Source organism: Vipera ursinii (genome assembly GCF_947247035.1).
Source record: "Vipera ursinii genome assembly, chromosome: 1".
NCBI classification, from domain to species: Eukaryota; Metazoa; Chordata; class Lepidosauria; order Squamata; family Viperidae; genus Vipera; species Vipera ursinii.
In genome coordinates this window covers 168,797,863-169,056,446 of record NC_139512.1, presented here as the reverse complement: position 1 = coordinate 169,056,446, position 258,584 = coordinate 168,797,863, and the positions used below count along the sequence as shown (strand labels likewise).

The 258,584-nt window shown below is 39.6% G+C and overlaps 6 protein-coding genes across 17 annotated transcripts; 3 read left to right on the top strand and 3 right to left on the bottom strand.

The window, feature by feature from the left end:
• Positions 1 to 37,633: 37,633 nt before the first annotated feature.
• PMS1 (PMS1 homolog 1, mismatch repair system component) lies at positions 37,634 to 152,628 on the bottom strand. 8 transcript variants are annotated; one of them, XM_083350501.1, is made up of 20 exons: positions 152,527 to 152,628; positions 147,818 to 147,974; positions 142,144 to 142,326; positions 139,434 to 139,536; positions 135,691 to 135,854; positions 121,350 to 121,464; positions 119,372 to 119,496; positions 118,507 to 118,647; positions 117,420 to 118,294; positions 115,852 to 116,310; positions 111,422 to 111,552; positions 109,467 to 109,627; positions 107,361 to 108,934; positions 103,734 to 103,799; positions 91,606 to 91,888; positions 85,205 to 85,297; positions 68,817 to 68,930; positions 68,459 to 68,692; positions 67,348 to 67,374; positions 37,823 to 37,860 (listed from the first exon to the last, which is right to left on the bottom strand). In XM_083350501.1, the coding sequence occupies exons 2-13, from the start codon at positions 147,947 to 147,949 to the stop codon at positions 108,770 to 108,772; spliced, it is 2,754 nt and encodes a 917-aa protein (XP_083206627.1). In that variant the 5' UTR covers positions 147,950 to 147,974; positions 152,527 to 152,628; the 3' UTR covers positions 37,823 to 37,860; positions 67,348 to 67,374; positions 68,459 to 68,692; positions 68,817 to 68,930; positions 85,205 to 85,297; positions 91,606 to 91,888; positions 103,734 to 103,799; positions 107,361 to 108,769. The 8 variants fall into 8 exon arrangements, with proteins under 8 accessions (XP_083206628.1, XP_083206627.1, XP_083206626.1 ...); XM_083350502.1 differs by lacking the exon at positions 68,459 to 68,692 and having other exon boundaries at positions 37,634 to 37,860; XM_083350500.1 differs by having other exon boundaries at positions 68,459 to 68,930.
• Positions 43,253 to 55,302, top strand: MSTN (myostatin). Its single transcript, XM_083359552.1, has 3 exons — positions 43,253 to 43,681; positions 48,906 to 49,279; positions 54,699 to 55,302. Exons 1-3 carry the CDS (start codon positions 43,330 to 43,332, stop codon positions 55,077 to 55,079), a joined length of 1,107 nt encoding a protein of 368 aa, XP_083215678.1. The 5' UTR covers positions 43,253 to 43,329; the 3' UTR covers positions 55,080 to 55,302.
• On the top strand, positions 152,522 to 163,259 carry ORMDL1 (ORMDL sphingolipid biosynthesis regulator 1). 3 transcript variants are annotated; one of them, XM_083350530.1, is made up of 4 exons: positions 152,522 to 152,764; positions 155,290 to 155,478; positions 158,799 to 158,950; positions 161,414 to 163,259. In XM_083350530.1, exons 2-4 carry the CDS (start codon positions 155,305 to 155,307, stop codon positions 161,547 to 161,549), a joined length of 462 nt encoding a protein of 153 aa, XP_083206656.1. In that variant the 5' UTR covers positions 152,522 to 152,764; positions 155,290 to 155,304; the 3' UTR covers positions 161,550 to 163,259. The 3 variants fall into 3 exon arrangements, with proteins under 3 accessions (XP_083206656.1, XP_083206658.1, XP_083206657.1); XM_083350532.1 differs by having other exon boundaries at positions 152,579 to 152,720; XM_083350531.1 differs by lacking the exon at positions 152,522 to 152,764 and adding an exon at positions 154,683 to 154,995.
• Positions 163,260 to 166,011: 2,752 nt separating this feature from the next.
• OSGEPL1 (O-sialoglycoprotein endopeptidase like 1) lies at positions 166,012 to 191,155 on the top strand. Of its 2 annotated transcripts, XM_083350519.1 has the most exons (10): positions 166,052 to 166,170; positions 176,045 to 176,107; positions 178,281 to 178,528; positions 181,016 to 181,403; positions 183,029 to 183,233; positions 183,336 to 183,484; positions 185,686 to 185,816; positions 187,350 to 187,421; positions 189,542 to 189,614; positions 190,375 to 191,155. In XM_083350519.1, exons 2-10 carry the CDS (start codon positions 176,093 to 176,095, stop codon positions 190,489 to 190,491), a joined length of 1,398 nt encoding a protein of 465 aa, XP_083206645.1. In that variant the 5' UTR covers positions 166,052 to 166,170; positions 176,045 to 176,092; the 3' UTR covers positions 190,492 to 191,155. The 2 variants fall into 2 exon arrangements, with proteins under 2 accessions (XP_083206646.1, XP_083206645.1); XM_083350520.1 differs by lacking the exon at positions 176,045 to 176,107 and having other exon boundaries at positions 166,012 to 166,240.
• A 59-nt stretch (positions 191,156 to 191,214) lies between these two features.
• ANKAR (ankyrin and armadillo repeat containing) lies at positions 191,215 to 238,914 on the bottom strand (the record flags this gene model as incomplete). The annotated part of the gene is made up of 23 exons (XM_083368606.1): positions 191,215 to 191,534; positions 192,394 to 192,440; positions 193,097 to 193,293; positions 193,744 to 193,853; positions 195,951 to 196,068; positions 197,517 to 197,675; positions 200,840 to 200,962; positions 202,583 to 202,689; positions 204,606 to 204,767; positions 204,877 to 205,030; positions 205,897 to 206,138; positions 207,799 to 207,967; positions 208,603 to 208,847; positions 211,272 to 211,376; positions 213,462 to 213,670; positions 216,000 to 216,207; positions 224,149 to 224,181; positions 225,122 to 225,341; positions 227,527 to 227,704; positions 229,184 to 229,299; positions 233,235 to 233,398; positions 235,718 to 236,155; positions 238,317 to 238,914. The coding sequence occupies 23 exons, from the start codon at positions 238,912 to 238,914 to the stop codon at positions 191,290 to 191,292; spliced, it is 4,347 nt and encodes a 1,448-aa protein (XP_083224732.1). The 3' UTR covers positions 191,215 to 191,289.
• A 5,412-nt stretch (positions 238,915 to 244,326) lies between these two features.
• ASNSD1 (asparagine synthetase domain containing 1) lies at positions 244,327 to 255,716 on the bottom strand. 2 transcript variants are annotated; one of them, XM_083350517.1, is made up of 5 exons: positions 255,669 to 255,716; positions 254,276 to 254,522; positions 248,231 to 249,781; positions 247,265 to 247,446; positions 244,327 to 244,879 (listed from the first exon to the last, which is right to left on the bottom strand). In XM_083350517.1, the coding sequence occupies exons 3-5, from the start codon at positions 249,686 to 249,688 to the stop codon at positions 244,624 to 244,626; spliced, it is 1,896 nt and encodes a 631-aa protein (XP_083206643.1). In that variant the 5' UTR covers positions 249,689 to 249,781; positions 254,276 to 254,522; positions 255,669 to 255,716; the 3' UTR covers positions 244,327 to 244,623. The 2 variants fall into 2 exon arrangements, with proteins under 2 accessions (XP_083206643.1, XP_083206642.1); XM_083350516.1 differs by lacking the exon at positions 255,669 to 255,716 and having other exon boundaries at positions 254,276 to 254,351; positions 254,469 to 255,039.
• Positions 255,717 to 258,584: the final 2,868 nt, after the last annotated feature.

Here is a 258,584-nt window from a genome sequence, read left to right as displayed (position 1 = left end):
ATTTAAAAAGCTTACATTGACCCACATGATCTTTTATGAGATGGAGCAGAAGATGTGAATTTCCTTGAATACTGGCAGACTTGCAGCAGCAATTCATTGCACTAGGGAAGTAGTCCTTGAATCCTAAACAATAGTTTATCCAATATTACACAAGATACCGAAAGCAGAATGGTTTATGTTAAATTGCTCATGAAGACACAATGTTGTTTAAAACACTATGATACTGTGTGGAGCATATGGAAACCGCTTCTGCATATTTCAAAGTGTTAACATACAAACAAATATTATAAACCCATACTCGGCTGGGGCCTAAGCAGTAGTTAATTCTGATACTCACTGCAATATTGCTCAGATTCATTAAGGTTACTTTATACTATATATAGAAATGTGGTATTATTCTAGCTCATAAAACCCTTATGACCATGTAGCACTTAGACCAATCAGAGATGAAGGGGTGAAAAGCCCCTCCCCCATCAGTCAGCTGCCACTGATAATACAGATTTTAAACTGAGAAGTAAAGTTTTCTGGGCAGGGCTGCATACCTTTCCTTGTTATTTTCAAAATTAAAATTTCAAAATCGGCTTACCCTTGTTTATTGAATACCGTATATGCTTCTAAACAATATTAACAATTTGAGCTTTCAACAACTAATTTTCTCGATTAAATAGCTGCAACAAATCGAATTAGGACCTTGTGCAACCTATAGACCATCCCCAAATGGTATCTTTAAATCTATATAAAGCTATAAGTATTATATTTCAGTTTAAAGAGAGCAGAATGGAACAATTTAGCATCTAAAGTACCTTCAGAAACTTAATGAAACTTGAATTATGCAATATATGTTATTAATAGTTCCTATTTCATTCATTATTATTTCATTCAATTTACTGTATATACCCAGCCACAACATGGAATTGACTTTGCATGGTATGCAAGGTTTAAAACCAACAAAAATCAGCAAACCGAATAACAAGTGTTTGATATCAGTGAAATCATTCCAATTACAGGGGAAAAAAACATTACAAATCAATCAACAGAGCTTGCTCAACTTCCTGGCACAAATGCCTGGAAGAATAGCCAGGTCTTTTATTATTAATAATGGCTTTGAACTAGGCTTAATATATTTTTTAAAAAAATATGTTTAACAGTGTAGTCTTGTCCGCCACAAGCCCTCTATCTTTTAACATATTAGTTAATACTCCTAAAAAAGATAAAAAAAAACTTGTTAATCCCTTCTTCAGAAGATCCATTACAACCTTCTCCAGCCTAGTGCCTCTCAAATTCATTCTGAGTCCAAATTTAAGAATTTGCACTAGGAAAGGCTAGTGGCGAGTCTAGCTAACACTAAACCTATATGTAAGCTTTAGTTATTGCATATATCACTAAGCATTATCACTGGATGCTCACTTAGTGTTCTGGGCAGACAGGAAGTTGAAAGCAACAGGTAAACTATTAGTAAATAAACATATTTTATTCTAGCTTTGGATGAAATTACTTTTACTATTCTCAACTATATCCTTCTAAATCAGACATGTCAAACTTGCGACATCACATGACGTCGCACAACATATTGGGACGGCTTTGCCATTGCCGGCAATAGGGTGGGTGCGGCTTCTGTGTGACGTGTCCGGCCCATCTTCTGTGTGACATGTCTGGCCCATGGGCCGGGAGTTTGACACCCCTCTTCTAAATCATTGGCAGGACTGAGTTTGGGAGGGACTGTACTGCAATGATTTTCATCTCTGTTGTCGGACCTGGTCCAGAAGATGGAGAGAAGGATTACTTTTCAAAACCTATATACTGCCTTCTGGTGTTCCTCAGAGTTATTTCCACTACAACTTATTAACTACTTTCAAGGAATGATGTCCAAGTTTGATAATGAGATCGATGAGGGACCAAACTGAAATTAAATCCAAAGAAGATCAAGGTGCTGTTCACAGATATGCACTACTCTTGGGAATAGAGGTTCAGACTCTTTTAGATAGGGCTTCTCTTGTACTGAAAGTGTAGAGCTAAAATCTAGAACAAGAATATCAAACTCGCAACATCACGTGACATGTCACGACGTATCATGACTTTTTTCTCATTGCCGGCAATAGGTTGGGCGCGGTTTCGCTATGATGCATCCAGTTTGACACCCCTGGTCCAGAAGTACTTCTTAATACTTTAGTTGCAAGTAGTGGCTTTGGCAAAAAGCTCAGTTGAATGTGCACAATTATGACTATGATGCTCCTAAACCATCAGATTTGGTGATAGTTATATAATAGATTATTACATCCCATCTTGACTTTTGTAATGAGCTTTATCTAGAAATTATACTCGGTGTAAAATGCAACAGCTAGTATTAACCAAATTTAGGTACAAGACTCATACAGTGCCTATATTGTAAATATTGCTAGTTGCCAACTGTTTACCAGGTATAATTTAAGATGAAGGAAATAACTGCTAGAACTCTAAATAACTTTGGACACCCTCTATTGAGACTCATTTAACTTAGACGGCGGGGACTGTCCTCCTTTGATAACTGAGTTTGATTTCCATTCTTTCTACTTAGAAAATCTGTAAGGATGTACCGTATCTCTTTCTCCCAGTCTTTCAAACATTAAACTGAACGAATGAATGAATGCTTGAATTGGGCAATATTTGTCTTCCTGCATGTTTATGCTAAACGTGTGTGTGTGTGTGTGTGTGTGTGTGTGTGTGTGTATGAGAGAGAGAGGGGGGGGGGTTGTGGTGTTGTACTATTATAGAACTAAGAAAACACTTTTTCCTGTGCATGTACAAGTACAGGGTTCTTCTCTGTGTTGCTTGGCACATACCTTTTATCTGTAATTACAAGAGTTGATATTTGAAAATTCAGAGTGCTTGAATCAGAAAAGCTCGACAATAATAGATATGTATGTTGCAACAATAATTAAGCAAAGGGGACAAACCAACAAAAAGCCATTCAAATACTGCATAGCCTTCCAACACTTCATCTAATTCAGTTAATTATAAACCACATAGATTCAGAAATAATTCAGGGGTTATTTCTCTAAATAGCCTTTGAGGGTTTTCTTCAAGAAAACTGCATATTGAAATTGAAAACACTACTTATAACTTTTCATTTATTGACCATGCAAAATTACAACAGCCCTGAAAAAAGTGACTTATGACCATTTTTCACACTTAATGACCGTTGCAGCAGCCTCATGATCATATGATCAAAATTCAGACACTTGGCAACTGACTCATATTTATGACAGCTGTCCTGACCTTGGGGTCATGTGATCACTTTTTGACCTTCTGACAAGCAAAATCAATGGGGAAGCCAGATTCATTTTACATTCGTATTACTAACTTGAAAATTGCAGATACACTTAACAACTGTGGCAAGAAAGGTTGTAAAATGGGGCAAAACTAACTTAACAACTATCTTACTTAGCATCAAACATTTTGGGTTCAATTGGTTGTAAGTTAAGGACTACATATATTGGTATAACCTGTTTAAAGTAAGGATTGGTCAGCAGGATCAGAAGCTGAATATAATACAGATGCCAATAAATGTCATAAAAAGCTTACACTTTTACACAATATAATACAGCAAGATAAGATGCCAATGAATGCTACAAAAATTTAATTTATATTTTGGATATATTTCATACCTGAAAGTGTAAGCTTTTGGTGTCATTTATTAATTATGTTCTGTTTCTGCTGTATTTATCTGTTATATTCCAATAGTGTGAGCATTTGCTACTTTAAGTACTCTATCCATTAACGTTGTTATAATAAAACAGGTACAAATTGACCATGTCAAAGGATTGTTTAGTTTGAAGAGTTTTAAGACTATCTTTTGGTCCTGAGAAATGATTTGGCTAAGCAAATTTGATTTCTTTATATATCATTATCTCGGCTGGTTTCACTCAGACACATGGAAGTCTCTATGTAAGCCAAGAAACATAAATGAATTTAATCAACCAACCCTTATTTTAGAAGTGATCGTTCTGAAGTTAATATGAAATGACCAAGGAAATAATGGGTTGTATAAAAAACACATGGCATAATTTTTATAGTGGGGCTCACAGGTACATCCTTTATCAATTATGGAGGATTTCATAAAATCTCAAATTGTTGTTGCAGTTCACTGAAGAGGAATGCTTTAAGAACATGAGATTAATTAGTGGTGAAATACATAATATGTGTATTAATACAAGCATTCTCTGCTGTCAACTATATAATACTTGGATATATTCCAATGTATCTCTTTGACAATTAAAAAGAAAACTATATCTGTAAGATGATTGTACAGGATGAAAATCTGAAAGTATAAAAATATTATATTCCTAAGCGATCTGAAAAATTACTTCTTCTATCTTCCCATGGAGAAACTACAGAACACTTGCATTTCTGTGACCAATCAGGGTAGACTATTGATTCTCATGATAATTCCCATGGAGGATCCAACGAGGGAAAAGAAATACATTATGTAAATAAATTAAGCTGAAATATCTGTGCCTTCCAGATGTTATAGGATTTCCAACTTCCATTTAGCATTAGTCAGCATAATTAACAATGAAGCTCCCAAGAAGATTGGAAATACAACTTTAAAACCTTTAAAGATGTTGTGTTTTTTCCTAGTTCTGTATCAAAGACAAGGAAAAAGCAGGTTTCATTTAGGGAGAAGGGCAATATAAGCTACAAATGCAACTACACTTCAACTATTTTTTTCTTCAAGATTGCTATACAGTTTTATAGGCAGCCTACCCACTTCATACTTAGTATACTCTATTCTGAGAGCTTTACTATTTGGAGTCTCTGTCTAAAATTTTACTCAGTAAAACACATATTCAGAATTCTCTAATTAACACTAATTTTTGTCATGCAGTCATGGTCTCTCTCCAGAGAAATATGTACCGTATGTGTATATGTATATATGTTTTATATATATACAATTGTTTGTTGATACAGTATATGTAACCTGTGGAAGATGGGTTAGAAATACCGTATCAACTAACAATTGTAATGTGTTAAATTGGATATGCCAATTAAAATTAGAAATACATTTTTGGAAGTATTGAGAAAATATAGGATACTATTTTATTTGGCCTGTTGAGATAATTAAACATTCAGTATTCATAAAATAATGTCAGTAATAAGGCCTATATAATTTTCCCAGCTCTATTGCAATTTGCAAATGCATAACCAACTCCTTTCCCCCCTCCCTACCATCCCTACATCAATCTTATTTTATGTATCTGATGAAGTGAGTTGCAGTTCATGAAAGCATATTTATTTATTTTATTTATTTATTAATGGGACTTGTATCCCGCCCTATCTCCCGAAGGACTCAGGGCGGCTAACAACAATAACATACAATAAATACAGAAATTAAGATAAAATTAAAATTAAAGGCTTCTGTACAATAAATTAAAATTAAAAATTTAAATAAATTAAAAATTAGAGTTAAAAATTGCAAACATAATTAAAATCCCTGTCAGTCCAGGTCAGCCAGGTGGAAGAAGAGTGTTTTGAGGCCACGGCGAAAGGACTGGAGATCTTGGGCCATCCGAAGCTCAGGGGGGAGCTGGTTCCACAGGGCTGGCGCTCCCACAGAGAAGGCCCTTCCCCTGGGGGTCGCCAGCCAACATTGTCTAGCCGACAGTACCCTGAGGAGGCCTTCTCTGTGTGAGCGTACTGGGCGATGGGAATTCATTCCCAGTAGCAGATGGTCCTGCAAGTATCCCGGGCCTAAGCCATGTAGGGCTTTAAAGGTAAGTACCAGCATTTTAAATCTCACCCAGAGGGCAACTGGTAACCAATGCAGCTCACGCAGGAGGGGTGTAATATGGGAGTATCGGGGTGCTCCCATCACTACCCGTGCAGCCGCACTCTGTACCAGCTGAAGCCTCCGGGTGGTCTTCAAGGGCAGCCCCATGTAGAGAGCATTGCAGTAGTCTATACGGGAGGTAATGAGTGCGTGGGTGACTGTACGTAGGGCATCTCGGTCCAGAAAGGGGCGCAACTGGTGTACCAGGCGAATCTGGGCAAATGCCCCCCTAGCCACGACTCCAATATGATCTTCAAAACTGAGTCATGAATCCAGGAGGACGCCTAGATTGCGTGCTCTATCAACGGGAGGTAACATCTCTCCTCCTATAATCAAAGATGGAACCTCTTGGACTAAATGAGATGTCGGTACGTAAAGCCACTCAGTCTTGGCCGGGTTGAGCCGGAGCCTTTTCTTTCCCATCTAAATCTGTACCGCTTCCACGCAACGGGACATCACATCGAGGGCATCACTGGGTTGGTTCGGTGTGGAGATGAAAAGCTGGGTATCATCAGCATATTGATGATACTTCACCCCGAAGCCACGGATGATCTCTCCCAGCGGCTTCATATAGATGTTGAACAGGAGGGGCGAGAGCACCGACCCCTGAGGCACCCCACAACTAAGGGGCCTAGGGGTTGACCTCTGCCCCCCTGCCAACACCGTCTGCGAACGGCCCGAGAGGTAGGAGAACCACCGCAGAATGGTGCCTCCCACTCCCAACTCCTCAAGACGACGCAGCAAGATACCGTGGTCGATGGTATCAAAAGCCGCTGAGAGATCTAATAGGACCAGGACAGAGGAATAACCCCTATCTCAGGCCCGCCAGAGATCATTCACCAGCGCGACCAATGCCGTCTCCATGCTATACCCAGGCCTGAAACCCGATTGGTACGGATCCAGATACTCAGTTTCCTCCAGGACCAAAGGGAGCTGCCAAGCCACCACGCTCTCAACGACCTTCGCAAGAAAGCGAAGGTTGGAGACAGGACGAAAGTTGTTTAAAATAGCTGGATCCAATGCAGGTTTCTTAAGGAGGGGCCTTACCACCGCCTCTTTCAAGGCGGCAGGGAAGTACCTTTCACTCAGTGAGGCATTGATAACTGCTAGGAGCCAGCCTCGTGTAACCTCCCGAGATGCATAGACCAGCCAGGAGGGACACGGGTCCAACAAACACGTGGCGGCACTTAATTTCCCCATGATCCTGTCCACTTCATCTGGAGTCACAGGATCAAACTCTTCCCAAATGTTCTCGGCCAAACTCATCGTTTTCCTCTCGTCAGATACTGCCCAGTCAGAGTCCAGACCAGCCCAAATCTGAGCAATTTTGTCCACCAGATATTTGCTAAATTCCTCGGCCCGTCCTCGTAAAGGGTCCTCTCCCGTCCCTTGATTTAAAAGGGAGCGGACCACTCTAAACAGGGCGGCCGGGCGGTTATCTGCGGACGCAATTAGGGTGAAGTAAGCGCGCTTTGCCACCTCCATTACCACAAGATAAGATCTAGAAAAGGATCTTAACTGTGTTCGGTCAGACTCGGACCGATTGGTTCTCCAAATGCTCTCTAGGCCCCTTCTTCGGCGTTTAATCTCCCGCAGGTCCTTGGAGAACCAAGGAGCAAGTCGGGACCTGCGCCGGGTCAGAGGACGCAAAGGCACAACGCGGTCGAGAGCCTCCGAAGCAGCCTGTTGCCAGGCATTAACTAAGGACTCGACCGGGCTGTGGGAGAGGAAGGTAGGAATCAATCCAAGCGCCATCTGGAACTTATCTGGGTCCATCAGGCGCCTGGGGCAGAACCATCTGGTCAGTTCTGCCTCCTGACAGCGGGGGGTGACGTGACGGAGGCCCAACCGCAGGAGATAATGGTCTGTCCATGAAAGGGTTTGAGATGTTGGAGTAACCCCACCCAGCCCATTAAGCCACTGCCCAGAGATAAAAATAAGATCAGGCGTGTTTCCCCCCTTGTGAGTCAGGTCCTGAATAATTTGGGTCAGGTCCATGGCCGTCATGGAAGCCATGAACTCTCGGGCCACCTCCGATGCACTGCCCAGGGAAGGCAAATTAAAGTCTCCCAGAACCATAAGTTTTATTTTTTAAATAAAAATTGGTTAGTCAGAAAATGTGTTACCCGACTCCTGATATATTTTTTTATCACAGCAAACAAGGCTCGCCCCCTCCAATACCTCAAAGGATGAACTATTGCTTATATCCCAGCTGTAAAAGAATTCTCTCTTTGCAATAAATAAATTTAAAAAACCTTCCAAAACTAGAAGCCCATTTCAATATTCATTTGTACCCATGTTTGTACATATTCTGTACTGTAAAATCAAAAGCAATTCCTCTTCTTTTACAGGTGTATTATTATATAAACCTATTTAAAAACATATTGATATTCTTAATACCGTATTTACATTTCTAGTTAATTTTAGACCATAGTTAACTTGGATAACTAGATTGTATAAACTATGGTTGGTTTAAAATCTACAATAACTAATGAGATTTTAATTTTGTATCCTGGAAAAAAATGGAAGGTTACAGAACAACCCATGAGCTGAATCTTTAAACTTTCTTTTCTCACATGCAAAGTGAACAGAGTAGTATGTAAAATAAAGTCTCCTTCAAATAAAGTTCACTTTTGATGATATCATGGATACATCCACACAACTATATTGACAACAGGACAGAAGCCATTTGCTACTTGCTATTGCCATTTTTCAGTATGTTTTTCTAACATTCTCTAAGCCACGGGTGTCAAACTGCCGGCCCACAGGCCAAATGCGTCATGCAGAAAATGCAGCCACCCCAGCTCTGGCAATGGGGAAAAAGTCACGATACGTTGCAACACGTCACGTGACGTTGCTCTAAGCCTCACCTAGTGTTCTGGAATTTCATGGTGGTACCTCCAAAAAATAACCAGATCTAATCCTATTTAGCTTTTCAAGTCAGTTAAGAACAACTATGAGTTACCTACCACCTAGTTGGATCATGATTACATTAAGGGCTTCTAAGACTCTTGAGAATACCTGGGGGTAGAAACTTCATGTTAGTCCTCTTTCTTCTTGCAACAACCAGTACAAATTTTTTACTCCACTATTTTACCACTCCATTTAAATCCAATGGATAATAATTAGATTATGTAGGAAATCCATAATAACTTCAGATTATATTCTAAACACATAATACTGTATTTAAATCTTTACGATCTTAAACAAAATCTATGAAGCCCATGAACATTTACAATATTCAACCACACTTTGGACTTTCATTGTGTGACCTCAGAACAACTGCCCTGAATCCCAGCCCCACGTTCTGTCCATTACAATCCGTGAATTAAGCAAGTGTGTAAAACACAAAACGTAATTGTCTCTTATTTAGAAACCAGAAAAAAAGAAGACAACTGATATTAAATAGAAGCCATACTCAAAATGTCTAAATCTCCACTTACAATAGTGGAATATAGGCTTACATTTGGCTGAATTTCCTCCACATTCTGAGCGAAGCTGCACCATATACTATACATTCTATACAAGAACCACGTGATTAGAATTCAGTATGCCAATAAAACATGCACAAAAGTTGAATACCTAAACATTCTGCTCAAGCTATGTTGTGCATTTTTCCAGTACATTTTACCTATTCCTTATGGCTTACTCAAGCATGCTCAAGCCTAATTGGTTAGCTAGGCCTGTAACTTTCCTTCCATCATGATTTATAACTACCAACAGAACCTTGCATATACAAGCATATTCTATATCTTAACGAAAAAAGTTAGATGTGCCAGATTCTCCTCTGAAAATGTAACCACAATTACGGTATCTCTGTAAGAGTTTATGAAGGCCACTTACCAATTAGTATCTTGTTTTGAATATATTTTTCCTACTGATCCACAGAATATGAGGCGCAATAGGTTTAGATTCCTGTGTAGCAAGAGAGAATGTGTTCTTGTTAAATGATGATAGCTTCCAATGGGTTACAATTCCTCTCACCTCTTTGCCCCCAAACTGGATTCCTACAATCCAATCCAAGTTTGTACAGAAATAAATCCCATCAAGTTCAGTGGAATTTACATTTTGGTAAGCATGTTTGAGACTACTGGCCTCAATTTAGCAAGAACTCTCAAAGGAAAAATATGTGTGCAATGAGGTTGAAGCAAAGGTCACACCATTAGAGTGCTCTGCTTATTTGTAAATACAGTTAGAATCTGAGTACTCCTGAATGTTTTAACAATTCCAAAGAGCACATAAATGGGAAATTCTACACGCACACCTTAGAGCGTGTAATAGTAAGATGAATGTGCTTGAGGAAGCATGCATGGCTTTTCTTTTACTACCATGTGACAAACTACTTTAGATTCTGCTTGTCTGAACAGCTACAGTGACACAACTAGATAACTGCTTTTTAAAATATGTCCAGTTGAAGACACACCCCTTTAAAGATTTATATTCAAATACTGCACAGTCTTCCAAAGGCATTCCTTTTGCCATGTAACCTTAGGTCAACAGATACTTCTGTATTTTTATTGTAAATGTAAAGAACAAATATCTTCAGAATAACTGACAGTATTTATTGATGTTTTAGGCACATGAAGAATTAAAGACAATTCCAGTATAACAAAAAAAACCCTAATGTTTTCTATAGTCAAACTTACCCAGCACACCGAAAATTATATTTCAAGCATTATGCAATAATTGTTCTAAAATTTAAGTAGAAATTGCTTATAGAATAGAATAGAATGACAGAATTAGAAGGGATCTTGGAGATCTTCTAGTCCAGACCCCCGCTCAGGCAGGAAACCCTATTCCCAGTGGTGGGATTCAGCCAGTTCATACCAGTTCGGCAGAGGCCCAGGCCCAGAACGCATTTCTTGAAGCGGCATCCACACAGAAAACCAGTTGTTCACATATTTGAATCCCACCACTGCCTATACCATTAAGTTAAAGTTCAGTTTATTGATTAGCCCATAGGACATATCAAAATACAGAGTTCCAAACATATTAATAAAATCTTATAAAAACAATTTAAAATGAAATTGGAGTAAAATACAACAACAACAACAACAGCAACAATAATAAAAAGTTGGAAGGGATCTTGGAGGTCATCTAGTCCAACCCCGTGCTCAGGCAGGAAACCTTATACCATTTCAGGCAAATGGCTGTCCAGTCTCTTCTTAAAAACCTCCAGTGTTGGAGCATTCACCACCTCTGGAGGCAGGTTGTTCCACTGGTTAACTGTTCTAATTGCCAGGAGGTTTCTCCTTAGTTCTAGGTTGCTTCTCTCCTTGACTAGTTTCCATCCGTTGCTTCTTGTCCTGCCTTTGGGTGCTTTGGAGAATAGCTTGACTCCCTCTTCTTTGTGGCAGCCCGAGATATTGGAACACTGCTATCATGTCCCCCCTAGTCCTTCTATACCTGTCATCTCTGCCCCACCACATTTCCTATTTTTGACACCAACTTCTTCCAGGCTTCCAACAAGTTTCTCAGCATGTATTATTTTCAATCATTGTTCTCTGTCATAACCATGAATAGAAATAGTTGTCCAGCAGCAGATCAGTTTTAATTCACTGCTCCAATTCTGCAGAGCCTGACTAGCTTCCAAATCATGGGATGATGATGATGGTCTGCCACTTTTCATGCTGGAGATATTCCTGTCCTAGCATTTTCTCCCAAATGTTTCTCTTTCCCCCCCCCTTTTTTTTTAATTTGGAAGATGCCCAAATACTATAGTACTGTACGTGGAAGAGAAAGTAAGCTATCCTTGAAAGGCCCACACTGATTTCAGAAGTCAGGCCTACTGCTTCCTGCTATAATGCCTGTTACATGGAGGTTTTCCCCTGGTTTGTGACGTAGTGATAGGAAACATCAGCAAAACGAGGAGAAATTGGCCACTTTGCCTGTCATGAGCAGCACACATGACACACACAAGAAAAACATTCAAGACTGATTTCACACAGATGAAAAATAGCAGTTGGGAAAGTGTATTTCATGCTGGTTATCAGATTTTTTATACTCATACTTGTTCAGGTAGCACTTTTAACTCAGTAGTGGGGTAAAAGGTAAAGGTAAAGGTTCCCCCGCACATGCGTGCTAGTCGTTTCCGACTCTAGGGGCCGGTGCTCATCTCCGTTTCAAAGCCGAAGAGCCAGCGCTTGTCCAAAGACGTCTCCGTGGTCATGTGGCCGGCATGACTAGACGCCAAAGGCGCACAGAACGCTGTTACCTTCCCACCATAGTGGTCCCTATTTTTCTACTTGCATTTTTACGTGCTTTCAAACTGCTAGGTTGGCAGAAGCTGGGACGAGTAACAGGCGCTCACTCTGCTATGCGGCACTCGGGATTCGACCCGCCAAACTGCCGACCTTCCGATCGACAAGCTCAGCGTCCTAACCCACTGAGCCACCGCGTCCCTTCAGTAGTGGGGAAAGAACCTTAAAGTCATTACTTAAATGCAGTAGAGAAGAAATGCAATTCCACGGAAAAAGCCAAAGCACATTTGAATATTATTAAAAGTATACTTCTGATAGTTATTGTCTCACAGAGTGTAATAGCATTCCTACATTTCCACTGACAGGGCAAAGTTTAATACCAGTGCCTTGGGCTGTGTCGCATAAATCTTCCCTTATTGGTGGAACAGGATTTTATTGCTTCTTTCCTCTGGCGAGATGTTTTTACAATATCCCACTGGTTGCTCAAATTCTAGTATAATTCATCCAATTACCAGAGCTTATACCGGTACTTACTTTTGTTGAATACAAACTCAGTGCTAGGCTCGCATTTCAGTTCTTTTCAAAGTTAGTACAAATATGGAGGGTAAAAATATATTTTAGACTTGACTACTCAGGCAAGTAGCATACGATTACAAAGGGAGACTGTGTTATTTCTGCTTCCTTCATATATGTCCAGGTAATAAAACAGCCTCTATCTTAGTGGGCTGCCAAAAAGGCTAATACAGTCCTAGGCTGCATTAACAGTGGGATAGCATCAAGATCAAGGTAAGTGATAGTTATGCTTTATAATGCACTAGTGAAGCCACACTTGGAATAACTGTGCAAGTCTGGTCACCAAAATACAAAAAAGATGCTGGGACCCTAGAAGGAACGCAGAGAAAAACAATAAAGATAAGAGTGTTCTGTACCAGCCTGCTACCGGCCCTGCAGAAAAGGCAGGGACAACCCCTTTTACAAGAAGGCAAGAGGCTGGAATTAAGCCTGCCAAATTTATTGATACAAAAACAAACGGAACAAGACACGAACCAAGAAACAGGAGCTTTTCAAGCGGTTGCCTTCAGCAAACCAGCCCTCCCACGCATTCCCCCTTAAATACAGTTCAGGGTGTGGCTTCTCTCTGCCTCCTTCCGAGGAGCCCCATTGCCTTCCTCTGTTTACTCCTGATTGACTGCCTCCTGCGTCGGGCGTCCTTGAACAGGGCCAGCTGTGGGTCATCTTCATCCACGCTGTCAGGCTCACACAGCTGGGTCTGCGTCGTAACCAGATGGGAAGGGCCTGGCTGAGGGCCCTCATCAAGCTGTCCAATCCCCTCAGCAAGCTCTCCAACGCCCCCCTCCTCCTCCTCTGAGTCGTCCGACCCAACTGCCGAACCCACAGGCTGACCCTGAATCACAACAAAGAGGTCTAGAGGCTAAATCGTACAATGAACAGTTAAGGGCCGTAGATATGTCTAGGCTAGCAAAGAGAAGGTTTAGGGATGACAGGATAGCTGTCTTCCAGTACTTGGGCTGTCACAAAAGAGAGAGGGTTGACTTATTTTCCAAAGCGTCTGACCATAGTACAAAGAAGCAGTGAGTGGAAGGTCATCAAAGAAAGATCCAACCTGGGATTAAGGAGAAATTTCTTGACAGTGACAATTAATCTAATGCAGACATGTCAAACACAAGGCCCGGGGGCCAGATCCGGCCCGCGAAGTGGTTTCATGTGGCCCGCGAAGCCATCCTGGAAACAGTGAGGGAACGGCCCCCGCTGCCTTGGCCCTGGCCCAGAGACCCTCCTTCTGCCAGAGACCCTCAGATCTGTCCCACTCCTGCCCAGGCCCCCATAGGCACCCTTGATGCGAACGATATAGAGCTGGCCACGCCCACCCAGCAGGCCATATGCACTCTAGCCACGCCCACCCAGTAGGCCACACCCACCCAGGCCACACCCACCCGGCCCCCTGAGGGCAACCGCAATGCTGACGCGGCCCTCAATGAAATTGAGTTTGACACCCCTGATAATGGAACAGCTTGTCTTCTGGAATTGTGGGTCCCCCATCTCTGGAGAGTTCAAGAAATGATTGGGAAACCATTTGTTGGGGATAGTATAAGGCAGGGGTGTCAAACTCAATTTCATGGAGGGCCACATCAGCATTGCAGTTGCCCTCAGGGGGCCAGGTGGGTATGGCCAGGGTGGGCGTGGCCTACTGGGTGGGCGTGGCTAGAGTGCGTATGGCCTACTGGGTGGGCGTGGCCAGCTCTACATCATTCGCATCAAGGGTGCCTATGGGGGCCTGGGCAGGAGTGGGACAGATCTGAGGGTCTCTGGCAGAAGGAGGGTCTCTGGGCCAGGGCCAAGGCAGCGGGGGCCGTTCCCTCCCTGTTTCCAGGATGGCTTCGCGGGCCACATGAAACCACTTCGTGGGCCGGATCTGGCCCCCGGGCCTTGTGTTTGACATGTCTGGTATAAGGTCTCCTGCTTTAAGTAGCGAGTTGGCACTCTCTTCTCTCTCCTCTCCTTCCCTTCCCTTCCCTTCCCTTCCCTTCCCTTCCCTTCCCTACGCTATCCTGCCCTCCACCCTATTCACTAAAGGCTCTATCTACTTACAGGGAAAACCAGTAAAAGTTTTGCGAAAATGAGCCAAATGGGATCTCAAGACATCACATATAGTTTATCTTTGGTCCCCTTTCTCCTAAAAGCATATTTGGGATGGAAATCGGATGATTGGCTTTGTAGAATCTCAACGTTTCCCCAACAAGCACAGGGATCTTCCTTCAACCATGTATGATGCAAGACTGGGAGCAGACATGGTTTCTCCTGACTGTTCCATTGCAGTCAGTTGCCCAAGTTAGCATTTTCGAGTAATCCTAGTATCAAGAACTTTGTGTACAATTTTATTAAAAAAATATGTCTTTAACTTTACTTCATTTTCCATTTTGTCAATCGATTGAATATATGCCTATCCTTTTATATTCTATGAAGTCTGATGAATACAGTAAACAATAACAGTTGCTTGCATTTTGAGTAGAAACCTGGCATCAGTTTATGAACTGAAATTTGGACCAACTTTTCTTTCTGAAGACAATCTTGTCTCTAATCTATACAACCCATCTGTACTGATCTCTATTATTATATACCGTAATAATTTTAGTAAATTATTCTACTAAATCCTAGAGTGCTTGGATTGAAGCAACAGATAATGCAAATAAATACATAATGACTAACAGCCACTAATAGGCCAATTTATCAAATCCACTTTTACTGCAGAGCCACTTATGAAACAATTATACTGATGTATCCACGAAGTCAGCAGGAGATAAAGGAAACTTTACCTTTCAAACTATGGTCATACAACTTCTATAACATATTGTAATATATAACAAAGCACCCTTTTATGTCCTAAATTTTCTGCCATCATTCCTGGGTAAGTCAGTATTCTTTTGACTCTACAGATGTTCTTCACAAAGAAAACGCTCAATTTGAGAGCCTTTTTTGAAGGCTGAATTTGGCAACACATTTTTCGTCAGCCAGTTTCACCAGAAATGATTTCAAATATGTCAATACCACAGATCATTGGTGGGCAATTAATTTTCCGTAAGAGCCATTGTGGAACTGGGATTGTAGTGGAGGGTTGCCACCACTGACCACCCCCAACACCACCACAAGGCCCAACAGGGTCAGCTGAAGGGCCAAATGAGTACTGCAGACCATAAAATGCCTAGGTCTGGCATAGAGGCATTACAGTACTGCTTCATTTTTCATCACTCTCACAATTCCTAAAATATAATCAGCTCTTTTCCTAGCAACCACACAATGACCATTTTCAGAACCTCAAAATTCTACTGGTGACTGATATAAGCAAAAAATCAAGATAGCCACTAACAAGGATATATAAAAAGATCCAGCTCCTTGGTGTTATCAAGTGATCACTTCTTTTTGCAGCTCCGAACAGTTATCACTATTGAGTCAAGATTTTTCACTATGCAAATATTTAAAATATTGTTTTAGATATTTAAATAGGTAAAGTTTTTCTCAAACTGCAACATATTCCTTGCAGTTCCATGAATGTAAATTAGATTAAGAAATAAACTGATTAACAAACATGATCATAGCACATTAGATAGGCATACCATTTGGTTTTCAGTACATGGTGCAAGTCAAGCGTTCATTGGCTATGAAATAGACAATTTCTTAGTTTTATTAGCAAAGTTTTCAGAACTGTTTTGCCACTGCCTTCTTCCTAGGGCTGAGAGAATGACTTGCCTAAGGTCACCAGGTTTTTTTATGCCCAAGGCAGGACTAGAACTCAACTCTCTCAGTCTCTTTAATCACAATTCCATGCTGGCTCTCTTCACTATAACTAATTTATTATAACTTCATAATAATAGAACATATTCTTACCATTTATTTATGAAAAGCAAGGGAAGGGAAGCTATAATTTGTTACCTTTGAACTATTTCTAGGGCTCATGAGAGAAAGTTACTTGTAAAACCAACGCCTACACCTAGATGGCACAAACTGTGCAATGGAGCAAAATTATATTCTAAAAAATGTTACCATCCACAAGCCTGCTTCACCTTGCAATTTCACCCTTATCTTGTAAATTACTGATAGGAAAATGGGGGTAATCCTCTGAGGCAGATAAAAGCCAGGTTAAATCAATTTAAATCAAGCAAGGTTTTTCCCCCCCCCTCTACAATACTGTGTAGTTGCCTCCAAGATGGATGTAAAGCAAGTGCTAACCTTTGCACCACACCACATTTCCTGGTGCGTCCACTTGTACGGATTTTTATTTTGCAAATTCTATCCACTAATAAACTAACATCACAGTCGGGGGGAGGGGGGCAAGGAACTGTTCAGCGATACATCTGTGAGCCAGTTTAAGCCCAGCTGTCAAGATCACCTCACTGCCCCAGAGCAGAGGTCTGCGAGTTGCACGCCTAGATCCCGTCAAGATCTAAGGGGCGCGCAAGTACAGCCTTTTACGAATGAGGCTTTTACACCTGGGTAGTAGAAGGGGAAGGAACTCGCCAGCCGGCCTGAGCGGCGGCTCCTCTTGTAGCAACTACCCAGCCACACCACTCATCCAGCCCTGCTCCTCCACCCTGCTGACGACTCCCAAGCCCACCTTTTTTTTTTTTTTTTTGCAAGGGACGGTTGCTTTAACCCCACTTACCCGCCCCGCCTTAGTTTTGTTGGCTTCAGAGAAGCTAAGCGGAGTAGGTGGCTGTGCCTTTCCAACTATTTAATGGGGGAAGGGAGGGGAGGGGAAGGGAAGGGGGGGAAAGAATAGATATTAAGAGCTGACTATGGGTGGAGCTGGGGCCACGCCGGCAAAGCAAACACTTTTCCAGCTACTTTGAACGTGATGGGGACAGCTGTGCAGAAAAACAAGCGCGCCCCGTCCCCGTCCAAGCCACGGATTGCTCTTCGCCCCCTGGCGGCCCGGGGACGTCATAACGCTTGGTTTACGGGGCAGCGCCCTCCCGCCCAACTTCCTTTTCTCCGGTTGCACTCAGGTTGCACGTTGACATAGAGAGCAATTGCCTCCCCGGGCGGGCACGACGCAGCCCTCGGCCTTGCCAAGACGCCAAAGGGCAGCCCCCGGCAGCAGCCCCTCCCGTAGTGACTGTTTAACGAAAAAGAGAAGGGCAAATCGTCCTTCTACTACTCACTCTTCTCGAGGCTGTTGCTGCGGCTCCAACCCCCGCTCGCCCGGAGATGCAAAAGGGACGCATCTTTCTCACCGGACACAGTGGGCCCCAACTCGGGATCCCTTTCAACGTCTGAATCCACCGACCCAGGCCACCCGGGGGATTGAGGCGGCCGGTTGTTTGGGAAATGCCAAGCAATTCATCCGCTCTTCCTCGCACTTCAACCTGCAACAATTCACCGTTCCATCCATCTGCAAATCCAAGCCGCGCGCATTAATTCCGCAGCGACACCCGGAGGAGAGTGAGCCTTCCTCGCCTGAGGACGTTTTTTAAGATTTTGCCCATTTGACCCCCGGCAACAGAGAAACGCAAATAAAATTTGCAGACGGATTATCGGTCACTTCTTCGAAACGGGCGTTTGGGAAATCGCCTGGGTCTGTGGAATAAAGAGACGGCAGCTTTTCGTTTGGGGTTTGCTACGAAATTTCACTCGTTGGGTTTAATTTTGAACACATCGGCTAGCTTGGAAACCTGATTTTAGTTGCATTAAAAGAGTTAGGTAGAGCTCCAAATTAAGCAGATTTTTTTTCAGAAAATATGGCATGTTTCTGTGTTTTAAGGGGGAAAGCACCCCAAAGCTTTCTGCCTGAAAGATTAACTTTTCATCTTCCCAACCTTTTCTAAGAGGATTTATCTAAATATAAATAATGACACCCCTTCGTGGATTACTGCCTTGTCGTGGCGAAGGGGCTTGCGTAATTCAATGAAGCTATGAGCTATGCCGTGCAGGGCCACCCAAGACGGAAAGGTCATAGCAGAGAGTTCTGACAAAATGTGATCCACTGGAGAAGGAAATGGCAACCCACTCCAGTATCTTTGCCATGAAAACCCTATAAGGTAAAGGTAAAGGTTCCCCCGCACATGCGTGCTAGTCGTTTCCGACTCTAGGGGCTGGTGCTCATCTCCGTTTCAAAGCCGAAGAGCCAGCGCTTGTCCGAGGACGTCTCCGTAGTCATGTGGCTGGCATGACTACATGCCAAAGGCGCACGGAACGCTGTTACCTTCCCACCACAGTGGTCCCTATTTTTCTACTTGCATTTTTACGTGCTTTCGAACTGCTAGGTTGGCAGAAGCTGGGACGAGTAACAGGCGCTCACTCTGCTACGCGGCACTTGGGATTCGACCCACCAAACTGCCGACCTTCTGATCGACAAGCTCAGTGTCCTAACCCACTGAGCCACCGCGTCCCTTGAAAACCCTATGGACAGTACCAAAAGGCAAAACGATATGATGCTGGAAGATGAGCCCCTCAGGTCGGAAGGCGTCCAATATGCTACTGAGGAAGAGCAGAGGGCTAGTACTAGTAGCGCCGGAAAGAATGAAGCGACTGGGCCAAAGCCGAAAGGACGCTCAGCTGTGGATGTGTCTGGTGGTGAAAGGAAAGTCCGATGCTGTAAAGATTCTTTCTCCATAGGAACCTGGAATGTAAGATCCATGAATCAAGGAAAGCTGGACGTGGTCAAACAAGAGATGACAAGACTGAACATCGACATCTTAGGAATCAGCGAACTACAATGGACAGGAACGGGTGAATTTAATTCAGATGACCATCAGGTATACTACTGCGGGCAAGAATCCCTCAGAAGAAATGGAGTAGCCTTCATAGCCAATAAAAAAGTAGGAAAAGCAATACTGGGATACAACCCTCAAAATGACAGAATGATCTCAGTTCGAATCCAAGGCAAACCATTCAATATCACAGTAGTCCAAGTCTATGCCAGTGCTGAAGAGGATGAAATTGACCGGTTCTATGAAGCCCTACAGCACCTTATAGAACTAACACCCAAAAATGATGTCCTTATCATCATGGGAGATTGGAATGCTAAAGTAGGAAGCCAAAAGATAACTGGAATAACAGGCAAGTTTGGCCTTGGAGTACAAAATGAAGCAGGGCACAGGCTGATAGAATTTTGTCAAGAGAATACAATGGTCATAGCAAACACTCTTTTCCAACAACCCAAGAGACGGCTTTACACATGGAAATCACCAGACGGTCAACACAGAAATCAGATTGACTATATGCTCTGCAGCCAAAGATGGAGAAGCTCTATACAGTCAGTAAAACCAAGACCAGGAGCTGACTGTGACTCAGACCATGAGCTTCTCCTTGCAAAGTTTAGGCTTAAATTAAAGAAAGTAGGGAAAAGCGCTAGGCCAGTCAGGTATGAATTAAATCATATCCCTGTTGAATATACAGTAGAGGTGACAAATAGATTTAAGGAATTAGATCTGATAGACAAAGTGCCTGAAGAACTATGGACAGAGGTTCACAACATTGTACAAGAGGTAGCAACCAAAACCATCCCAAAGAAAAAGAAATGCAAGAAAGCAAAATGGCTGTCTGAGGAAGCTTTGCAAATAGCTGAGGAAAGGAGGGAAGCGAAAGGCAAGGGAGAAAAAGAAAGATATGCCCAATTAAATGCAGAATTCCAAAGAATAGCTAGAAGAGATAAGAATGCCTTCTTAAATGAACAATGCAAAGAAATAGAAGAAAACAATAGAATAGGGAGGACCAGAGATCTTTTCAAGAAAATTGGAGAGATGAAGGGAATGTTTCATGCAAAAATGGGCATGATAAAGGACCAAAATGGCAGGGATCTAACAGAGGCAGAAGAGATTAAGAAGAGGTGGCAAAATTACACAGAAGAACTATACAAGAATGAGCTTAACGTCCCTGATAACCACGTTTGGGTGGTCACTGACTCTGAGCCAGACATCCTAGAATGTGAAGTGAAGTGGGCCTTAGAAAAGCTGAGCAACAACAAAGCTAGTGGAGGTGACAGTATTCCAGCTGAGCTATTCAAAATCTTAAAAGACGATGCAGTAAAAGTGCTACACTCAATTTGCCAGCAAATTTGGAAAACTCAACAGTGGCCACAGGATTGGAAAAGATCAGTTTACATTCCAATTCCAAAGAAAGGCAGTGCCAAAGAATGTTCAAACTATCGCACCATTGCACTCATTTCTCATGCTAGTAAAGTTATGCTTAAAATCCTACAAGCTAGACTCCAGCAGTATGTGGATCGAGAACTACCAGAAGTACAGGCAGGATTTTGAAGAGGCAAAGGAACTACAGATCAAATTGCTAACATATGCTGGATAATGGAGAAAGCTAGAGTTCCAGAAAAACATCTACTTCTGCTTCATTGACTATGCTAAAGCCTTTGATTGTGTGGATCATAACAAACTGTGGCAAGTCCTTAAAGAGATGGGCATACCAGACCATCTTATTTGTCTCTTGAGAAACCTATATGCGGGCCAAGAAGCAACAGTGAGAACTGGACATGGAACCACTGATTGGTTCAAAATTGGGAAAGGAGTCCGGCAAGGCTGTATACTGTCGCCTTGCCTATTTAACTTATATGCAGAGCACATCATGAGAAAGGCAGGGCTAGATGAATCAAAAGTTGGAATTAAGATTGCCGGAAGAAACACCAACAACCTAAGATATGCAGATGATACCACTCTAATGGCAGAAAGTGAAGAGGAACTGAAGAGCCTCTTGTTGCGAGTGAAGAAGGAGAGTGCAAACGTTGGGTTGAAACTAAACATTAAGAAAACCAAGATCATGGCATCCGGCCCTCTCAATTCCTGGCAAATAGATGGGGAAGAAATGGAGGTAGTGACAGATTTTATTTTCCTGGGCTCCAAGATCACTGCAGACGGGGACTGTAGCCAAGAAATTAAAAGACGCTTGCTCCTCGGGAGGAAAGCCATGGCAAATCTAGACAGCACACTAAAAAGCAGAGACATCACCCTGTCAACAAAAATGCGTATAGTCAAGGCTATGGTCTTCCCAGTTGCATTGTATGGCAGTGAAAGTTGGACCATAAGAAAGGCTGAGCGCCAAAGAATTGAGGCCTTTGAACTATGGTGCTGGAGAAGACTCCTGCGAGTTCCTTGGACTGCAAGGCGATCAAACCGGTCAGTCCTAGAGATCAACCCTGACTTCTCTTTAGAAGGCCAGATCCTGAAGCTAAAACTCAAATACTTTGGCCACCTAATGAGAAGGAAGGACTCACTGGAGAAGAGCCTAATGCTGGGAAAGATTGAGGGCAATAGAAGAAGTGGACGACAGAGAATGAGGTGGCTGGATGGAGTCTCTGAAGCAGTAGGCGTGAGCTTAAATGGACTCCAGAAGATGGTAGAGGACAGGAAGGCCTGGAGGAACATTGTCCATGGGGTCGCGATGGGTCGGACATGACTTCACAACTAACAACAACAACAACAAAGAATGACAAGCATTGATTTAATCAATTAAGCGCTGCAAAATGCAAGGTACTATCAGAGATGCAAAATGTTTTGTAAGCCTCAAAGCAAACAAATGTTAGAAATGTGTAGCAAGACAAAAGAATACCATTTGAAGATCGTAAATGTTGTTGTTGGTAACAGCCAGTGCACGTGTAGGTCACTTAGAGGCGGCAAGACCAACTCAATGGTAACAGACAACACATGTGTTTCACTTAGTGACTTGTTTCACTTAGTGGCGGACAGGGCAAGACAATGGTAACAGCCAGTGCACGTGTAGGACACTTAGAGGCGGCAAGACCAACTCAATGATAACAGACAACACATGTGTTTCACTTAGTGACGTGTTTCACTTAGTGGCGGAGAGGGCAAGTCAATGGTAACAGCCAGTGCACGTGTAGGTCACTTAGAGGCGGCAAGACCAACTCAATGGTAACAGACAACACATGTGTTTCACTTAGTGATGTGTTTCACTTAGTGGCGGACAGGGCAAGACAATGGTAACAGCCAGTGCACTTGCAGGTCACTTAGAGGCGGCTGTCGGGCCTGGCACGCCCGACATTCAGACGGGCCGCGGGGTGACTCGCCAGACCGCCGACTCCCGCGGAGCACCCCGCCAGGCCCCGAAGCCCACCGCCGACGCCCACGGAGCAACCTGCCAGGCCCCGAAGCCTCCCGCCGGCGCCCGTGGTCACCCGGAGGGCCGGCACGGCATACGGCCCCCCCAGCACTCCGGCAACCGCCCTCCCGCTACAAAGTGTCCTACCGGGCTCCAGGGACGTTCGCCGGCTTCCTCGCCTCTCCGCTGAGCTGCCGGGCTCCGGAAACGGCCGGCCACGCCCACGCCATCCCGACGGATCGGGGATAGGAGCAGCTGGGAGAACGGCGCAGCAGCGGCCCACCTGTCAGCTGGGGAGGCCGCGGACCAGCCAGCTGGCCCCCGGAAGCTGCCAACAAGCCGGGAAGGTTTGCGGCCGCCGAGCGCGGCCACGGGGCTCTCTCCTGGCCTCCAGGGACCAGAAAAAGGGACGGGGATGTCGACACAGCCCAGCAGCCTCTGGAACTAACCAGGAGGCCGGGGAGGGGCCGTACGATGGAGCGGCCGGTGGCTGTCCAGCGCCCGAGCAGCAGAACAGGAACGGGTGCCTGGGTGGTCCAGGGGGTGGCGGAGACTACCGATGGGCCGGGGAGGGGTTCAGGGCACAACTCGCGGCGGTCTGGGGAGGTGAGGGGAAAGAAGAGCCTAGGCGGAGCTCTGGGGGAAAGGAGGGAGGTTTGGGCTGGGGGGTAACTTACCGGCTGCAATGGTGGTGGGACGGGAGCCAAAAGGAGGGAACCTTGGGAGGCGGTGATTAAGTAGGGTGGGGGCGTGGTGGTGCAATTAAGGGTGTGGTGGTGGGTGTCGGCTTTGCCGGTTACTTAACAGCGTTGACTGTGCTGTGAAGTCAACGCTGACTTCGTTTGTCTTCGAGCAACTGTTTATGCGGCTAATAAACGTGGCTTAGGAGAACCAGCTCCCGTTCCGGTTTCATTCTTTTGGTGACTCGTCGGACGGGGCCTGAAAGTAAGTCAGCGTTCCTTTACCCCTTGTGGAGAGCTCTTTTTTCGGAAGTTTGCTATGGCAGAAGGTACGGAGGATTCTGCACCACTGGCTGAGGAGCAGGAGGAAGCTGGAGCTGCGGCTGGGCTCTTGGAGTCGGTGGAGGTGGGAGAGGAGGCATTGCCCTCGGTGCGGCGGAAGGAAAGGCCTCCCCCACTCAACGGCCCTGTTCCGGGGCCTCAGGAGGCTGGAGTGCGGGGTCGCAGCAGCGATCGGTGGACGCACTCCGATGGGGATCATCGAGGGCTCGGCCAAGGCCTGATGACCCGGCCTAAAGGTGCGTCTACTGAGTGGAGGGAGCGGTGTTTCATGGAGGACAGCGGTGAAGAATGGAGCTACTCCACCGCTCCGGGCAACCGTACTATGGAGATTCTCAGAGAGCGGTTCGGGGAAGTGAGGGGTCGGGAGCCTGGGTTTTGGTCTGTTCCAGATGAGTCTGACCAGGGGCAGTGGTCCCTCCCAGGTGGCCCTGCTCGGCGGTCTAGCCCGCCCCGCTTCCGTATGGACAGCCCGAGGTACCAGGGATCAGTCCGCCAGCCTGAAGTTCATAGAGGTCCCGGGGTTCCGGCTTCCGCAACGGCAGTACCAAGCGGCATGGCCCCCTGGGAAAGTGTGGCCGGAAGACCAAGACAACAGCCGTCACGACCAGATGGGGGGGTTCCAGCCCAGGGGATGCCACTGGGTCCTTGGGGTCAAGGGCTGGCGTGGGGGCCTCCTCCCCTGACTGCGGTCTATGATGGTCATCCAGACCGCCTGGCAATGTTTCTGGGGCAGGTGATTAATCATATGGACCAGTACGGCCCGGCCTATACGTCCCAGTGGGCGATGGTAGTGGCCGTAACGGCATGTCTACAAGGAGAGGCCGCGGCCTGGGCGGCCGACCTGTACAGCAATCATGCCCGTGAGCTCGGGGACCTTGGTCTTTTCCTGGAGGCTCTACGGGCCCGTTTTGAAGATATCTCACGGGTGCTCCGTGCCGAGGCCGAAGTGTTGGATCTGCGCCAGCAAGGAAGACCGGCGGTGCGTTATGTTGGGGAGTTTCGGAAGGTGGCCGGGAGGCTACGGTCATGGCCTGAACGCCTTCTTGTGCATCACTTCAAGGCTGGACTAGACAGTGCCTTGCGGCGAGCTTGTGTGGTAAGAGGGGTGCCGGCCCGTCTGCAGGACTGGTTCTGGGTGGCTGTTGAGTTGGACATTGGCTTGCAGGATACTCGAGGAAGGTCTGAGGGGGTGACCGGAGCTCGGCGGCCGGCCGAAAGAGTGAAGGTGGAGGAGCGGCCTGGCTTGCTGGTGGCCAAAGCCAACCCTGTACAGCCACCACATCTTGGTATTAGGTGTTTCCGGTGTGACCAGCCGGGTCATCGGGCAGCTGAATGCCCGCTCCCGCCAGCCCGAATGGTTCCCCCAGCAACCTCGACACGGGCTTTGCCTGCTAGGAAGACCTCGGAGCGGTCCCGAACTGCTTATCAGGCAGCTGACGACAACCGTCGGGTGACGACTCCTCCCTTGGCAACCGGGCAATGGAGGCACGCAGGCAATTGCAACATGAAAGCTAGAGAAGATACGGCAGGTAAGCTGGCGGAAAGGAAAAGCAATGATGGTACCAAAATCAAAGAAGGGAACAAAAGCATCCTGTGGATTATACACTAAAAAGACAAAGAGTGCCAAGTTCAGAGAGTCGATGCCCACTGGTGGCAGTGCTGGGACTGAGGAATGTAGGCAATTTGAACATGAGAGCTGGAAAAGATAGGGCAGGTACGCTGGTGGCAAGGGAAAGCAACGGCGGCACCAAAGTCAAGGAAGGGAACGAAAGGCAGACTACACTTAAGAAACAAAGAGTGGCAAGATCAGAGAATGGTGACAGTGTGACTGCTTTTTCTTGCCACCAGCTTACCCGCCATATCTTCCCTTGTTCTGATATTCCCAGGGCCTGCGTACCTCGATTATGGCACTGCCACCATGGGACATTCACTCTCTGATCCTGCCAATCTTTGTCCCTCAAGTGTAGCCTGCATTTTGTTTGCTTTGCATGGAGGAGTGCATCCGCTTCCCGCAGGCCTGGCCCATTCCAAGGGGGGCTGGACTCACGCATACACTCAGCTTCTTATAAAAACCATAGCTCTCCTCAGCTGATCAGGAGAAAAATGTGTCTGGTCTATTGTAGTGTATGCTGCTAGCATACACAGGAAATGCCAGCGCAGCAGGGGGCTGGTCAGCTCCAGGTGATAACCGCTGAGGCGGGAAAAGCCGGACGGAGCAAGTTTGACAGCCCCCGGCATGGTCAGCCCTGGCGGGAAGCCAGGGTTTAAACCTATTGGCCACATGCACTGGCAGGAAGCCCAGGTTCAATTCTATTGGCCATCATTCACCTGGGCAGGTATAAGAAACACCAGGTAAACCCCTTTGTCCCAGATTCATTCCTGATCCGAATAAAAGAAATACTACCCAGCTCAAGTGTCCGTCTCTCTGTGCGACCACGCGACTTTGCATCTGTATTTTAAGGCAGAAAAGCAAAGTGTCAACTCTAAATAAACTGGCTACAGCCATCTTACTAGGTCTTGGTTGCCACAAGAAGGGGAGGGGGAAGGGGAAAAAAATTCTTTAACCCTAAACAATTCTTTCTCCTGTAAGAACCAAGGTCACCTGCCGATTAGACTGGGGAGGGAGGGGGTTGAGCATTCTGTTAGAAAGCTCCTCAGTCTATTCTGTTGGGAAGGGTAGCTGATTGCACAGCACTGGGCTGCAAAGTTTAACTTTGTAATAGTGTAACTCTTTGGAGGGAATTTCAGACTTGATTTCACTTTTGACTGTGCTGATACTTTGTTAACCAATAAACGTGTTTTTTTTTTTTGCAGAAACCTCTAGCCTCCCAGTTCTCGTCTGACACACAAAGGGGAGGGGGCTATTTCAAAGACCCTGGAGAAAAAGAGCAAAGCTCTTGTGTTTGCCAACCGAAGCGAGTGCCGAGGTCAACCCTGCAGGAAGCAGACCCGCTTCTCTATGCAAAATCTCAAGGGGGAAAGAGAGCCTGGCCTTCCTTGCCCAGCTCCAGCTGGCGCAGTTTTCCCAGAGCTTAGCATCCTTCCCTACAAAGGAAGGACACAACACTGGGAGGAGAAGCAGCAGAAAACGGGGCTGCCATCTCCAGAAAAGAGAAGGGAGATATGGGGGGTGAAGCAGGATGGTGAGAAAGTGGGGACCAGCATTCACTGCCTAGTGTCAGGAAGGAAGGAGCAGAGTTACCAACAACTCTACAAGAAGGAAGAATCCATGGTCGCTGAAACCAAGCGGTAGCAACACTCGTTGCCAATGCAACAGGATAGCTCCAAAACACCAGTGAAAGGTGTAGCTTAAAACAGGGAGTGATGCTTCACCCTTGAATTGCAGGAGATGTGGGTGGCGGCAACTCCTCCCCTCCCCTCCCCTGTGCCTCTGCCTCCATCTGCTGCTTGGAGGGCAGAGCTTGGCAGCCCCCATGAACTCGCTGCCTCCTTGTCAGGAATTGTGCAGAGATCTCCTTGAGCTAACAAGAGGTTGCACAGACAAAAAAGGTACTGAGAGCAGCAAAGGTCACACAGTAACCACACAGATACACTGAGGTGTGAAAAACAGAATACTTTACTTTGTGGTGTAATACAAAGCACAGTCAAAAATAAACAGTCCAGGTCATACATGTGTAAAGAACAGATAAACAATAGCAACAGTCCAAGGAGTATTCCAAATACAAAGTCTTCTTACTGGTCCAAAAGTCAAAACACAGTTGTTCAGGTTTAACACAGTAGCAAACCAACAATAGCAGTAACAGAGTAACTAACAGTGAACAAAACAGCGAGAGCAGAGAGAGAGAAACTACATCCCTAGCTCCCTCCTATGGCCGTTGGGAGGCAAACACACCCTTGGCCAATCATCACATTTAAAGTGATATCATACATCATGGCTTATATATTTCCAACCCAACCAGGTAGGCTTAATCATATGCCTAACACTCCTGTACATGAAAAAGCTGGAACTAATGGAATGCATTTATTTATTGTTGTTAGTTGCGAAGTCGTGTCCGACCCATCGCAACCCTATGGACAACATGCCTCCAGGCTTTTCTGTCCTCTATCATCTTCTGGAGTCCATTTAAGCTCACGCCTACTGCTTCAGTGACTCCATCCATCCACCTCATTCTCTGTCGTCCCCTTCTCTTGCCCTCAACCTTTCCCAGCATTAGGCTCCAGTGAGTCCTTCCTTCTTATTAGGTGGCCAAAGTATTTGAGTTTCAGCTTCAGGATCTGGTCTTCTAAAGAGCAGTCAGGGTTGATCTCTAGGACTGACCGGCTTAATCACCTTGCAGTCCAAGGGATTCGCAGGAGTCTTCTCCAGCACCAGAGTTCAAAGGCCTCAATTCTTTGGCACTTAGCCTTTTTTATGGTCCAACTTTCACTGCCATACATTGCAACTGGGAGGACCATAGCCTTGACTATATGCACTTTTGTTGACAGGGTGATGTCTCTGCTTTTTAGTGTGCTGTCTAGATTTGCCATGGCTTTCCTCCCGAGGAGCAAGCGTCTTTTAATTTCTTGGCTACAGTCCCCATCTGCAGTGATCTTGGAGCCCAGGAAAATAAAATCTGTCATTACCTCCATTTCTTCCCCATCTATTTGCCAGGAATTGAGAGGGCCGGATGCCACGAACTTGGTTTTCTTAATGTTTAGTTTCAACCCAACTTTTGCACTCTCCTTCTTCACTCGCAACAAGAGGCTCTTCAGTTCCTCTTCACTTTCTGCCATTAGAGTGGTATCATCTGCATATCTTAGGTTGTTGATATTTCTTCCGGCAATCTTAATTCCAACTTTTGATTCATCTAGCCCTGCCTTTCTCATGATGTGCTCTGCATATAAGTTAAATAGGCAAGGTGACAGTATATAGCCTTGCCGGACTCCTTTCCCAATTTTGAACCAATCAGTGGTTCCGTGTCCAGTTCTCACTGTTGCTTCTTGGCCCGCATATAGGTTTCTCAAGAGACAAATAAGATGGTCTGGTACACCCATCTCTTTAAGAACTTGCCACAGTTTGTTATGATCCACACAATCAAAGGCTTTAGCATAGTCAATGAAGCAGAAGTAGATGTTTTTCTGGAACTCTCTAGCTTTCTCCATGATCCAGCGTATGTTGGCAATTTGATCTGTAGTTCCTTTGCCTCTTCGAAATCCTGCCTGTACTTCTGGTAGTTCTCGATCCACATACTGCTGGAGTCTAGCTTATAGGATTTTAAGCATAACTTTACTAGCATGAGAAATGAGTGCAATGGTGCGATAGTTTGAACATTCTTTGGCACTGCCTTTCTTTGGAATTGGAATGTAAACTGATCTTTTCCAATCCTGTGGCCACTGTTGAGCTTTCCAAATTTGCTGGCAAATTGAGTGTAGCACTTTTACTGCATCGTCTTTTAAGATTTTGAATAGCTCAGCTGGAATACTGTCACCACTAGCTTTGTTGTTGCTCAGCTTTTCTAAGGCCCACTTCACTTCACATTCTAGGATGTCTGGCTCAAGGTCAGTGACCACCTCATTGTGATTATCAGGGATGTTAAGCTCATTCTTGTATAGTATCGTAAATAGGACAACTGATATGCAACAAAAGGATTATCAATAGAAAACAAAACTTGTACAAGCTGTTCTTCTACTGGAATTACTTAAGTGAAGATTGTTAAAATGGAAAATATGTATTAAGAAAATTGTTGGATATGAAAAAATCAAGATGGAATGTCTTACTGTATCTAGTGTCAATGTAATAAAGTTCAGTTATTCTGGAGGGTGATCTCTTGTAAGATGAAACAAGTCCCTAATATTGACATTCTTTTTTACCAATTATTTTTCTGTTATGTATTATTAAATCTTATCTACCTACAGAATACTGAATTAGCTTTGCATTTGATAGTGCTACCAGGTTATTTTATACTTTTATTGAAAATACATTTAATTATTTCCTTTAAAGAATGGTAGCTTAAGCTCTGGGAGTATTCCATAATATTCAAAATAACATTGGATTTATTTTTCATAAATAAGATTATTTTTAACCTGTAAATAGTTTATGGAGTAAAATTCTGTGCATGGCTTGTTACCGCATCTGAAGTTTGGTCCTCTTAAAATAAAAACTAAAATTTTACTATTTTTATTATATTTAGCTAATCTAAAATTCAGTTTTGATTATATGCTATTATGTCAATGTAAAACATTATTGGCCCCAGGGCTCTGTTCTGGGCCCAGTGCTCTTCAACATCTTCATCAATGATTTGGATGAGGGGATAGATGAGGAACTCATCAAATTTGCAGATGACACCAAGATGGCAGGAATAGCCAACACTCCAGAAGATAGGCTTAAGATACAGAAGGATCTTGACAGACTTGAACATTGGGTGCTATCTAACAAAATGAAATTCCATTGTGAAAAAAGTAAGGTTCTACATTTAGGCAGGAAAAATCAAATGCACAGGTATAGTATAGGTGGTACCTTGCTCAATAGTAGCAAGTGTGAGAGAGATCTCGGAGTCCTAGTGGACAGTCACTTAAATATGAGCCAGCAGTGTGCTGCAGCTGCCAAAAAAGCCAACACAGTGCTAGGCTGCATTAACAGAGGGATAGAATCAAGATCATGTGAAGTGTTAATACCACTTTACAATTCCTTGGTAAGGCCACACTTGGACTACTGCATCCAGTTTTGGTCACCACGATGTAAAAAAGATGTCGAGACTCTAGAAAGGGTACAGAGAAGAGCAACCAAGATGATTAGGGGGCTGGAGGCTAAAACATATAGGGAACGGTTGCTGGAATTGGGTATGTGTAGTTTAATGAAGAGAAGGGTGAGGGGTGACATGATAGCAGTGTTCCAATATCTCAGGGGCTACCACAAAGAAGATGGAGTCAAGCTATTCTCCAAAGCACCTGAAAGCAGGACAAGAAGCAACGGATGGAAACTAGTCAAGGAGAGAAGCAACCTAGAACTAAGGAGAAACTTCCTGACAGAACAACTAACCAGTGGAACAACCTGCCTCCAGAAGTGGTGAATGCTCCAACACTGGAAGTTTTTAAGAAGAGACTGGACAGCCATTTGTCTGAAATGGTATAGGGTTTCCTGCCTAAGCAGGGGGTTGGAGTAGATGACCTCCAAGGTCCCTTCCAACTTTATTATTATTAACAGAACATCAGGATGAAATGTTGACTTGAATAAATTAAATAAAACAGTACTAAAGTGCAGATAATTCTTCAGCTTCTCTTCATTTGTTCCACAATTGTATAAAATTGCAACAGTACTTAACAAATGGTGTCACTAATGCTCAAGAGTTTGCAGCAAGCCATGGTCCTGTGATCAAAATTTCCAAAGCTCCCTTCTACCTTTCCACAAGCAAAGACAATGGGGAAACTAGCAGGAAGTGGGAAATTAGTGTTCATTTGAGGTCCTGATTTAATGATCTACCCATCCCTCACTTAGTGACAGCAACTCTGGTCCAACTGTCATCATTAACTGAGTAACTACTTCATGAAACTACCTTTATACAGATAGTCCTTGATTTACAATCACAACTGAGTCCAAAATTTATGTTGCTAAGTGAGAAATTTGCTAAGTGAGTTTTGCCCCATTTTATGACTTTCCATGCCATATTTGTTAAGTGAATCACTGCAGTTGTTAAGTTAGTAACATGGTTGTTAAGTGAATCTGGCTCTCTCATTGACTTTGCTTGTCAGAAAGTTGCACAAGGGGATTATACAACCCTGGGACACTGCAACCATCATAAATATGAACCAGTTGTCAAGCATCCAAATGCAAACCACATCACTGTGGGAATGCTGCAATGGTCATAAGTGTGAAAAATGGTCGTAACTCGCTCTTTTCAGTGCTGTTGTAACTTTGAACAGTCACTAAATGAATTGTAAGTCGAGGACTATCTGTATTTGCCTGTACGTTGATGGAAAGGAAAAAAAGTGAGATACTTTTTCCAGTGCAATGGTTTGTATTTTACTTTCATATTCTGCAACTTTTTTATATAATACCTATTTTATATTTTCTATGAATCTTCCCTCTTGTATTAAAAAATAAATTTTAAATAATGAAATAAAAATAATCATGCAAATAGGCACTAAAATAATGCAGTCCTTCAAGTATTTAAAGGTTAACTGTTTTCTCCCTAGCTGGTTGACAGAAAATTAAGAAAATAAATATATTTTTTTGAAAAATCTGAAGATGCCATTGACAAAAAATTTCTTTGACGTATATTCTGCCCTTCCTGCTTAACTGGAAAGTATGACTTTGTATTTGTAAATAATTCAGTGATTGTTATGTTAACCTACTGCTAAATGGAAAGATAACAGGACCCTTCTCACAGGCTTAATAAACATTTATCTTTAGTCCTTTAATTGTAGTTCTGTGACTGAGATGGGATCTGGAGCATCATGTCCTGAAAAAGCCTGAATCAGTTTAATTCTTGGTGATAATATACAAAATACTATTGGATAAAAAGGCAAAGAAAATAGATACATATTTTAAATAACTAACTAGTGAAAACACAGATGAATAATGTTGGTCATTAAGCTGGTCATACTTGATTTTCATTCTTAAAGTTGATTTGAGAGAATCTATACGGCAGTTGATAAAGATTTCCTTAATATTAAGCTTGATTCCTGATGATTTCAGATTTCCTTCTGTGTAGTTTTCTTGCCAATAATATGGAAGTGATGTGCCATTTACAACTTCTGCTCTAGCCCAAGGCCCTAAACCTTCTTAGCTTTTTTTAATTATTATTGATCAAATTTAAATTAGTATCATTACCAAACTAGATACAGATATTGCTATTAAAGTTGTTAATTGAACTTGTACTTGCTATTAATAATAAGCTGAAGCATACTTGTACCAGTTTCATTGAGAATCTCTACTAAAGTAGGTATAAGGAAGTTTGGTCATATGAGTTCAGGAAATATTTCTCTTGTTTGATTATTTATATACACACAGATTAACAATCCAAGCTCTTGAAATTACAAGAGGAAGTGAAAAAAATTAATTTTTCCAACAAGGCTACCCCCCTCCCCGCCCCCATTTCTTTTAGATTGGAGCTAGTATTTAACCTGTACTAAGGAGAATGATTTGAACACAGCCAGTAAAATAGTTTGACAAATGTGAATAGATAGTACAGTGTATCACTTCAACTTTATCTAAGCTACATCTCTAAACATAGCATAAAATAATAAGTGCAATATTTCCTTTCCACCAGTATTATTAATTAGACATCCAATTTAATATGTTTCAAACAAAATGTAAATTGCATTCAGATAAATAAAGTTCAAAAAATTCCTATTATCTTTTATGGTTTCATATCAAATAACTCACAAAAGAAATTCCATCGAGATTTAATAGTGATTCAAGTCTCTAATGCCAACTCGCCTTGTGGCAAAATGGATGGCAAATTTAATAATGTATTGGTGGCAAATAAATTTAATAAACAAAAATCTACTTGAATGTTCTTAAATAAATTGGCTAGCCATTCAAGGAAATTATTCCATGGGTAGAGTTAAAATGAAGTGTTTCATTTCATGTTTTAAGAACAAAGTTTGATTATTGTGCGGTTTTGAGGAATGGGCCCAAGTAGGCCACTGTTTGCAATAGATAGAACAGAAGCAGAGGGATTTTATATTGCAGGCTTTTAAAGGTCAATCCTGAGTCTTGCGGGACCAAATGACTTGGCCTGGGACTTAGACTGGGGAAGTACTCTGCTGCAGAAAAAAAAATCTCAGAAAGAGATCATTTGTTTATGTCAGGGGTAGGCAACCTTGGCTCTTTCATGACTCATGGACTTCAACTCCCAGAATTACTGAGTCTGACTCAGAAATTCTGGGAGTTGAAGTCCATGAGACATAAAAGAGCCAAGGTTGCCTACCTCTGGTTTATGTAATCTCTTCTTTGTAAGAGGGAAAGGAATGGGGGGGAAAAACAGGTCAGATATAGGACAAGCCGTACTAGCTGATTGCAGTAGTGAACACCTGACTGAGAGACACACTGCAAAAGTCATAAATGTGACATTGGTCACAAAGTTACTTTTCATCACCACTGTAACTTCAAACAGTTGCTGCCCGAGGCAATCATTAAATGAGGTCTACCTATATAAAATGAAAAGTTTATGTGCCAATAATTTTACATTTAGAGGAAATAAGGACACTAATACCAGATTTCAAAGAAGCATGATTTAAAATAATATTAAAATTCTTTCTTATAAATTATCCTGAATCTCGGTTTATCTAATTCTATCTTTTGATCACAATACTAGGGAGTTCCTAGAATAAATTTGGCACTGAGGATTCAAGTGAGAAAAGAATAATGCTTACTCTCATTATATTCCTATTGGATATTTAAAGCCAGTTCCCTTGTATTAGTTAATGACTGCAATAAAGTTATTTCATTTGTAAGAACATTGTCTTTTCTGTTTTAGATATTAAAGTGGGTTTGTAACTCACCTAAAGGCTGTTAAATCAACAACATAAGGAACAAAATATGTTTAATATGCAATTTAGTAAGAAATTATTTCTATCACTATTAACTTAGTTAAGAGATGTCTCATTAGTGCCTAGTTGTATACTTCATGGTGGGACAAAAGAAAAAAGGCAGGCAATTTGTTCATGTATTCCTACTTAATCAGTGTATTTGTTCAAATAAGAACATTTCAGAAAGATAAAACTTGAACAGGGAGACAGAAAAAAATCTAATTTAAACAAATACAAGTTATTTTAATTACTAATATCACACATATTTACAAAATCATAAAAATTTAAGTATTATAAAATAAGAGTAATGCAATTCAAAAATGGTAACTCATTTAATTCAAAAAGGATTTTGTCAAGCATTGATTTAATCTATTTTTTAAAAAAAATAGGTAGAATATTTTTTCTCCTAAAATATTAAGGACTTAAATATTCCAGCAGGGGTCAGTATATGTACAGCTCTCTATGTAATTTGTTTATTTTTGCTAATGATTTTTATACTGACAGTCTTCAAAATTAGAAAAGAAATTAGTGTCTGATTATAGTATAAAGTCCTTAACTGAAGAAAACATTTGGACCTTTTATTCTGTGCATGAGGAGGAAATAAAAACTAAATTGAACTTTAGAATACTGCAGTTGCCTGCCACATATCAAATAAAGAGCAATGTTTATTTTTTTCAAACACCTGGGAGAATATTTGTATTTGTACTGTTTGTTAATCCAAGATAAAAGTTGAGTTCTGCGTGCATATTTAAGGTATGATCAGGTAAAGGTTAACCAAAGTTTTAAGAATCATTTTATTAGGCAGTTGATTGGGCGTATATAGGTGAAGTATAAAAGAGGACTGACTACTAGGATACTATTGTGGATATCACCGCTTGAAGCACTGCAAAGGAAAGAGATATTGAGTCCAAATGGATGACATATTAGGACCTTTTGATACTGGAAGAAAAGTAACAAGATAAAAATGTAGGAAAAACTAGTAAGTGTTATTTTAATTGTGTTTTAATTACTGTAGAATATTTGAAAGGTTTAAACTTGATAAAAAGAAGTTTTGTTTTTGCAGCTCACAAATGTGAATTGGAATGGAATTTATGCTCTGGAGATGACCACTTATAAAGTTTATAAAATGCTACTTGGAATGAATTTGGAAGCTGAATTGCATGGTAAAATGCGTGAAAAACCTAGGTTATATAATATAATGCTGGATCAATGGGAAAATACATGGATTAGCGGTTTAAAGTTTACTTTGAATTAGTTTGAAAGATTACTTTTACAAGGTGATATATTGATTGTATTTGATTTCTGATAGATTGGCAAGAATGTATAATGGAACTTCCAATAAATGCAGGAAATGCAATCAAACTCCAGGTTGATTTTATCACAGGTGGTTGTTTTTCTTTATTTGTATTTTATTTTGGGGGGAAAAAAGTTGTTCTATGCTCAAGGCTTTAAGTACAGCTTAAATAGTGGTCTGAGTCATAGCCAAGATATTTAAAGCAATATTAATGTAAGTTTTTCTCCAATTTATTCAATTATTCTTTCCTTTGCACTGATAGTAAAAGGCAACTACCTGCTATTTTATTGAAAAAGGAGCAAGGTTAACCATATTTCGAGCATCAAAAAGATTTTTAAAAAATCTGGGACCATCAAGAACATCCTGTGTACCCCAGTAATTATTTTTTCTGTGCTTTGTCCTGATAACTAGAAGACTTCTTGTTGTTGTTAGTTGCAAAGTCGTGTCCGACCCATCGCGACCCCATGGACCACGTTCCTCCAGGCCTTCCTGTCCTCTACCATTTTCTGGAGTCCATTGAAGCTCACGCCTACTGCTTCAGTGACTCCATCCAGCCACCTCATTCTCTGTCGTCCCTTTCCTCTCTTGCCCTCAACCCTCAACTAGAAGACTACACAGGGTTATTGCTACAAGTAACCACAGCTTTACATGTTTTATTTTATCAAATTCACAAAAACCAAAGTAAACATTACATTATGTCATAATTATAATATTCTCAAGTCTTTCTTTTTCTGATACATTCTTTAGTAGGACAATTACAGAAATAGTTACATTAAAATATGATTTTTGTGAGGTTAACCTAACAAGTATTGTTTTAAAAATGGACAAAAGGGAGAGTAAACAGAACAGTGTTTTCATAGGGAATCTTTATTTTTTATTTTACTTATTTTTATCCTGCCTTTATTAAATGTTTATGAATTATTCAGGAAACATATCCAACACACCTTCCTTCTCCGGTTTTCCTCTACAACAACTACAACAACCCTGTGGAAGGTTGTTGGTCTGAAGAGAGAGTGACTGGCCTAAAGTCATCTAGCTGGCTTTCATGGCTAAGGCAGGATTTGAACTCACAGTCTCCAACTTTCTAGTCTGGTGTCTTAACCACTAGACCAAATAGTTTCTTTTTCAACACTGTGTGATACTTACCACAATTTCTTTTAATATAATATCACAAAGTTTGTAAGAGAAATAAATTCTGTTTTCTAGTTTATATCAGTTCATAAAACTTCATAAAAAATTGGATAGGAAAAAACTAGCATTTTATTCCCCCAACTCCAGAATTACAAAACTGAATGAGAGGACAATTCTATAGCTTTTCCCTGTACCTTCTAGGGAAGAAGGCTGCCACCAAAGATGAGAAACTCTGCCCAGGCAATTGTGGCCTCCAAGCAGTCTCTATATTTTCAGGAATTACACCTGATCCTCCAAATATCCACTTTGCTGGAAATGTAAGCTATTGCAGAAGGAAAAGGGAGAGATAATTTTTGTCCTGTCTGTTTATTTTAGGATTTAGACCACTAAACGTATTTAGATTTAAATTGGGAAAAGAAGGAAGAGGAAACAGGACCCCAGGAAGGGTAGTTTGTCATAACAATATTTTATATGAACAAGTTCTATGTATTAAAGTCTGCACTGGCAACTTGGAATTTATTTCTTGTTGCATTTAATCTCACTGCAGAGCATCAACCTGGGACTTATAATATCTCCTCCCTCAATTAGATAGTAAATATGCTGGAGAAGCAACAAAGGCTCAATTAGGTTCCAACTTGCCTTCTATACCATGTTTTTCAGGATAAAAGTTTGATGCAGTCCTCTCCATAATGTTGGTCTTTATAAGTTTTCATATGCAAATATTTCAGACAATAAATTAGAACAAAAGAAAAAAATCACAACCATATTAAAAGAATATTGGCAATAACTAGTGAAGCTTGGAATCTATTTGCCCAGTTTAAATATCTTGCCCTAGCCTAGTCTGTTTGGTATAAATACATCAGCAAATTAGGAATCCCTTTTCAAGTGGTTTCCCTGTATTATCATGATATTCCCCTTTCCAGCAATAGGAACATAAAGCAGAGATCCCTGTATATGCCTTTATAACTTGTCCATTACCTCTGCCCATCACTAAAGGAAAGCTGTTATGTTTAAGACAAAAGTTTTACCAGCCATACAGTGTAAGTTTTCCATCAAAGGGCTTGCCAACCTAATACTTTTTAGATCTTTTGGACTATGCTTCCCACAATCCCTTTGTTGTGATTCAGCATTAGCCTGTGGTTCCGGCAGCTGAGTCGGATGATTCTGAAGAGGAGGAGGAGGGGTTTGCAGAGCCTTTGGTGTCAGAGGAAGGTTCTGATGCACTGCAGGACTCTCAGCCTGGCCCCTTCCGTCTTGTTCTTCATCAGACTCAGCCGTGTGAGCACGAGGGATTGGAAGAAGACGATCCACAGCTGGCTTTGTTCAGGGACGCTAGGAGCAGGAGGCAATCTAGCAGAGCAGAACAGAGGAAGGCAATGAGGCAACTTGGGAGAAGCAATGAGAAGCCACACCTTGGGACTGCTGATAAAAGGGGAAGGTGTGGGAGGTGCTGGTTGCTGAAGGCAACCATTTGAAGATCTTCTGCTAGAGTCCTGGTCTGTTATTCTTGTTTAACTCTTGTTTGAACTTTTGGTTTAACTCTTGAACTTTTCGTTTAACTTTTGTTTGAACTTTTTGTAAATAAATTTGGTTGGTTTTTTTCCAGCCTGTTGACTATAAAAAGGGGTTGTCCCTGACATTCAAACAGGGCCGGTTGTAGGCTGGAACCGAACACCCTTCTTATCTGTCATACTATACTATGGCTAGGATTCATGATAACTGAAGCTGCAAACATGGAGGGACTACATTGCCTACTCAACTTGCTTTTCATAGGTAGGTGTATTTTACCTTTTTTATGTTGTTTCCCAGAGGAGGGATTTAATCTCTGAACATTTTGCTTCACCTAAAATCTGCTTAATAAAGAAATTAGATGTTATGCCATTTTTCTAAATAATAATAATAAATCATACATTTATTTCAGAAAATGTTATTTTTTTCTTTCATGCTACTGAACTTGTTATTGGCCAAAGACCAATTTGGAACATACAGTGAGCAGATGACATATCTCTTTAATATCTAAGCATCATCTTTGAATTCAAAGGAAATGGAGAATATTGCCTATTTAGTGACTGTTAAATATCTGTCTGCACCTTAATATATTATAAAGTCTACATTCTTAAAAGATAGATTAGAAAAACAGTAGATTAATAGTGGTATCTCAGGAGTTTAATGTATAAAAGGGATTCCCTAATATCACTAAAGAGAAACAATGTTGAATTGAATTGGAAAATATCTTGCCAAGTTCTGTTACCAAATACAAACAGATACGTACAGCAGCTTCCCTCTCCACATAGCAATATATTGATGATTAAGTCAGTAGATGCATCTTAAGATAGTTAAATAGCAAAACTTACTACAGGTGTCTGTGTGTAACGAGACGTAACTAGTGTTTTTAAAGCTACCCATTTCTCTAAACAGTTTAAAGTATGCTTACATGAAATTTAGCATCAACAATATACTGTAATATAGGGCAAATATACGTGTCCCAGGATAACGTTGCAGGATCCAATCTCGGCCAGTCACTGGGACCAGAGGTTTACTCTTGTGAGTTTTTGGACTATTGCTGGAGCCCATCCTCAGGGAATTTCTCTCTAGCAGAGTGTGTGAGAGAAGATCTGCTAGAGAGAAGATTGCCTGAGGATGGGCTCCAGCACGAGTCCAAAAACTCACAAGAGTAAACCTCTGGTCCCAATGACTGACCCAGATTACATCTTGCAATATGGTATCAATCCACTATAGTCAAGATTTGCCTCAGTGAAAAGTGGGTGTTAATGATTATGATGTTATCCATTCAGTCATATCCAACCTGGCAATTCTATGGGCCAGGTCTCTCCACATTTTCCAATTTTGCACTGCTTCTTAAGTGAGAGGCAGTTTTGTGACTTTGCTTTCCAGTGACATATCTAGTATTATGTGCTCCAGAACCTGCTTGTTAATCACTTCTGCTGTGCAAGGAATACATAGGAGCCTTCACCAGCACCACAGCTCAAACAAGTCAATTTTCTTCCTGTCTTGTTTTTTTAAGGTCTAAAATTCACAACCATAGGTAGCTATGGGGAACACAATAGAGAGGACTATCGTACATTTGATTACCAGGCTGATGTCCTTGCTTTTCCATATTCAGCTCATTTTCATCATTGTGCAACCCAGTGCAGTCTGACATTTTATTTCTGGGCTGCGTTCACCACTTTGAGTGATTTGTGATCCTAGGAAAGTGATTTTTTCCACACATTCTATCTCTTCACTGTCGATTTTTACTTCATGTTTCTATTCCTTGCGGTGGTCATGAGCTTAGTCTATTTGATGTTCAGAAAGAACCCAAAATCCTCACTTTCTTTGGCTTTCTTCATTGTTGTTGTTGTTGATTTGATTTTGATTTTATTTTATTAAATTTATATGCTGCCCTTCTCCTTGAGGACTCAGGGCGGCTCACAACAGTAAAAATTAAAAAACATAGAGTAAAAAATTTAAAAGAGAATTAAACAATAAATGCAAAATTACGAGACAATTTAACCCAGTAAAAAGCCTAATTAAAAAACGTAGTCAGTCCAGGCCCGCTTGTTGGAACAACCAGGTCTTCAGGTCACGGAGGAAGGACCGAAGGTCAAGGGCCATCCGCAGCTCCGGAGGCAACTCATTCCAGAGGGTCAGCGCGCCCACAGATAAGGCTCTCCCCCTGGGGGTCGCCAGCCGGCATTACCTGGCCGACGGCACCCTGAGGAGGCTGACTCTGTGGGAGCGAACCAGGCGATGGGAGGTTGACAATGGCAGCAGGTGGTCTCGCAAGTACCCCGGGCCTAAGCCATGTAGGGCTTTAAAGGTTACTACCAGCACCTTGAATCGCACTTGGAGGGTAACCGGAAGCCGATGCAGCTCGCGCAGGAGTGGTGTAAAATGGGAGTACCGAGATACTCCCATAAGCACTCACGCGGCTGCATTGGTTCTTCCTCCAAACTTTAGCCTAATTTTTGATTCTTCAAGATCTAGCTTCCTTATGATCATTTTGGCATATCCGTAGGTTGATTAAGAAAGGGGAAGGAATGCAACCTTATCTCACTTTTTTCTCTATCTTAAACCAATCAGTGTCTCCATATGGTGTTCATGGCTTCCTGATTTCTGAACAGTGATTGCACTAACCTTACCAGATGTGCAGTACCCACAGCTCTTTTTAGGGCTCTCTATAGTGTCTCATGATCAACACAATGGAAGACTTTCTTGTAATTGATGAAGCACAGGTAAATGATCTTTTGATATTCATGATATTTTTCCATGATCAAGTGCAGATTTGCAACATGGTTGCAGGTGCCACAACCCCTTTGGAAGCTGGTTTAGACATTTGTAATTCCGTTGCAATAGTGCTAGACGTTGTTATATAATTTCAATCTTGCTGATGTGAGGGATGAGAGCAATTGTTCGAATAACTGAAGCAAACTTTAGAGTTACCCTTTTTCAGAGTGGAATGAACACTGAGCATTTCCAATCCTGTGGCCACGTGTTGGTTTTCTAAATTTTCTGGCACAGGTGTCCCTTTTGTGTATTAAATTTAGTTTTTGGATCAGGGTTAGGGTCAAGGGCTGGCATTAAAAGATTACATATTCAGGTTGACATGGACATAAGGGAGAATGTTCTTCCAAAGGGCAGGGGCTAATACTGAAAAGGCCAATCAAAATGATAACGCTTTATAATATGGGACTAAAAAGTTTCATTTAGCATTTGAATAAGTATTGATGTGATATTTATATTGCTTGTAGTTATTTTATAAGAGCTAAAGTGCGATAGACCTAATAGTTTATTGTTGTTAGCATATGGTAGTTTATGATTGTTTTATATTTTTATACCTTGTATTTAGCTCTGGGAAGTCGGGGAGGGGGGAAGGGGAGGGGGGAGGGTTTGGTTGGGTTGGGAAGGGGGGATGGGGGTGGGGGGGTTGTTTTGTTAAAGAAAAAATGTTTTGAAAAACTTTTCAATAAAAAAAAATGATAACGCTTTAAAAATGGAGCCTGGAACATTCTGACCTTGCCAAATCTGACAAGATGGGCAGAGAAAGGGAATCTCATGGGTATCTTGGTCCTGAGCCTGGGTCATACTGGTTGATACTAGCACCATTAATTGCATCTAGATGCCAATTGTTAGTCAGTGCAGATTATGCAACTGACGTGTTGCCTGAATAAAATGGGGTATGCTCATAGCTATTCACTCTCCTGAATCTTCTATCAGCTTTAATTGAAGGGTTCCTTGATTCAGATGACAAAATTGGTACATCAAATGAACCTGTACAAAGGCTCTCCTAGCTAGAAGTGCAACTTGCTCAATGATTAAGAGCTAGGAGTTTGTGGAGAGTCTAGGACAGGGGTGTCAAACTGCCGGCCCGCAAGCCAGATGCGTCATTGGAAAACCATGGCCACCCCATTGCTGACAATGGCGAAAAAGCTCCGATACGTTGCATGACATTGCGAGTTTGACATGTCTGGTCTAGGAGGGCCCCCAAATTACACACTAGTCCCAACTATGGAGTGCAACGCCATTGAGAAAGAACTTTTGGAGAATTCCCGGAAACAGGAAGTCCCTAAATGCGTATATTTGATCTTGCTATGGTTGATTCTGAGCCTGATCCTTCCATTCCAGACTGTAATATTTTCAAGTTAGTTGTGTTTGCTCACCTCTTGCTTTAAGCCAAAAGGTATCGGTAAAAAAAATGGTAACAAGAAGGAGCAGTTATAACATTAGATACAGCTTGTTCACTGGTTCTCTACATAATAAGTGATCTGATGGCTAAAAACTTTAAAAAAAACAGGAGCACAGTGAATAACACTGGGTTCCCTCTGACAGTGTCTTGACTAAGCTCCCAATAACATTCACAAAGAATGAAATTCCATCTGCTTCCATCTGCATGGAATAACATATGACCACAGCACATGGCAGCACCAAGCCAATTTTGGTAGATCTCAAATAAGTTCAGATTGATCAGGCTTATTTACTATTTAGGTAGGAGACAACTAGGAAATCCTAGGACTGTATGACAAACTAGGAACTTGAGAAAACATCCTCGAAAGAAAAAAAAATGCAAACTACTTTGTACTTTTTTTAAGAAAACAACATGAAGGTGTTGATTCAGGTACCAAGAACCAAAGTCAAATGGAGGGACGCTTCATTTTGAATATTTGTATGGTCTTCTTAAATATAATTACATGAATAAAAATATTCTGAATATTTGCTGTGATGTGTCAAGCTCTAAATCACTTGGAATCAAATGAATTTCATTTTTTCCAACTAATACTGTAATTTAATATTTGGGGTAAATGTTTCTGATAAAAATCTTTAAAATGTAAGATTATTTTTATTCATAAGTTGACTTTTTCAGATACAGGAACAGAGTCATTATAAAATAAACAGCTGATTCAAATTTAAGAATGGTAATATTATCTTTTGATACTGCTCGCTTTGCTCTTTGGAAATATTTTTTCAGCATGTGAGCAGATACTCTCTATGGAATAATAAGCAAACTAGTTCATCATTGGCAGAAACAAAATACAGCCAACCAATTTATGACAGACACAGCTTTAACATCTGACAGCTAGATTCATTATTGGTTTAACAGCCAATCATTAGTTTTGACGACACATGTCTAATGAAGGTTGGAATATAAAAAGCCCTCTTGGAACATACAAGATTCAGTGTTGAAGTGTCTCAGATTGCATTTGCCTTCAGTGGTTCACAGAGTACTGAAAGATTTTAAAAAATAACCAAAGGAAGGAAAAGGAGAAAGAGAAAAGAAGGAAAAAGAACTGTTTTGAAAGTGTGGTTATACACAAACTAAAAATGTATCTGTGTATTTATCTTTTCATGTTAATCATACCTGTGGAACTTAATGAAAGTAATCAGGCAAATGAGAATACAGAAAAAGGTGGACTATGCAACGCATGTACATGGAGGCAAAATACAAAATCTTCAAGAATAGAAGCTATAAAAATTCAGATCCTCAGTAAACTGCGTCTAGAACAAGCACCTAACATTAGCCGGGAAATTATAAGGCAACTTTTACCTAGAGCTCCACCACTGCAAGACCTGATTGATCAGTATGATATCCAGAGAGATGACAGTAGTGATGACTCTTTAGAAGATGATGATTATCATGCTACAACTGAAACTATTATTACAATGCCTACAGACTGTAAGTAATTTCTGTTAATATTTCCTTTACTAACAAACACTTTTGTCTTTGTGCTGAGAAGCCACATTTCAGATTTCTCAAACAAACTGCTTTCTAAAGCACATACTGCAGAGAACTATTTTTAAAATAGAAAGATATTTTCTTATAAAAACTATTCTACAATAAACATGTTTGCTGTAACGTGTTTATAAAGCTGACAAGAACGAGAAATACGCAGGAAAGACATATACTGAAACATTCTGAAGAGCCAGGTTTTAAAAACATTTTTCTGAAAAGTGGAAAATAAAATACATTCATAGAAATGACATGGTAAAACAGGTATCATAGCTCATATATCAGATGTTAATGTTTTTATTATATGGATATATAAGTTAAAGTTTGAAACCTATTTATGTAAAAATCATTTTTTTTTCAATTCTATAGGTTTTTATTTTTATTTTTTGGTGCTTTCGATTTAGTTTTTGACTTCTGGTAACTGCCTGGACTAGTCCCTGGACTAGTTTTTGGGCAATATTTTTTTGGAAGTGATTTGCCCTTGCCTGCTTCTTAGGGCTGGGAAAGAGTGACTGGCCCAAAGTCACCTAACTGGCTTTTTACATCAGGTCAGACTAGAACTCATGGGCTCCCAGTTGCTAGTGTGGTGTTTTAGCCATTACACCAAACTGGCTTTTCATACAGTTTGTTTACACTAGTAAAAGTTATATTTACCTTTACAGATTTGTTCTTTTACTATATGTTTTTTAATTATTCTAATTTCTTTTGCATTTGCATAATATCAGCCAGTCAGGAATAACATAGCAAATACTATGACATCATACATCCAGACAACCAATTAAATTTCACTTCCGAGTGATTACAATTCATTACCAAGATAAAAATCCACAAGGTTTTCACCTTGAATCCTTGCCCCAGTTGTAATTATATCCAAAACACTGGAATGCACATTCAGATAAATTGTCCTAATGAAGCCTTTTCCCTCGAATCAGTGAAATGATTGGAAAATCAATTAAACGGTATACAAAAAGTTCACAACAATCTGTTATATATTTCTTTTTTCTAACTCATGGGCCTGTCAACAGATATCAATGAACACAAATATATAGTTTTAACAGCCACATATGAAACTCACTCCTTAACTGGCAACAATGCTATATTTAATGTTTATGAATAAACATTAGTTGTGTTAAGAAGAAATGAAGTTATTTATTGAATGAGCATTTCTTTGTTATCGCCTAAGTGCTGAGCATCTGCCACAGGTCCTATCAAGTATCTTTGCTGAATTTATATTATAGTATCTTATGTTCTTCATTAGCTAAAGTTGGACATGGCAGCTGTCTTCAGAATAACACTTAAGGCAATGATGAAATATTGTAAAATGAAAACTTAGGCCCAGATGACACAGATTTGCTACCAGCAGACTGAAGTGATATACTATACTGAGATTTCATTTGATATAATACCAAGAATAGCATCTATTTTATCTAACTGCGATAATCTAAATATAATTAAGAGTGTAACTATTAAGAAGGAAATAAATTGCTTTTGTTACAAAATCTCTGCAAATTATTTCAAAAATTATTTATCTCTGTTGCCTGGAGAACCTTCTGGAAAAAACTTTTTTCTATTTATTTGAATTTTCATTTATGATGAAAATGAATTTCATTCATTTAATTGAATTTTCATTATGTTAATTGTGTAAATGTGGTGGAGTTTATCTTCAAGAATATAATTCAATGGATCTAACTTCCAGGATTACAAAATTGATTTAAACACTGTTGTTAAACCACAACAAGACATTCAGGTGTGCTCTTCAATGATCTCCAGACCAGTCCCAAATCTCACCTCTATTATTATTATTATTATTATTATTATTATTATTATTATTATTATTATTATTATTATTATTAATTTAATTTGTATACCGCCCTTCTCCCGAAGGACTCAGGGCGGTGAACAGGGCAATACATAATAAAAAACAGGATACAAAAATTTAAAAGTAATTAAACAACAATGCCCATAAATAAATTAGTACACATTAAAAAGTTAAAACCGATTTATAAAACCCAACCCCATCCCATCAGGCCAGGCCAGCTTGTTCAAAAAGGAAGGTTTTGAGATCGCGCCAGAAGGAGCGAAGGTCGGGGGCCGTCCGGAGCTCAACCGGCAAGCGCTTCCATAGGTCTGGCGCGCCCACAGAGAATGCTCTCCCCCTGGGGGCCACCAATCGACATTCTTTGATCGGAGGCACCCTGAGGAGGCCCTCTCTGTGGGAGCGCACTGGACGGAGGGAAGTTGACGCCGGCCACAGGTGTTGCCGTAGGTAATCCGGACCCATGCCATGTAGGGCTTTGTAAGTCATCACTAATACCTTGAACCTCACCCGGAGGGCAACCGGCAGCCAATGCAGCTCACGGAGCAAAGGTGTAACATGGGAGTATCGGGAAACCCCCAGCACAACTCGCGTGGCTGCATTCTGCACCAGTTGAAGTCTCCGAGTGGACTTCAAGGGCAGCCCCATGTAGAGAGCATTACAGTAGTCTAGACGAGAAGTCACGAGCAATTGGGAGCCATGCATAAAAAAGAGACAAAGAATAAGTACAATTTTAGTATTCTTACTTCTGTTGAGAATAGCAACTTGGTTACAAGCACATATACATGCCTTCTAGTATGGTTTTGTGTACACTGATGTGATGTGATTGTATTAATATAATCCATATCACACCAAGGAACATATAAAAAAGACATCTTGCAGGCATGTATATGTATTCTTAGGTAAGTTGTTTTTCTCAGTTCATTATATGCTAACATTAGTTTCCTGATCTCTGTAATGTAATTTCAGAATTGATAAGTCAGATTAAACAAATAATTTTAAATAAAATAAGTTATTTTATCTGAAATAATAACGTAAGTGTTATTACCAGTGCTTTTTTTGTAAAAGAAAAAGGTGCCGAAACTCACACATGTCATACAACCCACCTTGCCTACCCTACAAGGTTCCATCCAAAAAAGGTGCCTGAACTCCGTTCTGAGCGTTCTATGAGAAAAAAAAGCCCTGGTTATTACTGCACAAGCAAAATCAATCTGAATTCTCTTCTAGCTTCTTTGCAATCTTGTATTAAATATTAAGGTTAAAAAAATATTCAGTTAAGATCGCAGGTGCTCAGCCTTTATCAGTCTGAGAATATAATGCAATGCATTCAACATCTCTTGCTATTTTGTTTGAAGGTTTCTCAAAGAGTGACTTGTACAGCTGGTCAGTTACTTTAAGTAATAAACTCACAAAGAATCCCAGGGAATATTTAGAATCCATTTTCTTCTTAAGTAACTTTTCACAAGAACACTGCACATTCCAAACATGAAATGCCAGGCTGAAAGATAAATTTTAAAAAAAATCTATGCAGATGCTGTTGCCATGAACATTTTAATTTACTTTGCAGCTTTTGAATTAAAAATTTCCATTAGTTTTCTTAAGATTAAATGAATTTGTCCCAGTTTTTTTATTTCTTAAGACTTAATAAAGTTAGAATATTTTAATTTTATATTTCAAAGTTCTGCATTTTTCTACTACAGGTAGTCCTCAGGTTATGACCACAATTGAGCCCCACATATATGTTGCTAAGTGAAATATTTGTAAAATGAGTTTTTCCCCTTTTTGCGAACTTTCTTACAACAGTTGTTAAGTGAATCATTCCAGCTGTTAAGTTAATAACACGGTCATTAAGTGAATCTGGCTTCCCCATTGGCTTTGCTTGTACAGAAGGTTGCAAAAGCTGATCCAATGACCCCAGGATACTGCAACCATCCTAAATATGAACCAGTTGCCAAGCATCTGAATTTTGATTGTGTGACCATGGGGATGCTGAAATGGTCATGTGAAAAATGGTCATAAGTCAGTTTTTTCAGTGCCATTGTAACTTTGAACAGTCACTAAATGAACTATATGTGTTTCCATAGCGTCATTTCTAAAATAATTATTGTATGTTATGAGTACTGTGAGCTAATTTAGAAACTTTGGTTAATTTAATTTTTATTCTTACTAGATAAACAGATTATAGAATGCATGCTGAAGTCCAGTGCAATTCCTGTGGCAAGGATGGAGTACACAGAGATATTGAGAATCCATAGTTCTTAGAAGTCCAGTCCAACATGGTCCATGATGAGAGATGTAGAAGTTGCAAATGCAGGGAGTTGAATTTGTGCACTTGAAGGCACAGGTTCCCTCTTTCTGCAGTGGTAAACACGATGCATTTTTTTCACTGTTAATTTTTATTCAGTGTGATCATTTTTGTAGAAAAAAAATCACTTTTTTTTGCCACCACCATGGCAACAGGCTTGTGCCTATGTAATAAACAGTTTGATGCAATGGTTCCACATAGAAATTACACATGGAGATTGACCATAAAAATTAACCTCATATCAAGAGCATGTGGGAAGGAGGTAGCAAAATCATACCATGTTTTCCCCAAAATAAGATCCGGTCTTATTTTTTGTTTGCCTCCAAAAGAGGCACCAAGTCTTATTTTCTGGTGTGTATGTGTCTTTTCCACTCTACTTGCAGTGGCGGTAGCAACAGCCCCACCCAGTTGGCCCACTTCTGAGGCCGAAGAAGCAGCTTCATTCTGTAGCTGAGATTGAATCCATAGCTCGGTTCTCGGCTGCACAAGCCTTCAGGAAAGGCCTCCTGACTGCAAAATGCAGGCCTGAGTTCTATTCTCAGCAGCAGAATGAAGCTGCTCCTTCGGCCGCAGAAGAAGTGGGCCAGCGAGGCAAGTGTCGATCCATGGGAGGCCTGGCTGCAATGGTAAGCTCCAAGCCACCCACCCCTGCCCTAGGTTGATTTTTAGGCGTGCACGTCACCCCAAAACTAGGGCTTATTTTTTGGGTAGAGCTTATATTAAGCCCACCCCCAAAAATCAAGCTAGGGCATATTTTCGGGGAAGGTCTTACTTTCAGGGAAACATGGTCATATAGGAAGAAATGGTTTGGTCTAATATGTACCAAGGTATAATATGGGGCATGGGGATGATCTTTGAAATGGCATACTTTATGGATCATCCCCACAGTTCAGAGTGATTCTCCTTGCTATTGTACTGCTAATCTACAATCATAAAAATCATTCTGAAAATATTTTATGAAGATTATATATATTATAGATATATAATGATTATATTTTTAAAAAAATCATGTGCAAGCAAGTTTTTTTTTCTTATTCATTTACTTATAGCTGATCTTCCTATACCTGTGGAAGGAAAACCCAAATGTTGCTTCTTTAAATTTAGTTCTAAAATACAGTATAACAGAGTAGTTAAAGCCCAGTTGTGGATATACTTAAGACAAGTCCAGAAGCCTACAACAGTATTTGTGCAGATCCTGAGACTCATCAGACCTATGAAAGATGGTACAACTTCGACTGCAATTCGATCCTTGAAACTTGACATGAACCCAGGGACTGGTATTTGGCAGAGTATTGACGTGAAGACTGTTTTGCAAAATTGGCTTAAACAACCTGAATCCAACTTGGGCATTGAAATCAAAGCTTTGAATGAAAAGGGAAGAGATATTGCAGTAACATATCCAGGACCAGGAGAAGAAGGCTTGGTAAGTTCTTCTTTAAAGTCCTCAGCATGTTTGTCATTAGTGTCAGTTAATGAGCAAAAAAGCTCAGAGCTTTTTAAAGATAGTGATTATAACCATATATACTTGGCATTACACTTCCTGGGATTTATCTCTACATCATTTTGTTTAGGACTGTAATAGGAAAACACTGGCAAATTAATGGAGTAAAATTAAATATGATCCTTATTAATTTTCTGTCAATGAAGCTAATAATATTTATTACCGCTAGGTCAGCTTGTATAGGTCAGCATATTCAATTTGTTAATATTCAAAATTAGTTTATCTAGAGCAAAATGTATAGCCTTAAAATCATGGTTCCAAGAGTGAACAATAAGATACTTAGGAAAAACCCTAGAAAACTTTCAGCAACAAATAGCCTTCTTATGCTGTTTTTCTTTGAAGCATGTCAAAGTGTTCGAAGATCTGACATCTCATTTGATATAACATTGGTGAGGAAAGAATATAATTTAGTTAACAAATGGAGAAATTCAGTGGAGTGCTCATTTGCTCATCGGTTTCTTATGTAACTATTCTATTCATTTTGCAATAGTTACAACATCAGTGACTAAAGACAGTAACTACCAAAATTGTAAATCCATAACATTATATTTCAATAAGTATAATTCCATTTTCCATTTCTAATAGATACTGTTTAATTTTTCTGTTTCAACCAGCTACTACACTTTTTATTAAATTGAATACAGTAAACATGATTAAATAGAGCTATTTTAAAATAAGTATAGCCTGCTAACCCCCTTCATGGATTACTGCCTTGTCGTGGCGAAGGGGCTTGCGTAATTCAATGAAGCTATGAGCTATGCCGTGCAGGGCCACCCAAGACGGACAGGTCATAGCAGAGAGTTCTGACAAAACGTGATCCACTGGAGAAGGAAATGGCAACCCACTCCAGTATCTTTGCCATGAAAACCCTATGGACAGTACCAAAAGGCAAAACGATATGACGCTGGAAGATGAGCCCCTCAGGTCGGAAGGCGTCCAATATGCTACTGGGGAAGAGCAGAGGGCTAGTACTAGTAGCGCCAGAAAGAATGAAGCGACTGGGCCAAAGCTGAAAGGACGCTCAGCTGTGGATGTGTCTGGTGGTGAAAGGAAAGTCCGATGCTGTAAAGATTTTTTCTCCATAGGAACCTGGAATGTAAGATCCATGAATCAAGGAAAACTGGACGTGGTCAAACAAGAGATGACAAGACTGAACATTGACATCTTAGGTATCAGCGAACTAAAATGGACAGGAATGGGTGAATTTAATTCAGATGACCATCAGGTATACTACTGTGGGCAAGAATCCTTCAGAAGAAATGGAGTAGCCTTCATAGTCAATAAAAGAGTAGGAAAAGCAATACTGGGATACAATCCTCAAAATGACAGAATGATCTCAGTTCGAATCCAAGGGAAACCATTCAATATCACAGTAGTCCAAGTCTATGCCCCAACCACCAGTGCTGAAGAGGATGAAATTGACCAGTTCTATGAAGCACTACAGCACCTTATAGAACTAACACCAAAAAATGATGTTCTTATCATCATGGGGGATTGGAATGCTAAAGTAGGAAGCCAAAAGATAACTGGAATAACAGGCAAGTTTGGCCTTGGAGTGCAAAATAAAGCAGGGCACAGGCTGATAGAATTCTGTCAAGAGAATACGATGGTCATAGCAAACACTCTTTTCCAACAACCCAAGAGACGGCTCTACACATGGACATCACCAGATGGTCAACACAGAAATCAGATTGACTATATGCTCTGCAGCCAAAGATGGAGAAGCTCTATACAGTCAGTAAAAACAAGACCAGGAGCTGACTGTGGCTCAGACCATGAGCTTCTCCTTGCAAAGTTTAGGCTTAAACTGAAGAAAGTAGGGAAAAGCACTAGGCCAGTCAGGTATGAATTAAATCATATCCCTGTTGAATATACAGTAGAGGTGACAAATAGATTTAAGGAATTAGATCTGATAGACAGAGTGCCTGAAGAACTATGGACAGAGGTTCGTGACATTGTACAACAGGTAGCAACCAAAACCATCCCAAAGAAAAAGAAATGCAAGAAAGCAAAATGGCTGTCTGAGGAAGCTTTGCAAATAGCTGAGGAAAGGAGGGAAGCGAAAGGCAAGGGAGAAAAAGAAAGATACACCCAATTGAATGCAGAATTCCAGAGAATAGCTAGAAGAGATAAGAATGCCTTCTTAAATGAACAGTGCAAAGAAATAGAAGAAAACAATAGAATAGGGAGGACCAGAGATCTTTTCAAGAAAATTGGAGAAATGAAGGGAACGTTTAATGCAAAAATGGGCATGATAAAGGACCAAAATGGCAGGGACCTAACAGAGGCAGAAGAGATTAAGAAGAGGTGGCAAAATTACACAGAAGAACTATACAAGAATGAGCTTAACGTCCCTGATAATCACAATGAGGTGGTCACTGACCTCGAGCCAGACATCCTAGAATGTGAAGTGAAGTGGGCCTTAGAAAAGCTGAGCAACAACAAAGCTAGTGGAGGTGACAGTATTCCAGCTGAGCTATTCAAAATCTTAAAAGACAATGCAGTAAAAGTGCTACACTCAATTTGCCAGCAAATTTGGAAAACTCAACAGTGGCCACAGGATTGGAAAAGATCAGTTTACATTCCAATTCCTAAGAAAGGCAGTGCCAAAGAATGTTCAAACTATCGCACCATTGCACTCATTTCTCATGCTAGTAAAGTCATGCTTAAAATCCTACAAGCTAGACTTCAGCAGTATGTGGATCGAGAACTACCAGAAGTGCAGGCAGGATTTCGAAGAGGCAGAGGAACTAGAGATCAAATTGCCAACATACGCTGGATCATGGAGAAAGCTAGGGAGTTCCAGAAAAACATCTACTTCTGCTTCATTGACTATGCTAAAGCCTTTGATTGTGTGGATCATAACAAACTGTGGCAAGTTCTTAAAGAGATGGGAGTACCAGACCATCTTATTGGTCTCTTGAGAAACCTATATGCGGGTCAAGAAGCAACAGTGAGAACTGGACACGGAACCACTGATTGGTTCAAAATTGGGAAAGGAGTCCGGCAAGGCTGTATACTGTCGCCCTGCCTATTTAACTTATATGCAGAGCACATCATGAGAAAGGCAGGGCTAGATGAATCAAAAGTTGGAATTAAGATTGCCGGAAGAAATATCAACAACCTAAGATACGCAGATGATACCACTCTAATGGCAGAAAGTGAAGAAGAACTAAAGAGCCTCTTGTTGCAGGTGAAGAAGGAGAGTGCAAAACTTGGGTTGAAACTTAACATTAAGAAAACCAAGATCATGGCATCTGGCCCTCTCAATTCCTGGCAAATAGATGGGGAAGAAATGGAGGTAGTGACAGATTTTATTTTCCTGGGCTCCAAGATCACTGCAGATGGGGACTGTAGCCAAGAAATTAAAAGACGCTTGCTCCTGGGGAGGAAAGCCATGGCAAATCTAGACAGCACACTAAAAAGCAGAGACATCACCCTGTCAACAAAAGTGCGTATAGTCAAGGCTATGGTCTTTCCAGTTGCAATGTATGGTAGTGAAAGTTGGACCATAAGAAAGGCTGAGCGCCAAAGAATTGAGGCCTTTGAACTGTGGTGCTGGAGAAGACTCCTGCGAGTCCCTTGGACTGCAAGGCGATCAAACCGGTCAGTCCTAGAGGAGATCAATCCTGACTGCTCTTTAGAAGGCCAGATCCTGAAGCTAAAACTCAAGTACTTTGGCCACCTAATGAGAAGGAAGGACTCCCTGGAGAAGAGCCTAATGCTGGGGAAGATCGAGGGCAATAGAAGAAGGGGACGACAGAGAATGAGGTGGCTGGATGATGTCACTGAAGCAGTAGGCGTGAGCTTAAATGGACTCCAGAAGATGGTAGAGGACAGGAAGGCCTGGAGGAATGTTGTCCATAGGGTCGCGATGGGTCGGACACGACTTCGCAGCTAACAACAACAACAACAGCCTGCTAACAATAAATTGCTGGAAAAATTGCTACAGTCTTAATGGGTTCAGGATTTTTATAAATATTTAAATGTGGGAAAATTAAGCTTCTAAGTAGTTTTAGAGAACATGAAATAACTTTAATAGTAAATATAACAGTGTACATGGACATAGAATCATGCATGACACCAAACTGACAGGAGTAGCCAACACCCCAGAAGACAAACTCAGGATCCAAAAAGATCTAGACAACTTGAACAATGGGCCCTATCCAACAAAATGAGTTTAACTGTGGAGAAAAGCAAAGTTTTACATTTAGGCTGGATAAATGAACAGTTCAAGAACAGATTGGGTGAGACCTGGCTTAAAAGCAGCAACTGTGAGAGGGACCTTGGAGTCTTAGTGGACGATCACTTGACTATGAGCCAGCAGTGTGCAACAGCTGCCAAAAAAAACTAATACAATCCTGAGTTGTATAAACAGAGGCATAGAAAAAAGATCTCTCAAAGAATTAGTACTGCTTTATAAAACGCTAGTAAGACCACACATGGAATACTGCAGCCAATTTTGGTCACAATATCACAAAAAAGATGTTGATATATAAAGTGTGTATGTGTGTGTGTGTAAATCTAATTCAGAACTGCTATTTGTTATTTGAAGAATAAATCATAATATAAAGTATATAAACATACTGTACATTGTCTCTCTGTGATAAATTTGGGAAACTTTATGGATATTCAGAACACAGAAAAATACAGATTTTAAAATCAAGTAATCAAAAGTCTTAATCTATTTTCCCCCCCTTTGCTACTCATTTTATTCTCTCATATATGATTGACAACAGGAAAATAGTTGTAACTAAATGCTCCCCTGCCAAAAACCCTGACAATTGCTAAGAGAATATTTAAATTATGCTCATACATCAATAGACTGTTCTTTGTGGGATGAGTTATCTTTCAGTATAGTTCCTCATTCACCCCTTATTCTGTTTCAGAGAAATAAGGAGTCTTTTGGAACAGATTGGAACGCATGGGAAATTGTGAAAACAAAGAAAAATCTTGTTTTTCTATTAAAACAATGGTTATTCTTTTTATTCTTTGAACAACGTGAAAATACATTTGGTTTTCTAAAATCGATTACCATGTACTAGAGGGTGCTGCTGCTCAAGAAACTCAAGGCTAGAAGCATTGTGCAGTTCCTGGATAACATTCAGTGGATTAGAGATGTTTGTTACAGTTCAAAATTTAAAATTATATACAAAAATAAAGTTTATAGAAATATTACTAGAATCACTTGCAAGGGATTATTATTTTGCAGTCAAAATTGTACATTCAAAAAGGTAACAGTATTTAAATGCCAAATAATAGGTAGAAAAAATGTATCCTGTATGAAATGTTGAGTAATATATCTTTTCCCAATATACTATTCATTTTCTTTTATTTATAGAATCCTTTTTTAGAGGTCAAGATTACAGACACGCCAAAAAGATCACGCAGAGATTTTGGGCTTGATTGTGACGAACACTCAACAGAATCTCGATGTTGTCGTTACCCATTGACAGTGGATTTTGAAGCTTTTGGATGGGACTGGATTATTGCACCCAAAAGATATAAGGCAAACTACTGCTCTGGAGAATGTGAATTTGTATTTTTACAAAAATATCCACATACTCATCTGGTACATCAAGCAAATCCAAGAGGTTCAGCAGGCCCTTGCTGCACACCTACTAAGATGTCCCCAATAAATATGTTATATTTCAATGGAAAAGAACAAATAATATATGGGAAAATACCAGCTATGGTAGTAGATCGTTGTGGCTGCTCATGAATTTTGCATTAAGTTTGCTGCTTCATAAAATATGGAATTTACCAATATATGTATATATTTCCTTTCAGCAATTTTGGAAACTGTGAATTTTTAAACAATAGGCCTACCTCTCATAGGTTATATTTTAGGCTATTGTAAGGATTTCCTAACAGGCAAAGTACAATATATGAACTGAAAGACATTTTTTTTATGCAAGTGGTGTTTTTTTAATCAGTGAATATGATAAGCTACAATCAACCCCTCAAGACTTTGTGATTTACTTGCTATGAAAAGAGCTATCTTTTCATTTATGCATATACCATAATCATATATTAACTTCAACAAATAGAAATAGATAAAATAACTCCTCCTTGTATTCCAGAGAATTAAAAGGAGTTTACTAATATAGTACATAGTCTTAACAATTTATTTTACTGTTGTATTTACACCAGAGGATATTCTGGCAAAACACAGAACGATGAGTGCCACTGAATTATAATCAAACACTTGAACTGATTTTATAGTATAAAAACAGATAAGATGAAATTCCAGAGAGCAGACAAATCCACAAATTATGATAACTTCATTGTCTTTTCATTCCTTTTATAATTACTATTTTAATTATTTTCTGGCAATGGTGCTATCACAGTAGATTCAATATGCACTCCTAACTATTTGCTGCAAGAACCCAAAATAAGATTACCACAATGTAGCTAAACTGAATACTGTAGTAGAACTGTACACACCAACAGGATTTCAGGCATTAATGTTCATGAAACATAAAGCATAATAAATAGAATTCTCAATTATAGTTTATTAATTATTCACAAAGCATGGAAATTTTAATTAAAGTTTGTGTGTGCTTATGTGTGGTCCTTATTGTAGCAAATATCTACTGACGATTACAAAAGCAAAAGCAAAATTGGTTCTTTATTATAAAATTATTATAAATATACTGCAACATTGTTTGCCTAGTGACATGCAATTGATAAAATTAATAAGCACAATACTGTAAAATGAAATGTTGATATTATAAGTTTTGTTGTTATATACACACACAAAGTACTATATTGTAAATAAATTTTTATTTTTTATTTACTCTGAGTATATGATGTGCCACATGGGTTTGTCTTTTTCTACCACATAAAGTTGTACTTAGATTACTGGTATGTTAAATTCTTTTATTCTTTTGCAATAAGAAAGCACAGATATGCATGTTAAATCTTCCATGCTACTTATGACTTCACTCAAATATTCTTATTTTTTTAATATATACCCTACTTCATTCAAGGTTAACAAGAAAGTTGATTAGAAAAATTAATGGAACACAGTAATTGTTGATATGGAACATCAGCAAAGTAATGCATAAAACAAGTATACATATATATATTGGTGATTTACATTAGTGTGACATACAATAAAGACATAAGAGACTTTACATGGTCTGTTTAAGGATGCCCTTGCAGATATAGGAATAATGTTTTATATTTTACACTAAAACATTATGAGAAAAATGAAACTAAATCCCAGTAGGGACTTCCATAAAATTTGATCTGCATGAAGGGTTTTTTTTTCAAAGTAAAGGACTATTGTGATGGGTGAAGCTAAACTCTTGCATAAAATCTTGAAAAAGCATTTTCAGAACACTTACTATTCCTCTTCACTTGATATGTTTTAAATCTAATTGTACAAATAATGACCTCTATATTGATCAAATTAAAGCAAAATCAACTTTTTCGTAGTCTGTAATATTGCTCACAATGTAAAACTGATGGCATTTTTTCAAGTGCTAAAATCGTATATAATATGTTATTAGATTTATTTTATACAGTATGTAATAAACATATGTAATACACATTATTGTATATTTTGCTCAACAGAATTTACATACTGTATTTCTTGTCAGGAATATTATTTTAAATATCAACTATTATTGGAATGCAATCAATAACCATGTAATTTCTGTTAATTTTTTTAAAAAAATTTATAGTATGAAAATTCCAGTTATTATATTGGTTTTCAACTTAACATTTTATTTGCATGAGACTGCAGCAAACTTTATATTAGTCACTAATAGTTTTCCTCTTCCCACTCAATTTATATTATTGTAACTTTGTAAAGTTTAACTTTTTTTATTTCAGTGATATTTAAACTTTTTTTTCCTGATTGCATATAGTGGCCAATCAAGTTATGCTTGTTTAAGATCTAAAGTCTCATGAAGATAATGAAGGCAAAGTCAGGCTGCTGATTTTACCTTCTGGCAGCTATATTTGGGCTTAATGAAATATTACTGTGTTACTATATTCACATTTACAGTGCATAGCTATTTGGGTATCAGAGGCAAGAGTAGGAACAGGTTAATTAATAAGCTCTTCTGTTATGTGGAAGACTTTTTAGCATGGAAGATAACCGCTAGCAGTTTCTTAATATGCTAATATACTGACACACATACTGTAGATTCACTAAATAATCTAAGTCCTGGCTTCAGTGGTAATTTAATACTGCAATAAACAATAGTTGTGGAAATAAATCCTTACTGTACTCTAAATAAATAGATTTATTTACTTTAAAATTTACTTACTCTAAATAAATAGATTTATTTACTTTAAAATTTGTAAATACCAAATCACATATATCTCTTCTAATGCTAAGCTTATTTAATATTATACAAATTGTATTATACAAACTTTATTCTTTGTGTGGGAGAAATTTTATTGAAAGTACTAGTAATAATTCATGCATGCTCATGCCATACAGCATATAACAAAATTCTACATTGATGCCAGATTTTCTTAGCAGATCTCCCTGCAGCTCAGGAGCCTTAGCCTTTCTATGGCCAATGTGAACTTGAGTAAGCTCTCCCAATGACAGTTTGCAATCACTCACCAACTATTTCACATATTTATTTTACACGGAGTTCAGAACATAGTATGCAAATATTTGTCTTACTGATGAGCCTGAAAACTCGTGATGAAGTAATGGAATTTCTAGAACAGTTCATTAGAGTACTTGATCTTCTAAGAAAGAGGAGCTCACAGACTATGCCAGGAATCATCACCTCAGTTTTGCTATTTAACATTTCATTTGTCATACAGTTCTGCAGTCTTGATTTTAATCAGTCTGCAGAACGTATTATAAAATGGAAAAAGATTTACCTTACTTTCATCTTACAACTCATGGTTGATTATATGGCACTTTTTAAATTCGAAATTTCTTTATTGTACAGAAAATGTGATATTATTTATTTTATTAAATTAATAAAATTTATATAGCTGCTCATCTCACTGGGAGTGTCCCTGAGTGGCATGCAACAATCACATAAAACAACAAATATATAAAAACATTCATTAAAATTTTTAAAAAAATACATGAACCACAAAGCACAAAGAGTGACTATATCGAGTTCAATAATGGGACCATCATAGAATGCCTCTAGTTCTCTGGAACTCCCATGCCAGATGACATAATCAGGTCTTCAAGAACTTGCGGAACATTAACAAAGATGGACTGACCTGATTTTGGGGGTGGTGGTGAGAAGGTTATACAGTATGTGGTAGGCCACACAGCAGAGAAGACCCCTAGCAGATGGTACCAACAATATTCTTACTCTGTCAAAATTAATGGGACAAGCTGTGGTCCTTCGGATAGCCCAGTGTCATGCCAGAAATGGGTGCAATTTACACACAACCCAAAGTTGTACAAAGGTCCTCCTAGCTATGACTGCCACATGCTCTTTGAGCAAGAGTCATGAATCTAGAAGGATCCCCAGATTGCACACTGGGTTTGTTTGGGGAGTGCAACTCCATCCAACACCAAAGAAGGCAAAGTCCTGTAATCAGTAGGCTCCAAAACCTAAAGTCACTCGGTCTTCAGCCAGGATTCCCCATCCAGACCCTCACAATAATGGCATGGCTTAATTTGCCAGGGGAAGAGATATATAATTGGACATCATCAGTGGAGGATGGACCATGCAGCCGACTGGCAGAAACAACCTCCAGGTCCCTCTGAAACCCTCTGGCTTCATCAGTTGCCAGTCATGCAGGAAATATGACCAGTGCAGCCATGTGCAAACACAGTCCATTCTCCAGCTCCATACAGCTGAAAAGCTGAGAAAAGCCCCCTCTCCCCCCAAAAAGAAGAAAATCTAGAAGTCTAGTCCAAATCCAGATTCCAAGGTACAGTCCAGGTAAGTGCCCATAAGACATTCATATTAATATTGATCCAATCATGCCATTAAAGCGACAATTGAGTGGCTCCTGTTCTCCATCATCATACCAGACAATACATGACACTCTCCTTTCTATAATCTACCCTGCCTAATAATCAAAACCATAAATAATAAAGCTCATTTTTTTCTGTTTTACACAAAAAGTCCATAAGGGATTTCCAGTTAACAATAAATATAAATACTATCTTTTCTCTGATGAATGAAGTCAATTTAGCCATTTCAGCTAGTTCCATCATCTTTACCAACCATTCCTCTATTGTGGATAATCCTGAATCTTTCCATTTTTGTGCATGCAATAATCTTGGTGCACTTATCATACACAAAAACAAAGTTCCATGACATTTTTCCAACTGTCCATTGATTTGAAAAGAAAAATATCTGGTCTCAATTGTGCATTAATCTTTAAAATTCTCTGAATTAATATATATATTTAAATCCAATTTCTTTAGCATTTTTACACATCCACTAAGCATGATCAAATGTCCCTTCTTGTTCACATTTCCAACATAGATTTGAAGTGCCTTTTATAGATTTTACAGTAGACAATTTGACTGGTGACATGTACCAATAGTTCATCATTTTATAAGAATTCCCCTTAAGATGAGAACATAGTATAAATTTCACTTCTTTCAACCACATTTTCCCATTGTTCCATCTGAAATATATTTTAGCCCCATTATTCTTCCATTTGTTCTTCTGCTTCAAATTCAATAAAATTCAAATTTCAAAGCAATTGCATTTTAGCAATTGCATGTTCATCATTTTAATAGTTGTTCATTGTTTTCACAAAGTTCTGTTTCAAACTCAGTTTTACATTGTCAAAACTATAAATACCTTTGTCTATTTTAAATCTTTCTAATAACTGTAGCTAAGAAAACCATTGACAATAATATTCCTCTGCCACCATTTCTCTTAATTTTACATTCTCCTTGACAAAAATCTCACGATTTGCCTTTGTCTTGTCTATTAAATGCTTTGCGGGGGAGAACCACAAAGGTGTTTTCTGGTATAACCTGGATTTACAGTTTATTTATTCCATATTTTCAGTATGAAATGTCTAACATAATGGTTTTTAAAATCCACATTATCCTTGACTTTTTCTACCAGTAATACTCATGCCACCCATGTCAGCTCATGTTCTTCTAATTCCCAAGAACAGCACCATTCTTCCATCGAAACCAAATGGTAAAAAATAATCCATATTACTGAACTGTAACTGACTCTGTGATTTGTATTCTGAGTTATATAGATGAAAGCAATGCATCACACACACAGTCACACAAACATTTGTTTTCATTACATTGCTATTTAGTAGGACTTAATAGAACTATTCCAAACAATCTCAGTTGGGAGTAAAAGGCTATTACATGGATGTCTGGGACTAAGATAGCTAAAATGTTTGTTCAGACATAATGCTATTGACATATGGTATCACTACATAGCCTAATATGTAGTATCTATAGCTTGTATAAATTACAAGTTATTGCCAAAATGTCATATTCCATTGCTTTAGACATATGCTACAATGTACTGGAACTATATCATATTTTAATAACTGTTTCTCTTCTGCTGTAAAGTGCACAAAGCAGAGTACACTTTTTATTTAATTTAAAGCACTTGTATTAATGCCAAAACAGCTTTCCATAATCTACATCAGGGGTGTTAAAATGCCAGCCCACGGGCCAGATGCGCCATGCCAAAACTGCGCCCACCCCACCTCCGGCAATGGGGGAAAAGTCATGATACGTTGCAAGTTTGACACCCCTGATCTACATCCAACCCCTGGTATTTTTGATGTCATCCTTTGCAAAGATAGCTTATACAAAGTCAGTATCCTCTACATTCTCATACAGTTTCCTACACATGAAGCATTAGTTTGCTACACATGAAGTGTTAGGTTGTGCTTCAATTCCTTGATATTATTGCCCATAGTTAATAAGTGAATAAATATTGTCCATAATACTGGTAGTTACATAAATATTACAACCTTAAACTGGATCCAAAGTGTTTATGCATAAAAAAAAATCTCTGCAATGTAGGGAATCCAAAAATTCTGGTGATTTACCTTTGTGAAGTGATGCAAAAGATATGCAATATATCAAGTCCATTGGAATGCAATGTAATTTTAATCTTAAAATTGAAACTTAATTCAGTTGATTTTATTAAATCAAGAAATGAATGAATTTGCCCCTGCTTGGATTTCTGGTTGTGTCATTTTAGTTGATACTAATAAAGTACTTTTGGAAAATGTCAATTATACAAAAAAAAAAACCTTCTGAGAACTAATAAAAACTGTACCTTTCTCAGCCAGTTAGCCTGTTTGTCCTTTTCATGTATATGCTAAAACAAATTAAGATACAGAATTGTTACAATGTATTTATATGTAATTGTTCTCATTCAGAGGGTATGCACAACTTCGTTTGCAGCCTTCTTATGAAAATAGAAAGTAGGGCTATATGATAAAAGTGCTTTGCATTTTGGATTATTTAAATGGCAGAATTGATTGAAAGTTTAATAATCAAGTTGCCTTATTTATCTTTTATTACATGGACGAGTGGTTTCATTTCCAGGGCTTTCATTGCTCTCGCAGTTCAAAATTGTGGTATACCATCAAAGATCCGGGAAAAAAATATTTCAAATCATTTGTGGGGTGGATCAGGAATAGCTTATTATGAATATAGGAAATAATATCAGATCAAAGCTGCTCACCTTGTCTACTAGGAACTAGTGTCTGATGAAGTGACTGTTGATCTTACTTATTTCAAAAGTAAAATCTCATAAGGCAGCCCGCCCAAATAGAACACCCATCAAGCTTCTCAAATGAAACTTAGACTGATGGCCTATTTATTATAATAGTTCAGATTCAAATGCCTCAGGCTGGATTTGAGGTGTATAACAAGGGAAATATGGAAGGCACTGTCAATTATTCCCCAAGTAGCTTGCTTTCAGTACTGGGAAAACTATATTGCAAATAGTTAAATAGATAGCCATGAGCTGAGGTGGCACAATGGTTAGAATGCAGTATTTCAGGCTAATTCACTGCCAGGAGTTCAATCCTGAGTGGCTGAAGGTTGATTCAGCTTTCCATCTTCTGAGGTTGGTAAAATGAGGTCCCAGGTTGTTGGGCGCAATATATGTCAACTTCCCTCCGTCCAGTGCGCTCCCACAGAGAGGGCCTCCTCAGGGTGCCTCCGATCAAGGAATGTTGATTGGTGGCCCCTAGGGGGAGGGCGTTCTCTGTGGGCGCACCAGACCTGTGGAACCGCTTGCCGGTCGAGCTTCGGATGGCCCCCGACCTTCGCTCCTTCCGGCGGGATCTAAAAACTTATTTATTTGAGCAATCCGGCCTGGTTTGATGGGTTAGGGGTTGGGGTTTTAACATGGTTTTTTAATTACTGTATATATCGGACATAATATTTAATTGTTTTTTAATTTCTGTACTTCGTTTTTAATATTTATTGCCCTGTAAACCGCCCTGAGTCCTTCGGGAGAAGGGCGGTATAAAAATTTAATAAATAAATAAATAAAACAAATACTCAGAGAGGGCTGTAAAGCACTATGGAGCAGTATTAGTCTAAATGCTACAGTATTGCTGTTGAATGAAAAATTAACCTTCTACCTTGAAGAACACTGTTTAACAAATCTTTAGGTTATTTTTAGAAAGGATAAATCAACAATAGTCTACTTGTCTGGAAAATATTCTGCTTTCCTTTTTTAATGAATTTTTATTCAAAAAACGTGATTCTGATTCTGTTAACAGGCCCATACTTTGGGTTAAACTGGAGAATTTGGCTCCTAGCAGGAGTCTTACATTTTTAATGTTTTGGCATTATATCAAGATAGTATAATGCAGGTTAGATGCAACATAAAAACGTACTTACAGGCAACCTAGTAATGACTAAAGGTGTGAGACAACATTTCCCCAACACATTTAAGATCTATGTCAATGAACTGGGGACTACATTACATCAAATTTATAGCCACTGTCCTTTATTAGGCAAAAGGAAAATTGTGCTTTGCTTTATGCAGATGATGCTGTTCTTCTTTCAGCTACTAATTAGGTTTAAAATTCCAACTTAAGGTTGTCAGTGTAAGTGTTGGCAGATGATCATTCAAGAGAATGTGGATACAGCAGACCTTATAAAACCTAGTTTTAGAGCCAATATCACAGTTTGAGAGAATTCACCGTTGCAAGTAGACTTCCTTTTCTCTCTTCTCCTCCCCTCCTCTGGAATCTGCCCTCCAGCCCATCTTTAGGCTGCATTATCTCTTGCCGGCCCCAGAAATCCTTAAGCCTCCGTTAGAAAGCCTGACTGCTAATCCTTCTTGGATCACATTACCCGCCTGTCCCCAGCCAGGCATTTCTTTATGTAAAAAAAAAGAAAAAAGGTTGTATACGAACAAGCCAAAATAAATGTATGAAACTGAAATATACTGATCAATCCATTCTCTTCTTAGAATTGAAAATGGAGTAGCAGCTCACAGCCATGGTTCCCCTGGAGACAGGAAAACCTACTGACTTTACCAAAACAGACCAAGCAGGCTTTTTTAATCTCCTTCATGTTCACACAGCACAGGAGGCAATGGCAGGTACATTCTACTCTTAATCTGAGTAACAAACAATAGTGATATATGAAACCACCCAAATTTTCCAGATCCAAGCAGTAAACGTCTGTCCTTGATTGTAAAATATCCAGTTTTATCCATTCCTTCCTCTCTCAGTGTTGCTTCTTCTATTACAGCTAACTGCGATTTCTGCTTGCTTTCATTGGTTCCCTCTTTTTTCTTAATTAAAAGTTTATACTTCCATAGTAATGTTACTTGCATTCTTTTTCTCTTGTTAGTGTCATAGTAAATGAAATAATCAGTAGATGGAATGCAGAAGAGATTGATGCATTATCTAGGCTATGATAGTGGGGGGGGGAAATTAGAGAGAGCTAAGGATCTATGGGGACAGATGGGGATGGGGATGCAGATGGGGACTGTAGCCAAGAAATTAAAAGACGCTTGCTCCTTGGGAGGAAAGCCATGGCAAATCTAGACATCACCCTGTCAACAAAAGTGCGTATAGTCAAGGCTATGGTCTTCCCAGTTGCAATGTATGGCAGTGAAAGCTGGACCATAAGAAAGGCTGAGCGCCAAAGAATTGAAGCCTTTGAACTATGGTGCTGGAGAAGACTCCTGTGAGTCCCTTGGACTGCAAGGCGATCAAACCGGTCAGTCCTAGAGGAGATCAACCCTGACTGCTCTTTAGAAGGCCAGATCCTGAAGCTAAAACTCAAATACTTTGGCCACCTAATGAGAAGGAAGGACTCACTGGAGAAGAGCCTAATGCTGGGAAAGATTGATGGCAATAGAAGAAGGGGACGACAGAGAATGAGGTGGCTGGATGGAGTCACTGAAGCAGGAGGCGTGAGCTTAAATGGACTCCAGAAGATGGTAGAGGACAGGAAGGCCTGGAGGAACATTGTCCATAGGGTCACGATGGGTCGGACATGACTTCGCAACTAACAACAACAACAAGGATCTATTCTTTACTGAATACTGAACAGTAAGAAAGAAAGCCAGATTTCATTTTCATTTCTTTTAGCCTTTTCCACTACCACCCCTACTCTGGAAGATCGTTATAAAAATAATTTCTAGAATGGAGGAATCTTTTGTGCAGATAGATGCATAAAAGATCTTGAGAGGCGACTCTATCTATGTACAATGATGACTTAAGAATGCATGGTAGACACTTTTACAAACCTTTCTTTTATCAGTAGTTTAAGTAAAAGACATGCATGCAATGATAAAGAGAAATTCCTCATTTTTCCATTGATAAAATAAGGAATATAAAATGAAATAAATGAGAGATTTGCAAGATTGCATATATTTTTCTTGAGAAAAAGTGTTTACATTAAAGGTAAGATAAAGCGTTAACAGGGTATATTTATTTTCAACTGGAAATAGTTACATATTTCAGAGACATGTTTTCATCCCAAAGCACGTAACTCCTATTAACACTAATTGGAGTTACACATGCATACTGAAAGAAGATATATCTCTTTCCTTTTTAAGTCACTTACAAAATGTATTAGAGTATTGCCAGCTGCCTAAAGGATCATACTGCAATTGTGGTTCTAATGTTAGCAAAGCTATATCAAGTACTGTATACAAAAATAAGGCCATCTATGTGAATATTTTAAATAGAAAAAGTATCCTTGATAGCCAGTTCAGAAAGATGATGCACATGCTAAATATTACTAATTTATCATTAGCTTCAAACCTATTTGTCTATCACATGGACAAAATATTTCTCTATTTTCTCCACAAACGTTTTAAAAATATTGCACTGTGAATCTACACATACATATATTGCAAAGTAGTTTATAAAACAATACAGTTAATCTGCCTGACTTTTGCTAATTTCAAAAATAAGCTCATTTTGCTTTTATGGTTTGTAAAGAAGATTGCACTAGGAAACAAGGCCTTCAAATATATCCTCCTTGCTACACTATTTCAATTTCTAGGAGATTAACACTATAATTCAGGTCTTCAGAAAGTGTTGGTTTCACCTCATTTCTAATTTCTCATGTAGGATTTTGGTTCTCCATGATGAATGTATGAATGTATCTATGCAGGGCTTTTTTTCTCATAGAACACTCAGAACGGAGTTCCGGCACCTTTTTTGGATGGAACCTTGTAGGACAGGCAAGGCGGGTTGTATGACATGTGTGAGTTGCAGCACCTTTTTCTTTTACAAAAAAAGCACTGTATCTATGTATCACAACAAGCAACCTGCAGCACTGGCACAGATCTTTTTGAGAGAAAATTTTAGATACATTATTACCTTCTACTTCAGAAAATCAGCAAAGAAAGCAAAGGTTGTAAATGGCAATTGGAATAGGTAAATTAGGAAATAACCATTCTACACTATCTACAAGGCAGTTATTTTAATACGGTATGATATGCTGACAATTTAATGGGCCATGTTGTCCACTTATAATTACATAATATATAGATTCTGAAGGTAATTAAAATAACATTTAAATATAATTTAGGGTTTTATTTAAGTAGAAAAAATACAATTATGGGGAGCGGTATAAACAGGAAGGGGGTAGTATTAGAGACAGCAATGGTGGTAGAAATTTCACAGATTTGTGATTAGCCATACCATCATGGCAACTACATTATGAACATACAAATCCCTCATCACAAATATTTTATAATAGCGTGCATGGCAGGCTTCCAAAATTGCAAATTACTTACTAGCTCAGAAAGAATATAATAAAAGGAAATTTTCCAACAAAAATTTCACAAACATACCAAATATATTTATATATATTTCATTAATTCCCATCTTACTATTATATCCTGGATATTGCAATTTTCAAATGTATCTCTCACTATGGTTAATTAGTAAAAAAATGAAATATATTTACAGTACAAGAATTCCTGAAGTAAAAAATGCAGTTAGGTTTTCAAGACAGTGTGACTGTTTGCTTGAGACAGTATGTTGTATATGAAGTGATAGACAGAGAGACACACAGATAATGTATGAAATCTATAAATGCCTAAAGCCTAATTTACGTGCTAAGCTTGTGAATGTGATCTTTTGAGGCATCTATAACTCTTCAGGAAACAGAAGGAGCTTCTCATCTTCCTAAAGTTTCTGCTGATGCAGTCAGTATGCAGCCTTGGATTAAAGCATCTCAGTATGTCTTCAATGAATTAGTGATTACCCCAAGTATTATCAACTGTAGAAAAAGCTTTTTATCTATCTAAATATAGATGCATATGTTAAATAGGAAAAGGAGAGATAAAGGCTTTACATATAATGCACATATGTCTGGTCTGGATAGTAATATTACTCACAGAACTGAAAGACTAATATAAAACAAAATGAAAAACAACCTTCTTCAGGGTACAAGATCTCACTTTTTAGACTTTAAAAGTCAACAAACCCCAGTTTCTGTCAAACTTCCTTTATTCATGTCAAGTTTTATAATTTTAGGTAAGGTGTCATGAGTCTATGTACGGAGTTACTATTTTAAAACATCAACAAAGTCTTATACTCACCCTATATATCATGTCATGGAGATGTATCTTCAAAGAGGAAGATAAAATACAGAAAATAACATTGTTTTAACATTGTTTAGAAATTCCTAATATAATGATTATATGAGAAACATTCTACTCTTTAATAGGAGCACTTGTTATAATATGGGATATCGCTGCTGCTCATTTAATTGGGGAACAACGTTTAGCATAGAACTAATTCTTCTCCCTCCACCCCCTAAATTACTCATCTCTTCTCCACCTTTCATCTACCTCCTGAAACCTGCCCTGGAAGGCTCCAAAACCATCACTATAAATTCAGGAGAATCCAGACCAATTAGGAAAGTGATGCTAGCCATATAGCAAAAAGTCTGTGGAGGGTTAATTTTTTTCTGCATGTATTAAGTTCTACCTTGAATGAATTACAAATACTCAACTATGCCATATGCCAAGACGTTTAAATAAATAGTGCAGGATACAATGCTAAGATAAGAAAAAGATATTGGGATAGATAATTTCCTACATTTTGTGTATGAGTGTAGGTAAGAGAGGGTTGCTTGCCAGCTGAATATAATGCTACTAATATCATTAAGCTTCAGAGTAGTTTGTACTCTATACAAAAAGATATAGGGGTCCATCCCTTCAAATGTTTGGCACTCAAGAAATATATTCATATGAAAACATTTAAACTATATGCAAATTGCTCTAAGATGATACTGTGAGGTCAAATGGTTATGTTTCACATGGTAACATTCCAGGATAACGCATGATCAATCTTTTCCAAAAGATAGTTTTCTAGACTGTAATGTATGAAAATCATTCTAAACAATATTATAAAGCCGAATACCTAAAATAAAATTTCTCCCACTCTATTTGATTCCATGATACTCTAATTATAATCTCCCATTACCACAAACAGCATTTTTTTTGCCTGTGAATAAAGGTAGTATAAACAGAATACAGTTATCTGTGGATTTTGCTCCTTATATAAACTACAGAAGGATCCTGCATGCTACACACCAGAGGAAGGAAGAAGGGCCTTGAGTAGTACATATGGATTGCACACAGCAGAATTAGTATGTTGATTGCTGATACTGACAATTATAATCACCTGTTGGGACCACAGACTTACCAGCATCCTGAAAGATGCAGAAAGTCCATTAATGTTCTTTTTTTCTTTTTTTGCTTAGTGCCATCAAGTCAAACTCCAGAGACTGTATTAATGTTTTCCCATCTCAATCTATCCCTTTTAATTTACAATCCAGAACTCTCGCAAGACATTCCAGTAACATTACTAATGTTGTCCATCTGAATAATTCATTCTTTACTTCCTCTTTTCTAGTCCATCCTCTGCTTGTAGTCTCTTCTTCTCCAATGAAAGTAAATATACATATTAATTCTCTTGCTAATTATCCCAGTATCAGAATGAGCATTTCAAAGGACAGGAGAGTGGGGGCGAGGGAAAAGGGCTATAAAATTTGCCCTTTTACCTGGCCTTTCTTGTGTTCCAGAAATCTTCTCTGCTTGTTTGAGTTCACCTGGCTGTTTGAGGTCATATCCTTCTTCTAGCATCCATTCACCTCATGCTATAAAGCAAAGGGAAACTGAAATAAAATCAGAACAAAGTTTCAGTCACATGATTTTCCACTTGGTGATTGCATCACCTAGCAACCAAGTTGCTGATCCCAATTGTAGTCATTAAACAAGGACCACGTTTACCTCTGCTTCTTATGTTGACAATTTCTAAATTGACATTTTATGATCTCATCTTTAAATGTTCTCAAAAACGGTCTTACCATTTTTAATTCTTTGTGCCTCTACTGGCATTTTTGTATAATTGTTTTTGATTTGTCTTACTTTAGCTGTAGTTTATCAGTTTTTCTAATACAATCTATTTTCTTGATATGTGTTCATTTGATTGAGAAATCTTTCCCTTCCTTTTTTTAAATTAACCTTGCCATTTTGTCACTGTATACTTTTCTTTCTGTCCACGTCTTTTTTTTTCTGTCTTTCCCTGGCTATCATGACTGCTTCTTCTGAAAGCTATATTTTTACACTGTCTCTTGTTTCTTTCCATAATATTGTAGGGTTTCTTCCATGTAAGAAAATTGTATTGAATCTATTCCTCCCACTGATTGCCATATTGTTATGTTCAGGGCTTTTTTTTTCTCATAGAATGCTGAGAACGGCGTTCCGGCACCTTTTTTTGCAAAAAAAACCAAAAAACTTTTGCACAAGCTGTACTGCTATTGGCTTAAGCCTATTGCAGGCTTTGCTCTTTTATGACTCATGGACTTCAACTCCCAGAATTCCTGAGTCAGCTATGCTATTGGCTTTTGGAAGCTAATAGGAATTGCTGCTGAGCTTGCCAAAAGACCCGGCAGGCAAATGTTGCACAGGCAAGTTGCAGTGAAGGCTCCCCAACTCCTCCCTGCTCCCCAACTACACCATCTCAACTAGGTAAGTAAGATATTATTTGCAAATAGAATATCCAAGTATGACTCAAGGAAATTTTCCCTGCATGGAGGGAGTAGTGGTTTGTTTCACTTTGTTTTACTTTTCAAATTGCTGAAAGGAAGAAATGATGATTAGAAAAAGGTAGGAAGTTATTTTTATTAGGAAGAATTCATTTAACCCATGCTAGATCTTTGGGAGCTTAGTACCACCAGCACAGAACATTTGCTTTTCTGAAACGCCATTCAAATTCAATTCCTGATAGGGGCATTTGAAAAAAAAGTTATTTATTAAATTTATATGCTGACTATCTCACCAGGATGACTCTGAAGTCAAGGAGAGAGCTTGCAACTTCTGTTTGTAGTTATCCACATTTGTGCACACAGAGATAATTGGCCATTGTACAAATAGAGCCTATCATGCTTTTATATTTATATGGAATAGATATATTACCTGAAATTTTTGGAATGTGTAAAAAATTTGAACCAGCCCAGAAACTCATTTCCCATTGTTTGTGTATATAGAAAGTAAACCCTGAAATAGATTACACTAAAGCTAAATTTAATGTTACTTGTTAAAGATATTTACTATATTTCAGAATTAGTATTCTTTCAGTCACAATCTTATTCCTATTCAATTTGGCTGATTTTAAAATGTGATGCAAAATCATAAGCACATAAAAAGAAAACAGCAGAAACAGCTGCAAATTAACACAACAGTTCTATGCTTAGCAACATTTCCATTTAATCAAAGTCCTTGCTCTTTCCAAATCTATTTCAGGGTTGTTATTTTTTTGCAAAAAAAGGTGCCAGAACGCCGTTCTGAGTGTTCTATGTGAAAAAAGTCCTGTTTATTGATAAACTGTATGTCATATACCATGCTTCACCAAAGAATAGCAGAGAGTTGCATTCATGTGCAGAATTACTGGGGACTGAGCTGCTGATAATTGGAAGAATTTTAAGTACCCGATGGGTGTCATCTAGTTTGCGTACAGTTTTGGCTGTATGGAATAATTTTGAATCCCTTGTGTATCATTTTGAACAAGCAATGCATGATCCTACAAGAGATAAAAATGATAAATGCACATGATGGCTTGAAAAGAAAAATAACATCTTCAGAATTTTTATTGTACCTAGGATTGATGTGTGACACTCTCCAATAATTGTCAGATTTAAGTTTGGATCTACAGGACCGCAACATTGACTTGTATAAGGCAAATAAGAAAATAAAAATACTGGTAAAAGTTTTTGAAGAAAGAAGACAGAACTTTGGGCCCTATTATAAATGTGCTGTTGCTGCTGTAAGTGATCTTTGCTTTCGTGGAGTTTTACTTCACAAAAGAGATTCAAAAAAGGATCCTGCCATTGACCCAAGTATATTTTATACAAAATTGAAAGAGTAAATTGAAAAAAGATTACTTGATAGCGATGAGTTGGCGTATTGGTCTGGCGTACTTGATCAAAAACATTGGCCTGAAGATGTTAATACTCAAATGACATTTGGAGAAGTGGAAATTAGAAACTTATCAATCAGACTGCAACTAAATGAAAGAGAAATGATTCGTGGATTCCGTGAATATATTCTTGAAAAGACATATCCAGAAAAACTGTTGCGTTTGATACGGACTCTGAATACCATTCCTATTTCTTCAAGTGAATGTGAACGTGGGTTTTCACAGATGAATCTAATTGCCACCCCAACAAGAGCTTCGTTAAAGACTAAGACAATTTCAGCACTTTGTTCATCAAATTTGTCGGACCACCTCTGAGACTTTTTGATCCTTCAAAGTACGTTGATCTGTGGTTACTCAGAGGACGACATTCGGCCATAGATACTAAGAGCAAGGAAGAAGAAGATTTGCCAGACGAGAATTGGACAAAAGTTTGGAATTTTCTATGAACATTTGCCTTAAATACAATAAATTAAATGTATGTTAAGAATTGAATATATAATTGTTTAATTATATACTGTAAATAAATATATAAATAAAATTATATAAATAAAAGATTAACAAGATGAGAGTTCCGGCACCTTTTTTTTTTTTAGAAAAAAGCCCTGGTTATGTTATTATATTGTTAATGCAAAGCTGTTCATAAAATATGGTTTGGAAAGCAAGAGATATGGGTAAATCCAAAATGTATCAATAGGTTTCTTGACTGTTCTTTGAGGTTTGGAACTACTGGGGGGAGCATTGATTCCACCACTCCCTCCTCATTAATACCAATCATAGGCTATAGTTTTTCCCCATAAATAATGTAGCAGAGCTATCTAGCAATCCCTGGAGACAGCAAAACCTGTTTAAGAGATTATTTTATAAAATAATCAAGTAATGCCAAAAGGTATTGCAAAACAGAAATTGGCATGTATGAACCTTGTCTGGCTACAAATTAATGAAATAAGTCTTTTTGTTAAAAATATAATCCATAAAAGACCATTGTGATGACTAGTAGCTTTTGAAAATCTTATGTCAGAACCTTCAGAGTCCTCTAAAAAGCTAATACCCAAAATATATAATATCCTGTAATAACTTGGAGTGGGATTAATTTGTCTCAAACAATTATAGACATAAAATTTAAATATATATCTGATATGGAATGGATTATATTTTGAAAGAACTCCACATTAGGATTCTTATCACAAAGATTTGAGGAAAATTATTTACAAGTGATTCATGGTGGGTATTATACCCTTATATAAGTTCCAAAATTACTGGGAAACTGGGTTGTTTTGTATTCTAGTGCCTTTTCAAAAACCACCTGGAATACCTGGAATCTCTTTTCCATATAGGAGTCTAATTTGGGTTGGATGATACTAAACATTATTTTGGTAGCACATCAAATTAAGGTTACACTATGATAGTTTGTACACTAGTTATTGGTATTGGAATGTAGATTGACATTTTTTAATGTTAGCTACTGTGTCGTTCTTCAGATTTGCTGGAATAGCTTAATAAGAACTTTGATTTATTCTTCCTTTGCTACTTGCCATATTTCACTGGTTATTGCATTGGCTCCTGTAGCCTTCTGAGTTGGTAATGACTGGAGTGTTTATCTAACTTCATCTTCTAGTTGTAGAGATTCTTGTAAGTAGGGAATATCTTCTATCTTGGCTGTTGACATCATTATTGTACAGTATTTTAATTTAGATCTTAATTTAATCTCCTTTCAATTGGTTACTATCTCTCCACTGATGTCCTTTAACATACCAACTTGAGATTAGAACCTTCTTCTGAGTTTCTGAGTTCAGAGTTAATAATAATAATTTAATTTTTATACCACCCTGTTTTTCCAGGTCTGTTCCATTTTCAGTGTCTTTACAGATGTTCTTTTAATACTTCTTAGCTATAGAGAGGCTTAAATATTTCTGGCTTTCCCACCACGTTATTTTCTAAATAAAGTTTATATTTATGCATAGTCCATGGAAGCGTCAATCTTAAGAATACTTTCTTTAAAAAGTTATATTAAATTTACCATTTAATATAACTTATTAGTCATGATTTCCATTGAATAAAAATATTTGCTATCTAACTAGTAAGGTGTTCGATATATGTCCATCTTAGAAGAGTAATTTATTCCTTCACTTAACATATGTACAAGATGATTCTTATAATGATGAAATAAGGTGATGAGGGGTAGTTCCAGATATGTGAGAAAGGAAAATGAAGCTGTAAATATATGTGTGTATGTGTGTGTGTGTGTGAAATGTTTGTTAAGCATTCAGAATACACTTGCTTGGTCCCAGACACGGGACAAATCTTATTTCCTGTTTCAGCCTAGCCGAAGGCCATCTACAGGTAGTAGCCACAGCAGTGTCAGCTCATATTTGTGTAAATTCTTTTGGTTTGCTAACAAAGAATTTAGGGAGGCTGATATGGCCATTTCAAACTTATTTGTTCTCATCAGTCAGCCATACCCTTCTGAGATTCGAACCTGGGCCAACTGCGTCTTAAGCAGTTGTTTTAACCCCTAGGCCACAGGCTCTCTCTCTCTGTTTGTTAGCTGAGAAGCAAGGGAGATATGTGTTAAATGTTTGTTAAGCATTCGGAATACGCTTGCTTGGTCCCAGACATGGGACAAATCTTATTTCCTGTTTCAGCCTACTGCCTGTAGATGGCAAGGTGCATTCAAAAGACTTGACAATACTTAACACATATATCTCCCTTGCATCCTAGCTAATAAAGAGAGAAAGAACCTGTGGCTCAGGAGTTAAAACAACTGCCTAATATATAATCAGCCCAGGTTCGAATCTCAGATAAAGGGTATGACTGACTGATGAGAACATAAGAAGTTCGAAAAGGCCATATCAGCCTCCCTAAATTCTTTATTAGCAATTTGAATAATATATATATGTGTGTGTGTGTGTGTGTGTGTGTGTGTGTGTGTGTGTATAAATTTTTTTAGATTGCTAACAAAGAATTAAAGGGAGACTGATATGCATTTCAAACTTATTTGTTTTCATCAGTCAGCCATACCCTTCTGAGATTCGAACCTGGGCTGATTGTACATTAGGCAGTTGTTTTAACCTCTAGGCCGATGACTGATGAAAACAAATAAGTTTGAAATGCATATCAGTCTCCCTTTAATTCTTTGTTAGCAATCTAAAAAAAATTTACACAAATATGAGCTGTCTCTGTTGTGACTACTGCCTGTCGATGGCCTTCGGTTAGGCTGAAACAGGAAATAAAGATTTGTCCCATGTTTGGGGCCTAGCAAGGTAATCTAAATAGTTAACAAGTGTTTGACATATATATATATATATATATATATATATATATATATATATATATATATATATATATATATATATATATATATATATGTGTGTGTGTGTGTGTGTGTGTGTGTGTGTGTGTGTGTGTGTGTGTGTGTGTGTGTGTGTGTATGTATATTAGGCAGTTGTTTTAACTTCCTGAGCCACAGGTTCTTTCTCTCTTTTTATTAGCTAGGAGGCAAGGCAAATGTGTGTTAAGTATTTGTCAAGGCTTTTTGAATGTACCTTGCTAATTAACTCTTTCATTCCTGCTTTGGCCTGTCTCAAGGCTTATCCACAGGATATAGTCAACTATGACAGCTCATTATTTGTGCAAATTATTCAGGAAGTTAAAACAACTGCTCAGGAAGTTAAAACAACTGCCTAATATACAATCAGCCCAGGTTCGAATCTCAGATAAAGGGTATGACTGACTGATGAGAACATAAAGAGTTCGAAATGATCATCTCAGCCTCCCAAAATTCTTTATTAGCAATTTGAATATATATATATATATATATATATATATATATATATATATATGTATATATATATATATATATGTGTGTATATATATATATATATATGTGTGTGTGTGTGTGTGTGTGTGTGTATGTATATATATATATATATACGTTTACGTTTACGTTTACGTTTTATTTAATTTATATCCCGCCCTTCTCCCTGGGGACTCAGGGCGGTTCACAGGGCATATAAATAAAAATACAATACTATACAAAAGTTAAAACAGAGATTAAATCAATGCCCAATTAAAAAACAATAATACAATCTAAAATAACAATTTAAAACCCAGCTCCCCCATCAGGCCAGACCAGCCAATTCAAACAAATGGGTCTTCAGACCACGACGGAAAGTTCGGAGGTCCGATGCCGTCCGGAGCTCCACCGGCAGTTGGTTCCACAAAGCCGGGGCACCCACAGAGAAGGCTCTCCCCCTGGGGGCCGCCAGTCGGCATTCCCTGACCGGAGGCACCCTGAGGAGGCCCTCTCTGTGGGAACGCACAGGGCGGAGGGGAGTTGAAGCCGGCAGCAGGTGGTCCCCGAGGTACCCCGGACCCATGCCATGTAGGGACTTAAAGATCATAACCAAGACCTTGAACCTCACCCGGAAGACAACTGGTAACCAATGCAGCTCGCGGAGCAAAGGTGTAACATGGGAGTACCGGGAAACTCCCAAGACAACTCTCGCGGCCGCATTCTGTACCAGTTGGAGCCTCCGAGTGGTCTTCAAGGGAAGCCCCATGTAGAGAGCATTACAGTAGTCAAGGCGAGAGGTCACGAGCGCATGAGTGACCGTGCACAGGGCATCCCGGTCCAGATAGGGCCACAACTGGCGCACCAGGCGAACCTGGGCAAAAGCCCCCCTAGTCACGGCCACTACATGATCTTCTAGGGTAAGCCGTGAATCTAGGAGGACTCCCAAGTTGCGAGCCCTATCCACGGGGGGTAAGAGCTCACCCCCCATAGAAAGAGATGGAACATTTTGAATGTCCCGGGATGCCGGAATGCACAGCCACTCAGTCTTGTCAGGGTTGAGCTGAAGTCTGTTCCTCCCCATCCAGACCCGAACCGCCTCCAGGCAACGGGACATCACAGCGAGGGCATCACTGGGGTGGTTTGGGGTCGAAAAGAAAAGTTGGGTATCATCGGCATATTGATGATACCCAACTCCAAAACCACGAATGATCTCACCCAGCGGTTTCATGTAGATGTTGAACAGGAGAGGTGAGAGAACCGACCCCTGAGGAACTCCACAAACGAGAGACCTAGGGGCCGATCTCTGCCCCCCTGCCAACACCGACTGCGAACGTCCCAGGAGATAGGAGGAGAACCACCGAAGAACCGTGCCTCCCACTCCCAATCCCCTGAGACGCCGCAGCAAGATACCATGGTCGATGGTATCGAAAGCCGCCGAGAGGTCTAATAGGACTAGGACAGAGGAATATCCCCTGTCTCGAGCCCTCCAGAGATCATTCACCAGAGCGACCAATGCCGTCTCCGTGCTGTACCCGGGCCTGAAACCCGATTGGTAGGGGTCCAGATAATCCGCTTCATCCAGGACCAGAGGGAGCTGATGCGCCACCACACTCTCAACAACCTTCGCAAGAAAGCGAAGGTTGGAGACTGGACGAAAGTTGTTCAATACAGCTGGGTCCAAGGCAGGCTTCTTGAGGAGAGGTCTCACCACCGCCTCCTTCAAGACGGTGGGGAAATAACCCTCACTCAAAGAAGCAGATATAACCGCCTGGAGCCAGCCTCGTGTCCTCTCCCTAGCTGCATAAACCAGCCAGGAAGGGCACGGATCCAACAAACATGTGGAGGAGCTCAGCCTCCCCATAATCCTGTCCACTTCATATATATATGTCAAATGCTTGTTAACTATTTAGATTACCTTGCTAGGCCCCAAACATGGCACAAATCTTTATTTCCTGTTTCAGCCTATCATGAAGGCCATCGAACAGGCAGTAGTCACACCGGTGACAGCTCATATAATTCTTTGTTAGCAATTTACACACACACACACACACACACACACACACACACATATACAACCAAGGAAAAATAGTGAACAAAAGTTTAAAAGCTCAGCAAAAGGTAAACAAACACAGTGACAAAATTCAATCTGAAAATACATCTTGAATTTCTATGACATTTAAAAGGAACAGAAAAATGAACAGGACTGCCTTAAGATTATGGACAATGTTAATGGTAATGGATAAGCTTAACTGTAAAAAGTTCTAAACTGCTTTGTGAAAGAAGATCCATACATGTGACACACAGAAACAATGAAAAAATATGTGATGAACACACAGCATTATCTATATGCATAAAACCCAGTTCTCAGTTGCTAAAAGGGAAGAGTATTTATCTGGTAGCATGCTATCTATAAAGGCGACCAAACGTCTGATACAAAAATCTAATCACTAGATGTCAACAAAGTCCATTTCTCCAAACAATATTATACATTAGTCTTAAATTATAAGGATACATATAATTTACTTGGGTTTGCGGAGGTCTTCTGCAGATGCCACCACCTATAAATTATGGCATTTGAAAGACTCTGAGAACAGTATGAGAAATATATTTGGAAAAAGAAAACCTTTATTATTTTCCATGAAGTACTTTCAGAAAAACAACACAATTCTGTGCTATAGATTGTTGAATAGTGATATATTCCTCTAATGTGACTTTACCAAAACATATTCGTTTATATGCCTTAAGTAGAGTGATGTGCATTTGGTATCACTGCTATCCCAGCTGTACAAAAGCTGAGGCTATCACATAACAGTGGCAAACCTCCAGGGAAGAAGACATGTGCTGCACCTGTTTATACGTGTTTAGCTATTATTCATATTTACCTTCACCCTACTTTTGCTGTAGAACATATTCATGTCAGAATCACTTCCTACCATGGCATCTCTATAGCTGTAAAAATTATTCTTGATTATCTTCTGTGGATATCTGAATTCATAATTCAAATGCATTCACTTTTATCATTAACAACCCCATCTTCTGGAGGTATATGATTCAGGACTGATTTGATTTGAGATATGAAGACAGAGTATGCCTCCAGTTGAGTTTATGCTTCACGATCTGATAGCACAATTAATTCAATTGGATTGCTTCAAGATTACATTTTTTAAAAAATATATCAATAGGCTATTATTGGGAAAGTATCAGAATGTCTGCAGCTGCCTCAGCACCTTATCTTAAAAGATTTCTCTGTTAGGTTCTGATAGACGACCACACCGTGAGGTTTAATGCAAGAACTTTTATTAACACTAGCATAAGTCAACTGGCAATTAACCGTTTAACTTCCCCTTATATAGTCAGCTACATTTAAACAGTGGCCAATCCCCAGCCCGGAAACTCCCGCCTAAATTGCATCGGCCAATAATTGCACTCAGAGCTTCCCGCTCTAGAAAGGCCCCTTTAATTAATCTACAGACACAACACCCCTTCCCCCCCACTAATGTTATTTATTAACATAGTCTCTCAGATATGAAGGAGGCTTGTGAACCCTGGTAGGATATCTATTACTTTTGTTAGCGATTGTTTCATTTGCTGTCTGGCAATTGGTGCTTGTCCCAGCGGTTGGGGCCAAGGGCTCTGATGGCACAATGTTGGCGTTTTGTTGTTGTTGAGTTGGTTGTTGCTGAGTTTGTTGGTGTTCTGGACCCGAATGTGATGTACTTGGGCTACCCCTTGGTATTAACTCCCAGTCATTATTGTCCAGCTGAGGTACTACATTTGGTGGCCTGGATTGTGTTTCAACTCCACCCACACCGTCCCTGGTCGATGATGAACTCAGGCGATCAGGATTAAGTATGACATCTTGAGCCTGTGTGTATTGGCCCACATCATTTTTTACAATCTCAATTTCTGGGGCTCTTTTTCTTAATTGGTCGATATGTCTCTTAATTACTCTATTCCCTTCCCCCTCAATAGAATAAGACAAGGGCCCTGTGACATCAATGACCACTCCCGGTACCCATTTGTCCCCCGGACCATAATTCCTGGCCCACACTAAGTCACCAATGTTGAGGGACCGTGTTGGTATGGCAGCCTCAGCTTCAGTGGGTAGTCTGTCAGGGTGGAGTCTGTCCAGCTTTGTTGTTAATCTTCTTCCCCACCTCATTTCTGCTGGGCTCTTCCCAGTTGCTGTGCAGGGTGTAGTATGCTGTGACAGAAGGAATTGTGCCAATCTCTGTTGCCAGTTGCCGCGGATGATGCGTTTCAGTGCGTCTTTTGTTGTTCGGACGTTGCGTTCTGCCAAGCCATTGGTGGACGGGTGAAAGGGTGCCGAAGTCGTGTGCCTAATCCAATTGGCCTTCAGGAAATCCTGAAATTCAGCAGAGGTGAATTGGGGCCCATTGTCAGAGACAATCACGTCAGGTAACCCATGGGTGGCAAAGAGGTCCCTTAAAACCTGAATGGTTTTGGCAGATGACATGTTTTTAACAGGCACAACCTCCAACCACCGGGAGAAGCTGTCTACCACAACTAAGAATGTTAGCCCTTGAAATGGGCCAGCGAAATCTATATGGATACGTGACCATGGATTCCTAGCTGTGTGTGGTAGAGTGAGCCTGTTCTGGCCTAGATCGTTGGCAAATGTAACAACCCGCTACGCACTCTTCAATTGCAGTGTCAAGGCCAGGCCACCACAAATGGCTTCTGGCAAGAGCCTTCATGCGTACAATTCCTGGGTGGCTATCATGTAATTTGGCTAATACTAACTTCCTATGGATCCCCGGAATCACCACTCTGCTGCCCCACAACAAACATCCCAAATGAGATGATAATTCATCTTTCCTCCTAAAATAAGGTGTGAATTTGGGGTCTGGATTCTTATTGGGCCACCCCCCTTGAACCCATGCTAAAATTCTGTTAAGTGTTAGATCTTTCTTAGTGGCTATGGCGATGTCCCTTGCAGTTAGTGGGCACTCTGGTATTTCTTGTAGTGACAAAATCTGGCCCGCAGGAGCAGGATCCTTCTCTGTGTCTGTTAGTGGCAACCTGCTTAAGGCATCTGCATGGCCCATTTCCTTTCCCAGTCTGTGTTTTAGGGAGAATGAATATGCTGATAGGAATGAATATGCTGATAAGAATATGGACCACCTAAGCATTCTAGGGGACATGATCTGTGGTGTCTGCTTATCCGTGGTGAACAGACCCAATAGGGGTTTGTGGTCAGTGTAAATGGTAAAGTTCCTACCTTAAAGGTAATCATGGAACTTTTTTACACCTGCCACTATTGCTAAAGCTTCCCTGTCAATTTGGGCATAATTTCTTTCGGCTTTTGTAAGTGTTCTTGAGTAATAAGCAATTGGCTTTTGTTGGCCCTTGTCATCCATGTGGCTAATGACAGCGCCCACACCATAGGGTGAAGCATCACACGCTAAATAGATTGGCTTATTTTCGATAAAGTGTGTAACAGTGGAATGGCCAGACAAAATGTCCTTCAAAGTTTGAAAACTGGCTCTATGTTTTTCCTGCCATTGCCAAGGAGTTTTCTTTTCTAAGAGTCTATGTAAAGGTTCAGCTATGGCAGCCTTATGTGGCAAAAATGTATGATAAAAATTGACCAATCCTAAAAAGGCTTGTAATTCAGCCTTGTTCTTTGGTTCAGGTGCCAATTTAATTGCTTTAATTTTTTTCAATTGTTGGGTGAATGCCCTTCTCATCAATTCTAAACCCTAAAAATTCTGTTGATTTAACTCCAATAAAACATTTTCCCCTTTTTAATTTAAGTCCTGCAGCTCTAAATTTCCCCAGTACCTGTTCCAATCGGTCAGCTAATATTTCTTCAGTTTTTCCAGCAATCAGGACATCATCAAAGTAAGGGCATACACCAGGTATGCCCTTTAAGGTCCTCTCCATCACCTCTTGAAAGATGCCTGGAGCTGCTGCAATTCCAAATTGAAGCCTGTGAACTTGAAACGCCCCCTTGTGGGTTACAATCGTTTGGGCCTCGGCGGCTTCCTTAGACACGGTAAGCTGTAAATACGCCTGCGCCAAGTCGAGCTTGGCAAAAATGGCGCCGTCCTGGATCGTCGCGAGGACCTGCTTCACCGTTGGGACCGGGTAAGCGTGCTTTTTCATTCCTAAATTTAGAGTGGCCTTATAATCGGCACAAATCCTCACATCCCCATTAGGTTTAAGGGGTGTGACGATTGGTGTCTCCCACAGGCCTCCTTCGACCGGTTCGAGTACGCCTTGGCCTACAAGCTTTTCAAGCTCGGCCTCGATTTTTTGTTTAAGGGCAAAAGGTACTCTCCGGGCCTTCAATCTAATCGGTTTTACAGTGGGGTCCAAATTAAAATTAATGGGGGGGCCTTTATATTTGCCTAAAGATCCATCAAATACGTCTGCGAATTCATCGCAAACAGATTTGAGGGTCTTACTTTGAATTGTATTTATTCCCCCTACCCAAATTCCTAAAGCGGGGAACCAATTAAGGCCTACTAAACTGGTCCTTTGGCCTTCGGTCACTACTAGGTCCAGTGATCCCTTGAACCCCTTATAACTAACTCTAATGGAGACTTTTCCTTTAATGCTTATGGGGGATTTTTGGAAATCTGCTAGCTGTATTCTTGTCGGTTTAAGCGGAATTTTGTGACCGCTTTCCCGTTCAATGTATTTCAGGGTTTCGAATGAAATTATTGATACTGAGGCCCCTGAGTCTACCTCCATTTTGCAGGGTATTCCTTGCAATTGGACTATGATTTTTAATTTAGGCCTCAGTACGTGATTTATTTTATGTTGTCTTATGTGGTTTACTCTCGCCCCCTCCCCGCGGTTGGATTGTTGTGCCCTAGGTCTAAGGGTCTCTATGCCATGCACCCGGGGGGTTACCTTACCTTCGGCCCAGACGTCCAATTCGTGGATTCGGTTGTCTTGTGTGCGATTGCGGCAAATGGCCTGGATGTGGCCGGTCTTTCCGCACGATCTGCATTTCGCTGTGCGGAATCTGCAGGTTGATCTGGGGTGGTTGCCCCCACAGCTACCACATCTGGTGTCTAAGTCTCTGGATCTGGGCAGGCTGTCTCGTGGCATTCTTTGCGCTGCTTGTGGTTGTGGTCTTCGGGCCTGGTCAGGAGCTTCGGTCCGCGGTGGTCTGGCTGCCATCTTACCAAATCGTCTGGAGATCTCAGCTATGTCGGTCTCCCATTGCTGGTCCACCTCCCCGCTGTCCACATGGCTTTCTAGATTGATTTCGGCTGCGGAGCCCATGCTGTTTCGGGGGGGGGGTCTCGTGTTCCTGTTGATTCGTAAATTAATAGTTCATCAAGGACTTCCTGTAGATCTCCCGTGGGTTTGGCGATGATTCGATTTTGTAGGTTCTCGTCCCGCAACCCCAGCACCACTCGATCTCGGATCCGGATTTCGAGGTTGTCATATTTGCACCTCAAAGCCGCCTCTCTAACCGCTGCCACGAACTGTGTAATTGATTCGCCAGGTCTTTGATTCCTTTTTTCAAAAATCCGTCTCCAAAATAATTCAGACCTTTTTGGCGTGAAGTGTACCTTCAATTTAGCCAACAAGTCTGCATACGAGACGCTCGAGACTGGCAACGGCTGACACAGGCCGACGGCGATCCTATAGACTGGCGTACCGCTAATAGTCAGCAAGGCCGTGGCTTTCTTCCTGTCGTCTGTAATGCCGTTTACTAACAGGAACCCTTCGACCTGGCCAACATATTCTTCCCAGTCCTCTGGAAACTGCGGGTCGAACTCTTTCAATGAGCCGACTTGTGCCATTGGGAGAAAAAAAAAATTTTTCGGCATCGTTGAACTTCGGTTGACTGCGTTTAAATTTCCCGCTTTGCGCCAGCTGAATTCGCCGTTCCTTCACTGATCAGTCGTCTATCCCACCTTCGTCGCCAATTGTGAGGTTCTGATAGACGACCACACCGTGAGGTTTAATGCAAGAACTTTTATTAACACTAGCATAAGTCAACTGGCAATTAACCGTTTAACTTCCCCTTATATAGTCAGCTACATTTAAACAGTGGCCAATCCCCAGCCCGGAAACTCCCGCCTAAATTGCATCGGCCAATAATTGCACTCAGAGCTTCCCGCTCTAGAAAGGCCCCTTTAAGTAATCTACAGACACAACATTCTCTGCACACCTTTTAAGGAGAAATAGCAAGATAAGAAATACACAGCACGTCAGCCTCCAAGTGATGCAACCCATTCTATGCAGAATGAACCGATGCAGAAAATATCCTAGTTCAACTTAAGAGTTAAAAACCCTCAAAAACTTTTAAAAGCTCTTACATTTCCTTTCACTTTCTGGAGATGCCAGACATACAGAATACCCATGATATGCATTTGTATGAGTCTCTCTCTCTATGTGGGGTGGTACTTTTCTGTCTCTTTCACTTCTGCAGAATGTAGACTGTTGGCATCGATTATGCAGCTTACTCCCTCTTGGGAATGGCCCCTGTTCATCAATGAACTAGTGGTGTGCAGGCGAGCATTATTGTGAACCAACACCACACCGGAAATCAGCATGCCCTGATGCTTGTTATGGATGGCTCGTCAGAGCAGATTTCTGAACTGATGGTTGAACCATACTCCACTAGCAGTACTCTTTTGGCATCTTCACATTTGGTGGGATTTTCTATGGCACCATGGCAAAGTCTGCTATTGCCATTCAGCTACAATGGAAGGGCTTTAAATTTTAAACTTACACTTTAAAAGAAATGGCTAAATACTGGTTGGTGAATGAATCAACACTAATTCAGTCGCTGACTAGGTCCAGATACAACTGTTAAGATTTGGAATCAGGCTGAGAGCTAAAGACAAGATTAAATAAGATATGATGATGAATTTGGGAATGACTAAAATAATCACAATCCATAACTGTAAAATCAAATTGGATAAGAGTTGTTATGGGAAGATTTCAGCAACCAGGAAATATTTCCAAAGAATTAGGATAGCTGCATACAACAGGATTTATAAGTATGTGTGATCAAGTTTTACTGCATTAATACCAGAATACTTGATATGGAAGAATTGATGTAGTCCTGTTTATGAAGGGAATAAAAACCTGCACTATAGATATTGTAGCTGATCCAGCTACAACACAGTTTCCAGTTACAATTTAATCTTCCTTGTACAGCTTAGATGAAATCCCAGCTGAATACACAATTGAGCCAGAATTCCAACAAATGCTTGTAGTGTATTATTCAGGGAATTTGAAGTATTTAATTAGATAATTTAGTTCTGTACAGAAAAACAGGAAGTCTCACTTGTTAAAAATTCGTTAGTACAAATGAATTAGAAACAATGCTACATAAATTCTAAGTCTCAGTTCTAACTGAGTAAAAAAAACTAGTCTAGCATTTTACTGTGCAGAAGAAGTACCTTCTAAGAAATTAAGATAGAATTCTAGCAATTATTAACAAGGGCAAAAAGAACATATGGTCTGACAATTGATAGTTATAATATTGTGGCATAAAATAAAAAATATGCCTTATTCCTATAGATTATTCTCTTTCATCAGTAACATTTATTTCTTTCCTTTAATTATAAAATTTAACTTGATGCTAGTGCAGAATTATCAGCTTTCATATTTTTCCTATTATCTTTATGATTTTTGTGGAATGTTTTATCCAGAATCCAGATTACATATAAAATGGCAAAGACTGGAAATGTATAACCCTTTAAAACTTCTGCAAGTACTATAATAATAATAATAATAATAATAATAATAATAATAATAATAATAATAATAATAATAATAATAATAATAATAATAATTTACCTGATGCCATAAAGAGTTCCAGTGAATTCCCACAGTCCTGCATTGTTTTAGGAAGACACAAATAATGACAACACAGAGTAGCCTATTCTTGTATTTGGATTGGGCTTTTCTAACATACACTTTCTACAAACTCCTACTTCTCTTTACAGCTGACAACTATTACACCTCCTAGTAGATCACCTCATTTGAGGAGAAGAAACACAGAACTTTTGATGTTGTTCAGTCACAACAGTGTCAGGCAGCAACCAACATTTTGTTCAGAATCCAATTTAAAAACTGCATGCCTTTGAGCTGCCTTGCCCTTTGGTTGCCAGTTCCTTATAAATTCTTAAAACATTTACCTTTTCAATATCAATATTCATTATTTTAGTTAAATGTACCTGTTTCTTGTAGTGGTTGTTTATGGCAATAAATCTGAACATTTTCCACATTTCAGGTCCATATATTGATTGATAATGCTTCATCTTATTCCTCTGAAAATTGGCAGATCCAAAAACATCAGAATTACAAATAAAAGAATTTGGAAATTATCCTTTTGGAGAAAAGAAAACATATACATGTTAAGTTCTATAAAGTATCATTAGAACAGTAAGAACAAGAAAGATTGTTATTGTTATTAATACCCTACATATATTTATTTAGACACAAATATCTGTGCTCAATAGGAATTATTTCCTTAAAAATTTTAAAATGGTAGTTTAAAAAGAGCAATTACACTGTAGAAAAGAATGACAGATCTATTATTTTAACTATTTTGTACAAGTATACATGTTTTCAGTAATAAAACCTCAATATGAATCTAATGTATTGATTTTACAGGCAAATAAAATAAGACAAATGGTCATGTTATTCTTTATACAAAAGAGATTGGATATCACTAAAAAAATTCATTGTACTGTTTGCTTTGAAAAAGTCATAATATGAACTAAATTATTCCTATATAAGCCTACAATTTTTTTTAATAATTACCTAATAAAATACTGAGTCAATAAAAAACAAGGCCCACAAAATACAAAATTAAGATATTTTTTTTAAAAAAACTAAATTACAAAATTTATTAATCCACAGAAGGGTTCATGCTTGCATCTCTGGGATGTTACTCTGGGATGTTACTTCCACTATGAACTGCTGCTATAGAGAGTCCCTATAACTACCAGCCTGGGATAATTCTGGCCCTAATAGTGGTAGGATTAAAACACATGGAGGAGAATCATTTATATAAGAGGAATAAAAGTATTCTAGCCCATACCATATTATTTTAAAATTTGAAATTTGAAATTTAAAAAGAATATAAACTTATAGCACAGAGGAGCAGAATACTGAGAGTAATTAACCTGGACTAAACGGAATCATTAAGCACTGGTCATTTAAAAAAAACTGTAGAAAACATAGGCCTCTATTCTAAAATAATGGCTGAAAAAACTTCATCAAACAATGGATGATTTTTAAATGCCAGGATCAGTTACTTCTTGCTACCCCTGAACATCAACATGCCCTTGAATAATTTGTGAGGACTAGGTATTTTTTGCCTCTAACGGAATTATAAAGAGTTCCAAGATACTTGCCAGAGAAGATTCCATACTTTTTATGTTCAGTTGTTATAGCCAGTAGGTTATTTATTTATTAAATTCATTTGCCACCCAACTCGTGATTCAGGTGACTCCAAGGGGCTAACATCAAGATAAATAGGATATAATAACAGTTATAAGTATAAATTTTTTTTTTTTCCTGCCCGAGATGGCGACGGCCGCAACTTAGGCTTCGGGCGCTCTTTGAGGGCTTCAAAGGATTTAGCTCGGGGAAGCCCACGGTATGTCGAGGCGATTCTGGGGGTGGGGGGTCTAAAAACAGCTGCTGGGCGCTGTTTTTCTGCGGCGCTGATCCCCCCCCTTCGAGCTAGCGGCTTTTGATATCTGCCGCCTGTCAACCTGCCGGCCCATGATGGCGCCGAACGCTGCTACGCTGTGAAACCCGAGATGTCAGCCCTGCTTTTTCATCTGCTGCTGGCTGAGGCGACTTCGTGCTGCTGTTGGCTGTGGCTACTCCGGGACTCGGGGGTTTTTAAAACAGCTGCTAAGCGCTGCTCTCTGTGGCGCTGAGCCCCCCCCTCCGAAATAGCGGCTTGTGGATTCTAGCGAGCGGTGCCGAGAACTGTCTGTCGACTTACTGAGCCTCATCATGGCGCTGAGCGCTGCCATGTCGTGAAGCTCGGGACGTCTTTGTTTTCATCTGCTCGCGGGCTGAGGCAGCTTTGGGGACTGGGGATTGTTGGAACAGCTGCTGGGCGCTGCTTTTCGTGACGCCGAGCCCCCCCCCAACCAGCGGCCTGCTGATTTGAACGAGCAGCGCTGAGAATTTCCTGCCGACCTGCTGAGCTCCGTTATGGCGCCGAGCACTATTACAGCGCCGGGAAGCCCGGGACGCTTTGCCTGTCTTCCTTCCTCTGCTTGCTCGCCGTGGATACCCTCTGTTGTGGGAGGGGCAGCGGCGATGATCCCACCGGACGGAGATTCTTCTACTACCATCGGCTGGCTGGCACCGTTTTCAGCGGTGCGGAGCCTCCTTCTCCTCCCGGATGGTGGTTGCAGACTGTGGGCCTGGTCATCGGCCTCGGCGGACATGCTAGCGAACTTTTTGATTCAATATAGCTGCTGGGACTACCTCTTTCCTCCGTTGGAGATGGTTTGGACTGGCGGACGGGCATTGACTGACGGCGCTGATTGGCGGTGTGAGGATCAACAGAGGCTTGGCCTCCTTGTCCTTTACTTTTTTGTTGCCAGGCAGGCGTTATGACTGGCTCCGTACCTGATGGGAATTAAGATCTCCCTATTGATAGTCTAATGTGGACGGGACCGAACCGTGGTGGGAGGACGGTTTTGGACTTGTCAGCGTCCACCTCACTGGTGTGAGAGACCAGTTGGGGTGGGCCTGGCTCAGGATCCCCTTTTTCTCTCTCTGCTCCAGTCAGATGCCTCAGCCGGAGTGAGAGGACGGCTGAGGTTGTCTTTTGGATTTCCATCTCAGGTGAGAGCTGAGATGGCTCTGCAGATTGAGAGATACGCCCACTGGACTTTTTCTTTTTCCATCTATGTACCATCAACGAGCAATCCTCTTGATATATTTGCAACATCGGCCCTGAGAGACTATTCGAGCGCAATATGATTTATCGTTATTCCGAAGCGGACTTGTATGCCCTTAGGGCGGTTCCTGCCTCATGGGCGCGACCTGTCGCCTGTTTCCATACTCCCCTTAATGACGGGTCCAAGCTTTGGGACTCCGAGAGGTGGTTGGGCTTGGACAGGGGCCTCGAGTTAAGACGCGCTAAGAGGCCCCTGATAAGATTCTTAGCCGGTTATTTTAAGAGGTTAGGGAGGGGGAGGGTGGGGAAGGAATCCATAACCGGCACTCAGTCTGGACCTGTTAGAGGTCCCGACGGGACGGGGTCGGGGGAGGTGGCCGCTGGCGCTGGGAATGTGGGGGTGGGGCATCGAATCCCCACGGCGATAGGGTATGGCAGCAGGTGTTTGCGCGGAGGGCCATATCAACATCTGGGATCGCGCCCCCGCTATCTCCGAGCGGTGGCGCGCTCCGACCCTCCGGTTAGCACCCTCCTACCCGGGGATGAGGGTGATCAGGCCCCTGAGCTCAGGTTGGTCTATTTTAACGCTAGATCCGTAGTTAACAAAGCTCCCCTCATCCGTGACCTGATCGAGGAGGAATGTGCGGATCTAGCGTGCATCACGGAAACTTGGTTGGGTTCGGAGGGAGGGGTGCCTCTCACCGAGTTATGCCCGCCAGGTTTCCGGGTGCTGCACCAGCCACGGGCTCAGGGCAGGGGTGGTGGGGTGGCAGTGGTTATTCGGGAGACTTTGTGTCCTCGGGAGGCCACCATTGTCCAGATGGCCGGGAGTGAATCCCTCCTCTTGAGATGTGGTCCTCGGGTTCAGCTGGGCTTGTTGCTCACATACCTGGCGCCCAGCTGTGTGGCAACAGCCCTGCCTGAGCTGCTCGACACCCTCTCAGGGTTGGCGGTGGAGTTCCCCAGGCTTATAGTCCTGGGTGACTTCAACCTGCCATCACTGGGGGGGTCGTCGGAGTTAGTTCGGGAGTTCATGGCTTCCATGACAGCCATGGGCCTGACCCAGGTTATTGAGGGCCCTACTCACGAGGGGGATCATACTCTCGACCTGGTGTTCCTGTCTGGACAATGGTTGGATGATCTGGGAGGGGGTTCTCCGTCCATCACCCCTCTGTCATGGTCAGATCATTACCTCCTGAGGCTGGTTTTCCGTCATGCCATCCCCCGCCGCTGGGCGGCGGAACCGACCAGGTGGTTCCGCCCCAGGCGCCTAATGGACCCGGACCGGTTCCAGAGGGCGCTTGGGCCGATACCTATCACCCTTACCCACAGCCCAGTCGATGCTCTGGTGGAGGCCTGGGAAACGGCTGCCACCAGGGCACTCGACTGTGTTGTACCCATGCGACCTCTGACTCGGCGCAGATCCCGTTGGGCTCCATGGTTCTCTGTGGAGCTCCGGGAGATGAAGCGTCGGAGACGAGGTCTAGAGAGCGGTTGGAGATCCAGCCGATCCGAACCCGACCGATTGCAGTTAAGAACCTTCATAAGGTCTTATCTTGCGGCGATAAGGACGGCGAAGTCTAACTACTTTGCCGCCCTTATCGCGTCCGCAGATAATCGCCCGGCCGCCCTGTTTAGGGTGACTCGCTCCCTCCTTAACCAGGAGGTGAGGGAGGATCCCTTGCAGGGACGAGCCGAGGAGTTTAGTCATCATCTGACGGACAAAATCGCTCGGATCCGGATCGGCTTGGACTCTGACTGGGCAGAGTCTGATGTGGAGGAATCAGGCGGTCTTGAGCACGTTATCTGGACTGAGTTCGACCCTGTTTCCCCTGATGATGTGGACAGGATCATGGGGAGACTGAGCTCCACCACCTGTTTGTTGGATCCGTGCCCCTCCTGGCTAGCTTATGCGGCTCGGGAGGGAACACGAGGCTGGTTCCATGCAGTAATAACTGCTTCTTTGAAGGAGGGTGTCTTCCCTGCCGCCTTGAAGGAGGCGGTGGTGAGACCCCTCCTCAAGAAGCCTGCTTTGGACCCGGCTGTTTTAAACAACTATCGTCCAGTCTCCAACCTTCGCTTCCTGGCGAAGGTTGTTGAGAGTGTGGTGGCGCATCAGCTCCCTCTGTTCCTGGAGGAAACTGATTATCTGGACCCGTACTAATCGGGCTTCAGGCCTGGACACAGCACGGAGACGGCATTGGTCGCGCTGGTGAATGATCTCTGGAGGGCTAGGGACAGGGGTTGCTCCTCTGTCCTGGTCCTATTAGATCTCTCAGCGGCTTTCGATACCATCGACCATGGTATCCTGCTGCGGCGTCTCAGGGGGCTGGGAGTGGGAGGCACCGTTTTACGGTGGTTCTCCTCCTACCTCCAGGGCCGCTCGCAGTCGGTGTTGACAGGAGGGCAGAGATCCGCCCCGAGGTCTCTCATTTGTGGAGTCCCTCAGGGGTCGGTTCTCTCGCCCCTCCTGTTCAACATCTACATGAAGCCGCTGGGCGAGATCATTCGTGGTTTTGGGGTGGGGTATCACCAGTACGCTGATGATACCCAACTTTTTCTTTCCACCCCGAACCAACCCAGTGATGCCCTCTCCGTGATGTCCCGGTGCCTGGAGGCGGTTCAGGTCTGGATGGGGAGAAACAGGCTTCGTCTCAATCCCGCCAAGACTGAGTGGCTGTGCATATCGGCGTCTCGGGTTAACCAAGTTATTCCACCTCTAACAATGGGGGGTGAGGTGTTACCCCCCGTTGATAGGGCTCGCAACTTGGGCGTCCTCCTGGATTCACGGCTCAATTTTGAAGATCACATAGGAGCCGTGACCAGGGGGGCTTTTGCACAGGTTCGCCTGGTGCGCCAGTTGCGTCCCTATCTGGACCGAGACGCCCTACGCACAGTCACTCATGCGCTTGTGACCTCCCGTTTGGACTACTGCAACGCTCTCTACATGGGGCTGCCCTTGAAGACCACTCGGAGGCTTCAACTGGTGCAGAATGCGGCCGCGCGAGTTGTAATGGGGGTTTCCCGATACTCCCATGTAACACCTCTACTCCGCGAGCTGCATTGGCTTCCGGTTGCCCTCCGGGTGAAATTCAAGGTGCTGGTTATCACCTATAAAGCCCTACATGGCCTGGGTCCGGGTTATTTGAGGGAACACCTGCTGCCGGCATCAAACGCCCTTCGCCCAGTGCGCTCCCACAGGGAGGGTCTGCTCAGGGTTCCGCCGGTGAGAGATTGCCGGCGGGTGACACCCAGGGATAGGGCCTTCTCGGTGGGAGCGCCTGCCCTCTGGAACCAGCTGCCGGTAGAGCTGAGGACTGCTCCCGACCTCCGATCATTCCGCCGGGGCCTGAAGACCTGGCTCTTTGAGCTCTCGGGCCCAGGCTGAGGAGAAAATTTTAACTGGGGTTTTAATCTACAGGGTGAATTTAATTGGTTTTAACTTTTGTATGTTTCGATTTTAATTCCCTGTAAACCGCCCTGAGTCCTCAGGGAAAGGGCGGTATACAAATGCAAATATTAAATTAAATTAAATTAAATTAAATAAAATGGATTATCCTAAATTAGTAATACTGGAAAGGGATGGAATGGAAGGAAAAAGAAAGGACTGCAGATGAAATTAAGGAATACTAAACAAACAAACAAGCATTTAGATATTTTAGAATGCACACACACATACACACAGTGGTGGGATTCAAATACCTGAACAACCGGTTCTCTGCATGGACATCGCTTCCGGAAGTCCGCTCTGGAACCTCTTTCCATTTTGTTACACATAGTCCTCATTCAGCGACCACTCCTTCAGCCACTGTTCAAAGTTACTATGGCATGAACAAGGGGACTTACGATCGTTCATCATAGATGGGATCACTGCAGTATCCCCACAATTACATGATCATAATTCAGGCACTTGGCAACTAGCTCCCAACTTTGATGGTCGCAACATCACATGATCATGTCATCACCATTAGCAACCTTCACTGACCTTCCAAGAAGAAAAGTAAACGGAGAAGCAACAAGAGGTTATGAAAGATGATCATGTGACAATATGGAATTCATCTAACTGTAGCAATTGGGACTGCAACAACTACCATTTTAAGTCAATGTGGTCACTTGATGTCATGCTTTACAACTGCATTGCATAGCAGTGGAGTTGCCTTTCCTTATTACCATTATTAACAACAACTTTAGGTTTAAGATATGCTACCTGAAGCAATACCTGCTTACAGACACATGATTAGGGAAAAGTATAAAAACTGCAAAAAGCCAAATGCTGCCAAAATAGACATATCCCTATTCTTGTCCAGATGCTTTTACAATTTTCCGTTTATGCTGCATGACTCCTTGTCCTAATTAGCATGTAGGGTTTTAGAAATATGGATGCATGAAATAGTTTCCATTCTGTTGGTATATATGCTTACGTTGAACTTTATCATCACCATCTTGAGCTTTGACATGAAAATATAAGGATTTTACAGTTGCATGGTTTCAAAATTCTTTTTAATTCAATAGTATCTACAGATTATGCACAACGATCATTTAATCGGTTACTGAAATGCAACTACTTCTGGAATGAAATACAACAACTGCTTCATAGTATATAGTGCAGCCCTATATAGAAAAGGAAGTAAGAAAATACCATAACTAATTGAAATTGCAAGGAGAATTTAGGTAGGAAGAATGCAATCATCCCTTTTGGAATTTAGCCAGATTAACATTTTATACTTCTGTGATGAGTCCCATAGGAATTTTGACAGCCCTGGACACTGGTTTTACATCCCAGCCTATAGAAGCTCTGATATATAACGTTTGGCTTATGAAAGAATGACATGAAAGAATTAAATATGTTCCTATACCACTTAGATTACTCTAAGAGTCTTCTGTCCAACAATAGCAATAACACTTAGAGTTATATATTGCTTCATAGAGCTTTCAGCCTCTCTAAGCAGTTTACAGAATCAGCATTTTGCCCCTAACAATCTGGGTCCTCATTTTATTGACCATCTGTCATCAGGATAGTCTTTTGTTCTTTTCTGCATTAGCTCTATGCAAACAGTATGAAGGTCTACAAGCAACTGTGAATATTAAAGGATTACAATACAAAGGTTCCAGATTTATTTGTTGACTCATGCCTGTATGTTGAAAGACTGTTCAATAGCAAGTATAAGGTACAATACTGGATATTTTGTGTTGAGGTAAAAGTAGTAGATAAATAGAAGCTGCCCCCTAAAAGTAGTTTCATGTCTTTTCATCAGGAAAGGAAAGCACAATATTGCATACACAAACAGGATGAACAAAAAGTCAGGGTCCATGGATAATTTATCATATAAATTACATTAAATGGTGAAATTGGTTGCTATTTTGTTTTAAACACTTCCTTACTTGCTTGATACATGTTCATTATACAAGTCTTTAAATGCCACTGAGGTTTCATTAATATTTTAATCAGCAAATATTCTGGCTTTCATTAATGGCCATTTCATTTGCTTAAGTATTTGTATACAATATTATTATGAATGTTATTAGGAATTGTGGGCTTTACTAATTTAATTCTATTTTATTCTTTTTGTATTGTTTTAATTGCCCTGTGAACCGCCCTGAGTCCTTCGGGAATAGGGCGGTATATAAATTCAACAAATAAATAAATGAAAAGCTAGGAAATATTTTTTTCAAAAGCTTGCAAATATACAACTATCATGAGAATTTAACATATAAAAATATTGTGTAATTATTGATAACTTCTCCTATATGAGTTTAGAAAATGTATGTTTTCCCCTCCATCAAATTATTTGTAATTGCTAAATATGCTTTAATAAATTAGAACATGATTTAAAGGGGCTAGTGACCAAATACAACTGATAAAGGAACACAGGACACAATTAAAATAAAGAGGATATGAAAATATTTTGTTAAACCACTCTTGTGCTTTCTTCCTTTATATAGGGCAAAATATAATTCTATATACAATTCAAAATCAAATTAAATGATTAAGTCCATAAAATCAAATACAACAAAAAATAGTTGTTTGTTATAACACCTGGAAAAAATCAAGGAAAACTGAGCATTGGCATTTAGCTCAACACACATTTGCTTCATTTACTATAGGTACAGTACTATAGTATTGCCAAACAAAACTGTAACATAATTGTGTATGTACAGAGATAGTTGTTTGCAAAAAAAATTCAAGGATTATTTGTCCAGAGAGACATTAGTATCTGAGAATATGAATGTCAATTTACCAATACTTTTTTCCCCTAAAATCGTTTATAAGAAAGTATGCTGTCTGGTGAACATATTCAGTGAAGCAGAAACTGGAATATCTTCTATAATTTATAAAAACATCCTGGATTGGATATGAAGAAACTGAATGAAGATATTTTAAAAACGTTTATTAAATATTACAGGTTTATGAGGAAGGACTTCCACAGGGTAGCATTTTGCCCCAAATAGAAAATATTAATATATCTGTTAAATTTCTGGTTACATCTATAGTAAGTTATTAATTCTTTTTCCTATCTATATTTATGGTAATTATTAAATTGCATGCGTATATTAATATGGAAACCACTGACATCATTCATATAGTTTTCCTAAATATAAAATCTGATTAGATTAAAAACTCATTTTTCCATAGTTGGTGTCTTTTTCTAACGGATACTTAGAAGCAGCCATTAAAATTTTCTACTCGGTCATTCAATATGATAAATATTGATAAATAATTACAATTACAAATACAGACAGTCGTCAACTTATGACCATCTTCCCCAAGCAGAAACCCAGGAGGCCAGCCCTTTAGAAATGCAGATTTTTTAATCCATGCGGGGAAACTGGAGCAAGAAGGTTGGAGCTGATGGGATTAGAAAAACAAAGACCCCAAAGGCAGGAACATGACCTTTAGGACATAATAGGATTAATCCTATACTCTCTTCAGACTAGCAAAAGACACAAAAGCCCACCTCATTAAACAAGGTATAAAAAGCTATAAAAAGCCCACCTATCTCAACTCCGTTTTATCAGCCACCCCAGAAACATGCTGTGTCACGGATGTTTCTGGCAACTAAATAAACAAGAATCTTCTTTTCTAAGCAGCCTCCATTTTTATTTCCAGTGTCTTAGCCTCCATTTTGTTTACTCCCAGCTTGGAAGTGGACCTGATGATTTTTCTTTCAACACCAGAGCTTTGCCCTTTGTAGAGGGCAAGACAACAGAGGAAATAATCAATAGGTAAGAAGCACAATGGATGAGAAAAAGTTAAATATGGATAAAGAGAATGCCTACATAAAACCTGTTAAGGATCCTTCCATTAACAGTAGAGAAATCTGTTATGTTGGCAGATGCTACCTCCTCAGTAAATTACTCAATTAAATATTTCAAAATAGCACTATTTGAAGAGGTATATTACTCAGAAAGGGCTCTATTTTTGACTTTACCCTCATTTTTCCAGTAATTCTCTGACTGGTATGATTCTTTTTGATAATTCTCCATCTTCTTATAAAGTTAGAATCCAGGGTGGCTTATGCCAGTGTGGTTTCCCAAGTAATTTGCCTTCTAGCCTTGGGCTTTCAAAAGCAAGAATTGTTACCTGACAGTGGGTGTTTGGTATAGCTCTTCAGGTAGAATAGGGCATATAACTTGGCAGTATATAAAAAGGAGACTTTCCATGCCAGCAAACTATTTATCCATCATCATTTGCCCATCATACTGGAGAGCTTTCTCTTCAGCCTGCTTTAATGACTTGCCCTATGCATTAGAGGGAAGAGAGAATACTGTAGTATTCCTTTTGCAAACTGAACTTCATCCTTTGCTTTGGAGGAAACTCAGCCCCTAGCCCAGGGGTGTCAAACTTGCCATGTCATGTGATGTGTCGCAATGTATCATGACTTTTTTCCCCTTATTGGAGCTGGGGTGGGTGTGGCTTCCACATGACGCATCCGGCCCATTGGCCGTGAGCTCCTTCAGTACCATGTACAGTGACTTATTCTCCATCCTTAAACTTTAATCAGCCATCAGAATTTCCCTTTTGCCTTGAGGACAATATCATTTGTTCCTTGCTGTCTGACTGGAACTCTAACATGTCTGGGAGAATTGCAGAATTTATCTGTTACCATTGCTTTATGCAGGAAAGTGTCATAATTTTCATATTAACGTATAATTTCATTTTGTTCTTAGTTTCTTACATTCCATGTGGGATCTGTTTCCTATTATATCTTTTTTGTAAGTGACAAATATTTTATATTTATACTGTATTGCAGGGGTGTCAAACTCAATTTCATTGAGGGCCGCATCAGCATTGTGATTGCCCTCAAGGGGCTGGGTGGGTATGGCCAGGGTGGGCGTGGCCTACTGGGTGGGCGTGGCTAGACTGCGTATGGCCTACTGAGTGGGCATGGCCAGCTCTACATTGTTCGTACCAAGGGTGCCTATGGGGGCCTGGGCAGGAGTGGGACAGATCTGAGGGTCTCTGGCAGAAGGAGGGTCTCTGGGCCAGGGCCAAGGCAGTGGGGGCCGTTCCCTCACTGTTTCCAGGATGGCTTTGCGGGCCGCATGAAACCACTTTGCGGGCTGGATCTGGCCCCCGGGCCTTGTGTTTGACATGTCTGCTGTATTGGATAGAGTATGGTCTTGAAGGAAGAAGAAATATTGGCCACCAAGGCAATAATCAGATGAATGATTTACAAATTATCTGTTTCTTACACTGGTCTACTTGATAGGGCTGATGTATATACATTTATATACACAAAAAGTCATCTCTCTATATATTTACATAATAATTTAGTTTTTAAAGGGTAGAATTTCAGTAATTTACTCTAATGGCATAGTAAGAATGGATAGAAATATATGAAAAGTAGAATTTGTTAAAAACAAAATTGCTAAATTATTTTTTTAAAGTTCAATACTGAAATTCTGCCTCTAAACTTACCAGTTTGATATAATGGTTAAAATAACAGTAATAAACCGGGAGATTGTGAGTTCTAATCCCACCTTGAGCATAAAGCCAGCTGGATGACTTTGGCCCAGTGACACACTGTCTCAGCCCTGGGAAGCAATGAATGGTAAACTCCTTCTGAAAAACCTTGTCAAGAATACTGCAGGGACTTGTCCAGGCAGTTGCCAGGAGTCAAAACTTAATCAAAGAATCCTACGCAGTGGTGGGATTCAAATATGTGAACAACCGGTTCTCTGTGTGGATGCCGCTTCCGGAAGTCCATTCTGGGCCTGGGCAACAAAAAATTAGCTATTGGTTCTGCCGAAGTGGTGAGAATTGGCTGAATCCCACCACTGCTCCCACGCTCCAAAAACCTTACCAGGCCAACTTTAACATGCTAATATTTGTTTAGAAAGACCTAAACAATCACCACCCAAATCTTTCAACACTTTCCAAACAATGCTTTGTGTACAGCTGGAGTTAACTGCCTGTGAACCCACTAGATTTTTCAGCTCACAAAGTAGGGGTTAGGAGCATGTCTGTGGAAATGTGGCAAAACCATATATCGTATGTATTTTGTCAATAGTTAAACAAGCTAAAAACTCCCCAAACTAGGAAGTAAATATAAATTTTGCTCTAATGCTGTTGTCAAACATTGGCAGCAAAAGCAAGTATGGTGCTAGGAGACCATTATGAAATCCTGATTATATAATTAAAGAGGAATGCACACCATTATTTTTCAATCCAGTATCCCTTAAAGTTGCTTTAGGGTATTGGGACGCTTTTGAAGCCTAATTGTCTTTAGGGATGGCTAAATCTATTAACAAAAAATGCTTTTAACAGACTGTATTAAAATAATATTTATTAACACAAAAGCTTTAATAGACAGAACTATGAAGGACACTAGAGGAAGGAAAATTGGGCTAGGAATACAATATATATCTAGGAAACATGCTTTTTGTGGTATCAGTTCTCTGGAATACCATTCTCTTTCCTCTGACGTATGTTTTGGCCCCTAAACTGGATATATTCAAAAGAATTCTGAAAACTTGACTTATTTTCCAGAGTTAGATCGGGGTGGCAGGTCCTGAGAGATTTTTTTATGAATACTTTTCTTCCTCCATGTATGGTTTTTTAAAAAAAATATAGCATACCATTTTTTATTGTATGCCACCCACAATAGTTGTAGAGTTGGACGGCTTATATATTTTAAAAATAAGTACACTTGAGAACTTAATTTGCCTCTCAACTCTTCCTTAAAATTGAAGGAAGGCAAACGATATTATCCCATTCCAGGCAAATTCATGCTAGAACCACAAACCTGTTTATTATCCCTTTTGTCTTATAAGGTTTATCTATTTTTGAGCACAAACAACAGAAATCCTATCAAAATACTTCAGTAGAAGGGAGAGTTATTGGCAATTTAAAGCCATTTCTGCAACTTCACTGTTCAAGTAATTAAATCTAATATGACCATCTGTACTTCCAATCAGTACATTATTCTCTAGAGACAATTAACTAAAAGCAACAGATTAAAAATATGTGATTTACATTGTTTTATATTTCTCCAGTTCTCTAGATCCACTGAAGATCTATCAAAACTGGTTAATAGCATTTGGGGCTTTTAAATTTCTAATAAACATTGAAAACAAAGCAGCCCAATAATTGCTACAAAACCTCATGAAATAATTCACTTCAGCTCTTCAAAGTCTCTTTAGGTGGAAAGGCAAGGGTAATCATAATCCCCCTACCTATGCTATGCTAGAGGTGGTCCTTGGTGATCTATGGTAATTGAGACTGGGAACTCGATTGCTAAGTGATGAGGTTGTAAAACATGATGTCACATGACTGCATCAACTTAAAGCAGCAATTCTGGCAATTCTAGTTATGGTCATTAGGCTATTTGCAAGGTTACAAGCTTTGAGAATCGATTGTATGTCCATTTTTCAGCACCATTGTAGCTTTGAATAATTGCTGAATGAATGGATGTAAGCCATTTTTAAATGGGAAAAATATTTAAAAGGAAATAAATCAGAAAAAAAGAGTTATTATTTATTTATTTTATTTATTTATTTATTTTTATTTTTATTACATTTATATCCCGCCCTTCTGCGAAGACTCAGGGCGGCTTACAAGCTTAGCAGTAGCCTTCATTCTATGTATATGCCTGCTTATTAGGGCTTTCACACACACCCCAAGCGGCATTATTACAAAGTCAGCTTATTGCCCCCAACAATCTGGGTCCTCATTTTACCTACCTCGGAAGGATGGAAGGCCGAGTCAACCTTGAGCCTGGTGGGACTCGAACCTGCACTATCCTGATTTTTTTGTATAGGTATCATCAGAGTGATTAATAATTATAATCTGATTATAATAAGTCAACCATATGACTAAGGAATCCAAAAGTTTGCCATGGTTTTACTTTATTCTAGAATATGCATATGTCAAATTGTAGTATTAGTATTTTTTTAGGTACTACCAATGTTGTGAAATAATCATGTCAGAAATTACATTAGAAATTATGCAATATAATTTTCCTATAATCTTCTGATAATATATTATGCACATTTAAAATGTTCAAGCAAATTATCACTGAAAGTTGATAATTTGATTTTGGTATACTACAGGTAGTCCTCGATTTACAACAGTTCATTTAGTGACCATTCAAAGTTACAAGGTCACTGAAAAATGTGACTTATAACCATTTTTCAGTTATGATCTCTGCAGCATCCCCATGATCACGTGATCAAAATTTGGGCACTTGGCAACTGGCATGAATTTATGATGGTTGCAATGTCCCGGGGTCATGTGATTCCCTTTTGCGACCTTCTGACAAGCAAAGTCAATGGCGAAGCCAGATTCATGTAACAACCGGGTTACTAACTTAATAACTGTGGCAAGAAAGGTTGTAAAATGGGGCAAAACTCACTTAACAAATGTTTCATTTAACAACAGAATTTTTGGGTTCAATTGTGGTCGTAACCTGAGGACTACCTATATATCAGAATTATAAAATATGCAAAGACAAGTAAGACCTTTGCAAAATATTCTATTGCTTCTTTTAAATAAGCAACTTTATCTTCAAATTATATCTATTTATTTATAAGTGACAATTTTGGGTTTTTTTTTACAGTTTTAGTAAGTTGCTCTAGTATTACTTTAATTAGTGGTAACACTATGCACAAATGCTGATCCTAAATATATCCATTGAACTCTAAGTGACTTCTGTTTATAAATACTACATATGAAGCTATTAAATCTTCCTTACAACAATCTATCCTATGCCAAAATAGTTGCTCTGATTTTTTTTAATCTACAGCTGGAAGATTAGATACTCAGAAAGCAACCTAATAAAAATGATACTCTAAAATTTGTTTTACAGTTTACTTCTTTAACATAATGCCAATAAAAATGAATACTCCTGATTGGTACCTGGCTGAACAGCACAGGAAAGGATTGGATGAGTTTATATTGAATTAATGTATATTAAATTGGGTTGCTGGTAAATAGTTCTCAATTAAGAATATGCCCTATTCTAAATAGTATTATATCTCTCTTAAGGGATATGCTATTTGAAAGACTTTCTTCCTCTTGAATGTAACAGCCGCAGTTAAAACTTTTCTTCATTTCTCAGGTAAAGCGGACATAGTTACTAATATCCATAATCTGGCCAATCCAAACTGGATTACTGGAATGCATTTAATATAGGGATACACACATCTTTGAAGGTTATTTTTATGATTATATAATTCTGTCTCCTTAATTTTTAAGACCCTCCCAGTAGAATTCTTGTCTACACTCATCATCAGAGATCTCCTTCCATATCATATATTATTGTGAATCATACGAGCATTCCATTTTATAATTTATGGACATACAATTAAACCACTGCTTTTCATCCTTTAACTAAAATATGAAGACATGATTTCCATTCATGCTTTAATCTGTTAAAATACTAAATTATTATAATTATGCTTGGTATTTCCTGGTGTACTACATAGGCCAAAAGTAACATATAAAAGTATGTTTGTATGAAATACCTAGAGAATTTCTGGAGTTTCTCAATTGCACCTTGTATGTTTTACATATAAAATGATTTGGGAATTAATTCCTAAGTAACAACGTACAAGTCGGAAAATAATGCCAACTATGCTTTCCTGCATATATGAAGGAGAGAAGGAATAGCCAGCAAGTCTTCCTTGAAAGCCAAGATAAAAATTGTTTCTTGTTCACTGAATCTCTCCATTCCTCATGGATAAATACATCTTTATGAAGTTTTCTGCAGTCGCTGGTGCTTTTCCTGATATGAATACTTTAACATATAAATCAAGCAAGAATTAAAACAAATGGTTAATTGCTGATACCCTGCCACTTGTCTGATAAGGGCAAAATATTACATTATTTACACAATTAATAGTTTCTCTGATGAAAAACAAAGTAAGATGTATTTGTAATGGTTCACTCCCCACATTAACTTTTTTAAGTATCTTGCACATAAACAGCTTGGTTTGGTCAACAGGAGTATTAGAAAATCTTATCTATCTATAAGGTACCTCTATCCCGTTTAATTTAGAAGTTTACATGAATGCTAAGAGAAAAATAAGATTTGCACAATGAAATAGGGCAGGCTATATGTACTTTATTTGAAAAATGTAATTTACATTTGTTTAACTTAAATAGATGCTTCAGAAACACAGTGAACATATTACTGAATTCTTGTATACATGAATTAACAAACTGATCTTGGCTTGAGAATAATATTTTAACCATGCAGCTGTTATGTTTGTTCGTTCCAGTATTTCCGGAAATAATCTCCTACGTAAGTTACAATATCCCAACTACTGTGCTTCTATTCTGTTCTAAGTGATGACTTAATAATGGTTCATAGTTGCATGACATTTCATTAACAACACTAGTTAAAATATTATGCATCTGCCAATAACACAAATTAAAATGAATAGGCTCACTTTCATAGATAAAAATTGTTTACTGACTTATGTATACTTCATAATACAACATTAAAGTTGGCCTAGTTTGATTCATAGTATTTCCTTAAAGGCTTATGTCAAAAATGTTTTATATTCAGTTACAAAATAGTAGGCATTATATTGTATACTATATATTATAAATATTATCACAATATGATAATCAGAATGTCAGTTATAAAATTCAGCACATAAAGCAATTAGTTTGAAGCCGGAGGTTGCATAATAGGAACAGAAAGACACATCCACTTGCTCACAGCAGTCTTGCCAATTTTTTTTAAAAAAATCCCCATTCTACTGTAGTTTTTGCCATGCTGTATAATTCCATATAAGAATACAAGAGTCATTAATGAAGGGTAGAAATTCTCACTTGTGAGTATAAAATCCTCTGGTTCTCATCCATTGGCTTGAAAATTACAAGATACAAGTCTTATAATTATGATTATTCAATCTGCATTTAGATTAATGTGTAGAAAGGTTGAAGGTTACTAGCTTCATCCTCATCACTAGACTTTCAGTGTCCTGCTTGCTCATACACATTTTTCTCAAAATATGTGTTTTTGTGCACATTAATGTTTACTTCTGCCGAACAAAATAGGAAGTCACACCTGATATACAGATGCATTCATCCTGCACTAGTTTGATTCAGGTTGATGGTAGTAGTAAGTACATATGTAAGCCCCATGCGAATGGGATCATGCGATATTAAAACAAAGGATTGTGTTTCCACATATTCACATTGAATATTCTTATAAGGTATGTAGGTAGTTGTCTGAATTTGATTTGGTCCAAGAAGCACTATTTTAAACTTGTTCTTTGTTTATGCCATGTTTATGTAAGCTGTAAATGAACTTCCCCTTGACTGAATCAATAACAATTTCTTATTGCTTACAATGTTGACAGAAATGCTATTTTAATTGTAGGCAATCTTTTTAACAATAGGAAGCCCATCTGAGTTAGAAACAAAATGATATTCTATTTTTCATCTGTAATTTATTTAGGGACCACAACAATCTTGCTAGTAGTATATCTATACTAAATTATTTTCTTAAAATAAATTCTTCCTCTTTTCTCTTTATAATCCGTCACTACTTCATATCATGAAAAGAATGTGAACATAATTGAAATTGAAGTATCTAATATGTGGAATGCCTATTACTGTGTTATATTCTGAAAGCAACTAACTGCCATATCAAAAATCAGAATAGATTTTTAGAGACTGATTGCATGATTGATATCAATATTCCTTTGATCAAGTATACCAACATAGGTCCACAGTTATCCACAGCTTAGCAAACAAACAAACAAAATTCAATAGCCACTAAGTCAACATATTTTGGCAGTAGCAATCTGGACAGTCACTAGATGGCCACAAAGAGATACATGAAATGATAGTGCTGGTTTGGATTTTTCCAGATATGGTAGCCCTATGCTGAACTAATTATGTCAGATGTATTCTATAAAGTCTTCAGTCACACAACTGAGCAGCATTTCCCTGCCAACTGTTGTATATCAGATTCACTGCAGAAAACCATGATAATTATGAAGTAGTAGTATCAAATTCCTAACAGTAACATATCTCTACATTAGTTAAGCTATTAATACGACAATCATGGTTGAAATTGTATATTTATTTTAAAAAGTCTATGTCCCTTCCAACTATGTCTACTCAATAAACTATATTCCATTTTTAAACACTAAGTACATTGCTTGCAACTCTTGGGATAAAAGAAAAACTTGATAAAATAATTTTGAAGCTATTATAAATACTAATTAAATTTACCAATTATAGGATCATTATAAAAAACTGTTATAGAATGATATCAGGCACCGTCTACTCTGATGTTAGGATTAAAGAAAAGTCCTTTTCAGAGTGATATTTATAAATATTTATTCTTAGACTTGATCATTTAATTTACCTCAATAGTTTCAATTTTATACACAGGGAATCAAGGCATAAATCTGCTTCTTTCAGTATGACTGCTCTGTAATTAAAAATAATAATTAAGTGTAATTAAAAATTAAAAATAAATACTCAGCAGTGCTTTACAATTGCATTGGACCAAGTTTGACCAAAAGTGATTGAAAAGGTGGCTGTAGAAGTGGTTTAAACAAAAACATAAAAACCAAACAACTCATACCACAAGTCTGAGTGAATATAGCCCAAACTCAGAAATATTGGGGTGGTGGTTCTTAAACTGTTCGAACCAATTGTAGGTAGTTTTCAACCTACAACCACAATTGAGCCCAAAATTTCTGTTGTTATGTGAGACAGTTGTGTTTTGCCTCATTTTATGACCTTTCTTGCCACATCTGTTAAATGAATGTTTATCTCTTATTTCTTTTTTTTTATTGAAGTTTTAAAATAGTTTTCCTTTAAAAAGCCCCCCTTCCCCCTCCCTCCTTCCCCCCCACCTCCCCCCTACCTCCCCCCTCCCCCCCTCCTTCCTCCCCCCCTACCTCCCCCCCTCCCCCCCTCCCCCCCCGACTTCCCAGAGCTAAATACAAGGTATATATATATATAAAAAAGCAATCATAAACAACCATATACTAACAACTATAAATTCTAAAATCCATCACTCTCTAGCTTATATAGGATAAAACAAACCTTAGCAATATTAAATATATATAAAAAACTAAAATAGAAAAAGAAAAAAAAACGAAAGAAGACTTATTCGAATGCTACATAAAACTTCTTAACCCTATACTTATTCTGGATAAACTCAATCCATTTTCTCCATTCGATAATATAACGTTCTTGCGAATGATCTTTCAAATAGGCCGAAATCTTCGCCATCTCTGCCAGGTCGGAAACCTTTAAAGTCCACTCTTCTATGGTCGGCAGTTCCTCTTTCTTCCAATATTGACCTATCAAAAGTCTTGCTGCCGTAACTAAGTTCAACATCAACTTGGAGTCCACAACTGTAGCGTCGACAATTATTCCCAACAAAAAAAATTGCGGACAAAACTTTATCCTCCGTTTAAAAATCTTCTGCATGATTTATCTCTTATTTCTTTACTCATTGTTTACTCAAGCACCCCAGCAGCAGCAGCAGTCCCAAACAGGATCCTCAGTTCAGAAACAAGCAATTTCAAACTGCTTCATCACCTTTAGGGTAATTACATTCAGTTTTAAGAATAACTGTGATTGGAGTTACCCTTCAGAAACCGTTGCTCTGCAGCAGAAAAGAAACTAACCTGCATTCACAGACTATGTTAGCCCAAAGCCCTTTCCTCAGTTCATGGGGCAAACCTAACCACACAAATAACCACATAAGCCGAGTTTACACAAATAATTGGTTTCACTATAGTGTGATTCAGTCTGCTTCAAGAGGACCCGATACCGGCTCCTGGAATATTTGGCAGTTAGTAATGACCTACAAAGCCCTTCATGGCATGGGTCCGGAATACCTTGGGGAGCACCTGCAGCCGGCGTCAACTTCCCTCCGCCCAGTACGCTCCCACAGAGAGGGCCTCCTCAGGGTGCCACCGGTCAAAGAATGCCGACTGGTGGCCCCCAGGGGGAGGGCGTTCTCTGTGGGTGCACCGGATTTATGGAACCATCTTCCGGTCGAGCTCCGGATGGCGCCTGATCTCCGCTCCTTCCGGCGCGATCTTAAAACCCATCTCTTTAAACAAGCTGGCCTGGCCTGATGGGACGGGGTGGGATTTTTATAAATGAACTTCAATTTTAATCTGTATTAATTTATTATGGGCATTGTTTAATCACGTTTTAATAATTTTTAATTTTTGTATCTAGTTTTTTTATGTATTGCCCTGTTCACCGCCCTGAGTCCTTCGGGAGAAGGGCGGTATATAAATTAAATAAATAAATAAATAAATAAATAAATAAATAAATAAATAAATAAATAAATAAATAAATAAAATGTATTTTCTTCACCCAAGATCTCATTTAAGCCTAGACCTTGATTATTAACATGTCTTTAAAACTGAAACAATAGCTACTTTCTCTGGCCTGATCAATCCCCCCCTCACCCATTAAATCTTGGGAGACTTCAAAACTCCCCCCCCTCACCTTCTCGCAGCTTTTTGCCCCTGGCTTTCTGTCAGACTCCAAAAAAAGGCGGGAATTAGTCTGGGAGATCTCCCCTCTCCCCTGGCAGCAGATAGGTCAAATGTAAGACCCTTATTTCTACAGGCAGGCACCAATGCAATTTTTTTCTTTCCTGCCTTTATTATTTTTATACCTAAGTCAAGGCAGCAAACACGCCTAATACTCCTTCCTCCTCCTATTTTCCCCATTAACAAACACCCTGTGAGGTGAGTTGGTCTGAGAGGGGGGGACTGGCCCAAAGCCACCCAACTGGCAGAATTTGAACTCACGGTCTCCTGCTTTCTTAATCAACATCTTAACGACTAGCCCAAATTGATTCTTAATCCTTCTGGGAAAGAAGAAAGGCAAAAAGGTGTGTGGATTCATCTTTGGTTCTTTTACATTGGAGTTTTTTCCAACTCTCCTTCCTGAATGTCTGCAGGGAAAGAAACCTTGGGTTGTGGATGGGAGGGAATATGGGATGCCTTGTTTAGCTGCAGAAATTTAACAGGCCCTCATTAAAGATGTTTTCTTGGGGGAAATTGTTCCATGAAAGAGCTACTGGCAGGCTAGTTAGCCCACTTTTCTACGTAAACCTATGAAGGTTTCCCTTGGATAAATTTCCAATTTCTGGTAACTCACCAGCAAGTAAGTCTAATTTACATAGAGTACCTAGCTGATAAGTGTGCTTAATTGGTCCCTAAATAGACCTACAGTTGCATCTTAGTTTGTTGTTGCCACATATAATAACAACAATAATAATACAATAATAAAAAGTTGGAAGGGACCTTGGATGTCATCCAATCCAACCCCCTGCTCAGCCAGGAAACCTATACTATTTCAAACAAATGGCTGTCCAGTCTCTTCTTAAAGACTTCCAGTGTTGGAGCATTCACAGCTTCTGGAGGCAGGTTGTTCCACTGATTGTTCTGTCAGGAAATTTCTCCTTAGTTCTAGGTTGCTTCTCTCTTTGGTTAGTTTCCATCTGTTACTTCTTGTCCTGCTTTCAGGTGCTTTGGAGAATAACTTGACTCCCTCTTCTTTGTGGCAACCCCTGAGATATTGAAACACTGCTATCATGTCCCCCTCATCCTTCTCTTCATTAAACTAGACATACCCAATTCCAGCAACCATTCCTTATGTTTTAGCCTCCAGTCCCCTAATCATCTTTGTTGCTCTTCTCTGTACTCTTTCTAGAGTCTCAACATCTTTTTTACACTGTGGCGACCAAAACTGGATGCGGTATTCCAAGTGTGGCCTTACCAAAGCATTGTAAAGCGGTATTAACAGTTCACATGATCTTTGATTCTATCCCTGTTAATGCAACCTAGCATTGTGTTAGCTTTTTTGGCAGCTGCAGCATACTGCTGGCTCATATTTAAGTGATTATTCAATAGGACTCCAAGATCCCTCTCATAGTTGCTACTATTGAGCAAGGTACACATACAATAGCTGTGCATTTGGTTTTTCTTGCTTAAATGTAGAACCTTACTTTTTTCACCGTTGAATTTCATTTTGTTAGAAAGTGCCCAATGTTCAAGTCTGTCAAGATCCTCCTGTATCTTAAGCCTATCTTCTGGAGTATTGGCTATTCCTATCAGTTTGGTATCATCTGCAAATTTGACAGATAAACATACATGTTACAAAAACGGATCACTCTAATTCAGCATTTCTTAAACTTTTTGTTCTAAGAATTCCTTTCATTTTCAAAAATTACAGAGGACCCACAAAAGAGCTTATTTGTATGTGTTACATTTACCATAAAGTTGATTCAGTTGTAGAATATTTATTAAATCATACAAAAAATATTAAACCCATTGGATATTAGCATATTTTTATGAAAAAAACTATTTCTTAAGAATTAAAAAATAATAATAAATCTTCTGGAGTCCAGAAGATGGTAGAGGACAGGAAGGCCTGGAGGAACGTTGTCCATGGGGTCGTGATGGGTCGGACATGACTTCGCAACTAACAACAAAGAATAAATCATTTTAAATTTTTCCAAATACCTTTTGTCAGATATTAATCTGTCAAATAATTTTGATTTCACAGACCCTTGAGAGGGTCTTCGATATCCCCAGGACTACACCAAAATGCTGCTGTACAGTAGCTGAAAGCCTGGTTCACACATTTTACTAACCGTGGTCTACCAAGTAATCTCTAACAGCTGAGTTCACAAGTGATTACGAAGACCTAAAATCATGGTTTATGAACAAAGGCCACTTTTGTACAATATGCTAAATCAAACTATATTCCCCTTTAGATAAACTGATGACCCGGGCCAATAGTTTGGAATTTTCAGTTCTCAAAATAAGTAGTTGTCCCAAACTCATGCAGACAATACTTCTAATTTGTATTGCTCATATACCTTGGTTTTCATGAAATGTTCTGCTAATCCTTTGAAATAATTAGACTGAAACCACTATGCCATTATGCTGTTCCCAATCTAAAGATAATTATGTCCAAAATCTGTTTTTCCAACATTCATTTTATTCAGGAATATCTTATAAAAAATAAGAAATAAACATTGATTGCGTTTTATATGAAAAAGTATGTCTCACAAGAGAACTATAAAGTTATATCTTTACCCATTTTGTGAACAATGTTTATGAAATGGAAATCCATATTTTAGTTAACAGTTTTTCCTGTTATTTTTTACACGATTAGCTATCAATAAAAGTACGCAATGTTAAATATATAAATCCAGCTGATATGAACTTGGGCGTATTCATATATAGAAAGTAGTACAGGTTATTTTCAATGTAATCTTCACATAAATTTCAAACCAAATTCCAATACAGTAATTATAGCCAAATACTAATTTTAAAAATAGTAAATGTCCATAGTATAATGTATATAAAAGGGTGAAATATGAGTCTAAACAGTATTTTCTATTTCCTTCTAGTTACTCTGTGGTATATTTGTTAAGAAATGAGTAAATGGACGACCATGGACACAGCTGTTATGTTGAGTTCCAAGTTGCTTTCCCATTCTGTTTATGGTATTCTGTACATCTTCTTCTGATAAATACAAAGGCAATTGTCGGGATAATCGGACTGCTTCTCCCTGTGGAATGAAGAATACAGTATGTGTACTAAGTGATGGTCATAGTGTATTTCCAATATATTCTAATAGTAGAGAAACCTAGCAAGTGGGTAATCTTCTATTACATTGTTTTGTTTCTTTGCCTAAAATAATAATAATAATAATAATAATAATAATAATAATAATAATAATAATAATAATAATAATAATAATAATAATAATAATTTTATTTAATTACACACCACACACACGTTTTTACAAATGAATACAATGAAAATGACTCTGTCCTAAATCCAACACAAATCCAAGAAATGTGAGACCAAGCTTTGTTTTTCTTACACTGCCAAATAAGTTTTAAAATGCAGATATAGCTATATTATTTAAAAACATGCATCTCATATAACAGCTAATTAATACGAGATAATAAAAGAAATATTCCAATTATTCAATTTAATTACTGCTTTTAGAATAATTTTCTTACCCTTCAGGGAACAGTATCTTATATTTAAGCATTGAACAGTGGAACAATCTTTTGAGAATACAACATTCTTACCTCCAAATAGTTTACCACTTTAAGAGGTCTGCATTCATAGACTTCTTGTGCATTATTATTTATCACAGCACTTAGAATTTCCTTCAAATCTGATATACCATAATATGGCAGACAGCTGGTCATTCCTTCTATTTCCAGCTGACTTTCCACAGCTGAAGTACCTTATAGTAAAACAAATACATGATACATGGAATAACTGGATATAGTTTACATACTATTCTGATTTGTATATTCAAATAGGTATACTGCCAAGCAATGCCCTAAACGACAGTCCTAAACATGTGATTATACTACAAACACACTTAGATTTGCCTAGTAGAACAGGTCCTTAGAACCTTAGAACAGGACAAAGCACTTTAACTAGTTTTAAAGTAGTTCCTTTGCAAAACTTACTGTCTTGTCTGTGTCCAAATGCATGTATTGCTACGGTTTTAAATTTCTTATTTTAAAATTTAGTAGAAATTGAAAAGGCTTATATTTGTTAATAAACAGATTTAAAATTCAAAGATTAAATTACTTGTTAAATGATTCTCAGGCAGTGTTATTGTGATACCAAAGAAAGAAGATACACAAGTGCAACAAATTTTAGTAATTTATCAGCTTCTTTTAAAATACCACAAATTATCTTTATTTCAGTTTCCTTTGTATATCCAGTGTAACATCCTTTTCCATGTAATTCTTATAGACTCATTTTTAAATCTACTTTCATATCAAATCTCAATCTTCTCAGGTAAAGCTTGTTCTTCTTTCATACCATCTTTTAAACAGTATCTACCTATACATGCAGACAATTTTAAAATTAGCTTCTGGGTCCACTGTTCAAAAATATCCTTCAACATGTCCAGTATTATATTTTGCTTCATTCTGTATCTGTTGAGTGTTCTTTTCTTTTAACTGTAATCTTTAGTTCCTTCTAGTTTCCTCTGTCATCCATTTTTAAAGTCTTATTCTTTTTTAAAAAAATTCAAAATAAGAAATCCCCCCCAAGAACAATTCTTTATTGTAGTAGTAAATTCCAAAATTTCATTTTAAAATCTGGACCCTTATATAATTAGCTAAAATCAAAGTTTTAATCAACCTTTTACAGTTTATTAAGTCATTAAATTTGTATTTAAAACATCTTTTGGTGATGACTGAAGGAAAGTCGCTTGGTGCCATAAAATCTGTCAATCCAAAGTCATAATAACTAAAAAGCAGTTAACAAATAATTCCTGAAAGTGATTAGAAAAGGAAGTATGCAAACCTTTCAAAGCTACCAACTTTTGTTTGAACAAGATGACTATTCCCTCATTTTCCAGAGCTCTAAACCTGCTGGAGACTGTTGTTTTGTGGTTTCCTTGTGAGGAGCAACTGTACGGAACATTTGTGAATGATCTGAAGACCTCTCCTTGTTTGGAGAGGATTTACAAAGAGCTGGTCTGCTTGCTCGCTATTCATTCGGATACAGTTGTCAGCTCCACTTTCCATGGAGTTGTCTTCAGTCTGACATTCCTTCCCTGAAAGTCCTGACATAGTACTTCTAAGGATGGAGACGTGATACAGAATAATGAACTTAATCACTAGAATTATACTTTAGATCAGAGGTCACCAGCCTTTCTTGGTTGGTGGATGCAAATGGAGCAGGGCTAGCGCTTGCCCTGCCCTGTACTTGTGCACAGAGCCGTTTCTGCACCCTGAGGCACGCCGTGGCCTGTTTTTGCGCCTTGAGACCACAGTGCTACTGGGAGTGTGTGCGCACGCGCACACTGGCCAGCCTGTCCTGCGGCCCAGTGGCCAGCACCCCACGGCCCACTACCGGGCTGTAGCCCACACGTTGGGGACCCCTGCTTTAGATGATTAAAACCAAGGGGATTTCAGTCATAAATGTGTAAGAACTACAAGTATCATCAGTTTCCTGCTTTACTATATAAAAAAATTATACTAAGAACTAAAGTAAGAAACCAAGATATAGATACCTGGTATTATCCTTATCTTAAATCCATTTGCTACAAGTCTGGGATCCAACAAATAGGATGATCCATCAAATCTTGCACTTTCCCTAGGCATACTGCAAAGCACTTCCATATAATGAGTGTCACTAAAGAGACTACCATAAAAAAAATCACATAAGTTAGCATTCTTAAAAAAGATATAGAGAATTTTAAAAAGTATTCCAAAGGGGTAGGATGTGTCAAGGATTGTAGCACATTGTTGTTTTTTTTAAATTTTATAAGTATTTGCAGTTAGCTTATATTCTTTGAATGAAATGGTACAAAAATGTCTATTACAGATACTTCTCAATTTACAGCCATTTGTTTAACAAAATTATGACAGTGCTAAAACAACTGATTTATGACTAATTGTCACATTTAACAATCCTCAGTGTGCCCATGGTCACATATTAAAATTCAAGTGCTTGGCAACATGTATTTATGACAGTTGAAGTGTCCCTGGGTCATATGATCATCACTTGCAATCTACCAAAGGGTTCAAAGCAAGCAAAGTCAATGGAGGAAGCTTGATTTTTTTTTAATGAATGTGTGATTTATTTAATGACTGTGACAAAAGGGTTATAAAAACAGGTGTGATTCAACAACCATACAGCTAAGCAATCGAAATTCCTATCCCAATCGTGATTGTAAGCTGAGGACAACCTTATAACAAAATCTGTATTTGAAAAAGCCACAGCCTTTATACATACCTGGGGTAATACACTATTTAGTATATTTATGTCTATTTAGCAGACATCATTTAGCAGAGTACAGAAGCAGCGAACAAAACTTTACAATAATTACAATAATAATATCTAATACCAGAGAAAGCAAAACAAGGAAAGAAACTGCGTTCTTGCAACAACAGTTTGGTTAAAAGTCCAAAAAAGAAGGCAGCAAGCTGTAGGGGAGTTTCTGAGTAAAGAAAAAAACAAATGTTGTCAGCACTAAAGGACAACGGGGCTGACCAGTTCTTCATGGTTTTATCAAACTCACAAAAACTTAGCAGCTAAGACCTGGTAGGTTATATTACCCCCAGGTATGTAAAGGCTGTGGCTTTTTCAATGGCTTCAAAGTCCTGGGTTGGAAAATCAGCTCAAACCTTTCTGCAGGACTGACAAAGTGGGGATCCAAGATTTAGAGACTGAAAATGACTTGGTTATAGCTTATCCTTCAGCCTGCAGCTTCTTTTCCTAGAAAGGCATTTGTGAGCTTGAGAATCTGTACCTCCCAACCTGTTTGATAAAGGCCTGACAGTGGGAGGCCATGTTAGTAAGAAGGCTTTCACCCAAACGTAGCAAACACAGAATAATACTAGAAGGTGAAAGTTTGCTGCTACTTCAGTTTAGGTAGATACGGAAAGTGAAATTCAAGAAATTTCAGGCAACCTCTGTCGACTCCCAACAAAGTCATAATAACTGAAGAGAACAAAAAAATGGATATTTATTTATTAATTTAATTTCTATACCGCCCTTCTCCCGAATATAAAAGGTAAAACTACAAATGAAAGAACCTAAGCAAACTTGAGAATCAATGTCACATTTTTACTAGAGCAGATAATGAAAAGATTGAAGAGATAGATGCCCTTTCAGCTTGGCACCAATGAAAAATGGCTTCGGTCAAAAGATTTTTCTATCACTTGAACGTGATTCAGAGCCCCCAATAAAAGAACATCTACTCCCATCTCATACTACAACTATATCACAGAACACAATCTGTTAGTGAACAAAGATAGGTCTTCTCCCTGACTTGGAACTACTAGTCAGCATTAGACTTTGGATTAAGTTAGGGGAATGCATTCCAGGGCCTTTTGAATTCTGTTGCTGCTGCCAAAAGTTGGCATAATAGTACGTGCTAGTGGGATCAGCCTCTGAAGACTTGAATTATTTTCCTTAGGGTGAATGAAGCCTTCTAAGAATCAATTAAGTCTACAGTTTAAAAGGTGACTTTTGCAAAGATATACTTGGTTACTGAGGAGGGAATCTCAGCTAATACTACAGTAGAAATAACAATAAGGAAATGGGGGACTTATTACACCTCGCAATTAACCTCTCTTACTCCTTGATGTTTAGTGAGTTCCCTTCTCACTAAAGGGAACTCCCCACTGTTGAATGTGCCTCAAATAAGGCTATTCTCCAAGAACACAACGATGAGAACGTATTTGCTTGTGAAAATGTGTTGCACCCAAAGTTCAGCGGGATTTTGTGTTGCACCAGCTAAATGAGACTGCCAGAAAATCCTAACAGCGATTCTTTTTAGCAGACAATTCCATGTTCCAAGGTTCCGAATGAACCCCCCTTTCTAGCAAGCTCATACTCTTAAATGAGCTTTTAATGAATTGTAGGGCCTCTATATTCTTCTAAACTACAGGTAATTCTTGACTTGCAACAGTTTGTTTAGTGGCCGTTCAAACCTACAACGGCACTGGAAAAAAGCGACTTATGACCGTTTTTCATACTTACAGCCACTGCAGCACCCTTAGGGTCATGTGATTAAAATTTGGCTGCTTGGCAACTGGTTCATATTTATGATGGTGGCAGTATCCTGGAGCCATGTGAACAGCTTTTCTGACCTTCTGACAAGCAAAGTCAATGGGGAAGCCAGATTCACTTAACAACCATGCTGCCACCTTAACAACTGCAATGATTCACTTAACAACTGTGGCAAGAAAGGTTGTAAAAGGGGGCAAAACTCACTTAACAAATGTCTCCCCTAGCAACATAAATTTTCGGCTCAGTTCTGGCCATTAAGTCGGGGACTACCTGTAATGGGACTCTATTCCTGTCCTAACTACAGATATAAACACCATACACAGTGCTGCTTAAAAGTTTGTGAACTCTTTTGAATTTTCAATATTTCTGCATAAATATGACCTAAAATGTGATCTGTTCTCCACACAGGTTCTAAAACTGGAATTAACCCAAAGCTACATAATTGTTTGTGGCAAAATCATTTCAACCTTTAGGATTATCAGTGCATTTGAAGGGGAGTTTAGAATCAGACTTTTCAATCAGTGAGATGATAATTAAGTTTATGTTTAGAAGGCCCTGACTGAATCCCCTATAAAAATCTGATCTTTACATGCAGGGTTGTAGATATGTCATGGCTTCAACAAAGTTTTCTGAGAACCACCAAAAAACACTTGTTGATGCTCGCTAGCCAGAAAAGATTTCAAAACTTTTTCCAAAGAGTTTGGACTCCACCGGTCCAATATAAGGCAGATTGTGAACAAAGGAAGGCATTTTAACATTATGGTTGTCCTCCCCAGGAGTGGTTGAGGATACAAATTTGTGGCTTTGGATCATTTTCCTCAATAAACCAATGAGCAAAGGTAATGTATTTTACTGATTTCTTTAACTGGCTTCTCTCTCTGTAATTTTAGGACTTGTGTGGAAAACAAACTTTTAAGCTCCACTGTATCATAAACAACATCATTTATTGTGCCCAATTACTACCTCCTTTCACAACATAACACAAGAATCTACTGTTTATCTTCCTCTTTTCTGGAGTCACAGTTCCAGCTGCATGGTTTTATTTTATGTATTATTTTTTATAAACAAAAACAATTCCGACATACTTCCTCTTCTTATTTTCCCCTCAACAATCCTGTGAGAAGAGTTGGGCTGAGACAAAGTTGATTGGCTCAACTAGTGTTCATGGCTGACTCGGCTCTCCTTATTTATGTTACCCATGCTTAAACCACTTCTAACATTATACATGTCATTAAAGCTCTACAACTGACTGACACTGTTTCAACTGAAGGCAGCTCATCAGGTATATCTCAAATCTCCATGAACTGTAAGTACCAAGGGACTTTCCACTGGCACAAAAGACAACATTATAATTATTTTGAGTGAAAGAATAGATGCCAAGTGTTTCTAAACTTTTCATGCCATTAATCTTTTTTTTTGGGGGGGGGGGCGGGGAATTGTTTTAAGCATTCCAGAGGAGCAACAGAATCATTTGAAAACTAATAACGAATAAATGTAATGGCGTGAAAATAGCTCCTGTATGCAGTCCTGTTCCATTTCTACAGTTAAGAGTAATTAATCTAAAATCTTATGAAAAGCAAATTATCCAGTGAATCTATCTAAAATCCTAACCAGTATTTAAACAAGGTATGTATTTCCTGTACTGCCATTTAAATATAAGTGTTTTAAAAAATACAGACTTCTAATAGTAAATGCCTTATCTTATTGTACTATTTACGCCTGTTATATACCCCTAAATCTTTTCAATTTTATCATCCAAAATACGTTTTTATTACTAAATGGTTTATTTTAATATGTGGCTTTTTACTTGTTTCATTTTATCACGTGTACAATCTAATTTAGAAAATAAAAACACAAATCAAAACCTATGCTTTCCTGTTTACTTAAGATGGATATACTTCTAGAATGTTATTTCCATTTTACCTCTCAGTTAATATAATAGGAGGGTCCAATTTCTCTATAGGAAGCTTATGATTTTCAATTAGCTTTTTGAAGAGAAGGGCTTCTTCCATCCTGTATGGATTTAGCATATCAATTTTTTCCTCAGAGGCAAGTATCCATGCATCAGGAAAATTCAGAAGGCGAATTAAGCAAGATTCCTTGTTATCTGCCTTTTTATATTCAAGCCTTTGAAGTTTTTCTTTGAATGCATCCATGGAGAAAGGCAGTTGTACAGTTTTTATTGCTTGGTAATCATTATGCTTTTTTCTTATTTGCGAATTAAAAAGGGTGTCCAATTTTTGCTGATTATTTAAGCAGTCTTTTAGTTTAATCTTATGTCTTTTCTCTCTCTCCCTCATTGATGTTTGTATATTCTGACACATAGCTTTTCTGATTTGCCTGTTGTATCGTTCCAGATCTTTGTCAGCTTTTTCCTCGTATCTTATATAAAGAAAAAGAATGGAAAAGAACAGAGTGCATGAATTGTGTTAGCACAAAGTGTTATAATAAATACATAATATGTTGCTTTTTGTACCAAAAACAATCTTCCTGCTTCATTTTAATAGTTTTAAGTTTCATTAAGTCACTATATTTTCAATATCAATTCCTTTTTAATACAAATATGGAGACTATATTATAGCTACAGTTCTTTATTTGGATTAATTTATTTCTGTAAAAAACAAAAACATATATATCAGAACTGTGTTCAGTAATGATGGATTGTAGCCAACATTTTCCACAAGCAGTGAAGAGAACCAAAGACAAAATGGATCCCTCCTCCTCCATATACAGGTAGTCCTCAACTTACAACAATTCATTTAGTGATCATTCAAAGTTACAACAGCACTGAAAAATGTGACTTATGACTCTTTTTCAAAGTTATGACCTTTGCAGCATCCTCATGATCAAGTGATCAAAATTCAAATGCTTGGCAACTGGTTTGTATTTATGACCGTTGCTCTGTCCCAAGGTCATGTGATCATCTTTTGCGACCTTCTGACAAACAAAGTCAACAGGGAAGCCACATCCACTTAACAACCAGGTTATTGACTTATCAAGTGCAGTGATTCACTTAACAACTGTGGCAAGAAAGGTTGTAAAATGGGGCAAAATTCGCTTAACAAATGTCTCACTTAACAATGTAAACTTTGGGCTCAATTGTGGTCATAAGCTGAGGACTACTTGTATCTTATATCTATGCAGAAACGATGTAAGGCAAAAGCGAAAAATCCTTTTGCATGAAATTAGTCTATTTGCAAATTGCTGGATGCTGTCCGTATTCTATCGCGTGCAGAAAATGACTTTTCCTCAAAACATTATCCCTTACTAGCTCCTTGGGAGAGTTAGATCCAGAAAACCATGAAGTTTGCTTCCTTCTTAAATGTTGGCTATTCATAAAACAGTGGTATTAAGTTGAACTGTAATTGCAGCTACACTAATCAAAACACATCTTATCACAGTCAACGAAAATATTTTTTATTTGTTGGATTTATATCCAGTCTATTTTAAACTGACAAGTTTTAATACAGAATTAAGTTCAACAATCTTACTTCTTTTTTTCTTCTTCATTCAATGAGTTCCACATTGCTTCCATTTTCAGCCGTAGTTTTTCTGAGTTTAATTTGGCAATTTCACTCAATGAATCAGGAGAAGAGTCTTGAACAAAAAGTTCAAATGCTGACATGGATTTCCTGATAGTCTTATTGCTAATTAAGTCATAGGCTGTAATCTGACCCATTTTATCTTTTATCACATTTGTTTTTTTAACAGTTTGATTGTTACTTTCTTCTTGAAGTTTTGCTAAGCCACCCTTTTTCTTTTGACTTCTTACTTCATCCATATTTGGAATTAAAATCTGAACTGGTTCCAGATTTTCTGCTCTGGAATTTTTAAATGCATTCCCCAGACTCCATTTATCAGCAGTGATTTCAGATGAATCTGCAGAGGTTTTAGCTCTTTCTCTTTCTTCTTGAAAACTGTAATTTCTTGAATCACTCTCCATACTATTTTCACACTGAATGTCCACTGCACTATTATTATCTACATTAAATATTTCCTTATTCTGTTGATCTTGACAAAGTACATTATTTGGTTGGTTATCCTGAAATTGATCATATCCAACTATTTCATTATCAGGTATTTTAATTTCAGTAGAAGTATCATGAGAATAATGATTATATATAGTTTGATTGCCAACTAATCTGTTTTCCTGCACATTAGCATTTTGTATGTCATTACTAAGTGAAGACTGTGAAGTACAAGCAAGTGGATTTACTCTTGTACAAGACTGGGTTATAACTTCTTGTTCAGCTTCATTAATATCTTTTGAGGTATTGTTGGTTGCATTCATTTCATAAGACACAGAGCTATTTAATGGTCCATATAATAATGTCAAGCTCTCTTCAATAGCAAGACAGATAGATTCCTAAAAAATTGAAGAAATAATTCAATAAAAATATATTACTTATTGTTGCAGAACAATTTATTTATCCTCAGGCCACAAGAATTTTACCCTTTTTAAAAGCCAAGTAATATTAAAAGAACACAAACAATTATTTTACTGCATCATCATAGTAAAATCTCTATTACGGTATCTAATTACATATTAAGAAAGAGAAAAAGACTTAAAGACTCTACCTTATTATGTATTAATACTTGAGATTTATCTGGTATTAAATTGACATCCACAGCAGATGGAGGAACAGTAATGTTGAGAAAGAAAATCGGGAACAATCGATAAAAATCCTTGTGTAATATGCTATAGTACTGTTGAACAAGCTAAAATATTCATAAAAAAGAATAAAATTAAACTCAATAACTTTAAATTAAATAGCAAATTATTGCTAGAATCTAATGGATCACTTTTCATTAAAAAAACTGTGTAGGGAATATTTCTTTTCCCCATGGTAACCTTTCCTGTGTAAAGCTGCTCTGAAGGAGCCGTGCTATAGCAGAACTTTGCTTCTATGACTCTGGATTCCATACTATAATTGTTTGTTTATATCTTTGAGTATATATAGCAAGAATTATAGTCACATATCTGGGTTGAGGAAAGAAATAGCAGCTTTTATTAGGCTGCAATAATACTTTGTTGCTGGTAAGGTGACATGCTACAAGAATGTAATACTATTTCACCTGGTATGTTCTCTAAATGCATGCTGATGCAGTAGTTCCCTGTGTTAGAATAGGCAAACTACTGCACAATAGTAATTACTGAGGAACTATATTTAAAAAAAAATATTTTCACAGTTAATATGGGAACTTTTAATTTTACCTTAGGTTAAAGAGGAGGAGGATGACCTACAACAACTAAGAATTGCATCTCTATGCCATGCTAAGGTGGAATAAAATTCTAAAACTAAAAGGAATTTCAAAACAACTTGTGATACAGGCTTGCATTCTAATGTACAAAGTTAAAACGTGAGTTCAAGACTGCCATAGCTACCTTTTGATTTAAACAATGTTTTTGTAAATCACAGAAATAGGATTGAAAAGGCAGTACCTTAAGAATTTCTTTTTGATACACTGGCCGGCTGTTTATAAAAATGAAACTTCTTTCTGAGTTTGACTGACTTGTCAAACCTCTATCTGAATCAGGCTTTGGAACAAAGCCACTGAAAGATATCTATAATGATAATAAATGTAAAATATCATTAAATAACACTGAATCACATAATAACTCTTCTATGAATAATAAGAAAGATTAAGGGAAAAAAAACAGATTCTGGTCAAAGTTAAAAAAAATGTAGGGTAGACAGCATCACCACCAGATTGATTCGTAACTGACTGACCAACTGTACTCAATGTGTAGTCCTTAATAGAACTACATCTGCATGGAGGGAAGAATGAAGTGGGGTACCCCAAGGTTCTGTCTTAGGCTCATTACTCTTCAACATCTTCATAAATGATTTAGATGAGGGACTAAAGGGGAACTCATTAAATTTGCAATAACACCAACACAGAAGGATCTCGACAGACTTGGAACACTGGATCCCATCTAACAAAATGAAGTTCAGTGGTGAGAAAAGTAAGGCTTACACTTAGGTAAGAAAAGAACAATGGACAGGTATAGAATTGATGGAACCTGACTCAATAACAGTAACTGTAAGAGGGATCTTAAGAGTCCTAGTGGACAATCACTTAAATACGAGTTAGCAGTGTGCTGCAGCCACCCAAAAAAAGCCAATACAGTTTTAGGGTGCATTAATAGAGGGGCAGAATCAATGAATTAATACCACTTCATATTGCCTTGGTAAGACCACATATAGAATACTGCATCTAGCTTTGGTCGCGACAATATAAAAAAGATGTTGAGACTCTATAGAAAGAGTTCAGAGAAGAACCAAAAAGATGATAAGGGGGTGGAGGCTAAAACATATGAAGAAACGTTGCAGGGATTGGGCACATCTAGTCTAGTAAAAGGACTGGGGCGATATGATAGCTGTGTTCCAATATTTGAGGGGCTGCCACAAAGAAGAGGAGGTTAACTGATTCCCCAAAGCACCGGAGGCAGGGCAAGAAGCAATGGACGGAAACTGATCAAGGAGAGAAGCAATCTAGAACTAAGGGCAATTTCCTGGCAGTTAAGAGCAATTAATCAGTTGAACAGCTTTTCTCCAGAAGTTGTGGGTGATCCATCACTGGAGATTTTTAAGAACAGATTGGACAGCCATTTGTCTGAAATGGTATAGGGTCTCCTGCTTGAGCAGGAGGATGGACTGGAGGATCTCTAGGGTCACTTCCAACTCTGTTATTCTGTTCCGTCATTCAGTTATTCTTTCTATGATCTCATGTATCCATCCCATCAAGCCCAAAGAAAGTCCAGAATGGTATATAGGATGGGCATAGGCCATAGGCAAGGGGTTGGATATATGACCTCCATGGTCCCTTCCAACCCTGTTATTCTATGTTCTTTAATGCAAATATAGAAGTAAAATAATTCAAAAAAATAAAAGGCTGAGATACTGAGAAATAAGCTGACTCTAACTTTAACTATCTCTTTTACCTCTAGGGCAGGGGTAGGCAATCTTGGCTCTTTTATGACTCGTGGACTTCAACTCCCAGAATTCCTGAGCCAGCCATGCTGGCTCAGGAATTCTGGGAGTTGAAATCCACGAGTCATAAAAGAGCCAAGGTTGCTACCCCTGCCATAGGGGGACCACAGATTAGGAAGCATTCCTTCAAATGACTCAGATTCGAGCAATTTAAGAACTTAAAAATAATATAGCACAGCACAGACAGAAAAAATAAAGACATTTTGATCTTTGGGATTATTCTATTAGATTCTGTGGGGGTTTTTTGATTAGTATGTTTCTTTTTCCCCCCAGAAAATTTATTGAAATATGGATGTTTTAATGTTTATGTTATTGTCAATTCATTAGTCAAAGACAACTCAAATGACAGCAGATTAGACGTAAATAATATTAAGTCAAAATAATACTGGGAAGAAGTAATTTATGTAAAGGCTTAGAAACTTAACTTCAGATCTTCACGGTGCTGCTGAAAAGGTACCATGTTCTTCATAACAGCAGGTCCCACTACTTCCATGAAAGCCATTTTATGGTCTAGTACCCTGGTCTTCTGCCATATGATTGTCTGAAAGCCAAATTTATAACATTAAAATGAAATAAATAAATATTTATATAAATATATATAAATAAAATAAGAACAAGATCTACTCACAAACATGAGTATGAAATGGTACGCTTGTCCTGGGTTTTTAATATTCTGTTCCTAAACACAAGTACTTTCTTATGAGTACAGCATATACAGTCATGGCCGAAATTGTTGGCACCCCAGAAATTTTTCCAGAAAATCAAGTATTTCTCACAGAAAAGTATTGCAGGAACACATGTTTTGCTATACACAGGTTTATTCCCTTTGTGTGTATTGGAACACAACAAAAAAAGGGAGGAAAAAAAGCAAATTGGACATAACGTCAAACAAAACTCCAAAAATGGGCTGGACAAAATTATTGGCACCCTTTCAAAATTGTGGGTAAACAAGATTTTTTTCAAGCATGTGATGCTCCTTTATACTCACCTGGGGCAAGTAACAGGTGTGGGCAATATAAAAATCACACCTGAAAGCAGATAAAAAGGAGAGAAGTTCACTTAGTCTTTGCATTGTGTGTCTGTGTGTGCCATGCTAAGCATGGACAACAGAAAGAGGAGAAGAGAGCTGTCTGAGGACTTGAGAACTAAAATTGTGGACAAATATCAACAATCTCAAGGTTACAAGTCCATCTACAGAGATCTAGATTTGACTTTGTCCGCAGTGCGCAACATTATCAAGAAGTTTGCAACCCATGGCACTGTAGCGAATCTCCCTGGTCGTGGACAGAAGAGAAAAATTGATGAAAGGTTGCAACGCAGGATAGTCCAGATTGTGGATAAGCAGCCCCAAACAAGTTCCAAAGGAATGCAAGCTGTCCTGCAGGTTCAGGGAGCATCAGTGTCAGCGCGAACTATCCGTCGACATTTAAATGAAATGAAACGCTATGGCAGGAGACCCAGGAGGACCCCACTGCTGACACAGAGACATAAAAAAGCAAGATTACAGTTTGCCAAAATGTACTTGAGTAAGCCAAAATCCTTCTGGGAAAACGTCTTGTGGACAGATGAGACCAAGATAGAGCTTTTCGGTAAAGCACATCATTCTACTGTTTACCGAAAATGAAATGAGGCCTACAAAGAAAAGAACACAGCACCTACAGTGAAATGTGGTGGAGGTTCAATGATGTTTTGGGGTTGTTTTGCTGCCTCTGGCACTGGGTGCCTTGAATGTGAGGATTACCAAAGGATTTTGGGTCGCACTGTAAAGCCCAGTGTCAGAAAGTTGGGTTTGCGTCCGAGATCTTGAGTCTTCCAGCAGGACAATGACCCCAAACATACGTCAAAAAACACCCAGAAAGAAAGCGCTGGAGAGTTCTGAAGTGGCCAGCAATGAGTCCAGATCTGAAGCCCATTGAACACCTGTGGAGAGATCTTAAAATTGCTGTTGGGAAAAGGTGCCCTTCCAATAAGAGAGACCTGGAGCAGTTTGCAAAGGAAGAGTGGTCCAAAATTCCGGGTGAGAGGTGTAAGAGGCTTATTGATGGTTATAGGAAGCGACTGATTTCAGTTATTTTTTCCAAAGGGTGTGCAACCAAATATTAAGTTAAGGGTGCCAATAATTTTGTCCGGCCCATTTTTGGAGTTTTGTTTGACATTATGTCCAATTTGCTTTTTTCCCTCCCTTTTTTGTTGTGTTCCAATACACACAAAGGGAATAAACCTGTGTATAGCAAAACATGTGTTCCTGCAATACTTTTCTGTGAGAAATACTTGATTTTCTGGAAAAATTTCTGGGGTGCCAACAATTTTGGCCATGACTGTACTGTTGGTCCATTGCTATATATTGTGTAGCAACTGTCTGTCTAGAGTTCCTTACCTATTTCTTGTCCAGTGATAGATTTTTAACAACTGGGAAGTTTACAAATACGCAACTGTATAACTCTTAAAAACATTCACAAAGATGTTGGCTTTTTGATTCACAAATACCATCAGTGTGACTTCAGAAAGAAGTTAGTCAATACATTCATTACTTTGATACATTCATTACAAAACAGTAATTAATAAAATTGGAAACAGAATTCCAGAAAACAAGTATAAGATAACAATATTAAGTATTTTTAAAAAAACCCAACAGTTGAATGCTAGTATCGTGCATATGGTGAAATGCACGCAGATAGAAATCTCACATAATTCTAGTACTTGAATTACTATAAAATCCTAGTCATTTTCAAAATGAGATAAATTTTAGTACAATAATCTAGCAAAAAAAATTATAACCAATTCTACCTCATTATAGAATTCGTGTTCAGTTCATATTAAACCAATATTTAGGATTAAATATTAACAGAAAGGAAACCAGCAATTAAGAAACACCCTGCAGATTAACACTTGACGCAGCAGCCACGAAGGCCTTGGAAGAGACATTCAGATGCTGGGATCAGAATCACAAAGGCAATGGTTTTCCCCACAACATTATGGAAGTGCAAGTTGGACTCTGAAGAAGTAGGATAGAAATTGTGTTGATGCTCTGATGCTGGAAAAGTTTCTTAAGAATACTATGGATAAACAATTCCTTCAAGTGGAATATCAAACAGACCAACTCAGAATTCTCATTCAAGGCTCACATGAGCACACTTTGGGCACATTATATGAAGACCATTTTTTGAAGAAACCCATAATGTACAGCATTAATGGGTGTGACTATGGAAGGTTCTGAAGAATCAGACTGGAGAAAATCTATGCAGTTACTAAGAGCTGACATCAACTTTAGAGCAATGAATGAATGGGTTTCAGAATCACTGGATTTTCCTTCTACACCAGAGAACGCCCACTAAATCAATCTGGAGTTGCAATAAGGTTCCTGCATATGCAAAATCTCCTATATATAATGTGATTAATGAATATTTAATATGATTAATGATACACAATCTACACACTTTAAAATTGAGATGTACCGTAATTATGCCAGAAAGAAAATAATCAAGTCCTGCAATCTTGTAACAACAGAAGTAATAGTTTGAGATAAAAATAATCGTGGAGCAAGCTATGGATTAAAAATCTTAATATTTAAACATTTAGTTAAATATAGTTTAATCATCTAGATTGCATGTAAATTAAGATGCATGTGATACAACTCACAGTGAGGAAAACAAAAAAACCAGGCCAACTTTGAAGCATGATAATCTGCTAAATACAAAGCTCAGGTAACAAAAAAAGTGACTGTCCTAGGCATTTATATTTACTTTTTAATCCTAGATTGGTATCATTTCTGATTAAGATTCATAGTCTTATTTAATTTTTAAAGCCTTGATAAAGTACTACAGTACATTTATGATTCTTCATTCTATCTCACAACAGGTTTCCCGAACTATTTGATTTATAGTCTTGACTATATTCTGAAGATTATGCTATAAATACATTGTCGCACACCCCTGTATTTTCTAGGTCATATAAATCTGGGGACCATGATGAGCCAAGAATGAATCTGACTCTAGGCAGTGTGATGACTATACTATTACATACAGACTATCTTAGGTTTAGTGAAAGCTAGCCAAATATATCTTGCCTTCTGTTTCATTGAAGATTATAAGAACTGACAGTTTACAAAGTGGAACAGAACAGCCACTGGTATTAAGCACTGGGGGCATCTTCCCTGGGTAAAGCCTGTCATCTGGCTCCTGTTGATCACCGCTTGGATGTAACAAAACCCCCAGATATTTCATTACCCCTTAATCCTGGCCTTCTGCTTCCCTTACCTGAGATGGTGTTTGTGTGGGGAGGGGTGTCCTCTCCCAAACACACAACCCAGATACCCAGAGTCAACCTGGGGGGTAGGGAGTAGTAGCAGGGCCTGTAGTGCTTCAGCAGTTACTTCAACACAAATGGGGCCCTAACCACATTAGGTTAAATATAATAAAAATGAAATCTAATTAAGTTTATGACTTAGGCCACCCACTTTTATTTTCTGGAATACAAGTGCCTGCTCAAATGTTTAGTGTATTCCTTGACTCTGTAAAACTTCAAGATTGCAGAAAAGAAGTTATTTTCTGCACTCATTTTGTTTCATAGGAAGCGTAGTGAATACTTCAAAAGGCAGTCCAAAAGATATTAACAATATCTGTGCAGCATGCTAAGATACAAATTTTAATTTAGTTCACTAGAACTGACAGCAGGTTCATGAAACTGATTTCTGTTTTGGAGTCTACTAATCATAGTTCCTAACTTGGATGAAACAGAAAAGATGCCTAAGCATAGTTTACTGGTTTTCCTCACTGTTGACACAAAAAAGAAAGTCAATGGGCACGTTCATATTGTACAATGCCGATTTCCTAAACAGATTCTTAAGGTTTTTTTCTTGGCACTAAGTAGAACATAGCCATTAAGGTTTTAATTCTAATCCAACTCAATTTGCAATGTTCTCCAGGGTAAAAATGTCTCACATTTTTTATGTAAAAAAGCCATTTTTAGCCAAGATAGATTGCTTAAGAGGCCAGATCTAGTCCACAGACTACCAGATGGACATACCTGTTTTAAAAGTACTAATTTTAGAAACTTGGGTTACAAAGTTGCAAGCAGATGAGACCATGTGTACCACTGAAAGCTAATGCCTTATGAAAAATAATACTATCATCAGGAGTTGTTTGGATCCATAGAAGCACTGTAAAGTACTTGTAAATTCCAAAGATGAATTCAGTGTCCTCAATTAACAAGTAACATTTTTTTAAAAAATGTTGTTTCTTAGCATACCTGGTGTTACCAATCTCAATCACAGCACAGGGTGCTATCAACTGGGACAATAATAAATCTTTGGGTCTGCTCTGCAGGATTTGAAAATTAATTTTCCTACTGGATTTTCCCACTGTCAGTGCTAAGAACAGATACTGCCACGATTGGCAGACTCAGATTTCTCCTTGCTCATCTGAACCCTCCTTTTGAAAGGGGAGGTATTCTGGAGAAGCAGATGACAGAAAAGATTTGGACAGATGAGAGAGCTAGTGAAAGAGACCATTAGAGATCCAAAGTCCAAAGGACTGCAGCCTATTGAGCTATTGTATGAATAATTCCAGCAGTTAAGCAAAGGCCAGTCACATCCTATTAAAAATTAAAACTCCCCTTTTCAATAGCAGAGGAAACATTGACATTTGTGAGACCCATAAAATACGAATTGCATTATTTGTTCTGTAAAACATAATTTGTTTGTTCTCATCTCATCCAGTCTCTCATAGCTTCCATATTTTTGAGCAAGGACCGCCAATATATTATTGCTGATAAGTGACAAGGTATAACTAGATATTATCAACATGGAGATGCTTCATCCCAAATCAACGGATTAACATTTGTAGATCAATACAGATGTTAAAATAATATGGATAGCCAGCCTTTGAGATACCTTACATGGGAACAACAACCATGACTATTCCTCTACGGTAACTATGGACTGAAACTGTCTACTCATAAACACCATACTGTATAGAGCACACTCACTTCTTGTAAGCAGTCCAGAAAGATTTCGTGGCTGATGATATTTAATACTACTGGGGAAAGCTATCAGGTCTGAACCTAATTGGGAGGAATTCAAATACGCTGCTTCATCTAGGGCTCTCTATGTCCTGCTGCATTCTACAAAGCTTCTCCCAAAAAGGGCAGATTGGAGATGGGGCAAAGTTATCTAACATGGCTAGATTGAGAAATAACCTCAGTGTCGGGGGAGGATTATTACTCCCCTATCAGAGGAGGATGGACCGTGGCTCATTCGCATGGTGAACATAAAAAAAAGAAAGAAATCCGAGGCATATTCTACTGTAAAACTTTTAATAAGAAAACAAAAGACCTAAAACTGACTACATTCTCTCATCAGGCAGAATAGAAAGTAAAGAGTAAAAGAGTAACTGTGAGAAACTTTTTCTAGACATGCGCACAAAACAGTTTGAAACCATAACATGGCTGGACATGTGAGATTCACTATGGTTACATGATAAGATAATAACACAGGTGCAGAGAGCAGGGGAAAATGTACAGATAGAAATGAGCTGCTGGCAAAACTAAAAAAAAAACAAAAAACGGCAGTGACACTCAGGAGCAGATACATTATTGCTTCCCTCAAGGTAGATGATACCATTTCCTCTCATAAAGAGGCAGTTTTCACATATAGTATCCAAGAGGAAATCCCTCCTTAGTTACCAGAAGGACCCAAGCAGAACACGGACACCACCCCCCCAACACACACAAAATAGTAGAGCTAATATTACAGAAAACCCTACTTACTTCCTTGGATTGCACAAATTGAAAACATTTTCAGGTAACCTTGCAACATTATTCCCCAAAACACTCACTATACTCTATTCAAGTAACATCCACTTTTGAGCTAAATACAAGTGATTTATTCACATGGAATCTCACAAATACGTTATAGCAGTGTGCAGGAGAACCATTCCACTTACTCTTCCTGAAAACATTCTGGGTAACCATGAACAGAATGGTGCTGAATGTGAATTTGTAGATGCAATACACACAGTAGAATAATGACTTTGCAGCTCTTATTACAGTATGTATGCATGTATGTAAATTGTATACGCATCTCCCATGTAAAGTTACTTTGGGCAGCATCATATAACATACAGATGTTAATATGTATGACCATATACAGTCTTTGTCTTCTAATATTCTAATACTCTAAGCAATTCTGTCACTTCACTTCTAGGACCTTCTTGGCAAAGAATTGGGAAATACATTGGCTTTGCATGCTGCCCCTTTCCAGATCCCCAATCTAGCTTTTTATCTGAGGGCAGGAAAGTGATAAGAGTACATCATTCATCACTCTCAAAGCTTCTGCCTCTATGAATCCATCATCTCTCACTCTTTGCACCCATCTACCAGTTAGCCAAAAAAAAAAAAGTCAGGTATTAAAATCCCTTGTGTCCTGCAGAATATATCTCCAAGGTGATTTGTACATGATACAAATGGAATTCAAATTCAAATGGCAGTTCTTGATCAGTGCCAATTCTTGATCAGAGCCAACAAGGAAATATCAGAGTAACAAGAGTATTTCCTCTTGCCTTTTTCTAGGCGAAAAAGAAAATTGACTGACCTCCCAGTATAATGCTCAGCAACTACAGGAATATTTGTGTAAGCAAACACAGGATCAGGCAATACAAAAATGAAAAAAAGCCCACAAATTTCTTTCTGATGGTATTTGACATTGATGAAATGACGTTTGCTCTTTCCCACAGCATTTTCAAATAACTGATATACCCCACAAGGTCTGAAGACACACGTTTTCACATTTTACATTGGACCTACTACTATATGTACAAGCAGCTAATATAATTTTCTGCTGTAAATGCTATGCTGCCGTTTGAAAAATGTGATGGGTGAGAAACAAGATGACTGAAGGAACTGGTAACAGGATACAAAAATGTCACCTTTAGGTCAACACTTCACATTCAACTTGTTGGGGGCTGGTGTTGTTACATTAAATATTTAACAGCTGAGAGACAGTAAGATGAGTTGGTCTCAGTCATTTCCTAGTAGACAGGTGTCCATCTTCTCCACATACGCTTACTAATCAATAAGATTTTCCTATGGTAGTAAACAAGCTTTCTCTTTCCTTTTCCACATAGATATGTGCTCTCATTTTTTTTCACGCAAAACATTCCCATTAACAATGCTATTTTAGTAGGGTCCTGCAGAAAGCAACTAAAATCTTGATATTTCCATCTGTGTTAAAATATCTACATGACATCAGAAATCCAGTTGTTATAGCTAGCCACAAGCTGCCATCTCAATTTATTATATCATTTCAAAAGGAAAAAAGTCTGACAACTCAGTTGTACAAATACCTTTTCATAGGCTCTCATTTCGGAATGGACTGAGAATTCCAACTTAATCCTAATTTGCTTCACACTTACAAAATGTAAGCAGCAATTCTTGTGTGGACCCAACCTTGCTAGCATTTCTAGTAATTTTACTAATTTGAAATATTTTAAGTGGCAAAGCATTTAAACTGTTTTCCCCAAACACAAATGGGAATTCAGATTTCCACTTGTGTTTGGGGGAAACAGTTTAAGCCATCTCCTTTACATGGCAAAAAGCAGCTAAAATTTCCAGGTAGTGAAAGTATGGAAGGATTTTTTTTTACATACATTAACAGGCAAGAAATAAACATCTGATACTCCCAATCCTGTTCCAATAACAGAAATGCTTAAAAAATCCATAACAAAAATGGTAAGAAATGACTTCCCTGTGATCATTATATTATTCAGTTTGCTTTCAAGGAACATGATGATGAAAGAGGAAAAATACCTCTTTCTAACATAACCATACTGGCAGGAGTATCAACATTATCAGTATTCAAAGAATGTCTTGGCAGGATAAACCTTCACAAAAAGATGACACACAGCTTAATCTAGGATGTCAAAATAACAGTAGTTCAAGAGATGTCTGTTCAGCAAACCATTATTTAATGCTAATGCAAAACAAAACACACCTTAGAAAAAAATATAATTATCCCAAGTTTTCATGTTCAATAATACGAAAATATAAAGATTACTAAGAAAGCAAGCCAAGTGGTATTCTTTTACAGTTTTTCAGTCTATGGGGAAAAGGGGAGAGGGTATAAAACCACACACAGTGTCCTTTAAAAAGTTGTCAGAAATGAAATGAACAGGAATAGGAGTGAGGATATGGAATAATATCAATCTAGTGACTGTTTTGTATATCCTTGAGTTCTTAACCGTTCTTAATGCACTAAAGATAAGGAAAAAGTCTTACCAATTGTGATTACACCACAGTTATGCATTATTTCAATACAGTTTAGAGAAGGAGGCTGGCCACAGAAGATCATAAGTGATTTCTGTTATCAACCAATGACAACAACCTATTTCTCCAGCTTCCAATTACAGGGAATAGTAACGTTTATGTATATACTGGTTTTATTCTCAGTACAATGTTCCTAATATGTTTGTAGAAAGTACATACTTACTGTAAAGTCCACGTGTATCTCCAGAAACAATGACAGTGCTATAAATGCATCAGCCAAATTTCTATGTTGTTGTTGTTAGTTGCGAAGTCGTGTCCGACCCATCGCGACCCTATGGACAATGTTCCTCCAGGCCTTCCTGTCCTCTACCATCTTCTGGAGTCCATTTAGGCTCACGCCTACTGCTTCAGTGACTCCATCCAGCCACCTCATTCTCTGTCGTCCCATTCTTCTCTTGCCCTCAATCTTTCCCAGCATTAGGCTCTTCTCCAGTGAGTCCTTCCTTCTCATTAGGTGGCCAAAGTATTTGAGTTTTAGCTTCAGGATCTGGCCTTCTAAAGAGCAGTCAGGGTTGATCTCCTCTAGGACTGACCAGTTTGATCGCCTTGCAGTCCAAAGAACTCGCAGGAGTCTTCTCCAGCACCATAGTTCAAAGGCTTCAATTCTTTGGCGCTCAGCCTTTCTTATGGTCCAGCTTTCACTGCCATACATTGCAACTGGGAAGACCATAGCCTTGACTATACGCACTTTTGTTGACAGGGTGATGTCTCTGCTTTTTAGTGTGCTGTCTAGATTTGACATGGCTTTCCTCCCAAGGAGCAAGCGTCTTTTAATTTCTTGGCTACAGTCCCCATCTGCAGTGATCTTGGAGCCCAGGAAAATAAAATCTGTCACTACCTCCATTAATTTCTATAGGATATTACATACCTGACGAGATTCCAAAAGAGGCTAAATATACGTTAATATGTCATAAATTAATTTACCATATGATTAACCCTGTGATGAAAGCATAGATGAAAGTTCAGAGCCATTTTTAGAACAGTAGAACGAGATACAACGCAATCATGAAGTGTGGCATGCTCTATTCACTATTTATTTAGAAGATTTATACGACTATCCAACTCCCTAATGATGACTAATTATATTGAACAGTCAGCGATATCTTTTTATTGGTAATTTTATTTAAAAAAATACAAGGGCAAAAAAGCAATACAAACTAAAACTAAAAAAATTCTTTTACTTTTATTTTCTTTCCAAATTTTTATTTCAAATCCATCTGGACCCTTACTCTACTTGTAACTTTCCAAAATCAAAAGTTCTAATGGTTCTTTGGCTGTTTATTCTGAAGTCTTTTAAAAAAATCTTTAAACTTATACTTAAAACTTCTTTCACTAAAAAATGAAGGAAACTCACCTGGGATTTTCAGGTCTGTTGATCCAAATGTTCCTAATAGCTGAAAAGCAGTTTGTCCAGAGAGGAATTAGAAAGAGTCAGTCTACTTGCTGGTTCTTTATTCCACTACGGTTGGCTCTACTTTTAGTTAGTCAGCTATATCCAATTCAACATTATACTCCAATCCATTCCATTCTATTCCATTCCCTAGCTCACAGGTCTGCAACCCGCGGCTCCGGAGCCACATGCGGCTCTTTCAGCCGTCTCCTGCGGCTCCCAGTCCTCTGACATGTGCAGTCAAAAAAAAAAAAGTGGGACTAAAAAAGTTCAACCAATCAATTCAAATATGCAGGGTAGGTGCATATCTCGCCTTGGCTCCACTCTTCAGTGAAACCCTGTTCTGCGCATGCGCGCATGTACGCGCATGTGCACACATTTTTTGCGGCTCTCAGGTTTTCCTTTTGTGAGGGAACCGGTTCCGAGTGGCTCTTTCACTGTTTCAGGTTGCTGATCCCTGCCCTAGCTCAACTATTTTTCCATTTTGTTGTTGTCAGTTGGCAAGCCATGTGTATTGCATATGTATAATTATATAATATATAATGTCCAATGAGTTGCCCCAGCACAATTCCGTAATTTTCCCCAAGTACTTTTGTACCTCCACAATAGTGAGTTACTACCCATCCTTATATTACACCAATGCCTCAGTTTTGTTCATGATCATTCTGTGGCTACAAACATGCCTGTGTATCAGAAATTGAGAGACATGTTCATAACATAGTAAAACTTTGGATGGCTTTTCTGTCACAGGATGAAAGAGTTTACAATAACATTCAAAGGATAAACTTAATTCAAAGTTTCAAACATTCCAAGGCTTTATGTAGGAGATGACCAGGCTGAGTCCAAGGGAGGGGTCAAATGTGTCATCAGTCATGAGTCCCTTCATGCCCACAAGAGATCTAAGTCCAGCCCACCTTGAATTCCTTGTCTACTGCCAAACTGCTTTGACCGTTAGTTCAGATTCTTATAGAGCGCTTAAGCTTGCAATAAATCTTTATATTCATTTAAACTGCCTGAATCTCCTGATTTCCCTAGAGCTTGACACTTAAAATAGAATTTCAGATTCAGAACCATAACTGTAATATCTTGTCTAATATTTTTTCCTTTCATTTCCAACCAGCTATATCACTTCTTTCTAAATAAAGAAAATTCCCATGAGTCCTATATTGCAACTACAGACTTTTTTCATTATACCAATATAAACTCCTAAGCTACCAATTTCAAAAACATTTCAGGATTATCCATGATCTCCAACCTTCATACTACTCTATCTATTCATTTAGATGGCTAATTTCAGCCTATTATAATATTCTCTATCTTATCTAAAAAGACCTATATATTATCTTCTATGCTATAAATCTATAGATGCACTCATGTAAAAGTTTCACTTAATAAAGCAAAAAATGAAAAGCTAAGACGATATCCTTCAAACTTTGGGACAAAAAAGCATATACAAAGAATATATAAACCTGAGTACTAGAATAAAATAAAAATAAAAATAAAATGTACAGAACAGTCTAAATGTGCCTTTACATGACCAAAACTTGTATCTTTTATTCGGATCAGTTTATTGTATGCGTACAAAATGATGGTGCTGAAGATCACAGAATGCAAAGGCTCTCCCTCCATAATAATTAAATGAATTTGTTAATTAAAAGTCTATTCTGGCTATTTATTTTGTTTTGTTCTAATTAGTGCTATAGCTAATGAGCGACCTCTTGTGTTAAAAGTTTTAAAACTATGCTTTCAATAGCCATGTTAACAAGAAAAAAATAGTAAACAGGCTGAAATCAACGACAACCATCTAAATAAAGATTATTTTATCTTTTGCTCAGATCACCTGTGAAAATATCTCCAATTTCATGACACTACAATTCTCTATGGTAAATGTTTGCTGCTATTCCAAAACTATCTTCTTCTTATTATTCTAGGGGTTGCTCCCACAGCATTGGCAAGAAACAACATGTAGCTATTTTATTTCTTCCTTAACTGAAGCCATTTTTTAAAGGATGTATTGGTGAAAATAAAGGAAATGGCTACAAATATAAGATTATGTTGTCAAGATCTATTTCAAGAAATTCAGGGGGGGGGGAAAGAAAACAAGATGATCAAGCATTGCCTGGTAGCATATGTTACACATTTCCTAAATTTGTGGCCAAAACCCCATATATGTAATCTATGTTTTAGGTTTGATTTTCAAGAACTATGTGTTTCTCCCCAGTTTAACCTAAAGGCTATGAATGCATCTTATATTTTGACTCTAACTGGGGTCAAAAGTGAAAGTTATACCCCCAACAATGGGCAGAAAAATTTGTTGTTGTTTTTTTCTAACTGTGTTCAGAGGTATAACATTTTCTGCAGTATCATCTCAATGCCGTGGAACCATGTGAAACCAACTTGGGCCACGAACGAATTAGTTGGAGGTAAAATAAGCAATCTGACGGGGGAGGGGGAGGTAACTTTCCATTGCAGCAAATATTTCTAAACAATTGTTAATTGGATTCATTTAGCCCTCAGACAGCTTTGGGGGTCTCAGTAAATGTACATGATCTTTCCAGGATCATATTTCCTTCTTATTAAAGAATATTACCTGATATTTTTTTAAAAAAACTAAACATACGCAAACATGTTTGTGGAGATTCCCAGTCGTCCAGGTACGGTTGTCCCAAAGGTGCTTTTTTTCCTGCAGCCAGGAAGGCTCCACAGACATTTGGACTTCTCAGGTTATCCTGAGGACACAGGTAAACCTCCAAAATGGTTTCAGCGACTCTCTAAAGCACGGGTGTCAAACTCGCCGCGTCATGTGACGTGTCGCGACGTAGCATGCCTTTTTTCGGCACTGCCGGAGCTGGGGTGGGCGCGGCCTCCGTATGATGCAACCGTCTTGCCGGTCAGCAGTTTTGACACCCCCGCTCTAAAGGACTGCAAATGACCACCTGTCTGCAAGCAACACAAATCCTTCCATTCTCCATTATCTAGTCAGAGCTGAAGGAGCTTCTTGGAGGAGAAGTGAAACGACTTCAAAAGAAACACAAGGAAGTCCAGTTGCCCCTTGAAAAAAAGCACCTTTGAGACAGCCTTGGTGGAGCAGTGGGCTGATGCCTCCTTAAGTAACACCAGCTGCCCGCAATTAGTGCAGGTTCGAGTCCCACCAGGCTCAAGGTTGACTCAGCCTTCCATCCTTCCGAGGTAGGTAAAATGAGGACCCAGATTGTTGGGGGCAATAAGCTGACTTTGTAATAATGCCGCTTGGGGGGGAGGGGTGTGTGAAAGCCCTAATAAGCAGGCATATACATAGAATGAAGGCTATTGCTAAGCACATTGATTTGTGCCTTAAATTGCAAGCCGCCCTGAGTCTTCGGAGAAGGGCGGGATATAAATGGGATTTTTTTTTTAAAAAAAACTATACCTGGATGACTGAGAACCTCCATAGACATTTAGCTATGCACTTTGGGATGAACACCCTTCAAATGGTGGGAGGCTATGAACGGATTTCCAGAAAATATTGCAGGCCACAGGAACTATTTGTGCTTTAGTTTGTGATTCAGACAGCACAGACTCATCCCCAAGCAGCTTGTGCCTGTTTTCAACAGTGAAGGGACACAGGGCAGAAAACATCCTGCAGCCAGGAAGGCTTCACACACATTTACACTTCTCAGGTTACCCTGAGGACACAGGTAAACCTTCAAAATGGTTTCAACGACTTTCTAAAAAGGACTGCAAAATGACCAGCTGTCTGCAAGCAATATAAATCCTTCCACTCCCCACCATCTAGTCAGAGCTGAAGAAGCTTCTTGGAGGAGAAGCGAAACGACTTAAAAAGAAACACACGAATGTCCAGTTGCCTCCTGAAAAAAAAAGCACCTTTGGGATACACAAACGTATGTAAAATATAAGCATTTTTGCAAAAGTAGAAACGTGCAATATTTTAATAAATTTCATCTGTCCATTAGATGTCACTCTTGTCTTTGAGATAACCATGCACAGATAATGGCAGGATCCTTAATTGAAAAGCAAAAGCAGATTTTGATTATGAGAAGCAGCAATTTTATAAATTACCTTGTTATGCGTAAACATTATCCTCAGTTCTGGTTTTATAATGCCATATGCCATCAACAGCTTCTGAGTTTTTTTTATTTCTTCCTTACATTTCTTATCAGTAGAATAAAACTGTTTTCTTACAGGCAGATTCTTGAACAGCTTTTGAACTGTTACAGTTGTCCCTACCAAGAAGAGCAAGTGAGGAAAAAAAGCAAAGAAAATTAACTTACAGAAATGCACTTTCGATTCTATTAATACATCCCTTTATTCTTTTAAATTGCCTGGAGTCACTGAGAGTGAGTTGGACAGTGATATAAATTTTCTTAAATAAATAGAAAATATGCTGCAGGACTTTTTTTTGCATTGGTGGCCATAATGAATATATCTACGTGTGTATGTTTGTGTGTGTGTGTGTAAACCAAATAAAACTATATTACCATAAGATTGTATCACTGACAAATTTACAGGTAATTCTCAACTTATGACCATTCATTTAATGATGGCTAGAAGTTACAAAAGAACTGAAAAAAGTGGCTTATTACTTGTCCACAAAGTCATGACCACTGAACCACTCCTGTGGTCCCATGACCACAATTTGGTTGCTTGCCAACTGGCTTGGATTTACAAGGGTTGCTGTGCCCCTGCGGTTATGTAATCACAATTTACAATCTTCCCAGCCAACTTCCAACAAGCAAAGTCCAATGGGGAAAGATTTGCTTAATGCCCACAGTGACATGCTTAACGACCAGAGCAAAAAGGTTGGAAAAATGGGTGCTGTTGCCTGATGTTTCACTTAATGACTACACCACTTAACAATGAACTTTGCAGCCCTGAACTGGGGTTTTAAATCAAGGACTACCTGTATGGGATCTATGTACACCTCAACAAACATCCCACATTTAAACAGAAATGTACAGCTTGGTCCTCTACCTTATCCTGGTACAATCTGGCTGCCCTATATGACCTAGCAGCTAGGATGAGGGAGCAAGGGTCTAGGACAGGGGTAGGCAACCTTGGCTCTTTTATGACTCATGGACTTCAACTTCCAGAATTCCTGAGCATGGCTGGCTCAGGAATTCTGGGAGTTGAAGTCCACGAGTCATAAAAGAGCCAAGGTTGTCTACCCCTGGTCTAGGAGGATGTCTTTTTCCTGGGCAGTCCTTTTACTGTAGACCAGTTAGTCTCCAAAGTCAAATTAGGTTTCATCTAACTATTCTAGTCCCACCTAAGGCATGAAAGCCAGCTAGGTGATTTTGGGCCAATCACTCTCCCTCAGGGTTACCCACCTCAAAGGGTAGCTGTTGTGGGGAGAACAGGAGGAATACAGACTACGGAATAATAGAGTTGTAAAGGGACGCGGTGGCTCAGTGGGTTAGGACGCTGAGCTTGTCGATCAGAAGATCGGCAGTTTGGCAGGTCGAATCCCGCGTAGCAGAGCGCCTGTTACTCATCCCAGCTTCTGCCAACCTAGCAGTTCGGAAGCACGTAAAAAATGGAAGTAGAAAAATAGGGACCACTACGGTGGGAAGGTAACAGCGTTCCGTGCACCTTTGGCATCCAGTCATGCCGGCCACATGACCACAGAGACGTCCTCGGACAAGCGCTGGCTCTTCGGCTTTGAAACGGAGATGAGCACCGGCCCCTAGAGTTGGAAACGACTAGCACGCATGTGCGGGGGAAACTTTACCTTTACCTAAAGGACTTTGGGGGTCTTCTAGTCCAACCCCCTGCTCAAGCACTTATTCCAGATAACTGGCTGTCTAGTCTCTTCTTAAAGGTCTCCAGTGATGGAGCAGGACACAAATTCTGAAGGCAAGCCATTCCACTGGGTTATTGTTCTCACTGTTAGGAAGTTTCTCTTTAGTTCTAGGTTGCTTATATCCTTGATTAGCTTGAGTCGCTTGAAAGTAATAAAACCAGGATAAAAATCTAATAAACAAATAAAGCTGCTTAGTTTTCAAGCATGAAAACTATACTCACACAAAAACTCCAGAACTATTTTAATTTTCAACTGACGGCAGACAAAAAAGCAATAGTGGAAGTGCTTATTATCTTACGCATGTGCATCCAAGGAGCTTTTAAGTATCCCAATGGTTAAAACTATTATGGTAGCAACTACCAGTTGCTTTATATGACCTCAAAAAGAACAGCCAAATATCTGTTCACTCAGAAAAGCAAGAAAAAAAAGTCTAGAATTCAATCCCTAGAACGCTGTTATATACACAGTCACTGACAGCGTTTCAAGCATTTTGGCTCATAAGAAACACACCATACAGATGGTCTTAGCAACCACAATTGGGACTGGCTACCTGGTTGTTAAATGAAGTGGTCCTAACTGAAACTGAAACTGTGTTTATAATCTTACTTCAGCTTTCTTTTGTTTTACAGACCTAGGAAAGTCATAAATATTAAGATTGGTCCCAAAGTTACTATTTCATCAGTGTCGTAACTGTGAATGGCTGGTAAATGAGGCAGTTGCTAAATAAGGATTACCTGTACATACAACAAAATGATGCTGTTTTGGTCAAAACAGGACTGTTTAGTCAGAAGTGCTTGGGTTGGGGAAATACAGCAGGAAGAAACCCATGTTGATAGGTACCTTTAACAACAGCATCTACAGACCTTGGTTTCATCAATTAGTTCTGATGATAATTTGTCCTTTTAGGACTTTAAATTGAAAAATATCTAAGTAGTTGTTGTTAAGGTATACCAAAAAGAGCCGTTGATGGTGTAGTGGTTAGAATGCAGTATTGCACAGGCTTACTCTGCCCACTGCCAGGAGTTTGATCCTGACTGGCTCAAGCCTTCCATCGTTCCGAGGTTGGTAAACTGCTAAGAAACTGCTGCAAAGCACTATGAAGCAATATTAAGTCAAAGTGCTATTGCTATTGCTAAAAGCTGTATTATTTCAACAAAGTTAAAAAAAACACAGCAAGTTGCAACAATGCAAATAAGCAGATACTCTCAAATTTTTGCAAGACTGACCCTTTTCATCACTTTGATGCCATAAATTCAGAGGTTTTCTCTAAATGATTTAACTAAAGTTAAATTTAAGCCCCGCAAGAAATGCAGTGATTCTGGAATGTAAAACCTCTGGATAGAGGAATACAATCTACCATCTTCCATTTTGAGCTGTGTGGCATTTCTTGGTAATAAAAAGTTAGAAAATTTGGTCCTAATAGTTTTATTCAGAGAACTGAAAACGTAACAAGGAATAGTCAGATATCGTTCTTAAGAGTGGATAGTGAAAGCACGAATACCGAACAATTTAGACTAGATCAACCTTGAGATCTCTTCCAAATCTACAATTTTGGTTCCTATCTAAAACAATCATTTCTGTTGCACAGTTAATCAGGTTTATCCGAGACTATATATGACTGAAACAATGAGAAGTTGCTTTCCTATTTAACACAACCTCGAGGGCAGATCCTTTGCTGTAGTTTTCCTTGTGCTGAATTTTTCATTGCAGAATCCTTCGTGTCTAGAATCAATTTTATATTTTATAAAGAGCTATATATGTTGAGTGTACATGAGTACACCTCATCAGTAAAATCTCAGTTTGATGTGTGTTTTGATTTTTCATGTCTGACTCATCCAGTCTTGTTATTTTGAAAATCACAACTTTAATTATCAGTTCAAATTTTAAAATGTTATCCAATTGTTGTTCTGTTATCTGAAGCAGAAAAAAAATCACAGGAACTCATAGCCGTGAACTAATGATCCAAAGATAGAGGGTAATATAAAGTGACTAAAAGCCATACCTGTTCCAAGATGAGATGGCTTCTGAGAAATTATATGACCGCTTCTATCAAAGTTGTACTGGGTGCTAAAATCATCAGCAGCTGTCCTTGTTGTAATGGAAACCTAACAATAAAGAATCTAATGTCAAGTAATTAGGAAAAGATATGTGGACATTCTATTACCTATGTAATTCTCACAAACCATGATGATGATGAATTGTTATTTATTAAACTTGTATCTCCCCAAATCTCAACAACTCTGTGTGGTTTTACAATATCATGATAATCAATAATGATAGTTCCTAGAAGAGTAAAAATCATTAAGAGAAGGCAATCTTGACAGATATATCTTCTGGATATGTAAAAGGCAACGACGGGAGTGGTGGTGAAAATTCCCACGCAGACAATGGGCAAACAGCAGTACGCGGGGGCTTCCCATTTTGAACTCTCTCCACTGCCATTGCCTCTATAGCTGGACTCTGGCCTCAAACTGAATGGGCTGCCCCTCCCCCGGCACTTCCAGCAGCTGGGTGCAAGCGGCCTTTGCCTGCCACCCCTCCTGCAGATCTTGCTCTCTCCCGTAACCTGTTACCAATCACAGCCCCCTCAGTCACTCTTCCCAGCACCATCATTGCCTGCCACCTGATTGGCTGGCGGCTTCTTGTCCTCTGGAGAGAAACACCTGGGAGAAAACCAAGAGCCTTGGTGGCGCAGTGGGCTAATGCCTCCTTAAGTAACACCAGCTGCCTGCAATTAGTGCAGGTTCGCATCCCACCAGGCTCAAGGTTGACTCAGCCTTCCATCCTTCCCAGGTAGGTAAAATGAGGACCCAGATTGTTGGGGGCAATAAGCTGACTTTGTAAAATGCCGCTTGGGGGGGGGGGCGAAAGCCCTAATAAACAGGCATATACATAGAATGAAGGCTATTGCTAAGCATGTTGATTTGTGCTTTAGATTGTAAGCCACCCTGAGTCTTAGGAGAAGGGCGGGATATAAATGGGATTAAAAAAAAACTGTGTCTGGGTGAATGGGTCAGGCTGAAAGATGAGGGTCAGAGAGGCAGGGAGAATTGCTGGGGGAGGGCCAGAGAAGGAGAAAACCTGGCAGTGAATGGGCTGAGGCAAGTAGTTGGAGGTGAAATGGGCGTGGCGAATGGTGGGAGCCTAAAGGTCCCATTCCGCTTTGAAACCGCCTCACTTGATTTTAAGGAGAAAAGAAGTACTTTGATGTTTCAAAGTATTGCCACAAGTCAAGTACTCCTCAAATCACACACAAGATCTAATTGTTTTATGAGTTTTCTAGGAGCAGAAGCAATAGGCTTCTCAATACCAACTTATGGAGTGTCAACAATGATTATTGATCCTACAAGAAATACAGTTTTCTGCCTCTGAATAAGGATCTTTTAATATTCCTCTTCTGTTTGAAACTGTACCGTACTTCAGTTTATATACAAATGTGTTGCTAGATGGTTATGCAGATTCTAAATGTAAAAAGCATTTTTATGTTGGCTTGTCATACTTAGATGTACAATTCCATTCTTGTGCTCGTATTTCAGGGTGCCTTTGAAAATGAAGGGAATTGCAACGTTCAAAACTACTCCGAAAACTTGACATACAAAAAAGCATTCACAGTCTGTCCAAATACACCCAAGGCCAACAAGCCAAAAAAAAAGGTGTCTTTATCTATCTCGGTTGGCTGCTTGGCACATGTGCACTTTGCCTATGATCATGCGCCCTGTTGATGATGCAGTTGCTATTATTGTCTTAACCTCTTTATATGTTAATTTTCATGGCTTGTTTGCTGTTGACTTTTGTCTCTTTTGTCCCACTGACCCTTCAAATACTTTTTTTTTACTTAAGCAAAAATGGTCCCTTTCTGTTCTTTGCTGAAGTTTTTAAGATGGAAATGCAGGTAGGACTTAATTGGCCTGAACATAGCTGCTTTTTTCTTATTTCACTAAGGTTCAGCAAGACTCATGCAGCAGCTGTATGCAAACTGCTTTTGTTCTGGCAAACATTCATCAAAGTTGCCTCCCCCGGAAAAACATGTTGAGTTGTAGAAAAATGGATAACGAAAGAAAAAAAGGAAGGAAGGAAGGAAGAAAAGAAAGAAAACCCAGTATATTGTGTATATTGGGATTTTGTTCCTCCTTGAATTTCAGGCAGCCTACTCTGAAAATAACTGAACAAAATTTGGGAGATGAGCAGTGTGTTTTTCAGAAAAAAAAAACCACCAGGTTTATTTCGTATTTTCTCAATTAGCATCTGATCATTGCAGTCAGAATACAGCAATGCCTTCTTCTCAGGTTTTCTACTTAACCAATGGGCAAAACCTGTATCCTCTTCATGAATTTACATCCCTCCCCGCCCCGCCCCCCCCCCGCAAAAAAAAAAAAAAACTTAGGAGCACGGCATTGGTAACTGGAGTTAAAAACAGCCAAGATGGAAAATGTAACTGTGTGCCCAAAGTTCCTCCTTTTCATACATGTGTCGACTTTGCAGGCAGGAGGGTGACCGTTATCTTGTCATTTTTGAACACCCCCTGCAGATAGCTCTCTGCAGACACCCTAGTTAGAAAGAAGTGGGACTGTACACCCAAACCCCAGCAGATATACTCTCCCCCCATAGGCTATCTGGATTCTGGATACATTAAAATCAAAAGGGTTAATGTTTCACTTATGCAGAATTGCAGGTAGAGACACAAAAACCTGTAACCGTATATAGCCTTTTACCTGTGATATGCTACAAATGGAGCCCAGAGCTTCGCCACGAAAACCGTATGTGCTCAAGCTTTCAAGGTCCTCCGAAGAGCTTATTTTTGACGTGTAGTGCTTCATTGCCATCACAGGAACATCAACTGCCTTAATCCCATCACCATTATCTCGTACTTCAATCTTTTCAAAACCATAGTTCTCCTACATAAAGAAGGCATTTATTAATCTCAAGTGGACACAGAACATTTTATGGAGTTGTTTGATTCCAAGAACACCTTTACAGAAAGTGTAATTACCAATTAATCAGGGACAATTAAGTTTTCCCAATCTGGAACTATATCATCAATATTTATTGTCAAGTTATTAAATACTGGAAGCCAACAGTTGGTGTCAATTTTCCAACACAGGCAACTTTGGAATATACACATTTATCACTTTGATTGGATGGACAGATTTTAGGATCCAAACGTAATAGAACTCTAGTATCTCTGGGAACAATTATATCAGTTAGAAAAATATGGAACGTAATAGCTTAAGAATAGCCCCATGGTGAGACAGGTGCAAACAAATTTAATAATTAAAAATAAATGAATAAATATCTAATAAAAACAGATTTGATAATTTTTCCCATGCTCAATTGACTTTATGGAGAAAATGTGCTAGACAGATTCATGGAAATTGATTCAGTGGAAGGAGTGCCATTCCAGCTTTAATTCAGAAAGTAAATGGCTTGAACCAGCGCCATCTTAGATAGAAGAGCCCTTCATGTACGTACAGTATGCGGGATCATGCTCTATGTCAAAGGTCCCAAACCCAGGCCTGAGCCCAACAGAAAACAGATACGTCAGGATCAAAGGAAACCTGGTTTATTCAGGCACACTTTGGCGTACCAGGTGCAAAGCAATCGCAAAAACAAAGTCAGTGCTGGGAGCTACTGCCTCCCAGCACGCTAAATAGATGGATCCTGCCTGGACCCACCCCCCAACCACTTAGCCAGCATCTGGAGTGATGATTGTGAGTACCCAGCTCACAGCAGCAGTTCCCCCGACTCCAGCAAGCAGCTTGGCTCAGACACAGTTCCATAGCAGCAAGGCAGGAAAGCAAGTGAGGTTCAAATCCCCTGCCGTTTTCCGTGCTGATCAGCTGTGCAGCGGACCACTGAAAAGCTGATCTGGCAAACCCAGAAGTCCCGGCCGCAAGTGATTTACTGGCACGCCGGTCAGGCAGCAGCTGGCTCCCAGCTGCCTGACCATGATCACCTCTCAGCTGAGCCCTGGCCATAAGAGACAGGTAAATCGGGGGATGGGTGTTGCTGCAGCCAGTCGTTGCCTCCGGCTGCCGCCGTTGTACAGAAACTAGACAACTGGATCAACAGAACTCTCAGTGACTGAAATCACAAAAGGAGAACAGTGGTGGATGAAAAGCAGTGGACCTGTCCTTCCATGCTTCTATGGATGCCTCAAAACATAGAAACCAAACTTACTTCTCTGCCCAATTGTATCATTACCAGGTTCTCCAACCTACAATTTTGCTAAAGAATTGATTAAAAAAGCTTGGACTTCTCACAGAGGGAGGCAAATACTTCATCAACTCCCCACTACAGTGCCTCCAAAGAATCAAAGACCTGACAATAGATGAAGATGAAATCATGGTCTCGTTCAATGTCACAATACTCTTTCCATCCACAGACCTGGGATTAGCAAAAGAATCCACAGCAGCACTACTTACACAGCACACCTGACCTAAATACATACACCAAGACTGAAATACCCAAACCATGAACTTTATCAACTCTGTCTGACTACATACTTTCAGTTTGATGGACAAATATGCCAACAAATCAAAAGAACACCAATGGGTCGATTGCTTTCATGATTCACAGTAGAGATTGTAAGTGACTCCTACAATCTATATAGCATCATCATCATCAGCAGCAGCAGCTCCTTTCGTGTGAAGAGCATAGGGAGCAAGCTTCTTCCAATGAAGAAAAAAAAATCCACCTGTGGTAGGCACTAGGTGGATTCAGTAGCTCAACATCTGCCGTTGCGAGAGCCAAGCCCAGATAAAGGAGAAAGAGGGTTAGGCATAGGTCTAGCAACCCTGCCATGTAGAAAATTGACTGCTACTAAAATACCAAGTAGAAACCTAATCTGTATAGCACTTCCCCACATATAACCCAAAGTATGGATCTGATATGTAAATGACACCTTTGTCACAATAAAAAATACTCAACCATAGATGACACATGAAACTATCAATATCTCAGAAACCATCAACAGACTATTACAATCATATGACATCACTGTAGCACAGAGCTCCCCAACCTTTCTGGCTCGGCAGCCCAGAGGGAAAGGGAGGAGCAGGGAAGTGTGTGTATGTGTAAGTGGGTTGCATGCACTTACGGCGGTGCTGACTCCCATGCACATGTGCAAATGGGCCACTAGCACCCGTGTGATGCTGGCAGCGGTGCTAGCAGTCCCGTCCATGCACAAACGTGGCCGTTAGCACCCATGTGCTGGCGCTAGCATGAGTGGGGGCACTTGCCAACATGTGCGTGCACTCGCCAACAATTCCCGCAGTCCAGTGGCCAAGATGTACCGGGCAGTGGCCCATAGGTTAGGGACCTGTGCTGTAGCACACAAACCAACTAAAGCCCTCCACAACATCTCTGGTAAACCAAATGAACTCAGAACAAAAACCAGACATCATCTACAAAATACAGTGCAGGGACTATAATAGTCACTATGTAGGACAAACAGGCAGAAGACCAGTAGAGCACATTCATGAACACCAGCTAGCAGTCAGAAGACATGGTGAAAACTCCTTAATTTCACAACACGTGGACAGACTTATCCATAGTTTTAACTGGGAAACTGTGACCAAACCAAGTCCAAAAATGCTAGAGATTTCCTGAAAACCTGGCACTCAAGACAAATCAGCAATCAAAATGCACATAAACATCTCCATACCATTCAAAAGAGACAAAAGATTAAAACACTCCTCATCAGTAATCAATCCTCAGATAAACAGAGATTATCACCAAGATCAGGGGTCTTCAAATGTGGCCCTTTTATGATTTGTGGACTTCAACTCTCAGCCAGCATGCCTGGCTGAGGAATTCTGGGAGTTGAAGTCCACAAGTCATAAAAGGGCCAAAATTTGAAGACCACTGACCAAGATTAACATTAGACCCACAATCAAGAAGTGAACAATCCCCAAAGAACTACCAACTCAAACAAGCTAAAAGTAAACAACAGCCTGATCCTACGCCAAGACCTACCTACCTACCTATACATACATACATACATATATATATCAAACCACACTCCCTTCTAAGACTGTTGATGTTACCTAGTTTGGTGATGAAATGTCTGCAAGAAAACAACCAAGCTCAGAGAGCACCAAGAACCCCACAGTATGATTATTCTTTAAAATGAAAAATGAATTCAGCAGAAAGCCCCACATAATCATGTTTTAAAATCAAGAATACATTTGCCAACACTAGCATTTTCCAAACTGTTAAGATTATAAAAAGTAGGCTTCCGGTTTGCCAAGTCAGCCGACATAGATGTCTGGAGGACACCTCTCATCTTCCACGTCCAGTTTCACATCGCTGGGGGGTCCTAAAAGGGCCGAAGAGTCACCTTGGAGGGGCGACCAGATAGAAGGGGCTTTTGCAGAAACGCGGGGGAGCCGCAACCCCCCCGTTAGTGCCTGCATTCCCTTCATACTGGCGGATGAAAGATTGGCCATAGTAATATGGCCAGTTACTAGGCTGCAGACAGCCGAAGTCAAACTTACCATCAGGCAACACTAAAGCAGCATGGAAGAGATGGGGGTAAGATTCCTCTCTTATACCTTAATCTTCTTTTCACCTAAAGAAGCTGCTAACTACCTTCTCCCCTGTGGAGAGGGAGGGGGGAATTCAACCCTCCCTTCAAATAAGCGGCAAGCAAGCCCAGGGGTGTTTTTTAAAAAAAAAAGTTGAAAAAAGAAGTGGACTAAAAGAAAAGAATTTTCAAAGTACTTGGGGACACCCAGTGACTAAACCTGAAATTGCAATCTAACTTTCTCTAAAAAAATCAAGAAAATATTTAAGAAAAACAAGATAAGATTAACCTTGAACACCAGATGTGAAACTTCACTATGGAAGAGTTTCAAAAACAAATCGATGCTATGTGGGAAATACCTTACCAAATTTATCAGTTCCTTTCTTCAGCTGGCGATGAAATAAGAGCTTTTGGAAAAGAACTAGAAAGCATCTCGAAGAAACAAACTCAAACTGTGACTACAACTAATATTTTATTGGGACAGAACTTAACAGAAGAAATTGAACAATCAAATACATTGGCAGAAGAATTAAATATTCAACAAATACAGACTTTTGAAGATTATAATGGAAAAAAAATCTATTCAGACCAGGACAATTATATCAAGAGGCGAAAATAATGAGAAGATTTGGTGCTGTTAACAGACTGTTCAATCCTTCAAAAGTGGAGACTGGAGGGCCACTTCAATACGATATAACAACACAAGAATGCTTTGATGATCCTGAGACAAAGAAGCGAAAAATGACACGGCAAAGGAAGAAAGCAAGAATAAGATTGAAGAAATATGGACATTCTTAAGAGGCCTGAAATAGATAATACCAAAATAGACAGTATTGTACTTGGATTACGAGAGATTGTTTTGATGAGTAGATAAAAATACTAATTAAAAAAATAAAATAAAACACAGATGTATGAATACTAACATTGAAATATTGAGTTCCTTAAATGATATGGATTAAGATGCATATATGTTAAAAATGATAGAATGTAACTAATATACTTGGATGTAGTGACATGACAGGATGTATTAAATGTTGAAACGGAAGAAATTTTTGTTAATTTTTAATATGTGGAAACTATAAATGAGAAACAAGAATATTATATTGTCCTCCTCTTTCTCCTCCTCGCAATTGGTATTCTAATGACTACTATTCTAATATTGTACTACTAATATTGATATGGAAATGAGATAAATAAGAAGTGTATTACATTACTAGGTATTGGAGAAAATTGTGTAAAGGGAAAGGAGGTTATTTAGCAATATGAAAATGAGAAATTTTAAATGTTTAATTTTAATATCAATGTAAAATTAAAGCTAGAAAAATATATAAGGTGTTTGATGTTTTAAAGATGGAATATTAAAATATAAAATATACTAAAGTATTGATAAATATAATAAAACTATTAAATGACTGATGGATAGCAATGAGAAGTATGTTAATTTAGATAAGAGATAGTATGTATTAAAGGAAAAAAGAGAGAGGAAGCATTGGTTACAACAATTTGGAGATTTGTAATAATATGTATTTGTCTGAAATGGAACTATTGTAACCCAGACACCACGTTGCTTTTTAAAGACACTATTGTAATATTGGGGGGGGAAAGATTATAAAAAGTAATTTTTGTAAAAGCACAATCATTTTTCAGAGGCAAGTTTAAAGGAATCCTTCATTCTTTCATATAGAATGAGTATGTAACTCATTTTAGATGACTAGACACGGGCAAAACTGAATAAACGAGTAATCAAAAAATTAAAACAAAATAAATTCAGCAAGCAAGGAGAACGTTTGAGTCTTTCATCAGTTTGAAATATGTTCTTCTCACCCACACTTTCACCCCAATTTTAGTCTTGAAAAACTTACCAACTTAACATCAATACTGGTTGCATTAGCGTCCAAAGAATTCTCTACCAGTTCTTTAACCACATTGACAGCTGATACAATGACCTGTGAACTAGAAAGAAGTCGAACAGTTTCCGCTGGTAGCTGTTTCATGTTTTGGCTTTCAGGAATGGGATTTCTAAAAAGAAAAAAATCACAATTCAAGAGAGCATATTATTTTTTAGCTGTTCTTTTCTGTACAGAGATGAATAGTTGATGATAAAAGAATAGTGTTATGTCAAATTACTGAGCAATAATTTGGTGCAGCATTTAAATATACTTTCATCTGGAATCTGTATGAGCCGTCTGAGGTAACCTGGGATAGTGTCTTGCCATGTTATCTCAGACTCATTTCAGTTTTTTTCATTCTGAGAAAGTGGATAGGATGACTGATGGGATGACTTCTACTACACCTAGTTTACACCTGGTGTCCTACCTGGCTGCTTCTGCAAGCATGTGTCTGTGTGAGAGGGGCTGAACTTAGAAGTGGTCAGCATCTCTTTGTTCCTGACTTGCAAGTGGTAGAGGTGTGCCTCTTCCTGAAGAGGCCTCCTTGGACTTAGCTAATTTAGAAACTCTCTCCTGGTTTCCAGCATTCCCACTGTAGAAAGGGTGTTAAGTGGCAAGATTGCAACTGCAGCATTCCTTAGCATAGATTATGTAGGTCCTTTCAGTCAGGGTTCAAGCCTGAGTATAAATGGAAATATACTGTTGACTATGGTGTATGACCTTCATCAAGACTTGGATGGGGGAGTCCACTCCTCCTGGACCTTTTATAACATACTGGTTTTCAGTATCTTTGACCATGATGTCCTGCTGGACCACCTTTATGAATGGGGGGGGGGGGGAAGACACTGTTTTGTCCTGAGTCCAGCAAATTTGTCAATCCTCTTCTGTTATTCAACATTTACAAGAATCAATTGGAGGAGTGACCTAATGATTTAGGGTGAGGCACGATGTAATATCCAATTACATAACTGTGTCCAAGCCAAAGCTGGGGATTGAGAAACCCTGGCCAGGTTTCTGTAAGATTAAAGAAGTCAATGAGAAGAAACAAGTTGAGACTGAATCTCTGCAAGATGTACGTATTGTTTATTTGGAAACCAGCTAATGTTTTGCCTCTCCTATGATATGTATAGAGGGAATTACTTACCCTGAAGGAGATGGGAATCCTTCTAACCCACAACTATAGGTAGAGATTATAGTTAATTGGGGAATCTGTCCAGCTTTGACTGGTTTGCTTATTGCACTTCTTCCTGGGGCCATGCCAGGAGTTACCCATGTTCTCACAAACTTCCAAATTAACATCAATATGTTCTACCTGAAGCTGCCTCTGAAGAATGATTGAAAGCTTCAGTTGGTGTAGAATGCAGATACCAGATAGGTGTGTCACTGGTGCCATCTAACATTGTTTGTATGAGTTGCCTAGACTTCCACATAGAAATTTAAGTGCTGGTTTTAACTTGGGAAGAACTTTTATGGCATCTAGATACTGCAAAACTGCTTCACTTTAGGGTAGCACCTTCATCTCTTCAGTTTGCAAGAGCATGATAATTTTTTGTATGCTCCATAACTGTGGACCAGTTTATCCCTGGAGATCCAGATCTACCCTATTTAGCAGTATTTTAATCAGAACACAACTTTACTACCCAATTTTAATTATTATTTAAAAGGATGATTGCTTATATGTGTGGTAATTATATTTGTTTTATATTTCAGATTTTTGCATAAAAATAGATGCAAGCTTAGATCACATCAATAAAAGCATAATTTTGAAATTACAGCAAGTAACTGTTCATTTGCTTTCATTACACTCAACTGCAGCTATGTTTAGTTTAAGAAGGATTTCCAGAAACTGGAATGGATCCGCAGCCAAGCCAACAAGGATGCTCAGGAATTAGACATTAAGTTGAAGAGGCACTGAAGAAGCTATTAAATTTAGCCTTGAAAAAAAAATGGGGGATATGACAGTACTCTTCAAATATCTGAAATATATCTTCTTAGAAGATCAGGACTTATTCTCTTACAGTTTTAGAGTTTTTCATTGGCTTCCTGTTATTAAAATCCAATATTAGATATTAACTTATCTCTGGATAACATCTAATGAAAATGTATCTGTATGTTTAGCAGCACAATTGCACAACAATCTTTCAAAATTTTCTTTCAGAAATCTGACAACTGCATACTCTCCTCATTACAGAATGAAAGCTATGCTCTTACATTATATGGGTTATCTTCAAAGGCATTATTTCAGCAGAGAAGGCTTAGAAGAAAGTTTCAAAGGCAGGTAATCAGATTCAAGGCTAAATTGCAAAAAAACTCAGTATTTTTAAGAGTATAGTAAATTGCACTGTTTTAGTAAGCTATAGTCCAGCATTATAAGAACAACCTACCGTACTTAGGCTCATGTTCACATGGAGCATGGCCTTCTTTGGACTAACCTGCCTAGCTGGTGATGGTAGAAGTTGCCCCATTTGCAAATCTTTCACAGAAAGTGAAGTTCCCCCTCCAGGTGATATCCAGACACTGCTAGTGTACAGCAGCATAGAGCTTGCAACAAGCAGTGCATGCAGGCACTTGTGGGGTCCTGACCTACAAACAAATGCCCCTCCAAGCTCTGGAAAGAATGGAGTAGGTTAAAGAAAACTGCTTGTGCCATATGGCATTGAGGAGATGCCTTCCTCCCTTGGCAGCCAAGCAACTGTTTAGACTAGAGTAATTTTTGTGAAGACATTGAGGGGAACATCAAGATGGGGCTGACCAGCAATACTTGCCACAATCAAAGAGGAGGAACTAATGCAAATATTGTATACAGGGAACATATGGAAAGAAAAAGCAGGAGGAAAAACTCAGGAGGAAAAGGATGATTTATAGAAACCTAACCTCTCCACTCCCTGCAATTCCTTTAAAACTCATTATCTCAAGTTTTGTTTTCATGCCAGATTAACACGTTCTTTGAATCCAAGTAGTGACTTGAAGGCTTTAATCCAGATCTAGTATTTTCTGTGTGCAACACACAGCAGAATGTCTTCAGGGAATGTTTTCAAGTGGCTTTTCTGAGAAGTAGATCCAAAGAGGAATCTTATCTGTGATCAAAGCTTTTGCTTGAGCAGTTGCCATAGGCCTAATATATAATTTAGCTTGTTGTGCAAACACACCCTAACGTAATCCAAAGTATTGGTATTCAGCCTGTCCCATATATTGTCTAGCTAGAACTATCTTTAAAAACAGCTTGGAAACTGGTAAATTGTTAAACATAAGGCAGATATATTGTAGCTGCTGCACTGCTATGATTTCTCTGGTTCAATTTAAAATGCTGTCCCACCCCAAGTTTCCTGCCCTCTTAGACCAGCATTATAAACCTTATTTGGGTAGTTATTTGTGCAAGAAACTAGATTGAGAGACATATGAAACACATTTTTTTTTTCTGCAAGGGTACTTTCTTTTGAAACTTCGCTCCAGCTAATATTTTAAGCGTCCAATTATCACAGACTTTCAAGCAAGCCCCAAAATTTAAACAATTTATAGTTGATGGTGTTGTTGGTAGTGGCTGGTTTCATTTGTCTGTTTGTACCATAATTCTATTTTGATAAATACAAGGTTATCATATTCTCTGAAGTATTCTTTGCTTTTTTATCATCTTAACTGGCCAGTACTGGAAAAGCAATTTAAAAATAAATAGCTGGAAACACTAAAACTCTTGCTCAAGTAGAATTCAGTTCCTAATGAATGCACAGGCATAGACATGCACAGGAATGTAGTTTTCTTGGCAATAATAAGGGAATGCTTTGCTATTGTATCTTTCAGGGGTGCCTTTTCAATTTCTCAATCTAATCTTAAAGACCTGGCATTTCCTGGTGGTTTCCTGTCGAAATAGTAACATCCACCTCTACTTACGGCTTTCAGGCTTGAAGTCACTATGATAATACTAAAAATACAAAATATTTTTTAAACAAGCACAATGAAGTAAACATTATCGACAAATAAAGAGTAACGTAGGTAAGATTATACGGAAATAAATCCCACAGCTCAGTAAAAGTCCTGAGTTTTTACCAGGCTGTTGGTTTAGAAACGGTGTTAATGCTCCTTACAAACCACGAGCCTTCCAAACTTCGATTAGGCTGATTTTGGATTCAGTCGTCCCAAACCCCAAAACACGCAACTTTGGACAACTTTGCCCGGCGTCTATTTCACCTCATTTGCAGCATGCATTCATCACGGTCCGTAACTCGCCCCTATTTCATGGAAGCATGCAGTCATTCGCACACACACAAAAATTGAAATTAAATTAAATTAAATTAAAACAGGGGTCATCAAACTCGGCCCTTTGATGACTCGTGGACTTCAACTCCCAGAATTCCTCAGCCAGGCACACTGGCTGAGGAATTCTGGCAGTTGAAGTCCACGAGTCATCAAAGGGCCGAGTTTGAAGACCCCCCCTGAATTAAAATAACGATGTAGATAAAGATACGCAACGGCCTGCAAACCGAGCAAGCCGGAGAGAGAGAGAGAGAGCTCAGCCTCCGCTTTTGTTTTCGTCCCTTTGCTCCAGCTCCAAGCCGGGCATGGCCTGAGCCACGTGACCTCCCCAGGCCTATCGCACCGGAGCAGCAAAGAAGAGGGGGGGGGAGCGGAGGCCTAAAAATAAACAAAGCCGTGCCAAAGGAGCGGCCGAAAGCCATTTACTGTACTTCTTCCTCCGGAGCGGTCCAAAGGACTCCCCTTCGGCCCTCTTTGGAACCTTCGGGGCCCCGGACTGGGCCAAAGCGCCTGGCCCCCGCCGCCTGCCTGCCTGAAAGAGAAAGGGCGGAGCTATCACGGCGGCCCAATCGCCTCCCTCTCCCGCTCACGGCGCAACCCTTCAGAAGACCCGGAGCAGCTTCGGGTAGCGGGCGGCTCGGCGCGGGATTCACCCCGGTTAGCGAGAAGGTGCGGTAGAAAAGACGGGGAAGGGTCGGGGGGCTCGGTCGGTCGGTGGTGTGCGCAAATGTGGGCCACGGCCGGGTTCCTGGGCTAGTGGCAACTGGTGTGCGTGGCGGAAGGTGCGTGCAGCGCAGGGACCGGCCGAAAGACAAAGCGCTCGTTGGCAAACGGTGCCGTCGCGCGGAGAAAGAAGCCTTTGAGCTGGGCCAGGGGTCGGCAACCTCGGCTCTTTTATGACTCGTGGACTTCAACTCCCAGAATTCCTGAGCCAGCTATGCTGGCTCAGGAATTCTGGGAGTTGAAGTCCACGAGTCATAAAAGAGCCGAGGTTGCCGACCCCTGAGCTGGGCAGTCGGGCCCTCCGCTGTCTGCTTAGACCCGCCGCCGCCGCCGCCGTCTCCCCGAAGCCTTAATCGGAATAATAATAATAATAAATAAGGAAGCGCCATTGCAACCGGGTTTTTTTTGTGTTTTTTTTTACACGATTACGGTTGGGTTTTTTTGCCCGATTTGCGCCTGCTTGGCGTTTCCCGAACCAGGAGCGATAACGCACACAATTTCCGCCGGTCTTGTTATATCTGTCGCGATTATCCATTGGTGGAGGTATAAAAAAAATAAAAATAAAATAAACGAACGTGGACCGTCTGAGGACATCTGCTAATTTCTGACTCGGTTTGGATGTTGAAAGCTACAGGGCTTCTTTTGTTTAGTTCTAAGGAGACCCTTTCCTGGTTTGTTACCGGCGGCACAAACAAAAGAGCTGCTTTCTGATTATCTAGGCTTAGTCCGCTGTTCAGTTGACTGAAGGTTAAATTCCAGCTTAATTCATTAATTTGAACGCGGATTTTTTTTTAAAAAAACAAACAAACTGTGGGGAGAGCTGTGTAGATGACATCCAAATAATAAATAATAATAATGAAAGATGAAGGATATTTGCCCTTCGTTTGTGCTAACCTTGATCATATGCCATACTTCTCTGATTGGATCCTGAACATACCTAAGCAATTATGTTTTAGATCTCTAATTGTACACCAACTGTGCTGATTCTATGGTGACTGGCTAATGACACTTACTGAAAATGACTAATTTTCGACTAGCTGTAATTTGTAGTGTGACTCTTGGGTGTGTGCAGCGATGGGATTTTTGTGTGTTGCTCTTGTTTTGACTTGTGCATCTTACTCTTTTTAAATATTGTTTTCCTTTGTACTGGGTGTTCATGTTAGACATTCTAAATTGATCCAGTAGGATGGATAAGTGGCTGTGTGCCTACTACAGAGATAGGACTTATTTAATAGCTTATGTTGCCTTCAGAAGTCAAAGAGCCTTCCTTCACAGTTATCTGCTTGTAACCAGAATGATAAAAAAAAATACTGTTTTCATATGGAACCTTAAGTGCCAATGTATTCAACCTAGGTGTGTGTATGAGAGATGATAGGAGACAGGTCAGAAAATACAATACATGTCAACTTATGAAACGCTCTGGGTTGACTTGCAGTCAGTTGATCAAACCTAATGTAACTGAAGCTTTGTTTTTCATATACAATTTTGGGGAAGGGCTCTTCCCCCCCATTCTGAAATAGATAACAAATCTAGCAGTGATACCTAATTGTTATTGACATGTAAGATATTTTCTACCTATAAAATATTCTGTAAATCTTCCATTTGTTGTTGTTAGTTGCGAAGTCGTGTCCGACCCATCGCGACCCTATGGACTATGTTCCTCCAGGCCTTCCTGTCCTCTACCATCTTCTGGAGTCCATTTAAGCTCACACCTACTGTTTCAGTGACTCCATCCAGCCACCTCATTCTCTGTCGTCCCATTCTTCTATTGCCCTCAATCTTTCCCAGCATTAGGCTCTTCTCCATTAATCTTCCATTAAGCTGAGTTAAAGTAGTCTGTTTTTAGCTTGATGTTTACGATTTCTTAATTGCTTTTTAGTGGTCGGTGCACCCAATGATAAGAATTTGTTGTTGTTTTTTAAAACCTTGAACAGCTTTCCCTAGTATAGAAAAAATAAATAAATGGAAAGCTCTTTATTCTGTGGAAAGATATAAAAATTGAGATTGTATTGATTGCAATTATATAAATGCGTGGAACTCTAATTTGTATTAATTCTTTGACTGTTATTTTTATTTCTTTAGAAGTTTAGATCATGGGTGTCCAACCTTTTGGCTTGCCTGGGCCTCATTGAGTGAAGAGACATTATCTTGGACTGGATATAAAAGATATAGTTAATGTATATAAATTACATAATAATGTTAAAATTGTATGATCTTATGGGGCTTTGTTACTAGCTGTTCAGGGCCATGTATGTCCTCCGAGCCATGGGTTGGACGCTGCCTTAGATTTTTAAAGATATTTGTTTTGAATTGCCTGCCAACAATTTCAAATACTTTGTAGTATTAATATGTAAGATGCTGAGTTAGTCTTATGCAGTAGTTGATGACCTCTCCGAGTCTGACAGTGGTATGATTAACCCTGAAAAGCATACCTTATGATGAACACTTTCTTTTCCAAAATTACTTTTCAGAAATAAAGCAAAAAGATGAATGTTGGGGTTGCTCACAGTGAAGTCAATCCCAACACAAGGGTCATGAACAGTCGAGGAATGTGGCTCACGTACGCCCTTGGAGTTGGTTTGCTTCATATTGTCTTGCTCAGCATTCCTTTCTTCAGCGTTCCAGTGGCTTGGACCTTAACCAATATTATTCATAATTTGGTGAGCATCCTGAACTGCAGAAGTGCCAGTGGGAGATCCATGTTATAGACTGAGTGAAACTCTGGGTGGTTCACAATTACGATAGTTATATTATAATTATATAATTGTATAATTGGTTGCACTGTCAACTGGATGTTTAAAAAATTGGTATTTTAATCCATATATTGATTCCTTCCCAAGGACCTGGGGTAGGAGGATGTTGTTTGATGGTATTAAAGATATTGTTGTAGGAAGTAAACTGTTCCACTTAAAGCTGCCTTTTGCAATTGACTGGTGTTGATTTTGTCAGTGCTGACGTTATTCAAGGGCACCTATTATTATTAGTACTGTCTTTGTTTTCTTTCATTATAATTATTGTAAAGGTATACAATTATAATAGAATGCATATCATTCAAAAGAAACAATTAAAATAACTAAGAAGAAGACAGACTAGATCACATTACATCCAGCAGCCAACACTCAACTAAATAGGGATCAACCCCAGAAAACCTAGGCAGAAAATAATAATCAAGGAACTACCAAGGAGGAAACCCCACCTCCGCCAAAAACTGGCAGGGCAAGCTATTATATATAAATAGGCAGCAAACCCCACATTCACTTGCACCGATGATAGTTATTTATTTTTATTCATTCAATTTCTATAGGAGCCCAGCTCAACCAAGTGATTCTTATGTAGTTGGGTAGTGAAACATCTGCAAGCAAACAAGCTCAAAGAGCACCAAGAACTCCACAGCTTAATCCTGAGCTGTATAGGTAGTCCTCGACTTACGATCACAATTGACCCCCCCCCCAAATTTCCATTGTTAAGTGAGACAGTTGTTGAGCGAGGTTTGCCCCATTTTACGACCTTTCTTGCCACAGTTGTTAAGGGGAATCAGTGCAGTTAGGTTAGTGAGACAGTTGTAAAGCGAATCTGGCTTCCCTATTGACTTTGCTCGTCAGAAGGTCACAAAAGATGATCAAATGACTCCGGGACGCTGCAACCATCAAATAGGAACCAGTTGCCAAGCATCTGAATTGTGATCCCATACCCAGAGGATCTGCAATGGTTGTAAGTGTGAAAAACGGTAATAAGTCACTTTTTTCAGTGCCATTGTAACCTAAACTGGCCACTAAATTAAAGGTAAGTCGAGGACTACCTATACATAATATTACAGTTATCTTCTAATGACAAGAGAGCCACTTAGGTGTAGTGGCTAAGGTGCTGGGCTAGAAACCAGATATGAATTTCAGACCACCTTTAGGCATGGAAGAGCTACTAAGGTGATTTGGGCCAGTGACTCTCAGCTGAGAACCACCTCACAAAGCTGTTATATGGAAAACAGGAGGAGGGAATATAGTGTACTCTGCTTTGTGTTAGACAAAATTAAAAGTGGGATATAAATTTAACAAAATTAGTGTGCTATAGCAATCGTAGCCATTGTCTTAAACCAGGGGTAGGCAACCTTGGCTCTTTTATGACTCATGGACTTCAACTCCCAGAATTCCTGAGCCAGCTGGCTCAGGAATTCTGGGAGTTGAAGTCCATGAGTCATAAAAAAGCCGAGGTTGCCTACCCCTGTCTTAAACTAATGGAAATGGACAAATATATTGTACAAAGTTAATATCCTTTAACTCCAAAATCTATTAAAGATAACCAGTTGTGCCCACCTTACTGATAATCAGAGAAGTAGAAGATTAATCAAATTTCCATTCTCAATTATCACTAAGAGTTGAACATTTCCTGGTGGTTAAAACATGGGGCTTCCCTTGAAGACCACTCGGAGGCTCCAACTGGTACAGAATGCGGCCGCGAGAGTTGTCTTGGGAGTTTCCCGGTACTCCCATGTTACATCTTTGCTCCGTGAGCTGCATTGGTTACCAGTTGTCTTCCGGGTGAGGTTCAAGGTCTTAGTGATGGTTTTTAAGTCCTTACATGGCATGGGTCCGGAATACCTCGGGGACCACCTGCTGCTGGCGTCAACTCCCCTCCGCCCCGTGCGTTCCCACAGAGAGGGCCTCCTCAGGGTGCCTCCAGTCAGAGAATGTCGGCTGGTGGCACCCAGGGGGAGGGCCTTCTCTGTGGGCGCTCCGGCTTTGTGGAACCAGCTGCCGGTTGAGCTCCGGATGGCACCGGATCTCCGCTCCTTCCGTCGCGGGTTAAAGACCCATTTATTTGAACAAGCTGGCCTGGCCTGATGGGGAATCACTTAGGGTTTTAATATTTATATATATTTTTATTGTTTTTATTGTGGGCAATAATTTAATTCTTTTTTAATTTTTGTATTTTTGTAGTTTTAGGATATGCCCTGTTCACCGCCCTGAGTCCTTCGGGAGAAGGGCGGTATAAAAATTTAATAAATAATAATAATAATGTGTTTTGACCACCCATTTTGGATTAGAATAGGATGGAGAGGGTATTACAACGTTGTTTATCTACAGTTCCCAGTAGTCATGGGAAAGGATACTCATCTGTTGCAATCCTGTTGCATCTAGAAAGCCTTAAGCTTTCCACTCCTGAATTAGTGTATGAAACTTGGCACAAACATGCACCATATCATATTTCTCTGGCATTGGAGCAATGGTACACAAATATTGCTTCCTTGAATGATTGGCAATTTGTTTTAAAGTAGGGGGGGGAGTGTATCTGATAAACTAAGTAGATAGCTACCCTGTAATGCCCCATTGTCTCTACATTCGGTTGTAAGATCAGTTGCTATATTTCAACTTTTTTTGGGTCATAGATTGAGTTTGAAAACTTCTATCTCTATATATTTTAATAAAACAGGTGAACAAATTAACATAAACTTTGTTAGTCTTATGAAATCAAAAGCAAGAAATAAACAGGTGAGCAAATCAACATAGACTTTCTTACTCTTATGAAATCAAAAACGAAATCTCTATAAACAGGTGAGCAAATTAATATAGACTTTCTTAGTCTTATGAAATTGAAAGCAAGAATCTTTGGCTTCAGGGGATTTTGTAGAGTTATTGCCTTCAGACTACAAAGAGTATTAAGATGAATTTCTCTGTTAGTCATGGTGTTCGTTCCTGTATCAACTATCTTCTGGCTTTACTGAAACAAGTTGCTAGGGTAGAGTAGAAATAACTGAAATCTGGGCCTGAATAAAATGTCTAATTGGATTAACCTTTTTGAGGGCATCTATCTTAGTATTCTTGCTCAAACATTTATTATATCAGCAAATCACAGAACATGATTCATATTTTAAAAGTCTACTGTTAATATTTCAGATCCTTCACTCAGATTCCATGTATTATGTTAATAATGAAACATAGCTAACATGGTTTTTGTTTTGGATGGATTTGTTTTGCCTTTGCAGGGAATGTATGTATTTTTGCATGCAGTAAAAGGAACACCTTTTGAAACACCTGATCAAGGTAAAGCAAGATTGCTGACACATTGGGAACAGCTGGATTATGGCGTACAGTTTACCTCTTCACGAAAATTCTTCACAATCTCACCGATAATTTTGTAAGTTTTGAAAATTCTACATTGACTATTCTAACACTGCAGATTTAAAACAAATCTTTGATTTGGTGTGGCATTAATATTGCAGTACGTGAATCAGTACCTAAACACTGCAAATTATTTAAAATCAATATGTTCTACTATTCATGTATCTGTGAATTGATATGCTTTTAAAGGGAAGAAAAATATGTTTCTATAAACAGTACTTGGAATTTTTGTAATGGAAGTGACATCTTCATGCACAGCAGTTTGCAGAGCTGTACAGAGAAGTATATTGCAGAATTGGGATAGGTTTTTTTAAAACGAGCATTAATTCAAAACAAACATGAAACTTCAAAAATAGTTAGCATTTGTCTGTTGAATTCAAAATGCACAACCTAACCTTCCATTATTTTACAAATAAGATTTCTCCAATTAACTAAAAATAAATATAGTTAATCAACATTTCATGCGTCAAATCAATGCTTTAAAAATAATATTTTTGCAAAATTCCAGATATTGTAAGGCTTAGATATCTTTCAGCTAAATTTTCTTAGTTATTATGCTATTTGCAAATAAATCGTTCCAGTCATTCCATCTCTTAGGCTGCACATAGATTCTTGCCAATAAGTATGCCTTTGTTATATTGTTTTTAAATACCAAAGTAAGACAGTACACTCCCACACTTTCAAAGATTTAATGCTAAGATATTAACCTGACATCCTTGCTGGCTGCAGTTGACTCACTGTTCTAAAAATAAACCATACACAGATCCTTTTGTTTTACATTTTGTTCTGTATCCTAAAGTCTGTTACTATTGCACCTATATAGCTATAAACATGAGAATGCTTTCATAGTGAAATAGTCTGGTTCATGGCTATAGTTATTCACATGAAATAATCTTTTGGGGGGATAAGCATAAGATTATTAGTAAAATATCCTTATGAAGCATGAAGTTGAAATCTGTGCTGCAAAACCGCACCATTTTATTTATTTTGTTTTATTTTCATACTACTCAATTCTCAGGGGATCTCTAGCAATTAACTGCATAAAATATTCAGGAGTCAATCACCATCCTCTTTTCTTCAACTGCATTTCAGTGCTGCAGTTAAAACATAAACTTGGAACTCTGCTGCTTCTTTCATACAACATATATAGAATATGCAGCCTTAACATCTCATGAACACCTCATGAACATCGCCTTCTGCTGGGGTGGGGGAAGAGAGCCAAGGATATCCAAAGCCTTGATAAGGGATGAAAGTGAAAATCAAGGGTCATTGGCAGCCACTGAGGAGGGAGAGAATAAAGGAAAGGTACTAAGAAAATAGGGATGTGGTGGCTCAGTGGGTTAGGACGCTGAGCTTGTCGATCAGATGGTCGGCAGTTTGGTGGGTCGAATCCCGAGTGCCGCGTAACAGAGTGAGCGCCTGTTACTTGTCCCAGCTTCTGCCAACCTAGCAGTTCGAAAGCACATAAAAAATGCAAGTAGAAAAATAGGGACCACTCCGGTGGGAAGGTAACAGTGTTCCGTGCGCCTCTGGTGTCTTGTCATGCCGGCCACATAACCACGGAGACGTCCTCGGACAAGCGCTGGCTCTTCGGCTTTGAAACGGAGTCGGAAACGACTAGCACGCATGTGCGGGGAAACCTTTACCTTTACCTTTACTAAGAAAATAGAACAGCTGAGGTGTAGGGATTTGTCATATCAAGAGCTGCAGAAGAAGGGGGTGTGACACACCGTGGCACCTCGGTGCCTCTACATTTGTTCTGCCCGGTACAATCCAAAACATTCCAGATTTTGATTGATTTTACCAAACTTTGGCAAACTGGAGTTTAGTAGTCTGATTGAGGTTGAAAGCAATACCTTTCCCATTTTTTGTACATTCCTCAAAATACTTTGCCATCAAAATGGCCAAATTGAGTTATTTCCTTTTCTAATATAAGCAACTGAGTGCAGGTAGTCGTCAATTTCATGAGTGGAGCCTGAAATTTATGTTGCTGAGACAGTTGGTAAATGAGTTTTGCCCCATTTTATGATCTTTCTTGCCACAGTTGTTAAGTGAATCACCACAGTTACGTTAGTAACATGGTTGTTAAGTGAATCTGGCTTTCCCATTGCGTGTCAGAAGGTCACAAGGTGATCACGTGACTGCCGAGACATTGCAACTGTCATAAATATGAACCAGTTGCCCACCATCCAAACGTTCATCCTGTGACCCTGCTTCAGTGATCGTGTGAAAAATAAGTCATAGGTCACTTTTTCCAGTGCCGTTGTAATATCAAACAGACACTGAATGAATGGTTGTAAGTTGAAGACTACCAGTATCATAAGAAAGATTATTCCTATTCAGAGATGAAATAGCTACATGAAAAGAAAAAAGATGGTATCTTTATTCCAAAATAACATATTTTGCTCTTCTTTAAATTTTAGCTTTTTATTCATTCTGATATTCTGTATCTTTTTCCCCCCTTTTCTTTTCCATGCAGGTATTTCTTGGCAAGCTTCTACACCAAATACGACCCAACACATTTCATTCTAAACACAGCTTCTCTCTTGAGTGTGCTTATTCCCAAACTGCCACAGCTGCATGGAGTTAGGATCTTTGGAATCAACAAATATTGAGCTGGAGATGGGCAATGTGAGCATTCTGACCAAAAAGTGGCCTGATTTGATCCTTGTCCTTGACAGAAGGAGTAGCCTAATCTATGTTATTATTAGATAAGTTTCACATCTCTTTGGAGACTAGTGCAAAGATGCTGATGCTGTTCTTTACAGGAAAATCAGAGACTTATCAGAAGATATGATGACAGATCTTTGGAGCACAGGTTTTTGTAAATAGCTGGGCAGGCCTAGCTCTCCTAAGATAACAGTATTGACTGGAAATGGGCTGAAGTAACAAGTGAAGTGAAAAGGGATACGGAAAATTTTATTGACTCATAAGTTGTAATCTTTTACAAGTAAGTCAGCAACAGTAATGAAGGAGTGGACGGGAAGAAATATGGCAATTCTTTGTTTTACAGACTTCAATCAGTTATCATTTGGGGTCATTTGTTTGGCTAATTTTAGGGCAAGATTTTCCACCCAGCTTGAGGTGTTATAAAGTTAATGAGTTGCTGTGATTTTCATGCCTTACTTATTCATGTGTCTTTTAAGCAGAGTGACTTTTACAGTGTGAGATCTTTGAACATGACAGGTTTTATATACAATTAAACTGATTGGTATCATGCCACTTATTTTCCAGAAGTAGGTGATTATTATCATCCTACTGTATCTGAAAAAAACTTTCCTCATAAAAGAAAATTCTTAATGTCAGAAACTAGCCGAAGCTACTAAATAAACTGAATTCTCCGGCCTATTTGTTACAGATTAGAACTGTAATCTGTTAGGGAAATTCTAGGAAAGGTAGTAACTTGGAATAGAAACATTATGTGACAAGAATTTCAAACTTCAAGCAGAGCATAAGTTCTCATTGTGGAACAGATTTGATTTGGAAGAAGTGCTTTGGGCCTTCATTATAATACTGAATATTCTAAAGCAAGACTAAAAAAATGCCTCTGCTTTATGGAACCTGCTCATTAAATTTAATGTGACTTCTAAAGTGATCCATTGGGGAGCAATATAGATGGATGGGCAGCTTTCACAGATAATAGAGAAATAGTGTGCTTGCCCAAGGTCTGCTAATGCTCCTTCCTGATCATTTTCAAAGCATGCACAATCCAATCATTGTTTTTGCATTGAAAGGAACTTAGTAGAAATTCAACCCAGTTGTGTTTTATATCTAGCATTGTGAGTTTCGGAGCCTTTTGATGTAGGGATTTTAAAGTCCTAGTTCCGGAAATGTACAATCGTGCCTAATGTTGACAGCAGAAAAATAATGTGTTATCGAACATGAATAAACTAACTAGTAGTAGCTGTGCTTAGCTGCTTCTCTACCCACAAATACCCTTGAAGTTAGAGCAGTGGTGATTATGTCCTCAAAAGTAAGAACTGACTTCTTTCAGGTAATTACAGTTTCTCCCTGATCTTGCTTCTTGAAAATATCTTTTAAAAATATCCTATGTTTTATAACAATAAACTGAACAACTTTGAATTGATCATATGTATAGGTCCTTGTAAGTATAGTTCACTGTGATAAACAGCACTGTACAAATTGCTGTTACAACTGTAAATAGAATTAGTGATAATGTAGCGATGGTATTTTAGACTCCATATTAATTGTGTGCAAAACTAAGTAAGAAACCTTTTCAATAGTTACACAAGATTGATGTGGTAGATTTTTCTGTCTGGTTCTGATTTTTATGGTTTATACCTATTAAAATAATTTGTCCTGAAAAAAAATTGAATTTATTTTAAAATTGAATGATAAAATATCACTTTATTTCCATTCAATTAGATATTAAAGCAGGTATACAGCACTGGCTTACATAAGAAATATCTAATGTATCGAATCATGCTTGCCTCTTATAGGAGGCAAGTCCTTCTCCCGAGGGACTCAGGGCGGTGAACAGGGCATATAAATAGAAATACAAAAGTTAAAAAAGGATTAAATTATTGCCCAAATTAAAACAATCAAAATATAAAAAAAACATTAAAACCCTAACATTCCCCCATCAGGCCAGGCCAGCTTGTTCGAATAAATGGGTCTTTAACCCGCGCCGGAAGGAGCGAAGATCCGGTGCCATCCGGAGCTCAACCGGCAGTTGATTCCATAAAGCCGGGGCGCCCACAGAGAAGGCCCTCCCCCTGGGGGCTACCAGCCGGCATTCTCTGACCGGAGGCACCTTGAGGAGGCCCTCTCTGTGGGAACGCACAGGGCGGAGGGGAGTCGACGCCGGCAGCAGGTGGTCCCCGAGGCAGTAAGGCAGTGGCCCACATGTTCTTCAGCCAACACAACATACATGCACACTTTAAACCCAAGAATGTAAGGCAACAGCTCATCCACCCCAAGGATAAAACACCCAGGCACAAACTGAGCAACATGGTATATGTAGTACAACGCAATGAGATATGCAGATCTGTACATTGGGGAAACAAAATCACTTCATAATGCATGGCAGAACATAAGAGAACAAAACAAACCCATCAGGACAAGATTCAGCAGTCCATCTGCATTTAAAAGACAAAGGCCACTCTTGAAGACAGCAAAGTCCACATTTTGAACAGGACTGCTGGTTTGAACGAGGGGTCAAAGAGGCCATCTATGTCAAAACTGAACAGCCCTCTCAACGGAGGGGGAGGAATACAACAACATACCACAAGGTTCCGTCTTAGGCCCAGTGCTCTTCAATATCTTCATAAATGTCTTAGATGAGGGAATAGAAGAGTCTTCGGAGAAGGGTGGGATATAAATGGGATTTAAAAAAAAAATTGCAGATGATACTAAGCTGGCAGGGATAGCCAATACCCTAAATGATAGGCTCAAGGTCCAGATGGATCTTGACAGAGTTGAACACTGGGCCCCATCTAACAAAATGTAATTCAGTGTAGTTAAAAGTAAAGTCTTACACTTAGGCAAGAAAAACCAAGAGTACACATATAGATTGGGTGAAACCAGGCTTAATAGCAGTAATTGTAAGAGGGATCTTGAAGTCTTAGTGGACAATCAATTATATATGAGTCAATAGTGTGCAGCGGCAGCCAAGAAAGCCAATGCAATCCTAAATTGCATTAACATTCAATCAAGACCACTTATACCACTCTAAAAGCCTTAGTAAGAGCACAACCAAAATACTGCATCTAATAAAAGATGTTGAGACTCTAGAAAGAGTGCAGAAAAGAGCAACAAAGATGATTAGGGGACTGGAGGCTAAAACATGAACGGTTTCAGGAACCAGGCATAGCTAGTCTAGTGAGGAGAAGGACCAGGGGTGACATGATAGCAGTGTTCCAATATTTGAGGGGCTGTCACAAAGAGGAGCGGGGTCAAGGTATTTTCCAAAGCACCTAAAGGCCAGACAAGGAATAACGGGTGGAAACTGATCTAGGAGAGATTCAACCTAGAAATAAGAAATTTTCTCACAGAACAATCAACCAATGGAACAGCCTGCCTTCAGAAGTTGTGGGAGCTTCATCATTGAGGGTTTCAAGAAGAGACTGGGTTGCCATCTGTCAGAAATTGTGTAGGGTCTCCTGCTTGGGCAGGGGGGGGTGTTGGATAGATGACCTTCAAGATCCATTCCACCTCTGTTATTCTATTATTCTATATCTATCTCCAGTCTACAACACAGTCCTTTCAGCAGTTCCAAGAAGGTTCCACACCCATTTGCACTAGTCAGGTGACTCTGAGGACATAGATAAACCTCCAAGTGTCCTCAAACCAATCTACAAGAATGCAAATGGCCAGCTGTCTGCAAGGAATATAAATCCTTCCATTCCCCACCATCCAGTCAGAGCTGAAGAAGCGCTTTGGATGAAAAGCAAAAACAAAGTCCAGTTGCCTCTTGAAAAAGCACCTTTGGGACAATCATGATCTGGATGACTGAGAATCTCCATAGACACTTAGCATGACTTATCAGACAGCAAAATATCTGCCACTACAGAGTACAAGGAAATAGAAGTTATCGCATCCACAACAAATATACTTTAATGGCTCCTTGCCCATTAAAAAAACAAAACATGCAAGCGTCACCTCCCCGTAACTGCCTAGTTCTGTTTTTGTTATGGCTCCACTCAAAAATTCCATAAAAGGTAATCGTAACTTTACTATCCCCTCTCCCTTCTCAAAGAAATCCTATGAAATGCAAGCGATCCGCACTCTGTTCAGTTCAGCCTCCTCCAAGCCGGAAATTGATGGTGCTTGCCATACTTAGTCACCCTCTTTAGCCTTGCCACCTCTTCTGAAGCGAAGCGGGTTTCCCTCCCCCCCCCCGCCTCCGGCGAATCGTGTCATATCTTGCTTGTAATTCAATTGGCCCTCGTCCACTCACGTGACCATGGCTTTTCTCGGGGCGAGGGCGGTCTCTGCGTCCTCACGCTGCCTGGGCCAAAGGGGAAATTTTTCCGCTGAGGCTGTACGATGGGCGGGTGCCCCAAACGTGAGGTAATATGCGGGGAGGGGCGGGGGGGGGGGCGGCGGACGGCATTCGGCCGAGAAAGGCTTGGGAAACCGAGGACAGGCTGTGACAAGCAAACGCTTTTTACGCTAGGGATGGGGCCACTCTGGCTAATATAAGCTTGTTGCTGGGAAACAGGCTAAAAGAGCTGCGGGTCTTGTGAACCGGCGAGCAAGCCTTTCTCTAACCAGGTATCTTTTCAATGTGCTGACTCCGACTTCTGGAGAACTCCTGCAGAAAGGAAGGAGCTTAAACGGAATGGTAGGCGAAATCCAGAAAGCACGTGTCGGAGAATCTGCCCTGTACCCCTTAGCACAGGGGTCTTTAAACTTGGCCCTTTCGTGACTTGTGGACTTCAACTCCCAGAATTCCTCAGCCAGCATGGCTGGCTGAGGAATTCTGGGAGTTGAAGTCCACAAGTCACAAAAGGGCCAAGTTTGAAGACCCCTGCCTTAGCATGTGCTTCCTATCCTGCCGCGATTAAACCCTGTCTTATTTCTTTTGATATGATGCAAGATAATTCCATGTCAAGATGTGTCTCTGGGGAGCGGCGTTTCCGAGGCAGCGTTCTATCCACGCTTCTTAACTAAAGCTACTTGAGTGCATTCCCTCTCCAGTATCCTACTAATTCCGTGTACTGCTTCCCACATAAACGTATATCTTAATTGTGAACGATCAGGACAAGAGTTATTATTACCACTGGAACAACCTGCCTCCAGAGGTGGTGAATGCTCCAACACTGGAGGTTTTTAAGAAGAGACTGGACAGCCATTTGCCTGAAGTGGTATAAGGTTTCCTGCCTGAGCAGGGGGTTGGACTAGATGACCTCCAAGATCCCTTCCAACTATTATTATTATTATTATTATTAATAATAATAATAATAATAATAATATCTGAAGGGACTCCTGGTCCAAGAAAGAGCACAACTGGCACTCTATCCATGAATATAGGTGGTTGGTTTTGTCCTAATTTAAGTGAGTCTGTTCCTGAAGATGGAAGAGGAATTTCACTTTAAAATATAACAAGACCCAAAACAAATCAACCAAAGAATGGCTTTACCAGAGGAAGATCCAAGTTTTGGAATGGATCGGCCACACCTGAATCCAACTGAAAATTTGTGGGCTGTACCCAGCCCTTGCAAGCTGACAGATTTGGGATCTTTACAAAGAAGAGTAGGTAAAGGTTTTCAAAGGTAAAGGTTTTCAAGGCAGAATGTGCCATACTGATAGGCTCCTATATCAAAAGACTGTCATACAAATCAAAAAATAATTCAACAAAGTATGAGTTTAAAGGTGTACATCTTTATGCAACCAGATTATATGTTTTATTTTTCCCCCTACAAGTTTTCAGTTTGTTTTTCAACTGAATTGTACAGCTTTAGATTCTGAAGTGATTTATTTTTGTCTTCTAATATTTTTTTTTACATCTCAGAAACCTGGTATTTTAGCAGGAGATGTAGATTTTCTGTATTCGTTGTACACAAGAGTATTTTCTCTAGGCTGCCAAATATATTACAGGAAACTGGTTACTTACAATGGGTCCTCATAGTTCTGGCCATTGCAGTGTCCCAGTGGTCATGTGATTATGATCCAGGCACACAGTTTGCAATTATAAAGTTTTGCAAACTGTAGTCATGTGATTGTGATTTCCAATGTTATCCAATAGCTTTTTACAAGGTCATTGAAGAAGCCAGCAGGAAATTAGAAATTGCAGTTTTATAAAGTCCTCATTTAACAATGGCAGCCGGGACTGCCAGAATTAACTTCACTAAGTGATACGGTCACATGACATCAGCTTTACGACCACATTGTTTAGTGACAGCAATTTTGGTCCCAGTTGCCATTATAAGCAAAGAATTACCTGTACTGTTTAGGTGTAAGGCAACTACATGGGGCTGCCCTTGAGGACTACTCGGAGGCTCCAGCTGGTGCAGAATGCAGCCGCGCAAGTGGTGGTGGGGGCTTCCCGATACTCCCATGTAACACCTCTACTCCGTGAGCTGCATTGGCTTCCGGTTGCCCTCCGGGTAAGATTCAGGGTGCTGGTTATGACCTATAAAGCCCTAAATGGCATGGGTCCGGGTTACTTACGGGAGCACCTGCTGCCGGCATCAACTTCCCTTCGTCCAGTGCGCTCCCACAGAGAGGGCCTCCTTAGGGTGCCGTCAGTCAAAGAGTGTCGACTGGCGGCCCCCAGGGGGAGGGCGTTCTCTGTGGGCACGCCAGACCTTTGGAACCGTTTACCGGTGGAGCTCCGGATGGCTCCCGACCTTCGCTCCTTCCGACGTGACCTAAAAACATATTTATTTGAACAAGCCGCAGCGGAAAGAAGCAGGCAGGCAGGGCGCGGAGGAACGGAGACTTGCCGACGTTTGGGGAGGTTTGGGCGCCTCCCCAAACCTCGGCAGGTCTCCGTTCCTCGGCGCAGACCTGCCGACGTTTGGGGAGGTTTGGGCGCCTCCCCAAACCTCCCCAAACCTCGGCAGGTCTCCGTTCCTCCTGCCGACCTTTGGGGAGGTTTGGGCGCCTCCCCAAACCTCCCCAAACCTCGGCAGGTCTCCGTTCCTCCTGCCGACCTTTGGGGAGGTTTGGGCGCCTCCCCAAACCTCCCCAAACCTCGGCAGGTCTCCGTTCCTCCTGCCGACCTTTGGGGAGGTTTGGGCGCCTCCCCAAACCTCGGCAGGTCTCCGTTCCTCCGCGCAGACCTGCCGACGTTTGGGAAGGTTTGGGCGCCTCCCCAAACCTCCCCAGGTCTCCGTTCCTGTTTGGGGAGGTTTGGGCGCCTCCCCAAACCTCCCCAAACCTCGGCAGGTCTCCGTTCCTGTTTCGGGAGGTTTGGGCGCCTCCCCAAACCTCGGCAGGTCTCCGTTCCTCCGCGCAGACCTGCCGACCTTTGGGGAGGTTTGGGCGCCTCCCCAAACGTCCCCAAACCTCGGCAGGTCTCCGTTCCTGTTTGGGGAGGTTTGGGCGCCTCCCCAAACCTCCCCAAACCTCGGCAGGTCTCCGTTCCTCCGCGCAGACCTGCCGACGTTTGGGGAGGTTTGGGCGCCTCCCCAAACGTCCCCAAACCTCGGCAGGTCTCCGTTCCTCCGCGCAGACCTGCCGACCTTTGGGGAGGTTTGGGCGCCTCCCCAAACGTCCCCAAACCTCGGCAGGTCTCCGTTCCTGTTTGGGGAGCTTTGGGCGCCTCCCCAAACCTCCCCAAACCTCGGCAGGTCTCCGTTCCTCCGCGAAGACCTGCCGACCTTTGGGGAGGTTTGGGCGCCTCCCCAAACCTCCCCAAACCTCGGCAGGTCTCCGTTCCTGTTTGGGGAGGTTTGGGCGCCTCCCCAAACCTCCCCAAACCTCGGCAGGTCTCCGTTCCTCCGCGCAGACCTGCCGACCTTTGGGGAGGTTTGGGCGCCTCCCCAAACGTCCCCAAACCTCGGCAGGTCTCCGTTCCTGTTTGGGGAGGTTTGGGCGCCTCCCCAAACGTCCCCAAACCTCGGCAGGTCTCCGTTCCTCCGCGCAGACCTGCCGACCTTTGGGGAGGTTTGGGCGCCTCCCCAAACGTCCCCAAACCTCGGCAGGTCTCCGTTCCTGTTTGGGGAGGTTTGGGCGCCTCCCCAAACGTCCCCAAACCTCGGCAGGTCTCCGTTCCTGTTTGGGGAGGTTTGGGCGCCTCCCCAAACGTCCCCAAACCTCGGCAGGTCTCCGTTCCTCCGCGCAGACCTGCCGACCTTTGGGGAGGTTTGGGCGCATCCCCAAACGTCCCCAAACCTCGGCAGGTCTCCGTTCCTGTTTGGGGAGGTTTGGGCGCCTCCCCAAACGTCCCCAAACCTCGGCAGGTCTCCGTTCCTCCGCGCAGACCTGCCGACCTTTGGGGAGGTTTGGGCGCCTCCCCAAACGTCCCCAACCTCGGCAGGTCTCCGTTCCTGTTTGGGGAGGTTTGGGCGCCTCCCCAAACCTCCCCAAACCTCGGCAGGTCTCCGTTCCTCCGTGCAGACCTGCCGACCTTTGGGGAGGTTTGGGCGCCTCCCCAAACGTCCCCAAACCTCGGCAGGTCTCCGTTCCTGTTTGGGGAGGTTTGGGCGCCTCCCCAAACCTCGGCAGGTCTCCGTTCCTCCGCGCAGACCTGCCGACGTTTGGGGAGGTTTGGGCGCCTCCCCAAACGTCCCCAAACCTCGGCAGGTCTCCGTTCCTCCGCGCAGACCTGCCGACCTTTGGGGAGGTTTGGGCGCCTCCCCAAACGTCCCCAAACCTCGGCAGGTCTCCGTTCCTGTTTGGGGAGCTTTGGGCGCCTCCCCAAACCTCCCCAAACCTCGGCAGGTCTCCGTTCCTCCGCGCAGACCTGCCGACCTTTGGGGAGGTTTGGGCGCCTCCCCAAACCTCCCCAAACCTCGGCAGGTCTCCATTCCTGTTTGGGGAGGTTTGGGCGCCTCCCCAAACCTCCCCAAACCTCGGCAGGTCTCCGTTCCTCCGCGCAGACCTGCCGACCTTTGGGGAGGTTTGGGCGCCTCCCCAAACGTCCCCAAACCTCGGCAGGTCTCCGTTCCTGTTTGGGGAGGTTTGGGCGCCACCCCAAACGTCCCCAAACCTCGGCAGGTCTCCGTTCCTCCGCGCAGACCTGCCGACCTTTGGGGAGGTTTGGGCGCCTCCCCAAACGTCCCCAAACCTCGGCAGGTCTCCGTTCCTGTTTGGGGAGGTTTGGGCGCCTCCCCAAACGTCCCCAAACCTCGGCAGGTCTCCGTTCCTGTTTGGGGAGGTTTGGGCGCCTCCCCAAACCTCCCCAAACCTCGGCAGGTCTCCGTTCCTCCGCGCAGACCTGCCGACCTTTGGGGAGGTTTGGGCGCCTCCCCAAACGTCCCCAAACCTCGGCAGGTCTCCGTTCCTGTTTGGGGAGGTTTGGGCGCCTCCCCAAACGTCCCCAAACCTCGGCAGGTCTCCGTTCCTGTTTGGGGAGGTTTGGGCGCCTCCCCAAACCTCCCCAAACCTCGGCAGGTCTCCGTTCCTCCGCGCAGACCTGCCGACGTTTGGGGAGGTTTGGGCGCCTCCCCAAACGTCCCCAAACCTCGGCAGGTCTCCGTTCCTGTTTGGGGAGGTTTGGGCGCCTCCCCAAACGTCCCCAAACCTCGGCAGGTCTCCGTTCCTCCGCGCAGACCTGCCGACCTTTGGGGAGGTTTGGGCGCCTCCCCAAACGTCCCCAAACCTCGGCAGGTCTCCGTTCCTGTTTGGGGAGGTTTGGGCGCCTCCCCAAACGTCCCCAAACCTCGGCAGGTCTCCGTTCCTGTTTGGGGAGGTTTGGGCGCCTCCCCAAACCTCCCCAAACCTCGGCAGGTCTCCGTTCCTCCGCGCAGACCTGCCGACCTTTGGGGAGGTTTGGGCGCCTCCCCAAACGTCCCCAAACCTCGGCAGGTCTCCGTTCCTGTTTGGGGAGGTTTGGGCGCCTCCCCAAACGTCCCCAAACCTCGGCAGGTCTCCGTTCCTGTTTGGGGAGGTTTGGGCGCCTCCCCAAACGTCCCCAAACCTCGGCAGGTCTCCGTTCCTCCGCGCAGACCTGCCGACGTTTGGGGAGGTTTGGGCGCCTCCCCAAACGTCCCCAAACCTCGGCAGGTCTCCGTTCCTGTTTGGGGAGGTTTGGGCGCCTCCCCAAACCTCCCCAAACCTCGGCAGGTCTCCGTTCCTCCGCGCAGACCTGCCGACCTTTGGGGAGGTTTGGGCGCCTCCCCAAACCTCCCCAAACCTCGGCAGGTCTCCGTTCTTCCTGCCGACCTTTGGGGAGGTTTGGGCGCCTCCCCAAACCTCCCCAAACCTCGGCAGGTCTGCGCGGAGGAACGGAGACCTGCCGAGGTTTGGGGAGGTTTGGGGAGGCGCCCAAACCTCCCCAAACAGGAACGGAGACCTGCCGAGGTTTGGGGAGGTTTGGGGAGGCGCCCAAACCTCCCCAAAGGTCGGCAGGTCTGCGCGGAGGAACGGAGACCTGCCGAGGTTTGGGGAGGCGCCCAAACCTCCCCAAAGGTCGGCAGGAGGAACGGAGACCTGCCGAGGTTTGGGGAGGTTTGGGGAGGCGCCCAAACCTCCCCAAAGGTCGGCAGGAGGAACGGAGACCTGCCGAGGTTTGGGGAGGCGCCCAAACCTCCCCAAAGGTCGGCAGGAGGAACGGAGACCTGCCGAGGTTTGGGGAGGTTTGGGGAGGCGCCCAAACCTCCCCAAAGGTCGGCAGGAGGAACGGAGACCTGCCGAGGTTTGGGGAGGCGCCCAAACCTCCCCAAAGGTCGGCAGGTCTGCGCGGAGGAACGGAGACCTGCCGAGGTTTGGGGAGGCGCCCAAACCTCCCCAAAGGTCGGCAGGAGGAACGGAGACCTGCCGAGGTTTGGGGAGGTTTGGGGAGGCGCCCAAACCTCCCCAAAGGTCGGCAGGAGGAACGGAGACCTGCCGAGGTTTGGGGAGGCGCCCAAACCTCCCCAAAGGTCGGCAGGAGGAACGGAGACCTGCCGAGGTTTGGGGAGGTTTGGGGAGGCGCCCAAACCTCCCCAAAGGTCGGCAGGAGGAACGGAGACCTGCCGAGGTTTGGGGAGGTTTGGGGAGGCGCCCAAACCTCCCCAAAGGTCGGCAGGAGGAACGGAGACCTGCCGAGGTTTGGGGAGGTTTGGGGAGGCGCCCAAACCTCCCCAAAGGTCGGCAGGTCTGCGCGGAGGAACGGAGACCTGCAGAGGTTTGGGGAGGTTTGGGGAGGCGCCCAAACCTCCCCAAAGGTCGGCAGGAGGAACGGAGACCTGCCGAGGTTTGGGGAGGTTTGGGGAGGCGCCCAAACCTCCCCAAAGGTCGGCAGGAGGAACGGAGACCTGCCGAGGTTTGGGGAGGTTTGGGGAGGCGCCCAAACCTCCCCAAAGGTCGGCAGGTCTGCGCGGAGGAACGGAGACCTGCAGACGTTTGGGGAGGTTTGGGGAGGCGCCCAAACCTCCCCAAAGGTCGGCAGGAGGAACGGAGACCTGCCGAGGTTTGGGGAGGCGCCCAAACCTCCCCAAAGGTCGGCAGGAGGAACGGAGACCTGCCGAGGTTTGGGGAGGCGCCCAAACCTCCCCAAAGGTCGGCAGGAGGAACGGAGACCTGCCGAGGTTTGGGGAGGTTTGGGGAGGCGCCCAAACCTCCCCAAAGGTCGGCAGGAGGAACGGAGACCTGCCGAGGTTTGGGGAGGTTTGGGGAGGCGCCCAAACCTCCCCAAAGGTCGGCAGGAGGAACGGAGACCTGCCGAGGTTTGGGGAGGTTTGGGGAGGCGCCCAAACCTCCCCAAAGGTCGGCAGGTCTGCGCGGAGGAACGGAGACCTGCAGAGGTTTGGGGAGGTTTGGGGAGGCGCCCAAACCTCCCCAAAGGTCGGCAGGAGGAACGGAGACCTGCCGAGATTTGGGGAGGTTTGGGGAGGCGCCCAAACCTCCCCAAAGGTCGGCAGGAGGAACGGAGACCTGCCGAGGTTTGGGGAGGCGCCCAAACCTCCCCAAAGGTCGGCAGGTCTGCGCGGAGGAACGGAGACCTGCCGAGGTTTGGGGAGGCGCCCAAACCTCCCCAAAGGTCGGCAGGAGGAACGGAGACCTGCCGAGGTTTGGGGAGGTTTGGGGAGGCGCCCAAACCTCCCCAAAGGTCGGCAGGAGGAACGGAGACCTGCCGACGAGCCGCGGCCACACAGGGTATTCCTGTGTATTCAGGCTTGCAAAATGGCGGATCGAGCCTCTGCTGGCGGCAGAGGCTTGCAGAACGGCGGATCGGCTTATACTCGAGTCAATAACTTTTTCCAGTTTTTGGGGGTGAAATTGGGGGTCTCGGCTTATACTCGAGTCGGCTTATACTCAAGTATATACGGTATATTGTATTTTATTGTATTGCCCTGTCCACCGCCCTGAGTCCTTCGGGAGAAGGGCGGTATAAAAATTAAATTAAAATTAAATTTGATTTTTATTTATATTTCATATCTCTTAATCACCCCTCTCTTTCAGATCCCTTAATCCTGACTTTATTACTTTATAAGTAACTCAAGCAGCAAGTATACATAATACTCCTTCTGCCTCCTATTTTTCTCACAATAACCCTGTGAGATGAGTTGGGCTGAGAGAGAGTGGCCCAGAATTATCCATCCGAATTTCATGCCTAAGGCGGAAATAGAACTCTCAGTCTCCAGTTTTCCAGCCAGGTGCCTTAAACATTGGCTCTCCGGTTAAATTTAAATTAGTTTGAAATGCTGCAATCAGAAAAAATGAGTACTTTTATAAGGTTCCTTGGAGCATTAGAAACTATGTGAAGGATTGTTTAGTTTAGTATATTTCTACATTATGTATTATCAGGCTATTGGTTTTCTTTTTTCTCTGCAAACTTGTGATTTTTCCCCCCAGGCTTGCAAGGACAAATAGATGATGTTTTTAAGAGCCTGTTTGCTCAGTATTACAGAGGGAAAGTAGCATTATGTTTTGTTTAGGATGCAGATAACATTAAAAAACACATGGAATTGGTTTGTTTTCGTCCCTTTTTCAACATACCTACTTTTTGTTCAATATATCATATTTAGAGTGAATAGTGTGATTCACAGAAAGTACGGTAGTTCTTTGATGTTCAGTTGTCACCTTAAAAAATATCAGCTATTGCAGGGGTCTTCAAACTTGGCCCTTTTGTAACTTGTGGACTTCAACTCCCAGAATTCCTCAGCCAGACATGCTGGCTGAGGAATTCTGGGAGTTGAAGTCCACAAGTCATAAAAGGGCCAAGTTTGAAGACCCCTGAGCTATTGCATTAGTTGAATACATTATCATCATAGTTCTTTCTCCTCTTGATGTTGTAGCCTTCTTTTGTTTACATATATCTCAGTTCTTAAGCTATAAATTAAATCTTGATTTTCTGGCACGCATACCTAGTATCTGGTTACCATTCTGTTCTTGTGTAGAATTCATAGCATTGATAATATTGAAACAGATTTTGATACAAATTTGGTATTGGCATTGGTTGTCCAATTCATTTGGAGGGTATCCGGTTAAAGAGGCTATGTTAGAAAATGTTGCTATTATACAGATAAATAGCGTGCACTTATAGGAATGGTAATTCAATGATTTTTAAAAGAAAAAGCATGCCACCATTAAAACAATGTAATGATGAGTTTATGATCTCCTAATTATCTTGTTTAAAACTAATGATGACAGGAATCCTGTGCAAAGATTGTTCAGAGTTGCTCAGGCTCATTAAGACTGTTGCATTCCTGTCATGAAGAAACAGATGTAATATTTCTAGCATAGATAATTCCTGTAGGAAAATTCCAACACTGTGTTTACAAATACTAATCTTGTAGTTCTTGTGTTCGCTGTAATAAAAACTTGACTTTAATGGCAGGGAAACAGTTGTGCAGTTGGACAACAGTTGTACAGTTGATTTAACAAATCTTATTTCTAAAAATTAACATTAAGGTGCCCCTGGGTTTTCTCTGTAGAAATGTGGGTATATGGAACATAAACATAACATAAACATAAAATAAAATGGATTTGTTAAGCCAAAATGTGCTTTGAGATTAGGATATATTTTAAAAGGAATATTAAAGGGTTTTATTTATCCATTTTGGGAAATTATGAATTGGGTAGTGCTTGAAATCTAAATTATGTATACATATGTATACATAAGGTGGGGGAGGCTGTATGACCTTTTTAAAGAAATCTTTTGTGACCATTGAGCGTCAAGAGCATATATTGAAGACCGTTAAGTGGGTGCTGATTTCAAATAAAGAATCAGCACAGTTTCATTTCTGGTCTACTGCTGAAATTCCTTCCCCCTTGTTGCATTTGCAATGTGTCAAAATCCAATTCTGTAGGCATAATTTTTTGCATGACCATCTTAAAGCATAAAGATAAGATATACAATAATAAAGTAATAGTGTAATGGAAGTCACTATTGATTGTAACTGAGCCCAATTTACCTGCAGTTGTCTTTGAATTTGCAGTTGCAGTTGCAAAAGTGAGAAATGTGGAATTAAGCTACTTAACTCGCTTTTCTGGGAAAGCACATGAGAAATACTATTTTATGTAGATTTCTTACTTCAAATTTTGTGTGTCTTAGGAGATCTTGAAATGCAAAATGTGAATTCAGAAAGCCTATCCTAAAACCATGGCTTTGACACAGGTAAAAACACCATATATTAAGCATTTTCAGTCAATTTTAAATGCTTAGCTTATTCAGCTGATCTCAGTGCTTAGTTTTTACATCTAGATAATAATATTTTGCATATAGATGACAGATTTTATGTATAGGCTATACTTCATACAGTGCAGCTAACTCATTTCTAAAAAAAAATAAAAAATTCATTGCAAATTTAAGGTTTGCAGAATGGGGAAAGTTTGTATGTTAGGTGTTGTATTATTTGTTGCTGTAACAGTAAAGGCCCAACATGCAACACTAGCATTAGCAACCAATATATTTACTAGGAGGAAATATTGTATTTATTGCAATAACAGATTAGTACACTTCTGAGTTCAAGCAAATGATGGGATAATGTTCCACAATTTTGAAGGAAGATATCTTGACTTCTGTTTAATGACTGACTACAGGTAGTTTTTGATTTACAGCCATAATTGAGCCTGAAATTTCCATTGCTAAGGAAGGTAGCTAAGTGAGTTTTGCCCCATTTTGCAACACTTTTTGTCACAGCTGTTAAGCAAATCACTGCAGCTGCTAAGTGAATCACATGGTTGCTAAATGAATCCAGCTTGCCCCATTGACTTTGCTTATCAGAGGCTGTCTGGGAAGGTTACAAATGGTGGTCACATGAGCCCAGGACAGTGCAATTGTCATAAATGCATGCCAGTTGCCAGGCACCTGAATTTTGCTCATGTGGCCATGGAGGTGCTACATCATAAGTATGAAAACCAATGAGAACTTTTTTCTGTGCCACTGTAACTTTCAACTGTCACTAAACGAATGGTTGTAAATCAAGGACTACATTTGTCTCTAAAAGCCCTAATGCAGCTGTCCCCAACCTTTGAAGCTTGGTGGCCCAGCTGGGAGGGGGGGAACCAGACCTTGTGAGTGTTGGGCCAGCGGGCATACACACAGCTCCGTATGAGTGAGTGGAACCCACCTCTCGTGCGGCCCGGTTCTGAATAGGCCACTGCCTGGTAGTGGGCCTCGGCCCTAATTATTATTTTTTAGTAAGGTTTAATCAGCAATTCTGCATCCTGGATTCTGGGTTACATTTCGAGAAAGAGAATGAAAGTTTTATCAGATCGTTTTAAAATCTAAATTGAACAGCAGTGAGTTAATAGATTTAGTTTAATAGAAATGGGCTGTTTAACAAATTACATTCTCCGTACGTTAAAGCCAATATACATTAAATAATGTACTCAAGAATATAAAAGCGTATTAAATATCATGATTAAAACTGCCTTCTAAAAGCTGAGAATCCCCAGGTGTATTAGAATTTTGCAACTCTCCAAATTTCAAGCCGGTAGGGTGGAAGATTATTCAGACTTTTCCCTTATGAAAGTGTGAGATCTTTAGGGATTTTTTTTAATTCTCTATGTGCCTTTGAGTTGGTGTTGACTCCTAATGATTGTAAGGATTAGTCCCATAGTTTTCTTGGCAAGGTTTTTCAGAAGTGGTTTGCCAGTGCCTTCTTCCTCCTAGGTCAGAGAGCGTGTGACTAGCCCAAGCTCTCTTTGTGCCTAAGGCAGGACTGGAACTCAGGTCTCCTGATTTCTAGTTTGATGCGTTAATCACTACACCAAACGGGCTGTTTCATCTTTAGGGAATAGTGGCAATAAGATTTTACAGAACTTTATTCCATATGCACTTTGTTGTTTTTTTTTGGTTTTTTTAAATTCCATTTATATCCCGCCCTTCTCCGAAGACTCAGGGCGGCTTACAAGCTTAGCAGTAGCCTTCATTCTATGTATATGCCTGCTTTATTAGGGCTTTCACACACACACACCCAAAGCGGCATTATTACAAAGTCAGCTTATTGCCCCCAACAATTTGGGTCCTCATTTTACCTACCTCAGAAGGATGGAAGGCTGAGTCAACCTTGAGCCTGGTGGGATGCGAACCTGCACTAATTGCAGGCAGCTGGTGTTACGTAAGGAGGCATTAGCCCACTGCTCCACCAAGGCTCTAAGTTTACTCAAAACATTTAGCATGCTATGTGAGTGTACCTGTTGTGGTATATCAGTCATAGCTTCCCTCTAAACCAAAAACAAACAAAAAAAACTTTCTGGTTTAATCAGCATGAAACACTCTCCGCTTAGAATGTGTAAGAAGCAGATTTTTAGTAGATATTGTTCTAAATTTTGTTTCTATACAGTTTCTTTGTAGGGGTCCTTACTTTCTGAAATCTTTAACAGCGACCAGTTTGGGAAAAATGTTGAAGATTCCTATATGTTCTTGGAATAATTGTTTAAGAAAGGACTCTGTTAATGATGGCAAATCCTTTTCTACTAAAATAGTCCTGGGAATAGAAACTAGTTGTGATGATACAGGAGCTGCTGTGGTGGATGAAACTGGTAGCATTTTAGGAGAAGCATTACATTCTCAAACAGATGTACATTTAAAGTAAGTAATTCTTATTGTGGGTGAAATTGTGTTTCAGTTGCTAAAATTTGCCTGGGCTATATTACTATTTGTGTGTACGTTTTTGTGTGTGTGTGTATATATGTGTGTGTATATATATATTTGTGTGTGTGTGTATGTGTGTGTACACACACACACACACACACATATATATATGTATATATGTGTGTGTGTGTGTGTAAAGGTATTTGTGTATGTGTGTATATGTGTGTGTGTGTGTAAATTTTTTGGATTGCTAACGAATTAAAGGGAGACTCATATGGCCATTTCAAACTCATTTGTTCTCATCAGTCAGACATACCCTTCTGAGATTCGAACCTGGGCCGATTGCACATTAGGGAATTGTTCTAACCTTTAGGCCACAGGCTCTTTCTCGCTTTGTTAGCTGAGAGGCAAGGGAGATATGTGTTAAGTGTTTGTTAAGTATTTTAGAATACCTTGCTAGGCACGGAGCAAATCTTATTGCCTGTTTCAGCCTAACCCAAGGCCATCCACAGGCTGTAGGCACAACAGTGACAGCTCATTTTTGTGTAAATTTTTTGGATTGCTAACAAAGAATTAAAGGGGCCTAGCAAGGTATTCTAAAATACTTAACAAACACTTAACACATATCTCCATTGCCTCTCAGCTAACAAAGCGAGAAAGAGCCTGTGGCCTAAAGGTTAGAACAATTCCCTAATGTGCAATCGGCCCAGGTTCGAATCTCAGAAGGGTATGTCTGACTGATGAGAACAAATGAGTTTGAAATGGCCATATGAGTCTCCCTTTAATTCTTTGTTAGCAATCCAAAAATTTACACAAATATGAGCTGTCACTATTGTGACTACAGCCTGTAGATGGCCTTTGGTTAGGCTGAAACAGGCAATAAGATTTGCCCCGTGTTTGGGGCCTAGCAAGGTATTCTAAAATACTTAACAAAAACTTAAAACATATCTATCTGTCTGTCTGTCTGTCTATCTATCTATCTATCTATCTATCTATCTATCTATCTATCTCTCTCTCTCTCTCAGTGGGCGCGCCTTCCCTTTGGAACCAGCTGCCCGCGGAGCTTAGGACTGCCCCCGACCTCCGTTCATTCCGCCGGGACCTGAAGACCTGGCTCTTCGAGCTCTCTGGCCCAGGCTGAGAATTTTTAAATTTTTAATTTTAACTGAGTTTTTATTTTTTCTCAGGGTTTCATTTAATCTTTTTAAATTTGTTTTAACTTTTGTATTGATTTTCTTTTAAATATCCTGTAAACCGCCCTGAGTCCTTCGGGAAAGGGCGGTATATAAATCTAAATAAATAAATAAATAAATAAATAAATAAAGGTAAAGGTCCAAAGGCGCACAGAACGCTGTTACCTTCCCACTGTAGTGGTCCCTATTTTTTTACTTGCATTTTTACGTGCTTTCGAACTGCTAGGTTGGCAGAAGCTGGGATGAGTAACAGGCGCTCACTCTGCTATGCGGCACTCGAGATTCGATCCGCCAAACTGCCGACCTGATTGACAAGCTCAGCGTCCTAACCCACTGAGCCACCGCGTCCGTTTCATATATATATATACACACACACATATGTATATGTGTGCATATATATATATATGTTTAAGTATTTGTCAAGGCTTTTTGAATGGACCTTGCTAATTAACTCTTTCATTCCTGCCTGTTTTGGCCCGGCTCAGGGCTTATCCACAGGACATAGTCAACTTATGACAGCTCATTATTTGTGCAAATTATTCAAATTGCTAATAAAGAATTTGGGAGGCTAAGATGATCATTTCGAACTCTTTTATGTTCTCATCAGTTAGTCATACCCTTTATCTGAGATATATATATAGCCATTTCTATGTTTTCTGTGCATTCCTTCTATGTTAGAAATCTGATCCTTCTTTGCTTTAAAATTAGGGCTTTGAGCTAGAAATGATGCCAGTTTGACTCACTGAAGCACTGAAAGCATCCAGAGAAAACATTTTATTACAACTTAATAAAAATCTATAAAGTTTTATGCTGCTAAAATTGATTTTTAGAAAAGGAACATAACATTCTTGTAGAGTCCTCCTTTGGGAGCAAAGAACGAGTACAGTTTATAAGGAAGTTAAAACTTACCAATACTGGAATATGAACTATTTTATGTCATGTTTTATTTCCCCATTTAAAGATATCTGGAAAGTGGCCCGTAGTTCATATTAGCAAATTGTGTTAGGTTGCTGTCACACGTTTCTAGTTTTCTATTCAAAACTATATAGAAGAAGGGGACGACAGAGAGTGAGGTGGCTGGATGGAGTCACTGAAGCAGTAGGCGTGAGCTTAAATGGACTCCAGAAAATGGTAGAGGACAGGAAGGCCTGGAGGAACGTCGTCCATGGGGCCGTGATGGGTCGGACACGACTTTGCAACTAACAACAACAAAGTATATTAAATGATTATGTTATAACATTATTACAATCAGGCTAATAGATTTAACATGCCGATGTTTGTTTCTAATTAGAACAGGTGGCATTATTCCTTCAGTAGCACAACAGCTTCACCAAGAAAATATCGCAAGGGTAGTACAACACGCAGTCTCAGCCAGTGGCGTCAATATCGAGGATATCTCGGCTATTGCAACAACTGTGATGCCAGGACTTGCGTTAAGCCTTGGAACCGGATTGAAATATAGTTTAGAACTGGTGAAGAAATATCAGAAACCTTTTATCCCTATCCATCATATGGAAGCACATGCCCTTACCGTCCGACTGACGGATCTCGTAGCATTTCCTTTTCTTGTCCTTTTACTCTCGGGGGGTCACTGTATACTGGCAGTAGCTAAAGGAGTTTCAGATTTTCTTCTCCTTGGACAGACAAAGGACATCGCACCGGGGGACATGCTTGACAAGGTGATTTATTTTGATATAGATTATTGACATATAAATATTTTCAAGCCAAGATCCTTTGAGTAATATACTGAGGCACCATCCAAAAAAGCGACAAAATTACCCATCGTGTACTCAATAGTTTCTCACTTCTATGAGATTATATTTTAGTGGCAACGTCTTAGAGGTTTTCACATTTGGGGATCCACTACATAAACATCTTTCAGGAGCATTGTTTTACAGCAAGTGAAGGTTGCCCTTGACTGCATGTGTTTCCCCGGCATCTCATTTCCACTCACCTGTTACCATTTCACCATCCCAATTCTGATGGGACTTTAGTTTTGTTCCATTTTCTCATTAAACCTCTCCAGCTCTAAAACACCCAGAAAACAAGCCAAGAAGCTCCTTTACTCTGGAAATGGCAGGATAACATAAGCCAAACTGCCTGTAATACTCATATAACCCGAAGGCAAAATGCAGCCCCCAGGCGTGGTTCCATCTGTGGCCCGAGTGATAAAATCAACATAAAACCCACTTGCGAAAATACCAGTAAAGTAATAAAAACTAGCATCAGGAGTCATTTCAGTCATATATTCTCATTTACCTGAAAAAGTATGTTAGTTATATAGATTACACGTGGCCCTTGACTTTTTTTATTTTTTATTTTAATTCCATTTATATCCCGCCCTTCTCCGAAGACTCAGGGCGGCTTACAAGCTTAGCAATAGCCTTCATTCTATGTATATGCCTGCTTATTAGGGCTTTCGCCCCCCCTCCCCAAGCGGCATTATTACAAAGTCAGCTTAATTGCCCCCAACAATCTGGGTCCTCCTTTTACCTACCTCGGAAGGATGGAAGGCTGAGTCAACCTTGAGCCTGGTGAGACTCGAACCTGCACTAATTGCAGGCAGCTGGTGTTACTTAAGGAGGCATTAGCCCACTGCTCCACCAAGACTTACCTGTAACTTAGTGACCATTCAAAGTTAACGACAGCACTGAAAAAAGTGACTTATGACCGTTTTTCAGACTTAACGACCATTGTAGCATCCCCACGATCATGTGATCAAAATTCAGATGGTTGGAAACTGACTCATATTAATGACGGTTGCAGTGTCCCGGGGTCATAACGATCACCTTTTGTGACCTTATAAGCAAAGTCAGTGGGGAAACTAGATTCACTTAACAACTATGTTATTAACAACTGCAGTGATTCACTTAAAAACTGTCATTAAATGGGCAAATTCACTTAAATGTTTCGCTTAGCAACAGAAATGTTGGGCTCACGGTCATAAGTCGAGGACTACCTGTACTCAAATTTAAGATATCCCGTGGTGCAACACATTTATATTTTTTAGGGGGGGAAAGTCCTTTCTTTAAATAGGAATACAATCTATCCTTTTTTTTAAAAGGCATGATTCATTTTATTGATATAAGTTAGCACACTTCATTTATGTATGAAGCATATTCACTTGTGCTACATCGTAAAAATACACATCACTTATTTTGTCACAAATGCCTATTGAGGAAGTTAATAAGAAAGATTGCTTTAAAAAAAATCATGTTGTAAACTTGAAATGAGGTATTTCCTGAATCTGTTGTGAACAGATATATATATATATATATTTCTTTTTCTTTACTTTTTTTTTAAGGTAGCTAGAAGTCTTTCTTTACATAATCATCCCGAGTGCTCTGGCATGAATGGTGGGAGAGCAATAGAAATCTTGGCCCAGCAGGGTGACGTTCTGCGTTACAAATTCGCAGTCCCAATGCGGCGATACCTTGATTGCACCTTCTCTTTTGCTGGATTGCGAAGCGAAATCTCGAGAAAGATTTCAGAAGAAGAAAAGGCAGAAGGTATTTGCCCCAAAAGTCACAAACTGTCTGTGTGTGTGTGTATGTGTGTGTGTTTTGCTGCATGTCTGCTTTGAAAAATCTATCTGACGGTAATTCCTGCAGGCCTTCTGGAAGGGCAACATCTCTCCTGCCTTCCGGATCTTGCTGCCGCAGCCTTGCATACAATGACTGTTCACATTGCTGAGCGAACACATCGGGCTATTCTCTTCTGCAAAGAGAAAGGAATCATACCCCCAGGAAAGGAAACTTTGGTAAGTTCTGTGTGAAGGTTACACCTTTCGTTATGTCAGATTCCAGATCAAGATGGTTTGCTTCTTGATCATGATAATAGCCAGTAATTTAAATGTATATTTCTTGAGTTTCATAGTTATTATGGGAACTGTTACCAACAATCTGATAATAAGGATTTACAGTGCATTCAGAAAGTATTCAGACCCCCCCTCACTTTTGTCAGGTTTGTTATGCTGCAGCCCTAGTCTACAGTTGTTGAAATTCATTTTTTTCTCATTAATTAATTAAATCAGCACCCCATAATAACAAAGTAAAAACGGAATTTTAGAAATGTCTGTAAATTTATTTAAAAAACTGAAATATCACATTGACATAATAAATATTCAGACCCTTCACTCAATACTTTGTGGATGCACCTTTGGCAGCAATTACAGCCTCAAGTCTTTTTGGGTATGACGCAACAAGCTTTGCACACTTGGATTTGTGGGATTTTCTGCCATTCTTCCTTGCAAATCCTCTCACACTCAGGTTGGATGGCGATGGTCGGCGGACAGCCATTTTCAGGTCCTTTCAGAGATGTTCAATAGGGATCAAGTCAGGGGTCTGAGATATTTCACAGAGTTCTCTCTAAGCCACTCCTCTGTTGTCTTGGCTGTGTGCTTAGGATCGTTGTCATGTTGGAACGTGAACCTTCGCCAAGTCTGAAGTCCTGAGCGCTGTGGAACAGATTTTCATTGAGAATATCACTGTATTTTGCTCTATTCAGCTTTCCCTCAACCCTGACCAGACTCCCACTCCCTGCTGCTGAAAAACATCCCCACAGCATGATGCTGCCACCACCTTGCTTCACTATTGGGATGGTATTGGGCAGGTGATGAGCGTTGCCTGGTTTCCGCCAGGCATAACGTTTAGAATTGCGGCCAAGCAGTTCAACCTTGGTTTCATCAGACCAGAGAATCGTGTCCCTCACAGTCTGAGAGTCCCTCAAGTGCTTTTTTGCAAATTTCAAGCGGGCTTTCATGTGTTTTGCTCTGAGGAGAAGCTTCCGTCTAGCCCAGGGGTCAGCAACCTGAAACAGTGAAAGAGCCACTCGGAACCGGTTCCCTCACAAAAGGAAAAACTGGGAGCCGCAAAAAATGCGTGCGCATGCATGTACATGCGCGCATGTGCAGAACAGGGTTTGACTGAAGAGTGGAGACAAGGTGAGATATGCACCTACCCTGCATATTTGAATTGATTGGTTGAACTTTTTTAGTCCCACTTTTTTTTTTTTTTGGACTGCACATGGCAGAGGACTGGGAGCCGCAGGAGACGGCTGAAAGAGCCGCATGTGGCTCTGGAGCCGCGGGTTGCAGACCTGTGGTCTAGCCACTCTGCCATAAAGCCCAGATCGATGGCGGGCTGCAGTGATTGTTGTCCTTCTGAACTGTGTCCCATCTCCACCCAGGATCTCTGGAGCTCAGTCAGAGTGACCATTGGATTCTTGATCACCTCTCTTACTAAGGCCCTTCTCCCCTAATTGCTCAGTTTGACTGGGCGACCAGCTCTTGGAAGACTGCTGGTTGTGCCAAACGTCTTACATTTGAGAATTATGGCGGCCACTGTGCTCTTAGGAACCTTCAGTGCAGCAGAAACTTTACTGTAGCCTTCCCCAGATCTGTGCCTTGCAATAATCCTGTCTCTGAGCTCTGCAGGCAGTTCCTTTGACCTCAGGGCTTTTGCTTTGCTACAGTATACATTGTCAGCTGTGAGGCCTTCTATAGAGAGGTGTGTGCCTTTCCAAATCAATTTAATTTACCACAGGTCGACTCCAGTCAAGGTGTAGGAACATGTCAGCAACGATCCAGAGAAACGGGGAGGCACCTGAGCTGAATTTCAAGTGTTGTTGCAAAGGGTCTGAATACTTATGCCAATGTGATATTTCAGTTTTTCCTTTTTAATAAATTTACAGACAATTCTAAAATTCTGTTTTCACTTTATCGTTATGGGGTATTGGGTGTAGATTAAGGGGGGGAAAAAGAATTTCAACAAGTGTAGCGTAACAAAATTGACAAAAGTGAAGGGGGTCTGAATACTTTCTGAATGCACTGTACTGTACAGCCTATAAATTTACCTTTTTTCTGTATCATATTTAAGGACAGCATGCTCATATTTTATGTTCCCCCCATTGACATGCAACTATGTACTGTTACGAGGATTTCTCTTTCAACTTTGTTTTCAGGTAGTTTCAGGAGGTGTCGCAAGTAACCAATATGTCCGTAGATCTCTGCAGCTTCTAGCAGATGCTACTAATTTCACATTGGTTTGTCCACCTCCAAGGCTTTGCACTGACAATGGTGTTATGATTGCATGGTAAGGAAAGATTTTTTTCAGTGTTGAAGGAGATGCATAATTGCAGGATGTTATGATAATTTTCCAAAATATGCACATAAGTAGTATAATGGGAAACATCATATACATTTTGTGTGAATGTACCATGTATGTCTTTGGAGCACAGGTAGTCCTCGAGATACGACCATAATGGAACTTGCCCATTATGGCCACGTGTCGTGACAGTCTAGGTGAAATGTCTTACCTAACACACACACACACACACACACACACACACACACACACACACACACACAGACACACACACACACACACACAAAATCACTGGTCTCTTCAATGAATCATCAAACTAACGGGTTGTTAAGCAGAATGTGGGATACCTCATTGAGGGGGGAGGCAGTTGGAGGCCTAGCACAGGCACAGGCCTGCCTACCCTGGCCCTCCCTAGGCCTCCCCCATCCCCAAGATGCCCCATTTCCACTTCTCACGTCTTGGGTCTTGACTGGCATTTTCCACTCCCCCCCCCAAATCTTAGGCCTGATTCCCACTCCACCAGGCCAAACACCCTCTCCCTCACTTATCTTTCAAAGAGGTCCAAGGTTTTCCAGATTTTGGAATGGCTTGATTCTTTTTGCAGTCACGTGGAGGGATTCTGAAAGCAGCTGCCATGTTGTCCGCCCACAAAATGGCAGCCGCATTTGCACTGTCCCATGGCTCAGGGACAAACTGCTTCATTTTTCTGCCTTAACAAGGTCTTGTACAGTGCTGCAGAAACGTTCTGCAGCACTGTGCAGGTCTTCTTAAGGCAGAAAAATGAAGCAGTTTGTCTGGCAACTGCCATTTTATTCTACCCATAAGCGGGCAGGGCAAAAGGGCAGCCACATTTGGATTGCCACTGTGCAGGCTGGAAACATGTGCCTTGCCCTCCTTCTACATCATGAGATCTGGAGAACTTCAGAAGTGTGGTGCCTGATGGGTATGTGGGGAGAGGTCCATGTGCTGCAGGGTTCTGGTGAGGTGGGACTGGGGAAAGGTGAGGGGTGATTCAGTATAGCTGTGGTGGCTTTTAAGGGCAAATGGCTGGAGCACATGGGCATGCTGCAGTTGTCATAACCTTAAAATGGGGCCGTATGTAATTTTGGGGGGGGGTATTGTAACTTTAAAAGGTATTAAATGGCCTCTTGTACCTCAAGGATTACCTATACATAAGTGTAAATATTTGAGATGCATTTCCTATATGAAATTGGCAAACACCTAGATAATTTATTGTGTACAACGCCCCCCCCCAAATCATGATTTTACAGAAAAAATGCCGCCTTTGCTTTTTTTTTATTAAAAAATGTGAAGGAAATCAGGTTTATTTTGCAAGAAGGATGCCTCAGGTTCCTTCTTATAGTGAAAATAATTAGATTAACAGGAATAATATCTAGTGGAAAATACGATAGTATGGTTGAAGACTCTGCCCATAATTGTTTTGCCATCAATGTGATCAATGTTGTATATTCATTGTAAGGCAACAGAGAAATGAAATTGTTTTACTTAATTCCTTTGTAGGAATGGAATTGAAAAACTTTCTGCAGGACTAGATATCTTTTATCATTTGGAAAATTTCAGGTACGAACCAAGGTAAGTAATTACCTATTTCATTGAACTTTTCTTTGTCTGCTTTATTGTCAATATGCTGCTCAAAATCATAAGAGGAAAAATTGGGATAAAAAAGGTGGTGTTTATTGAATTCTTTAAATTACATCCCCAAACCATTCCCACTTGGAATCCCCAAGCCATGTTGGAACTCAATTTCTAGAACTTCCTTAGCTGTTGCACATCTACAAAACATGAGACTGGAGAAGGTTAAAATAATTTTCTTTCCTAGCAGAGAAGGCCTAATCAGTGTTACACATAAATTGTTATCCATTTCCTTAGTCTAGGTTGGGTAGGCAACCTTGGCTCTTTTATGACTCATGGACTTCAACTCTCAGAATTCCTGACTCAGGAATTCAGGGAGTTGAAGTCCATGAGTCATAAAAGAGCTAAGGTTGCCTACTCCTGGCTCTAGGTTCTGGTTTGACAGTTTGGTTGGTTTTTCCTTTAGAGTGTTCCATATTTGATCCAGAGCATTTGAATGCTACCTGAAAAACCTAGCAAAGTGTAATGAATTAGGAAAACATGCCAAGTTTATTTTTGCACAATTATTGTATATGACTAATAATTCTTACCAAGGGACGCGGTGGCTCAGTGGGTTAGGACGCTGAGCTTGTTGATCAGAAGGTCGGCAGTTTGGCGGGTCGAATCCTGAGTGCCGCGTAACAGAATGAGCGCCTGTTACTCGTCCCAGCTTCTGCCAACCTAGCAGTTCGAAAGCACGTAAAAATGCAAGTAGAAAAATAGGGACCACTCCGGTGGGAAGGTAACAGCGTTCCGTGCGCTTTTGGCGTCTAGTCATGCCAGCCACATGACCACGGAGACGTCCTCGGACAAGCGCTGGCTCTTCGGCTTTGAAACGGAGATGAGCACCGGCCCCTAGAGTCGGAAACGACTAGCACGCACGTGCGGTGGAACCTTTACCTTGTCCTTTTAATAATTCTTTGGCACAGAATTTGTTCTTCCCTTTTTAAAGACTTATCCTGTGGTAAGATGGATAGCCAATAGATTTAATAAATTAATAAATAAATCACATTATTTTCCCTACTTAATCTTAAAAATTATAGAAGTATTATTTCTTTTACGAAACTAGTAAAAATAATAGAATTATTATTTGAAAAAGAAATGCCTTTGTCAAAAGTTGTAATGGTGTTCAGTGGTAATATAAAAATGCTAGCCCCAGTTGGTGTGTTGAATGACAAGAAGGTATTTGCATAAATTGTAAAGTGAGTTTTTAAAAGTTCTTTGGTTGAAGCTTAAATCAGGGTTGAAGAATCCCTAAGTTCATCAAGAATATTATAGAAACAAAAAAATTATAGTTTTAAGTATTATTGAATTAGTGATATTTTTTTCATTCTTGTTCACCATGGTCATTTTATACATTATACATGGCACCACAGTAGGCTTAAAGCCTTTTTAAACGTTGTGTATTGCATAAAATTCCTCCCTTTAAAAATTTCTGGTTATAGAATATGCAATATTTTTCGTAATAGATGTTGGACATTTGTGTATTATTTTATGTCAGTATACAAGATAGTAATGTTTTACAAGTTTATGTTGTTAGAATTATATAATATTAATTCTCCAAAAAGCAAATCTGTACTTGTTTTTTATTAGGATTTGAGCTTTCTGTTGGAAATTTATCAATACTACTTTCTCAGCATTCAACCTTTACATATGATGCAGTTACTCAAAATGCAACCTAGGATCAATTCAATGGAAGCGAGTCCAACAGTTTTCTTTCCAACCATCCATTTAAAACTATAATCAGGATTAAATATTGGACCAAATATTTCCAAAAGCAAAAAGGTTATAGCTATGGAAAAAGTAAGATCAAGTCAGCAATGTTTTTACCTAAAATAAAAATTAAATCTGCATCTTTTTTCTTTAGTAGGGTGGATAGAGAAATAGAGATAGGTTTACGTATTGTTTTGAATGTGGTTTGTATAGATTCAACTATATAAATTACTGATTTTATAGTAATTTTCATTATATGTGGATCTTAAGAGAAGCAAAATATGCACATATTTGTAATATATAATTAATTCTACATTCTTGAATTTGTGTTATATGTTTTAATTATAGCTTTTTATGTTATCTTTTAGAGCTCCACTTGGAACTGATATCTCAGAACAAGTAAAAGAAGCGTTCATCAAAGTGCCAGTGCTAAATCTAGCAGTATGATGTTTGGTATTTTTCAATTGTCTGGAAAAAAGTGTTATTTTCAAAACGTTTTTAATGGGGACTCCATTTTATTGCCCCCTGGTCATCTGGACCAATTATGTGACATTGCCAAATAATTTAATTATAAGATGAGGAAAAATTAAGGTATGAAAACGAAAAAAACGGGAGATACCTTTTTAGTCACTATAAAGAGGAAGGGGTTTCTAAACATTTTATTGTTTGTAAATTTGGACATATGTTCCATTATCGATTAAATTACAAGGGTGGCATTTTTCAGTGGTTTAATAATAATTATTTGCAGAAGTAAGAGGATTAGATATTGTGCATGTTTGGTCCAAATTTAAAATAATACCCCCAAAAATAAGGGGGCGGAGGAGTAAGTGCAGAGTACCTAGCTTCCCCACTTAAGTAATCTTGGTTTGCAAATTTCAGCTGAAATAAATCTTCAATATTCACTCTTTCACCCAATATAAGTGAACCCACGACAGTTTTTACATCTGTTTATATATGTATGCAAGTGGATATAACTGCCAGAAGCTACGTATGTTCCAAAAAGCATAGCAGGGCAAAAAAAATCACTTTGGTTCAATTAATAACTACTAAATACAACTGCTTGTAAAATAAGGTTTTCCCTTTACCAAATGGATTGATCTCCATTAATATAAACTAACCATTCTTTCTCTTGGATGCAAACCATTCCAAAACAATGGAAATATACAAACATATGCACACATATTTCCTTCCCTTCTTCCAGCAAAAACAGCTGAAAGTTAAGGGGAGAAAAAGGAAGGAAATAGAAGGAAAAGAAGGAATAGCTACAATGGTGAGAAGAGGAAAAATAAATGGAGATTTGAATACAGGTAATCCTTGACTTACAACCATTTGTTTAGTGACTAAAGTTACAACAGCACTGAAAAAGCGACTTATAATCATTTTTCACACTTATGACCTTGACACACCATCATCTCTGTGGTCACATGATCAAAATTCAGATGCTTGGCAACTGACATGTATTTATGACAGTTGCAGTGCCTTGGACTCGTGATCATCTTTTGTAATCTTTTGAGAAGCAAAGTCAATGGGGAAGCCAGATTCCCTTAACAACTGTGTTACTAACTTAACAATTGTTGTGATTCACTTAATAGCTGTGGCAATCAAGGTCGTAAAATGGGGCAAAACTCAATTGTCTTGCTTAGCAATAGAAATTTTGGGCTCAGTTGTCATAAGTTGAGGACTACGTATAGCAGAAATAACTGGAGTGTAAAGGAAAGAAAAAATTATGTGAGTTTAAAAAAACATGGAATTCATAGGTAAACAGCAGATAATCTTTGAAGTTATCCAAGATTTGCAGCGGTATCTTTCCAGCCATTTGCCTCATGCAGAGTGCTTCAAGAGCTTATCAATGAATGAATGGTATTAACATTTTTTGCTGCAATACTATATTATTTGAAATAAAGATACCTTTTAATTTACCCTGATTCTTCATATTAATTGCTTTTCACACATAAAGTCATATCTGATTGCCATGGTTTTTATTTCTTCTGTATCAATTTCTTGCGGTTGTTTTCCCAAATTGGAATAAATCCATTACAAATGCAATCATATTTTTATTTGTTTGAAACTGTGTAGTAACAACATCTTTTCTGCTACCACAATGTAGACAATACATTTAAAATTTCTCTTCGGACAAACTATGTTTGAGTGCTTCGACATTAACAATTCTTGGTCTTGAAACCTCAATGAGGTTAGATGTTGTTGTGTGTGGAAATTGATAGTGTCCAGATGCTGGAATGCGGGGTTTCTCCGGAGCTTTTAATCTTCCCATTATATGTGTAGTTGGGGGAATTAAAAAGAGAGAATCCTTCGGACGAAACTTTGCTTTGTATACTTTAACACCAGTACCTCGAAATTTTTCTAGAAAATAAAAACACTGCTTTTACTACCATCACTATTATCTGCAGAGTATTTCAGACTGTTCAGCTACGTAATGTTGCAACCTGAGTAGGACTACTTGTGGGCTGGATCCTTATTCCACCTGGTTCATTTGAACAGCTAGAAGTGGAGTGAGTAGCGGCATTGGAGAATGGTTCCAGACACCTTGAAAATGGTGGCGGTGGGTGTCCTCCTGGTGAGGCCACCTCTTAATCCAGCCATGCCACACAATTACTGTCTGGTGTCCAACCTTCCCTTTGGGAGTGGAAGTCTGGAGAAGGTGGTTGGGAAGCAGATTGTCAGGCCCAGATATGGAACAGAAGCAGCAGTGGTCATTCTTATGGAGGGAACCTGGACAGAGGAGTGCACAGCTCCTGACCTTTTTATATCAGTGTTTTCAAATTTAAAGATGTGTGGGCTGCAACACCCAGAATTCCCCAGCTAGCATGCCACTGGCTTCCATGTATTCCTCTTAAAGCCCCTTTCTTTAGATCCACCATCTCACCAAGTTGATGAGCTTTCAAGAACAACAGTTTGAATGGTAAGTATTTCCTGGTGGAATGCAACATTAGAAGTCTAACCACATCTGTGGGTCACAAGCTTATTAGATAATGGGATATATATATATATATATATATATATATATATATATATATATATATATATATATATATATATATATATATATATATATATATATATATATATATATATATCTCCAGCCCACTCCACACAAATCTGGATTAGGAGGCATATTTAAATTTTTATATGTGTTATGTGGTTATCAAATGCTTTCTTGATTTGTGTACTGCATTGTATCTGTTAGCTAGGCATAAATTACCTCGTATGTGTACAGGGACAGCAGGTGGCCCTCCGTTTATCTCCAGGCTGAAAATAAATAAAAACCAAGCTATTAGGTTAGGATGCAGATAATTTCCCAGCTCCTCTGTAAAGTACTTTCACTAAAGTCCAGAAACCATTCTTAAATAATGTAGTTTGAGAATTCTGCTAACCATTCTTCTCCTCCCACCCCCGTTTTAACAATTAAACCTAATACAATCCATTCTATGTTTCTAAACCAGGGGTAGGCAACCTCGGCTCTTTTACGACTCATGGACTTCAACTCCCAGAATTCCTGAGTCAGCTATGCGGAACGCTGTTACCTTCCCATCGTAGTGGTCCCTATTTTTCTACTTGCATTTTTATGTGCTTTCGAACTGCTAGGTTGGCAGAAGCTGGGACGAGTAACAGGTGCTCACATGGCACTTGGGATTTGACCCGCCAAACTGCCGACCTTCTGATCGACAAACTCAGTGTCCTATAAAGTCGTATTTCCAGCCAGAAATAGACTTTCACCAGAGCATTCATTGTATTTAAATAAAAATCTTTCATCTCTGTCTTGGGGTAAAGTCTTAAGCTTCCATATTTTGACTATTTCCCAAGCATCTATGTGATTTATCCTTTCAAATAGAAATATATTTTATTCTAAAACTGATATGCACAGTATTCTGAAACTTCACTAGCATTTTAAATACTGTTCATACCTGAGAGATGGGAGCCCAATTTTTTTTTGTCTCCTGAATTCCTTTACAAAATCAGAATTTATTTTTGCATCTTTGCTGAGATTTATTATTAGCCTCTTGAACAACTTGGGCTTATTTCTACATTGCACCAGTAGATGGCGATATGCAGTCCGATTAAATGTTAGATAGCCAAGAGCACACGCCACAGCTGAACGAACCTAGAAAAGACATCAACACTGTAGGAATGCAGTTTATTAATTTTGTTTAGGAACAGTGAATCAGACTATTTTACAGTAAGCAACAAAGCAAGAGAAGTATGAAAACTAATATAAAAGTTCTGATTGTCCTGAAGAAATTCTGTATACCGTATGTCACTTTTGTCCGTTATTTGGATATATCTTTCCCTGTTGCCCAATTTTGTATGTATGAGTTTGTGAGCACTGTATTACATTTTTGATGAGCCAGGGTGAGGTTGATAACTGAAAATCACAGTCTAAACATACTAGAGCCACTAACAGGTCAAGAAAGCAAAGAGCTCAAAGTGAAATGAACATATAATGATACAAGACAAAAAACGTGATATGGTGCTCTATTCATATCAAGTGGCAGGGAGAGAGTCTGGTCTCTACTGAACAGTAAGAAAATTTATCAGAATTTTAAACTCCTACCTCCTCTTCATTTGCATATAAATGATAACAAAGACGTTGGACAGTTCCCAAGCTTGTGATTGCTTCTGGAATGCCTGCCCTTGTGTGGGCCAAGCTAGCTATTAATTTTCCTAGGGGTGGGGAAATGGAATGGAAGTATAAGTATTTCTAAATTGTGCAAATAAATTGTATCCAACACATTTCAGTACAATCGGAGCTTCCAAAGTATTGGACCTGAGTTTCTCAAACCGAACCAGAGCACCCTATTGTGGGCTCACAGGCCACTTAAAATGGGTTTGGTTTTCATTTTTTGAAAACCTTGCCTAGCACAGACAATGGAAGACTGGAAATATGATTCGGGCTTTGCTTTTGGCTTCGCCTGCATTAACCTAGTGGGCAATTGTGGAACCTGTAAGATACAGATTAACATTAAATTATTAAAAGTAGCATTTTTCTTTCCTGCTCTACTTTAATCTCAATACTCGTGGCAATTATACGCATCTGTTTATCATTTTACGGAGTTCCAGCATTGAAAAATCTGAAAGAAATCTGTATCAGTCGATTGTAATTTCCTAAATATTTTAATGAAACAAGACTTTAATATATTTCAGTTTTCATTGTTTTTGTTTCTCTTCGTTTGGTATGCTCAGCTAGGTGGAAAGTTAAGTATTCAGTTAACCACTCCTTCAGCTGAAGAAGTGCACAGATGTGTCTATGAAAGAATCAAACTTTTTAACTGAAATTGACTAAAATCTTGACTAAAATATTTGCTTATTTCAGGGATATTTTTTCCAGAAAATTGTGATGAAGCTTTAGTGGATTTCCCAGACATATAATTACTTCAGGGATATAACTTAGACAACAGCAAAGCAAATGTGCTTATATTTATGTGTAGGCTTTGTTTCAAAATAATAGAAGCAAACACCAATCCAGACCATTGTTGTTACATTAAAATTTTTATTGATTTATTAGATTTTTATATTTCCTTTACTATTTTTATAAATAACTCAAGGTAATGAACATACCTAATAATCTTACTTTACCCATAACAACCACCCTCTGAGGTGGGCAGGACTGAGAGAGAGTGACGCCCCAAATCATCCAGTTGGATTCATTCCGGGACTAAAACTTAACAATGTCCTGGTTTCTAGGCCAATACTTTAACACTGGCTCTCTATTTTTGATATATTTTTTATTGTTTTTATAATTTTGTTAGTATATTCCAGTTAACTCTTTCCTGTTAACGGCCTGAAGTATCATAAATTCTTCCACCACCATCCCTTTTCTCCTAGGAATTCTCTCCCCTTTCCTGAAGTTGCTGTTTGACCCCAAAGATGGCAAATGGTATCCTTTGGCTGAAAGGTGGGGGGGGGGGGGAAAGGAGAGAGTTAAATACTATATTAGTTATTATTTAAAAAGAAAAAAAAAACTGACCATCAAAATAGCACATTTTACATCCTACCTAGTACGGTCTAGATTATTGTTTCTTAAACTTTTTCTTCTCTGGATTCTTTCCCAGATTTAAAAAAATTATGGAGGTCCCAAAAGAGGTTTTGTTTGTATGGGTTATATTTACTGATCACATACTAAAAAATAAAATTGCTGCTACTGCTTCTCATGATTGTTTGACGGGATTTAATACGGTATTTTTCAACATAGGTTAGCAAATAATTTGATTGAGGACCCTGAGAGTGTTGGAAACCTCCAGAGTTCCCAAAACAATACTTTTAAGAAACACTGGTTTAGAGGTGATCTAATTTCTTATTCATTTCATATATCTTTCAAAGTCAGCGTGGAGTGATGCTTTTTTCTGTTTATATGAACAATCATGTGAATCCTGAGACTGTTCAAGAAGGATATACGGTAGGAACCACTTTAGCAATAGCACTTAGACTTATATACCACTTCACAGTGTTTTACAGCCCTCTCCTAGCGGTTTACAGAGTCAGCATATTGCCCCCAATAATCTGGGTCCTCATTTTACCGACCTCGGAGGGATGAAAAGCTGAGTCAATCTTGAGCCACTCAGGATCGAACTGCTGGCAGTCGGCAGAGTTAGCCTGCAATTCTGCATTCTAACTATGGCTATGGCTTTAGTGAAGATTATCCCTGTTTCCTTCATTAAATCTTCATTCTTAAGCACCACATTATAATTAATAACTGTTACTACAGTGATACTGCATAGTATGTTAGTATTTTATATACATTTGCTCTTACAGCATAGTTACCTGTTAACACTAGAGTAGTTGGTTTTTCTGAACATAGTAGGTCAACCAAGATAGAAATTCCTCTTGCAGACAAACTAACTTGATCCATATTAATTATAATTTTTGCTAGTACTACAATCTGAAATAGAATATATTTTTTGACACAACAGATAAAACAAGTTTCCTATAATTTTCCTTTTTTCCCCATTCCTTATTTTTCACAATATAATAAGCATTTTAGTGACAGTATTAAATACACATAGTACTGGAAATCTTATAATTACAAAAGCATAGTAGTAGGAGAAAATTTTTTGCATTAGTTAAAGGTAAAGGTTCCCCTGCACATGCGTGCTAGTCATTTCTAGGGGCCGGTGCTCATCTCTGTTTCAAAGCAAAAGAGCCAGCGCTTGTCCAAGGACGTCTCCATGGTCATGTGGCCAGCATGACTAGACATCAAAGGCGCATGGAACGCTGTTACCTTCCCACCGTAGTGGTCCCTATTTTTCTACTTGCATTTTTACGTGCTTTCGAACTGCTAGGTTGGCAGAAGCTGGGACAAGTAACAGGTGCTCACTCTGTTATGCGGCACTTGGGATTCGACCCGCCAAACTGCCAACCTTCTGATCAACAAGCTCAGCGTCCTAACCCACTGAGCCACCACGTCCCCTTGCATTAGTTAAGGTTAGTTAATTTTAGTTAGCTAAAAGTAGTTAAAGATTTTATATTACGTATCATCATCACTCCCTCATTTTGATTTATTGGAACATTTCCATATTCATTGTGCTTCAAATTTAAATATACTTTACCTTTCAGTAAATCTCACATAATTTAGTCAATTTTAATTCTACATAGACTTGCAGAAGTTTGCAGCATAACAAGATAAAGGCCCACAATTCCAGCAAAAGGGCTCAAAGTGTCCAATAATACTTAAGAACAAACCAGGAACCAGGAACAAAACAAGCAAAATGTTCTCAAAATATTAATTAGTCTCACAGAAATATCTGAAGAGGCTTGAATCAGCCATCAAACTCCTCAAAGATTTCCTGAAAAATTTTAAGATTTCTAACACACCAACAAAAAGTAGAAATGAGCCTTGTCAGAAAAGGTTCCCTGTAGACTGTTTTTCAAAACATTTGTACAAGGACAGAAAAGCCCTTGCTTTTCATCATATCTACCTACCCCACTTTCTACAGCTGACCATTCAAAAAGAACGGTCCATCCCAGATCAGTTTAATCACACACTCCATCAATTTAGCCTGACTCAATCTGTGGAAAGCCTTCCGTTACAAAAAGTTATTTTAGAAAGGCTTTCTAAAAGGCAATCTACATCATTGCTAGTCATTAACCAGATTTGTGGGAACTGATGGGAATTGTCTAAAATTTCCAGAGAACAGCATCTAGGAAATCATATTCTTTCCATATTCAGGTTTTGTGGAAGTCTTATTTTTTTTGTATTACAACAGAATCTTCCCAACAGGAAAGTTCCAAGTTCTAGAATGTGGCAAACTCCATTCTTCCAAAATGCTTATTGATAATTGTGCAGAACTAATTCTGACCCAACTGTTCATGCAATACCCAGTTTTGTACCTGAAAGGCAGCCATTGCTCTATCTGTCTCTACATCCGAGCCCAGAAGAGGTTCAAATACGTGCATTGATATGGGTCCAGACTCTAAAATCAGTACCTGTTGTGTAGGATTATTGTAAGCAAAAATTGCAATAGCATATCCTGCTCGTAAACGGATATCCTTAAAACAACAAGAAAATAGTAACATGTAAATGTTCACATTTAGATACTGAGATTTTTCACACAAACCAAGTCAGCGTATCTACTTTGAATTCCAGGGAAGTTAAAAGAATTTAATTTCTTTTTTTAAAATATACTATTCATTTAAAATTTTGATATTCTGTTCTTCATCTGGAAAGACACTCAGGACAGTGTAAGTAATAGCGTTCCTAAAGGGAAAAAGAAAAGATAACAAAAAGATCTCTAATAAAAAGAAAAGGTGATGCTGTCAGAGTGAATGCTATCTGTTATTCAAATGTCATTAAACTGGCAAGAGGACATGTGGATATTTAGTTGTCACCAATTAACAGACTGCATACAAATTTCATTATTTAAGTGACAAAGGTTCTTGCTTCACATGAAAGTGGGCCACATGGACATTATAACATTGACCCAGTAAGTGTCATGCCTCCATCGGAGCCTGAATCTGCGGAGGAAAATGAGTTGGAACCGAACCCTATGGAGGCTGAGGGAGAGGCATCTGTGGCTTCAGAGGAATGTGGGGAAGAGCAGGCCAAGGCAGGCCAAGGCCTTTCAGGATTGGGACAGGATGAACATGAGAGACAGAGTTCAGGTGATGAGCAAGGGCCACCCCCACCTGATCCTAGAGCACAGAGAGTGGAGAGAAGGAGGGAACAATGCAGGCAGGCTCAACTACCAGGAAGGAGAGAGTCCCACCCCTCTCCACAAGGCACACCTGGAGACTGAGATTTACGGAGACGCTGTGGGGAGAAACATTTGTCGGGAACAAGTGCTGATTCCTTAGAGTTTTGTGTGTGTTGTTGCTGATCTCTTGTTCTGTGACTTCTGCTTGGAAACCCAGAAAATCTGACCATTGGACTGACTGACAAAGTTGCTTGAATGTTCAAAGACCTCCGACTGTATTTTGGCTTCCCTTCTGAAACTTCTCAGGCAAGCGTATATTCACACAGACTCATTAGGTTTATGATGTATGTGTCATTCCTTGTTATCTCCATGGCCTTGAGTAAATTCCTCTCCTAATCAGACTGTATGTGAAACTACTTGCAGCCAGAGGCGACTGAAGGTGTGTGTGTCTTTGTTTTGAGGCTTGCCAGAAACGTGGGAGCATTTGGGGAAAATTTCGAGCAATTAAAAGGCAGTTTGAATTGCCAGCTGACTGCATTGCCTCTGTGCTGTGCCCTATGTCATCACAGTAAGTTTGTCTAGTATACAAAATTTCTCCCACATTAGCTATATCATTTAAATATATATAATCTCATTTATATCCCGCCCTTCTCCGAAGACTCAGGGCGGCTTACAATCTAAGCACAAATCAATGTGCTTAGCAATAGCCTTCATTCTATGTATATGCCTGCTTATTAGGGCTTTCCCCTCCCCAAGTGGCATTATTACAAAGTCAGCTTATTGCCCCCAACAATCTGGGTCCTCAACAATCCCATCTCAATTGTTCTATTTTGCATAATAAATTGTCGTTTCAAAACAGCAGGGCTACCAGTCTTGTGCTACAAAACTGGGGATCACTATTAGGTACACAAGAGAGAACATTTTACATTTTATCCCCATCTAATGGTTGTTTGGAGATTTGCATCTCAGATTTTATATTCAAGGAGCCTTTATTCATCAAATGCATTATTCAATTGCTGATTGACTGCAAGGCCCAAGCAAACTATTTCTTCCTGCAAATATCTACAGCTAGTAATTACTCCAGTGAGATAAAGCCCTCACTGGAGCTTCTAACATTCAAGTCCTGAATAGATTCACCCACACACTCCTCCAAGTTTTGAAATGTACACAAACAACAATATTTCAGTCAGAGATTTAGCTATGACATAAAACAATCCAGGTATCCCTCTAGGAAAGATGCCAGAGGATGTAATACTTTCCTTGAACAGGTTATCCACTGATATCAGCCCTAGCCATCATTTTTTTAAATAAAGGTAAAGGTTTCCCCGCACATGCGTGCTAGTCGTTTCCAACTCTAGGGGCCGGTGCTCATCTCCGTTTCAAAGCTGAAGAGCCAGTGTTTGTCCGAGGATGTCTCCGTGGTCATGTGGCCAGCATGACTAGACGCCAAAGGCGCACAGAACGCTGTTACCTTCCCACCGTAGTGGTCCCTATTTTTCTACTTGCATTTTTACGTGCTTTCGAACTGCTAGGTTGGCAGAAGCTGGGATGAGTAACAGGCGCTCACTCTGCTACGCGGCACTTGGGATTCGACCCGCCAAACTGCCGACCTTCTGATCGACAAGCTCAAGTGTCCCAACCCACTGAGCCACCGCGTCCCTTTTTTTTTAAATACCTAGTACCTTTACTGACAAGGACAATATGCAGCTATGTTATCTTCTATTGCCAGAGGGGGTGGGGAATGAAATCATCCTCATTCACACAAGGTGACAAGCACACAGCAGGAGCTGTGTTAGTGCTTCCCCACCAGTCTCACAGGCACACCACAGCATCACCAGTACCGGAGTGTAAAGACAACCCAAATCTTATTATTGATACCAGCATGTCCCAGTCCACATTCAAATGTAAGAAAGCACTAGATCACGGAGGGAGAAGTTGTGAGAATTCAGCCTCATTTTTGGGGGGGGGCGTGGCAACTAACTCATCATTGCTTTCAGACATTTGTCAGAAGTTTTGAATGAGTAGAGCTGGGTGTCATCAGCATGCTGATAGTATTGCTTGTCCAAGCTCCTGATGGCCAGCAGCAATGTATAGATATTAAAGCAGTGGGATAGGTTAATATCTTTTGGCATCCCACAGTAGAACTGCCAGGATGCCAAGGCTCCACCATCCAGTATTGCTCTCTGAAAATTTTCCTGCAAGTATGAGTAGCATCACAGTAGAACATTGTCTTCAAAGTGCATCTCATGGAAATGATCCAAAAGGATAATTGATGAGAGATCCACAAACGTCAAAAGAGTCCTACTTCCTTTCCCACAGAATGTCATCTACTAGTGTCAACAGGGCCAATTCTCTCCTTTGTCAAAAGTAAAAGTGGGTGTTTTGTGGTCTGAGCTAACTCCAACCATTTTTGTGCCTCCTCAAAATTCCAAACGTGTCCACAGCTCTAGATGCTGAAGATACTTAATTTATTGTTGGATTTTATAATATGAATACCAAATATTTTACTGAAGACATTACCTTATCTGCTGCATAAAAAAGCTTAAGGACATCCAAATAACAAAAACCTTCTTTCTCTTGTAATACAGTTTGCAGACTGCTATTCTTTAAAACAATACAAGCCAACGAAAATGCAACTTCAACCTAGAGATGAATTAGAATTGGGAAAAATTAAAATATGAATCATAATACTTTATGAGGAGTGAAAATAATCCTATAATTTGTTATGGCTTCAGGAAATCTAGCTTTGGTGCCCAAGAATATTTTCTTCAGGAAAGGAAAGATCCTCTTTCTCCAAAATTACTACTACTAGATCTCAGCTGCAAATGTCTAGTTGTATTTCTAGATCACAGCAAAAAAAAGTAAAATTGTTATATATATCTTTGCTGCTATTTAACAATTGTCCAGAGTGTTGCAGCTCAGACCTGGTACTGTAACCTTATCAGAGTGTGACATCTAGATTTTTTTCAACCTTTTATATCATATTTTTAGAAGAAAATAACGAATTAAACTATATAGACATGAAGCATATCATAAAACCTAGTGGAAAGCAAAAATCTTTCTATGGGTTTAAAGTATTTTCTTCTTTTCAAATCCCCAATTCTGTGCATTTTTCTCCTGTTCTGTTTATCCTAAATGTCATGCAAACAGTTGTAAGTACTGTAACATGCTCAGAAGAAAAATGCACAGGCATAAATATTGTAGCAACATTCCTTGTCTGTGCAAATAACAAATACATCTCACTGAATATTTTAATATCCTTAGGACAATTGTAGAAACTAATTGCAGGAGTATCTTTTTATGCATGTATATATGTGCCAGTGTGATTTATGATTTTAGTGCTAGGGTGAAGTTGATGGCCTACTAAGCCAGGACTGATAGTCTTGAACTATCCTTTCAAAGCTAGCTAATTCTATGAAACACTGTCTTTCTCTCAAGATCATCAAGCAATCTCAAGCAATCCGGTCTGGTCTGACGGGTTTAATTTTAATTGTGGTTTTAACTTATCTTCTACATTTGGGCAGTAGGGCTTAATTTATTCTCAATTTTCTGTATTTGTGCATTTTGACATTTATGTCACTGTTCACCACCCTGAGTCCTTAGGGAGAAGGGCGGTATACAAATCAAATAAATAAATAAATAAATAAATAAATCATTGTGTCATTAGGATATGACTATCCACTTCTGCTCCCAGGAAGTCAACTACTCATTGTAAAGGTTCTGCCCACTTGATTTAGTTGTTTTTATGGTAACTATGTATATTTCATCAACTTCATTCCTAGAGACTGAAATAATAGTAATAAATTATTCATATTTTAATTAATGCTGATATTATGGCAAAGTCAAATACATGTTCTTAAGATTGAAGCTCCATTATCTAACGTGGTAGGCTATTTTTCATCAACTAGAGTCTTCAGCATCCTGCAAATGTATTTTCTTTTATATTATTCAATGAGGAGAAACTATCAAAGAACCATATCAAAGAACCATTCAAGAACCATAGGTAGTCCTCGTTTAGCGACCACAATTGGAATCGTCCATTGGGTTGTTATGAGCAGCAGTCACTAAATGAAACTGCAGCTATGCTTATATTTTTAGTTCAGTTTTCCTTTGCTTTGTAGACCCTTGTAGGTTACAAATGTGAGGACTGATAGTGAAATTATTTTTTGATCACCGTTGTAACTGCGAACAGTCACCATTTGAGACACTTGCTAAATTAAGATTCTCTAATTTAGATCTGTACGACAAACATTTAAAACCCACCTTTATCTGAAGGGATGGATGAGTTTTAAGTAAATGAACAAGTATCGGCAAAGCCCCTTCATCCACTACATTCTCTTGACTAAGTGGATTGCTTATATGAGCTTCACCTACAAATTTGATGTCAGGCAAAGAGATCCATACAAATAAAAGAAGGGTGGGGGGGAAGGAAGGAAAATTAGCACAAGCAAAATACAGTCCCTTAACTGTTCTTTACTTTTAAGCAAGTATATGCTCCATGATCTAGCTTAAATCAATGGAAAGTCCTCATAAATCAAGAGCTAGCAAAGTCCTTTGAGTCCAGAAATGAGGTATGATTTTCTGTCCAAGTATAAACAGTGTATGAGAGAGCCAATTTGGTATAGTGGCTAAGGCACCAGGCTAGAAAAGTGGAAAACTGGGAATTCCAGCCTCACTTTAGGACAAAGCCATCAGGGTGACCTTGGGCCAGTCACTGTCTCTCAGCCCTAGGAAAGAGGCAAGGGCAAACTACTCCTGAAAATCCTTGCCAAGAAAACTGAAGGGACTTGTCCAGGCAGTTGCTAGGAATCAAAACTGGTGCAAAGATGGATGGATGGTTGGATGGACGGACGGACGGACAGACAGAGACAGACAGACAGACAGACAGACAGACAGATAGATAGATAGATAGATAGATAGATAGATAGATAAAATCTAACAACTCCTCAAGTTAGGAAACATCATCTTGTGAGAAATAGAATTAGGATTACTTTTAAAGTTTTAAAATGCTAGATGAAGAGATTTTTTAGATATTAAAGAGATTCCCAGATATTAAAAAATATTTTCTTGGTGCTTAGAACTTACCAATATTTTACTACTGATTTTAGTATAACATTACCGTCAGTTGCACTGATTTTACCCCATAAAGCTAGTTTTTACTTTGGCTTTCTTACTAGACCCTGGAAGTATCCTGGGTTAAAAAAGGGTCAGATAGCAGGACAAGTCTGCAGCTGACATCTGTACAGTACAGTACTATCAGAGTACTGTAGAGTACTCTATATCGAGGTAGAAGGCTGTATGGACTGACTAATCTGAATTAAAACAATACTGTATATTCGGAAGACATTGCTGGAAATGATTGTATTAAGGTCTATTCTTGGATAAGGTCTTCTAGAAAAAAAAATGGGACTAAAATATAAGTTGCTGGCAATAATTTCATACCATCTCTCCTGATGATTTCTTTAGATGTTCTTTCAAAAAAAAGCTCAGCAAGCCAACTATACCTCCAGAAGTGTATACCAGGAAATTCAGAAAAAGAGTGAACTAAATCCTGACTGAGCTATAGTTGGCTTTGTGAGTCACAAACTGCGCAGATGTAGGGTTGCAACTATTTTGATAACGCACCTGTGTTGTGAAGAGGGTTGCCACGTAGGGGGAAATGGACTGCTCTAGCTCTCAAAGTCGTCCAATATTGTACAATATTAAGACTACTCTTTCCTAGGCCCTCCCGTGGTTTTTTCCCGGGTGAGATTCAAGGTTTTGGTAATGGTTTTTAAGGCCCTACATGGCATGGGTCCGGAGTACCTCGGGGATCACCTGCTGCCGGCGTCAACTTCCCTCCGCCCTGTGCGTTCCCACAGAGAGGGCCTCCTCAGGGTGCCACCAGTCAGAGAATGTCGGCTGGTGGCCCCCAGGGGGAGGGCCTTCTCTGTGGGCGCCCCGGCCTTATGGAATCAGCTGCCGGTTGAGCTCCGGACGGCGCCTGACCTTCGCTCCTTCCGACGCGGTCTGAAGACCTATCTATTTGAACAAGCCGGCCTGGCCTGATGGGGGATGTGTTGGGGTTTTTATTGCGGATTTTTATACTATTATTTATTGTTTTAGCTAGGGCTCCTATTTAATTCTCTTTTAACTTTTGTACTCTGTATTTTATATGTGCCCTGTTCACCGCCCTGAGTCCTTCGGGAGAAGGGCAGTATACAAATATAATAAACTTAAACTTAACTTAAACTTAAAAGCTTTAACACTGTTATACTTTGGCAGCAATAGAAAAGGAACTACAGACCTACACACATTGTGCCTAAGGCTTTGATCACACTGAGGAGGGTGCCTTCTGCTATCCTTCCACTTCTTAACAGCCGGACCAAAGGGGCAATTCCATTCCCTTCGCATATTTGGTTCTGGTGAATTTCACTGTCCTTGCTAAGAGCTATGACAGCTTCTCCTCCTTCCAAAACGACAAAAGTAACAAATATATTTAAGATTTTTTTTGAGCTCCTACGTGATTATTTTTTTTAAAAAAATGTGCCTGTGATTGCTGAACAACAGTGACTTACCAACACACTGCATTTTATCAGACGGTGATAGAAGCATGTCTATAATTAAATTGTACCCAATCTGTTCTGCCATGAATTTCTGCTGCTTCAGGGTTTGTCCAGCTAGGGCCCAGAGGGTTACAGCCCCTTGTTCCTTCACCTTCAAGTGAAAGGCCTGGAAGTTGGACCAAAACGAGAAAGCTATATATGAAACTTCTCAGCACACTTATCACCTACTCCAGACATGTCAAACACAAGGCCCGGGGGCCGGATCTGGCCCGCGAAGTGGTTTCATGCGGCCCGCGAAGCCATCCTGGAAACAGTGAAGGAACGGCCGCCACTGCCTTGGCCCTGGCCCAGAGACCCTCCTTCTGCCAGAGACCCTCAGATCTGTCCCACTCCTGCCCAGGCCCCCATAGGCACCCTTGATGCGAATGATGTAGAGCTGGCCATGCCCACCCAGTAGGCCATACGTGCTCTAGCCACGCCCACACAGTAGGCCACACCCACCCAGGCCACACCCACCCGGCCCCCTGAGGGCAACCGCAATGGTGATGCAGCCCTCAATGAAATTGAGTTTGACACCCCTGACCTACTCTATAGGAAGAGTATTGATGCTTTTGGACTTTGCTGTTGAAGAAGACTCCTGAACATACCACAGAGAACCTAGAAAACTAGCCAATGGACCATCGAACAAACCAATCCAGATCTCACCAAGGCTGAAATTATCCTACTTTAAAGCCTTTATGTGAAGGCCCAGCTCTCTGGAGAAGTCTCTGATTTGGGGAAAGATGAAAGGAAAGGAAAGGAAAGGAAAGAAGAGGACCCACAGCAGCCAGGTGGATGATTTCAGTTATTGTTGGGAGACTTGAAGGACCAGGTTAGGGAAAGATAAAATCATGGGAAACTCTAGCTATGTGGTCTCTAAGGATTGACAATACTTGATGGCATGTTGTCATCATCATTACCATCTTCATCATCGTCATCATCCCTTACAATGACTTGGGTAAGACAACCCACTAAAAAAAATGAAACACTTGCCTTTAGGAGCTTCAGAAGAAACTTGGTCACAGATCTGGATAGAAATCTCATCTGGATAAGAGTGTTCCCTTGACAGAGGGCCTCAATTGCCATTGCTCCTTTAACCTGGACACTGATTTTCCTTCCTCTGAGAAGCTGAATTAGAGGATCAATAACGTTTGCCGCCACGATAGCATTCTGCATTTCCATATTCCCACGAGAAATTTCTGCAATTACTGCTGAGGCCACTGCCACCAGGACATCTTTTAAGCAGAAACAAAAATAAAAAATAAAAGCCAGATACATGTAGAATCTGCTTCAATCTTTTAATGACTCTTATAACTTATAGCGGTAATGACAATTTACAGATTGAATATTTCCTTTTGAATGATTTTTTTTTACTTCTCTGACCATTGATAGATCGCCTCAAAATCATCCATGAATCCCCAAATGGTAACCACTATTATACATATAATTTTGAAAAAAATCATTTACTGTATAGCCTTCATCTAATCTTCCCAGTTTAAAAGAAGAAGCTATAGCAGATTATCCTTTTTATACTGGTATTGATGTGCCAGGAGTATATGTTTTCAATGTTCGTGGAAAAAATATGAAATAACATAACGTACATAAATAATAATAAATAAACTGTAGATGTTAAAATTTTAAAATATTACTGCAGAGGTCTTCAAACTTGGCCCTTTTATGACTTGTGGACTTCAACTCCCAGAATTCATCAGCCAGTGTGCCTCCAAAGTCCCTCCCAGCCCTATGATTCTATAACATCTATGTCTATTTCTTTCTTTTTTTTATTCAGCATTGTTTATACTCTGAATAAGCAATTTGATATTTTCCAGATATTTTAGAGATTGCAACTTCCCTGAATCTTGGTATTGGCCATACTAGCTAAAGAGGATAGAAGTTTCCAAACCAATCTACTAGAGATAATTTGCTAACTTTTGTCTACCTAAACCAGGGGTCTTCAAACTTGGCTCTTTTATGACTTGTGGACTTCAACTCCCAGAATTCCTCAGCTAGCATGCCTGGCTGAGGGATTCTGGGAGTTGAAGTCCACAAGTCATTAAAGGGCCAATTTTGAAAACCCCTGTATTAGTGCATATGCTCTTATTTATTTCTTTACTATATCTATTTCCTGACTTAATAATTACACTAAAATGCTTGACAAAGACTTGTTGCTCTACTTCGATAATGATGTTACATTTTTTCCCCTTCAAAGTATTAAAACCAATTTTCTAGCACTTGTAGGGCAAGATATTCCTTAATGGGTTATACAAATGAATGATGGAACCAGGAATGAGAAGGTAAAAGTTTCCTAGTAAAAGTATCTACTCTCCTTGGCACTGAGACTTCTAAGGCTGCACTTCATATTTGAGTTTAACTATGTCTGTCTATGAGGGACGCGGTGGCTCAGTGGGTTAGGATGCTGAGCTTGTCGATCAGAAGGTCGACAGTTTGGCGGGTCGAATCGTAACAGAGTGAGTGCCTGTTACTCGTCCCAGCTTCTGCCAACCTAGCAGTTCGAAAGCACGTAAAAATGCAAGTAAAAAAATAGGGACCACTACGGTGGGAAGGTAACAGTGTTCCGTGCGCCTTCGGCGTCTAGTCATGCCGGCCACATGACCACGGAGACGTCCTCGGACAAGCGCTGGCTCTTTGGCTTTGAAACGGAGATGAGCACCGGCCCCTAGAGTCGGAAACGACTAGCACTCATGTGCGGGGGAACCTTTACCTTTACCTTTACCTATGTCTGTCTATTAGAGAATAGATACTGCTGGTGAAGCAGATGTCTTCTCCTGCAAGTCCCATCACCCCAGAAGTAAAATGATCTAGAAAGTTAAGTGATCAGCAAGCGGTGTCATTTCCTTAAAACCGATTATCTAATTTTGCTGTTTTTATTTTTACCTGAATCTGAACGTAAGAACTGAACAAGTGGTTCAATGCCTATCATTTCTTTCACTTTCAGCTGATTCTCTTTATTATTTTTGCATAATACTCGGATACAGCTCATTACATTCACAAGCAGATCTTGCATGTCATATTGCAACAGATTGATGAGAGCAGGAATTCCACCCTACATTAAAAAAAAGTTGTAAGTTGCATAGGCAAAAGTAGAATTAATTAAGAACCAAATGATGCAATGGGTCGAATCTAACAAAAATCTCCATTTTTCACAGGCTGAAAAGGTAATCTTTCCTAATTTTCTCCTTCTCTCCACAGTTCTTGAGATCTCCTGGAGTATTGGGTGGTGGTGGTGGGGTGGGGAGAGAAGTAGGGTTTATGGTGTCTTGCTTAGCCTTGATGAGATAAAAGGAAGGGAAAAAACCCTAATGATCAAGATTAACCTTAACTGCAATTAAAATTAGTTCAAGATATAGCTCAGCAATCATTAACACAGGGGCAAAAATGTGTTTCAAAGGCTAGTGCAGAAAGAAAGGGTTACATTCATCAGGCTTGTTCCTGATTTCTCAAACCTAGTCAACAACAAGAACAACAAAGGCCACAGTTGTGGCTGCAATGTGAAAACACCACTTAGACCTGTACTTGTAATACTTGTAAACATCAAACAAGTCTGAATATCACAAATAATAAAAGCTGTGTCCCTTACCATGGAAAAACATGCCCATCTTCTTATTATTCTAATTAATTTATTGAAGAAGGGCTAGCCACAAAAGGGAACATTTTTCCCCCCCTCCTGATTAGATTTACCAGTTCAGCGATGATGACTTGATTATTATCCAGCTGGGCAATATCATATAAAAACACTGCACAACGAGACAGCAATTCAGGTTCTTCCACAGTCAAGAGCTTAATTAACACGGGAATGCCTCCAGCTTCTACAAAGGCTCTGACAATTGAGTCATGGGTGGAGATGTTACTCAGCACTCCCAGAGTGATGCACTCCAATTTGACGTCTTCGCTCTTCAACAAGCTGATTAATGAGGGTATGGTACCTGCCGCCAAGAACAAAAGTAACCCACCAGTTACAGCAAGGCAACATGCCATGAATCTCTCCAAGGTTCTGACTTCTTTAGATGATTGTATTCCTTTGGTTAAAATCTTCTGAGCAACTGGCAAAAGCAGGGAGCAAACGCAGTGGATCTGAAGGGGGAACCATGGAATGAGTATATATACTGACAGCGGACTGCAAAACTGGACGCCTGAATGTTACAGGACATTTTTTAGGAATCCTGCTCCAGTGTGGGGTGGGATGTTATTTGGTTCTGCCTGAGGCCCTAAAATGGCTTAGACGGCCATTATATAAACTTATGCTGACAAGCAAACCTCACAGGATATGCAGATCCTTAGATTTTGCTTGCTATTGCCTTCCTTGCCGCTAAGCCAATAAGATAAAAAAAGGCTTTTATGCCTTTGCCATGGGAAAACACCCAATAAAGTAATAAGCAATATTTTCTCTGTACTTCCCTTTTCTTTTTATTTAACCCTGCCCCTCCAGTTGATATTTGTATACTGATAGCAATTTCTTGAAATGCATATTTTTGTTTTGTAAATTTGCAAATATACAATTTTCCAGCTAATTGTTTCGAGTAGGTGCTTTGATAAGTTATTTCCAGAAATATTTTTAATATTTGTATAAACTTTTCTCTAGTATAAATTTGTTTTATTGGGAAAGTTATCGAATGTAATATCTGGGTTATCAAAAGTCACTGAAGGCTCTAGGTAGGGCTTGGTGGAGCAGTGGGCTAATGCCTCCTTAAGTAACACCAGCTGCCTGCAATTAGTGCAGGTTCGAGTCCCACCAGGCTCAAGGTTGACTCAGCCTTCCATCCTTCCGAGGTAGGTAAAATGAGGACCCAGATTGTTGGGGGCAATAAGCTGTCTTTGTAATAATGCCGCTGGGGGGACGAAAGCCCTAATAAGCAGGCATATACATAGAATGAAGGTTATTGCTAAGCACATTGGTTTGTGCTTAAATTGTAAGCCGCCCTGAGTCTTCGGAGAAGGGCGGAATATAAATGGGATTAAAATAAAAATAAATAAATAAACTGGATAAGCTGTACGCTCTATATTCCTCTTCAGTCAGACCTCAGCTAAGTGCCCTCTGTCTCAGATAAAAAGCCCAATTGAAATGGATCCAAATAATCAATATTATACAGGTGTGTCTGCAGTTGTGAAATTATTACCTTTTCCAGAAATGCAATGCTTGAGGCTGGACTATTAACTGCAGTGAGTTCTCAGGTAAAGGAAGAGTAACTTTTCATAAACCTTTGAGAAATGCTTCTTTTAGGCAATTTGGTTGGATCACTTTAAGCGACATTCCTCCACCCCCAGCCCCCCCAGCCCTCCAGCCCATTCCTGCCAAGGCTAGGAATGAACTTGTCTAGGAAGATGATAAAAGGGCCACATAAAGCTCCTCTACCTCTCCGCTTTTATTCAAAGAAAACACCAAATCTAATAGGCCCTGTTTCATGTATGGTTATGGATCCTTGGTTATAACGGAGAAAATTAAATTAAATCCTGAGCCACTTTTTAGTAGAGAATCTCAGCCCAGACATTAAAGCTGAGATTCAAGGTGCTGGTGATGACCTATAAAGCCCTAAATGTCCGGATTATTTACGGGAGTACCTTTTGCCGGCATTAACTTCCCATCGTCCTGTGCGCTCCCACAGAGAGGGCCTCCTCAGGGTGTCGTCGGTCAGGGAATGTCAACTGGCGGCCCCCAGGGGGAGAGCATTCTCTGTGGGCGCGCCAGCCCTTTGGAATCAGCTACCTGTTGAGCTCCGGATGGCTCCCGACCTTCGCTCTTTCCGCCGTGACCTGAAGACTTGGCTATTTGAACTTGCCGGCCTGGACTGAGGGACTGGGATTTTAGATTTTAAATTTTACATTTTAGAACATGTTTTAATGTTTAGGGCTACTTGGTTTAATTTATTTTAATTTTTGTATATTATGTGTTGTATATAGTGTTTTAATTGCCCTATACACCGCCCCGGGTCCTTCGGGAGAGGGGCGGTATATAAATCCAAATAATAAATAATAATAAATAAATAAATAAAGCGCCTTTAGACATGAATTTTAGATAACCAAAAGTCACGCCAGCTATGTCAGGCAGCCAAACTGTTAGGCTACAGATTAATAGTATACTAGGACAGCCCCCCCCCTCCGACTTTTTGGCTGCCAGGGACCAGTTCCGTGGAGGATGGTTTTTATGCAGACTGGACGAGCGTGGCTTCACATGCTGCACAGATTGGGCTTTGCTCGCTTGTGCAGCCTGGTTCCTGGCAGGCCATGGCTCAGGGGTTGGGGACCCCTATTCTAGAAGACAGTAAAGCCGGTTTGATCTCTTTCACTATGTTTATTATTGTTAAAATAACTTCTAGCAGAAAAAGTGACAAATGGTACACATAATATCTCACCTGCCTGCAATATACATTTCCAGTAATCCACTTTGGCAAGACAAAGTACTTCTAAACACCGTATTGCCATTCTTTTCCTAATATAGGATTTGCAATTCAGCATGCCTGTTAAGATTTTTAACAATAATTTGTTAACATTTAAGGGTTGCATTAAACATAGCCAGCCCCATGGCATTTGACTTAATTCTGGCTTATAACAGTGTTTTTCTTTATAGTCTAACAAGAAAATTAATGGTGAATACAAGGCTTGTGGTTCTCTTATTACAGAGGTTCTCCAACTGTGGGCTGGCTTAGTAGCAAATTTGAGGAAGAAATTCACATTTGGGTTGGGGAGTTTCTACCAACAAAGCAGCGTCATTCTCAAAAGTTGCTTCTGCTTTACTCGACAAACCAGCTGCCAGCTTACTCAAGCAAAGCCCAAAGTAAACTTGACAGGGTCCTACTATAACTTTTAGAGTTACAAGCCTCACAGCACATGCACCCAAAAAGCACCTTCAGCATTCACATCTGCTCTCCCTGAGTAAGCAAGCAGACAGTCAAGGTTTTCCAGAAATCAGAAAAAGATATTGATCTAAAATCAATAGAGAACCAGAAGCAAGGGTAACTGTATCAAAACCAATAGCCAGTTTTTTGGAGTTTTGTGAAAGTGAGGAGGTTTATCATTGTCAATACATTTTCAGTCAATACATTTTCAGTCAATACATTTTCAGTTTTAAATTTGTTGGTTTATTATTATTTATTTCTAAATAAAGGGATTGATTTTATAAATTTGGAAATATCTGTGTTTGTTTTATTTTATATACAGATTCTTTTTCATATTAAAAGTCAGTGATGTATTTAGTGCTTTTTTTGTAAAAGAAAAAGGTGCCGGAACTCACACATGTCATGCAACCCGCCTTGCCTACCCTACAAGGTTCCATCCAAAAAAGGTGCCGGAACTCCGTTCTGAGCCTTCTATGACAAAAAAAAGCCCTGGATGTATTTATTTCTTGCCTAATACAAAGTCCATTGGGTTTGTTTGTCTGTGAGGGTTACACAGACACATATTTATAATTCTAGGGGTCATGGCACCAAAAACTTTTATAACCCTTATGTTAATATTATAGCCCTGTGCTGCCACCAATGGGTCATCCAGTTTCCTTGTTGATCTATCTGCAGTACACCCTTAAGGCACTTCTGCCCTATGGGTCCTGTTAACTAGACAAAGCCATTTTAAGAAAATTCTGTCCAATCTGGCAACAGCTGGCAAAGAATTCAGCTGGGAAAGGTCTTCCCAATGAACAATTCCTTTGCAACTGTCCCAATTTTCCTTTCTGGAAGTATCAATGACCAATTGCTTTCCTTTCTAAAGAGAGGTCTTAGTGAACACACACACACCTGCATATACATATGCAATGAATTGTGGCTATTCCAAAATTGCTCTCTAGAAGACCATGACATCCACTGATTGAGTTAGGGAGCTGTTCCTACCTGTACAAAGTAGTCAAAGTGCAAAAAACATTGTGTTGAAAGCACAGTGGGAAATGAAGACTGTTTCCGTGATGGGTAAATCATGAGTACAGAATGCTATTGTCTATTCCTGCTATCCAAAAAAGGTGGCTTGTATTAATGAGGCAAACTAGCAGTAGAGATCGATCCTTTGCAGCATTCTCTTTGTTGAGCAGGAATCTCTTATCAGCTGCTGTAGTACGTCTCCAGAATGTTTTTTTTTATCACATCACCCTCATGTTGTCAGCAAAAGAGAGCTTTAGTCACCCAGGAGAAGGGAAACATGAAGCTGGCATATGGATCATGGCTCAGTGATTAAAGACACCGAGCATATCAGATGGAAAGCTGATAGCATAGGTTTGAGATCAAGCACCACACGACTGGGTGAGCTCCCATTACTTGCCTCAGCTCCTGCTAATCTAGTAGTTCAAAACCATGTGAAATGTGAGTAGATAAATAGATACCACTTCGGTAGGAAAGTAACAGCATTTTGTTATGCTGACCATATAATCATGGCTTATAGTCATGCTGGTCATATAATCATAGAGGTGTTTTCGGACAATGGTGGCTTCCATGGCTAAGAAACAGAGATGAGCACCATCTCCTAGAATTGGACACGACTGGACACAGGAAAACTTTACCTTTTTAATCCCACCCTGAAAGTTTTCTGATTTAATCAGAATTACTGTATAGGGTACTTACCAACAAGAGTTTTCCAAACTGGGAGATCAGGGTTATCCAACTCAATTAGATGCTTTAAAATTTCTGTATGGAAGTTCAGTGCAGCCAAATGTATTATGTTATTTCCTTCACCGTCTTTTTTTAGCCAGTCGGCTTTAAGAGAAAACAAATACTTGATAGTATCTAGTGCTCCAGATACAGCTGCAAGCAAAAGTGGTGTGGAATGATATCTATTGATAGAAAAAGAACAGAATACTGTGGTATGAAACAAACTGAACCAAATGTGAAGAAACACAGTGGCTTTTATTTCATGTACTTGACTCAGGTCTAGTTGCTTAGCAATCATTCAAAATTATGATGGACTCCCCCAAAGATACTTATGACCCAGTTCTGAAGTTCCAACGGATGCTGCCCCTGGTCACGGGACCACTTGTTGTGCACAGGGCAACTGGCCTGCATTTACGGCCATTTGCAGTGTCCGCCATTCATCTGACTGCATTTTACCACGTTTTTGCTGAAAACTGTTATTTACAAATATGCCCCATATTGAACAACGGCTTTGCTTTACGGCCACCAGCAAAAAAGTTTGAAAAAACAGGTCTGGTCATGTGGTGACTCACTTTTATGACCACCATGACTTAGGACTGTCACAAGCAAGCTCCATTGCACTCATTAAGTTTAGGACTACCTATACTTCATCTATCTAAATTAAAAAACTCAATGGAAGTCTAAGTAAACAAATTAAACTTACATGCCACATTACTCCAGGCCACTGAGACTAACTATCAGATGAGACTCACTTTTCTGGTGAACTATATTAAGACTCCAGGACAAGTATCACTTAGTTCAAGGGTTCGGGTTAAATTGAGCTAAATTGTTAGCCTCCTTACAGAAATTTCTGTAAGGAGGCTAACAATTTGGCTCAATTTATTTTTTATTTTATTTTTTATTTTAATTCCATTTACCGTATATCCCGCCCTTCTCCGAAGACTCAGGGCGGCTTACAAGCTTAGCAGTAGCCTTCATTCTATGTATATGCCTGCTTATTAGGGCTTTCACACACACCCCAAGCGGCATTATTACAAAGTCAGCTTAATTGCCCCCAACAATCTGGGTCCTCATTTAACCCTAACCCTAACCCTAACCCTAGAACTAAGTGATACTTGTCCTTGAGTGTAAGAAATTTCTGTAAGGAGGCTAACAATTTAGCTCAATTTAACCCTAACCCTAACTCTAACCCTAGAACTAAGTGATACTTGTCCTTGAGTGTAAGAAATTTCTGTAAGGAGGCTAACAATTTAGCTCAATTTAACCCTAACCCTAACCCTAGAACTAAGTGATACTTGTCCTTGAGCGTAAGAAATTTCTGTAAGGAGGCTAGCAAAATTTCATATCCTTTTTTAAAAAAAGTCTGTTTTTTAATTTCTGTTTTAATAATATTACATTCCCCTCAGCTGATCTTCCTAGGATTTATTTTTAAATCAAGGTGTCAAGCTAGATAAAAGTTGCACACACTAAGACTTGGGAAATTGATTCAGAAGTGACCTTATTTGACAAACACATTGGCAGTAGCACAGAAGATCTATGCATATACAGATAATCCTTGATTTATGACCACAGTTGCGCCCCAAATTTATGTTGCTGAGTGACACAATAGTTAAGTGAACTTTGCCCCACTTTACGACCTTTCTTACCTCAGCTGTTAAGTGAATCACTTAAGCTGTTCAGTTAGTAAGACGGCTGTTAAGTGAATTCCCCATTGACTTTGCTTGTCAGACGGTCTGACAAAAGGTGATCACATGATCCTGGGACACTGCAACCATCATAAATATGATCCAGTTGCCAAGTACCTGGATCACATGGCCATGGGGATGCTGCAACGGTCATAAGTTACATTTTTCAGTGCCTTGGTAACTTCAAACGATCACTAAATGAACTGTTGTAAGTCGAGGACTACCTGTATAAGCATATGTATTCATTGACTGGACCTCATTCTATCTGCCCAAATTCCTTACTAGCATGCCTTAGATCAGGGGTCTCCAACCTTGGCAACTTTAAGACTTGCGGACTTCCTCAGCAAAGCTGGCTGAGGAATTCTGGGAGTTGAAGTCCACAAGTCTTAAAGTTGCCAAGGTTGAGGACCCCTGCTTTAGATTGTTGTTCCATGTTTGAGGCCCGGTTGCCAAAATTCTTGCTTCTACCCTCTTTCCAAGCCTCTGTTCAGGCTTCCTTTCCACTGAAGCTCCACTCTGTAGCCAGGTCAGTTCAGGTAGCAGCTGACAACCACATCGAATTGCTGTATATAGCTGACCCAAGTCACCTAATTGAGTTGGGTAGCTATAGAAATTGAATAAACAAACAAACAAAGAAACAAATAAATACCACAGGTCTTCTCACTCTGACCTGGCTTCATAGCAGTCCAGGAAACCACCCCCCCCCCTCATTCCAACCACCCACTTCTTCATTCTCAACTCTACCAGCTTCCTAAACCCACCAAGCAACCTGTCTCTGGTTCCCCCCCCCCCATATTTTTCCGGGCCACCTGCTTTGCTTACTCACAGAGATTGAGTTTCAGCCTCTATTAGCTCTGCGTTTTTTCGGTAGAGGACTGTGATACAGGCCACGTTGTCATAATAGGCAGCAAAATGGATAGGCAACCATCCTCGATCGTCGGGTATTTGGTAATCTGCTCTTAAAGCCAGAAGGAAATGGAGCGCTTCAAGGGAACTGCACTGGGCTGCTAGGTGCAAAGCTGTGGGTCCCCAAGCTGAGAGATGACAAGAGGCAAGAGTGACCACTGGCTTGGAGGAATGAAAGCTAAAGCTCTATAGAATAGAAGGTTTACGTCCTAGCTATGTATCTGTGCTCTGTTCCTCATTTGCTTTTTGTGTAATTAACATTAAAGTTATGCTGTCCAGAGCTGTATCTGTTATTTTTGCTGCAGCTCTTGATGTCAGAAAAGCAACCTATGCAGACAAGCCTAAAATGAACCGCATTCCGGCATTTAATAACTCAAAACAAAATAAACGGTGGGCCAAATATAAATGACGTGCATTTGGAAATTTATAACCGGTGTGCTTTTACCATCTCATAAAAGCGTAAGAATACTTTTATGGCAGACTTTTCTAGCTGAAGGTTCCACTGGCCAAATAGGGATGACACTGGACCAGAACGAAACGGAGTCAACGTGGAATGGGGACAGATTGAAAACAAAATTTTGACTTTAATCCATTCATGTTAATTAAAGAGAGTGAATTTGAATTCATGAAATATATTTGATGATTTTTTACTTTGCATTGCATAAAACAGAAGCTCCCAAGCTGCATTAGAGCTGTTGCAGGTCTGGGACTATGGCTTTCTTTTTCCATTTTATCTTCTTCTTACATGTATAATTTGGAAACATCGACATTCACATGTATTCATATGTATCTTAGGGCCTGATGTCTTGCAGTTAAAATGCATGGATGACTAGCACCTTAATATGCACAAGCAAATGATCAATGTCAAGGTTAAGTGTGTTTAGTTCTTATACAGCATTTCAAAGGGACAGTTGGGAATACATAACGTTCTTAAATTCTTTCCTTTGAAATAAATGGATTTGGATCAAGGTGCTTCATTTGGATGGATTGTACTCAGGACTTCTTGAAACAGGGAAGGAGGGAACCAGTGATCTCTTGTGAGTCCAGATAAAATTTTATCTTTCTTCAGTATTCCTTTTTTTTTAATTGAAAAGTTTTACAAACGTTTTTTACAAAACATCCCCAAAACCCACCCACCCCAACCCCCCCTCCCCCCCACTTCCCAGAGCTGAATACAGGGTCATAAATATAATAATCATATTCTAACTAAAATTATCCATTGTAAAATTAACCAAATTCATAATGTGCTTTAACTCCCCTTTAACATTGATACATTCAAATTATTAAAAACATAATAATAACTTAAACAAAAATATAATCAATACTAATATAATAATAACTTAAACAGAAATATAATCAATACTAATACTAAAGTTAATAAAAATATAAAATATACTCATAAGCTAAATGGAACTTTTTAGTCCCATATTTGTTCTGAATATAATTTATCCATCTCCTCCAAACTGAAATATATCTTTCCTGTGAATGATCTTTCAAATAAGCAGAAATCTTAGACATTTCTGCAAGATTCAATACCTTAAGTACCCATTCTTCTATAGTAGGCAAACTATCCTTCTTCCAATATTGTCCCACTAGTAACCGTGCTGCTGTTATCAAGTTCAACATCAAATTGATTTCTTTAGTATCACAGTCTACAACAATACCCAGTAAAAACAATTGTGGAGAAAACTTTATCTTTCTCTTAAAAATCTTTTGAATGTTCCACCAGATTTTAATCCAAAAAGCTTTTATATTTCTGCAAGTCCACCACATATGAAAATAAGTAGCATCTAAACTACCGCATCTCCAGCATTTAGACTGTAGGTTAGGATACATGTTAGACAACTTTTTGGGATCCAAATGCCATCTATAAAACATTTTATAAAAATTTTCTCTTAAATTTTGAGCCTGAGTAAATTTAACATTTCTAACCCAGATTACCTCCCAAGTATCCAACGGAATTGGTTCCTGTATGTTTTGTGCCCACTTTATCATACAATCTTTAACCAATTCCGTTTCTGAGTCCAATTCAATTAAAACATTATATATCCTCTTTATATGTGCATGATTTAAATCTCTAATTTGTTTTACTAAGTTTTCATCTGTAATTGTGATGCCAACTTTCTGATCCAACTTCCACCTAGCTTTCAATTGGGTATATTGAAACCAAGAGTAACTTATGTTTTCTTGTCTTAACTCATCTAATGATTTAAGTTGCCAATCATTCCCTTCCAATCTAAGTAATTCCTTATAGGAAAACATATCCAAACTCACTCCCATAGGTATGCCTTCTATCGCGTGTCCAGGAATTCCCCAAATCGGTATTTTATAATTTAACTTATAATAATACTTTTTCCAGACACGCAACAAAGCACTTCTAAGAATATGAGATTTAAAAACCCTGTCTACCTTTTTATCATAAAGCAGATATGCATGCCATCCATATACCAAATCCCAACCCTCAAGGTGGAGTATTCTTTTATTAGTTAAATTAAGCCAATCGCTAACCCATGTCATAACCACCGCATCATAATACAATTTCAAGTTAGGCACCTTGAGTCCCCCTCTTTCCCTAGCATCTTGCAGAATCTTAAATTTAACTCTTGGTTTCTTCCCCACCCAGATAAATTTATTAATACCATTCTGCCATTCATCAAGATTGGCATCCTTTTTCAATATAGGTATCATTTGGAACAAAAAAAGAAACTTCAGCAGAACATTCATTTTAACAGCTGCTATTCTTCCCAATAGAGATAATTGTAATTTTTTCCAATTATTTAAATCCTTTTGTATCTTCAACCATAGTGTTTCATAGTTATTCTTATATAATTTTGCATTTGAAGCTGCAATATACACTCCTAAATAAATTTTGCATTTGAAGCTGCAATATACACTCCTAAAACACTCCTTTTTTACTATTTCAAAACCTGTTAATTTAATTAACATTTCCCTTTCACTCATAGACATATTCTTAGACAATATCTTAGTCTTATTACTATTTACCTTAAACCCTGAAACCTTGCCATACTGAGTTATAATTTCCATCAAATCTATAACCGATTGTATCGGTTCAGATAATGTCACAACCAAGTCATCAGCAAAAGCTCTCAATCTATAATCATTCTGTTTTATTTTAATTCCCTTTATCATAGAAGACTCTTGAATTTTAATTAATAAAATCTCTAATGTTAATACGAACAACAATGGTGATAAGGGGCATCCCTGTCTTGTACCTTTTTCAATTTTAAGCATCTCTGTTAACCCCCCACTTTCTTCAGTATTCCTTCACAGGACTATAAACTTGCTCAAGTGCCCTTGTGTGTGTGTGTGTGTGTTGTATTAATATACATATACACGGTACGCACACACGTGTTCGTGTTTTGTCCATATATGGTTTATTTCAGCATCCCACATCATCAGATTGTCCTGATTCCCCAACGTCTGAGGTGGACCTTGTTAATTTGGGTCACATCCAAGCCAGCACGACTTTCTTAGTTCACGCCACTCGCATATTTGAGGTAGGCAGGTGAAGCAGGGGTCCTCAACCTTGGCAACTTTAAGACTTGTGGACTTCAACTCCCAGCTGGCTGGGGAACTCTGGGAGTTGAAGTCCAAAAGTCTTAAAGTTACCAAGGTTGAGGACCCCTGCAGTAAGGGGTCTTTACCCAAGGACCCCTGCCTGTAAGGTACGTATCAAGCCAGATTTAAATCTCAGTCTCCTGCATCAAAGGCAGCACTCTAACTACTGTGCTATTAAGCACTATCCAGCTGGGGAAGTGGTTCCAACAGATCCCACGAACGACATCAGAGCTCTCTGTCCAGAAGAATGCAGCATTAGGAGCAGCTAAGACATTTGCATTTGATACCAAGATGGCTCTAGTGCAATTTATCTTACTTTATTTTCAGGGGGGGCTACTTAACGCTAATTTTTTTATGCAATTCAAAAACATAAATTACTTTCAACATCGTGTCCTGTATCTGTATGATATTTTTAAAATCTTAGAAGTCATTTCTCTTTTTTAAGTTGGATCTCAAAAAAGGAGGTTATGCGACTGGAGAAGGTGAGACGTTTGTATGCAGGGCAGGAGCACAGTAATCATTACCAACATGCCATATCAATCAAAGGGTACATTCTGTACTGCTACTTATGAAAGAAGCATTACGCCCAGTGGTGGGATTCAGCCGGTTCGCACCACTTTGGCAGAACCGGTAGCTAATTTTTTTGTGGCCCAGGCCCAGAATGGACTTCCGGAAGTGGCCTCCACACAGAGAACCAACGGTTGTTCACCTATTTGAATCCCACCACTGGTTATACCACTATTCCACGATTCTCCTCTTAACACGCATTTCCACAGAACGGAAGGAACTGCAAGAGTGCAAAGGAAAAATTGAAAAATGGGAGACGATTACCAGCATCTTCTGTAAACAAAACAAAAAAAGTCAGCGTTTGAAACAAGGCAATTTTGTACACATACGGTAAATGTGTGCAAAATATCCTTAATAAACATGATGTTAATCCTGGGTTTATTTACAACTCACAAGTTCTTTCTCCAATCATGACATCCTTTTCTATGAAGGCAGGTGTTCCTGAAAATAGAAAATAAATCACTTTCGGGCCACAGTTATCATTTGTACAGGTAGCCCTTGACTTACAATTCACTCATTTAGTGACTGTTTGAATTTATAACAGCACTGAAACAAACGACTCATGACAATTTTCACATATTGCAACATCCCCATGGTCACGTGATCAAAATCCAGATGCTTGGTAGCTGGCTCTTAAGACAGCTGCAGTGTCCCGGAGTCATGTGATCACCTTTTGCGATCTTCTGACAAGCTAAGTCATTGGGAAAGCCTGGTTCACTTAACAGCTGTGTTACTAACTTAACAATTGCAGTGATTCACTTAACAACTGTGGCAAGGAAGGTCATAAAATGGGGCAACTTAACAACTGTCTTGCTTAGCAACAGAAATTTGGGGGTCGTTTGTGGTTATAGGTCAAGGACTATCTATCTATCTATCTATCTATCTATCTATCTATCTATCTATTATCTATCTATCTATCTATCTATCTATCTATCTATCTATCATCTATCTATCTATCTATCTATCTATCTATCTATCTATCTATCTATTTCTATCTATCTATCTATCTATCTATTATCTATCTATCTATCTATCTATCTATCTATCTATCTATCTATCTATTATCTATCTATCTATCTATCTATCTATCTATCTATCTATCTATCTATCTATCTATTATCTATCTATCTATCTATCTATCTATCTATCTATCTATCATCTATCTATCTATCTATCTATCTATCTATCTATCTATCTATCTATCTATTTCTATCTATCTATCTATCTATCTATCTATCTATCTATCTATCTATCTATCTATCTATCTATCTATCTATTTCTATCTATCTATCTATCTATCATCTATCTATCTATCTATCTATCTATCTATCTATTATCTATCTATCTATCTATCTATCTATCTATCTATCTATCTATCTATTATCTATCTATCTATCTATCTATCTATCTATCTATCATCTATCTATCTATCTATCTATCTATCTATCTATCTATCTATTTCTATCTATCTATCTATCTATCTATTATCTATCTATCTATCTATCTATCTATCTATCTATCTATTATCTATCTATCTATCTATCTATCTATCTATCTATCTATCTATCTATCTATCTATCATCTATCTATCTATCTATCTATCTATCTATCTATCTATCTATCTATTTCTATCTATCTATCTATCTATCTATTATCTATCTATCTATCTATCTATCTATCTATCTATCTATTATCTATCTATCTATCTATCTATCTATCTATCTATCTATCTATCTATCTATTATCTATCTATCTATCTATCTATCTATCTATCTATCTATCATCTATCTATCTATCTATCTATCTATCTATCTATCTATCTATCTATCTATTTCTATCTATCTATCTATCTATCTATTATCTATCTATCTATCTATCTATCTATCTATCTATCTATTATCTATCTATCTATCTATCTATCTATCTATCTATCTATCATCTATCTATCTATCTATCTATCTATCTATCTATCTATCTATTTCTATCTATCTATCTATCTATCTATTATCTATCTATCTATCTATCTATCTATCTATCTATCATCTATCTATCTATCTATCTATCTATCTATCTATCTATCTATCTATTTCTATCTATCTATCTATCTATCTATTATCTATCTATCTATCTATCTATCTATCTATCTATCTATCTATTATCTATCTATCTATCTATCTATCTATCTATCTATCTATCTATCTATCTATTATCTATCTATCTATCTATCTATCTATCTATCTATCTATCATCTATCTATCTATCTATCTATCTATCTATCTATCTATCTATCTATTTCTATCTATCTATCTATCTATCTATTATCTATCTATCTATCTATCTATCTATCTATCTATCTATTATCTATCTATCTATCTATCTATCTATCTATCTATCTATCTATCTATCATCTATCTATCTATCTATCTATCTATCTATCTATCTATCTATCTATCTATTTCTATCTATCTATCTATCTATCTATTATCTATCTATCTATCTATCTATCTATCTATCTATCTATCTATCTATCTATCTATTTCTATCTATCTATCTATCTATCTATCTATCTATCTATCTATCTATTTCTATCTATCTATCTATCTATCTATCTATCTATCTATCTATCTATCTATTTCTATCTATCTATCTATCTATCTATCATCTATCTATCTATCTATCTATCTATTATCTATCTATCTATCTATCTATCTATCTATCTATCTATCATCTATCTATCTATCTATCTATCTATCTATCTATCTATCTATCTATCTATTTCTATCTATCTATCTATCTATCTATCTATCTATCTATCTATCTATCTATTTCTATCTATCTATCTATCTATCATCTATCTATCTATCTATCTATCTATCTATCTATTATCTATCTATCTATCTATCTATCTATCTATCTATCTATCTATCATCTATCTATCTATCTATCTATCTATCTATCTATCTATCTATCTATCTATTTCTATCTATCTATCTATCTATCTATTATCTATCTATCTATCTATCTATCTATCTATCTATCTATCTATCATCTATCTATCTATCTATCTATCTATCTATCTATCTATCTATCTATCTATTTCTATCTATCTATCTATCTATCTATCTATCTATCTATCATCTATCTATCTATCTATCTATCTATCATCTATCTATCTATCTATCTATCTATTTCTATCTATCTATCTATCTATCTATTTCTATCTATCTATCTATCTATCTATCTATCTATTTCTATCTATCTATCTATCTATCTATCTATCTATCTATCTATTTCTATCTATCTATCTATCTATCTATCATCTATCTATCTATCTATCTATCTATCTATCTATCTATCTATCTATCTATCTATCTATCATCTATCTATCTATCTATCTATCTATCTATCTATCTATCTATCTATCTATTTCTATCTATCATCTATCTATCTATCTATCTATCTATCTATCTATCTATCTATCTATCTATCTATCTATTTCTATCTATCTATCTATCTATCATCTATCTATCTATCTATCTATCTATCTATCTATCTATCTATCTATCTATCTATATCTAGCTAGCTATAATATGATAAAAGCATATCACATTTAGCTACAATGTCATTTTGACTTAGTATTACATACAATCAAAATAATCTCAATTATTCAGAATTTTTAGGGCTTTCACAAAATGCTATAAACTTCACTTTAAATTAGTTTGTCCCTCCAGCTGGTTCTTGAGTAAAACTGATTTTTGAAACAATTTTTCACATAACATTGAATTTGCACGCATGCTCCTACAATGCTTCCAACTATTGGAAGACCTCTGTCTCATTACTGCTAAAATAGTATTGATTATAAAATGGGATAGCTGCTAGAGCTTTATTTTATATAAAAAAAGGATAATAAATTTATAACATACCACTTTTTGTCTCTGGTCTTTGGGAACGTTTTCCTGAAAAAGAAAAACCCAAAATTATGTTGATATTGTCATTGTTATTGTATTTTTATATGATAGTTTGCCTTAAAGATCTTATCACATGACGATTAATAAATAATAAATTAACAACAGATATAGCACACATAAAAAGATAACATGTAAACATTTACTACTCATTACTAGCTAAAGATTGTGGAATGACAATCTTAGGGTGACTTAATAGGTGAGGATTAAGTGACTACTGTGTATGCCTTGCAGTTTTAATCTCAATTAAAAAAAACGGTTTACAGTGTCCCAGTTCATATATTCAGCTACGCTGTAATGTGCTTTGCCTTTGCCTTAGCCCTTACCTTGAAGCTTAGTCTTGAATGAGTTTACTCAACAAACTATGTTTATCAAGTGCTCTGTGAACCCAACCACTGAAGCGAACATCTAAACCTTGGGTTCTTAATTAGTCTGTAGGATAAAAACTGAAAAACAACATGCCAACTTGGATAAATTGCCCTAATTAGATGACAGAATATTGAGGACAAATGTTGAGCACAGATATTGAGTGTGAATCCCACATCAATAAGTTATGAAACCTATAGAAGGAGCAAAACAGGATCTCATAGGTTTTGGAAAATAAAACAAATGTCACCCCGATAATTCATTTCATATTCACACACACACACACACACACACACACACATATATATATATATATATATATATATATATGTTTTCTGAGGTTTTCGCGGGTGTTTGTATGTGGATCTTTGGTCATTCGGGTTTTTTCCCACGTAGAATTGAAGGTGTAAGAGCAACGTTTCGACGAAATCTCACCCGTCATCCTCAGGCTGGTGGAAATCATATATATATGATTTCTAAATTCAGACTTTTAGTGTTTCATATAAATGGGAAGGAGTAGAACTCCGACACTCACAAGTTGTTGGCAGCATCTAATGTTTCTTACCTTGGCTCACTGGAATAGAACGCCTTTGATTAATAGTTAGATACAATTTAACCACCTGAGCTATAATTGCCACACGGTTGTAAATAGCGGCATGGTGGATATATGCATAACCATTGTCATCTGTAATAGCAAGACTGTTGATGGAGGTCCTGCGGCAGAAGGTAAGGAAGATGGCAGCCAGTCCTCTATCAGCAGCAGATTTCATGCCAAAAGACAGGCTCTAAAACCACAGAAATGAAAACAGTGAAGGTCGCTCACTCTATTTGTGCTTTCATTCCCTCTTGATTTCAAGTCCTTATATACGGTGCTCTAGCCTTGGATGGGGGGGCGGGATGTAGTTTAAGATGTAATTGTTACTATAATAATAAGTACGGTACCTTGAGAAAGCTGAAGAGAAGAGGAAACAAAAACGGGAGAAAATCACAAAATACAAAGATCTGCAAATAGAAGTTGAATGACTGTGGCAAAAGAAAGCAAAGGTAGCATCAGTAATAGGTGTCTTGGGGGCAATCCTAAAACAACTGGAACACCACTTGAACAATACTGGAATTGACAAAATCACCATCTGTCAATTGCAAAAAGGCAGTTTTACTTGGAACAGCTTCCTTCCTGCCATGATACCTTTAACACCCGCTGCCTATTTCAGGTCCTTGGGAAGAACTGAGTGTCAAGCCCTGTGGGCTTGCCACTTCAGGGAAGGGAAAGGGAGGGGAATTAAAAAGGGAGGGGATTTTAAAAAAAATGCCGCCCACTCTAAACATCTGGCTCACTGTGCAACCAACCATTGTATAATAATATACTTCGTTTCTTTTTTTTTCTGCTTTTATTTTTTCACTTTTAAAGCCCTTTTTATATGTTCCTTTTTCTCTTCGAGAATTTATTTGCGTTATAATCATGCCGGTATTTTGTTTCTTTCCTTTTGTTTCTTTTCTGTTATTATTTTAAAAGCAATATAAAGTAAAAAGATGTAATTGTGATGCTGAATTGTATTTTAAAAGTATGAGTCTTGATATTTATAAAAAATTACTGGCTCTGTTGAATCAGGGTTTCAGCAAAGAGAATTATTCTATATAGCTGGAAACAAATCTACAGGCCTGATATTAAAAATTGGACTAATGCAATGTGTTATCAACTGATGAAATTATTTATATTCTAAAAATAATATGGCAGTTGGAGGGAGCGATAAGGAAGGGAATTCTGGTAGATGCAGAAGGAAATTCTCCTACAGGTCTCACACACTGCCCCCTCCAGTCCTCAAGAGAAAATTATTTTCTGAATATGAAACTGGCCACTGGTAGTTTCCTTTTCAAATATAAGCAGTATCTTTACTAGAAGATGTTTGCTATTACATCACAGAAAGAAAGATTTGAATTCTCCTCTAGCATATGTGCACATCTATTAATTATCTACCTCAATTCCTAAATGAAGCTAATTAGTTGTTGTTTTTTTTAAAAAAAACCAAGCAGACAGGAGTTTAATTTCAAAGACCACTTTAACATTGTCTACTTTGGCCCTCCAGTGCATACATTGCTCAAAAGTGAAACAGTAAGAAACCAGGATGCAAATTCATCATTTGAAAATTGCAATGCGTGGATGAGTTATCACAAATAACCCAACAGAGAGTCCTTCGCAAAATTGTCCTTTAGGCTTTTGCAAGTCTATTAGTTTTGCACCAAAATTATGAACCCTTATTATTATTATTATTATTATTATTATTATTATTATTATTATTATTATTATTATTAAACTTTTATTCATAAAACATGCAACTCAGTCTACTGAACACTCAAATTGGCTGGCACTAATGGTTGACACAGGTTGCTGCCAGCATCCTAGGTATCAACCAGGTATCTCCTTAAAATGTACTGTAAGATGTTCCGAGTAGCACAGTTTTTTGTAGCTTTGCTGGAGTTATTGCAGGAAGCTAAAATTTCTTGATGCATTTTGCAAAGTTTTTGGACATAGTTCCCAGTGCCCCAATGACAATGGGTATCACTGTTACATGTTTCATCCATAATTGTGCAGTTTTGATGGCCAGGTTACGGTATTTTGTATTTTTTCCTATTATTTATTACTACTACTACTACTACTACTACTACTACTACTACTATTATTATTATTATTATTATTATTATTATTATTATTATTATTATTATTATTGCTATTTTACAGCTGTTGAACTGTAGAAGCCCTGTTCTGTATGGAGGTTAAATAGAAAGTAAAGGAGCAGAAAGGGAAAGCATTAGCAGAAAGGGTACAGAACGTGTGTTTGAAGGACAGTAATAAAGATTAGTTTGTTTTGGTGATTAATACATCTGCTTAGAGATAATTGACATAGCAATAAGAATATAAATACAGGCTTTGACAGATTTGTTCTCTAGAATATTCAAACCCTTAAAACATACCTTACATTTAATAGCTTTCTTATAGCCAAATCTTTTCTTGAATTGATCCATTGCTTGTGTGTCAGTTAATGGAAGCCTTTTTGGCTTAAGGGTGCTTATTATTTCATTGATAGCTCCCCACCACTGACTTTTAAAAAGCATATAAAAAGCTTCAAGCTCAATGCCAATTACGTAATATCTGTTTTTAAAAAAAGAAGCCACATTACATTAATAACCAAATATTTTAATGCATCACATATTTAACAATGCTTTTGGAAGGAACCTGCACTAGTGATAATCTTTCAACCAAGCATAATCTATATTCATCAGTCCTAAATAAAGCTATTTCTACTTCATCTCTGACAATTAAATTGGACTGAAATCTAGCAGTCTCCAATACTTGGATGGCAGTGTGGCTGGCTACAAGTTGTGTATATATTTAATTAATTCAACCCAATCACCTGACCAAACCTAATGTCCTCCAGATTTCTTAGACTACAGCTTTGTACCATTAACTTTGTAGATGTTTTAATTAATGAGTTTTAATTAAACCAAGCCATTTGGAAGCCACCTAGTTAGGGAAAGCTGATTCATATACCTCCAGTCAAGGAGAGGTGACATACATATATTCGAATAGAATTATATTTTAATTTATCTCATCTTCCCTTCCTTAACAGACTATATGGTTCGCCATCACAGAATTTTAACTTGATAAATTATAACTCTTGTTACTAAATTCAGACAGAAGAATTCAAAGTCACTCAGTAAATCTTATGGCTTATGAGAAATTTTAACTTACACCTCCTAGTCAAACTCCATACCACGATGGCTTTGTAGAGAGACTCTATGGCAGGGGTGTCAAACTCACAACGTCATGTGACATTTTGTGACGCATCATGACTTTTTCCCCATTGCCAGCAATGGGGTGGGCGTGGTTTTGGCATGACACATCTGGCCCATGGGTTTGACAGCAGTTTGACACCCCTGCTCTATGGGTCTGTGTGTATTTGTGTTTGAATTAATTAATTAATTAATGAAGAGGGAAATTCTGTTTTCTATTTAACATTTCTGATTGATTGTCAGCATTTATAATAATTTCTGCATTGTTACTTACAGGTACTCCTCAAATTATAACCATAATGGAGGCTGACCATCATGGTTAAAAGTGGTAACAGTTGTAAATCAAGTCACTCACATAACCGACATAATTTTATAACCTGGTTTGCGGTGGTTGTTAAGCAAACACCATGGTCCTTAAGCATACACTGCAGTTGTTAAGCAAAGCAATGGTTTGTTATAGGCTGTTTTTTTTTACTGAAAACCAGAAGTAAATGCTGGGTTTTGCCAGATCTATTGTAAAATGCAGTCTCATGATGGCAAGATGCTGCAAATGGCTGTCAATGTGGGCTGTGAGTGGCCAAAATGCGATCACATGACCACCAGGGGAGGGGCGGCCATTGGAATTTCAAAACCAGGACCCAGATTGTTGCGGGCAATATGCTGACTCTATAAACCACTTAGAGAGGGCTGTAAAGAACTACAAAGTGGTATATAAGTCTAAGTGCTATTACTATTACTATTTTGAGTACCTAAAGGACTCAAAATGTTTCAGCTACTTTGATCTTAATCTAGTGAATTTTCTCAATGAATGGAAGAAATATTTCTGCATGCTCTTTACCTTTTGCCATCAAAATCCATTACTGGTATAGAATAATGCTCTCGGTACGGTGCATCTGGGTCCAGCAGTTGAGTAAGATGATTTATTGCACATGTGTGCATTTCATCATAGGCAGCCTATAAGAAGAACATGCTAAATGTATCTGGTAACATTTGCAAATTTGTAAATTTACCACAGATTTTCTGTTATCGTAAATATTTTACCTTTGCAACATATTTCCACCTTTTCCTCTGTTCTAGAGAGGAACATCCCATATAGTATTATAATTTGCATGCATATATATATATATATATATATATATATATATATATATATATATATGGATCCTTGGTTTTTCGGGTTTTTCCCCGCGTAGAACTAAAGGTGTGGGCGCAACGTTTCGACGGAGTCCCATCCGTCATCATCAGGCTTTAGCTTCCTTCTTCTGGGAGAAGCATGTGGCTGTTAGTTCCTCTTTTTTAAACTGCCAGAGGGGGTGTGTTCTGTGGAGGTGTGCTCTGATTGGATAGGGGACCAAGTGTGTTCTGATTGGGTGGGAGTGTGTTTTGAATGGTGGGTGTGTTCTGATTGGGTGGGGGGGTGTTCTGAGTGGATGGGCTGGTCTCAGCTCCACATACAGGCACCCGCGAAAACCTCAGAAAACATATATATATATATATATATATATATATGTGTGTAAATTACTAACAAAGAATTAAAGGGAAACTGAAATGCATTTCTGACTCATTAGTCGTCATCAGCCAGCCATACCCTTCTGAGATTCGAACCATGGGCTGATTGCATATGAGGCAGTGTTATTTGCCTCTAAGCCACAAGGTCTCTCTCGCTCTGTTAGCTTTTTTTTTTTTCTGCAAGGGAAGATATGTTTCAAATGTTAACTCTTTAGATTACCTTGCTAGGCCCCAAACATGGGGCAAATCTTTATTTCCTGTTTTCAGCCTATCTTGAAGGCTATCGAACAGGCAGTAGTCACACCGGACAATTCCTATATTTGTGTAAATTACTAACAAAGAATTAAAGGGAAACTGAAATGCATTTCTGACTCATTAGTCGTCATCAGCCAGCCATACCCTTCTGAGATTCGAACCATGGGCTGATTGCATATGAGGCAGTGTTATTTGCCTCTAAGCCACAAGGTCTCTCTCGCTCTGTTAGCTTTTTTTTTTCTGCAAGGGAAGATATGTTTCAAATGTTAACTCTTTAGATTACCTTGCTAGGCCCCAAACATGGGGCAAATCTTTATTTCCTGTTTTCAGCCTATCTTGAAGGCTATCGAACAGGCAGTAGTCACACCGGACAATTCCTATATTTGTGTAAATTACTAACAAAGAATTAAAGGGAAACTGAAATGCATTTCTGACTCATTAGTCGTCATCAGCCAGCCATACCCTTCTGAGATTCGAACCATGGGCTGATTGCATATGAGGCAGTGTTATTTGCCTCTAAGCCACAAGGTCTCTCTCGCTCTGTTAGCTTTTTTTTTCTGCAAGGGAAGATATGTTTCAAATGTTAACTCTTTAGATTACCTTGCTAGGCCCCAAACATGGGGCAAATCTTTATTTCCTGTTTTCAGCCTATCTTGAAGGCTATCGAACAGGCAGTAGTCACACCGGACAATTCCTATATTTGTGTAAATTACTAACAAAGAATTAAAGGGAAACTGAAATGCATTTCTGACTCATTAGTCGTCATCAGCCAGCCATACCCTTCTGAGATTCGAACCATGGGCTGATTGCATATGAGGCAGTGTTATTTGCCTCTAAGCCACAAGGTCTCTCTCGCTCTGTTAGCTTTTTTTTTTTCTGCAAGGGAAGATATGTTTCAAATGTTAACTCTTTAGATTACCTTGCTAGGCCCCAAACATGGGGCAAATCTTTATTTCCTGTTTTCAGCCTATCTTGAAGGCTATCGAACAGGCAGTAGTCACACCGGACAATTCCTATATTTGTGTAAATTACTAACAAAGAATTAAAGGGAAACTGAAATGCATTTCTGACTCATTAGTCGTCATCAGCCAGCCATACCCTTCTGAGATTCGAACCATGGGCTGATTGCATATGAGGCAGTGTTATTTGCCTCTAAGCCACAAGGTCTCTCTCGCTCTGTTAGCTTTTTTTTTTCTGCAAGGGAAGATATGTTTCAAATGTTAACTCTTTAGATTACCTTGCTAGGCCCCAAACATGGGGCAAATCTTTATTTCCTGTTTTCAGCCTATCTTGAAGGCTATCGAACAGGCAGTAGTCACACCGGACAATTCCTATATTTGTGTAAATTACTAACAAAGAATTAAAGGGAAACTGAAATGCATTTCTGACTCATTAGTCGTCATCAGCCAGCCATACCCTTCTGAGATTCGAACCATGGGCTGATTGCATATGAGGCAGTGTTATTTGCCTCTAAGCCACAAGGTCTCTCTCGCTCTGTTAGCTTTTTTTTTTTTTTCTGCAAGGGAAGATATGTTTCAAATGTTAACTCTTTAGATTACCTTGCTAGGCCCCAAACATGGGGCAAATCTTTATTTCCTGTTTTCAGCCTATCTTGAAGGCTATCGAACAGGCAGTAGTCACACCGGACAATTCCTATATTTGTGTAAATTACTAACAAAGAATTAAAGGGAAACTGAAATGCATTTCTGACTCATTAGTCGTCATCAGCCAGCCATACCCTTCTGAGATTCGAACCATGGGCTGATTGCATATGAGGCAGTGTTATTTGCCTCTAAGCCACAAGGTCTCTCTCGCTCTGTTAGCTTTTTTTTTTTCTGCAAGGGAAGATATGTTTCAAATGTTAACTCTTTAGATTACCTTGCTAGGCCCCAAACATGGGGCAAATCTTTATTTCCTGTTTTCAGCCTATCTTGAAGGCTATCGAACAGGCAGTAGTCACACCGGACAATTCCTATATTTGTGTAAATTACTAACAAAGAATTAAAGGGAAACTGAAATGCATTTCTGACTCATTAGTCGTCATCAGCCAGCCATACCCTTCTGAGATTCGAACCATGGGCTGATTGCATATGAGGCAGTGTTATTTGCCTCTAAGCCACAAGGTCTCTCTCGCTCTGTTAGCTTTTTTTTTTTCTGCAAGGGAAGATATGTTTCAAATGTTAACTCTTTAGATTACCTTGCTAGGCCCCAAACATGGGGCAAATCTTTATTTCCTGTTTTCAGCCTATCTTGAAGGCTATCGAACAGGCAGTAGTCACACCGGACAATTCCTATATTTGTGTAAATTACTAACAAAGAATTAAAGGGAAACTGAAATGCATTTCTGACTCATTAGTCGTCATCAGCCAGCCATACCCTTCTGAGATTCGAACCATGGGCTGATTGCATATGAGGCAGTGTTATTTGCCTCTAAGCCACAAGGTCTCTCTCGCTCTGTTAGCTTTTTTTTTTCTGCAAGGGAAGATATGTTTCAAATGTTAACTCTTTAGATTACCTTGCTAGGCCCCAAACATGGGGCAAATATATATATATATATTTGGATTGAGCTGTCACTGCTGTGACTACTGCCTGTGGATGGCCTTGGGTTAGGCTGAAACAGGAAATACGATTTGTCCCGTGTTTGGGGCCTAACAAGGTATTCTAAATACTTAACAAACACTTTATATATATATATGAGCTGTCACCGGTGTGACTACTGCCTGTTCGATGGCCTTCAAGATAGGCTGAAACAGGAAATAAAGATTTGTCCCATGCTTGGGGCCTAGCAAGGTAATCTAAATAGTTAACAAGTATTTGACAAAAATCTGGATCTGAAAGTATTCTGTGCTGCTGCTTTTATATTAATACCCAATGAAGCTGATTTCCAGAACTCTCAGGTTATGAAGCAGATCCTTCAAATTCAATACTACTTAACCTTACAACTGAACTGAAATAAGCTTCTGCCCACAATTGAGACAGTAATTCTCTTTCCCTTCCCCTCTCCCTCTCTCTCCTTCTCCCTTCCGCCCCCTGCCCTCCATCCATGCCCCCATCCATCTCTGTGATAGACAAAATAACTGGTGCGGTTGTTTTTGTTCTTTTTTAAAAAAAAACTAGCTTGATACCTTAACCTCTTTGGAAACATCTTCAACTGAAGGCGTCCCAACATCAAATTCAATGCCACCATGGAGATGGAAATACTGATTCTGGGCATACAAAAAATGTTGGCATTTGAAATCTGTCCCAAGCATAAATGGGGGTAATTCACGTTCAGTTTTAACTTTGTCATCTATAAAAAGGAAAAACAGAGTTTGATTCGGAAAGATGACAGTCACTATTGATCAATCCGTGTTGGCAATTTTTTAAAAAAGGAATTACACTTTCCAGATAACTTCTAGAAACTACAGTTTTCAATATTTTCATCAAATGAAGAGGACTGCTTCTTTGGCAAATTAATTATTGCTATAACAATAAAGAAAGAAAAAGCTACTGAATATATGTAAATGTGTGTTTGCATTTTTAAAGTACATTGTATTCAAATAAAACCAATAACCAAATTTTCAAATGAAAGGGGTTCTGGAACATGCCCCCCAAAAGTCAATTTGCTTGGAAAATGAATAAAAATCACATTTATGGTCCCAAACATATTTAATTTAAGTTATTCATATCCAGTGCTTTTTGTTTAAAAAAAAGGGTGCTGGAACTCATACACGTCATACAACCCGCCTTGCCTACCCTACAAGGTTCCATCCAAAAAAGGTGCCGGAACTCCGTTCTGGGCATTCTATGACAAAAAAAGCCCTGCTCATATCTATAAAAATAAACTTTAAAAAACCGTTTTTAAATGGCTACTCAGAGAATTAATAATGAAGGACATATATTTTAGGGATAATAAATGCAAGTATTTAAAAGGAACTTGCAATATTTAAAGTTCTTTTGCAATTCACTGAGATTTGTAGGACGGGTACACAACTGAAAAAAGGCGTAACAGTAAAGAAGATTCAACTGGTCAGTTTAAAACAATCCATTAATGTTAATATTAAGAATAAACAATGAAAAAAACATTTATCCACAACTGTAAAAATGTGTGTTAGCTTCTGATACAGGTTTTCATTCTACTTGTTTTTTTCACTCAGTTTTTCAATTTTTCTCCCCTAGCTGGTCAGCTTTTGTAGCTAATGAGTTTCCTCGGTGCTGTTTAGGTTGCTTTGGGGGGTTCCTAATATCTTGGGGTTCTTTTTAAAAAACCTGCCAAGCCCGCACCTTCTGTTATACACCCAAAGACCAAATGGGCTTTGTCACTTTTTCTCCTCTCTTGGCAGGTTTTTATTTGAGGCAGATTAATAAAAAGAACTTAATTGGCGCCAGATCACTAAGAGAATTCAACACTATTTTATTTTTAAGCCAAATATTAAACGTTTTATAGTATCAATTTGCGGGCAACACAGTGGGACGTGAGAGGTTGCATGTACAGTAACTCATGGCTGTAATGGCTTATAGCAATCCTGCAAACTTTACCACTGATAGTGCCTGTCGAAAGTGGTATGCCCTTCAAGTCACTCTCTTGGGTTTTCCAGACCAAATAAAGAGCACAACACTTTTGACAAGCAATACAAATGGTGACATTTGTAAGCCATTATGTCTCAGCCCAGCCCTTCAGCCTGTAAAAAGAGGTATGAGAATTAATTACTATATGATTCTTATATAATACCTGTTCAGTCTACCAGTGATGAAAAATAGGACAAGGCCTCCGGATCACAGTCTAGAGACAGAGCCCCCAAACCAAGGAGGAACCCAGATGACTTTTCAGAGACTTGCTTGTAAAAGCAAAACCATCCAATAGATACAGGATCAACGACTGTGTTGTACGCTGAGTTCTGACAGGACTAGGGTTATTTTTTCCCCCCCTACAGCCTCATTTCTTGTCTTCAGGCAGATGAAAAATCTAACCAGTTTCTGGGATGTGTGAGGAAGGCAAAACTGTAGTGATAAAGGAAATTCCAGTGTTATAGCTGTTATGCCTTTCTCCATTTCGGCACTTACTGTTTCTGAGGCCTCCTCAATAGTTTTTTTTCTTTCTTTCCTTTTTTTTAAAAAAAAAACCAGCCCTGTTCACCATATGGCAACTGGCCTATCTAGACAGAGAATAGACAAGAAAGACTCTAGTCACAAAGATGCTTCTTTCCAAAAGGCAACTGGGCTTTCTTGCTTTTCTTTTTCTTTTTTCTGTCTCTGAAAATGTTTCATTTCTTATCCAAGAAGCTTCAGTTAGAACTGAAGAAGCTTCTTGGATGAGAAGCAAAATGTTTTCAAAAAAACAACAACAAGAAGTTTGTCTTTTGGAGAGAAAAAAAAACACTTTTGAGGCAACCATGATCTGGATGGTTGAGAATCTCCACAGATTAGACTCTAGTCTACTCAAACCTACTTTTGTGGGATGAACAATTGTGTGCTTGTCATTTGCAATGGTAACAGTACTGCCCAGTTTTTTTCAGCTCAGTGGTACCAGTTTCAGGGGCTTACTTTGTCTGACTAAGAAATATTTTATTTTATTGTCTGACTAACGAAACTAAAGAAATCTCTTTCAACAAACACAGCATACGCTTACCTGAATAGGGCTGAAGAAGCCGGCTTAAATTTGGAACTTTATTTTTTCTCTTTAAATTAATGATAAATGGGATGAGAAAGCTTATCAGCTTCAAGTATGCTATGTTCTTTTGAATGTCTTCTTTTTTTTCTAGATGCTTTTTCACAACTTTGAGCTGAAGGGCGAGCCTCTGCTGTAATCTCTGGTATGAAAAAGCATCGAGGTGGTCCTCAGTCATTCTAATTGCATTGGTGAGGTTGTACGCTGCATCAAACAGGAACACATCTTCATACTGTTGAACCTTTGTAGCGGCAAACGTCAGCTTAAGTATTATATGGTCCGCAAACTGCATAAAGAACATTTTTTCTTCTATGCTGTTAGGATTGTAAGTTGGATCTTCATTCATGTTTTCATCATAGATTCCTTGGAACTCTGGTTCTTTTGTAATGTCTATTAGACCTATACCATATACATGTACATATAAGTTCTATAAATATATTAAAGATAAACATATTAAAATATAGATATATCCTACAGGCTGGAAACATGTGGAAGAGGCCTTCATCCTATAGTGGATAGACAATGGCTAAAATAAAAAGTCAGTTATATTCATTAATATCCAGCCTTAATCAGAAACGAGATTTATTGAAATCAGAGGCAGTTGTATTAGCTACACCTCACTAATCTCCACAATTTCAGAATGTCTTCTCTGTGGATGATGTGCTTTGAATCCAACTCATAAATGTCAAGAGTATTTTTTTTAACTCAAGAGGACCACATTTCTTGTTAAAGATAATCCTTTTTCGCCAAGCATTCTAATGCTTGATTTAAAAAAATAATAATCAGGAAATTAAATTTACAGAACTATCCAATTGCTATATACAAAATATTTTGCCCATAAATCTCTAACTATTCAAAGCCTTGCCAGCAATCATCTGGAACTGAATGGAAATAAGGCTAGAAACATGTTTCTGTGCTCTGCTTTCTTCCTATCAGAGTTTTGTTTGCTTGCTTGACTATTTCCTCTGGAAACTAGCATAAATTTTCCTCACATTTGGGAATACCAGAAAAACCAAAATAACACCATGTTGAAAGAAGGACCCAGAGAGAGAATGGCATCTATGCACAGGAACAACCAGGCAGAACCAGTTAAAACCAGTCATGTTTAGATGATATAAAAATAAAATAAAATAATAAAATATAAAATAAGGGAACTAAAGTAACCCCAAGACACTTTATAATACTTAAGCCAGGAACAGCACAACAGTGGTGTAGGTTGGCCCAAGATGTAACAGAGGGCCGTACAAGGACTTGGCAGGAAACCCCATCTGTGCATGCAACCCTCTGTCAAACATCTTGTGTTCTCCAACATTCCTTGTGTTACCTGCATTGTACTGTAGTGAGGCTTGGTGAGTCTGAATGTGTAAGTGTGGAATGCTTAAGCAACTGTATTCGATACAGTCAAGAGATTAATAGGGGCTCTTTTTTGCCTTATATTTCCCTAACTCCTCCATTACTGCCTACATCCTGAAGTACCAATCAGTAAGAAGAGTACAGTATTTGGTGATCTGGGGCATGGGGGAAATAACAGATTGAGGACTTTATAGATTATTGCTATGAAGATGGCCTTGGGGCAGCCTTTCATTACTGACATAACGTTTAGTGACAATTGAGGGTGTTAAGGAAGGTTATCATTAAGGGATATGCCGGGGAACAGTGAATAGTAATGGATTAAAGTGTAGAACTTAGAAAGTGAGTTGCCGCTTTGGAGTATGGCAGTGAGTTGCTGAGCTGGGAAGAAAGAAGTTGGCATCTTGCAGTGGCAGTGGCCAAGGAGCCTTTCAGTGAGGTGAGAAAAAGCGAACAGGACCTGGCAGAGAAGTGCTGGGAGGGCAGGATTACATTTGAAGAAAAGAACTATGCTGAATGGAGATAAAGTACCTACTGTAAAGGACTGCAAAAAGAAGTAAATGGCCTTGAGGAGAGAAACTCTGATAGCTCAAACATGAACTTCCTGTAAAGGAGTCTGAGAGATGGTGCTCATCAGATGAGGTAACAGGAACAAACAGTGGAGTAGCAAGGGATACAAGGGAGTGTAGAGTTCTGGGAAGCATCACTGCTGGAGTCGCACAATAGTGTGCTGCTTTTCCAGAAGCAGAGGTCATCTATCAGGCTGGGAAGGGTCAGTAATGGATGAGTCTAGGCAATGGAGGTCTGGTCTGACTGCCACCACAAATCCTGCTGGCAGGGGCTTGTGACTGCAAAGGACATTGAACAATTGCCCGGGACTAAGTACTCAACCTTTTGGTTGTTTTTGGGCATTCAGGGATTTGGTTAAGCTTGGCTATTTGGGGAAGAGATGGGGAGTGACATTGGGTGGCACCTCTGGAGTGGTAGAACCAGGATAAGAATCTCTTCAATGACTGCTCTGGGTTCTATATGTGTATCACTTAGATGTACATTTCCAAGCAGCCATGAGTGATGGAAGCTTCATGATATGTATTCACAACATGCGTATTTCAGATATGTACAGTTATTTTATGTGATACTGCTTCATCCTGATCATTACTTCCTATCTACATTGAACAACATTTCATGCAGTGGTCAAAAACAAACTTACCAGCTTGACAGAACTCTGTAGCAGGCGTTTTTAATGTTTGGGGAACCCCGTCTTGATCAATATCCATGCTAGAGCGCCAGAGTTCAGAGAATCGTACCCTTTTTTCCTTGGGCATGTATACTCCATGCCACAGGGCTTTCAACATATAGTCAACAGCGATTAATATTTGTCCTATTCTTGTGTCAAAATACCCCGGAGGGAGTGAACAGGAAGTACTCTGATCATAATTGGCATCTAGACTGATAGAAGGGATTTGGTTCAGACAATAAATGCCCACAGCCAACTCCCTGATCATTTGATGAATTTCCCGACAGTCCAAATCTAAGCCTGGCTCCACTGGCATAAGTATAATAGCTATGGAAGTATTGATGCTTTTCATCTGACTCAGAAGTCCACTGGGAAGTTCTAATGGATGACGCATGTCGTCTTTGGATGCCAACCAGCTGCAGAATGACGTGGTAAGTAATTCCTGAAGCTCACTTCGCTCGTACTTCTCAAAGAAGGCCGTAGCATTCCTCTGTGCTGCCAGGTGTGCTAAGTAGGCTGCTTCATCTGCTTGCTCATTTCTAAGGGCTTGCTTCTTAATTGGTCTCAACATCCTTCAAAATTTTCCGTTCTGCTGCTTTGAAATGTAAATTAAGTTAAAAGTTAAAATTAAGCAATGTAAGATTTGCTGGAAGAAAAATATATGAAGGGTCCTTGCTGCTCTCTGAACTTGGTTGTTTTCCTGCAGACATTTCATTATCAAACTAGATAACATCATCAGTGTTAGTAGGGAGTGGGATTTGCTCTCATTTTATATTCTGGTGGCTTACCTTATCAGTGCAGTGGGAGATGTCCAGGTAGTCTTCCACTTATAACCATTTGTTTAGTGACTGTTCAAAGTTACAATGGCATTGAAAAAAATGATTTCTGACCCATTTGCACACTTAGGACCATTGCAACATCCTCATAGTCATGTGATCAAATTGCATAGGTATAGTATAGGTGGTACCTTGCTCAATAGTAGTAACTGTGAGAGGGATCTCGGAGTCTTAGTAGACAATCACTTCAATATGAGCCAGCAGTGTGCTGCAGCTGCCAAAAAAGCCAACACAGTGCTAGGCTGCATTAACAGAGGGATAGAATCAAGATCAAGTGAAGTACTAATACAACTTTACAATGCTTTGGTAAGGCCACGCCTGAAATACTGCATCCAGTTTTGGTCACCACGATGTAAAAAAGATGTCGAGACTCTAGAAAGGGTACAGAGAAGAGCAACCAAGATGATTAGGGGGCTGGAGGCTAAAACATATAGGGAACGGTTGCTGGAATTGGGTATGTGTAGTTTAACGAAGAGAAGGGTGAGGGGTGACATGATAGCAGTGTTCCAATATCTCAGGGGCTACCACAAAGAAGAGGGAGTCAAGCTATTCTCCAAAGCACCTGAAAGCAGGACAAGAAGCAACGGATGGAAACTAGTCAAGGAGAGAAGCAACCTAGAACTAAGGAGAAACTTCCTGACAGTTAGAACAATTAACCAGTGGAACAACCTACCTCCAGAGGCGGTGAATGCTCCAACACTGGAGGTTTTTAAGAAGAGATTGGACAGCCATTTGCCTGAAATGGTATAAGGTTTCCTGCCTGAGCAGGGGGTTGGACTAGATGACCTCCAAGGTCCCTTCCAACTTTATATTATTATTATTATTATTATTATTATTATTATTATTATTATTATTATTATTATTATTATTATTATTATATTCAGGTGCTTGGCAATTGGCATGTATTTATCATAGTTGCACTGTCCCGGGGTCATGTGATCATCTACTGCTAAGCTTGTAAGCCGCCCTGAGTCTTCGGAGAAGGGCGGGATATAAATGGAATTAAAATAAAATAAAATAAAAATTTGTAACCTTCCCAGCCAGCCTCCAACCAGCAAAGTCAATAGGGGAAGCCGGATTTGTTTAACGACCACAGGATTCACTTAACAACTGCTGTGATTTGCTTAACAACAGTGGCAAGAAGGTTGTAAAATAGGGTAAATCTCACTTACCAACTGTCTTGCTTAGTAATGGAAATTTTGGGCATAATTGTGCTCATAAGGTGAGGACTACCTTACATAAAAATATATTTTTGTAAAGAAGAGGAAATAGTGAAGTGAAAACTTCACAGTAAAAACCTTACACCATGGTGATGTCATACAAGCTATATAGTGTATTACACACATTTCAGGTTCCTCATAATTTGGCAACTCCAGATGTTTTGGGTTACAATTCTAATAATGCTTATCCTGTCCGGAACAGATGGATATTGTAGTCCAAGATATTTAAGTTGGAGAAGGTTGGGTTAGGTCCTAATTCTCTGCTTGCTCAAAGTTAATTATGGAAGTCCCACTTTAAATGATTATTAAATGGTATAATTATGCTTTATTATTTTTAAATTGCTAGGGTAAATTACTGCATCAGTGCATCACACACCTAGAATTATTGTTCATCTGCTTCACTGCTCACAGTAAAATATATTTAAATTATGTATTATATCAGTGAATGCCGATAAAGATGATGTCTGTACATTAGATTATTACTAATGCTGTTATATTACTGTTACAGTGCTGTTAGTTAATAAGGTTAATATGAGATGTATAGTTGAGACTCAATTCTTTATTTTTAAAGTTGACAAGCTCATGCAATAGCTATATTATTATATAGAAGTATCCGCAGGGGAATTAAAAAAAAAGTCAAGATGACAACAACAATCATGTGATCAAAGCTACACACATAAAAAGAGAGATGGGGCTTCAGTGATGTTGTTGTAGTAGCCATCTGAACATTTATACTCCCTCTGTGGATGTCCCTTACGTTGTGCCTGAATTATATATGAATGAAAGGAATTAAAGTATGGCTAGCAACCCTGGTTCCAAAGGTATTTCAATATGTATCAAAATCAACAAGCAGAATTTCTACAAACTGCTTTATTTTACATAGGGAAATTGGGACATTAGAAATTGTTCTTTATGCCCTTTCTCTCTTATTTTACAAGATTTTTTAATACTTTACTGTACTGAGATTTGAATCAGGTTCTGTCCTTTTTTAATTTATAGTTTATTAATGTATTTTTAGATTATTTGAATTAGTGACTAGTGTGGACATATTTTAATATGAACAGGAGCAAAAACCTTAACACTTTACCTGTAATACTAAAGTTGAATATCTGAAGTAGAATGGAAATGATTTGAATAAAACCCATGTATAACAATACGAATAGAACCATTTTTTTTTGTTTGGTTAGTGGGAGATAAACAGTAATATAGCCATTAAAATCAATGAAATTTTAGTACACTTTATTTTTCTACCATTTTGTGACCAAATAATATTCCAGGGAAGTGAAACTATAAGGATATTTATTTATTAATGGTGTGAGAAGAAGCCTACAGCTTTCTTGTTTTTTTGTGACTTTTGGAATCTCTTGATTGTTCCGCAAAAATTAACAATACATTGATTTAGATTTAATTTTGCATTTGAAAAAAAGAGAAAGCAACAGTGAATGTTTAGGAAAGCCACACGCCACATCACTTAGTCAACATTGTATGAGATTCAATATACTTCAAGATGACTGAGGCACAAATAGGGTGTGACTGCAGATGAAGTGATTACCCCCATCACAAGAAACAACTATGAGTTGTTTTAAATCAGGGGTCTTCAAACTTGGCCACTTTACAACTTGTGGCTGAGGAGTTCTGGGAGTTGAAGTCCACATGTTATAAAAGGGCCAAGTTTGAAGACCTCTGTTTTAAATCAAAAACGAACTTGGAAACAGTCTGAGAGAAGAAATGGAGCATCTTTTATCTCCTCAACATCGTCAGAATTGATTAGAATCCTCAGGGATCTAGAAGGGCTGTCCAAAAAGACTGGAGACAGATGGAATTTTTTTTTAAGGAAAACAATTATTTTTGAAAGGATATGGCTTTTTTTCTTTGTCTGTTTAAAGTCAGATTATGTTATCCCTGGTAATTGTACAAGCTCATTCCTTATCTGTTTTATGCATATTACAAGCTCTTCATTAGAAGACTAGCATCATCTTGTAATCTGAATCTTTTATTTTCCTTTGTATTTTTTTAATGGAAGCTCCTGATAAATCAGTACCTGAGATTTGAATATCTTTTATGAGACTGGCTGACCTTCCAAAAAGGAAAGAGGGGAAGATGCGGTTGATTTTCCTTGCCTCATCTCCATAAGGCCAGGAGGTAGTGTTAAGAATTTATTTCATTTCTTTCTGATTCTTTTTTTTTCTTTTAATTTTTTCAGAAAGCAATCCAGTTAACAATAGCAGGGATATTTCTAAGCACAGTTTGCAGTGCAATCAGTCAAAAGATATGTGACTGCTTTATTTATGTCTTCTTCACTTATATAAGAAAAACAAGTAGTAGTACTGAGTTTTACAGTAGAAAACTACACAGCCAGTTTGGTATGGAGGGTTAGGAACCAAGCCACAAAGCAGGACACTGTGAGTTTAAGTCCCGTTTTAGCCAGGAATGATAGCTAGGTGACAATATGTCACATGAGCAACAATTTGAACTTAGTAAAATCAATGCAGGGCAAACTATAGCTCACCAGGTAAGCAAAAAAGTTTGTCAGAAAAAGTCTTGGACAAAAAAAATGTAAAAGCATAGAAGATAAAAAGTTGAGGGGCTTTCCTAAACACGGAATGAAAAGTTTTGAGTGCAGATAACAAACATTCTGATTTTCTAGCCACCTGCAGTTTAGATGTAGGAGACAAAGCAGTGCCTCTTCAAAAAATTATCATCGAACTGGCCCTCGTATAAGAGGAGAAAGCTCTTTAGGTATTCCAGAAAGATGTCACTGGGTGTACACATTGCGCCAAGCAGTAGCCTGCATGGTTTTGACAGAACATAATGCACGGATATAACCGATTATAGTTTAATAAAACAGATGGCTTGAGGTGTGAATCTGGCCAAGAAATGAACCAGGAGGACTGAGTAGCGATATACATGCTGTAGTGTAGAGGTCATGTGTACCCCTACCACTGTTGAGCTAACAGTCAACCCTTCAGCCCTTGGTCTGATGGAAAATCGCCAAATGCTTTTAGGTAGCATTCTTATTTCAGCCTGAGGGAAGGGAGGAGAGTGAAAAGAGAAACGTACTTTTTTCGTGCTCTCTAAGCATCCTGACTGAAAAGAGAAGGCAGAAAAAGCAGTAAGCCACCTCTGATACCTCCTAACCATTCAAAGGTTACCTCTCCCAAATCAGGGAATAGAACAGAAACCAGGAGAAAAAAAATTCTTAATAGGTCTCTGGAAACTCAATCCCAGATAAGCAAGGTGACCGAAACACAAAACTTACGCCTGTAAATCTATCAATAAGTGGGAGTCTTGCCTTTTGTCCCAGGACCAGAGAGCCTCCAGCTCGCAGCCTCAGCTGTTACATGGTGAAGGGAGTAGAAACGAAAGGCTGTCACTATGGATACCATAGAACAGTAAAGGTATCCTACTATTGGTGAATTTACATCTTTTGGGAGCAAAGAGGGGCGGGGTGTCTCATTTCACGTTAAGCTTTTCCAGGAGTAGCAGTTGGCCTAAGTAAGTTTTTCAAAAAAAATATGCGCACCTTCAAGATGACTGAATAGATTGCTACAAAGCTGGCATCACATGTTGATTGCTTATTGCTTTGTCTGGCAGAGATAAGAACTACCTAGTGGTTGCACTTAGTCAAAGACACTGGATGATGGAAGGTGCATGTGATTTTTATACATTAAAATTTCATTTGCAATCCAAGAAGGAAGAGCCAATAGTAAAAAAAAACCTAACAGATTTAGAACTATCCATTAATAAACATTCTCTCAAAACAATAGCTGGGATTCTAAGTACTCTCCTGATGAATACTGGATATACAATGAAATATCAGGATAAAGATGACATGCTTTGCTCTTTGCAGTTTGAATCACTTGAGTACTTTCAAGTTTCGATTGTAGAACCTAAACAAGCAAAGAATCTGAGTAACATTTCTTTGAAGCAGCAGTCAGTATATTACTTTAATAAATAAAAATCTGTGACAAAAAACATAAAATTTATTGCAGGTAATTCAAATAGTTATGATAAAACTATAACACACTATTTATTAGTTATTATTTCTTTAATTCCTACCTCAATGGGAAGTCCCTGCTCCTATGTGTAATATTTTAAGAAATAATATAAAATCTCGGGTGCTTATTTCCAATTAAATGTTCAGAATCATGGTCCTAAAGTAACTGTATCCAGTCTTTGAACTTTGGAATACACACACAAACACATATTCATACACAAACACACTTATTCTCTTGAAGCTGTCTGAAGTCTTGTACATTTGTCTGATGCCTTTTCACTGGTATTTTCCATTTTTGCAATTCGAGAACCAAATTGCATGGCTCGTTTTGGCAAAACAGCAGAGGCCATCAGACCAAGCTCAGCAGCTACTAGACGCAAGAGCAATTTTTCTCCGATCCCACGAGGCAGGGCCAAATCTGCTTTTTCCCATACAGGAAGTGAGTTAAGAAATGACACAACCTCTTCATCAAGAAAGGGAAATCTGAAAGGGAAAATTATAGCAAGAAAAGTAAAACCAAGTTTTAAAAAAACAAATGTAAATAAAGATTTCTTTAATGAACTGGTTTGGTTAATTGTATATTTCAAAAAATGTCCATTTTTAATACATTCATCAATAAAAACTCATTAGTGCAAAACTGTAGGCAGCTGGTATCCTGAATGCTATGACAGTTGTAATTAACTGTTCCCATTAATTAATTTCCCATTAATTAATTTTAGTCCAGATCTACCTTGTATCCATTTATAGCATACTGAAATATTGTAAATTTATTTATTTTATTTCTATAATCACCAATCTCAACAAGTGCATTTTTTGTTTTCTTTCAATAAAACACCTCCAAAAGGACTCAGATAATGTCACTTTAGTCTCAACACTCTTTTCCTAATGCTATTTCACAGAAAAAGTGGGGAGTTTCTTGGATCCGATCCATTGAGATTATTTGCACACAGGTGAGAAAATCAATGATAAAAATTATTAAATATTGTTCCATGTTCTCACCCCACCCCAAGAGAGTAACACATTACATAATTCAGGTCTGTGACAACTTCACAAACAAATCTCAAGGATCCATTCCAAACATTTTTTTTCTGATATGGCAATTATTAGTACTGAATTAATAGCTATTTATTATTTATTTATTTATTTATTAATTTTATTTGTATACCGCCCTTCTCCTGAAGGACTCAGGGCGGTGAACAGGGCAATGCATGTTAAAAGACAAAATACAAAAATTAAAAGAGATTAAACAGAATGCCCACAACTCTTACAAAAAGTTAAAGCACAATAAGAAAAGTTAAAACACATTAATAAAACCCAACCCCATCCCATCAGGCCAGGCCAGCTTGTTCGAAGAGGTAAGTCTTTAGATCACGCCGGAAGGAGCGGAGGTCGGGCGCCATCTGGAGCTCAACCGGAAGATGGTTCCATAAATCCGGCGCGCCCACAGAGAATGCCCTCCCCCTGGGGGCCACCAGTCGACATTCTTTGACCGGTGGCACCCTGAGGAGGCCCTCTCTGTAGGAGTGCACTGGGCGGAGGGAAGTTGATGCCGGCCGCAGGTGCTCCCTGAGGTATTACGGACCCATGCCATGAAGGGCTTTGTAGGTCATTACCAGCACCTTGAATCTCACCCGGAAGACAACTGGGAGCCAATGCAGCTCACGGAGCAGAGGTGTAACATGGGAGTATCGGGAAACTCCCAACACAACTCTCGCGGCTGCATTCTGTACCACTTGGAGCCTGCGAGTGGTCTTCAAGGGCAGCCCCATGTAGAGAGCGTTGCAGTAGTCCAAACGAGAGGTCACGAGCGCGTGAGTGACCGTACGTAAGGCATCCTGGTCTAGATAGGGCCACAACTGGCGCACCAGGCGGACCTGGGTGAAGGCCCCCCTAGTCACAGCTACTATATGGTCTTCTAAAGAAAGCTGTGAATTAACACTATTGAACTCTGGGATATTCATCAGAATAGTGTATAGGGTGCCACCGGTCAGAGAATGTCGTCTGGTGGCCCCCAGGGGGAGGTCCTTCTCTGTGGGCGCCCCGGATTTATGGAATCAGTTGCCGGTTGAGCTCCAGATGGCGCCCGACCTTCGCTCCTTCTGACGCGATCTGAAGACTTATTTGTTCGAACAAGCCGGCCTGGCCTGATGGGGGATGGGTTGGGATTTTATTGTTGTTTTAAATATATTTACTTATTGTTTTAGCTTGGGCATTTTGTTTAATTCTTTTTTAACTTTTGTATCTTTGTACTTTTATATGTTTGCCCTGTTCACTGCCCTGAGTCCTTCGGGAGAAGGGCGGTATACAAATAAAATTGTTGTTGTTGTTGTTGTTGTTGTTGTTGTTGTTGTTATTATTATTATTATTATTATTATTATTATTATTAAAGGTAAAGGTTCCCCCGCACATGCATGCTACTTGTTTCCGACTCTAGGGGCTCATCTCCGTTTCAAAGCCGAAGAGCCAGTGTTTGTCCGAGGACGTCTCTGTGGTCATGTGGCCGGCATGACTAGACGCCAAAGGTGCATGGAACGCTGTTACCTTCCCACCAGAGTGGTCCCTATTTTTCTACTTGCACTTTTACGGGCTTTCGAACTGCTAGGTTGGCAGAAGCTGGGACGAGTAACAGGCGCTCACTCTGTTACGCAGCACTTGGGATTCGACCCGCCAAACTGCCGACCTTCTGATCGACAGTGTATTACACATGACAAAAAAGGACTTTTAAAAGTAGACTCTGCCTTCTTTTACCATAACATGTGAATTGTTTCTTCCATTTATCTATTAGATATTTGCTGCCTTTATTCCTTATCCTTATCTGAATTTTAGTATGTCCAATCAAGGACAGTCTTATGTTGCACGCCTGCTTACCTGGCTTCTTTGCCATGATCTCCAATAACTCTATCATCCCGACCCAGATTCCTAGAAGAAATGCAACTTAGTTCCATTCTTAATTCTTCAGTCAAACCCTCAAAACCACTTTTTTTGAAGCAAACACGGTGTCTGGAATACCCTGCAAGTTGTTCATCTGCTCCAATTCCTGTAAGGACAATCTGTAATGAATATAGAAATACAACATGTAATGACCAGAGATCACAGAATATTAACACAGGCATCAGCATTATATTCCAAATAAATCTAAAAGTAATTTAGAATAGAGAATCCAATTTATACAAGATGTTTTAACAAATGAAAATCTAGCCATAGCCACAAGGTATAGGATGTTTATATAAAAACCACAATGAAAAACGTTTACTTCCAAAACACAAAAAAGAAAAAAATGGTTATTAAATTATTTGTTTTTGAGGTCTGATCATCAAAAAAATATAACAAAAGAAATTAAAATTGTAAACGCAAAAAGCAAATTATGCATAATAGTATAAGGCCCGAAACGGAGACTTTTTTTTTCTCTGTCGCAATTTCCAATGTTACAGTCAATGTAGCTACATGTATCTACTTCCTTGTATACTACAAACATTCCCTAAACTTTAAGACTTGTGGACTTCAACTCCCAGATATTCCTCAGCCAGAAAAGCTGGAATTCTGGGAGTTGAAATCCACAAGTCTTAAAGTGGCCAGGGTTGAGGACCCCTGCCCTAAACCTCTTTCATTGATTGGCAGCATTATTTTACTACAAAACACTCTCCATTTTATAGTTATGCATGTTGTGTAAGTTGTGTGTGGAGTGTGAGTTTTAGTATATTGGCAATAGGTCCAATTGGACCCCAATGAGATTAGTCCCTATTAGGTAGCATTAGGCTGTAATACCAGTTATGGAGTTTAAACAGTTTTATGCAACTTTAATTGAACAAAGGGAGAAGTTCAATAATTACTTACCTTTGCAGGACTTTTATATGGTCGAACGGCTCCCTGATTGGTAACTAGACCCTCTCCTCTGGAAGCAAACCACACGGCACAACCTATACTGTCATCCAAAACAGTATCCAGTGGATAAATTAAGTGTCTTATATGTTTCACTCTCATTGCTTTTAAATCCTCGAGCGTAACATTGATTTCCACAAAATTCCAAATTCTTGAAGGATTAATTCTCTTTAATTCTTCTAATCCTGCCCTGCCAGTAATTCTATCAGGAGCATTAAAAGAAGGAGAAGAGTCACTGGTCACAGTATTCTTGACATTTAAAGATTCTTGACGAGGGGGAAATCGTTTCTTCTCTTTGCTGCATTTCTTAATGGGACTGTTTGGGTTACCTTGACCTGTAACCTCGAAGGCCACATTGAGAAGATCAATTGGTTCCTCCAAGGGAACATACCTGTCAGCAAGGGCTGCTATAATCATGGAATCAAGACCACCAGAAAAAAGGATTGCAATATAGGATTTCCTCAGATCTGTATCTGATATTTCTCCTCTGAATGGATCACCATTTCTCATTAGGCATAAAACTCGTTTCTTTACAGCTCTGCTCAATACATCAATAAATTGATGGACTCTTTCCTTCTTCTGCTGTTCTGCAAGAAATTTTTGAAGAACTTCCGCATCAGCTACAGGTGAGGGAAAACTAAATAATTGGGTTTCTATTGTCATGTCAGAAATTTCCTTCCTTAAAGGAATGATAGGAGCTATCAAAGAAGTGGATGCATTTATCACAAAAGACACATAAGTAGGTAGAGATTTAGAAACTATGCTTAAATCTCCAGAGATTGCTACTTCAACTACATTTTGTCTGGGAGGAAATTTCCAAGGATGTAACATTAAAGTAATAGATTTATGAACAACGCAATCCTGCAGATTCATCTGAAAAATTCCTGATGCTGGAACTTCCAGCCACTGATCACTAGAGACGGAACTAACGGAACTCAGTACAAGAGCAATGTCACTCTCTTTATTAAACTGCCACAGCAGACTTCGACGACCAAAGTAGTCCCTGCCAAACCATAAGCAATGCCTGGATGCCTGATAAAAAATAAAAGACCACGGACCCTTAACGGAGGACAGCACTGTCAAAAAATCAGAGTCACTATTGCAAGAGCAGAGTTGGCGAAAAATAACTTGAGTGTCATTCTCTTCCCTTTCCATAGAAATTCCACTGAAGATTTCTCCGTTCCAAAGGAATACATTACCAGAGTCTTCCAATGGCTGTGGAGTCATTGGCCCCCTTAAATGAAGTACATGGCCAGAAAATAAACACCAATATGGAAGGTGAAACTCAGTCTTTTCCAGTTGTTGGCTTCTATCGGGTCCTCTTCTTTTAAGATTGTTTAGGATATCTTCTTTCAAGATATTACTTCCAGGGGCATGAGCAGATAAGCTGACCACACAACAAATTCCACACATTGCAAACTTGTATTGGATTTAACTATTTCTTGGTCTTGATTTTTTCTGAGTTTTCTATTTCTTGATGAGCCTTCTTTAGTTCATCTAAAGTAACTGGGGATAAAAGAAAATCTCATTTTTAATGTATTAATTAAAAGGTGTAGAGAATCGCACAGATATTCAAAGTAGCCCTAAGTACATATGCAATTACGTTCAATGCAAGATTAATACACACATATTTACCATAACCCATGCACAGGAAACTGCCTTACCATGCTTCCAAATATATTAATCCAGAGCAGGAATAAAGAGCACGTCCCTGTGTTTCATTCCCTACCTAACAGAAGTGAGTGCAACAAAAGACCATTGATTTGGTCAGTTATTCAGGGACATCTCAACCAAAGTACAGAATGGAAAAAGTTTTCTTTCCTGTCACTGCCTTTTTTACACATGGAAAATGTAACAGTAAGAAAAAGCATTATTACTGAACCATACTGTCAAAATGATTTATGAAAGAAACTCTCCCCTAGAGATAATGTACTATCATTTAATTCGGTATTTTTAAAGCAGTATCTGAAAATACATGCTAAATCCTTTTCTAATTGCAGTAATGTAATTCCCTTCAGAATATTTACTGCTGCATTTATAATTGAGATGAAAATATCAGATCCTTATCTGTATAATTATATTCCATAATGAAACCTCCCCAACTGAACATTAGCCAGCTGATTGTTTAGTCTGTTTAAACATTACTCTTTTGGTTACAGGTAAATGTCAAACAAATATAATTAAAATGTTGATATACTATCTTGACGGCGGTATCTTGAATTAGCTCAAAATGAAATCACTAAAATCGCAACTTTATAGCTAGATGGGAAATTATTTTAGGGACCTCTGGAGTTGCCTAATTAACATTAAATTAAATAACAGTATCTAACTTTCATATTCTAAAAAGTTGGAAACTCATTCCTTAAGATCTGCAGGGAGGCTATGTATTACTGTATTGTGTTACCTGATGATAAAGGAAAGAGTCCTCTCTGCTATCATTCCCAAAGGGAAGGGATGAGCAATACATAACATTCCAGTTACTACAGAACTAAAAATTTTAATATATTTAACCGTACACCAGCTGGCGCTACTAAAAGTTATACTTCCAACAACTTCTGATAGTCAAAGATTGCTCATGTCTCCTGTACAGATATATTTGATGCCACAAACAAAAAAAGTCTATTTTTCCAGGCAGTTATAAGCTCTTAACTTGCTTAGAATTTTAACATTTATTTTTAATTGTAATTTTATTAAAAATTATAATTACAAAATAAAAAAAGTAAAAAAATAGAAATAATAGAAAATAAAGAAAAATAAGAATATAGGAAAGGGAAATATATAAAGAAATGACACACCCACACACCCACTCCTGTGACTTGTTTTCATTATATAAGTAAAAACAATGTTAATAATTTGTCTTCTCTTAAAATACAACAAATGACCTCTTCTTTCCATATCCCGGCTCTTAACAATCAACGACTCCTTAAAGCTAAGTCATTTCAATCCTGATCAGTGGAAATCCATTCAAATTTATCAGAGATAACAATGTATCTATTTTAACCTTGATCAAATAAACCAACTTTATATACCTTCCTTTTACTTTTAATAATTTTGATCTCTAGTTCCTTCAAATAAAGTCCTACAACTTCATTTTTTTTCATTTCTTTGTCCTTTTTCACAAAATTCTTCAAAGCTTTAACAAGTCTCTTTTGCAAATACAATACAGACAAATTAGCCAGGTCATTCTCTTAGTTTGTTATTTGTATAACCCTTTTTAGTTATTATGAAGACATCAGCTGGTTTCCTTTGGAGGCCCAGTGTAGCATCCTTTTTCTATTGTCATTCTTGTAGCCTGTCATTTTTCAATCCACTTTCAGATCAGTCTGTCTCATCTAGTAAAACTTATTCTTGAACAAAGAAGGTAGAAACCTTTAATGTCTGTGGTTCAAAAACATCCTTCAATATATCCAATGTTAAAATATTTTGCTTCTTTCTATATTAGTAAATCAAATTTGTCTCCTTCCACTATAATCTTTAGTTCCTTCTGGTTTCCTTTAGTGTCCAAACTTTAATAATCTCATCCTATCATGTTTTTAAAGATTTTTTTAAAAAAGTATCTTCGCATGGGAAGGATTCTTATAATCAATTCCAGGATCTTATTTCAAATCTGTGTGGGCCCTTAGTCTGCTTATAACTTTCCATAATCAAAGTACTAATCACCCTTATGCTGTTTTTTTCCTTCCCTCCAATTATTTTCTTTTGCTTGAAGGAAACTCACCCAGTGCTATAAGGTTTGATGATCCAAAGGTTCCTAATAGCTGAAAAGTAGCTAACAAGCATTTTCCAAAAGTGATTAGAAAAGGAAATATGCAAACCCCGTATCTTTTAGATCTTCTGTCTGTTTTTTTCTCCTTTTTGGATAAGAATTATGAAGAGCTGGTCTATTCTCCAGCTCTTTTTTTTTTGCCCTAGCTGCTGGCTCTGCCTTTAGTTGAGCTATCTTCAGTTTGTTTTTCCTTCGCCGGAAGTCAGAATTTTACCTACTTTTCAAGATATTTTTTTTTGTCATCCTAGTCACTGTTTTATTCATAAAGCTAAGATCAGAAGTCTGTTCATTTTATATTGTCCTTTGCATAAGACACAGTTCCACAGTGGCCATATGGGCATATTTAAAGAGAGACCTGGATCATTGCTGCCCGTCTAATATCCAGAGCTACTTATCATAAGTTTATACAGGCTGTCTCCTTGCTTAAAAATCACTTGTTCAGCAACTGTTTGAATTTAAAACAGCACTGAACAAACGGTACTTATGACTGGCTCTTGTACTTACAACACGTCAAGGTAATAATTTAAAGGCTAACCAGCTGATGTAATGTAATGTGGATGATGCAATATAGCAGAGGTCTTCAAACTCGGCCCTTTTATGACTCATGGACTTCAACTCCCAGAATTCCTTAGCCAGTGTGCCTGGCAGAGGAATTCTGGGAATTGAAGTCCATGAGTCATAAAAGGGCCGAGTTTGAAGACCCCTGCAATATAGGAATGACTCAGCAGGTGTGTGTATCCCTTTAGGAGGCTGAGTATAAAAGGGAGTTTTTTACTTTGGTTTTTTCCCCTCTCTCATCCGTTTGACTGCTGTAACTGCTACGTATTTGAGTCTGCTGTTTCACCACGTGTATGTATCTTATTTTATTTTTATTTTTTTATTTTATTTTATTTTAATCCCATTTATATCCCGCCCTTCTCCGAAGACTCAGGGCGGCTTACAATTTAAGCACAAACCAAAGTGCTTAGCAATAGCCTTCATTCTATGTATATAGCCTGCTTATTAGGGCTTTCGCCCCCCCCCCCCCCCAGCGGCATTATTACAAAGTCAGCTTAATTGCCCCCAACAATCTGGGTCCTCATTTTACCTACCTGGAAAGGATGGAAGGCTGAGTCAACCTTGAGCCTGGTGGGACTCGGACCTGCACTAATTGCAGGCAGCTGGTGTTACTTAAGGAGGCATTAGCCCACCGCTCCACCAAGGCTTTTTAGTATATATTTGTAGATATAGTGTAATATAAACCACCATTTAATTACAAAGCACTGTTTACTGCATTTTCTCCTGGGTTACCTCAGCACAATAAGAATGTGCATGCTCTGACACAACACTCACAGCATCCCCATCATCACGTGATTGCGATCTGGGCACTTAGCAACTGGCTTGCAATAATGGCATTGCAACATCCTGTAGTCACCATTTATGCAGACATGTCAAACACAAGGCCCGGGGGCCGGATTCGGCCCGCAAAGTGGTTTCATGCGGCCCGCGAAGCCATCCTGGAAACAGTGAGGGAACGGCCCCCACTGCCTTGGCCCTGGCCCAGAGACCCTCCTTCTGCCAGAGACCCTCAGTTCTGTCCCACTCCTGCCCAGGCCCCCATAGGCACCCTTGATGCGAACGATGTAGAGCTGGCCACGCCCACCCAGTAGGCCATACACACTCTAGCCACGCCCACCCAGTAGGCCACGCCCACCCTGGCCATACCCACCCGGCCCCCTGAGGGCAACCGCAATGCTGATGCGGCCCTCAATGAAATTGAGTTTGACACCCCTGATTTATGGCTTTCACTGACAGTTTCCAACAAGCAAAAGGAAGGGCGAAGCTGGAAGGAGGTTGCAAATGACAACCATGTGATGCTGTGCTTAACAACATCATGGAATTTGCTCAATGGCACTAATGAAAGCACTGGAACTCCTGTCCCTAAGCAGTGTGGTCATATTGCATTGTGTTGCATTATGATGGCACTGCTTAGCAATAGAAATTCCACTCCCAAATACCATTGTTAAGTGAAGACTACCTGCACATACACATACTGAATTTCTGTACTTGTAGCATTATTTTATAACTTCAGATAAAAATAATCCATTGAGCATATACAGTATAGAAATGTCAATATTTTATAACACCAGAGTGAGAAAACAAAAATGTCCATTCATCTCACTGAACATTATCATCTTTAATGTTAAGTTATATTTCTAATACATCTAAAATATAAATGTATTTGAGGAACGTACTTCTGCATTCGGAGAGAGTTTGAGTTCTGTCTGCTAGAAAGAATATGTTGCTGTTCGGTTGCTGTCTGTAAACTTTCTGCAAATTAAGAAGAAACAGTCTGAAAAGTTCAACACTAAAGAGGTAAGATTTATTTTTTTGAGTTTTAGTTTAGTTTTTTTTTTAGGATAATCTAGGACAGTTATAGTCACTTACACGGTTCTTCTTCAAGTTGGAAAGTTCATCAACTACAATTTTTTGCTCTTTAATCTGCAAGATGAAAAAAAGGTCTCAATTCCGTGAAAAATAAGCCCAAGATTTTTAAGCATAATTTATAAATTAGCTTTTTAAACCTACCTAGCATAAAAGTAAAATTTACATGTATCAAGTTTATTCCATCATAAAATCTGACAAAGTGATGTCTATTTAGAAACTCTTGTGTAGGCTTCCTACCATCTTCTTCACACAGAAGAGTCAAGGAACATGCAAATAGGAGATGGTTCTAACACGGATTGAGCTATCTGGCGGACAAAAGAGTGATTCTCCTGTATTGCTTGCAGCCTACAGAATTTACTTCTCCAGGAGCTATAGCTTGGTCTCCACTGCATTCAGAAAATTTTTAAAGGGCCATCTTTTCACCAGACATTTAACTTTTAATTACCTTATAATTCAAACATTTGTTTTAAATTTTTGAATTGTTTTTGCTTTGATTTTATAATTCCCCTGAGTAATCAAATGAGTAGAAACACAGAATTTAATTCATATATACATTTAAGTCATTCCAATAAATGGTATTTTATATAGAAATACCTCTATCCCAAACATGATTAAAATGATTCAGTCAACAAGAAAACTTAAATAGAGACTGCATCCACTATAATTAAAATATAAAGTTTTAAAGCTCAGATCTTAAGGCAATTATTATCATTATCACATGGATTCAGATGACAAATCTATTTCCCCACATCCAGCAATTTCTTTTTATATTCACCTATAATTTTTGCAACAAGCCAAACCTAAGATATTTTAACTCTCCAGCTTCAGCAAGGAGAAAAAATGCACATTTTTGGCAGTTTCTACAAATTCAGAATAATCCAAACTGTATTTCCTTGTTAAAAGGAGTATCCCCCTTCAGTGAGAATTGCTTTTTTAAAAGAACAATAATATTTTAAAGAGAAATTATTATTTCTCCATATGAGCCCAAGTCCAATGAAGCCTGATCCTTATTGTGTGTTTAGCACATTAGTTTTGGGCTATAAAACTATAAAACAGGATTCCTTTTTGAAAGTTATTGTCGCATCTTGTAAAAGCAGAGTTTAGTGCTATTTTATCAAGATTCTACCATCAGCATTTACAGATGTACCTTGTCCATATTAGTGTCTCCCATTCTTATAATTTCATTGTTTTTCCACTGACCTTTCTGTTCAGCTCTTCTTTATCAGGCAACTTTGACCCTTCCCCCCCTTCCCTTGGTAGTGCCCGGCTTGACATCTGCTCCCGTTGACTGGTCAGAAGACCCCAGGTTCCTTTTTGATGCCAGATATAATCACTTACTGCTCCTTTTGACAGTTTAAAGGTGACAGGATCTCAAGACCTGAAGGAAGCAAGAAACCAGAGTAATTCTCCAATTACATTCACGGCCAGTAGCCAATGCAAAATCTCCACATAAAGGAAGAGAGCTGCATGTCTTTTGTGAACAGGTGTGGTGATAAAAGTACCCCTCCCATATGCATTTGGGCTGCTTTCACAACCAAACCTCCAAGAGGGATAGAATCAAGATCACGTGAAGTACTAATACCACTTACAATGCCTTGGTAAGGCCACACCTGGAATACTGCATACAGTTTTGGTCACCACGATGTAAAAAAGATGTCGAGACTCTAGAAAGAGTACAGAGAAGAGCAACAAAGATGATTGGGGGACTGGAGGCTAAAACATATAGGAAACGGTTGCTGGAATTGGGTATGTGTAGTTTAACGAAGAGAAGGGTGAGGGGTGACATGATAGCAGTGTTCCAATATCTCAGGGGCCGCCACAAAGAAGAGGGAGTCAAGCTATTCTACAAAGCACCTGAAAGCAGGACAAGAAGCAATGGATGGAAACTAGTCAAGGAGAGAAGCAACCTAGAACTAAGGAGAAATTTCCTGACAGTTAGAACAATTAACCAGTGGAACAACCTCCCTCCAGAAGTTGTGAATGCTCCAACGCTGGAGGTTTTTAAGAAGAGACTGGACAGCCATTTGTCTGAAATGGTATAGGGTTTCCTGCCTTAGCAGGGGGTTGGACTGGATGACCTCCAAGGTCCCTTCCAACTTATTGTTATTATTATTATTATTAAGATATCCCCGTCCCAATTCTTTTGAACTGCTTGAAGGAACGGTGTAAGAAAAACATTCACAGCAAGCTGAGTTCACCCTTAGAGGTGCCAGGAGGAAGAACGTGTCAGGAACCTGTGGCTGAGGCAACCACACTGTTACTATTCACTGACTATATTCCAAGTATAGCACCTGCTATACTTGGAAGGGATAAGTAATGTGGGATAAATAATATGGTCAGCCAGGTAGGTTTATCTCACGCATTCCAATGTCATGCTGCAATTTACATTATGTCTGCTTTTTTCTTTGTCCTGCCTTTACAGTGTAGTAGGCCATTATCAATAATTGCCATTACCACTAGTTATATACAATATTAGCATTTCTATATTCTGCCTTTGCTCAGGGCTGCCAAGCCTCAGTTGGGAGTCCAGGAAATACTGTTTTATTGACCACACGCCAATACAATTATGTTGCATCTTCAAAGTCATGTAGATCCTTTATGGGAGCCAAATTTTGGGCACAACACAGGTGAGCATTGTCATTTCTTTTTTTATATATATTCTTTATATTCTCCAACCCAGCAATATGAACTGTTCCTCAAATCCCAGCTTAGCCATGAGAGCTGGCTGGGTGTCTTTGGGCCAGTCCCTCTCTCTCAGCAAACCTCCGAAAGTAGTTGATGTGGGGAAAATAGGAGGAGGAAAGCGTACTAGGTATGTTTCCAGCCTTGACTTATTAAAAAAATAAAATAAAGGGGATATAAATAAAGAAATGAAATAAACATCGGACTCAGGAACAGAGAGGTCCAGGTTCAAATCTATTCCTACCTATAAAATTCTTAGGGTGACTTTCCGCAGTTCACTCCTTCTCAGGTGCCCCATGGGGTTGCCGTTTCAGAAAACACAGGTGTTTTCTGAAACGGCAGCCTTCCTTACAGGTAAGGCATCCTTGGCCCAGCATGTCCTCATCAGCCGCATGGAAGAGGGCTAATGGGAATTAGAGTTCAGCCTCTGAAGGGGTACATATTGTCCGTTCTTGCTTTACACGAGGCCAAGGAAGTAAGCGACCCACAGCAGGTAAATCCCACCCTCAGCCAGAAACTTTTGAGCAGGGGTAGGAAATGATGGCTCCTTTGTGACTTGTAAACTTCAACTCCCAGAATTCCTGGAGTCGAAGTCTATAAGACGTAAAAGGACCATAGTTCCCCCGCTCCTGCTCTAGGGCAGGGGTAGGCAACCTCGGCTCTTTTATGACTCATGGACTTCAACTCCCAGAATTCCTGAGTCAGCTACGCTGACTCAGGAATTCTGGGAGTTGAAGTCCATGAGTCATAAAAGAGCCGAGGTTGCCTACCCCTGCTCTAGGGTATCCTCAGACTTAAACCCCCCCCCACCAAAACACGTTCCCTCCCACCGCTGCCCGCCTGTAAAAAATCTGTAAAATATTAATCTGGTTATTTAATCCTCGCAGATATACGTACAATTTTAGCCCACCCTCCTGCCACGCTCGTCTGCTTCTCCTTGGGACTTTGAAGCAGAAGCGATTGAATGACCGCATTGATTTTGATTGGATGCGCCATATGACGAGCACGCCTTGCAACCAATGAAGTGAAGCCGGAGAAAACTGGAGCACGAGACACGAAGAGGACTATGGGAAAAGGCCGGCGGGGGAGGGGCTTGGTATCTTTATCATAGATTTGTTACAAATAAAGATTGACTCATAACCTAATTGATATAGTGTACGACTTGATTATTATTATTTTTTGCTTATCCAGACAGTCCTATACGCGCCACAGAATATAAACCTTCCATATGTCACTGAGTTATTGATTGGAGTCAGAGGAACAATTAAGCTGGATTGTTTTACTTGAAACTTGCATTGCATTTGGGACCAGAAGGCTTGGAGGAAGTCAGCAAATCAACAATGCTGTTTAAAGAGTGATGATGACACTCGAACAATTTGGAGAATAATTGTATTTTCGTATTGAGCGAATTGCTTATCTTTCTTGTGGGAGCCC

What these genes read in the sequence shown, in the direction of transcription:
- MSTN (XM_083359552.1), top strand. Translation starts at nt 43,330, where the DNA reads ATGTATCTGTGTATTTATCTTTTCATGTTAATCATACCTGTGGAACTT. An exon ending in TATTACAATGCCTACAGACT is followed by an intron (nt 43,682 to 48,905) that starts GTAAGTAATTTC and finishes ATTTACTTATAG; the next exon opens with CTGATCTTCCTATACCTGTG. An exon ending in GACCAGGAGAAGAAGGCTTG is followed by an intron (nt 49,280 to 54,698) that starts GTAAGTTCTTCT and finishes TTTTATTTATAG; the next exon opens with AATCCTTTTTTAGAGGTCAA.
- PMS1 (XM_083350502.1), bottom strand. Translation starts at nt 147,949, where the DNA reads ATGAAACAGCTACCAGCGGAAACTGTTCGACTTCTTTCTAGTTCACAG. An exon ending in AATGAAGAAGAAAAAAAGAA is followed by an intron (nt 116,311 to 117,419) that starts GTAAGATTGTTG and finishes TCTTTATATAAG; the next exon opens with ATACGAGGAAAAAGCTGACA. An exon ending in TAAGATAAGGATAATACCAG is followed by an intron (nt 109,628 to 111,421) that starts GTATCTATATCT and finishes TTTTACTATAAG; the next exon opens with GTACTTCAGCTGTGGAAAGT.
- ORMDL1 (XM_083350530.1), top strand. Translation starts at nt 155,305, where the DNA reads ATGAATGTTGGGGTTGCTCACAGTGAAGTCAATCCCAACACAAGGGTC. An exon ending in CCAATATTATTCATAATTTG is followed by an intron (nt 155,479 to 158,798) that starts GTGAGCATCCTG and finishes TTGCCTTTGCAG; the next exon opens with GGAATGTATGTATTTTTGCA. An exon ending in ACAATCTCACCGATAATTTT is followed by an intron (nt 158,951 to 161,413) that starts GTAAGTTTTGAA and finishes TTTTCCATGCAG; the next exon opens with GTATTTCTTGGCAAGCTTCT.
- OSGEPL1 (XM_083350519.1), top strand. An exon ending in CGGGGGACATGCTTGACAAG is followed by an intron (nt 181,404 to 183,028) that starts GTGATTTATTTT and finishes TTTTTTTTTAAG; the next exon opens with GTAGCTAGAAGTCTTTCTTT. An exon ending in AGAAGAAGAAAAGGCAGAAG is followed by an intron (nt 183,234 to 183,335) that starts GTATTTGCCCCA and finishes TAATTCCTGCAG; the next exon opens with GCCTTCTGGAAGGGCAACAT.
- ASNSD1 (XM_083350517.1), bottom strand. Translation starts at nt 249,688, where the DNA reads ATGTGTGGAATTTGTTGTGTGGTCAGCTTATCTGCTCATGCCCCTGGA. An exon ending in CATATAAAAGTCCTGCAAAG is followed by an intron (nt 247,447 to 248,230) that starts GTAAGTAATTAT and finishes TATTCATTACAG; the next exon opens with ATTGTCCTTACAGGAATTGG. An exon ending in GATCATGGCAAAGAAGCCAG is followed by an intron (nt 244,880 to 247,264) that starts GTAAGCAGGCGT and finishes TTTCCCTTTCAG; the next exon opens with ATTTCCCTTTCTTGATGAAG.